This window comes from Camponotus vicinus, unplaced genomic scaffold, assembly GCF_025532165.1.
Source record: "Camponotus vicinus isolate PSW18456_S1 unplaced genomic scaffold, iyCamVici1.0 SCAF_10, whole genome shotgun sequence".
In the NCBI taxonomy this organism is placed as follows: domain Eukaryota; kingdom Metazoa; phylum Arthropoda; class Insecta; order Hymenoptera; family Formicidae; genus Camponotus; species Camponotus vicinus.
The window spans coordinates 18,139,620-18,356,707 of record NW_028141946.1 but is presented as its reverse complement, the minus strand read 5'-3'; the positions used below and the strand labels follow the sequence as shown (position 1 = coordinate 18,356,707).

At 38.5% G+C, this 217,088-nt stretch overlaps 2 protein-coding genes and 1 long non-coding RNA gene across 4 annotated transcripts; all 3 read left to right on the top strand.

Moving 5' to 3' along the window:
* The first annotated feature begins 4,162 nt into the window (after positions 1–4,162).
* LOC145960491 (proto-oncogene tyrosine-protein kinase ROS-like) lies at positions 4,163–11,129 on the top strand. 2 transcript variants are annotated; one of them, XM_083079998.1, is made up of 9 exons: positions 4,163–4,331; positions 4,889–4,982; positions 5,123–5,449; positions 5,635–5,943; positions 6,159–7,597; positions 8,823–8,927; positions 9,109–9,326; positions 9,593–10,066; positions 10,295–11,129. In XM_083079998.1, exons 1-9 carry the CDS (start codon positions 4,166–4,168, stop codon positions 10,649–10,651), a joined length of 3,489 nt encoding a protein of 1,162 aa, XP_082936124.1. In that variant the 5' UTR covers positions 4,163–4,165; the 3' UTR covers positions 10,652–11,129. The 2 variants fall into 2 exon arrangements, with proteins under 2 accessions (XP_082936124.1, XP_082936125.1); XM_083079999.1 differs by lacking the exons at positions 4,163–4,331; positions 4,889–4,982 and having other exon boundaries at positions 5,267–5,397.
* Positions 11,130–13,046: 1,917 nt separating this feature from the next.
* LOC145960321 (uncharacterized) lies at positions 13,047–127,728 on the top strand. Its single transcript, XR_014435324.1, has 3 exons — positions 13,047–13,322; positions 13,717–13,777; positions 127,263–127,728. It is a non-coding gene; the product is annotated as an uncharacterized LOC145960321 (long non-coding RNA).
* Positions 127,729–138,473: 10,745 nt separating this feature from the next.
* Positions 138,474–176,247, top strand: Cph (BCL11 transcription factor chronophage). The gene is made up of 3 exons (XM_083079696.1): positions 138,474–139,728; positions 159,654–160,103; positions 170,651–176,247. Exons 1-3 carry the CDS (start codon positions 139,692–139,694, stop codon positions 172,825–172,827), a joined length of 2,664 nt encoding a protein of 887 aa, XP_082935822.1. The 5' UTR covers positions 138,474–139,691; the 3' UTR covers positions 172,828–176,247.
* The last annotated feature ends 40,841 nt before the right edge of the window (positions 176,248–217,088 follow it).

Sequence of the window (217,088 nt, the reverse complement as noted above, 5' to 3'; positions counted from 1 at the left end):
TTATTTTCAATTATATTTCACGTAATTAAAGTATTTATCACATTTTTTTGGAAATAGAGTAATTGATTTATAGCGGGAGAAAGAGGGAATTTGATTGAATGCACTAATGCACACTGGTGCATAATGAAGACTGTCGTATATAAAATTACAATAGTAGAATTAAAATAATAAAGTAATTTATTATATTATATTATATTATATTATATTATATTATATTATATATATTAAGTATATTATACTAAGTTAATATTAACTAAAGTTATATTATATAAGTTATTATATTATAAGGTTATTCAATGCAAATAATGATAATAATAACTCGTACAAATAATTATATTATTTATTTTAGTTATGTACATATGTGCTACTGTAAACTTGTATTTATTTATACTAGTGCAAAAACGGCGTTACATATCGTTTGATTCAAACTGCATTGTGAATGTACAGAAAACGCATAAACTACTTTTTTTAAATCCATTCTTACTTTTCTTATAATCAGAATACCTTTTATATAGTAAAGGTGCCCCTAGGCCAAAGAGAAGATTCTCAGAAATAAATTAATATAAAAAGTTTAATACAAAATTCAAATTAAACAATTATATATGCATATAATTATTTTTATTTATAGAACTATTTTTATTTTATACATTTATAACCTTTTTGTCAAACAATTTTTAAAGATCTTAATTCTTTTTGGAATAACACCAAGTATTTCCGTAGAGAAAAATAAATTACAACGGAATGCAGCTAATAAAATGTCATGGCCAGAGTCCGGATCTTGGTGTCGTTTTCCCCACTCCAAGTGCATGCTAGCGGCCGAACGCCGTGAAAAGCAGTACCGTCTATGCTGGTCTAGTGATGGTAGCAAAGAGGGCACTGTCGCATAGAAAAAGAAAATATAATTTATTATAATATTTTATATTTTATATAATATATATATATATACATATATATATATTTTTTTTTCTTACGCGACGGTGCCTTCTTTGCTACCATCACTAGACCGGCATAGTCGGTACTGTTTTTCGCGGCGTTCGGCCGCTAGCATGCACTTGGAGTGGGGAAAACAACATCAAGATCCAGACTCTGGCCATGACATTTTATTAGCTGCATTCCGTTGTAATTTATTTTTCTCTACGGAAATACTTGGTGTTATTCCAAAAAGAATTAAGATCTTTAAAAATTGTTTGACAAAAAGGTTATATATGTATAAAACAAAAATAGTTCTATAAATAAAAATAATTATATGCATATATAATTGTTTAATTTGAATTTTGTATTAAACTTTTTATATTAATTTATTTCTGAGTATCTTCTCTTTGGCCTAGGGGCACCTTTACTATATAAAAAGATATTCTGATTATAAGAAAAATAAAAATGGATTTAAAAAAGTGGTTTATGCATTTTCTGTACATTCACAATGCAGTTTGAATCAAACGATATGTAACGCCGTTTTTGCACTAGTATAAATAAGTACAAATTTACAGTATGTTTATTTAATATTATACATAATATATAAAATAACATAAAATAATATATATATATATATATATATATATATATATATATATATATATATATAATATAAAATATAAAATATAATAAATTATTATATTTTCTTTTTCTACGCGACGGTGCCCTCTTTCCTACCATCACTAGACTGGCATAGACGGTACTACTTTTCGCGACGCTCGGCCGCTAGCACGCACTTGGAGTAAGGAAAATGGCACCAAGATCCGGTCTCTAAGTCATGGCAACACATGATCAGATTGATCATTCGAAGTCAGTTACTATTGTGATCGCTAGCCAAAACACGCTACCGCGTTACGTATCGTTTGATTCAAACTGCATTATATGAATATCACAAAAAATTATGTACAAAGAGTGGATTTATATACCAATTTTTACTTACCAATAATGGATTTTGAAAAGCATACGTAGTAATACAATTGTATATAGTAACACAATCGTACAAACGAATTGTCATAATTACATATTTAATAAAACATATAGCAAATATTGAAGTGAATTCGATTACACGCTGCGTATGCTTGAATATGGCTGAAAATGTTACAAGATCTATAATTCTATAACTTCTTTGATCGTTTGTAATTTGATTGTGATTATCTCTTTATCGACTGCTTTTCTATTATAATATTAATGAAAAAGGAAAGCTAATAATAATTATATTCCTGTATTCGCGATACAATCCAATGAATATGTACAATTTTGCATTGTCATTTGTTCTCCTAAAAAAAGAAATAGAAATTATTTACTTATTAAGAATTCTCTAATTTAATCTTAAGATATATACTGTGATCGTGACCATAAAGAGAAATCTAAAAACATAATATTAGAAGATAATAACTTGTGATTCGTTAAGATTGAGTTTTAAGGAATTTAACGAAAATATATGTATATATGTGAATTAATATCAATTCGATTAACACATCAGAATTAGTAGAGTGAGAAAAACAATTAATTGAGGATTCAACGGAAACCGATTGAGTGCAAACATTTACGAAAAATGCAAATTATGTTTGGAACAATTTTATGTGTATTATTGAAAGATTTAGTACTGACAAAGGCAACTATCACGTTTATGCCGACAGATTATACTACTTCAAATAGCCTTCAGAAAAAAAGTGTTTCCATGTATCCGAATTTAAATATCACGCAGGTAAGAGATATTTTTCGCTTGATTAAGAAAGAATTGAATGTTATTGCAGTTAGTAGTGTAACTAAAAGTGAATGATAATAAATTATATATTCTATCTATATAATAAGATAAGATAAAATAAAACAATTCAATATAAAAAAAAGTATGTACGATGTTGTAAAAAAAAGATGGATAAAATTTCGAAATTTTGTTTACAAAAATGGATGTTATATAATATATTAAATTTAATTAAAACGGTATTTTAAAATTTGACTGTATTATTTTCTCTCTCTCTCTCTTTATATATATATATATATATATATATATATATATATATATAATTATTATTTCTAAAAATAACAATTTTTAAAATTAATGTAGTTGTCTGTCTACTATCTGCTACATTAATATATACATACGATGATACTAGATTTTGATGTTATTTTTCTTCAATTTTTAAAATTTCTTTATCTTTCTAGATATTTATGATATTTATAATATATATTGATATATAGTAAGGTTTATACTAATGTAGATTTTATTTTAAGAAATTAATTTAGAAAGTTAGCATCACTTCTTTTGTGTTAAGGGTAATTATATAACGGAACAGAGCTACTAAATATGGAGATTGAAAATCTGTCTAATAAAAAAATCATTCATCAAACATTCTTCAAATTGTATCTATTAACGTTAATATTTCGGTCGATAATACATTCAATAACAATCGCTAGAATTTATATTAATTTTCATTGTACATATATTCATTTATATACAATTATATGCACATATTCTTATCGAGGCATTATCGGTTTATACTATTGGTTTATACTATCATTTCCAGGATTTGTTTCTGTTAAAAATATAACGACATTCGAGAAAAAACTTGACAAGGTTATAAATAAAAGAATTTATATAATTCTATGACTAATATTCTATGACTAATATTCTATGACTAATTATATAATTCTATGACTAATATTTAATAACTCTGTAAAGAAATAATATTTTTAACGTTTTTATTCTTGAAGTACAAACATTAATAAAACTTTAATAATATCGGCACATTTTTGAAAAGAAATTTAAGTTACGGTAAAAGTGGACAAGAATTAACTAACCTATCATGAGAAAGAATCAAATCGTTAGACAAAATTGTTTTAATAATTGCAAGGAGCTACACTTTCGCTTGTACTACTTGCTAAAAGCTGTTATGAATCCTCATTGACTCTTGTTAACTTATTGATTGATTTTCTTTTTGATATGAGTTTGATATACAAAATGTCTTTAAAAAAAATTAATAAGAAATAGATTTTACGTTATGAATAAAACTACAACGCATTTAATATATGTATATCATTTAGGAATGGTATATAACCGGTATTATTAAGAAAACAAAAAACGAATGGCAATTTTTCATTTAATTTTATAATTTATATAATTTATCATTAAAAGCACCAAAAACAACCGCTTCAATGATATTCACTTAATTCTTTTCATATGTTATATTTTATGAAGGATATTTCAATGTCCGAGAAAAGTGATCATCATATACTAAATTTCAAACACCCTGCCCGGACATCTGCCCGGAGTCATTCTGATAGTATGACTGTGAAAAATAAGCGAGAAGTCGATGAAGTTACACTTGCAAATATTTCTATCATCCCAGAATCTATCGGTAAGTTGCAAAAAAAATGCATAAAACATTAATAACAAAATCTATGACGAAAAAGTGTAAATATAATTTAAATTCAAGAGAGAGAGTGGCAATCAAATTTAAAAGTATCTTCCAGTAGTGAGAAGAATATAAATTCTATTCCATCCAATAAAGAAATAGAAAAGCATAATATAAACATAATATTGTACATAAAAATTGTCATGATTTAAGGTAAAGTCAATTTTATTAATTTGCTACTTTGTTTTAAAGCAATAGCAAATATTATACTTCTGATTTCTTAAGCTAAGAATTTATCGAAAAATACTTGTCATCTTATTAAAAGTTATTTATTCGTCTTTGCCATGGATTAACGATTACTTTTCTAAATCTTAAATGACGCAAAAAATTCTTATATTATTTTTTCAAAGGTCAATACTGTGCTAATTTCCATATTTTGTAGTTTACATTTATTTTTTCACTTTCCTTTATTTTCACATTAAATTGTTCTTTCTGATTTACTGAGATAATCCACTTAATCTTATATATTATGTTAATATGTACGATCTTAAAATCTCTAGAAAGCAGTTTGAACAAGCCAACATCTCTCAGAGCATTTGTACAATTCGACAGTCAATTCACAGAAAAAGTAAACGACATTTTTGTGACATTGAGGTAAAGAATCTAAATTCTCAGTTTGTATTCTTTCATTTTTGTCTCTTTTTTCTTAAATTCAACGACATAAATATATCAAAATGTTAATTCTGTTATAATTTTACTAAATATGAAAAGACTGAAATGTTATTCTTTTATAGATGGAACCAACCTAACTTTACCGATGAAATAATACAAGGGTATACAGTGCAATGTTTTTTCATCGAGGACTTAAAAGAGATTCAAATCTGCGACGATAAAAATATCACAACTACAAAATTGGAGCACACGGTGCACAATCTAACATTTAACACGACATATTATTTTCGAGTACGTGCGCATACTAAAATTGTTGCTGGTCCTTACACGGATTTAATCAATGTGTCGACTACACATGAAAATTCAATACCTAAATTATTACTCACAACGAGTCTAGGTATGCAAATATTGGACGTGGATTTAAACATTACTAATTTTGTAATGTCAGAGTACGTATAATGATAAAAAAAATAGTTATAATTATCATAAATTATTTTTAACACTAACTATAAAGTTAAAGTTATTATTATTATGCACAAGTTTATTATTATCAACATTATAGCAGTAATAACTATAAAATTAGAAATCTCAACTATAATTTTTTTATAATTAAAGTTGACTCCTTTTTTTTCAGATTAGATGTACTAGATGTCGTTTATTCGATACAAGAACATAGAATTTATTGGAGTGCCGGAAGAGACCTAATGACACTAAAGATTAATGAAAATAATATCACAAAAATAGCTACATTTGATAATGATCTACATGATCTCTGCATTGACTGGGTAGCAAGAAATCTATATTGGACCTATTCTGAGTCAGGCTACTATTACATTGTAAAGTTCTACTTAACAATGTGGGAAAATGGCATAATTAAATTTGATAAGATTTTGAAAGCAATAATTGCTGAACATTTAAATGTACACGTATCACCGTCTATGGGGTACGTTTACTACCGTTTACTTGAAAAAATAATTTTCCATTAAAGATTTAAGCAAATTTTTCTAATAATTTTACGAGGTTTTACAATTAAGATCATAAATAAAAAAAAATAATGTTATTATATAAGTATAAGAATTTCGAATTTTCATTACATACAAGTTTCTGTTTTTGTTAAAATAATGTTTTATAAGATTAAAATAATTATATATTTTTTAGAATTTTATATCATACAGTTATCATATCATACAATTGGAAGAATGAATTTAAATATGATATGATGCAATATGATCTCGATGGAAAAAACAAGCAAATTGATCAGATAAATTCATCCTTTTGCCTACTTCGTTATATACCTCCTTTTCGTGATATGAGAATTGATAACATGAATAATGAGGAGCCGTTAATTTACTGGTTCAGTCCGCATTATATAATTGTGACAGACATTAACGTTTCTATGTGCAAAATGATTTTCCACACCAAAAACATAGATAATACTATCCAATCTATGACGATTGATAAAACAAACATTTACATTTTACAAATTGATAGATTGTTTTACTATAATGTCTACATTTTGAAAAAATACGCAAGTCTCAAGAGCGTAAATACAGACGAATATGTTGAAAAGATATTAATAAACTCAGATAAAAATAAGTTTTATAATATTTACGCTTTTGATAAATATTTACAACCATATCCTCCAATGAGATGTCTGACACCTGACAAAAAAGTTTATAATTTTGAGAATGTGAATGCAACGGCAAACAGCATCATTGTAAATCTTCCGGAGCCGGTTGTAAAGAGTGGATGCAAAAAATATAATTTACCAACTACTATATATACAATCTCCGTAAGCTGTTTAGATAACAATTTCAACAAGTCTGAGAAAATCAATGTGCAGACGTACGAGCGATATTACGAATTTCAGAATTTAACACCATTTACAGAGTACAAGTTGAAGTTTACTTTAAGAAATTTTTACTTTGATCAATTATCAATAAATCCATTCGTTTCGAATGTGATACCAATAAAAACTAATTCGGGCAAGCTGAATGCACCAGAAAACATAAGTGTTCTAGCTTTGACGCCTACTATAGCAGTAGTTTATTGGATGCCACCCAAGAAAGTGAACTGCGTGGCCGTGACCTACGAAGTGCATTGGAAGTCAGTTACATTAGTGAACGGCACGCAACAAAAGAGCAAACAATTTATCAATGTGCCGAAACGTGTTGCAGACGGCAGATTTTTCACAAAGATTAACTTGTCGCTACCAGTACAAGATTATTTGATATACGTGCGTGTGTATCCAATTAATTTCAGCGATTTCTACAACGAGAGTTTGAGCAAGATCGTTCACATATACTCAGAACCAAACAATATTACTTTGAGCAGAGTCGACATAAATAGCATGGACATTTCATGGATCTCAAACATTAATCTGACAATCTTTTCTACACTAGAGTACAAAGATATTGCAACAGAGGAGTGGCAAATAACGAATTACATTAAAATGAATTATAACAAAGAAATAATATACCATATCGGAAATTTACAATCGGGAACTTCATACAAGTTTCGCTTGATATTGCGATATTTCGAATATGAGGAAAATTATACATGGCCGGCTGATGAAAGATTTATTTTTTCAACACTTGGTAAGCAAACGAAGATACCCATACAATAAGGTTGCAGATATATTGAAGAATAATTTAATTGAAACTGTAATATTGCCAATCGATTGCGAAATTCTGCTGAGTCATTATTATAAGATTATGATGAAGTTCAGATGTCCGCTTTTTGCAATAAAATATTGTAGCAATATTACAGTGTAATATGTTGGAAAGAATGCAATGTTATTGCAACCATTTAATAATATTACGTATAAAATATTTTTGCTTTTGATGGATGAATATCTTGGAAACATTTAATTAAATTAAAAAGCTTGATGAAATAGAAGTTTCCAATATCTAAGATAATCATATCTAATATAATACATTGCAAAATTATATTTAAACATAATCATATAACAAAATATTATATTTTTATACAAAAATTACTTTAAACTCTTACTTACAAATCACTTTTTTTATTTTAAATGTTCTATATACTCTTATAATGGATACTTTGTACACATATAAATATTAGTTATAGAATTAATTAAACATCACTAATTATATTTTTATTTAAAAATTTTAAAAATCCGTTATAATTATATATATTTGCATGCAAAAAATACATAAAAATGCATAGAAAAATATAATAATAGATATAATAGTATCTATTCTTAATATAATAAAAAGATATATTATCTTTGAAGATTAATATGGTATTCGTACATGAAGTGAAAATATATCATAAAATATATTGTAACAATGATATAAAATGTTATCTATATTTTAATAAAAAGATAGCAATGCTTATCTTTAGCTTAGAATTATATTTACTCGACTGATATTATTTCTGTGTCATTAATTCGTTTGAATTCTGCAAAAAAGTAAAATTCATCGTATATATACAAATATAAAAAAATATATTATTACATTATTTTTATGGATAAATTAAAGAGTGTTATAGTTTTCCAATGTTTTCAAAATATAAATGTCATATTGCTAATATCTAATTCATACTTTGTTAATTTATATTTCTACAATGTTTGCGTAATGTTGCATTGCAATTTGTAATATTGCAATATTGTTGCAAAGTAGTTGTAACATTTTGTGCTGCATAGATAGTTTATAATATTATGTACTAATATTTTTAGATATGAATAGGCCTAAAATTTAAAAAAATTAAATTTTTGTAATAAAGTTACAAGTAAAAATAAATTTGTAAAAACATACACACACGAAGATATTAAAATTATATTTTTGCTTAATATAGATATTTCGGATACTCCTGTAATAACAGAGGCAAAATATCATCTACCATTTATATTAAGTTTTATCGTTATAGTTATTATAATCTGCCTCTGCTACTTTTATTGTTGTAAGTATATTTGATGTAGGTATCAACTTGAATTGTAGATTATACATATATCTGATATAATATCTAAAAATTTACTGAAAATAGTAATTTACTTATATAAAACTAAACGAATAAATTTACTAAAAAACGAAAAATTTTATAATACATATTATTACATAATTAAGTCGAAATTTTATAACAGTGTATCATCAACGCGGAAGTAATAATGAACAATTTTTGTCTTCAACAATGGCCGATATAGAATTGGAGATTTTACATGAAGTATCTTACCGAAACACTGAATTCAATATGATTTACAATTCTATGTCACATTATAATCCGGAGGAATGTGCGATAACTAAAATCGCACGTAAACAAATTACATTTACAAAACTTCTTGGTAGCGGCGCATTCGGAATGGTAAAAATTAATTTTTTCAAGCAATGTTTCAAATTAATTTCTGGATCAACAAAACAGATATGTATTTTCTAATAAAGATATAAATTACATGAATTTTTATAATAGATTATAAGTAATATAAAATTTAGATGAGACAACTAACATGCAGTTTGTTATATATTTTTCGTTGAATTATTTAATATAAAGTAAAATATAATATTACTTGACATTACTCTATACATTTTCTAATAAAGTACGCATGTAAATTTGTGTGAAATATTTCGCAGGTGTTTCAAGGAAAGGTGAAGAACTTAGAAAAATCGGGCACAGAGATATCCATTGCAATAAAAACGCTTCGGAAAGATGCTTCTTCCCATGAGAAAAAGAAATTGTTAGAGGAAGCCAAGCTTATGAATCATTTTCGACACAAACATATATTAAGATTGTTGGCCGTTTGTTTAGATGGGGATTCTCCGTTACTAGTGTTGGAATTGATGGAAACTGGTGATCTGTTAAAATATTTGAGAGATTGTCGAAATTTGGAAGCGTCAGATTCGCATGCTCTGCGTTTGCAGGATTTGCTCGCCATGTGCGAAGATGTTGCGCGAGGTTGTTGCTACTTGGAAGAGTTGCGTTTCGTACATAGAGATCTAGCGTGTCGCAATTGTTTAGTATCTTCGAGAAATCGCGAGAATCGTGTCATCAAAATTGGAGATTTTGGACTAGCTAGAGATATTTACAAGGATGATTATTATCGCGTGGTAAATACAATTATTAAAAAAAGTTAATGATTAAGAAGTGAATTCTTTTTAAAATACTATTTTTTTATCATAATAGTATCGTGCATTGTTTCTTCAAATAATATAGAATATAAATAGTATTTATTTATATCTAGCAAGAGATAAATGAACATTTTTCATTTTGCACATATTCTAAAAAATGAACAACTTGAACCAGAAAATTAAATTTTTGTTAAAATCATGTTTTAGAAAGAAGAAGGTTTCCTTCCTATTCGTTGGATGGCACCCGAATCTTTGATGATCAGAATATTTACTTCTCAAAGCGATGTTTGGTCATTTGGAGTTTTAATGTGGGAAATTACATCGTTGGGTGAGCAACCTTATGTTGCCAAGGCTAATGAAGAAGTGATAAATTATGTACGTTCTGGAGGCAGGTTGCCGATGACTCTTAACTGTCCGTCAGCATTGTACCAGTTGATGCTACGTTGCTGGAGTGCAGCGGATGCTAGACCAAATTTCAAATTTTGTCTGAAAAATATTATAGCATTAAGAACGAACATGGAAGATGCTTTACTGAGTCCAGTCAATATTATTAAAAAGATATAATTAAATTAATGTTTATCTTCTTTTCCGAACGATTCGATAAATCTTAATTATTAAACTTAATTATTAAACTTTTGATATAAGCGACATAAAACTATATTATGTATTTGATAAGTCTTTATCAAAATGCGATCAGTATTATAAGTAAAGATTAAGACAACAGGGATAGAGAGAGAGAGAGAGAAATTATAAATTCCATTAAAATCCTTCGATTATCGATTTTTATAGAAAATATACTTTATTCGGTGTTTTAAAATTTTTGCGTGAATTAATTATTAATTAAATAATTGTTATATTATAACGTTACTTTCTCTTCTTTCGATCTTACGATTCATGTTATTGTACATGTATGTATCATACATATATTTACAATAAAAATGTTATTACAGTAGCGAGGATAATTTTGGTTTCGTGTATATGTCAAATGAACTATATTATTTGTACTTCTTTTATGATGTAATAAAATATGTATTTGATACAATTATTTCGCGATTGGGAGTGCCGTGCAAAAGTTTCTCGTGAATATTGCGTTATATGATTAATCATAATTAATCATGTTTTTGTAAGTGCCACAAAGCAATGTAATTTATACATTATTATTTATATTACTTTTAAGATAGATATTATTCATTCATTTTCATTTTCTCGATAGGGAATAATTTATTCTAAATTATCGTATAATAAACAACGCACATATATAAATATTCTGGGTTTTCTTTTAAAATATTTAAAATATCTATAATAAAATATTTTTATATTAATTAATATTTTTATGTATGTATCTTAATATTTTACAAAATGTTTCACAATAATATAATTATTTAGATAATTTATTGATTTTCGAACGTTTTGTATATTCTATTACAGTTTTTGTACATTGTTAATTAATTTTTTCATGATTTAATAATCACTTGGTTGAAAATAGGTTGAAGGCATCGTCACATTTTTAACGCATCTTTTCGAAACGTTGCGCGATTTTCGAAACCGAGATCTATTATATTACAGTTTTCCTATTAATTAACATTGCTAATAATTAAAACTTTATTAATGATTGAAATTTATAAAATGAAGAATGCGGCTCGAACTGTATGAAAATTGTAATAGGTATATTAATCGTTTAATAAATAATTTATCTGTGTGTAATTTTAAAAATATACTTGTATACAAATTTAATTCTCATATATATACGTCATAGTACGCGTAAAATATTTCGGCAGCGAATTATCAATAACACGACGTTCGGCCTTGATGACGTATGCGCGCTATGTTTATATGGACGACGACCTTTGTATCATTCGCGCGGCGACATTCCAACGGTAAAGTAGTGATACGGAACGCGCTTCGTATTATTGAATCAAATTCTTTTCTTAAATGCGATTGCGATTATTAATATATTGAAATATAATTCGCTACGACTATTACAATTAACAATTAATTAACAATTAATAAATGACATGAAACTGTATGACGACGATAAATTCATCGACACGCGATCCTTCATTATTGCAAATAAAAATTGAAACAAAAGGGGCAAAAATTACAAATTTTGTTACAATATTCTCCGATTATCGAACTTTACGGATAATAATTATTTTTCTAACATTGCGTAGAATCAAATTCGATTTCGCCCAATGTTTTAAACTTTTCTAAATTGCAAGCATATATATTACATTAATTAAACCATTGCTGCTGTATCATTACTTTACATTAGTTTAATATTTCAATTTAATGATTCGCGTTATTGTGCATATATTATATATATAATAAAATACGTATCTCGTATGATTATTTTGCGATCGGGAGTTCCGTGCAAAGTGTCTCGCAATCGTTTCTATTATATATGACTAAATACAATTAATTGCTTGTTCGCGAGTGAATATGAGTGCTATGAGGAAACAGCAAAGGATGAAGAAGAAAGGAGGACATCTGGAAAAGTATCGGACAGTCAGAGAGCAGTGAGAGAGCCTGAGCAGCCAGAGAGATATGCGGTGAGTAATTTTTAAAAATTATTTATTATTTATATATATTATTTTCAAAATAGATACAATGCTTATTATTTTTTCATTTTCTCGATAGTATATGTAATTTGATTAAAAATACGGTTTTTACATGAATTTTTAATTACATATTTTGTTATGCTACAAATAAAAAAATCATGCGCGCGCGACGTGATTCTAACAATTTACCGACATGCACAAAATGATGACTTTACCGGCAGTCGAAAAGTATCTTGACTACGTAATTCTGGCGTTTAATGCGAATGCAGATGGCGATACTAAACAGCAAAAAAGATTGCCGCATTGTGTGAAACGCGACGCGCGAAATATTGCATTTCGTATATCGTTCTTTGCGAAAAAAATATGTGAAAGTGTGTGTGTGTGTGTGTGTTGTACACGTATTCGCGATTAACAGTTCGGTGTTGATGAATGCTAATCAACGCAAGTATAATTTGTCGTGCATTGGATATCTCTTCAAACTCTGATATACATCGTTTTCGAATCGCCCTGATCGTACGTTCCGATAATACAGTGATCCAAAAAAAATCGTTGAATATATTTCGTACAATTAAAATCGTGCACAGTATCGAGTGACTTTTATTTATTTGAAGCGCGATTTATTTTTTGTGTGGACATTTATCGGAAGGAATGCACGTGCTTCTCCGAATTGAGATGAGGTAAGATTGCAAAATATCGAAGCTTTATGCAATGTGTGTAACCTAAATCTGTTAACGTACAAGTATTAGAATAACAGTATAAAAGATAAAGATTTTGAGATCGTACAAGTTCGTATGATATATATATATATATATATTAATATCAATCTCACCTAATAAGATACATGACTTAACTATAAATGAGCAATGTGCAATGATAGAATATATAAGATTGTCTAACATAAATAATTTTAAAATAAATAGTTATCTTTTAACAATATTTTGTTATAATATCTCATAAAATCGTTAATTATGATAATATTATGTTCACAGTTCTTTATCAATATTATTTAAAGATTTATTTCGATTTTAATATAAAAATTAAATATCATTGTTTTACTAAAATTCTATCTAGTTTTGGCAAGCATCAATAGATGGATCTCTGCAACGAATTAATATAGAAATTATGGAAACACGTAAGTATTAATATATCGGATGGTTGTCATATGACGCGAGATGGCTATGAATGAGGCAACATACGTGATGCTATTAAACACAGGGAGAGACTAAATTTAGCGCAACAAACATCGAGAGAGGAAATACTCGAAAATTTAGTCATGCGATTCGACTCTCATTCTTGCATGTAGAATTTATTTGCGTCTGATATCTGTCTCAAAATACGTATGCCAACATAACGCGATGTCATTACGCATCCGATCAATATGTCTATTATCGTTATACTTTAATATTATTATTATTGCTTGATTTTATGTTGTATCTGCGAATAATGATTATTTCCTTTAGTCTAGCTGAAAATGAAAATAATGGAAATTTATTTTGTTATATTTCATGAATCTTTCATTTAGAAGATACTTCAAATAATAATACAAGAAATTTACTATCTATTTGTTTCTTAAATTTGATATAGAAATAATGTTTTAGAAAAATATTACACATATTACAGTTTTTATTATTGTATTACATCATTAAATCAGAATCTTTTTTAATTTATTTATTTATTCATATGTATATAATAAATTATAATTATAATAGATATAATAAAACATTATTGTATATATAAATTTATTTATTATACATAAAATCAAGTTTTAATATACATAAATTTACTTATCACACATAGGACAAATTAAATTTTTAATATAATAATTAATTTGTCATATTGTGACTTTTTTTTAATTGTCGTAATCATTCTATTATAATCATCTTAATGTTATTCAATTTGAATATACTGGGAAGACATTTCAGGAAAAGCTTGCTTTCATGAGAAATTTTATTAAATTTCTGTAATTTAGATCTATTAATCGATTTGCTTGCTAGCTAAATGAGTGATCAGATAAGATTGATTTTTTTATTCAACCAGCAGTTCTTTCAAGCGTTAATTCACTATATTAGGTTTAATCAAATTGTGTATTAGTGATCAGCTTTATACGTTTTTACATTTGTTTTCACTTTTATATATTTTTTTCTTTTTTTTCTTTTTATATTGCTTATCATTCTTCGTATTTTTTTTTGTTTTTGTGTTATTGCTGTTGTCCAAAAATTTTCTCAATATTTTATAATATAAATATATAATAATGTTAAATACGAGAGAGACAGAATTTCTCTCTTTCGGCTTTAATTACAGAAATTTTTTAAATGAAAATAAATCTGAATTCTACCTAATAACAGACATAAAAGTGCAAGCATGAAATTTTGTTCTATCGAAAATCCTTGCGACGCAAACACATAGTTTTCACGCGTACGTGTATATAAGTACATAGAGCCACTGGCAAAACGGTGTCGAAATATTTTTCAGGCATCCTGCGGTGCACGCTTATCTTGCCGCGAGATAACACCCCCGATATCGAAAATGCGAGCCGTTCGATCGACCGTGTCGTATCGAAAGCCCACTGAGCATCTCCTGAACGGAACCCCACCCGGTATACTACATGTCCCTATGTGCCCATGTATTGGCCGTATATATTCGCGTATGTACCCGCGAAGTCTGCGGTCCTATACACACATACGAACTCGTACGTATACGCAAACAAACGCGCGCACATGTACATGTGTATGTACGCGTATCGGCATATAAGTGCGCTCGCATCGGGCACACATAAGGGTTGATAGTGCTCGAGCGAACGAGTCACCCTTACGTGCAGGGCGTGGTCAGGGTCCACCAATCAGAGGACGGGGAGAGAATCTCACCGAAAGGCCAAATCGAACGAAGTAAAAATTTCAGCGGTCGCGTCAAACGCCGACGCTAAAGAGGATGAGCGCGGTTGATCCGGGCTTACATTTTCCTTACTCACCCCCGTAGCGACCCGCCACTGCACTCGAGAATCTTCCGTTTCCTTGCGAACGATACTCCACATGTGATTTCAATTTTATTCATCTACTTACCTCATTATTCATAATTTCCTCCTTTCTCTGATTTTTTTCGTAAATTTGATTCACGCGAGTCTTATTTGCAAAATTGATCAGCTCATGGTGAAGTCCATCTATCTTATCAAAATTTTTTTACAATACGAAAATATTGCAGATAACTTTACAAGATATTTTTTTATTATTATTTTAATAGCTATCTAGTTACATTCACATATAAGTTTAGAAAAAATGATACATATTAATTAATTTAATGGAGGAATATAAAATAATACACATATATTTTGTTTCAAATTTTTTTCATGTTTCTTAAAAAATTGTAATATACATTTATAATTCCATTATTTATTTAGTTTATTATTTATTAAATTTATTATACTTTTATTTATAATTATATCACATGTACAGTAACAATAAAGAGCAACTATATATTCAAAAGCACATTTTCATGTATTATATGTTAATTGAGGTAACTTAATTTCGCATAATTTTGGATTCACATGAAATCAGATTAATCAGGGGCAAATAGATTCGCGAAAATGTGTTGTGGAAACTAAATTCTCTCTGCACACAGATTCTTCCACGCGCTTCTTACCGAAATTTCGATTCGCACAGTGAAATTATCGGGGGTGTTGTGGTAGGAGGTTGAAGAGGGATACATGAGGAGGGGGAGGGATGTTGGAAGAGAAGACGGAGTGGTAGAGTCTGCGTTTAATAGCCGTAGTGTTACCTCTCGGAGGCTCCTCGCCATTAAGAATCCCGCAAGACCGTCGTGAGTGAAGGGGGGAAGGGGTCCTCCCCCCATTTCTTGGCCACCCTCACTCCCTCGGGCTTTTCCGGGACATATTACATCGCGCCCCGGTAATGCGGATACGATACGCGGCTATACATGCCCGCCTATGACTATACATTTGCCGGAGAGGGTATACCACGGGGTACACACTAAAATCATTAGAAGCACGTGCGCCTCGCAGCGCGCAGAATCCCGATCCCTTGCCATTAGAATGCTTAGATGACGCTGTCCTATCCTGGAGATCAATATCAAAACAACGTCGTGACCGCCCACAATCGTAAGACGATGCAAACCCCGAGGCTTTGTCGATATCTCGCAAACAAATTCTGTACCAGTTCGATTTTTTCTCTTCACATAGGGTGGCTTGGATGACGGGAGGTTGAATGAAATTGTTAGATGCCAAGCATGAAAATCCGCATAGTACTAAAGTACACAGAAAGTACAGGAAATATAAAGATGATAAAATTTTTCGATTCAGCTTCATACGAGATAATAGGGGATGGTATGATTCGTTAAAATCAAGTTTACAGTGATATATATTGAAATTTGTATAGTCCCGAAAAATTTCTCTAATTAGTCAGAATCTAGTCAGATTTTTCAAAATCATGGATTTCATTTGGGAAATCTATAAAGATTTAAATCAGAAACATAATGTTTTAGAAATGCAATTCTAATTATAAACTCAAGCAAATTTGTTTCTTTTAATGTTCTTTTTTCAAAATTCTTTTTCGGCTTTTATTCAATATTTACACTTAGGTAGAATGTGCAAAATAATTTACTCAAATAGAAATTTATTTATAACATTATATTGCTCGGTATTAAATTTTTCTTGAAAATCTAGTTTCATCAAACAGAAAGTTTGAGAAAGAATCAGATTTTAAAGTGATAAGGACAGATATTAACATTTTTATTTTTCTATTAACAGTTGCGCTTTGCAGATATTATAATAATGCAGATATTAAATCCACGCAAAAATTTAAATGCAAAAAAATATGTTACGTTTAATTTTTATTCCATTGATAAAATTTAATAGCTGATGTATAAAAATGAGATTTCTTAAAAGTATATCGAAATTTTATTTAATCTCATCTTCCTAAAAAAATGCTAAATTTTCGTTATTGTTTCGCGCGATTTTAGATCAAAAATATATCGTACTTAGAATAAAAATAGGATTAAAATAGGATTAATTTAAGCATTCTATATTATCGAATATAATATTAAAAATTTTTTTATTTTGATACATTTCGCAAGGAAATATTTCATAATTTTTTGCTTCCGACATTGACAATTTAATATGATGCCAATAAAGAACCAGACGTCTAAACTGTTGAAAGCAAAATTAATTAACGCAATCGCTAATAGTAATATTCTATTTTGTTACATTTTGTTTACATTTATTAATATAAAGATTCTTCTTTATATATATAAAACATGCCTAGAGATATAAATTGAAAAGAAATAAAATGTTTTTTTTTTATTGTAGTTGCATGTTGCAGATTGCATACTTTTTGTTAAAGAAACTGTGCGGTTTTTTTATATCAATTTATTTGTCTATTCTGTGCATAAAAAAGTATAATAAGATTACCGGCAACTATTTTACATTAGAGAGTTCTGATCATATTTTACCACATATTTTACATATCAAAATATGATCAGAACTCTCTAATGTAAAATATAAGATATCTCCAACCATACATTAACGTACCATACATTACGTAAATCACACATTTTTTGGCTATTTTAATCTTATAACTTATTATGTAGAATGTTACAAGGAATCTATTTACATAGGACAATTAGAAGGTAGTATTATTTTAGAAAACTATTCCAAATCTATAAAATTATATAAATATAGTAGAAAAATTTTTTATTTAATCCATTTTATGTCTCTCTTAAAACAATTTTTATTTAAAACACTTTTTATCTAAAATCAAAAAATAAAAATTTTAGGAGTGATCGATTAAAATGAGAGAGAGATACCTTATATAATTATACAATTACTAATTCTAATTAAGTAAATTTTCTAGAAGCAAATAAAAATTGAACTTGAATGAATTATCTTTATTATAGATATGAAAACACAGTTTGTGATTTTTTAAAATATACTTCATTCACAATTTTAATAATAAAAAAAGAAAATAAGGCTCTTATATTTTTAATGGATATTTTTAATAAGATTTGTGTGATTAGAATGATACCAAAAATAACATTCAGATTTTCAATTAGATGCATAATAAAAATTTTTATTATCTGAATCATATCGTATTTGATGTAATTTATTGCAAAAATCTCATGAATTAATTAAAATTGCTTTCGAAAACAGATAAATTAAAAATATAAGAACTTTAGAGAGTTCTTTTATTATATTAACAAAAAAATATATGAAAAAAAAGAATGTTATATTAAAAAAGATAATGAAAGAAATCAAATTCGTTTTTTTTCAACATTTATTTTCTATTAGAAAAAAGAAACGGCCTTTTTCACATTTCTAAACACGCGATATATCGTTTTTGTCGGGTAACGACCCCGTTACGTTGCCTGTGTCATCTTCGTGTTTTGACCGCGAAGCCGAAGGAAAAGAACGTCGCTTACACAATCTTGGCGCATCTACTTTTCTAAATTATGTTGCCCTTCTTCACCATCTCGTGCATATAAGAGGTCGCCTCAAAGGAGAAAGAGCGAGTGAAAACGAGGGACCAAGGGTGCTAGGAGATGCGGAGAATGTCGCGAAAGAGAGAAAGAGAAAGTGTGTGTGTAAATGTGTGTGAATCTGTATCTGGATGAGTGTATATGTGTGTAGAGGGGAGGGGAGGGGGTGTATGCGCGCGCGTGGGAGAGAGAGAAGGAGAGACGATGAAAATAAGCGGGCTACAGAGAGAAGGAGAAAGAGAGAAAGAGAGAGAGAGAGAGAGAAAGCTGGTATTCGCGCTGCTTAAAATTCATAAGACGCTCTGTTTACTTACTAAAGATACGCGGCTTGCCTCCGTCGCGCCCCAATCCCGTGCCCCTCAACATCACTGTTCGCACCGACCCCCCCCTCGTCGGCGACGCCGTGCTTTATCGCGGAAAAATAAAATTATTGGTTGCACTTTTCTCCACGCGAGAATGAGACTAGAGAATCGCGCGCCGTTCCTTTCTGTCATCACCCACGCCTGAGACGCCAAAAAGAAAACTTCGAATAATACCGGGGAAATATATATTTACCAAGCTAAAATGGGTATCTCACATGCTTGGACGTTCGACGTGGGCTACCGAAAATAATGTATAAACGATACTCTTTTTCTGCCTCGAAATTTATACTTTAAATTATTGCCCAGAATTTTTTTAACCCCCATGTCTTAACACAATCATATATTGTTTTTTAATCTGTTAATGTTTTCATAAAATTTCAAAATTAATAATTTCCAACAAATAATTTTTATTTCAATATGAAATGTTTTTAAAAAATAATAATACGTTTGAATAACTTAATAAACAATAGATGCTAGGAAATGATAGTTAAAATAAAAATTATGGGATATACAGTTGTAGGATATTTGGATCAACTCTCGTGAGGGGCTAGAGTGTAGTAAATTGAATCGAAAAGTCCTTTACCACTTTGAAATTTTTGCAATAATTATTGAAATATTAATTAAAAAAAAAAAATTGGCGAATGAGTCCGCGTCTTGCACATCTAGATTTGGGATATGTGCTCTAGATACGACAACGGCAACGAAAAGTTTGCATATTCTCTTGTCTTTTAGTCTAAACGCACATAATCTAGCTGTGCAAAACGCGCGCTCATTCGTCAATTCTTTTTAATTAATATTTTAATAATTATTGCGAAAATTGCAAAATAGTGAACAACTTTTCGATTCAATTTAATGCGCTTTACCTACTCATTGCTCCAATCTTTATTAAATATTCAGTGTAGAAGGAAAGCTAGGTATGATGTCTCATCACTACTTCACCACTTCATATTTCGATTATTACATTTATTCGACTGAATTTTTTAAAACTACCTTAATTCTTTTATATAAATCGACTCCTCTAAATATTCAGTGTAAAATGTTGTAGAGGATAAAGTAATCAAAAATTGAAGTTTATAAAATATTTTATATATACTTTAATTATATATAAATTATAATTTATATATACTTTAATTTGACATAATTTTATATGAAAACTATTGTAAGTATTTTGTAAAATATTCATTTTTCAATTATCTTATCTCAATTCTTTTATGCACAAAATAATGAGAAGAATCATATTTTTTTTAAACAACATTTTTAAAATAATTATGTTTTTTTATATCAACTGATTTCTCTTATTATTTTGTGTATAAAAGTATTAAAGTTAGATAATTTAAAAATCAGTACATTATGGATATTTCATAGTTTATGTAAAATTATGAAATATTTCGTAAAATATTCATATTTTTAAATTATCTTATATACTTCAATACTTTTATATATATATATATATATATATATATATATATATATATATATATATAATATTTCATAACTATATATATAATATTTCAAACTTTTTGGCCATCCTTATAATTTCTTACATTCTATCTTTCCTCCAAATAATGAGGAATCAATTTATATAAAATAATTAAGAGGGTCCTATTTAAAAAAAAAAAAATAAATCAGATGGACTAAAATATGGTGACGACATCATGCCCAATTTGTCTTCTTTATATCGTACAACTTTTATCTAAACAATTATTTCCTAACACTTTCTGTTCATGAGATTCAGATGTATTATTTTATTTCGAATACTCTCTCTCTCTCTTTTTTATATATATATTTGCGCATCTATTGTATCGATATCTTTTCGCACACAAGTAAATGAGGAAAAATGATAAAAATGTCAACTCCTTTCATCTTTCATTAGCTGGAATTACTCGTTTATTACCTTCTACCCTCTTGCCGACCACATTCCGATAGATCCGAAGGCCTGTTAATTAGCACGGGAGGGCGATTACGCTACATTAACGTTGCTTCGATCGGCGTCATACCGGCGGTAAATCAGCTGCCGCCGCGGGCGACCTTGCGCGGAAAGAAAAGGAAAAGTCGTTCAAGGCTGAAGGGAGAGGTCGAGGCACGAAACGCGCGAGAGCGCGACTCGAACGTCTTGGAAGCGTAGGCGGCGGAAACGAGATAGTCGCCTGATTATCTCGGACGAGTTTTCTCAACGGCTTTGCTCGCCGTCGACAGCGTCGTTACGCATATACTTCTTCCGGATATGCGCGAACGGGCGGTTGTACGAGGGTGTATGAGTTAGGGAGGGTGTGTGTGTGTCTGCTTCACAGCCACACTCACTTCACCGCGTTATAATCTCGTTGCTCCCGGCGACGTCGAATAAAGTACTTCCCAGTACTGCCGGTAACGCGAGGCACCAACTATTAACTCATTAGTCGAAGTTCTTCGTATTATCGCATTCTCTTTGAGAGATCGCGTTGGTGTTCCCGTACTTACGGTACCGTACCCGCCGGGCGGATTGGATCGGGCATTTGAGGAAGACGGAAGTGGAAACAGAAGGAGAAAGAGACGCTCGCTCGAAGGACGAGAGTAGGACGGCGTGCGTGAAAGGAGATGAACGGTAGTGGTGTGCGTTGCGGATGGTAGAAGCGACGATGCCACGGGGGTGAGATGGAGAGCTACGGGTGACGGCGAAGGTGAGACGGGCGATGTGGGTGGTCGGCGGATAGAATACGTATAGGTAGCGGTAAGGGTTGGCATGGCACGGTAAGGATGGAAGGAAGAGCACGAGGCGGGCAGCGACGGGGCGGGGGTGGTTGGCCGGAGAAAGGGGTGGGCGAGGGTGGTTGCACGCCCGGCATTGTTTCGAACAGGCGTGTACACGTACATACATCTATTTGGCACATAGGTAAAGCATCTTAGACCGCGTAGAAGGGAACTACGGCAACGGAGCGTAGAGCTAGAGGAAGAGTTGTGGCAGGCGAGAAGAGGAGGGTCGGGAATAGAGGACGGTGGTTGCGAGGGCTAGAAAGGGAGACGACACGAGTACAGAGAAGCAGAAGCAGTAGCAGCGGCGGTGGCAACAGCCAGCCAGCCAGCCAGCCATCTTGCCACAAACTTGACTCGACCAATCAGCGTCGAGGCTGTGGTCACCGTTGTACCTTCGGTCCTTTCCCCTCCCACATCTCGCTACTTCCCTCCGTTGCTCGCAGATTCCCTCCGTTCCTCTCGCGGGCTCTTCCTCGCCGCTACTCGCTCCTCAGGGTTCTCTTCTTCCTCGGTGGGTCTGCAGGCAGCACCTGCCAACCAACCCTTTAATTCTAATCAATTTACTCTTGCGCGAGAACCCCAACCCTTCGTGCGAGCGTATCCTCGTGAGTGCGACCAAACCTCAAGACCTTACCCCCTCGAGCCCCCCCGATCGCTGCTGGTACCCTGCTACCACGCAGTCGCTACTGCCACTCGAACGACCCTACCGAGCCTGATAACGGAGCGCCGTTATTCGACCATCCGGAATTCTCTCCGTCGCGGTAACCGGCTAAATAATTAGCATGAGGAGATTAATCGCCGGGAGTTAAGTCGAGGCTGCGCATTAACGACCCTCTCGTGGCCCGCACCTGGGTACGAGCGGGACATTCTTGGAAACGAGTCCAACTTCGCCGTTGCTTTAACTTTGGACAATTAGAAAACACGGGCCGTGTACTGCAAATAAATCTAGAATTAATTCATGCCCGAATAACTTGAATAATCCCTCATAGATTGCCTTTTACGAAGAAAAAAGGAACATCATCCTCTCGTTTACATTAATCTTTATTTTCAGGACGACTTTTACGAAACATGCGAAAGGAAATTAGCAAGTGACACGCGTTATCTATTTTATTATAACATGGTATATTCGATACGTGTAGCTCTATTGAATCTTACGGGCAAAAATGACTGGGAAACTTTGTACTGGGTCGCAAAGGGTTGATGATGAACATAAGTTAGAGTAGCATATGTGGGTGGTATGAATAATTCGATCGATCCGGATCCCAACGCGATGGCTGAAGTTTACGCGTGCTACGTTTGCAGGAGTTCGGCGGTGCTTGCATAATTTAGTTAATGGCTCGTAGACTAATGGTTAAAGTCCATGTTTAAGCGTCGTACCAAGAACCCTTCTCCCTAAAAGTCCGCCTCGGGATTCCCGTTGCCTTCCCACACATATTCCAATTTACGGTTACGCTGCGTTAGATGGAATTTTCACTACTTTTCATTATAACACTGGCCAATAAAGCGCCTCCAAAACTTGACATAAATACTCTTTTTTTTTTTTAATATTCCACTGAGATTTCAATTTGTATTTTCTTCTAAAGAAAAATTACAATTTATTTAATTTTAATTTATTTTAATTTAATTTAAATTTATTTTAATTTAATTTAAATTTAATTTTAATTTTAAACTAAAAAAATCTGAAGAGAAGGAATGTGTATTAGGATAACCTAGGAGAAGGAAGAGGACAATTAGAAAAGAATATAAGCAGGGAAAAAGTCTACCAAAGGTATATACATTCGGTAATGGGTACATTATGAAAACGGCGATAAGTTTGATGTTACCCGAGAGAAAATGCAAAAATATATCTCCTTTATCGTCGCCGATATATCGGCCGTATTGTACGGTCGCGTGATAAAGCTATCTCAAATAAATCGAGAGAATGTCGGCCTGATTACACATCGTTCCCCGGGATTGGCAGAGAGTAAGCGCGGCTTAACGGATTCGATCCGATCGCGCTATCGTCCTACCCGATCACTTTCCTTTTTCCTCTCACGTACGCTGACGTACGTATTCGTGATGCCAGAGTGGCAGGGATTCCGGTCGACGGCGAAGGAATAGACGGGGAGCGCGATTTATTTATGTCGGTGATTGGGAGAACCCGAGGAACCAAGGGCTTCCTCCTTCGCATTAATACCGTAGGGTGGCTTCCGTTTCTATGATTCCGATACGACAGCCACATCGAGTCTCTCTCTCTCTCTTTCTCTCGAAATCGCTTAACATTCTATAATTGAAATGTGAGTTGGGAAATAATTATCGTTTCCATCCAAAATCTGTAAAGACTATAAATACATTACGTGGAATAATTATATATTTTTATAGATAAAATATTATATATCTAATATACAGGCTGTGTTAACGTTTAAATTCTCGCTTTGTGATCCTGTTTGGTGACCTGGCAAATGTCTTGAACAGAAGAACACGAACCTGTCGGCATTTCTCAAACTCGTTATAATGAGCGACGCGTGCACGTGAAACAAGTTTATTACCCTCTAAGAGTTTCTAAGTGTCCCGACATCCGAGGAGGGGTTGCTCTCGAGGTCTTAAGTTCTTGACACTTTAACCTGTCGAGAAAAAGTTTACCTTACCTTAATTTTCTTCCGGAATTTGTCGAAACTCAAGTTTCCCCATCTCATTTGTGCCCGATTATACATTAAGTAATTGAAAACCGATTTTTCGCGCGAGGTAAATGTCGTTTTTTCTTTTTAAATTAAAGAGACCTAATTACTCGATAATAATTTGCTGAAAATGGATGATGATGATGATGATAAAACAAAAGAAAATCCACTGATAAAGAATCATTATTTTTACCATATAATGCTCAGTTCTCAAAATTGTGGCTAACGAGAGTTGATCTATAAAATAATTGCGTCAACCGCGCGCAATTAATAATCAATGGGCGATCGATCTCGCGAACGAGAATACTTAATTGGCACACGAGATAATTATACCACAGACACTCGACAGGTAGTCTCCCTAACATTAACTATCCTCAAAATCGGTCGTCTGCCGTCAGAAATAACTCCAAGTTCAACAACGCATTTCTGTACTCGTACTTCATACTCGTGTCGCGTAATTGGTTTCATCCCTCGTCGGATAGCATCTGAAACAAAAAAAAAAGCAACGAGGGGAATGAGAGGGCGCGAGTTGATAAAGCCGTACTCTTAAAATCACGCAAAACTACTTAATAAGGCAAATGAATGCGTGGCTCTTTTGACGGGCGAATCGCGATTAATCCGCGAGCGAGGGTGGTAACGGGGTGAATGGAGAAAAGAGCGAACACACGAACGCAGAAGCGCGTGAGAGAGGTGGTCGATTTCTTTTTCTCGAGGGTAAATCTCACCCTACCACGATGACGGTGACGACGGCGACGACGACGACAGGTCGAGTGGTTTTCAAGCTAATAAAAAAATTACCCCGTCGCATGAAAAACCCGACGACGTATAAAACGTCGCTGAGAGAGAGAGCACGATTCACCCCCTCCAACGCCACCCCCGTCGCTGTTGCCGTTGCTGTTGCTCTGGTTTTCTGCGTAAAAAATAAAGGGAAGAGAAGCACAAAGTCGACATCCTTTCGGTCTGCTTTTATTTATTTAGACGATAGATTAGTTTGTTTTTTCATTTATTCAGGTTACTTATTTCACGATTTGACATTGGAATATTTTCTCAGAAAGTATAAGTAAGCAAATTGTAAATAAATTTATTTTCATTTATTAATTTGAGTTGCTCGAAAGAAGAAATTTATTGCTATATTTCAATGTCGGAATTAAATAAAATATAATGAAAATACGTATAGTTGATAAATATTTTTAATAACAATGTACGCGTAGATATACAGAACTCTTAGAAAATTATCATAAATTTCTCAAATTTTCGGCTGGAAAGTTTTATTTTCATATACGTAGTTCTGATAATAAAAATCATACAAGTTTAAAATCAATATTTATGATAAACAAAAAAAGATTAATAAGAAATTATACTGCAAGACTCTGTTTATTGCTAAATATTTTGATAATAAGAAGAACTCTGTGAATATGAAAATTGAATTTATTGATATTACTTTGTGAATATGTTCGTAATTTATTAAAACAGGAAGAAAGAGACGTGCCAAAGGTTGAATATATTCTCCGAGTATTAATCAGCGAAGTGAATTTTTCGGAGGAAATGCGAACAACTGAGATTTGTAAGTAACGGAAAGTCCATAATCAAATCTTTTTCCTCTCCATTGACTTGGACGTTATGTTGGCAATAGTGCCAAATGCAATAAGACGACTAACATTTTATACTGTATAGATAATATCGAAATCTGCGATAAAAAAAGTTATAGTATTTTCTGTAAGCCTTTCTTATTTCGATTTATATCGTGTAATTTATATAATTGCCTTGATATTAATTAAATTATTGTTAATTATTTCTTCTTCAAATTTATATATCTGATATAAGAATTTAAACACACACTAATAATTAAATTTATCAAATTATATTTGATGTATGAATTCTTTATACGTGATTTCTTGTTAGCAAATTAAGAAGGAAAAGATTAAGAAACGTTGAAACGTTGAAAAATAGAAAAAAGTTAGAAAGAAAGATGAAAAGAAACCTATTCAGGTAGACAAGTAAACTTTAAACCGAATTTTTCTTCATAAATACAACTTTTAAATATGGTTATATGGTCGCTAATTAAAAACGGTCCACATACGTGTTTACAATCAACGCTTATAAAAAATCTTTTTAATCGCTCTTGTTCTTTTTCAATCTTTTTCTTTTTTCTTAATTTTTACACACTCATTTTCTTTCCTTTTCCACCGTTCTATTCAAATATCCTGTTTTTTCTCTCTTTCTAACTGAGCACTGCAGGTTGGCTTAATTATCGTCCAAGTGTTCTTTAAAGAGCGAATTACACGCTCAATGTTTACCGCGAGCTTTTCACTTTCATCGTATCGTCGTTTTCTTTTTCCCGTTTTTCTTCGTCGCAGCTGTGCTTCTTGATGCATTTAAGGAGCGAAAAAGACAGTAAATGGAAGAAGCTGTTCACTAACGCCATTTCTTTTACACCTCGCAGAGCTTTTTTACGTTTATAATATTTTTTCATGTTCGCTTTACATAACGAATTTTTTCCTCTCTTCATTTTTACAAATTCATTTTCGTGTATTCGTGACATTGAGAAGGAAATAATTTCAGAAATATCATCGAGTTTTTTATTTCTCGTATAGAATGTTTCTTTTAACGATATAACGTTAAGTTGCTCGATTTATTTTCTCTCAAAGCATTAATAACTTTTAAATATGTTTCGACTTTTTGCAAACCAAGCTTTTGAAGTGCAAATAAAAATAATACAGTCTTATATTATTCATTTAAAATTAAATGTACGTATTTTACATTTCTGAGAAATATTGATTAAAGCAACTTATAAATCTTATAGTAATTTTATATTTCTCAGCATCTATCAAATATATATAATTTTTCTTAATATTTATATTTATTTTTATATATATAGATAAATATTCTTCGGATTTACATTTCATTTTCACTTCTCTTTTCTTCAATTTTTGCGTATTTCGCATGAGTTAAAGAGAAGGAAAAGTTGAGAGAAAAAGAAAGAGAGCTCTTTTCGAATTGCGCGTGGAAGACTGCAAGAATAGCGATTTGTATCGGAAAAAGAATTTTCCTAGTGAAACTAGAGAGTAAAAGAGAGAGTTAAGAAAGACAGTTCAGAAAGGAGATCCTTTTATTATTTTCCGTGTAATAGCTATGCCACTGAAAAAAGCAAGAGAAATTGGATAGAACTATCGTAACACACAATTCGTTATTTTTACATTGATAATTTTTTATTCTTACATTTTGCATCATTTTGTAATGATATTGTGGATCAAAAAATTTTTCATTAGCTTTTTTAATATAATAACATTACTTAATTAATTACATAACTAAAATATGAAAATAATGCTTTATTGAAATAACGAGAGAATAATTTTCTTTTTAATGATTATCAAAATCAATTAGTTACATAAAAGACAAGAGACAATATCTGAAACGTCAAATGTTCGCGCTAAAAATATTCCTATCTATAATATTCGCAATTCGACAGCTAAAACCTTATCCTCGCCAACTTCCGGCAGACATGCCTCCACTGTGCCTTGCCTCGATATCTCTCCGTCTCAAAGATAAAGCGGTTGTTGGGATCAGGCGAGCTTTCAACCTCCTTCCTCGGCAGCGACGAGTCAGCCCAGGGGTTCCTCGTGTTTTCTCTCTTCGCCCTCCCCCATTCGATTTTCCACCATTTCCCGATAGTCCGTTTCCCCCTCGTCTCGTCCATTTCCATCAGTCTCCAGTGACGTTTATACTTTCTAGAACGGACTCGGGGGGTTGTACGGGGTCGAGTTAAGGGGGTGGTCGTGATCGAGTGGGTGCCAGGGACGGGGGCGAAAAAGGATGCGAGAAGGAGAAGAAGGAGGAAGCGAAGGTGGCAAGGAGAACGGAGTAGAGGAAGGAGAACTAAAAAGGGGAGTACGAGAAAAGGGGGTGGTAACGGCCACCATCGGTCGGGGGCGAAGCAACCCTCGAGAAGGGTCTCTAATATATTGCCTCACCCGCAACCCTCACGCGCCCTAAACCATCCCTTATAGCCGCCATCTTGAAGGACTCCCCTTACCTACTCTCTTTCTCTCTCTCTCTCTCTCTCTCGCTCTCTGTTTCTTTCTCACTTTCTCCGTCGTGTCCTCAACCCCCTCAATTCCTCCCTCTCGTTCCCGGACTGCGGCCTGCATTCACCCGCCCACCTACGATCGAAAATCCCGTTAGACTTATACGGGCTTAGCCCGTCCATTTTGACGACGGGCTGTGTACCACCCTTCGCCAGTTACCCTTCGGCTCTTGGAATTCTCTCTACCGAATTCCATAGAGTCTTTTTTTCTCACTATCGTAGCACCCGCCGAATATTTCGCGGGGTTACGTGTTATATCCTGAGTGTGTAAAGTTTTTTTTCCTTCTTCGAGGATGCTACCATTCGATAGAATTGTATTTTTAAATCAGGATTAGCGATTTTCGACATCAATTTTTAATACCCATTATAAAATATATTAATTTAATATAATGTTCAATTATGGAGTCAATGCATTTATATCATGTGATATTGCGCAGATTTCAAATTTATAATTTTACTAAAAATATGTGATTTTTATAGATGTTTAAAAAAATTTATATCATTTTACTCTAGTTACTTTTAACGAAATAATAATCGCAATTAATCTAAAACGTCACGCAACTTAGCGATAATTTTTTTAATCTCATGCCAAGGAACACAAATATACCTCACAAGCAATTCTCTACGAATAGTCTCAACATGTTCCACAGTCAATGTACACGAGCTCCATTTTGATTGCGCGAAAGGGGCAAGCTCGAGTCACCCCTTCGCTCATCGCTGCCGAGGATTCATGGGCTCTCGCGCGCGCGGAATGGGTGAATGTTTCCGGTTTATTCCCGGAATTCCGTTGCAAAGGGTGGTCGCGCCGGAGGCACCCCACCAAGAATCCTCCTTATGACCACCGGGGTCCACCCGGTGTAGCGATTGCTCGAAGGGCGAATTGCATTTTTCGGAGGCCTCGCGTGTTCGCGGCGGGACTTCACCCCTCCCGGCGTTACAAGAGGGTGCACTTCGCATTCTAGTACATTGTCGTGGGATTTGATTATGTAAAACAGCGGCCTCCCCTCCTCCTCTTCTTAGCCCGTTCCCACTTTTTCTTCTGATAAGTTTTATCGCATTCTCGTCTCACACGGCCGTTTATACGAATACGCGTAATGGTTGAGGCATTAGTTTCTTTCTCTCGCCTCTTTCGACAAACTTTTATATATATTTGAAACTATAGGATATATAAATCAGAATTAATTTAAAATTATTAGAGCAAGTCAAAAAGTAAAGGGGATTTATTTTTCCAAAAAAATGACAGGCAACATTGATCTCATAATTTTAGAATTTTTTTTATATAAGAGTAGTGATTTGTTATACAGCTCTCTTTCATCGTGATATTATATTAATTTAGAATAAATGCTCCTGCATAAACAAAAAATGCGAGCATTGATTGAACTAAATCGCAGCAAGATCTACAAGTATAGATTGTTTTAAAAAGGCTCGAATTTCTGTACATTAAAAAAAGGGCTACAACAAATCATTACTCTGACTATACAAATACACTTTGAAATTATGATAAATCATAGAGATTCTCAGTAGGTCAGTGTTCTCAGCCACCTGTTAGAAGAAACAAAAAAAATCGCTCTACTTTTTGACTGATTCTAGTTGTATAAAATGATAATCTAGCTCCTTTGTCGATTTCATCGCAGCGTGATAGATAAAACTCGCCCCTTTCTCTCTTTTTGTGAATTTCATAACTCGAAATAACGACGCCGCAAACACCTGTCGTTATTATAAAACCGCGGCAGAGCACTCTATCGAGATAAGTTCTTTTCGCAATCATAAATCTTCCCGAGCTCGCGACGAGGTACTAAACAAAAAGCGTTCTTCCGACGTCATATTATTCAGGAGTAACGACCAGCTCCAAAGTACCACCGAGGAGAGATTCCATCTTTCGTCGCATTTTTTCCGATGCCTGTCCGCTCGAAAATCGCTGCGGATCGATCGAAAATGAATTTTTCCCTACGACGTTCAGTTATTATTTTCGAGAATGATGATTTTCAGATAACAACATCAGTATATCCTCGAAAATATTCGAGCTAAAATTTCTGCTGAAGCGAAGCAACTTTCATATTTAATATAAAAACAAGCTTTTGATTAAAGATGCTCTGCATTTGAATCAAATTGACGGTAAAGAAAAATCGAATTCAAAGAACCTCGGCTCTCTCAAGATTTCAGGAATTATCAAACAAAGAAACGTGCGAATACAAAATGAATCAAAGTTCGGAGTGTGAAAATTCTTGTTTTGAAAAATAGAAAATTGACGATAAAAATGTCTCTCTAAGAAAAACATATCTTTGAAAGTTAGATTTACAACGGGCAGCGGATAAATTAATTTCGTTTTCTTTTTTCCCTAGTACCGCGATCATAGCAGGCGCTATCAGAAGCTACTGTTTCGTATTCTCTCTTCCCTTTCTCATCCCGTCACAACGTAAAATCGATCGAATCCCTCGGAGGCAACCGGAGGTAAGCCTCGGGCTTAGGTACCTACGTCACTGGATTTGAATACCGTCGTTTCTCGATTGTCGCGGATAGCGTGCCATCGGAGACTGTGCGAACGAACGAAAAAAATATAAAAAAGAAAAAGATGGGCGAAGCTCAAGGGACAGAGGAGCTGGTAGAATGGCAAGCAAAATAGAATATCTATAATTGAAGACCTATCGTGAGAAAAAGGTTGCGCGCAAATAAAAAGTAGAGTTATTTTTACATCGCGAAGAAAACATTCTTGAAAATATAATTTGCAAAATAAATATAAAGAATATTGTTTTCGTACACTTCTGAAATAAACAGATGTTTTAGAAACGTGATTTACTTTGAGGGAGATTTTTATTTTTGACGTTTAAAATTATTTTTATTATGTCAAATCTTTAAATGCTTTCAAAATAATTCTATCTATTTGTTCCTTCTTTCGCTTTTATCCAAATAAAATTTTATCGTCGCTCTTATTAAAGCTCTCAAGTCATTATTATTCACATTTATATGTTACACTTATCTGTTAGGATTAATTGGAAAATCATATAAAAGTTTATAGGATTCGCTTCATTCACTGCAGCCTAGAATATTAAACTTTCGACTTTGCTTTAAAGTTTCCAGAAATAGAGACCGCAAAGCATATAATAATAGATAATGGTAGATAATTCGCAAATTCACGGATTTATTTAATTTGAGTCCTGTCGATATTATTATCGATAAATTTGAATACTACTGTCGATTGTGAATCACATGCCATGCGATGGCGAAAAATGTGCGTTCGCCAAATGAGGAAAATAAAAGGAGACAGAGAGAGAGAGAGAGAGAGAGAGAGAGAGAGAGAGAGAGAGAGAGAGAATGGAAAAGGCGAATGTATATAATTTGGGCCCCCGATGGCAGCTGCGTGGGTCCCGATATGCAAAAAAGGGGTTGCCGCACGGAATTAGAATATCCTCGCGGTCTCATTTGAATTTCAATCTCGCCGATGCGGCGCGGACACTTTTCGGCGCGGTGGCCCCCCTTCCCTCCCCCTTTCATCCCTCCCTGAAGGACCCCCGAGTTATCTGCCTACCGACCTATCTACCTACCTAGGATAGGTGTCCTCAGGTAAGAGATGGAAAGGGTTGCGGGATGACGAGAGATTTAAAAAAAAAAAAGAAAGAAAAAAGGAGAGCGCGAGTGCGTGTGTATGTGCTCCATTAAAAATCGGGTTGCGCTTACCTGACGCGTGGAAGTGCCGGGTTACAACGGGAGACGCACCTCATTAGAGCCGCGCTAAAATCCGGTGCACCAGGGGTGTTTCTTTCCCCCCTCTGTTTTACCCTTTTCACCCTTTTGGAGGATCGACCAACGGATCGCCTAATGCGCAGTAGCGTAATGTGTCCTTCTATTGCCGTCAAAATACCGTTCTTATGCCGGAGATAGTCTTTAATCACGTGTCCTTCCGCTCTTCGCGGATTTTATACTTTGAACTTACTTTTGGAGCAATCTAGTGCCACATATGATACAAGGTTCTCTTGAGAATTTTTGTTTGTTCTAAATATCCTGGAAACTCGGAAATTTTATTTTGAGAAAAATTGCAAGGATTCTTCTTTTTATTTTTCCGATCAAGATTTTTGTGCCGCAGAATCATTGCTTGTTAAGTTATACGATCCATTTGCGAGTTTACGGCTTTTCTTTACCTCTCTTTTACCGTCATCGATGACAAGTACATCGACGCGAGCGTAATTTTTGCACAAGTCTGTAAAATAGTCAGAACCCCGAGTAATGTAAAAATAAGCTCTACAGAGAGATCATTATTGAGCTTGATATGTCTAAAACAATTATTATGACTTTACGAAGGAATGCGCTCGCGAATTTTCATGTCTCCCACCGATATCTCGTCGCTATACCTTCTGCAGGATGTTCAAAGCCCCATCAGAGGAGCGTTAAAGGAACGAGGTCACGTGGGGGATCTCCGTCGTCGAGTCACATCAAAAGTTTACGGCTCTCTGTAACGGACGAGCGTACACCATCACCGGTGCATTTTGTTATCCATATCTCGTAGCATGCACGCGCAAGCAGACGGAAGGAGGGGGCGGGGGAGGAGGTGGTCGCCGGAGGGCGAAATGCGAGGGTGAAAGAGAGAGAACGGGAGCGAAGTAAGATAGGAAGCTATAGCCTCGGGCCTTTCCCTCTGTATGAAGGGAAGGCTCTACTCGTTCTTCTAAGGTGTACAGTCGGTGGTAAAGTGTATACCACTCCCGTGCAAAATCATCCCGCCCCCGTTGTTTACGTCGATACCATCGGCGTGTTCGATTGGGTCCCCGAATTCAGCAGGCGAAATAAGTCGGAGGGAGAGTGAAAAGATATAGATTAGATTGATACGATAAATTAATGACTAATGAAGAAAGAATACAATAGAACGTCTCTATTGCATCATTACTTTTACTCTTTTATCAGATCGTAAATAAATCATGTTTATAAAGTGGAAAGTAAATAAAAAAAGACTACACATTCGGATATTTAATTATTCATTTAAAAAGAATTATGCAAAATTGTGAAGAAATATTTTTTTTATTTTAATCAAAGTGTCGGATGTTAATAATAATAATAAAGATTAATAGGTGCAGAACACACAAGTGTCGATTATTAAAAATATTACCCTCATTTATACCTGGCAATATGCGGATCTCTAAAGTGCGAGGGATGATAAGTGAGAGACGTGTTTTATATTTGAAATCGTCACGTGGCATCCTTAGAGAACCAACGACTTGGATTGGTTGTGTGATGGAAACGAATTCGGGGAGTATCGATATGCGTGCATACGCATACATATCGCACGAGAGACATGTAAAAGGGAATTCAAAAGGGAAGAGAGAGAGATAGAGAGGGGGAGAAAGAGCTTTCATCGTATTTTGGTCTCGAGTTTTTCGCGCGCGTTTGAGAAATCGTCGAAATACACGAGTACGAGTGTATTTGTGTGTACGAGCTCGGCTAATTTAACGCGCAAGCTCCATCGGTAGGTATTAAACGAGATTTTGCACTTTGCGCAGACGTATTTTGTAGTGAGGATTCTGCAAGACTGATGCACCCGCAAATTTTCTAGCTCCCGTCAAAGACAACATACTAAGCGAAATTAAATGGAAGAAACGTGTAATAAGATTTTATAATAATTTCGATATTTTTATTTTCCTACAAATCAAGCGTAAAATCCTGGTTAAACATTCAATTACACATACATCGGTTTTACGTTGAAATAATTGCGAATTTTCTCAACTCTCAGTACTTTCCAGAAACTCTCAAATCCATAAAACTAACATTATATCGTGAAATGTTAATACATGATAATTATTTTCCCAACCACCGGAATTCGAGTCAAGAATGGCTATTTCCCGATCGAAGAGCAACTGTCATCTCCAGGACTCGTAACGTCTCCAATCGTCACGCCCGCCGTTGTCCCGAATTCCTCGGGGCGGGGGGAGGGGGAGATAGGGGGAGAATAGGGAGGATAAGGGGGCCAGCCAAAGGAAAGGGAGGAAAGTTTCTCTTCCTTCGCCCTCGGTCCGGATTCTTGGCGGTAGCTGTACGACGTCGGAGCGACGTCGAGTCCGTCAAGTAACTCGCTCGTGAAGCCTCCCCTCGCCCCCACCTTCGTGCCACCCTCTGCCTGCCACCCCCCCCCCCCCCACCCACCCCCTGACTCTCCCGGAGCTCTCGTGTGTGGACCGCGCGAGTTTGCCGTCAACGAACGATGGGGTGACATCGGGGGCGACGTCAGCCCGGGGAAACTTTAGTCCCCGGATGCGCATCTTCCGTCCTCCCGTCTTCGGTGGCTGCACGTCGAGCGAGCGTTCCCGTGGCTGCACGCCTGGAAAGTTTTGCCCGGTTACATCCCTGCGAACCGCCACCGCCACCCCCTTTCCTCTCTCCCCTCTTCTTTGCCTCTCGCCACGTTTCATGGAACGGAGACCGCCCTTATCCCCGGTCCCCCCGGTCCCCCCTCCCCCTCCCCTTCCCCCGTTGCCCCGGGGATTTTGGTTAGAATATTGAATCTCGCAGAGTGGAGGCGCTGTAACGAGAGCACGAACGCCACAACCCGGGCAACGTCGTCGTCGTCGTCGTACCCCGTCGTCGACCGGGGCACACCAGGCGTTGAATAAAATCACCCCCCCCCCCGCCACCGCGTCGGATGATTCTCCGCGCGGGGAGAAAAACAGCGACTTTATATTCGATCGTTTACTTTCCAGCATTTTACATATCATGGTGTGAAAAATCATGAGGGAGTCTTGAGAGCTTTCTTTCTTTCTTTCCTTGAGCAATCTAGGAATAAAATCGCACGCAAGGGTGATATAAGTAAAACGTATGCGATGGCAAAAATTTTTATCAGTAATTCAAAATATATCTACTTTATTGATCGCGTTAATTCTAATATTTCCATGGTCGTAATGTTGTAACAATCGCTCGTATGTTTACATCTTTCGACGTAGCGGTTACGAAAAGTTAATGCGCTTTCGCGTAAGTTGAAAGGAGTAGTCTGATATTCATGATACGACGAGCAACGAAAAACTTTATTACAGATGTAAGAAAACTGCTTTTTTCTAATAGAAAACGTTGACAAAAACAATTTTGATTTCCTGTCATTTTTTTTAAATATAATATTACTTCACTTCATATATTTTATTAATATAATAAAAACATTCTAAAGTTTTATATTTTTAATTTACTTTTCCTCAAAAGTAATTTTAATAAATTAATGAAACTTTGGCGCCAAATTACATTAAACATGATTCGGATAATTTTCAGTTAGATGCATAATAAGAATCTTATTATGCATCTAATTAGAAATTATTCGAATTATGTCGTGATTGATAGCATTTTAATAGCAAAAATCTCATTAATATAAATCCATTAAAACTACTTTCAAAAGAAACTAAAAAAAATATAAGAGCTTTAGCTTTTTTTTGTTATATTAAAATAGTGAATAAAATACATTTTTAAATATTACAAACCATGTTTTTGTATCTACAATAAAATTAATTCATTCCCGAGTTTTGATTTGTTTCTGAAGAAATCTAATAAGCTAATTAAAAATAATAATTATGTAACCCAATTGAAATACGATATTTAAAATACTGGTAATTAATTCAAATCTATTATCTAAGAAGTCGAAAATAATAAAAAATTAATTTGCAATAACCAAAGTATAAAGGTTTTAAAGATATTATTTAGAAAGAAACCAAATTTAATAAAAACGAGGATTATTTTTTCCACAAAAAGCCATATTTTATGAAAGAAATATTTTATCACACTTTACACGTCTTCCACAAATATAACATTTTTTAAAGATATGTAAATATTTCATATTATACGTCAGAGAAAATAAAAATCGATTATAATATCTCGAAAAAATTTGTCGCAATAATCCATACAATTCGATGCATAAAGAAGATAAAAAAAAGTATTTTATGTAACTTTTAGATGATATGAAATATAGAGCGGCAAATATATCAAAAGAATAATCGCGATAATTCTCGAGGGAACGAATTTCCTTTTAATTGATCAACGTGTCCGGCGCGGAAATAAAGTCCGCTGGCTCATGATGTACGAGGGTCAGGCCATGTTTCCGCCTGTTTTGACCACCGAAGGGGCCCGAGGCTGGGCCGCACGCCCAGGGTCAAGGGATGACCCGACGCCAGGTCGCATCCCGGTCGCGCCCCGAATTTCGCGCCCGGAAAGGGTTGTTAGCACGCGCCCGGCTTGGACGGACCCGCGGTCATAGAGAGGGCCAAATTATCGGATAGTCCGCCACCGGGCACGGAACGTCCAGGTATACGGTCGGGACAATCCAGAAGGATCCGAGGATGGTCGAGATGCGACCCGGTCTATGACACGTACTAACGTTTTCAACGATTTTGTTGGGATCAGATAGCGACGTCGAGTACGTGGACGGACGGGCACCTGCGCCATTTTTGCCGAAACTGGATCCTTTTCAAGGCGGCACGTGGGGGAACCGTTGGTCGCGGTCGGCCAAAAGATTGCCTTTTTTTAACTTGGAGAAGACGAGACCGACCTATCGTATATAATTCTATCGTATATAATTTTATCGTTTCAAAAATCAAGAGGAACTTTGTTACTCAAAGTCTTTAAAATTTATAAATTTTTATAGTCGAATATTACATGTGGCGGTTTTTAAATTTTTCGTTAATTTTAGATATATTTGTGATTTTTTATCTTAAAAATTAAAAATGTATAAAAGTTTCCCCTTCTTCGAGAGATATGCTATTCTATTCTAGCTTACAATTCCTGATTAAGTTCAAGGATACTTTTGTTTCGATAATGTTTCTGCATCCTTCATTCACAGTAGATAACAATGACACAATAAAAAGCGTACACATACGTATTTGTGTTCGCGTATAAAAATATATCGATAGCCAGCTATATCGACAAGCAAAATAAGGGATCGCCATGGGAGGGATGGTTATACGAGGGATGCCTCGCGAAGCCATAGACGTTGGGCTCCATCTATCCGCCCCCTCCCTCTCCTCGTCTTTCTGCTTTCCCTCCCCCCTCACCAGGTCGCCAGAGCCCTCGATATTAAAAATTTCAATATCCTAGCCCCAGGGGTGGAAAACACATAATGTATTCAGGTGACGTCCCGGCCATTCTATCGGCGAGAAAAACGTACAGTTTTCGAGGAATCGAACTCACCCTCCTCTTTACCTCCCTGGCTGTTCGGCTGGCTTCGGCATCCCATCGTCGTCGACCCCCCATGTCCGCTCTCGTCTCCCCTTATACGTCTACGTGATAACCCCGCGACGACGACGGCGCGGGCTTCTTTGTTTCTTTCTGCTCCCGCATGGCATGTGGAATATTTCCACTCAACCGAGGATCTCGCGCGTTTTACGGTGCGTTTCTTCGAGAGAGAGCCTGCCTGCTTTATCTAAGAAGCGACGATAGCGCGCGATTTTTATGCAACGTCTGACATTGTCAAATAATTGAACAGAAGTCTAGAAAAATATCGCGGAGTCCGAATCTCAAATTCGAAGCTCTTTTTGTCTCCACTATAAAAGTAATAAAGATACCAACATGTGAGAGTTATTATAATATTTTCCAAGTTCGATGTATTTAAGGATATAAATATGAGTGACATTTATCTTAAAGTGTGAATAGAATAATTTCAGGGAAAATTTAAAGCATTTATGCACATTTTTAAAACTATACAATATTTTTTCATTGAGTCAAAATTTATTAAAATATCAGTAAATACAGGGTTAGTTTTACTTCTGGCAAAAACGGGCTGTTGAGTCGTCAAAAATAATTCTATAAATCGAAATTATTAGATGCGAAATAAATTTTGCTCAGCTGTAACATCGAGAATTTGTACCGAACTTGAGGCTACCGTTACTTCTCTACATAAAGTGCTATTCCTTTCGAAGGGATTCGACTCCGCGAGCAAAGGAATTCGATCATCGCGACCGTCGAGGAGTTTTCTGCCGATAGAATGGCGTTTCCAGGGAAGATACGATTCCACTGTCGTTTCAATCGCGCCTCCCGTCGAGCGTACACATGGATAAAGTATCGTTGGACCCCGCGAGATTGGGAGGGAGTGGAGAAATTGGTAGAAAGTGAGTCTTCTCGAAATCAACCCCGATCGCGCAGAAGGTCGGAGACGAAGGTGCGGGGGAGGAAGGGGCAGGAGGGGGGAACCCGAAGGGGGATAACGGGAAACGGCTCGAGCAGTTTGCGGACCGTGGGGTCTAAACAACTTAACGATAAAATTTATAGTTCCGTAGCACGCCTACCCTTAGCCCTTCCCGAGGGAAGAGGAGGGTCATCGGCGAAGGACAGCCGTGAGTTGAGTGTCGGATACCAAGGGTGGAAGTAAGAGCGAGGACGAGGGGGAAGGAGGCAGGGTGGCGGAATGGGGGAGGAGGAGGAGGAGGAAAAGAGCGGAAGGGACCTCAACCGTATATAGAAGGTCTCTCGTACAGGACTTTTACCCTGCAGAGTTGCGTCGTAATTTATGGATGCCGTTCCCTTATCCGCAGGATACGAACTCCACTCTCCCCACACGTTTGCTGTCCTTCTATCGATCCTATATACCGCGACGAAACGGGTGTCCGCAAAGTGTTGCTCGCGCTCAGGCTCTTGGGGAAATTGTCCCATTTCTACGACAAGGGATTCTTTTGTTGGCTATTTATTAATCGAGATTTATCTCGATTTTAAAATATATCGATCCTTATCTGATTTTGAGACACTGATAATTTTGACAATTATACATGTATTTAGGTATGTATATATGTATATTAGGAGTGCAATCGACAGGTGTGCGCGCACGAGCAAAAATAAATATTTGCAAAATGTGCGAGGTTGATGCGCGACTTAAACGAGATTGAATGGGCGTTTCGTCGGATCAACATCAATTCAGAATACGAAGCAGAAAAGTTTGATAAAAATTTTCATCAAACAGTGCGGTGAGAATATTAACACGTTGAGTTTCTAATCCGGATATATTATAATATAATACTGATGTAATGCGATTTTGTACAAGTTGGCTTCCTTATTCGGTCCTCTTCCTCAAGATGCAAACTTTAAATTTATGTATGATTACCTTCACTCAAACTACTCGTATTATTTTCTGCGCAAAGATGGAAACTGTACCAAGTTATTTTGTCATATATGCAAGTAGGTGCAAATCTTATATCAAATATTTATTAAATATTACCCAAGATATTTTGCATTTGTATACAAGAAATTTTTTTAAAAAATCGTTTATACATCAATATTATATGTATGCTAAAAACTAGATCATAAAATGGATTAAATTTATATTATAATCATTACTTTTACAATTTTATATATTTTCAATTAAAGGTATTAAATGGTCCCGTATATTTATGATAAAAAATAATTTTATCTCATGCCGATTTTCCCATCAGCATTCGCGAGTCACCCGTTGCATAGCGAAACACACCCTGTACAGAAATGCTTGGTTTGCCGGCGCGCTGGTGCTTGCCATACACGTACAATCGTATGTTTACGCATGTGTGTGTCTGTGTCTGCGTCTATGTCTGTATCTGCGTCTGTGTGCGTGCATGTGTATATATATATATATATATATATATATATATATATGTGCGCTAGTCCACCCTCGAGGGAACACGGTGCGGTAGAGAGGATGAGGAATGTTGGGGTTGAAGAGGTAAGAGAGGGCGAAAGGAGGAGGAGGAGAGAGTAGTCGGGTGGTTAGAACGAGAGAAGATGAAGAGAGAGGGCGAGAAAGGGCAGAGAGTGCGAGAGCGAGGGCTACATGAGAGAGGGATGGAGTACGTGGAGGCCCGTCTTATATTGATTTCTGTCCACGCCACCTCCGTTGGGCTCCCCGCAACCTCCGCATGGAACCATCGTACGCTCAGGAGGTGGCAGCGTCAGATGTGGGGAGACGAGAGAGGTGGAAAGTCATAGGAGGGAATAAAAGGGCGAATGAAGAGGAATAGAGAGGAAGCGAAGGAGAGAGAGAGAGAGAGAGAGGACACGGGAGAACAAGACTGACAGGAGATACAAGTAGGAGAGGAGCGGGGGGAGGTGGAACTCGCTCGCCGCACTTTCCATGGGCGGCAGGAGAGGCCCTCGGGGGTGGCACTCTGTCACATTCATCCCCCAACCACCGTCGGCAGCCCCTCATTCAAATAACAGGGACCGTCGCTTCAGTGGGTGGCTGAAGGGAAAGAGAGTAGGTAGAAGAGTCGGGCGGATGGCAGAGCGGCGGAACGGGCGGAGGAGGACGGGGGGGAAGCGGGCCGACAGAGGGTGAGTTTCGTCCGGCCGAAGCACACCTCGATCGATTGGGCTTGTCCAAGGGTGGAAGAGGTATTCCCCTCCCTCCTCGTCCTCCCGTGGCCGTCGCCATCCTCCCCCATGGTACTCTGTTCCTTCGTCTTCCTCCCTCTCCGCCTCCCTCGGCTCGCTCTCGAAAGCGCCCAACGCGAGTGGCGCACGTATACATGTGTATGTGACTCTACGCGCGCGTATATGTGGCATGGCGAGGGGTTGCTATGGCGACCCACCCTCGGCACGGGGGTGAAACGCCATTGGCCGGCGCGGGGCCTCGACCGACCCCCATGTATGCGTGAATGCGTGCATGCGTGCGAGTGTATTTACGTGCGCGCGCGTTTACCTCCTCTCGCCACTGTCCACGTTGATTTGCCTGTGTCCCCCGCGACTGCCTTTGAGGCAACGCATTATCTTTAGTCGTCTGCGACCTTCTCGGTCTCGCATCTTTTCATGTTGATAATTAAGTCACCGATAAATGTTAAAAAGAAAATCGTGGCGAAAGGAGATTAAAACAAGAGAAAATTGTATTTTTATAATAATTTATAGTCATTTATATAAAATGGCTCTTTATTTTGTCATTAAATATCCACATAAATATACGAGAGAAAGTAGAAAGTAGTACACACACAAATAACAGTACGCGAGTAGATGAAGTAGATTATGATCAGACAAGTAATCTGGAGAAAATTGCATTTTTATAATTGTTTATAGTTATTTGGATAAAATGATGCTTTTAGCTTGCTGTTAAATATCCATGTGAAAACACGAGAAAAGAAAATAAGGAGAAAATACAAGTAACGAGTGATACAAGTAGATAAGGTAAATTATGATCAGACAGGGATATAGAGTCCGGTAGGCTCTTCCTTTCAAATGTTAAATATTAATGGTGCGTAATTAATTAACAAATGCATCAAAAAATTTTTCTATCCGCATAATAATTTTACTCATGTGTTTGGGCATCCAGAGTACCGGCGGAAAATGATCGCGTCGCTTAAACACGGAAAAGGTGTCGAAGGTCGAAGACGTTTTGAGGCATGATTCTGTTTGCCGGTGTCACTTTGTTCCTTTTTCCGCGAGTAAATGGAGAAACTTTATAAAGTTCTCAGCGGCGGCTAAGTTTCCTCTCGTCGGAAATATCAGGCTGGCTACGGCAGTGAATTTATTTAAAACGGAAGTGTGGGCGGAAGTAGCGTGCACTTGCCCGAGAAAATCTCTAAAGCATCACGATCAACTCTCGTCACCTAATTTCGCTCGTTAAGCTCGTTTAAAGTCGTGTGTTTAAAGACTCCCGTTTAAACTCTCTTAATCGATCGGGGAATTCTTTTTTTATCATTAAGGAGAGCTCACTTAAAGATGCATCTCTTTGTGATATGCAATGTTATATTAATTATATGATAAATTAAAATACTTGTCAAAAATGCCACTTATGAGAAGAATTATTATTAATTAAAGGTAAATAACAGTTTTTCTTTCATATGATCCTCGTTATTTTTAAATCTCATTGAAAATTAAATATTTTAGTAGATAAAATTTAATAAAGGAGCAAGTATAATAGAGTAGCATATAAAAATCATTTTATATAGAGGTAATACTTGCAAAATTGTCATAAATCTATTCAATAATATTATTAAAAAATTATTTTAAGGAATAATTATTATCTACTTATTGCAATCCAGAATTTTAATTTAATTTCAAGATAAAATTAGAATTAGTAGTAGATACCCAAATCAAATGGCAAAGTTTTCGCGCATTTTGCGCGCAATCGTAAGGTGCGGAAAACGACGAAAGAAGGCAGGAACGCGAATCCGCGACGAGGGAAAACTCTGAAACATGATTCCGATGAGAAAATAAGCCTCGCTAAGTGCACGTGACGCCACCACGCGCTACACCGATGAGAAAGAGTGAGAGGGGGGGAGAGGGAGAAAGAACAAGCTGCCCGTGGCGGGAAACTGGCGATGGAAGTCGTAAAATAATTTAACCCACTTTGAGAAGAAAATTAACAGAACGGCGAAAGTCTTTAAGATTCGCCGCGTCTCGGCCCACCCCCTGTCTCGCCCGCTCCCCTCACCCCGTCCCACCCCCTCGCCATAGTTTGGTCCCACTATCTTTATCCCGCGCAGGCATCCTCGCGCTCTTACTTCCTTATTCATTGAGCAACCGCCGCCACCCCCTTCCCCTCTCCACCCCTCAACCCTCGTCCTACTACGCTACTTTCTTCATTGACTCTTTCTTTCCACTACGCGGGAGAACGTGCCATGTTTCTCTCGCTCCTTTCATCTCGCTCGCCCATGTGCATTTTGTTTCTCTTCGAAAGACAGCGCTCTTGCTCACTCCACCTCTCTCTCTCTCTCTTGCTACTCTTCTGTTTTTTCTCTAATTATGAATGAAAGCATACGGGGGAGCGGTAGAAGTGTAGTAGTAGCATTACTAGTAGTAGTAGTAATAGTAATAGTAGTAGTAGTTCGTTATGCCCGCGGCATCGTATCGCAAAAAGAAAAAAGGAGAGAGAAAGAGAGAGGGAGGGAGAGAGAAAAAGAGAGAGAAAAAGAGTTCGGCGCAGTTAAGCGCCGCAAAGTGAGACTACGTAACAGCCTGCTTTGCATACGTCTCTCTCTCTTTTTTCTTTCGTACTTTCCTCGCTTTCAGGAATCTCGCCGCCGATGACGATTTAATTGCAACGCGTGTTTGGGAGAATTTATTTATTGACTTGGCATTGAATTCGATGGGACACGTCATATGAGAAATAAATATTTAAATATTTAAAAATAAATAAATATTAAAAATAAATATTTGAAAAGTCTTTAAAAGATATCGTATATAATTAATTATATCTGCATGCATTTTTTATGTTTTATTTATTACTCAAAGAATATTTTATTTAGCTTCTTTTCAATAATTCTTAATTTGAGATCATTTATTTATATCAATGTATATATTTCATTATTATTGCAATATCCTTTTGTTTGCACTTTTCCTGTAATTATGAATGGCAGACTTGTTTGTGTAAACGATTGTAAAAAAATTGCGCTAACTCTTTCTACCGTTTCGTTAGATGTAAGTAGGCTAGTAGTATCTTAACTTTCGCAACCCTGCCTAACCTACCAGCTATTCTTTGCTCCTTAAACTCTCTCTTCGCAGGGGAAACTGCATTATCATAAAGTTTCATACTACCAGACGCCGCAGAAAGCCCTAGTTTTGTTGCAGACGGATCGTTTTTATTTTCATAAGTTAAAAAAGAGTAAATAGCAGAGCTGTAAAGACCAATCTCCATTTTTATATATTATAATTATTCTATTATCAGGGTTAGGAAATAAATTTATAACGAATATATACATAAAAAATTGTTAAAAAATAAATATTCAAAAAATCTAAATGTTAACAATAAACAAAATAAGTTTCTCTTATAAATTATTAATAAAAACATAAATGATAAATGCCATACTAAAATAATCACGCAAAAAATTAATTTGTATAAAACATCAATTTTTATTCGCACCATTCTTTTTCGGGAAAATCTCTAACGCATCACGATTAACTTTCATCACCTAATTTTGCTTATTAAGAGTTTAGAGTTTATAATCGTATGCTTAAAAATTTTTCAATCTTGGTTAACCAATTGGGAAATTTTATTTAATTATTTTGCGTTAAAGAGAGCTTACTTATCATACATCTTTTGCAATGTCATATAAATTAGAGGTAAAATAAGTTACTTGTGTAAAGAATGTCACTTGTGGGGGAGAGAAATTATTATTAATATTCAAGTATATATAAATAACAGTATTCTCATAAAATTCTTATTTTTATTTTCGAATCTTATTAAAATAAGAGATTGAAAATAAAATATTTCGTTAGATAAAATTTAAATACACAAACAAGCAACACAGCAGTACATAAAAATAAATTCAAATTCAGATTACATTTATATAATTGTTATGAATCTCTATTTAATAGTATTATCGGAAAAAATATTTTAAAGAACAGAGACACTAATAAATATCGTATAATACAAAATAATTACGCAAAATATTAATATTTACTCGCAACACACACATATACCATGGGTCTTATACGTAACAATTAATTCCGGCTGTCGTCGTTCTACGTCACTCGTGCGCAAATCCTTAAGACTTACGGGAGTCGCCGGAGTGTCGTTTTCCATTATGCAGCTTAAGCCGAAGTGTACCTATGGGGGTCTGTTTCCATCTACTCCCTAACGAATCCTGGGAGCGTGCACGCAGATGGCTGTGCACCATATATGTTTGCACGAGCCGCTGCGCTACGCGCACAAATTGCCTCGTCAGTATCAGCCAGCCGCTTTCCGCTTTGATAAGACCCGCGGCCTCGTTTCGTTTGTCTTAAGCCCGCCTTGCCCGCGGCGGAAATTCAAATTACACCGTGTGCCCGCCGAAGGAGGTAAACCGTGATTTATCGCGTTTGCCATGCACTTGTTACGAAAGTCGCAAAATCTTATCCCGCGCGATCGCTATATATTTATGTATATAGAGGGTGGGGAGAAAATAATAGTCTGATATTTCGAAAATTATGGATTTTCGAGAAAAACTCAAACAAAAGTCGTACAACTTTAAATGGTCCATCGAACGATTGTATTATTTTAATTCGCGAATTATTTTTTGTGACGATCATATAAAAGTAATCTAGAATTTTTCAAATAGATATATTGCATATTCTTGATGTTGCTAATATTGAGACGTTTTTAAAATAATATGCTTAATTTTCGGTCAAATGATATTGTCGGCATTAGGATGTAAAGTGTAATTAATGAAGAAAAATAAGTATATCATTTTAAAAATGCCTTGATATCAATTATTTAAATGTAATAAAAAATAAGGATTCTTATTTAAACAATTAAAAATATTTATAAGTTTACTATCGCAAAATGATAAGATCTCAAAATAATATTCACGTTATTCGATGCGCCATTTCAAATCTTACAATGTTTATTCGAAACTATTTCTAAAATTCGGTTTTCGAAAAATAGAGCATGTCACTTTTTCTTCATACATTCTAAATATATTTAATAATATATTTAAAATCTTGACTTTTGAATATATAAATATATAAATTGTAGTATATTATAATAAATATATGTATAAATATATAAAAAAAATTTTAAAGAGCGCGTCGAATATTTATTATTTAAGGAGCATAAGTCATTACATTTAAATCATCGACTAATTAGCGACTAATTTACCAAACGATCATCAATCGCGACTATCGTCCTCAAGAACGAATGCGCAATATTAGTTATAAACCCTATTATGCAGCGAATATCGCGTGCGCGGTTGCATATTATTTACCTGATTAATCTTACGGGAGACATACGCGAGCTAATTGTCGTTTAGCGAAGAATGCATCTACGAGAAGAAGACGATGTCGACGATATTGCATTCATAATAGGGAATGCGCGGTATCTGCATTAAACCCGACTGACGATCTCGTATTCTTTGATTTGCTGCTTAAATATGGAATGCGCTCGATGCAATTAGATTTCGAATACCATCGAAAACGTGGGAGCATTGATCTTAAGCAGGTGAAGCATAAATCGCTTCGCGGATTTGTATGTCGCTTTACAATCGTTTCGTTGACATGCAAAATAATCATAAACGTAGGAAAGGAATAAATTAGGAATAAATTCACGATTTTTATTATTAATTGATATTTAAATTATATGTATGAATATAAATTAAATATAAATTATAAATATAAATATATTTATATAATATATATTTATATATTTATATAATATATATTTATATTAACAGAACATAAGATGCGCGGAATTTACATTTCCTAAGTCTCTATGAAAATAATAGACAAACGTTGAAAAATATTACTTTTTCCACATTTGTCCCATAATTTTTATTACAAGCATACAAATAAAATTTAATGATTTTTTCGGCATTTAATATTAAAAATTTAAATTTAGATTTAAGCGTAATAATAATTATGTATACATATGTGTAAAATTCATCCCTTCCCTTTCTCTGACGATGCAAAGACACGACTCTATTTTCGAAAACGAATTTTCGCACGTAATCGGATTTCGTTTTACGAGCCGAGCGCGGCTTTATTCGCTTTCGTATGTCGATGCATTAGCAAGCGGCGGCAAACGACCGCTTTGTTTTCGCTTTGCCTATCCAGCGTGCAATTTCCGGTTTCTTCCTTTCGTCCCAGTAGGCATAGACGGCGGGCAAATGAAGATTAGAGCGAGGTGACGCTCTCGTTTATCGAACGATCGTCACGAGGGTCGGATAACGTTGTTACCCGTCCTCCTCATCGCCCCACATCCGCGCTCGGATCTATATGGCTAATTAAATCCATTGCATCGCATCGCGTGTCTCTCTCTCCAACTTTCCAATAACAAGCTGGCAATTGCAGTTGCAGCGCCGACAGTATCGGCGACGAATGAAAATGCCGCTGATTAATTTCTCACTCGCGGCTGTCGAGTCGATTAAACCGAATACTTTGCTATTCAATCTTGTTTTCACGAATCCCCGCGAAACGTCACATTTACTATGACAATGTGACTTGTACGATTCCGTGTATAATCTCCATTATGATAATGTTCAACAAATTTCAACTTCTTCGATCTACTCGAAAATGTAGACAACTCTACGGTTTGCACAATAAAAGTATCGTCAATCGCTATAATTAAATTTTCGGTGACATAAATATTGAGATCAAATAAAATCTGATGTATCAATATTTTCTTAAAAATCTATCAATTTAATTTCTATCCGATGCATTCTATCGATGTGCTTGTCTTCATTGAGAGTGCAAAAAATTAAATACAGTAAGATTTTGAGGACATTAGAGTTTTATTGCGATCAGCTGATCCTTGATATGTCAAAGCAAGTGTGTTGATGTTTCTCTCCTTTTAAGTTTTCTAACTAAATCCAGTGTATACAATGATTAAATTTTTTATTTCTCTCCCTCTAATTGATTTGATTATATTTATGAAATTATTAAAGCATAAAATAAATAATAAAATATATAATATGATGATATATTTAAAATACAAATAATATAATTATAAAATACATCTTTTAAAGTAACGATTTCTATAAATGATCCTATACTTTTGATCAGTATTGTATATATAAAAAAATTGCCAAGACTTGTCCTAATGTATAATAATGCCTGAATGTGCCTGAATAAATTTCTCGCGAGCGAGATTAAAGGTCGATACATTAGAAATTTGCGAGAGGGGATTCTACTATGGTTGCTTTATTGACGGAACCACGTCAGATCGGGAGGAAGAGAGCGCGCTCCGTAAATCTCTCGCGAGATCGTTTCTGGACGATTACGCCCGGGACGTGTGTGCCGTCCGGTAAACCCGTAATGCCGCCCTTCCGGGGCGTCCGCGCCAACCTCCGGCAATTTCCTCCGCTGGCTCCGTGCCGTATTTAATCGGATTATAGGGAACGGCACGCGCGGGAGAAGGAGCGAGGCGAGTGTGGTGTAGTCTCATAACATATACACCGGCGAAACTTGGCGAGACCGACGACTAAGGCGGTTTTCAATTCTCGACGATTCCACCGAATTCGGTAACAGTGTTAGGGGATAGTAGGTAGAGTCTCTTTGCGCGACCCACACATACCCCCCCCCCCGCGCCACCCCAATCCACCCCATCCCCGCGGGCCCGCCGTCTCTCGCTCACCCAGCTTCGCCGCCGGCTGCGGTGATGCTTCGGTGGATGTACAGGGTGGTTGTGTAGCACGAGGGGGGTTTAAGACAGCGTGTGTGGGAGTGGGCGTGGCGTTAGGGTGGCCGCTGGCCAATCAGCTGCCGGGGGTTGCTGGCCACCCCCGACCCACGTGGTCCACATCCCCCAACATACATATTGATCTCGTGGTCCTCGCCGACCGTCACACCCCTCCGTACTCTATCACCGCGTTCCGTTTGTCCCCCTCCCCCTCGCGATTCACTTCTCTCACCCTCGGTCCCCTGCTTCGTCGTTCCCGTCATCCCCCTCCTCGCCTTCCATCGAAAAAGATCGAGTCTGACCAGCGGTGTAACGTCATCCCGTTTTGTGCTACTTTTTTTTTCGTCGTCCTTATGTTCGATATGGAGAGAGATAAATTATAATTTTCCTTCTCTCTCTCGTTAGAATTCGCTGTCAAAATGCCTTTTATTAAAATATTATTGCGATTTATCCAGTTTCTGTACCAATTTTCAAATACCTTTTGAATTCAGATAGAGATGAGCAAAATAGTATTTTGAATTAGAAAATAAAAATTTTTACACACACAAACTATTTTTTAATGAATGAAAAATGTGAAATAATTCGTTTGTATATTAATTAAAATTTTACTAAAATATTTAGTTCAGTATTTTACAAGTCACAGAAAAATTTCTCATTAGAGGCTTCAAATAATCAATGGAAATAGTTACTCCTCGCATTGCGATAAAATATTTGAATGCTACTTTCAGAAATGTACTCTTGTATATGTGTTGAATCATATTGGACTCTAGTTTTATTTATTAACGAGATTGAAAATTAATAGCGAGATGAAGCGAAATAGACCAATTTCTTCGTTTGCCACGTGATCTGGAGAACCTGTGTTAAATTATTAACGCAAATATTTTGGTATCCAATCGCATTAGAAAATGCAATTGTTACGAATCGGTCGTCCAATAATCATTACATTTTCCCACCGTTTACGTCATTATTATCCTACTTGTGTCTGTATTAATTAAAACGTTCGGAAATTGAATTAGACGAAACGAGAATTTTGAAGCCCGGAAATTCGATATAAATCGTGTTGCTTCGACAAGGTATAATCCAATTTACGAATCCAGTTCAATTAGAAGTATTTGCACGCGCACATACTGTCTAGCAACTATTAATATTTAACGCATCCTTTAAAGTGCATCGCCATTGTCACATTAACTTGGTGTTACAGAATTACAACGAAAATATCCAGTGGTGACAATAAATTCGGCGTATTTCTGGCAGAAACTTGTGAGGAAATAAATTAGGACAAAGAATTACTCGTTAGCTGAGTAAAACAACGTTATAAACTGTATTTTCCTCGTTTTAGGAAACATTTAAAAAAATTATTTGTATATAAAAATAATCGATATACAAGAAAAAGTCATTTTAGAATTTTTGAAAAAATTTACGAGAAAATAATTGTAAAATATATTAATAATTTTATTATATTTATAATTTTACAAATAAAATAAAATAAAATTTATACCAATAATTTTATATATAATAATTTAAAAATATAAAATTTACGAGAAAATAATTTAAAAATATAAAATGTGTAAAAATACGTAGATTGACAGAATTAAATAAAACTGTCAATTTAACGTATAATCATGTTTAAAAACAAGTGAGATGATTGCTACCATTAGGAAATTATCGTTCGATTTAATTTCAAATAATTTCAGTTGCCCCACTTTTTTTCTCATACTTTGCCGCAAAAATTAATTCTTCCCGATTTGCATCGAATTTATGGCGGTGATTTATTTAGAACTGCGACAGATTCGGTCCAGATCAACATTCTTATCTCTTCGTCGTGAGGTCTTCGTCCTCCTCTCCATTTCTAAATGGCTCTTTGGCCGTTGCTAGAATTTTATATCTAGTTTTATGTTGAGTTATTCGTTATATATCGGTCGTCCCGGCGATAACCAGCGCGAAGAGCGAAGTTCCGAGACTGCGAGCCTCGTGAATCTTTGAACGATGTCACGTTCGTTGTCAGTTTACCGCGAAGGCGCGCGTTTGCACGTTTAAATTGCAAGCTCCGTCTCCACTCGCCCTCCCTTCTGCTTGCCCTCCTCCTCTGCTTCTTCTCGCAGTTTTCGCTTTCCGAAAGTCGTTTTATCGCCGTCATTCCTGAAAGATTTATATTCTTCGAGTCGCCGGGCTGACAAATAATCCCGTTAATTAATCGGCTCGAAATAACCATTTGACCTGGTCGATCGCGATTCGTCGGTATTAAGATGAATCCGTCTGCATCCTGTGGATATTAACTTTCATCCGATATCCAGTTGCATCATTGATTCTACGAAATTTTACGACTTGCATGAATATTGCAAGAGGATAATAGAAGAACGATCTATGTCTTTGAATTGTCCAACTCGTTTAATGAACAGGATCAAAGCTTAAAGATAATTAGAGAATAATATTGAAAGAGAAGATGAATAATAGATGCTAAGTTCTAAATTTTCGCGAGTCGATAATTCAATCAATATCAATAAACATTGATTTCTAAATGTCATTAGCAGATGGTTTATATAATGTAAAATATTAATTAGAGATTATAAGATAGAAAAGAAAATAGAAAAAAAAAGAAATAAAATGTTTTCTTTCATAAAATATGATTTCTTTTTGTGAAAGAAACAAGATTTGTTGTTTTCAGATATTTAATATCTTTATATTGCAGGTCAATATTTTAATTTTCAAGATTTTGCAAGTTATTTTTGATTTTTGAAGTTATTTTTGATTTTTTAATTGATAGATTGAAATAATTATCATTATTTTATTTTCTATTAGAAAAAAAAGTTTACATCTCTAAAATTAATTAACAATTTTTTGTGTAAAAAGAGTTTAAATTTGTTATAAATTATTAATTATATTAAATTGTATTTTCCGTCAATATATTCAATTTTTCATTTCAAATAAATTTCTACAGATATAATTTATTAATTATTACTGAATAATTTTTACTGGTTTCATTATTATTTTGTGAGTGATAATATTTCTGTTTGACGAGCGCAATTTTTATAAACGGCGAGAAAAATTGATGGAGGGGGAGTAAATTGTCGGCAGATCTCTTTCGGGGCCCGATTCGGGGACCGCAATTTCTGCCAGTCGATGAGCCACGCGACTCAACGACATACGCGAATAAAAAGAAGGGAGGGAGTCAGCGGGCGAGGGAGAAAGTCGCGAATGTGAAGCCGGTAAGGTACAACACAAAGCCGCCGGAGGTCCCACAAAGCCCGGGCACCGGGCTTTATCCTGCTCGGTTCCCTCCGCCTCCCTCCCTCGCGCTGTCTAGCTCGCGAAACAATGCGGTCCGCGCAAAAACAAAGAAATAAACACCGCGAGACAAAGGCCGGCCGTTTGAATTCATAATTTGTCCCCGCGGCTCTTTGTTTTACGCTTCTTTGCCTACTGCCTCCCCCAAAGGGGCGTCCGCATCCCTTCCCGCTCGCCAGGACCCCTTAGACCCCTTCGGCGCGCACCTTTCGGAGGACACCCCGAGAATTTCCTCCCCGAGACCCCTTCGGTCCCTTTGCAATAAGGATTCTGACTCGATCACACCACGATATTCTGCAAATTATAATGCTATGAAGAAACAGTGTCTGATGAAAATATTTCCAGAGGAAGAAGGGAAGACGTCCCGTTGGAGAAACACCCTGTATAAAAAGATATATCGAAGGATACTCTCTGGAGGAATTAATCGGCTCGAGAAAGAGAAGCGAACGGCTTTATAAGATTTAATCGTAACTTGTCCCCCCCTCCCCCTGGATCGCGACTTTCAAGGGCACGATCAAAGAACGCGCGTAAAATTCTTGGCGGAAACTTCTCACGACGAACTCTTTCCTCATTTCCCGCGTAGTTGAATTATTCACAAGCTTCTTCTCGCTTTTGTTTCTGGGCCAGGGTCGCTCGCAACGATCCTCGCCGCTTTACCATCCCTTCCATTCCTTCCCTCCTCCCCCTTCTTTATCCCTCATCCTCCCTTGTCGGTCGACGAACTTTCTCTTAAGTAAGATATTTTCCTAACTACTTTGCCATGGATCTTCCTGAGAGATGATGACGAGAGACGTTATTCTAGCTCCTCGCAACGGATACCCCGTTAACTTTTGTCTTTATTCTCAATAGCTTCCGAACTTGAATGTTTAAGATAAGCTTGTTGATAGTTATTGTAAATAAAATTATGTAATTAAACGTATATAATACGCAAAGACCGCAGCAAACAACATTTTAAATCGTAATCTCGAGATGCTTCTATAATTTTGAAATTATGTCAGTTCTTACGACTAGCAATCAAGACAGATTTCACGCTTAAAATCATATTACATAATAATCTAACATAAACATATTATATTTTCTGACATAAATGATACAACTTTATAAAAATTATAAACTCGAGTACGAATTAACATGAGATTGTGTCATTTTAAGTCAACAGAGCTTTCATCAGAGCTTGTATCGTATAATCAAATTCGTGAATAGATGTAAATTATACATTTTTTCTCACGTGTCTCGACGCATTGTTACCTCAGCCTTTCGATCATGAAGAAACCAATTATTCCCTATTCAAATCGCTTCTCAACTCCCGTCACTCATTTACATGGGAATATTTTTCGATGCCTCGTAATCCTCCCGTAACCCTTTGAAGTGTGATTTATAACAGAGCGATTCTCAAGGAACCTTCGCCGGATGGTGGAGCATCACGTACGGAATTTTTGGGATCAACGAGAAAGAGAAAGAGAAAGAGAGAAAGAGACACACACATATATACTAGAATCCCAGAGGAGTTTCCACGAGCATCCTTCGCGAGAGGGTTGCGAAGCAAAGGGTTGCGTGAAAAGTCTCCGAAAGGGTGTGTCTCGAATTTCTACGGTCCCGTCATGGCATGGCATCTTTTTCACAGTTTCTTCCCGACAGAAAGAGATCACGTTCCCGTTAGACCCTTTATTAATTCCGGCGGATCGAAGAACTTTCCGCTCCCATTAGCCACGTTGGTGATCCGTCTGTCTGTTGGCGTCTCGTAGAGATGGTACGCGCGTGAATACGCAAATGTACATGCTTATGTGTGTCACGAGGGTTCTGGGACCTCGGGGTCTTTAGGCGGAAGACGGATATCAGTTATTGATGGCGCGCAGCCGTCTTTAGGTGGAGCAAGGACCGACGACATCGAGGAGACGACACGAACGGAATTATGCTTCTGATGCTCCTGATGCCTACGAGGCCAAATCAGGCTGGGTTAGGTCGGAATTATGTACGTGGTTAATTCCGAATCGCGATTTTGCGTGTCACGTGTCCTGATAACGCGCGGATCAGGGAGTAGTACTCTTCGGCTCTCTCGAGTGACGTCTGCGGCGGAAACGCGAAGGGACCAGAATGAAACGCGACGGAGGAATTGTGCGCGTCATCAACGTAATTCACGTCAACGTAATTTAGATGAAGAAACGTGCCGCGATTGCCTTATTAATAGAAAATTGTGCGTAGAGGGAGATAAAGGTGAAATAAACGTACAAAGGATCCATATAAAACGTCGATCGAGTCGCGTTTCAACTTAAAACTAACACGCATTTTGAGGAAAATCAGTTTTTATTAGATTGCACAAAATTCAATAAGGGACAATATTTGTAAATATATTGATGTCAAAAATTTTCGAAAATTTGAATCTCGTCTCGAGTGAATCTTTGTAGAAAAAATATCGTCATGTCTCGATTTTATTAACAATTTTTATCTAATAATGAACAATTGTTTAAAATAATATATATTTAACATAATCTTTATATGCAAGGTTTATACATAATTGCATAAAATTTTATATTTAATTATTTTATAATTTCTATAAATTTGTTGGTACAAATATTTTTATTTATTAACATTTTTTTAATTCCTCTGTATAATAATATAATGCGATTTTTTTATTTAATTTGCAAATGTACATATTTTAGCTTTTTTTCAAAATCAATAATCTTAATTTTAATAGTGTCTTTATAATTGATTATAAATTTTGTTTTGATTTGTCTCAAATTTCGAGATAACCCAAGACAATGTCAAGACTATTAGTATCTCATACAATCCTAGCTTCATTATAAACTATTTTTTTTTTTTGGTCAAACAGTTAGAGTCGCACTGCTCGCAGTTTCTCTAACCGCTCATCCGTCCGTCGAAATATTTATGCAGCTTCAATCGCCGGAGGATGCTTCTGTGAACAATGCCTCTAGGCGTTTCCGCGCGTCATCGAAATCGTTTTCATATTCGCCGGAGCAAAAAGGGTGACACATAAAAAGCCATCGGAACTGGGGAAAGGGACGGGATTGCGATTCGGGGGGTCCCCGAAACGCGGAGACGAGCCGCACGAGAATCTCGGGATTCCCATATGCGTGCACGCATTATACAAACGCACGCGGGATGCATGAATTTATAATTTCCACGCATCCCGCGGAACCCCTCGCCCTCTCTCTCTCGTTGCTGATTCGAGCTGTCGGTCGCGTCATATAAATCAAAATCAGATGCATTGTAAGGGGCGGCGCGCGCGCGCGCGCGGGCAAGAGGGACGAGAAAAAAAGAATGGAAGAAAGGAGGAAAAACTCGGTCAAGCTACAACAAAACCCCCCGTAGGGTTAGCCAGGTAGAAACTGCGATATGTGTGCGAGTCGCGGGGAAAGAGGAAGAGACGAAGAAGGGAGACAGAGGGAGAGGAACCAGGAAGGAACGCTTCGAGGGGTTGGAAGAGGGGGGCGAGGAAGGGAAAGAGTATCGGTCGGATATACATATGTATGTCGGCCGAGGGTACAATGTATTCAAATTGCGAGAAAAAGGGTTGTAACCTTCCGCGGGAACGTTTTATAGGTGATGGATAAAAAATGCGAGACAGGCTGGTTAACGAAGCGAGATGGTCCATTGAATGGATGCTCAATAGGATGCTGGGACGAGGCATCTCCGATCGAATATATGGCATTTCCGTACCAAGTATGCCAGCCGCATGAGCCAGCGCTAACTAGGTGGATATCAGACGCGATCGAGCCATATGCCAAGACCCTTCCGGGACAACCTGTCCCACTTTTGGCCCTCTTTATTCTCCTTCTCTCATTAAAATGTTTCTAATAGAACTGTAATAACTAGTTGGTTGCGTCCTCGATAGAAGTCTTCCGACTAGTATTTTTAATTTTCGTGAATCAAATAACAAATATAAATAAATATGGCGGAAGGGTGGAGTAAATTTTCGGCGAAAGGCGAGTTTCGCAAATGACAAATGACAACGATTTAATCGCGGTTAATCGTCGAGAATGATCAGGGTGTAACGAGGATAAAAAGCCAGAGGACACGAACATAAACTGTATCTGTTGGCATGAAGCTAGCGGAACAGACTCCCGCCAGCCACCCCGCGATCTTACTTCGCGGTGGGGATAACGGTCTTGCCTCCTTAAAGCGGAACTTTACCGGTGCTTTGGCTTTTTAAAACGAACAAAAGAACGCCGACACGTCTTAAATGAACGCGCTACTTGTTGCACGGAGGAAAGGGGTGGGTCGTGCAGACACGAGGGGGTGAGAGGCGGGGGATGGGATCGGCGAAAAGGTAGGGGGCAAAAGTTGGCCCCCTACCTTTGGCGAGAGAGAGGGGTGACTTGACGCGGGGGGAGAGGGAGAGCGAAAACTGGGTAGGCGGGGGTGTTATAGGATCTAGAAGTGAGGGGGGAAGCGATGGTAGGCGTCTGCGGCGGCGTCGTCGACGGAAAACTGTTTCCCTTTTGTTCTTATCATCCGGAGAAGCTCGCTGAGGAGAGGCAGGGTGGGAGGTGCGCGAGAAAGTCGCAATTAAAAATGTAGTTCAAGGCCGACGCCTCGAGGGGAGGTTCACCTTGGCTTCTCTTTTTCCTTCTTTTAACGCTTGCACTTCCATCCTCCTACCTCGTCTCTCTCTTCATTTTGCTCCTCTCGCTTACTCTTTACAGCAGCGTCGTCGGCACGGATTTTACACGCCTCTTTACTTCCTCATTTCCTTTTTTCGAAGAGTGATATTTTCTTTTCTTTGGGACTCGAGACCAGAAACTCGACGGTCTACGGCTGTGATGTGCGAGATTATCATAATATCTCTCGCGTTTCTTAAGCGCTGGCACGTAGCGAATTTTCGATAAGCTCAACGATCGTTTAACGCCCTTGATTGTAAAAATATTTCACAATTATTTCTCCTTCAAATATATATGATTTTTCACAAATAAATAATCATTGTAAAAAAAAAAAAACAAATAAAATCAGAAGGTATCTGAAATGATCATCGTTTGATTCTAATAAATGAAAGACTGAGGGAATCGTGATTTTTATCGCGCGTGGATTTTTTACAGATGAAATAATTATTTTTGGAGATGTATACGTTATATGTAATTTTCGCTCGTGTTTTCGTGACGAAAAAGTATGTTAATTTGCTAAGTACACGAAGGTGCATGTGTCGAATTCGTGCACATTCGCTGTCATCATTATACCCGCCCAAGTTTATTACGCCGACGTTATTATAGAACTTTCCGTGATACGCGCCGACTTGTAATTTGACGTTGAAGCCTCGATAAACGAGGTTGAAACATTCAAACGAGCGATTCAATAAACCGCATCCCTTTAAAAAGATCTCTCATCGATTTAGGCGATGTAATTTATCGTTCAGGAATCTTATATCTAATCATCATTTTTATCTATAATTAATTATGCGTTAATTTTCTCGTATTTTTTAGCTTTTTATTTTGTTTGAAATTTGCAAAGTTTTCTTTTCTTGTTCCGGTCCTCTCAATTTTAATGCAGTATTTCACGCGAAACATTAAGGTATCCGCAGATCGTGACTTACTGATTCTCTCGAGCCACCCTTTTTCAAACTTCTTCCCTCTCTCTCTCTCTTATGTGGAACTCGTCAACCCTGCTATTCGAAAATTGGGCTTCGCATATCCTACCGAACCCCTTTATACCCTGCTCTTCAGATTTCCCGATATGCGCGATAAACTGTTGCAGGTATACATCCAAGTACTTTTATCTTCCTCTCTCTTTCTCAAACACACAGACTCAACCCGTTACCTGGGTCGGGGTTTCCCCTCGCGGCGTGTTTTCCGCAGTAAGTTCCGAACCCGCTTTTTTTCCCACTGGAGGCTGCATCACCTGTGCCGTTTTCGGGATTACTTTTGTCGGTTTGTGTTGTCGGGACACCCCGTAGAGAGACGAGGACAAGACGAGCGAGACGTTGGTGAAAATCGCGAGTTGGAGCGAGATGGAGAAGCCACGATCGCTAGAGAGAAGCCGATACAATGGGGAACAGCATTATTGGCTTTTCAAAATAGTATTTACCGAAAATAACCAATCTGAAGGGATAATGGCTCAACTTGTGACACCCGTTTGTGCCGATCGACCCCCGATTTCCCTCTTGTTCCACTCCCGCGAGTCCTCGATGATAGTTTATATCTCGACCTTGGGGCTAATTATTTTCCGATTAATTGGCATCGAGACACATTGGAGTCTCAACAATCGATTATCTGCACTTGCGAATCTAGCACATTTCAACTATATTATTAATTATATTATCACTATATTATTTGCTAAGCATCGTCAGCTAATTTTAATCTATCGGTTCTAGTCGATTCTCTCATATATATTTATAAAAGATATTTGCGATAGAATATATTATATTAAATATTTTATGCCAGGTTAAGCAAGCAAAAGATTGAAATTTATAAGAAAAGGAAGAATAATAATTTCGTTTCATGAAATAATATTATTATTATTTTAAATCGCAACGTGTAGGAATAATTTTGACAAATGAGATCAATCAGCTGTTTTAAAATAAAAATGTTTTATAAAAATTTGGCATACATTTATGTGTTTTTATTTGCGAGATATATATTCACTCATTATATTATATAATTATTAATCTACACAAAATTAAAAAATTTAATACAAATTACTATTATTTAATTAATATTATTTAATTACAAATTATATATATGTATTTATTAATATTAAAATAAAGCAAAAATTAACACTGCTAAGAAGTCATTTATCTAATGACAAACTGATGACAAAAATATTTCTGTTTTCCTCCGACATATCGAGAAAGATTTTACTAGCTACAATAAAGAAATAAATCTTCCGAATGAGCCTCTCCCCTTCGCGCGACAGGCAGGGTAGTTTCTATTCTTTTCGAAAATTAGTTCTCTCGTCTAGGTTTCTACATTAAATTCGAGCGGAATTCCGGGGCCGTGGGCTCGCGCGGCTCTTGACGTCTCTCGCGGGGGAAATTGACCCCCGAAGGAAGGGAATTCGAGCGTGTCACGCGCACGCGGCGCCAAGACATCCCCCTATCCCCGACGCGTCATATTGCTTCAAGAAGAAAGAGGAATAAGAGGCCGCGCATACGAGGAGAGAGCGATGGGCTGGAAGGAATCGAAGAGCGAATTTCATCAAAGGCGGCTGCTAATACGGAAATTCTCTCCTCCCTCTCTCTCTCTCTCTTTATCTACCCCCTTTTTCCTTTGCTCCGAATTATCCCTGTTACGATTCCCGTCTGTGATTCTTTTGCGAGATACCTCGTGAATGTCGATAGAATTTCACGCGCTTACGTCACATTATAATTTCTTTACACATTCTATTTTCGTTTTGTTCCATAATTATGTGTAAATCGGGGTCATCTATCGCCGCTTAATTAGACTGATTTTATAACAATAAATTGTACAAGATTTCATTTATAGCAAAACATTTTTTTCTAATAAAATATTTCGCTTTTTAAAATTCAAGTACCTATATTTTATAAATTTTTTTCATGATAATGTCGCAAAAGTTTGCGACAAATCTCTTCCAAAAATTCGCGTTCGTCTGAGAGGAAATATCACTCGAAGCTAATGAACGCTGGTAGACTTGACGAAAGATTTGGGAATATTTTTCCGGCCTTTTACACTTCGACCTCGGCCCGAAGACTTCCGTCCCTTCGGGCACCCTTTCGAAGTTTGTTTCCTTTCTTCGCGTCCTCTCATTATGCATTCCTGCCAAAGGATGACGTCCTGGATTCGCCAAATCGCAGAAAGAGGTTGGGTAAGCGAAAGAGGAAAAAGGAAAAGACAGAGAGAATTGGAAAAATCGGTAAAGAGACTTGGTGGGAAATCGAAATCGAATTCCTCGGCGTCAAATCGAAAAGATGGCGAAGATATACTCGGGCGAAAGAGGGCAGATCACAATCAAAACACGACTAGCACGTATCTCGCACGAATACAAGCGACCTGATAGACAATACCAGATACTTGCGACTTCATATGCAAATGATATCCTCGCGATACATACCTAAAATTCAACTTTTAATCCACATTTTGCTTTTCATTCACCAGTTATTATTAAATATTTTAAAGTAATCTCTAAAAATAATGTGTAAAGATGTGTATATCGTCAACTCTTTTACATAACAACTTTTACAATGTAAAATCTCCAACAATGACTGATCATCAATCTGTAGAAAATTATTTTCTCTGCCACCTAATGTTTGTATCCCAACATTTCTCTTGGCGCCTTCTTCATCACTACCTACGTCCTACACCCTGGACCACATCTTCTCGCGGTGATCTCGGAAGGTGACACAAAAACGGAGAAAAGGGAGGAGGAAAGAGACAGAGCGAATATAGTGGCAAGAGGAGAAGAAGCAGGCAGTGGCGGCGATGGTGGCCAGGCGGCAGTGGGGTAAGGACGTGCCTTCATTTGTTTCAGCGGGCACGAGGGTGGGTGGTTACGTCACGTGTTGGTCGTCATGGTAACCTTCTGGGCTTGCCAAAGAGGGGATCCATCGTGTTGCCGGTTAAGACGGCCAGAGGCCCTGATCCCACGGGATCTCCCACGCACATGGATTCCCGGTCGCGGATAGCGGAGGAGGGGGAGCGAAGAACAGAAGGGGGATAGGATTTGTCGTTCCTCGAGCGGAAATCATTGGTTCCTCCTGGCTTTGAAGTTCGCTCGATCATCGAACGTCAGGCTGTCCGTCGAACGCGCGATGATAGGTATTTCGCGTTTCGAGACGATGGGGAGGAATTGGGGAAGATATATCACTATGGTTGGATGATCAAAAATTGCGGCATAAACGACGAGATTCATATTTTAAATCTCGTTGAAAGAATGAATATTGATGTCGGACAATCTCAATAAATATTAATTCACGATTTTTGGAAGCCTACTACGAGATTGAATTAATTCTAGTACCAGTTTGTAGATAATTAGATCTCGATGCGTGATTTAGACAAACGAGCTTCCATCGCGGGATTATTATGTAATAATCATAACACATTACAAATACCTATATCTCTGTAACGTTCTAATGAAATTCTTGCCAGAAAAGTATTTAGATAAAATTCCAGAAAGAAAGGAAGAAGAAAAGTTGTTTAAAACTTGACTCACTGAGATGTAAATACTCATGAAAAATATATTTTAGATTTTTATATCAAATTAATTAGTAGCCACACATAATTTGCCATTCAGTTAATTATTGCATCAATCATCTTTGATAGCTTCCTTGCATCAATCATGATAGTTTCTCATCGAGTATGAACTGGATACAAGACGTAAATAAAATCTTTTGCGCCACATGATCTTATTGCTGATCGAGCAGCATTAGAATTAAGGTTTTACGGTTGGTTCGTTATATTTTGCGCGTACATCCGCGTATATCGGGGAACAAGATGCGACACGATTAAGTGCGCGAGAGTGTTACGTGGAATAGAGGAAACCCCGTGCTCGACGAGACCTGGAGGCGTCTCCAGAAAGGATGTTTCGTGTCCTCGGGGCTGCGAATGCTTGCACGGGAGCCTTACCAAAGTACGAAACTGCAGCAGCCTCAGCACCGAGTCTTCACGTCGTAATTACACGAGCTCTCTCCTTCTCTTTGTACGGTGGTTTCGCATTTCCTTGTCTTTCTCCGCGCTCTAGTAGATGGAATCTCGAAACCACCTCGTCCGGGTCGAATTCCATTAACATCGCATGCTCGTATTTCGCCAAACGATACTCGTTAGGCGAAGCAATTAATATCTCGTGTTAATCCTTTTTGCGCGACGCAGAGTTCTCGTTCCACGAGAAAATTCGCCGAGAACCCTTCAGCATCGAAGATTAAAAAATAACCGCTGCTTAATTTATCCTTTGAATACAGAAGATTAAAAGACGATTGTCAATTATACTCGATGCTTTCAAGCCTCTCTCTCTCTCTCTCTTGACGTTAATGACGTAGAAATCTATTGGGTTCGCGAGACGTTTCACGTCTCTGACTGGCAACCTTTGAAATGTCGCGACATATTCGACGATGGGGAGAGTTTTCTAGGGGATGCTCGTCGAAAAATAATTATCATAGCGGAACGCGACTCGCGTCGGTATTAGGTATTGTTTCTCTCTGCGTTTGAAATTAATTTGAAGTTGCCTAAGCAACCCTCCCTCCTTCTGGCGCGCCGCAAGATGTCCCGTTCCCACTGCCTGCCAGTCAATAAGGAATACCCAACGAAGCAGTTTCGAACTTGCTTCGTCAAGGAAGTACCTAGGGAAGTACTCGAGCCGCTCGATCTCTCGGAAGTTTCTCTAATTTCCGCTCCTTATGCGGTTCCCGCGGAAAAAGACCGATGGCAACTTCTGGAGACAATCTATAGAGAACAATCGCGCGCACCTCCGATCATCGTGGAAATTTATTTGTCGCCCTGCTTAATCAATCTGCTCGTAAACTTTTTATATATTACGTACAGATAAATATTAAGATGATAAATATTACAATAATCTTTATCTCGAGCGATACAAGTCATTCGAGATATATTTGTGTACAAGATTGTTTCGATACCAATTGATGTCCTCGGCAACCTCGAGCTAGAAAAAGGTTCTTTCTCGACAGAATACACGGATTTTAGGAGCAATGTTGACGTCTTGAACCGGTGCAACGTCGGCTTGTGACCCTCGCTACTGGGCGTCAGGGGTGGTTTTCGGGGTCGAGGCGCGGGCGGGTGGGCCCTGCCAAAACCACCCTACCGTACGTCCTCGCGCGTACATGTACCGGAGGAGCAGAAGGAGCACGCTGTACGTGCAACGGTGCACGATAAAGCCCTCGTCGTCCTGGCAGGATGCAAGACGTAAGACGCCTAACGATCTCTTCCCCGTCTCTCTCTCTCTCTCCCTCTCATCCTCCTCCGCGTTTCCCCACCTCCTGTCTATTCTGTGTGTTTCACCGTAGCTGCTCCCTCCGACTCTACCTTCTGTCTATTCTACTTCTCTCCCCGTCCTCTTTCGGCCCTCACGTCTAAACTCCGAGAGCGGCTCGATGTAGCGAGACTTTGCAATTGCTTGCCGGTGGCTTAGCGTCTTATGCAGACTTGCGTGGCGCGTCCTGCGCGGAAACCGCCGCCAATTTGCGCCAATTTGTGTTTGGCATCGCTTCTTAGAAATCTCTCCGTCATTGCTCTCTCTAAACCACTCGTCTTTCAACCCCCGCGCGCGGGGGATTCGCGTCGGAGCCGTCAAATGTAGTAGTCCGTTTTCGAAGAGTTTCTTATCCCTCGCTCCACCCAGCCATCCTCCCACCCCCAACCAACCCTTTTGCTCTTTCGTAAGATTGCAGCGATGTATAGTCGATGTTTGCCACTAATTGCTCGCTTCTTGTAATCCCGCGCATCGCACGTTGGCTTAATTAGATTTCGATGATATTAATACGTAATTAATCAAGATATTTCTGGTCTTTGTAAGATTATTAAGGACAAAATTGATTAAATTTCATCATTTATGTATCCTGAATACATTCTTGTTTATCAAGCTCATTTTAAATGATTTATAATTTGACAATAGAATTTCTAAGACGCTATAATTTTATATCTCGACGATATCATTTTATATCTTAACATGTATTTTATATACGAGTATGTTGTAATTCTTTAAAATTTTGTATGACGCGTATAATTATATATATAGAGAATTCTGGCGGGAAGATTTTGTTGAAAATACAGATCATTTAAAGTGAGCAAGACGTGAAATCGTAATAATGTAACGTCTTTTAATTTTTCATGATTTCTTAGGATTTAATTTTTTTTATATTTCTTTCCTAGTATAATTCTGCTTCACTAAGAACAGAATCTTAAACGAATAGATCGATTAAATCGTTTTTTCTAATAGAAAACAAATTGAATAGTAAATTGAAAAATAAATTTGTTTTTCTTATTATTTTATTTAAATATAATATTATTTTTTTCATATTCTTTATCAATATAAAACTCTAAAGTTCTTATACTTTAATTTATTTTTTTCAAAAGTAATTTTAATTACTAATTTAACATTTTTAATTTAAATTACAATCAAATATGACATAATTTGAATAATATTCATTTAAATGTGTAACAAAAATTTTTTATTACGCATTATAATTAAAGCTTATCCAAATCAATTTTTGATATCGCAAAAATCTCATTAGTCTAGTAAAGTTACTTTTATTAAAATTATTTTGAAAAAAATAAATTAAAAATATAAGAGCTTTAAATTTAGAGTTTTTCTTTTTTATTATATTAAAATAGTGACTAAAATATATTTTTAAAAACTATAAACTCTGTATTTATGTATCTATGGACAATTCATTCAAGTTTAATTTTGATTTGCTCTTGGAGAATTTACTTAATTAAAAATAATAATTACACAATCATATAGCTAATTGAAATGCGATATATTTAAAATTATGTTGGTTAGTTTAAATTCATCATTTAAAAAATCGAAAATAACGAAAAATCCATGTGCAACCAAACTAAACATGTTAAATATCTGAAAAAAAAATTTGAAAAAGGCAGGCTTGTTAATTTTTCCACAAAAACTATATTTTATAAAAATACATTTTACTTTTTTGCCCTATATCTTTATATGCAGACATCTTTTTTCCCCGTCTATTAAGAAATATTCACAGTGCGAGGCTTGAATCGAGATTAATTGGTCACTGTCGGACTACGTCACTGTCGACCTGGTCACCTTCTGGTCACCGACTCTCGGCTGTTCGCGCAGATCGAGCATGGTAACGCGGGCCGTAAATCAGAATCGTAATGCGCGGTGGGCTGACTCTGAGGAAAGGTTGTTTGGGCTGACCCTCGACCTGGGTCAGGAGGCCCGGCTGACCCTTGCCGAGGTATCCGGAGGGACTAAAACCGGAAATTCAACCGCCAATCGGATCTCCTTTTCTCTTTCTCTCTATCTCTATCTCTCTCTTTTCTCTCTATATTTCTCTTTCTCCTCCTTCGTCTGGAAACCTGGACTCGAGCCGACGATAATGTTCGGTCACTCCTTTTCACGGCACGCGCCCGAGGCACCGTATTCTGCGAGTGATTTATCGGTGGGTCGATGTTTAATCGTTTATTAGCACCTACCGTCTCGTCTCGAGCCTGCGAAAATTAATATCCGTCCCGAGCGAGTACTCACCCGGATAGTTTTATGCGCGAGCCACGTGAAACCGTACCTGTCAAACAGCGGTTGCCGCGACGTCGGAATTTTCAATTGAGTGACAGTCTGTCGCGTAATTTGAATATTAGGTGCGTCACCATGGCTAATTCGCCGACGTTGATAATGAATAATGGAGAAGATAAGCGCGATGCGGAGAAGCGGCGACGACACGGAGTTTATGTAAGGAAAATGAATATTGCAAGAAGAATCGATGATACAAGTCACTGATACACTCGACGTATAAACATCGTTATACTTATTCTTTTTAAAATATTCTCAATCGCGTTTCATTAACATATCAATTAAAATTTTATTATTTAATTTTCAATAATTTTTTTCTAATTATTATGAAAGATATTGAATGAAAAAAAAAAACTTTGAACGCCGCGGGTGGTGAAGCTTTTATTTAATGCCCGCTCAAATTTCGTACTTGCACGATTTAATTCTAAAGGTTTCGGGCTATCGTCGAGAATCGAATTATTTCCGGTCAAGCGAGAACTGACCAGCGGTCAACTGCCTGCCAGTGGGGTGTCTGGGGAGAGCGCGTCGGTTCGAGGCAATTGGACGGAATATGAATTCGGGATGGCGCCCGCGGGGGTGCAGAGATGGCCGGCGAAGCTTGTAGAGGGGTAACTTTTACAAAATGGCTCCGTGTCATTTTCGAATCGAACTACTGAAGCTCCTCGAGCACCGAGGGTAGTTTCTTTTTTAGCAGTTGAAAGATTTTGGAAAATTAAAAATGTTAGCGATCAATTTAAATTTTTTACAATTTTATATTTATATCTGAATAAATAAATCTGAATAAAAATTTGAATAAATAATTTATATCTGAATATATAATTAATCTGAATAAATATATAATATAATTATATATGTCTACAAAAGAATTGAAGAAATCTGTAGAGTAAACCCAAGAGGAAATATTTTATTAAATATTACGTAAACTAAAAGAAGCATAAATTTGGATAGAAAGGAAAATATTCCCAAAAAATTATTATGAAACAAAGATGCATATGTTAAGCACGATGTTTAATTATATTCGCGATTAACAATTGAATATAAATTTAAGATGGCAACAATTTTATTAGCGACGTTGTAATCATTCTAATAGCAAACGAAATTTGGCAGAAAATTTCAGAATGTTTGATATCATTTTGTTTTCCATGTAATTGCGTCTTTCTTACGAAACAAATTACGAGAAATAATATTTTATTTCTATCCCCCTCGAGTCATAATAAAACGATTTATCGCAATACTGGAATTCGAGTGTTCCTTAACGACCGGAGGTTTATCACGCCATTTCGTCGATGGATATATATTTTTAATATATATTTTTATATATTTTTATGGTTCTATTATATGACACTCTCTTCGTGTATAATATTACTTTTGCATTACTTTCATATTGCAACAAGTATCATGTGTGTATTCGCATCAAAATTGCTAAAAGCTTTGCTTTTTGAAGTATCAATATATAAACATTTTCAAATATACAACAAGTCAAATTGACTTTTCTCCATGAAATATGTTTTCGTTCGATGAAAATCATTTAATGGATTATTCTATATGCAATGTCACTTATCGATAAAAGCATTATTAAAGTGTGATCATACTAAAATAAAATCGATATTGTCAACATACTTGCTGTCAGTTTTATATTTATTATAAAATATATATATACATATATATATATATATATATATATATATATATATATATTTAATTACATATATTAAATAATATATAATATTTAATTAATATGTATTTAATCATATTATAAATTTTAACCATTCTGTCATAAAAATTATTATTATATATATTTAAAATATATTTTAGATATCATTATATAAATAATATTTTTGCGTATGCAAAAATTTCTGCGCTTGCTCGTAATAAAATTTCTGCGAATATCCCGTTGTCGTGAACGATTTTGCAAGGGCGGTAACGCAAAGTATGGGACGTCGCGCGAAAAGAGCGAGAGTGCAAACTGTAATATCTCACCTGGAGGAAAGCCGCGGACAGGAATCAAGGAACGTCGTTGCTCCAACCTCGCCGAGGTGTTGCCTCCGCCACGCCAATCGAAAGACTAAGCGAAAGGGTTAACATATTCCTGAATACAAAACGCATGCATATTCCATGGGGTCCCATGTGCGTCTCCTACCCTGATACGAGCGCGCACGCACGCACGCACGCACACATTAACGCTCAGATGTGGGGCCCCCCATATATGAGAAACGAGCTACCTGAAGTTTTTTTCTCCTCGGTTCATAGAGAAACGAGGAGGAGAAGGAAGAGGAGAAGAGGCCCCGTGAAACTCCCCCCCCCCCTCTGGGGTAGTCGGTTTGACAACTATTGCTTATCGTAATGTGATTTTCATATGGATGACGATAATTAATGATTCGCCAAAAGTATCGAATCGATGCGACTCTTTATCCGCCGTAAAAAATTCAATTCGATACTGCTCTTTTGCGATTAGCAGACGACTATAATGGATCTTTGATTTTTTAACGAGATAGTTTGTGGAATGCGACAAGTGGGATGCGCAAATAATTGCAAATAATAATTATAACGTAGTAAAAAATATTAATATATGAAAATATCAAAAGAGATAAGATATAAAAAATTATTACATGTCTCAATTTCTATTCACTTAATTTTGCAATAGATTAGGTACAATAAAAGTTCTGAAAAATTCGCATTGAAATATAATTTTCTCGTAAATAAATTTATTGAAGTAATATTGTGAACATATATAAAATAAATGATAGAGAAAAATTTAAGTATCCTGAAATATCTTAAAGTATCTAAATAATATGTTATTAGAGATTTTACTAGAGAGAAATTAAATAAAAAAAACAAATTTCATTTTTCTCCAAAATTTTATTTCTTCTTTCTTCAGATATTTTATATTTTAATTCTTTTTTTTTTATGATTTTGAAATCACCACTATAAATGCAAATTCTAATTAACTATTATATAATTACTATTTTTATTTAGGTAAATTCTCCAAAAATAAATCCAAATTGAATTGGAATAAATTGTCTTTATTATAGAGAAATACAAATATCATTCATAATTTTTAAAAACGTACTTAGTCATCTTTTTAACATAATGAAAAAACTCTAACATTGTTATATTCTTAATTTATCTTTTTACAAAAGTTTTAATAGATTAATGAGACTTTTAATAGATTAATGAATCCAATTTTGTGACTCTATTAAGCAAATTTTTGCAAACGTTATGCTTGTTCGTGACGTTGAATTGTATTAAATCCGTTCACTCCGACAAGAATCTGCTCTAATTCCGTCCGTCCATCCTCGCGGCAGATGTGGGAAATCGCGATATCTGACCGACCGGTGAAGAGTATCCTTGGCCCGGACGACCCTTTTCCGCATACGTAGGACTTAGTTAAGACGTCACCGGGACCGACAATGCGGTCACCCATGCATGCACGAGCTTCGCACCTCTGTCGTTACGTATAGAATTTGATTTTTATCTTCGAGGGCACTCGATGGGCCTCGCGATTTGGAGATAGCCTGCGTCACGTCGAGGGCCCTTGACGACTCTCTCTTTCTCGCCGCTTTTAATTCCGGCCCCGACACAAATGCGCAGCCCGGCTCGTAATTTTTAATATCCCTCCGTCGAGTTGTCTGTTATTTTTGCGTAACGTATTCTCCACGCACGCTAAATGCAAAAGTTTGGCCGGTTTGATCTTCTGGTGGCTACCTAATTCAAGAATCGGTGGCAAGGTCTTTTCAGCGAAATCTTTTTACGAGAGATTTTCAATCCAAAATATACACCTATATCCCAGCATCTCGTATGCAGACGTCCCGTTTATCCTATTTACCTTACAACTGCGATCAATTTGCGCGATTCTACCTTACACGAAGGTGCAACGCGACAATATATACGAGAAAAGACTTTAAGCCCAATTTTCTGTCGTCGAAAGTTTCCAAGTCGCGAAAGTTTCTTCAGTTCCCGTCGTCAAGTTGACGTAACCTTGGGGAAACGGGTTACCTGCCGATCGGGACCCCTCTCCCGCCGATACTCTCGTATTAGTCAAAACCGAACGCCCGTCACAATGACGCTGATTACTTTAATAATGGAACAGAATGGCCTCGGGGCTGGTGGCTGGGTGTTGGGTTTTCCTCGCGGGCACAATGCCCGCTCGCGAAGTATACAAATAGAGAAAAAAGCAAGGGGGAGGTACCCCTCCCGGTAACCCCCTCCCCCTCTCTCTTGCTCCTCGCGTCCCAACGATACGCGTCCTAGTTACCCCGACGAGAATATTCAAATTGCAACCCTTTCGCAACGTGAAAGGAGACTTGTGCCGAACCCCTTCGATCGGATTCAATGGGCATCGATATTCAAATTTATTTGACGGAGGTTTCTCTTCCTTCATCCCCTCCTGCTCTTATCTTCTCTCTCTCTCTCTCTCTTCGAGTCCTCGCGACAAAAACCGTTACACGTAACCGGCGCGAATCGTCGAGGGTTGACGCGAAAGGGGTGCGCGGGAAGCGAGAAAGAATTTGCATCTCGGTCGTTATTTTTTTCTTCTTCTTCTTCTTCTTTTTCCTCGACCTTCGTCGATACTCGCGCGGATCTGGAACGGAAGCCACGTCGGCAGATGCGCGCGAGATATATAACTGCTCGTCGTCGATATTTCGGGCGGCATTTTCTTCGCCGGATAGGTCTAGATCTCTCGAGGAGAGACTGGTATCGCGTTACAAGGTCCTTCGAACAAGAGTCTTGGAGCAGGCTATACAATAGGCGTGCCGATTTTCATTGAAATGCATTATGGATACCTATGGTGACCTAATTGGTAGATTCGATATTTATCTAGAATTGTATCTGTAACGGTTATATTCTATACGTCTCAATTTGCGGTATGATATTACATTGTATTTAGTAAAAATGTTTTATTATATTTACATATGCAATTTTCTTGTGAAATGATTAAATCTGATGAGTTATAATAATTGATTATAGTTAAAATAACTGTCACATTTTTTTAGAAATTACAATATCCATTATAATTTTCTGTAAAATATGTTCCAGTGTAATGATGAATTTATTCCTATCATTATTCATTCTTTGACGTGAGTACATCATTATTCCTGATATATCCTAAAATTTCTTGAAACGCGAGTACTTCACCTAATTGGTAGATTCGATATTTGCCTAGAATCCTTGTGTAACGGTTACATTTTATACTTTTCAATTTATGGCGTGACATTATATTGCATTTATTAAAATGCTTCAATATATTTATATATAATTTTCTTTAAAATAAATGAAATGATTAAGCCTGATGCGTTATAAAAATTGCTTGTAGTATCTGTTTTAAAATAACTACCGCATTTTTTTTTTGGAAATTGTAGTATCCATCATTTTCTACAAAACATGCTATCGATGATAAATTTATTTTTATAATTATGCATTCTTTTATAAAATTACACTCGTTATTTTTGATACATCCTAGAATTTCTCGAGATGCAAGTATTTGAGTGAAGACAAGCGAATGCATCGTGAAACAAGATAAACAGCTCACAAAGTTTCGATGTATCAGATAGACTGCCATTGAAAAATATCAATTTTCAGAAAAGTCCAACGAATCCATCACGAATCGCGAAGTGAGATCGAGTCTCAATCAATCCTTTCGAGATCGAGATAGTGTTCGCAGCCACGAAATATCTCGAAACACTCAGCACGTGAATATTATCGCGTTCGTTAAGACGCTCGAGTACTCACTCAGTCGCGATGTGACTTTCTTTTAAAGCGACGACGTTCCACGAGCTATGAACAAGAGGTGCGACCTGCTAAATATTCTATGGAGCATTGTGACACCTAAGGGGGGAGGGGGGTAAGAAGTAAAGACGTGGAAAAAGAAGCTAGTGTACGGTAAAAGAAGCAAAAAGAAAGAAAAGAGGAGATTGACGACGATGAGGAAAGGTAAGATGAGGAGCACGAACAAGAAGAAGTAGAAGAAGAAGAATAAGAAGAAGAAAATAATGACTGTTACGAGTCTGCGGCGTCGGGCAAGACTGCGTCTGGGGGTCGTTAGGGGTGGTGAGCGTCGCGGAGACAAGAGGGGAGAGGATAGGGACGTCGTCGTCGTCGTTGTCGGCGTGTCTACGGCCGTGACCTGGTTTTTTCCGAAGCAACAGGTCCCTTCTAATTAAGAACACTTAAGAAAACTTCCCTCTTAAAGCTGACGCCTCTCCCTTCACTCTCTCGCGGCCGTCCTGATAACGCCGTTATATTTTAATAAACTCACCAGATTCTTCCTCTTCCGGTTTCACTTTCTCGTCGCCTCTGTCGTCTCCTCCCATCCTCTTCGATACCCAAGTACTTTGGATGAAATGTTCACCTCGAGGAATATATCCAGGGTTAAAACAAAAATTGATTCGGTTTTTTTCAATATGCATCGCCCTTTATCTTTTAAACTCTGTTTATGCTGGATATAATTATAGATTTTTCGAAATCTACAAAGAGAAAGAGAACAGTTCAGTCTTGGAGAGAGAGAGAGAGAGTTCAACATCTGAAATATAATTCTGCAATTTGCGTTTATAAAATAAATTTTGAAAAGTTCATCTTTAATAATCTCACAAAGTCATTTAGCAAGATAAAACATGAAAGCTCATTGCAACAAATATTGCATAAATTAAACATATTAAAAATATGTAAAATAAAATGATGATTCAATAGCTCTAAAATTGTACATTAACAAACAAATCATGCTATCGGGTCATTTTCAAATTTAAGATTGATCGACTGGATAAAGAATCGAAATTCGCAACCTCCAAAATTGGATTACGGCCTGGCCTCCTCCTTTGTTCTTTATCGCGATTCGCGCACGGCACTTGCGCAAAAGTCGCAACACTTCGCGCCCGACAATAAATTTTGCGAGCTTTATCTATCTGCGAGGGTGTCATTTTTGAGGGTAAGGACCGAGCCCGTCCAAGTTGGAGGCGAATAGAACAGATATCCGAGGGGAAAAAGGAAGAGGAGCACCGAGAGAAATGAAAAATGTAGACAAAAATGAGAGAAAGATAAAGGAAAGAAGGCGAGAGGCGAAAGGGGGAATAAATTCAAGAATGAGCAAGAGAGAGAGAGAGAACGAACATCCTCGCGGACGACAGGGATAGTATTGGCTGGTTGGCAGTCAGTGGCTGGGTTCCGAAGTTAAAGAGCTTCGGGGGCATACGTGAGAGGGATGTAGAGAGCTCGACGGGGGTGAGAGGCCCGTGGCTGAGAGGAAGGGTTCCGGGGCGACGGCGGGGAGGCGGGGGGAGGGGGGGTGGGTTAAAGGCGGTATACGTGGAACGGGGCAAAGGGAGACGTGGAGTGGGGTGGGTGGTGTTCTTGGCGGCCATTTTGAACGCATATATCGATTGTTTGGCGGCCGGGCTCCGCTCGGCCATTCGCAGGGGTGGCTCGTGTGTCACATAACCAACCCCCGAGATCTGCCGTTTTCACCCCTCGCCTTTCCGCCCCCTCCCGCGCGCGCGCGCGCGCGCCCGCGAAAAGAATCGTAGTTTCTATGTTTTTGTCCGCGCGAATCGTCCAGTGGATGGGACATTGGATGTAATGTCTGTCTGAAAGTGTCTCCCGGGTGGTTTGCGACGTCCGAGCGAAATGTATTTAAGGGACATATTCGCTGGATCGAGGGTGAGTGGATTCATGAGATATTAATTGTGCTGTAGTCGAAGATTGATATGTCGACTGCAGGTATAGCTGGGAGATATATGTATGAAGTTGAATCGACATATCGCGGATTAATATACATAATCCAGCGAGAAGTGGATTAATTATTTCGCATGTGTCTTCTATTTATAGTAAAGAACTTCTCTACGCAATCATGTTACATATTCATCTCTGAGTTCTAATAATAGTCTTGTGTAATATATTTCAAGCAAACCATATATTTTTTATAGTCAGATTATAGATGCTGAAAGCCTAATTAAAAGATGTGCATTTTACTGAGACACATTTATAATTTTGCGAGTATTTAAAGATTCAATAGTTTCAGAAACACAGGTATTATATTTATGGAAATTATATTAAATGATATATTTTCAAATGTGTGTAATATTAAAAGTGAAACTTGTAAAAAATAAGCACCGCTGAAGAATTATTAATTAACAGAAAATGCGGATTATTTCAAACGCTATACATCTAATCATCGACATCTCTCTTTTCCAATAGATAAATACACATCGCAAGGTCTCATCAGCTGAAATAATCCCACGTATCAGATAATGCAAGAATTTCTCTCGACCCTAATAATTATGAAGAGTGACCAGAGTATGTCTCTCCTCTGCCGTTCCCATAAATCTTGGCTGTCACCTGACAGCACGCGTGCAGCACACGTGCCGAGCGTGACGAGGGTGCTGCCTGCGTCTTGTCCAGCACGTGACCGCAGGTCGGAACCTCCGCACACCCTCCGCAGTCAGAGTGGTAAGAGAGGAAGGAGGGAGAGGGGTTGATGGTTCCACACGTAAACTGCCCCTAAACCGGCTTAGAACCCGCCCCAGCGAAATCCAACGGTCCAATCGGATCCCGGGTCTTCGCCGTATGATCTCGACACGCGAAACGCGCAGGTCCGTCACTAGACGAACTGGACATTGGGGGTGATCCACCCCGTGTGACCGCACGTGCGGAATTTGTCCGGTAATTTAGCTAGCGTTTCGAATGATTATCATCAACCGATTGTTCATGCGCCAATTTGTGATTTCGAATAGCTCGTAAAATTAATTAATTTTCTACATATAATGAAAAGATTTTATACTTAAAAAAATTATTCGAAAAATTGTTTATAATATTCATGCGAAAATTATTTTTTAAATATAAAAAAAATGCAATATCTAAAATAGGGCATTTAAAATCGATTTTAAAAAATACAGAATATTAAAAAGAGAGAACAGGTACTTTTTTGAAAAATAAATCTTTGCATAATATTTGAGATAAATTTATTACGAGGAAATTTTTGCTCGCAAAACGCTTTTATACGTGTTTCTATATAACTTTTTTTTTCGACGATTGATTCGCGTTACAAATCTTGTGGATATGCTCGGGCAAAACACGACGATTTGCTGAAAAACGGGGTCGGTGCGGGAGACGAGCGAAGTAATTGGAGGATAAGCGCGTAGTAACGTGGTAAAATGTCGCGGTTGCGTCTTAAAGGGGAAGTTTCGCACCCCTCGGAAAGTAAAGTTTCTCGGCCTGGCATTCTCCCGCCCACTCGCCTCCCCACGTAGCTTTTTTTCAACACCTCACCCCTTTGCCCCGTCGCTCTGGCGGCGCGCCAACTAGGTGAAAAGTGCGGAAAGTGAACTCGCGATTTACGACACCGTCGCCGCGAGAAGGAGAGAGCAAGGGAGAGGTTTGAATGGGCCCTCGAGAGAGAGGACGGCGGCGGCTTGAGCCAGGGGTTGGAGGGAGCGGGAGGAAAGGCATCCTCGGTCGAAAATTTATTCAAATTAAGATACGACTTTTCGCAGCAAAAATCGAAAGCGCCGTATAATTGGCGACGGTGAAAGTCAACGGCGACTTTGAAAACCAGCCCCCACACCGCTACACTATTTCATCGTCGGAGTTTCGTTCGACGCTTGAACTTTCGTTCGCGACGAAAAGTTTTCTCGCGATCGCATCGACGCGTCGAATTCAGGGTGAAAGGATCAGACCTCAAATGTAAACGATCGATTTCTCTCGTATAATAGCGTAAATAGGTTTCGATTAAATTGAAAATGGCATTTATAAATGTATCTCGAAAATGTCGATCGATATTAACTGAAATGATTGATTGGCAATTGACAGATGTAATTATAACGATTTGATATTCTAATCATGATCTTCTTTCAAGATTGCTTCAATTATTTTGAAATATAAGATTTAATCATCGATGGAAGCTATTTACTTGGTCTTAGAATAGAGAGAATGATATGAATTATTCATAATAAATATTTATTTCCAATTTAGGCTATACAACATATAGATTAAAAAGTTTCATGAGATTCTGTTTATTATAATACATAAATTAAAGATAAATTAAATTATTGAATATTGATAATAATAATATATAAATAAAAATAATAAGTAATATATAAATAAAATAATTAATAGACCAATAGACTTAATAGAATAAAATAATAATATATAAAATAATTAATAAACCTTAAATCTTCTTGCATGCTTAGCAAACTCTCATCTTTTCGACTTTAATTAAACAACTCGATTTTCCATAAATACACGCTTTTATCCTTGATTTAATTCCCGGAAGAAATTTGCATGGATCAAGGAATAGACCGATTTGAGTACAGAATCCTGTCCTTTAAATCCGCGTAATGCTCCTTGTCGAAAACATCCGTCGAGTACGCTCCAGATATTTCGCAAAACGTATCCTTTCACGTCTCACCTTTCCCGCATCCGCCCGTTTATCCACCTACGGCTCTCGCTCTTTTCTTTGATCGCGTCATCGGGAATCCGTTCCCTCGGCAAAGACTTTCGATGTACTCGCACGCTCCTGGTACACATACGGCCGCACACGCCCACGCGCACACGGATGTACGCGGTACGTGTTTGCCAGGAGGTACGTAGGCGCATATCCTGGAATACGAGGAGCTCTAATCCCCTTTTAGAGACTCGGCTCATACCACACATTGAGATATGCCTTTGACGGGCGCTCTTGCCGTGCTATTGGCTCCGGCGTAATCTCGTGTAAGTTGGGTTGCCTAGCCGCAGGAGCCGCGCGCACCTTAGGCTCCTTTCACACGCGCGCGCCTTCCTGGGCTTTCTCTCATCCGCGGTCCCCGGTCTACCGGGGGTTCTCTTATTATCCCTGTCGCACACACGATCGATACGGCAGATGCCTGACGTACAGTCGGCGCATGCCCCGCCTGGAGACCGCGTCCGGGTATCAGCGACTTCTCCATTTCCATGTCAGAGGGCACCTATCTTCGTTTTCAAGCTGTTCCAAGAGCCGTTCGGTGGGATATGCAAATCAGTTTTCAATACGCGATAGATGGGAAGTGTACTTTTGGGAAGTTTGTCACACTTGGGCCTCTGTATATATCGGTGAGAATTTAATTTAATACACTTTGTAAAGAAGCCAACGTTCAATAATGGCAGAGTAGAAGAATTATTACTGGATATTATATAATTTTAATATTTTATAATGCCACAAAATAATTAAAGGATTCAACGAATTTATAGTAATAAAAGAGGAAAATAATGTAAATATTATATAAATTTATATAAATATTATATAAACATTATATAAATATTATATAAATATATAAATATTATATAAATATTTTATAAATATTATATAAATATTATGTATAAATATTATATTGTATATATATTAATATTATATTATATCATATTAACACTATTGTATAACATAATTACTATTTTTTTATTATATTTTGACATCTAATTTACATAGTTTACATGTTTATTGTAATAGAAAATAATTTACTCTTTATTTAATTAATTATTCTAAAATGCAATATATATGAATTGAAAAAGTTGTGAAAAAGTCCGTATATAAACATTATATAACAATTTATGTAAACATAATTTTGAAATCTACAACATAATCTCTTCTGAGGAGAGAATAATAATATATCATTCGCATAAATCATAATCTTTTAATTTAGACAAAAATTTAACAAGATGGCGATAAAAATAATAAGAAAATTTATTCTTCCAACACGTAAGATGCTACGTGCATTGCTATTACAATGTTGTAAATTTCGCGATCGTTTTTTACAAAATATGTAATTTAAAAAGAGATCGAGGAAGAATCTCGCGAATTATCTCATCATATGACTCGATCAACTGCGCAACATGGACCAATGATTCACATCGCTCTCTCTCTTTCTCCTTCTCTTTCTCTTTACCTTAGTCGCGACGAGATATGATAATGATTAATCAACCTTCCGTCCAAACACAATTCCGTCGAGACGATTCCGCAGCGTGAGCAATACTAATGCAGAATCGCAGGATTGTTGCATCTACGGGAAAGCAACCTAGCACGCGTGTCCTCGAGCGGTACAACAGAAGCTCGACAAAGACGACACGTTTGTGCTACGCGCAATTTCTGTTTGTGTTGCATCCGAAACGCGGGTGAAATTTAATTAAATTTTTTGACGAATAGATCTTAATTAGCACCGGTGAAAATATAGATAATTTACTTTTAGGACGAGTTACTGAGCGAGTATAAATATATATTGCATTTTAGAATAATTAATTAAATAAAGAATAAATTGTTTTCTATCGCAATAAATTATGATAATTTATAAGACAGATAATTGTTCTTCCCCTTGTATTTAAGTATCACAATTCACCTAAATATTGCGCAATCTCTTAAAAAATATACTATTTAATTAATGAAACAAGCAATACTTCCTCGATATGATGTGAATGAATTTTTGGAAGGTTTTGGGTCGTTTTACTTTATCGGGCACCGTAGAGTCGGAGACAATCAGTTGCTACGTGAAGTCGCTCTGCTCGCGATGACCCAAAAACCACGTGTCTTCTTTGACACATCCTTCCCCTCTCCCTCTCTCCTACTTCTTGCTGTGTACACGAAAATGCGTGTGTTTTTTCTCGTCCGTCCAGTTTTATCGTAATTGCCAGCTTTACGTAAGGCTGTTTGTACATGTGTTATCATGAAATACGGCGCTATTTGTACAATTGTTTGCTCCCTCTCTCCTGTAACGTGGCGACGATACCACCTTCTACGTGACCACGGAATGAAAAATTCCGTGCCCGAGAGATTTTTCGGCCTGGAATGAATTTATTGTCGGTGTTAACTACGCGCGGACTCTATCTCGCGTATGTACGATAATAGCACTTGCCAGAGAGAACCCCCTGTTTAAGAGATAATGATGCCAAGAATAAATGAACACGTGGATTTAAAAAGAATGCACGAATCCATACGATTTTAATTTTAACAATTTTCATATTTAATTGTATAGATTTGCTTTGCTACTATTTTTTAACTTTTTATTTTATATTATTTTTTATATTATTTATATAATTTATATATTTTATATTATTTTTTATATTATTTATATAATTTATATATTTTATATTATTTTTTATATTATTTATACAATTGAGGTTAAAAAAGTGTCAGTCGAAACGTCCCACAAATAAAGAGAGAATTTTTGACAACTATCTAAATGGTTTTTCATAAAATTTAACATTCTTCTTTTTTTAGATGTATATTTTTCTACCTATTTTTAGATTCTTTATTTAAAATCTCGAATTTGTCGAATCCTTTTTCCTTCCTTTCTATTTGATGCTCGTCGTGGTTTCGGGATGTGCATACAACTTTTAAATCTCTCGATTGCTCCACCAATTTGCTCCGTTCGACGATCGCCTCTCCATTCGAGTTATTAATCGCGGCTATCGTGCTCGATCGAAACGCGAACACGTGATTATTCGTCGGATTAAGTAGCTCAGAGCGAAAGTATTTGTGTGGAGATAGCTCGAGCCAATGACGTTGCAAACGGATATTCCAATAACGATGATAGCAGCTTCCCCCCTTTCTCGAGGCCGATAAGAATCGAATTCCTACGTCATTAAGGCGTGGAAACCGAGTTTGTGATAATCGCAAATGGTGATCATCCGTTCCAATCGACGTTAAACACATGTAAAGATCAGTAATTTACAAATCAATTACAAGAGGACACTTTTTTTCACCTATACATTAACCTGACGATAATTATTTAAAGGCGACACTTTGATCCAGATTTCGCGTGTCGATCGATCTCAAGTTAAAACTTGTCGAAATTTGCCTCTACAAAGAATTCGCTTTTAGCGGCCGTTTATCCAGAAACACCTTTTCTCCTAATATGCGAGCCGAGCAAATCCATTCCGTTTCACGCGAATGTAATCCCATTCGACGTTTCTAGGAGCGGGCATTTAGCAAGGAAGATCGATCCCCCATAGAAAATTGTCCGAGCAATTTGTGATCTTTCACGATCCTCGTTGAAGCACGAAAACGAATCTCGTTTGAGGACGCCCGGCGTGCTAGACCATGTGACATAATCCTGTCGGACGCTTTCCTGGTCGCGGCCGAGGACACGAATCCCAGGGGAGGAGCCAGCGCGGCCAAGTTTCCTAATATACAAAAAAAACATGCTGTCGCATGTTACAAAGAGACCCTCCGAAAGTGACCCAGAAACCTCTGCAGGAAGGTTCCATGTCTTCGTCCCAACATTCGCGGGCTTGTTTTCCGTGTTCGATTAAAATTTCGCGGTACGCGAATTATTTTTCAAGTATTTAATTATTGACTCGAGTCGCAAAAAATTTGCTGCATCAGCGAAAAATAATGCACGAACTTAAACATGAGTTTTTTATATCATGGCTTTATGTAAAATATATCAAAGAGGGATAATTTTCTCCGAAAAAATTTTTCTCTACAATTTTCAGAGACAGATGTAATTAATAAAAATAATCTTATGAGGGATTATTAATAAAATATAATTCTCTATTATTTGTACAAGTTTTCTATTAAAATGTCAATCAGATAAGTTTGATATAAAACGCGTACATTTGCTGAAAAACAATTTATCAGATCACACGGACGGTTACATGAAAATATTACACGTGTACACTCTAAAAGTTTTGACAACCCTTTTGAAAATATCTTCTGTCACCCAGCAGGACACAGGGCGGCGACAATATGATCACGTATGAAATACATATCACACGTGAAGGTGGGTGAGACCCGGGCGAATGAAAAAAAAAAAAAGGGGGAGACGTACATAAAAGTCTCCGAGTCGAGGGGACATAATGGTAGAAGGAGCGATAAGTGAAGGGCCCCGAGACGTGAATCGAGGGCAGCGTTCGAGGATGAGACGCGCAGGTCAGACGCATCTCGCATGGACGCAGGTCCTTTGGAGCTTATTCGTCCAGGGAAGAAGAATGGACCCCCGAATCCTTTTCGTCCGTAATTCGGGACGGGGCCAGCTGCAAAAACCCCCTCGATCCTCGCTTGATCGCCGTGCGTTCTTAGCCCCGGGGAAAGGATACCGTAAGGGCGCGCGCGCGCGCGCGAGGGGGACGAATCTTTTTTTATATCTTAGATCCTGGCCGATCGTTTTTTTACGAACCCTTTTTCCCGCGCTACGCTCTCTCCCAAGGAGCCCGGGGTCGTCCCCCCCCCCTCCCCCCTTCTATTCGCGACCCATAGGGGCCCGTTCGCGCAACTGTCGTCTCTCTCTCTCCTCGTCGCGTCTCCCTCCGCCCCCTTCTCCTGGTGGCCGCGCGAAAGGATCGCCCTGGATCTCCTCCGATTGCGATCGTGAGCGCGTATAACACACGCGTTTTCCATTCACACACGGAAGAAACGGATGCATCTCCGTGAGAGAGTTCGTCCTCGTTGTCCTGCGTCCCGCGCCGAGTGTTTCTTCCAATTTCACGGGGACAAAGGATCGCGCGCGTTCGAGATGTCCTCTCCTAGTCCTTACGACTGCAGATAAACGCGACGAATGGAAGCGAAGGAACTCGACGGAAACGCATTAAGACGTTTTACAAGAGCGGGATAAGCCACGAATCTGTATTATTGTCCGGAGATTCCCCCTAATGCACTCGAAATAAAGTTTACGTCTTCTCTCGATTAATAAATAATCGCGACAATTATACGAGCGATGAGTGAAAACACCGAATGAGATATATCGATGACAATTGAGAGAAAAAATTAAGATGATAAATAATAAATATAAATATATGTACGTATATTAGATTTTTTCTTGTAATATTTATCACGTCGATATAAATCTTATAATCTTTTTACGTGAAAATAAGATATTTCTGGCTGCCCCATATAGTCGAGATATCGCATCTTGCACGACATGTTTGTGAAATCTGGGCATATAAATATCGTACGAAATTGCTCCAATAGAGCTCCAGAATCCGTTGAAACATTTAGCATGACAAGCACTTGTTAAAATTTAATCCATTGCAATTTTAAGTATAATCCACTTAAATCTCGCATTAAGCGAGCGATTTTTAAGATGATAAAACTAATCAGGTAAGGGTATCGATTTGTATTTAAATAATGTAACAACCGATAATGCACTCGAATAGAGAGAAGAATCTTTACATCTCCTGTAAAGTGGAAACTATAAATATATTTCTGATCTTGCTATAAACATCTTTTATCCACATATTATATATTATTATTTTTAAAAAATCTGATAAGCGAGTTTCGAGAAACGTAAAGGTCGAGATTTATTTTGCTGCATCATATTTATATCAAGGATAGAGAAATCCGCTTGTATCATATTATTATACTGCAGACTTATGTTCGTGCGTCATGCCTGTCAGACGATAGGTCCGGCAAGGGGTGCCGGGTAAAGTGCTTCGCGGGGGTTGGCTACGGTCGGATATCGTGACTACTGGTCAGTTTGTTCGATAGTCGGTGCCAGCCAGCACGGATGGCCATGTAGCCGGTGCGCCTTACCCGGGGGCCTTGGTACCGAGCTGTGCCAAGAGGGCCACCGGTCAATACCTTCAGACCTTCGGAACACGCTGCGGCAACAGGCCGCGAAAAATTCAACAAGCCGGCTCGATCGCGACGAGAAAGGTGTACGATGGTTGAAAATATTTTTCTCGTCGTCCACGATACCAGGCAATTGTTACAAGCTGTGACAGATTTTATTTTTGATTAAACAACGCTTTGTTTACAAATTCCTGCAAACTGGAAAGAATATGAGGGATCATTATTATTATTATTATTGAATCATAATATTAGAATTTAATGATATTATATAGAAATTAATATTTAAAATACTTAAAATAATTTATAATGAAATGTTTATGAAAAATAAATACTTATAATATTTTAGAATTTAATTAAATATACAAATAACTTTTCTCGCTTTATATTAAATAATTCGCTTGATTTATAAAATTGCAAAAGTAATATTGCTTGAAAATATTTATAAAAATAGTTTGTCGAAATTTCTGAATGGTAAAAAGTTCTCAACGTCATTATGGAATATTAGCGAGACGGATAATCGGGAACCACGTCACTCTGTGATTACATTTTTCTCCTCCTATATTTCGCGAGTTCGCGAGTACGCGAGGCCTCTCGTCATTAGACTCACGGCGACTAATTATTCTAATTACTTCCGCCCGGGCTAATTATAATTAACCGGCCGCGAAACATCAATTAGGCATCAATCAGCCTGGCCGCTCGAGTCGCAAACGGGCTATTCCCAGATTCAGCTCTTTCACAGTGAGAAAGAAAAAGTTTCGCTCTCAGGCACGCGTTCGCGGCTCCTCCGTATCTCTCTGACCGGGCTAATTATTCCCATCGGAGGATAATTAATTGCGGCCCGATAAATATCATTGCAGGCGTGTACGATGTCGATGGTGGGGTGGGAAGAGAAGGAGGTGAGGTACGAAAGACACGTAACGCTGTAGCTCTCTATCAATGGCTTGCTTATTATCGGCGGATCGGATTCGATATATCTACGTACGTGAAGATGATAACGGGGGTGTCCGACTGTAAATTCCACGAGTCGGATCGGCATCAGATAAAGAACACGTGTGTTTAATCGCGGATATTAAAAGCGAGAACGGTTGTCGCGGTTGCGATTTAAAAAAAAGAAATACAGTACTGTCATATCCGTGCTATTCGTCTCGTGGCTAAATAATTTATGCGCCTGTTGGAGCGTAAATCAGATAAATCGATCGAATCAAAGGCGATCTCTTGTGCAAATCGAGGGAAATAATTCAATACCTTCACGTCAAATTCCAATCACTTATGTATGTGGGATCTTGTTGCACGTGCTCCAATAAGGTTTTTAATTTAATATACATTTGCTTGGACGAGGAGCAGTTGAGAGAAAAAATGACAATTTATCACGTACCTCGAATATCCCCAATTTTCCCTCAGCATATTAATTTCTTTCTTTTATAAAATTCCAACACAATTATCTTGAATTCTTAATTTATAAAATTCATCGTATTTTTTTCTAAAATTCTTTAATTATTTTATAGGTAACAAATGAAGCTAGTTTGGAAATGACGACGCGAACGATCCGATGCAACGTTCTCCCCGTTGTCGTAGGGTGCGTCGGTTATTTTCGTCCTTCTTATCCGCGTTTAGATGAGTCAGAACGAATGGGCGGACTCACGTTCTCGTAGACTCGAGAGAGGACGAGGCTAGGGGTAAGTATCCGATAAGGTGGGGAGAGGGGAAGGGGACGAAGGAGACCAGGAGCCGGGTGAGGGATGTTGGGATTTTCACGCGAGACAGACATAACACACGGGGCTGCGTGCCTTGGCACAGAAATAGTCACCGGGGTAGAACTCGGTTCTAGTTCCGTGTGCGTTGCGTGTGCACGCAGTCCCTGCAACGGATGTATGCCCCGGGGCTATTTTCAAGTTCCCGTGTCTGAAGCACGGCCGACAAAATTCGGGTCTTTCGGGAGAGATACAGAGAGGATGATCCTATTGCTGCCTTGGGTGTAATTATCTCTCGAGTGTTAATCCGTGCGTGGAACTTGGTTTAAATAAAATGACAGAGTATAAGAAGATGAGCGATTTCAATCGTCTTTACGTATCTAAGAAAAAATCTTTATTTTAGAGAACTTCTATGAATCAGAGAGGGAGAGAAAAAAGGAGCAGATGTTTAAAGAAATGCGCTTAATTTACGTGACAGACATTTCGATTACTTCGAGTTGCTGAGAACAGCTAATGTCCAATGTTGAAAATATTACAGTGCACGTTGTAGAATTTTTCTAATAAAAAACTTACAAACAAGAGAGAGAGAGAGAGCTCGTGAGAAAACTTGTTCCTGCGGATAAAATATCCTCTTCGAAATTTTTCCCTAATCTTTTGATTCGAAACTTTGGTGGTGATATTCGCGCTGCTTTTTTGCATCGAGCAGCTGAAGAACTCGTGAGAAATCCACTATGATCGTCTTGCGTTCGTTTTTTTCACTTTTTAACAAAACCTCGCACATTGTTAAAAAAAAAGAAAAAAACAAAACGCCAACGAATGAGGGAAGAGCAGCACCCATAAGTGACCGGAATCGTCGCGTTTGTTTCGCATTCATGAGCGATCGAAGGTGACGAGGTATCGATCGATTCGAATCGGCTATTGTGCACCGGCTGGGGCACCCTGTCCTCCCTCCCCCCGTTGCATCTTCACCCCACGTGCACACGTCATTTGAATACACGCGCGCATTCCCTATTATGTGTAAATTGTATTATTTTTACCCCAAATACATTTCGCCCCCATGCGCCGCCCCACGGCCTCCAGGGTCAACAGGTCAAATTGCACATGTCCATCGTAAGTCACCCCCCGAGCACGGTCAGCGTACCCCTCTGCTACAGCGGCTCCCTTACCTTCCACGTGAATCTTCCCTTTTTTCCAAAAGTCACGTATATTCGCACTTGGCGTCCAGCGCCTTGTAATTCCCTACGATTTGAGAATCATGCAAAAAGTTGGAGTTGGCGATCACGATTTTGTTACGGTGCAGTTTCTTAAATAAGAAAAAAAATAGAGATGCGATGTGGGAAAGCTCTGTGTGAATTTTTCATGCAGGATGATTCGGTAAAAAGCGTCAGAAAAAAAAGAAAATCGATACGGTACCCAAACTTGACAGAACAGTTAAAATTCATTATGTCAATAATGTTGCACATGCATGTTTTAGAATTTTTAATCTTAATTTTGATAATAATTTCTACAAAATTCGAGTTTTCCTTGAGAAGATTAATTATTTACAGTTGCAAAATTAAAATATGCAAAAATGTTAAAAGATATTGTTAAAAATATGCTAATCAATAATACGAGTCTATCGAATTTGTGCTTTGTAAAAAATTATAATGAAAGAAAATATTACAATTATAACTTATATTATTAAAATTATTTTCAAGAAATACACGTGATACAATATTTATCAGCAATGAAAGCGTACAAAATGATCGACAAAAACATTTATAAAATGTAAAATTATTCGTCACAATTTCGGGGTGCAAAGAAAAAGAGGATAAGAAGTTACTCATCAAAATTTAAAAACGTTAGTGATTCGCACTTAACGCTCAGCATTCTATCGTTTTTCACAACTTGAGAATCATGCAAAAAATCGGAGTTAGCGATTTTGTTGCGGCACAATTTCTTAAGTGAGAAAAAAATAGAGATGCGATGGGAAAGTTGAATTCTTCATAAAGGATGATTTAGTAAAAAGTGTCAGAAAAAGTATCAATACGACGTTCAAACAGGGCCTTAACAGGGCGGTTAAAATTCATAATCTCCACTTGCAACTGACATGTACCAGAATCTTCGACTTCAATTTTGATAATAATTTCTATGAAATTCGATTTTTTTTTAAGAAAATTAATTATTTACAATTGCAAAATTAAAATATGCAAAAATGTTAAAAGATATTAAAAATATGTTAATAAATAATCTCTATCGAATTTGTGCTTTATAAAAAATTATAATGAAGGAATATTACACAATTAATTCATGTATAACCTTGTTAAAATTATTTTCAGTCATAAAATAACAATGTAAATCGACCCTGAAAGCATACAGGGTGGTTTACAAAAACATTTACGCCAAGCCTAGAAATAATCGATACAATTTCGCGGTGCGAAAGAAAGGAGGGCAAGGACATTCATTAAAAATTCAAAAACGTTGGCGATTAAAGCCGAGCGCAGGATGTAACAACAAGTACCGGGAGTGACAATGCAATGATGTGCGCAAAGTGCAAAAAAATCGCGCCGGAAATCTCACGCGGATTCAACCCTCCGGCGAGCATAATAATTTCTCGCGTGATTTTAAAACCGTAAATTTTTTACCTCGTAACCAACGTCGCGTCTGCTACCCTCCTGACCCTCGTCTTGCGCGAGGAGTACGGTTTTGTTTTTGCGCCAGGAAAAACAGATCGGCGTCGTGCCGTATCATCTGGTCGCGCGAAAACCAGCTTCCATCGGTTATCATTTCACACCGATTATATAAATAAAGCCGCGGGCGAGCGAGGAGAGGAGAGCGAATCCTCGAGGGGAGCGGCTGGGTCCTCGAGAGACAGATAGATAGGGAAAGGAGCGGCATCTATCATTGTCCTAGAGCAGGTCCTCCAGGAGATGAGGGGGGAGAAACGAGAATGAAGCGAAAGGGAGAAAAAAATCATGCGGGTTCTTCCGAAAAAAAGAGAGGAAAGCGAGGGACTCGAGTTCTCCGCAGCCTTCTGTATCCCCTAAATAAGTATATAATAATGCCGGCGGTGCCGTTGGCTTGTTTTCAACCCCATCCTCGTTGTCTCCCGTGTACCGGCCGCTTTTTTCCATCCCCGACGAAGAATCGCCAGCGAAAAAAGCGCGCGCGCGCTCTCCCCGGGACTAACGGATAAAATCTAAATTAACTAAATTAAGGGCCCGACCGCGCTTTCACCTCGTCTTTGCATACGATTTATACACGCGGCTTTTTGCGGCTTTGCCGTCGACGTGAAAGAAAGACGGGATAGAACGTCACACGCGTTGCTTCTTCTTTATACAGTGTTTTTTTTTTATTCATCTCTCTCTCTCTTTCTCTTTCTATTTTTTCTCTTCTTACTCGTAAGATCGTTGAAAGGTCGATTTACGGTTATAAAATTACTCATGTGAAATTCGAGGCCGGGCGCGTTTACCTCAAGGATTTATGCGCCTGTTCGGGCAGAGGGAGCGAATTTTTCAACAAAGTTTGTTGCATACTTGGACGATTTCGAATCGCAATTACTTGGACTTTTTTATGGAAAATAATAACAGCGAGAATACATCAACAAACGAATATTGAATTTATGTCACTAAAGTAAAGCAATATTATAATATAAATAAATATAACACTACCCTTAATTTTTCTATCCTTGTAAATTTTTCTATAATAATATTTCTCTAGAAAATTAATTAATTACCATTGATTTTCGTTATTATAATATATTCTCCAAAATTATTTGACCTCGGAATAATATGGGGTGAGATTACAATATTTAGCAAGATTGGAAGCCGAATATGCTTGCATTCGTCCTATTAGGGCTTAAAAAAAATTGCGTGTGGATGCAACAGGACAACTTGTACACGTCTAAATATCATTCCTCGCATGGTCGTTTCGTCGACGTACTTCCGCAGTTTGGTCATTCCTCGTTGAGCGGCCACCCTCTTTTTTGCGGCCGTTTGACCATATGTGACGGCGTTGTTGCACCAATTTCCCTCGCGCGATCGATTGATTTCGCGCAATAAAAGATGGGAAAAACCCTCATGAAAACGCGAACGACCATGAATAGCCGAGCAGCCTCCTCTCTCTTTCTCTCTCTCTTTCCCTCTTGTTTGGCTTTAGTCAAATTACGTCACCATTCGCGGCAATGACCTTCGATGGTAATGACTAATGACACGTTAAGCTTGCCCGCTGGGAGAGATCTCGATGGTACGGTAAATCTGAGTGTGGATTATTCTGACTTTCGCAGCCGGCTGTCTCTGTTTGACAATGGCAACATTTTATCTCGGGCTCCAAGAAATATTCAAATAATAACCTTAATTCCAGCTGAACCTTAATTCCAGCATTCCGATCATATTGATTATTAACACTCTTTCTAAATCTTTTTCATGTAGAAATATTTTAGAATTGTTTGTGATTTTTTAAAAACTTTTATTTCATCAAAATTCTTTACAGAAAAGAAGATAATCTTGCAAATTATTTTATTTTATTTATTATTATTTTATATATTTTATTTATTTATTTATTTAGAGAGAATTTAAGAATTATAATTTATTACTTATAAAATTAATTTTATTTATTTAATTATTAATTAAGAATAATAATTTATTACTTATAATCGTTTTCAAACTTTACTGTAAATAGATTCCAAGTAAATCATGTTTGATATATGACATTAATTAAAAATGTATGTCAATCAAACTTATTAATACTATAGAATAAACATACGCAAAGTTACAATAATTGAATCTATTTTATGTCTGTGATATGGCGAGACTTTTTGGCAAACACGTGATCAACTTTCGATCAGCGAATGGATTAGGGTGGGTTTCTCGCGCGATTCAGCAAAAAAAATACATTTGTCAGATGGCCGAGAGTCTCTATCTCAGCCGAGATTAATTACTTTGATGGTGGACAAGAATAATTAATTAACGTCGGGATAATTAAATGGCCCGTTTGTCTCTCTTTTTTTTGTTGAGCCAGCAGCGTGCACTGACTGATCAAAGGATCGACACCCAGTGACCTCTCGACAGTAGGAGTGACCACAAAGCAAAGGATTAAATCAGACGTAAATCAATATAAGAATTAAAGTACCGGGACATTCCTTGTTTTACATGATTTTTTAAATATCAATTATAGTAATTGAAGCACAACGTAAATTATTTTAAATTAAAAATATGATTATTGTGAAAAAGCCTGATTACATGAATTCCTGAATTTTAGATTTTTATTATAAACAATCTAAAATAAAAACAGTATAAAGCTAATTTAATACATCTCAATCATGAAAAAAAGACAGAAATAAATATATGTATGTATTCGAAATTGAAAAATATTCAGCTACATTAAATGATACAATTGATAATTTTTATTGCATTCATAAACCTATAATATCATCGCTTAAAATCAAATTCACGAGATCTCTCATTAAATCACCTCATTAACGATGATGTCCTCGCGCGCATGGACATCACTATAATCACAGATACTTTATTATGATTTTTTCGACGCACGTACACGCGCGATTGCACGGTGCATCGTGCTTTTTGCCGCGCTTTTTCATCACTAACGGAGTAATATAGTGGACAGGAAGAGACGCGCACCGTGGGACGCGTATTTTTTTTTTTCGCCCCGAGAGATCCCCGGCTGTGTCGGTTGGTGTAGCCTGTCTCATCTTTTTTTCTCTCAGGCTGTTTGCAAAGGGTTAGATTACGCGCGGGGTGGCGGGACGCTGGAGGAGAGGAGCCCTCTTTCGTGCCTATGCTAAATAAGGGTGGCCGGAGAAAAAAATATATTAATAGCCATCCAGCCTCCCGATTTTTTCGCGGCTCCCTCCTTCTCCCTGTTACGAGTTTTACCCCCATAAGCAGCCCTTATGCGGTAAGATATACCCATGATAGCACGCTGTCAGTTCCACTGGGGCCAACGACTTTTTCTCGCCGGTGCCTCACGTCGACTTTCAAAAAGGACAATCGTCGCGAGAGCCTGCGATCATGTTTGGCTACCTGAGCCATTGCGCAAATCGCGCAATTAGCTGTAATCCGTTGGACGATTCTCCATAATTAAATTATACGGATCGAATATCGCTGGATGTAGATCAAGCGTGATTCATGAATGAGAATTATGCTTGCATATGGAGCGATACAATTTGATGTTTCACATATCTCTCGTCAGATTACATGTTTAATGCTCGAAATAGATGCGATCGCTTCGTAGAATTATACATAATTAATTTGATATATCTATGCAATATGATATATTATCATTAATATAATAATGCAGGTTAATATTCTCAGTAGTCATAAAATTTATAATCATTAATTGCAGGTCAAAATTCTTTCCTTTCATCCCCAAAAAATTAACCAATTAATTAAAAGTAAATTAGACTATTTCTCTTTAATATATAAATACTTGCATTCATTCTTCAGATTCATTAGATGCGAATTATTTATATAAAAACATTCCGATAATTAATATATATTTTATATAAAAAATTTAATATATATTTTATATAAAAAAGATGCCAGGTATTATTATTTTAGAGCAATCTTACAACAAATCATTCAATACTTTCTGTTACACGACCATATATCTCGCGGAATACACATCGTCGAGATTAGGGTTAAAGCTCGCGCCGGAAGCGAGACGATTCACTGCAGCCGTTAATGGAGTTCCCCCCACCCTTTCCACGGGAATGATCGTTTGCCGTGAATGAGAGGAAAACACGAAGGGGCGAGATGCTGCTATGTTGGTCCTCCCGGTCATTGCGCAAGCTGCAAGATGACGCGCCTCTCCCCTGCCCCTCATCTCACCCCCTCCTCCCTCGGCGCAGGCCATATGTATTCGAGGGGGTGGACGAAGGTGATAGGTGATATAATGGAAGCAAACGGACGTGTCGGGGGCTTTCAGTTCCACATGTGTGAACTTCGCAGCACAACGGGAACCCTTTCTTCGGGGTTAGACGAACGGACGGACGGACGGATGGACGAACGGATCTGACGACGTCCGACACCCCCATGAAAATCCCCGTGCGGGTACGTTTGCGCAACAACAAAACAACAGCTGCGCCAGCGACGACGATGTCAGCGAGATCGTCAAAATAGCGCAACCCTTCGTTTGACCATCGTGTTGGTCCTTTGGGGGATTTCGAAGCCGCGGGGAGATTTGCAGGACGCGCGGATTTTTGGAAGACGATAATGGAGATTCCGGGGGAATTTCCCGAAAATTGATCCAATATCCAAGCTGGCACGATACATTTAATAATCTAGAATATCAATATTTGTGGAAAAATTTTCAGATTTTATTCCATGTTGGACAAATTTTTTCGACACTGTAACTTTAAAGATGTAAAAAAAAAAAACATTCTTTCTCTAATTGAAAAAACAAATTTTATATTTTTTTTCACTATCTTTTTAATATAATATTATTTTTCTTTATATTTTTTTATTAATATGGCAATAAAACTAAAATTCTTATATCTTTAGCTCTTTTAATGAACTAATTTGGATCATTTTCAGAGTTAATTGTATAATAAAATTTTTTATATTACGTATCTAATTGAATATTATCCGAATTATATCGTATTTAATATCATTTTAATCGGAAGAATCCCATTAATTTCATTAAAATTACCTTTGAAAAAATTAATTAGAAATATAAGCACTTTAGTTTTTTTATTATATTAAAATAGTAATTAAAGTATATTTTTTAAAATTACAAACTACATTTTTGTATCTATAATAAAGATAATTCAATTTTGATTTGTTTTTTGAGAATTTATCTAATTAAGAATAGTAATTACATAACTATATAATCAATTTGAATGCGATCTATATTTAAAATAATAGTGATTAGTTCAAATCTATTATTTAGTAAATCAAAAGTAATAAAAAATCATCTTGCAATAAATAATCAAAATATAAATATGTTAAATATCTGAAAAAACATAAAATTTTGATAAAAAAGGGAGACTTGTTTTTTTTTCAGAGGAAACCATATTTTATGGAAAAAAACATTTTCTTTTTTTCCTACTTACATCTCTAACTACTAACTGGAATATTTAAAAAAAGATTTAAAAAAAAATTATAGATGAATAACTTACAATATTGAAAATAAAATTGAATCAATAATTAATTCAAAAGAGAGAGAGGAAGAGAGAAGGAGAAATCCCTTTTCAACTTTTGTGTTTTTTCACCATGCAACAAAAACAAAAATGATGAATAACGTGATAGCCTATCTATATGCGTCGTTAATAAAATAATTCATGCCGCATCTACACGAGGACCAATTATCGCGCTAATGTTCAGATTTCTTCTCCTCCTCTCGCCGCAGCAGAGATCGAAATCGCTGCTCTACTCGCGAATATTCGCCTCAAAGGCGACCTACATGCTCCGAAAGGAGGCGCAGCCGATGCGATGGCCGCCGATAAGCCGGTCATAAATCCGTTTCGAGCACCCGGTATATCGGTCATCGGATTACCTGCAGCGCACACACGCGATATTATTATCGGGTCACTCGCTCGAATCTGCTGCCCCGTCCCTCTTTTTCCTCTTTTCCCTCGTTTCCTTCCTCCCGTCAGTCCGGCCGCGACCCCCCCTTCCTCGTTCCTCCCCCTCCCCCTCCTCCTCTCCGCGAGCGTTGTTCGCGCGAGCGCGTTAATTATGAGGGGCTTCCGGCGATCTAGATTTCATTCTTTCCTACGGCTTAGACACCGGGAAATGATAATAGGTACGTGACCCATGTGGTCAGTTCACACGAGAAATGAGACTACTTCGCGGATGGTATCCTCGAGAGGTGCACGCCGCGAGACCTGCCGAGGCGGGGGACCACGGGGGAGGATGGAATCGACGGCGAGAGGGGGGAAAACGGTGGCCAGGGGGACCCCCGCGCGTCGACTCGCGTTATACGGCAGCCACGTCGGTGTCGGCGATGTCGGCGCGCTCCGACTTGTACAATGCGCCTTGTACTCTCCCACACTCAGGGAGTCTCACGCCCTCACATCCTCCTCCGGCGCGGAGGACCCCAGAAGGAGAGAGAGAAGGAGAGAGGAGAGCGTTTCGCGAGGCGACCTCCGAGCGAGCGAGAGACGAGACTTTAGCTACAAGTTTGTTTAAGGGCCCGGTCTGCTTTAATAATGTGGAAAAATTGACAATTTTCGTGAATTTTCAAAAATTTTTATAAATTTTTTTTGAAGAATGAAAATTGATTTTTTGGTTTTAACGTTTTATTATTGATCTTTGATTTACATATGTTTTTATCGATGCTTAAACAGCACATTAGTACTTTTATTCTGTAGAATATTTTGCGGATATGGAACCTAATTGGAGAGAATTTAAAAAATTAATATTTAATATTTTTCTGATTTTCAAGAAATTAAGAAAATTCAGCAAAATCGAAATATCTAATTAAAAAAAGAACACTGTACTTTGTTATTTTTTATACACACAATGTGTGCTTTCTAAATGAAATTAGATTCAATATCTCCAAAAATATTCTATAGAATAAAATTAGACCGAGATTTTTCATTTCGAACAATTACAGAGAGGATTACACAGAATATCACACCATTTTTAAATGTTGTGCATAGAGGCTTGTACTAAAAAAAAAGAGCTAAATATCTAAGATTTAAAAATACTGACGTACTATTTAAACATCTCAACAAAAATATATGTAAAACGTTAAAAAAATCAGTTTCTAATATTCTTTAAAAGAATTCCTAAAAATTCTACACTCAGAATAGATTAGATCCTTAAAAGAAATTGGGAGAAAATTTGTTCTATAAAAGAGAGTTTTCCTCGAAATTAGAAAACACTTTTAACATTCACAAATAAGTGAGAATAATTAAAAACCAAGCATAAGTTAATTTTCTTTCTTCCAATGCGATTTATTAATTGCTAAAAGTTGTATTATTTGAACCATCATCAGTAGTTGTCAAATAATATGTTTGTTTTTTCTATTTTAAGGATATTCAATTCAGAACTATTAATTTAATTTTTATTTTAAAATTTTTCATGCGCTCGTGATTTATATAATTAATTGATGGATCGTTTCCGATATTATTTAATATATTTAATTATCATATCTAATCGCATATGTATTCGCAATTATCTATTTGGGGAAAAATGAGATTGCTCATGAAATATCCTTATTTAAGAGTTTAAGATTTAATTAAACATCTCAAGACAAACATCAATTTTTAAATTTGCTAAAATAAACTGGGTACTTAACCGCATCACGCGTGAAAGAAAGGACAGGCTAAAAAGTGACGAAAAGCGATTGAATTCACAAAACTCTTAATAATCTGAAGGCGACTTGCGATTGTTAATTAAGCCAACAGCGTGCATTTGAAAAAAAGGCACGGATCGTGTCTGTGACAGCGAATATACGTTAGTCTCTAATCTTAATGCTTGAACATTAACGTTATATGTTTCTTCAACGCGCATGAATCGCATTTGATTTACAAGATCGTGACGTAAAATTCTGTAAAGCATACTTAATACGCGAAATCTGATAACACGCGCAGGAATATATCTTTCGAATGCGTTTGGGTGAGAGCGCGAGAGATCTTTCTAGAGAAGGATCAATTTCAAGATGTTTGGTAATTGGCAGTACATGCACCATCATGGATAACATGATTATGATAAAAGGAATATAAAGTATCGAAATGTAAAATAAATATAAGCATGATTGTAATAAAAAAAATTCGAACATATAAAATTCTGTCAATTCTTTTAAATTGACAAATATGTGAGAACTTGCAACACAAGAGTGAAATATATTTAATTTTTTATTACTAATATAATTTGAGACTGACAAATGAATGAATTTTTTTATTATTTTCCATTTTATTAATTATTTTATTAATTATTATATTATATTATATTTTTTAATTATATTTAATTAATCATTAAATTTGTATTATGTATCTCTCTTTACTTTCAAATCCACCTGCTTTTGCAATTAATGCAACGGCAGAATGTAGTATGCATCTTTTCATAAATTTACAATTAAATTAATTAGCAACACAAGCGTTATCAATGGCGAAAAGATTACTATGCAACACGCTATACAAACGCCTGGGAAACTCAGTGGTTTCAAGAAGGACGCGAATGACCGGAACACGGTTCTCCGTGCTGTACAGGTAGTTACGACGTATGTATGTTGCTTTAGCACGTAACTTATCTACGATCTCCGCTCGCTCTCTTCGTCTTGAGCCACCGAGTAGGTATGCTCCGTTTCATTAATGTTAACTGTCCGCCTACGCGAGATCTCTTCCCGGTTTCTTCCTTCAACGCAACGGATTATTATCGGGATTTTCGGAGCAAAGTTCGTTTCCTTTGATGCCACAAGAAAGTGATTATTGTCGCATCTCTTTCGATTTTCTTAAATTATATACGTTTTTTTTGTTACATTTTTTGTTAATAAGATAAAAAATTAAAGTTTTTATGATTCGAATGATTCGAATAATTTTCAGTTAGATGCATAACAAATATTTTTTTGTTATGGATTTAATTGAAAATTATCCAAATTATGATGTTTGATATCACATTAATTACAAAAATCTTGCTCATCTATTAAAATTACTTTTGAAAAAAAGAAAATTAAAAATATAGGAACTTTAATTTTCTTTAAAATAGTCATATTAAAATGGTTTTCATTAAAATAGTGATTACAAAGTATATTTTTAAAAACTATAAATTGCATTTTTGCATCTATAATAAAAACAATTCATTCAGTTCAATTTTGATTTGTTTTTCGAAAATTTACTTGATTAAAAATAATAATTACATAACTAGGTAGAAAATTATTTCATTTTGCAACCAATTTTTAAAATAATGATGATTAGTTGGAATCTGGAAAATCAAAAATAATAAAAAATCAATTTGCAATAATCAAAATATGTTTTATTAAATATCTGAAAAAAAATTTTTGAATTAAACGAGGTTTGTTTTTTTCCATAAGAAAATTATAAAAAAAAAAACATTTTATTTTCAAGTTGAAAAAATTCTGTTTTCACTTCTGCGGACTCTCTCCCACTCTGAATGATTGATTTATATAACGCGACGTCTTGCGTTGACGACGTCGTTATTTTCAATATTATCTATGCAACGTAACGACCGATTGCGGAACGACGTGAAAATATCTTCTGAAACGGTGGAAAGCGGAAAAAAAATCGCGTAAATTAAACGGACTTATGTCCGAGCGTCTCGCTCCTTAGGAAAGCGGCATTATATTCCGCGCGTAACGTGCGTCTCATACTTGGCGCGCGGTTACTTTATTAAGGGCATTCCTGACCCCGTGCCGTGACCTATACGAATACGCTAGGAAAAATCCGCGACGTATATACAGAGAAAGTCCCGATGTGCCTTTCTGTGAGAAACTGGCCCTGCCTGCGCCTTTAACGTTGCCTCTCGTTACCGATGCACGCGAAAACGTTTTGCGAGCGGCACAGATGCGGCTCTCGTCGATCATATCTGACCTACCTACGCCTCGTGTGCCTGATGATGATTAAGTCTTGGATCGTGTAGATATGTGGCTGCGCGATAAGGCGAGGAAATTTACGTTTATTTAAACAAATAAAGGCAAATGTGGCTGCGCGGTTCTATGAATTAAGCGTGGGAGGAGGAGCGTCTTTTTCGAAAAATCATGCAAAATAAAATAACGATAAGATATCGCGGTGGCGATATTTATTCAGTTAGATCTCGATTAGATCGCGGTCTCTTATCAAAGATAAGAAGGCGGACAATTTCAGACAGCGAATATTTCAACGGGAATTTTTAGCCTTTGGGTCCTCCCCGTATCTTTCGTATCGACGACTGTCGCGCGTCCCAGCGCAATAAGGTATCGACAAATTGGCCAATTTCCAGAAAATTGCTTCTTCAAGAACTATCGCGAAGACTCTAACCCCTTGTTAGCATCGAGAGAATATCGCGGCGTAACCTTCTTTGTTGCACATGTGGTTCACACATTGAATTCGAGTCGAGCGAACCAGCTACTCTCAGGAGCACCGATGCTTCAGACACCTCGTCGGGCTATTAACATTATGATTACTATAGTAAGATGCTTCTCGCCAGCCTTTTTTTATCTTTGGCGTTCGCACGACCTGTTTTCAGGATATTTCAGATAATCGGCTGTGTTATTTACATTAATTTTCTTTCTGTGAACGTTTTTTTTTAATATAGCGGTCTTTCGTGACTAATGATGTAAAAGCGTTTCCTTTTTTTTTTTTTTTGATAGAGATTGAATAATTTTCACAGGCATAACAAACATTTTTATTATGCGTTTAATTAAAAATCGTTAAAATTATATTGTGTTTAATATCGTTTTAATCGCAAAAATCTCATTAATCCATTAAAAATACTTTCAAAAAAAGTAAATTAAAAATATGAGAACTTTAATTTTTTTATTATATTAAAATAATGGCTAAAATATACAGTTTTAAAAATTGTGTTTATGTATCTAATTAAAAAATAGTAATTACATAATTATATAACCAATTAGAATGCGATCTAATTTTAAAAAGTAGTGACAAAATCAATTTATCATCTAAAAATGATGCTTAAAATCTATCTAAAATATAAAAAAATAATAAAAAAATTAACTTGCAATAATCAATAATCAAAATCTAAAAATGTTAAATATCTGGAAAGAAACCAAATATTGAAAAAAGCTAGGCTTGTTGATTTTTTAAATAAAAAAACAATTTTTTCTATTAATATTTCTATCCATGACACATATTTTTCTCAATAATCAGAATAATCAGAATAATCAGAATAATAAAAAATAATATATTAAAAATAAGATGAACAAAGTAATCTCAAACTTTATAATATATAAGAATTGCATGGTATTATTCCAATAAACTCGAAACAATCTGGGGTCAAGAGAAATTTCCAAAGCGTCCGTGAAAGGAGGAGAGCCACGAAGGGGCGTAAAAAAATCCCTCTTTCAGAATAATGCTCGCAAACCGGACGACCTAGGGCCGGGCAGTTTCGTTTGAAGTTAATCGCGTCGCGACATCAGTTTCTGCAGTGGACAGCCCTCATGCGTCCTCATCTCGTATCGAAAAAGCGTTTATCTGATATCCTTTGTTTTAGAGTGGACGCATTCATTGTCCGGAGCGGCTCCAATTGTGGTGGGAGATGATGCTGACACATTTTCCGGTACCGGCGACAAATCAAAGACGTGGCTGGACTGACTAATCTACAGCCAGACTGTCCCGTTATTCGGTACCGACTGAAAAGTCGCATCTCTCATCAAGACTTTCAATAATAAGTGATGATTAGGAACTTGTTAAAATAATGTTTCAGTTTTTCCAAGAATTTTTGGGGTACCATTTACTTCCACCGTCATTTTAATTATGTCTTTGTATATAATTCTGCATTAATCGCCAAATTAAATTGTTATAATATTTAATCTAATATTTAATCAATAATGTTTAGTCTGATATTTTAATCAAACGAGTGTCGTTGATCTTTTGATTATTCCTCTAAAAGCTTTATTCTCAACATCATCAGAAAAAACATTTAAAGACGAGAACTTTCGTCGAATCTCCGACACGTATCGCGGTAGCGATGTATTTCACGATCAACCACCTGTGGATGACTATGCTAATTACTGGCGTAACGTCATAATGGGGACGTATCGCGCCGGGAGTTAACGGAGAAGGGGTATTTTTCAGCATAACGCCCCTTCGGAAAGAAGAGGAAAGACGGAGAGGGGAGAAAAAGAGAGAGAAAGCCAGAAGTGGAGAGAACGAGGGGGGGGAGAATTACTCTTCCCCAAAGAAACGGGAGATCATGGAAGAGCTCGTCTCTGGTGGCTGGATTAATTCCTCGCTCGCAGATAAAGAAGGCTTTACTCTCGCGCTTCCCTCTTGTCCCCCGCGCTTCGTCCCTCGAAGAAATCCCGGTGCTGTGTACTCCGGTGCGCGAGATAATGCACGCAAATATCGTAAAGATAAGATTCCGGGTCAGGAGTAGACCTCGAGATTCCGCTAAAGAGCGAAGGAAAGACAGGCAGAGAGAAAGAGCAGGAGGTGAGAAGGAGATGGGGTGGCAAGGGAGGAGAAAAAAAAGGAGCACCGTACAGCCTTCCCTTCTCTCCTCTCTTCGTTTAACCCCTCTCCTCTGCTTGCCTTTTTTCACCTCTTCGCCGGGGCCCTCGCTCCATCCCGGAATCCGTTAGGGCAGACAGTTTTTTTCCTTTCCCTTTTTTTCGCCCTTCTCCACCCGAAAATCTTTGTCTCGGGGATTCTCCGTCCATCTCCTTTCCTTCCTGGACCAAAATGCGCCGCGTTGTTGATTTTCAATTGAAACCAGAGATCCGTTCAAATATTAGATCCCGGTGAACAGTTAGGCGCATGGGAACTTTTGGTGAGATTCGGCTGGTTTCGACAATTTTTTTTATCCGCGTGTTCCAAGGGTGGAGTCCATAAACGGTAATTTCAAAAGCAAGGTCTTCATTTTAGGGACACCTAAACATCCGATACGTTTCACGTGAGTTTTCTATGATTTATTGCCAGATAATATTAATCGTTAAAAATAGGAAAAAAGAGTGAGATTATGGCAAAATAATTTCGCTTAAAGACATGATATTCTTGTGAAACGTTGAAGAAATAAGATCGCGTTAATCGGCAACTATAGAGGGGAGGTTTTCAACTTCGCTTCTCCTAAAGTCCTCTGTGTTGGACTTTGGAATCGACACGAGATGATCCGCGCGATTTCTCTTCTTTCTTTTTTGGGTGGTCCAAGCTGTTATAATCTTAATCCCGGGGGGCATTCTTCGAGCCACGACTGTCCCGGGGACTTGGGGTGCCCCGCTTTGTCGCCGACCCGGATAAAAATCCACCCTCGGACGCCTCTTCTTACTGTACCGCCGACGAGTTGCCCGATGTGCGAGAAGGCACGTCATAGGCGTGAAACGATCCGTAATTTGTCACGCGTGGCTACGTCCGACTGTCCACACGGACGTATAAGTAAGGCCACGACTTGTCCCTGGCAGGATGTTGTCCTAGCATCAATGACTCTTCCTTTCGTAAGGAGTCTCTCCCTTTCTTTCTCTTTCGTTAAGGGATTTCTTCTTGAATTATTTCAAAGATATTCCCGAATAAAGACACGATTTCCAAAAATGAATAATTTTTGTACAAGACGAGTATTTTTCATTTGTACAGAATTTTAACTTTTTATCGTTGAAAATTACAATAAAAAATATGTACTGCATATTCAATATTTTTAAGACATTAAATATATAAACAAAAAATAGATACATATTTATAATATAAAAGTTATGAAATTTAAAATAGAAAATTATGAAATAGAAATCTTTTTCAAAATTTATTATAACCCACAGAGTTCTAATAAAATTCTATAAAAATTCCCTAATTTTCTATTTTCCAAAAAAATCCCAGTATAAAGGAAATCCCTGAGAATTCCAAGTTTTCCATATTTAAATAGAAAGTAAACATTTTGTATATATTTATTTTCCTCTTTGATTTCCTTAAATGAATTTCCTCGTCTTTCGCGTGTTAAAACACATAACTGAAATGATAAAAAGCTGAACCGTGGCATTTATTGACATTAGCACTACAATTCGATTCGCGTGTCAAATATACGTGACAGCTTCGAGAGAAGAGCGTTTACTTGATAGAGCAATTTCTTAGGCATCACTTAAGGATCGGTCGGAAGGATTTGTACACGACGACACGACACCTCGATGCGAATGGACCACTCGAATGGGAATGTTGCATGTCATTTCCGACAGTCACGTGGCTGTGCGCGAATCGCCTTCGCGGCGTTCTCGACGTATAAGTGAGGCAAATGGAGGGTCGGAGAGCATCGTGGTCAGGGATTTTACCTGACTTTCACTTAGCACTCTCCACTAGCCGGGCCCTTGTAATTCCGAGAGGTGCGATGCGCATCTCTCGAGGTGCATACGTCGTTCTATTACGCCTATGTCTGCAAAGAGCGATCGCGTCGGAATAGAGATACATTACGTGCGCATGGGTATGCATTAAATCATATATTATTAAGCGTTTTTCGGTCCCCGAGCCATTGTTTCCGTGTCTCGAGAGCTTTCACTTCGATATCCAATCAATCTATCATAATAACGTAACATAATGAGATGCATTTGAATGGGGCTGCTATTGTAAAATTTACTTAAGAAACGATAATAGTAAAACAAAGAAAAATACTTTATATTATATTAATCAAGTGTAATAAATAAATATTTATTTAATACACTTTTAATATATATTTATTTAATAAAATTAAATTAAAAGAAAAATATAAAATATAATAAATACAAAATATGAAATATGAAATGCAATAAGTAAATATTTTATATATTTATTTAATAAAGTAAAAAATCAAAATGTAAATACAAAATATAAAAATATAATATTTAGATTTCTGCGTTATTTGCTACGACACGATACCGCGTTAATTCGATGTTGATCGTTAAAATATGCGTCACTTATCTTAATGATCGCCATAACATGTCAAGGATCGTATCTTATCTCTGCTTGTTCACTTACATGCATTATTATAGCGCCTCGAAGCTGCGAGAGTCCGGGAAAAAGGAACGGAAATATTCGTGCTCTAGACTGACCTACGTTTCTTTGTAACCGGGACGGGATACGTATATTTGCATTCAGATAAGAGTACAGGTGGGGCACAGTGGACAGTGCCAGTATTTCATCTCGGTGCCTTCGTCCGTTCGTCTGTGTCCGTTTTTTAGTTTCGGTTTATTCAACGATAAGAACGACGCGGACGCTCGCGGAAACTATAAAGACGCAACGTTGTCTACATTATATGCCGCTGTCCCGGTTACAAATATTTCTCCTATGAACACATCCGCTTTTAGCCTCTTTGACTTCAAACCTGACGAGAAACTTCGCGGAAAGTCAAGAAAATAGTCACTCAAAATTATGTCATAACGAAAAATATGCTAAAAATGAAACAATCTCTCACGAACATGTGATGAGAGATTTTAAATTTCAATTTTTTTGTCGCATTTTCCAATCTCAAGTCTTTCATTTTTTTTATAGAAAATCTACATTCTCGAAATCTGAAAGCGAATAAGAAAAAGAATTTATCTTATCTTTTTGAAAACAATTTTAATTAATATTAATAAAATTATTGTGGTTAAAAAATAAAAAATGATTCAAATAATTTTTTGTTCAATGCATAACAAAAACTTTTATTAGGCATTCAACTGAAAATTATTTGAATCGTGTTTAACGTAGCTTGCCGCAAAAATTTCGAAAAATAAAATAAATTAAATAATGTGAAAAATAAATTAAAAACAAGAAGAATTTTAATTTTCTTATTATATTAACAAAAAATGTGAGAGAAAAAATAATATTATATTTTTAAAAAAATAATGAAAAACAATCAAATTTGTTTCTTTTTCATTTCTAGTCTTTCATAAAAAATAAAAAATTTTAAGCATTTCTATTTAAAAAAAAAACATCTAATGCCATCTTTAATAATATTAATGTCGCCATAATTTTAATCATACAACGCGAATTCCTGAAATGTTTACAAAATATAAAATTGTTATTAACAGCTAATGAAAGTGTATGGCATATAGGGATTCCGCGGAGAGAAAGAGAGAGCAGAGAGAAAGAGAGAGCAAAGGACGCAGTTTCCGCGGTTTGGCCGGCTTCTCATAATATGTACTTTGACGGGAAGTCATTACTTTATTACCTTGGAGCGCGTGTGCGCCTATTCGGCTACGTGGGATTCGAGAGCCCGCGTTTGTCGGTGATACGATGTGCATTATACTGAATGCGCTGAATGTGTATCGTGCTCGCGGAAGATCGGCTTATGGCTATCGATCTCCATTACGCGAACTGATTGGCTTCGGAGTCGAGCTGCTTATTCGCCCGGCTTGCATACAGGCAATACCGGAGTCACGTACACTCGCGAGAGGATTCGCCGGATCTTACCTGGAAAGTCCCCTTGTTCTATGATAACGTATTACACCGCTACGTCGAGGCAAGAGCAAAAAAAAAAATAAAAAAGAAAAACGTCTCTCTAAGTCTCTTTTGTAGCGACGACGCCGTAAGAACTATGAGTAATACATGAGACGGGATAGTATTGAGGCTGATGGAGTCTGCATTCGATAATGCAACAGCCATTGAGTTGATATAAAATTAGGAGGCAATATTAATTTTGGCCACAATGAAAATACTCATCAATTTAAAAAATTGTTATAAAATTTTTTAAGAATTATTAAAAAATTATTATTAAAAAAAATTTATTATTGAAAAATTATTATAAAAATCATATAAAATATATCACGGATATTAAGATTAACCAAACTACACGATGACACGTACACGCAAAGCGGGGCTAAAAAAGACCTCGCGACTTCGCAATATGTATCTAACGCGAAGGGAAGACGTATCGTGCTGGGCGTTTATTTGTGCCAAAAAGAGCGATTTCCACGATCGCGGGAAAGCTGACCGTGACGTTGCCGCCACCCACATACAGCCGATAAGAAACCGATCATTTGTTACATCGTCGTCGGGACCATTGTTTCGCGTTGTCGATCGATAGCCACCTCACACCCTCGTACATTATTGTTTTCATCGACCCCCGGTGATGGAAGACAACCGCGATGTATCCCGATTGCCACGAGTACGTATGCCCACCCTTCTCTTTTTCCGACGCAACATTGTTTATTTTTGTACAGCAGCGCGATACTCGGGCGACGCTTTTTGAGATGATGCGCGATATTTTATCCGGAAGGTCTTTCGTTATCAGAGAGCTAAGTGGATAAAAAGAATGTGCCATTGTCCATATAACGTTTCATACATCTAAAATTTAATATCTATATTAAAATTTAATATTTGTGTTACATTTTAATTCATTGGCACATTAATCACATTATCGTATTAATCTCGATAAAATAATATCAGATATAAAATCATTTAGAAATATTTTTTTTATAAATTATAAATTTATAATAATTTATAAATTTGTTATAAATAAATTTCATTAACTTTGTAATTGAAAAATTATTATAAAAATATTAAAAATGTAGTCCATATCAAACAGCACATGTCGATCTTTCGAATGAATGACGTCGGATCGGCTATGCAAAACAGTGCTCGGAGCGAAAATAATTAGCGGTCGATGCGGGACCAGGTGCTTTCTAGAGTCCCGATCATTCCTCGCGTGAATCGTGCTCGCCGATTCCGCGGTCATCCGGGATCGATCTACCGGTTGCATCTCGGGTGCACTTAACCGCACGATAAATCGGCGAGGATGCGCTGCTGGGGCCAGCAGGTATAATCCCGCGAGACAATGGAATCACTTGCCGATCATCTCGGAATTCGGAAACCGGAAAGGTAAAGTGCGTCCGCGACTGATGGCGCATTTTCAACGATCGGCAACGCGAGGCTCGCGACCTGTCCTCTTCTTTCTCCTCGTCCTCCCCTCGACAAACGGCTCGATATATGTATATCTGGATCGCCAAGATCTGGCGGCGGGGGAGTTGGATCTCACGATGCTGTTAGCGCTCGTCGAGCCCGCCATCCGCGTCATGCGGAATCGGTTCAGGCTTGGTGCACGTCTTATGTGCACCGATCTGATAAGTCACGGTTAGAAACGGAGCTCGTATTCGTAAGAGTAATGGCAATTTCTAATCTGAGAGCGAGAGAGATGAAATGTATCGAGCTACAAAGAGCGACTCTCCTACGCGAGCGACTTTGTCGCTGACGTTTACGTGTAATATTCCGGATCGAAAAATGTTGCTGGGTAAATACTTTGGCGAGCATCAAGTCGACTTTCCCTTAAAAAATGTATTGAATCGGGAAATTATTATTTTTTATATAATTACAAATGAATGATCTATTAATTAAATTGTTAAAATATTTCAATTGAAATAATTTGCATTTATTATCGATATATATGTTAGATTAGGTCAGACGTAATATTAATTTTTTTCTTCATTAAATAATAAAACAGGTACGCAATTTTTTGTTTTCTAAAATTCTCTTCATATATTAATTTTCAATTCAATTTCTCGCACCTTAATTATATGAGAAGTTTATCACATTCTTATGGTCTTAAAGCGGATTAATGAGAGATTTATAAAGATATCTTGTGCGTGAGTAAAACTCATCGATATAAGCAGAATGGATGAATAGATGAATGAGTTAAATATAATAGAATGTTGCGCTGAAGTAGTATTACAGGTTCCTATATCATAAATACTAGTATTTCATTACATTGCAGACGCATTAGCTGTCAAAAGTGACAGGTTTTTCACCTTTATTATGCTTGCACCATTTTGTAAACATGCGAGCAACCGATAAAAATTAATATCATAAAATTTAACTCTATATCTCCGATAATATTAATTTCTAACGACTCTATTAGACATTGAACAATGCTCTATAAGAGATAATAAAAATTCCTAATTGCCATTTAAGTCAATTATTGCGGCTATTTTTCTGATCATGTATTTTATTGCCATTTAAATTTCGCTTTTTCATTAATAAAATAAAATAAATTTCGTATTTATTAAATAACGATACTTTTTATATTAAATAATCGATTTCATTTTAATTTTCATTTGAAGATAAAGAGAGACAAGTTTTGAAATGTAAAATAAAATTTTATTTTGAAAATAAAACTAGAAAAAGGGAAACGATGAATAAAATGACTCTCAGACGCTAAACATAAATTTAAAAAAGATAGTAAGAGATAATAAAAATTCCTAATTGCGGCTATTTTTCTAATTATGTATTTTATTGCCATTTAAATTTCGCTTTTTCATTAATAAAATAAAATAAATTTCGTATTTATTAAATATCGATGCTTTTTATATTAAATAATTATATTAAATAATGCAAATAAAAATATTTATTAAATATCGATGCTTTTTATATTAAATAATTATATTAAATAATGAAAATAAAAATATTTCATTTTAATTTTCATTTGAAGATAAAGAGATACGAGTCTTAATATATAAAATAAATATAAAATGAAATTTTATTTTGAAAATAAAATTAGAAAAAGGGAAACGATGAATAAAATGGCTCTCAGATGCTACGCGTAAATTAAAAACCTGTGCAATTTCGACGAGAAAAATTTATCGGCCGACTTCGTTCATTGATTCTACATCATTCGGAATCGATATCGCGTGCGATACAGGGAAGATACGTCGCATAGCGGATAGATGCGCGCGGAGTCAATAAGTCACGTGAGATACCAGCTGCACGCGTGATACACGTATGAATCTTGCACACATGTGTGAGGCTGGAAGACGCGCCGCTCGTGTGTGTTACACGGCTAGCGAGCGATGCAACGAGGACGGGGGCGAAAAAGGGAGAGAAATAGGGAAAGAGAGGGAGAGATGGAGAGAGAAATGCGATGGAGCGCATGCCGGCCATGTAGGCTAGGTCGGCGGCGCATACATGGGAAACTGATGCGATGCGCCTCGCCGTCCGGGAAGAGGGGAAAAAAGTCTAACGCGAGGCCGAAAAAATGAATTCGTGCGCATCCCGTGCCCACACGTCTAACTTTCACTTCGCTCGGGGATCGGGCAGCAGCCGCGGCAACAGCAGCCAGTCCGCGAGATACGTCCGAGATGAAGGAGCGAGAGAGCGTGCTCGAAATCGCGAAAGAGAGACGGAAAGGGGGAGAGAGAGAGACGGAGAGGTCTTGAACTTTTCACTCGGCGAATTGTCATCGCGTGAATCCGCGAGAGAGAAATATGGGAATCGATGTACGAGGCTCGTAAAAAAGGGAAATCCCGTATCCTATTTCGTGGAAAATATTGTACTTAATCAATAACATTTTTTTTTTTCGAACGCCTGGATATCGCGAAAGCTGGATTCGGTTCGCGAGCGCGTGGGAAAAATCGCTCGCGATCGGCTTCTCTGAAGTCTCGAGATGACATTCGACGGAGGATTCGCGTATCGAGGGGAATCCTTGAACGTGGATCGCAAATCTCGAGCGTCGGTGATATATCGCGTTTGTATCGCACGATAATGATCTTCTTTTAGTAGAGATCGAAGTGCTACCTCTCTTCAAACGGAGATAGACATCGATCTCTTGTGTACGCGATCGATCCGAGGTAACGATTCCGCGGATGCTGTCTTCGCGAGATGCTCCCATTCCAGCAAAGTCTATGTAAAAAAATTCCCTTTTCATTTTTGTGGAAAACCTATATTGCCAGAGATGTATCTTTTCTCTTGCTTCTTGCAAAATGTGCTTTTCGTCGCAAAGAAAATGTCGAGAAAACTTATTTTTATTTCAAAAAATTAGCTTTCCCTGCGAAAGATTTTTAGCAGGGATTATTTTCTTTTTCCAAGATTGGGAAATTGATTATAATATCTAACGATAGTGGCTTTTGTCGTTGAAAGATGTAATCATCCTACATATTAAACGTTTCATAAAAGGGATTTTCTGAACGGTAAAAGAAGCCAACTGACAACCTTTATAATTTTTCGGCGATATTAACTGGATAAGATGATTAATATCGCACACCCGAGGAACGAATGTCTTTATTAGATACTTGGCTTTATTAACTTGTACTTGATGGAACCGACAGGCAATCATGGAAATGCGTTTCCTTATTGTCAACAATCTACGCGTGTGATTTACTCCAATTTTTTAACATGTTACTCGTTTGATTAGATTTACCATCTGATCATGTCGATAAATGTCCATCTCCATATTTCAATTTCGACATTACATTCGCCGCTGTAAAGAAAATTGTCAACGTTTATTTCAATTTATTGATTTAAATTGATAAAAATATGTGAACCGGTTACTTTTAATTCAAATTTATTTAGAAATTCGATATTATGAAATTTTTATTCCTTGAAAGAATATTATTTTTGCAGAGAGATTTAATAAAAAATTTTGCGTTTATTTGTTATCCTAAATTTTAATAATAAACTGAGAGTAAAAAGACTTATAAAATAAATATTTAAAGATATAAGCACATAAACGTGTACATCCGACAAGCAATTATAATTATGTAAATAATAATTATGTAATAATTATATAATAATTATTAAATATAATAAATATATAATAATTATATATAATTATATAATAATAATTATATAAATCTTACTTAAAAATGGAGAGTCTTGAGCGCGATTTTTTGATTCGCTAGCGCATTTTTGGGCTCGAGCCATTCCAGAGAACTCAATTCTATTCCATTTCAGATAATAGTGTCTGCCGCAACTAAAATCTCTCTTGCGACATAGAGCCGCGGCGAAACCCGCGAAAGCCCGAGCGCGCGATATGATGTCCATCGCACGTTTTTGCCGTTTGCTCGTGATGCCGCGTCGTCGCGCGCGGCTTCTGACCAGCGGTTACACAGAGATCCTCCTTTTGTCGCGGCGGAAAAGAAAAAAAAGTCGGCGAAACCGCTAAGAGCGCAATCTGAATACCGCTTCGCGGCGTCACGATTCGGCGCGAGGCGATGTCACACGAGGCGGCGCAGCGCACATGACAGCCGCGGCGTCGGCGGGCGCCCCACGTGACCGCCGCACGTGACCGCCGCGCGTGACAGCCGCGGCCCGCCTCGTGTGCCGCGGCGCCCGCAATTTCCATTAAACATTGTGATTTCGTGTAATGTGCTTTGCCGATTTTTTCCCGACGACACCGCCGTCCTGACGTTTTCCTTCCTACTTCTATTATTCTCCCGATTAAGACGTGGACTACAGAGTGTCTCGGTAGAAACGGAACGAATAATATATCTCCGACATTTATTTGTCAATAATTTTGCGAATAAGAAATTTTTTTTAAATCAATCATTTATTAATCTTTAAATTTACACAAATTTAATTTGATATTTTTAATGTTATTGAATATACTTTCTATTTAAATTTGACGAATCAAATTTATTTAAATGTGAGAATTTTGAATAATATCAATAATGAATGATTTAATTAAACAATTGAGTTATCATTAATGAACAAATTTTTTAATTTTGTTAAAATTTCCAACTTGAATCAGATATTTGTAAAAAAATTATATTATAGGTTTCATAATATTTATATAAAAATTATATTATGGGTTCGGGACACCTTGTATATCATCGTGAGACACTATTGTGACAAAGACGATGACGACGAATTCACTACCGCAACTCTCTTCTTCGCAGGACAAAGACGATTGCGAAGACAAGAATCATCCTTTCGCAAAATCTAGCCACATTGATATTTCGCGACGGTGTCGGAGGCGATCCTTTTCGCGCGCAAACGTTGTATTCTGATTCACGTGTGTTTTTTCCGCAAACATTTCTCAGACGTGATTTATCGTCGGAAATAAATCTTAAAGAAAAGCATTCTTTTTTTAGTAACAAGTGTTTTAACAGCTATCTGCCATTTTCGCGCACCTGCTTTTTTCTCGATTATGGCATCGGCTTCCGTAACATCGTTAGCCGGTGTTGTTGGTACATCCTCTCCGATCATTCGGTCACGAGTCCGAGATATTCGCACAGCTGTTACTCTATATTGTAGAAAGTTCTGTACATGTTACATGCGCGCATATGTATCCTAAGCCGTTTCTTCAGTTAAATCAATCTTGCGATCCGCAATTATAATATTAAAGTTATATATATTTCATATTTATCTTATATTTTCATGAGTTTAGCTTGTTGCTTTGCAAGTATTTTCGTAAAATGATACGTGACAATTTTTCCTCCATTTATCACAAGCAGAATAATATCCATTTGCACGAAGAATATGTATGTCGATGACATACGAGGACCATTTAAAAAATTTAAATACTTGTCACGTAAAGATTGCTTCCCCCTGCGAGTGTCACATTGTCTCCCTCTTTTCAGCAGGCCCGCCTTTGTACATAACAAGTCTCGATAATTACCCGGCCGCCTACGCAACGAGTTTTGAAAAATCGATGGTATATAGCATCGCGAGACGACAATGATTATTCCGCGGGTTTTACCGCCAAGCACGTTAGATCTTGCGGGTTAGTCGAGGAAAACAAAGGAAATACCTTCAGTCTTCCTGAAATAAATGGCGCAGATTTATAGAATTAATATTTAAAAATAAGAATTTTTTAAGAATTAAATTAAAGAATGTATAATCTTGCAGTAAGATGATTGGAAACAAGATGGCAATGTTTTTATCTTTCATTGCGATTAATTCTAGTTGAATTTTTCCTCCTGAATTCAAATCGATGCATGATAAATCTATAAACACCGATTCAAAGGAAAATTGATGAAAGAATCTGTTTTCAAAATGAAGAGCTCTCTCGGGAGTAAAAGCATGAGCGAAATTTAATATAGGTGGAGAGACGAATTGCGCAAAATGTTAAGCGAACGTCTCGAGAATGCGTAGCCCGGGACGCGATGATAAAAATGTCCTAGCGAGACAAGTACATACATCAAGTAAAGCGATGTTACAGCGGGAAACATCGCGGGGGTCGCGACATTTGGCCAAGTCCGGTCGCGATAATGGAAACGCTTCTTGAAGAGCCGAGGCCGAGCAGGAGGAGAGCTGCAGAAGAGAGGAAAAGAGAAAGATGGAGGAGGAGAGGGAGCGAATAGGTAGGTGCCGGCGGTAGGAGTGCATGCAGATGAATAGCTCGCAGAAACCGTGAGAGTCTACGCGGTTGCCCTATATATCGGGAGCAGGAGAGCCGTCGAGAGTGGCTGCGCTCACGACGACTCTCGTGTGCGCGTGTGTGTGTCGCTCGTCTTTTAAAACTCAAACTCGGTCGGTCGGTCGGTCTGTCGGACGGACGGTCCTCGACTCGACCTCTCGCCGGTGCTGAGAGGCGAAGAACCACCGCTAGAAGTCGAAGACGAGCGGAGGAGCCAGGCGGAAGCCCGGTCGTGCTTAGGGATGCTGGAGATGCCACATCGAGATACAAAGTTGGTATCGATACTTTCGCCTCGATTTCAGGAGCGTCGATAAATCTCGTGTGCGGATCGCACTTCGCTAACGAGAGAGAATATTGATGTTGCAGAAATAGAAATCGGAAGGGACGAGTTGGAAGAATCGCGAGAAATTAAAATTGTCAACTGCAGAAAGATGATTCCCTCCGAAATGTTTAGGAACCCTGTATAATTCTAGCAATTTTCTTTCTCTATCGATGTTCTGCCTGGAAATATCTTGGATCTACCAGTTGGTAATCGCGCGATGAACCTTTGACTTCTAACGCGCCCTGGATTCTACCGGCTGGCTGGTCGGCGTCCATCGTCAATCCCGGTGTTCACCTTTGACTCGGTGACACGATCGCGGAGGAATTAAGGACAACTTCCAGGGGAGTCTGAGACTTACGCCTCTCCTGCGGAGTTGTTCTCCGTCCGCGAGGCATATTAGGTTTATGATGCGTGTTGTGTGAGAGGCAACCGGTTACCGCTTACCTATTATACTTCTCGATTTAACGTCCGTAGACAGTCGGAATTATACGTCATAATTTATGGCCCGAATAATTGCTCGCACGCGCGCTACCGAACAGTTCGCCAAGAAGAATACAGATTATTAACTACAAGAAGTCATCCCAGAGAAGACAAGGTTGTTATCTTTTAGCTTGAATTTCTATAAAAAAATTATGTATTAAAATATCAGATATAGTAAAATTTTAAATAAATTAAATAAATTATCGCAAACTTTATAAAAGTACAACAAAACTGATGAAGATGAAATTTTTTTGTTTAATCAAAAATGAATGATTCATGTTTATTAATTGCGTTTTATTTATATAATTAAATTAAATTTTCTTTTTCCATGCATATCAATTATAATTTTAAAAACAACTAAAAAAGATGCAAAATGCACGATTGGCATTAGATATTTCTCATCAATCGTGACTTCCTGTGCTACCGTGAAAACAACGATCGCCAATTTCCTTTTGCGTATTCGCGTGCATTAATTAATCGTCGCGTGTCGCAATTTCCCAGACGGTCGGAGAAACATAATCCGGATGCGATCTAAACGCGCGACAATCGCTCATGCTATTCGCGAATTGCGAAAGAGCCTCCATCGATCGGCAAAGCACACGAGGCATTCGATGTCCTTTGAAACTGGAACTCGATCGACCTATCGATTCGAACAGTAAAAGTCGAGTCGAAGAGTAAGTAAGAGTAACTAAAAGTAACAAAGAGCAGCAACCATCACTCCCGAGAGAGCTGGTGGAAGGGAAGAAGAAGGAAACGAGGCTGCGAAAAAATAGCACGCGAGAGAGGAAGACTAAAGACTAGGAGAGGAAACGGCCTAGAGTCCTAGAGTCGTGCCAACTAACCGCTGGTGAACTTTCGGCTCCCGGCGGCTCGCGATCAACAACAGTGACCATCATGTCCACCTATCACGCGCACGCGATAGATGCAACCACGACCTACGGTTATATAGGCACCAGGCACTACCACGCGCGCGAACAAACGGCCACCACCTACATGACACAGGCTAAAACCTTCACCGTAGATGCACCGCGAAGAGGTCGTGCCGAAGGTGGCCCGGCGTTGAAGATCGTGCGAATGCGGCCTAAGCGGCGGAACGATGAAAAGAGAAGGGGGGAAAGACGCGGGGGCACCTTTTATAGACGTCGTTTATAGGACTCGATACATCGGACGCGTTGCCTCTACTGGTTTTCTAGGATTGAGACCATTTTGCATATCCATGTACTTGTCTGTTGAGAGTATCACGAGAATGTCACGTGTTTAGTAAAGATTATTATATAAAAAGAATCTTGAAACTATAGGAGATAATATATTTTTGTAGAGATTGGTTCTTCGAGATCTTCTTGGAAATCTAAAAATAAAAGTAGTATCTCGAATTAAATTGAAAATTAATAAAAATCTTGCCTTTACATAACTTTAAATAAACTTACATAAGCATTTCATAAGACAGAGTATTTAATTCTGCTAATTTAATGCATGTGTACCCTATTTTGCTAGTATAATTAAGATGTTATCTTATAATAAAATTATCAACATTGACTTTTCATAATAATAAATTGATAGAGTTGTAAAGATAAATTTATAAGATAAATTCACAAGATGTTATCTTGCTATAAAATTATCAGCACACATCAATAAATAGACTTTTCATGAAAAATTTTCAAACTGTAAAACCAAATAGAAGAAGAAAAACACAATCGTCCTGCCGTTGGTGTCATTTGATCTATTAAAAGTTCCCTAATAATTTGATTATTTGATTACAAAGCCAAGACCGAGAGGGAAAGGAAGAGAAGGAGCAAAATTCGCCGCAGGTACGAGTAGTTTCATCTCGTTTGTTTGCTTTGGTCGGCGGTATTCCGGTAGCGGATCCCCCGGAAAAGGTAGCAACTAGGGCATAAAAGCCGGAACGTGAGAGAAAAAGAGGGAATCGGAAGGGGGTTGGTTAGCGTGGCCGATCGATCAGCATTGGCGGTTTTTGCGCTACCCATATGTCATAGTCGGCCTGGCCGAGAACATGCCACGGCATAGAGAGCCCAGCTTGGGGCTCTCTGTCCATTCATGATATGTGGCGGAAATTTCGGTGGGTGGCCGACCGACGCCGATGGTGCCATAATCGCGAGCATCGCGTCTTCTTTGGGAACAGGGCACTTTTGATTCCTCTTCTCTTCCCGAAACTATTATCTCAGATGTCTGCGAACGAAACCTCTGCAGGTTCTGAGAGAAACTATCGTACTCTCGGAGATAATAAAATTGATATCGATAATCGCGAATCATCGTGTCGATGAGTAAACCTCTTTACAAGACGAATAATAAGTATCCTAATGACTTAGACATCGGCATGCGCGTTTTTGCATTGCGACAGCGTCCGCATCGACTTGCACTTGCGTAACGATCGACACGCATCCTCTCCGATCTCTTTGTCGTCCCGATCTACTCGGCAATCACCGGCGACCCGCGAATCGCAGAGTTAACGTACTACGAAGGCAACCAGGTCATCGAGGCCCGGCGCGATCTCCAATTCGGCATCGGGACAATGGCTAGAGAGCGCGATATGGGGAGGAAACGATGACGACGAAGGAGGACGTCGAGATGGAAGGGGGGAGAGAGGAGGACGCGAGGTGATACGTGGGTGCAGCGGTGCTAGAAAGTGTCCCAGACCGAGAGGAGAAAAAAGAGTCCGGGTCAGTTTGAATAATTTTGACCACACCTCTCGTCAAAGCGATACACGAGCGTATGAATACATACATTTAAATGCGCCCCGCCGCCCGGGGAAGTATTGTCCGGATTTTTTAAACGGCCCCGAGGCCGGGAGATCCGCAGGCGTCGTCGTCTCGTAGCTCGCGATCCTCGGGTGACCGATATTTCTCTCTCATCGCGCGAAAAACCACCTGGCTGTCTCCCCAATTTTTTTTATTTCGCCCCTCGCGTCATCTTGTTTCCCCGGACAGCTTTACCTGTTTCGCGAAACATGCAAATTTATGCGCCGCCGGAGGAGGCAAGAGAGAGAGAGAGAAAGCTGTCTCATCGTCGAAACCGGGAAACTCGACGTCTTCGAGCGAGTTTTTCATTAAACCCGAGAAACGTCGGGTGAGAAATCGCGATATCGCACGTTGCGTCCCTCGCGTAACAGGTGCATTCTTCTTAATTGTATCTTTCCTGCGTCTTGAATCTGTAAAACGAAACGAGTGGAAGAAGAAGGAAGAAGAAGGAAGATGAAAAACGCACGCGTAGGAAGAAGTTTATAATAGCAATACGAATAAAAACGTTAACAATTGTGTATTAAATAAAGGAAATTTTCCCTTTAATTCGCAGGCAATTTACGCAACAAACAGATACGACATATAAATTATTTCAAAAAAGTTTTATTATTATAATTCTTATTAAAAGTATTTCGAATATATTTCGATATATTTAATATATTTAATATACTTTATATATATAATATCTATTAAAAGTATTTCGAATAGACAGATAAAGGTAACGAAAGCGACATTGACAAATTTTTATCCCCTCGTATGATTTTAAGGAATTACGAGGTCGTTCTTTCGTTCGTGTACCGTTAAAAACAGGCTTACGATTAGCCTTCTCCTGTAATTTGAATATAGATTCGCAGGAAGAAAGCGAGAGAATGAAAGAGAGAAAAGGAGAGAACATAGAGAGAGAAAGAGAGAGAGAGAAATCTAAAGGAGCCACGATATACGTCGTATATATAGATGGTCTATCGTGAAAGATCATGGTGTGTAGAATGGAATATCCTATCGGAGGCTGCTAATCGAGGCTTACAAGCTAATAATAATACTAATTATATTAAGCAAGACATTAGTAACTCGACAAATCCGTCGAACACTGATATTACGTTCTGTTGGAGGATTAGAGATATAAATGCCCAAAATAGATATCTTTCGTATAATGCAGTTAAATCAAAGTTGTATTTAAATATGGAAAATTGTGTAATGTCAAAAATTTAATTTTTAAAAATGCACGCTATTTATACAAATTATTCAATAATTGATTGTTTAATCTAAAAAGTCAGTTACTGTGAATTAGATAAATTTAGATTTCTTTTTCAAATTTCAATTATTAGGTAATTATTTCAATTTTTATTTTATTTGACAAATATTTATTTTATTTAGAGATTAAATTTTATTAAATTTATTTTATTAAATTTATTTAAATTTCAATCTTTAGATAATTATTTTAATTTTTATTCGATTCAGATTTGAATAATTATTGAATAATTATTGTAGGAAAGAAATTCCTTTTGCAATAGCTTAAAATATCGGAAAATTCTGATTCGCTCTTCAGAACCTGAACTGTAGCTGCGAGTCTGGCGATATATTAGCGCGATTTTCTTGTCTCGGACGGAGACGGTGCGAGCGTAGCGTTTCTGGCACCTTTTGCCTGCCTATGCATTCCGATTGTTGGGTGTGAATCGGTGGCACGTACGCTTAGCATCGCGCGATAGATCGATTCGCAATGTCCAATGGAGGAGAAACTACTGTTACATGGAAAAATACACCAATTCTCGGATAAATGTGAAGCGTGCAAAAATAAAGTGGCGATGGAGCATAATCGCTGACGTGACAATAAATACATCAGCCTGTGCTCTTAATAAATATAAAGAAAGGAATTCGGAGCATCAACGACCTTTGAGTTATTAAGGGCACCTTATTCATCGATTATTCTTCGCAGATATTTAGGATCAAAAATACACGTTCACCAGAAAATGTAATGTTTAAATTCGTAGAGCTTTTGGAGATACAAAGATAGCAAGGGCCAAACAAATTTTCTTCAAAAGGAAGATCGTCTTCTCCAGAGATATTCTGTATAATGCATCAGAGACAGTGCGATAACATCTGGCGCATACAATTATTACAGCGAATAGAAATGTCCTCCAAAAGACGAACATTTGAAGTCTCCCGATGGTGAAGATCATCTCCTCTCGTACATAAACCTAGCATATAATGTGCCGCGCGCTTGGCCGTTTCTGACGGCTCATGACCGTTCGTGCATTCCGATTGGTGGGTGTGTAAATATGTAGCTATATAGCCACTAGTGCGTTAAAGTTCGTCCATCGCATCTCGCGGTGAAACTGATGGACGATAAGAAGGAACGGGAAAATTTTTACGGCATTTTAAAAACAAATTTCACCGCGAAAGGCAATTGAATGAAATGAACGGACATGATGTGCAAGAAAATATATATATATATATATATATATATATATATATATATATATATATATATATATATATATATATAATATAAAATAGTAATAAAATAAAATAAAATAAAATAATTAAGAATAAATAAATAATAAAATAAAGTAATAAAATTAAATTTAAAGTGAAAGCGCATAAGAAATATATTAAAAAACTAAATATATAACTGTAATAATTAAATAAAAAAATTATTAAGAATATAAATAAATAATATTATAAATATATAAAATAAAAAAATTATATGCTCTTATAAAATACAGGAATGAAAAAAATATATTAAAATGAAAAATATAAATAATATAAAATAAAATAAAATTATATTAAAAATATAAATGAATATATAAATAATATAAAATAATAAAATGTACATGCTTAGTGTAGAATAAAACAAAGAGAAAGGAACGAGAGAAGGAAAGATAATTAAAGTAATGTAGTAAAATTAAATGTAAAATAAAGATGCATGTTAAAATGAAAAAATAAATCTACGAAAAATATAAAATTGCATAAAATTCCACAAAAGGCTATGCGTTACCGGAAACGAAAAGTGAGCGGTGTGCCCTTTTTCACGATGACAAAGGGATTTTCGTAACGGGCACGGCACCGCTAAGACGAATTTGTCGGACGTGTTGCGGATTGAGTGAGACGACACCAGTCCCATTTGCATATGCGCGAGATCGTTCGATTCATCGCGTCAATCGCGTCCGCGTAAAAAAAAACATTATTAGCATAAACGAACTCCTTCGCCATCATACGCGCAACATGCATCCGACACCAACTGTTTCGTAACGTCGCTTCAATTCCGCGTAATGCCTTGTGTTTTCATTCTTCGCGACGTGGCAGATGATGCTATGCGTTAAAAAAAAATGTTGAAGAAAGAAAACTATTATTAGACAAATAATAAAGATTTATATTTTTGAGACTTTTGATTATTTTTCCTTTAGAGATCTTTATTTTGGGATAAATATTATATAATGGAAATGTATAATATAAATGTACTTATTAATTATTTATTAATACTTACTATTATACTTAATTATTAAATATTTAATATCATTTTATACAACACAGAATATTGCAACAATATTATTAATATTATTGTAACATTGCCACAATATTGTTACAATGTTTTGTGCTGTATGGGATGTTATATATTAGAAAGAGAAATTTTATTCAAAAGACGAAACGATATAAAATATAAAATATCTCTGTAACTTTGTCTATTGAACTTTTCTTCCGACAGCAAAAAATCTTATTGTTCGAAACTTTTGGAGATTTCAAAGATTACCTTCATACATATATCAGATTCTATCCATGACGCAGATTGGAAATCTAATTTCTTTTCATCTGAATTCATATGAATGAAGAAGACATATATCAATCTCTTTTCTCCTTTCGAAAGGTACAAAGTAGATGGAAAAAAATTGAACTTTCGCGATTAAAATTTATTTGGAATTTAAATTTCTATAGGCGTGCCGCGAGAAACAAATGCCAAGCTTGTCGGCATCGCGCGTGCATGTCACGATATTTTCGGTACGACTGTCATATCATGACTTTATTGCTGTCAAGAAAAGAGATCGAGTCGCTCTAATGTATAAAATATCGATTGTATAAAATATGTAAATATTGCGCAATCATGAATGTACGATAAAATAACGGAAATTTTCGCGTTTAAATTTCACTCTCTTGTATTCAAAGTCGAATAGGCTAAAGAATAGCCGAGCACTCGAGCAAGATTATTATTATTATTATTATTATTTGGTTCGTCTAATATGTCGATCGAAATAATGGAATAAAATTCAATAAAAGTACACAAGAAATAAATTAAAATAAAAAATATAAATAATAAATTAAAATAAATAATATAAAATAATAAAATGAAAAAATCTACATGTTTATCATATAGAAGTGAAGAAGAGAGAGAGAGAGAGAAAGTTAAAATAATATAAAATAAAATAAAATAAAATAAAATTTAAAATAAAAATACGCAAGAAATATATTAAAATAAATTTGCGAAAAATATAAATCTACGAAATATAAAAATTAAAGAATCCATCCATCTCTCTTTTTTTTAATTGCTATTCTACGCCAAAGATGTAGGTAAAATGTGAGGAATATTTCATTTCGAGAAAATGAAAAGGAAGCGGCATCGTTTTCTCTAATTGAGTCATTCTTCGAGAGCTCCAAGTTCCGTAGACATCTAAAACTAGAGGCTAGCAACAGCGATCTCTCTCCCCCCTCTCCCCCCGATGGCTCGAGGTTTGACGACGATATTTTCGGCGCGAACTGTTATTTTGACTTTTACGGCCGCAGGCTCCGGAGGAAGAACATTATCGGTGACATTTGTCCGCGCCGGACAAAACATGCTCCGGTCCGGTAGGATGACCCTAACGCCGCGCCTTTTGTCGAGCGAAAGGCACCCAGCCGACCCCGACGTGTCTTTGTCATTATATAACGCCATTGTGGCCGCACTTGCCCGGCGTGGAAGTCGACTATGCCTTTGCATATTATTAAAATGACGATGATTGTCATTTTTGTCCCCCCCTCCTCCTCCTCGTTCCCTCGCCTTCCTCCTCGCCCACCCTGTCGGTGTGCCCGGCCGCTTATTTATACGCATACACACGTGCGCATATGTGTACGTGTTATACACGTGTGCAACCTTCTCCGTTCGTGGGCCCGTCCGTCCGTCCGTCCGTCCGTCCGTCTCTCCGTCTCTCTCCCACTCGTTCGCAGACAGACTCAGGAATTCCTCCTCGTCCCGTTCACCCTCTTCTTTCTCTCGGTCTTGCTCATCGTCGGCTTTACTCCTACGTCCCTCTCGGCGTGTCACACTCTCCCTCGATCCGCCTCTCACTCGCTCTCCGCGGCGTCTTTTCAGCGCGCGCGGAGGAAAAGCCCGCGCTTTCGTCTCTCTCTCTCTCTCTCTCTGCTCGCCGAGACGACGTCGACAATAATCGTAACTTTCGTTGGCGATGATGCACAAAACGATCGGCTGTTAGAAGCGAGCGGGATGAGGCGACACCCGCGAATCATGTTTCATTCAGTTTCTCCAAGAGCCGCGAGTTTTCTCACTCGAGTGACGTAACTACTATTTTCGACGAGCTCGAGGGAAGTAGGTGAATTTGATTAAAAGTCAAGTTCTGTTGTGAATTTAATTCAATTTTGTCATAAATGAAGTAAAAAACGAAAAGTTTAATATACGCAATTAGAAAAAGTATCACTGACAGTCATAGAGAGGTGTAAGAAAATCATTTTTCTTTTAATAGAAAACAAATTGGGGTTTTTTGATTATTTTTTAAAAATATAATATTGTATATTTTTTTATATTTTTTATTAATTGTAATAAAAAATTAAAATTCTTATATTTTTTTAATTCGAAAAATTATCTAAATTATATTGTCAATATATATATATATGATATATTTTAATCGCAAAAATCTCATTAATCCATTCCAATTATTTTCAAAGAAAAATAAATTAAAACTATAAGAATTTTAGTTTTTTGTTATATTAAAATAGCGATTATAAAATATGTTTTTAAAAATTACCATTAATGTTTTTATATCTGTAAAATAAAGAATTTATTTAAGTTCAATTTTGGAGAATTTATTTAATTAAGAGAATTAATAATAATAATATTTAAAATAGTGGTGATTCAAATCTATAATCTAAAAAATAAAAAAATCAACTTACAATCTAATAAACAAATTATAAAAATATTAAATATCTGAAAAAAAAAACAAAATTTGAAATAAATGACTTGTTTTTTTTTTTACGGAAACCCGTTTTGATAAGACACTTTGTTTTTTCCTATTTATACATCTATTTATATACAAATATGTTACTTCCAGTTAATTTCGTACAGGTGTAAAAAGTAATGAGAGGTTTACATGTACGAGGAGACAAAAATTATTTTTTGAGAACGCTCTCGAGTGGAAAAGAGACAACAGTCGCGAACGGTAATTCACCGTTGATAAAAGGAACATTCGTCGAATGCAAATACGCGTCCTTAATAGTCGTCGGTTCGATGATTCGTCGCCGGCCGACGGAAATTCATTGATAGAGCGGACCGGGACGTCGTGACGCAACTCCACGATTCTTTTCGACGTGGACGTCTCTTCCATCGGTAAATTCGATACACCTGTGTGCCAATTGTTTTGACATGTGTCCCCATTGTACAGCCTTTCCTGACGCAGACACACATTCACGCGCGAGGACCCATTCGACCTCTCCTTCTCGCGCGTCACAACTATGCGGGTCGTACAGTCCGAGATCGAAAAAAAAAGAGAAGCAACAAAAGAAAAGAAAGAAAGAGAGGCGAGGATGCGGATTTTCCCTCTCTCTCTTCATCATCGCTGAAGAAAATAAAAAAAAGAGGAGAAGAAAGAATCGGAGCAGGGGGGCAAAAATAGAGGGATCGGCGACGGATGATTCAATTTTCTGATTAGATCGTGCGTATAACGGTGTGCCGAACTTCTCGACCTTGCTCGACGATTTGCCAATGCTCTCCATGTCCCGTGGTATCGTCGATGTGCGTCATAACCGTGGTACAGGTCGCACGAGAAGGCGGTCTCGCGGCGCGAACTTTTTGGGCGCGTCTGCAACGACGTTCCGGGGACAGGATATAGGTTGTACGAGCCACGGCGGAGAAAGTTATGGCTTTTCTATTGTCTCGCGCGGGTGCTTCGACCTGGTCGATGGTCGCCGTTGAATGAAGCGACGAGGACGTGGAATGCAACGGTGTTTCTCGATGTCAAAGAAAGCTCGTTAAAAAATCCTGCGCTCAATTATATCCTCTGTTTGGCTTAGGTATTTAAATTTACGACGGAAAGATTGCAGATAATTGTATCCCGGAAAAGGCCGTTCAAACGAGAAAAATAAGGGAATTTTATTCATTTTTTCTCCTCTTCCAAAAAAATTTTAAATAGTCGAATTTTCGTCGAAAAATTATTATTATCGTTGTATAAGAATATTAAGGAATTAATCTCGAGAAATTAGTTGCTACCAGTATTTAATATTATTTGAGAATTTTAATTTCGGCAAATATAATTTTATTTAATTTTTGGAATCGTGAAAAACGATCTTTGACGATTCTTTTTATTCGTGCGTCAAAGACTTTACGAATTGTTACCTTTCGTTCAGAATGGCTACTATTACGACGCAGGTCGTTCTCCAAATCGATCTGGTGTCCTCCTTTTTTTTCTTGCTGCCACGACTGTACAGGTGGTCAGTTGCCCCGACGAGGCAACCCGCATTGTATGGGACAGGTGAGGGCCAATGAGATAAATTCGATCTGACCCTCATGACCAGAGAGTACATTAAAACGTATAATTATGCAAATCGCTGACGTGAAGGCAGGAGGAAGATTGCACAAATATGTCTTTGCGCGAAAACTCTTATCAATAAAATGCGGATAATGTTTTGTTTCTTCAAAGAAGCTTTTCCGAGAGACACACAACGCGATCTTTAAATTCTAGATATTTAAAACTATGTATCCAGTCAATAAAAAGCTCAGATATACCTTATTGAGGTAAATTGATTAATTTAATGGAAGATTTAAATTATAATGAAGATTGTGTGTTTTAAGTCAAAGAAGCTTTCCCGACACAATAATATCAATTAAATCCTAAGGATATTTAAAACTGCATCGAGATTTTATCGAGGTAAAACAATCTTTAAATTAATCGATGATTAAATAATCAATTAATTTAAGAATTTAAATTAATCAATGATTAAATAACTTGATTAATTTAATAGAATATTTAAATTCTAATGCAGATTGTGTGCGTTTTAAATCAAAGAAGCTTTTTTGACACAATAATACTTAAATTCTAGGCATTTAAAATTGCATCGAGTTAAAGAGATCTTATCCAGGTAAAATAATCTTTAAGTTAATCAATTTAATTTAATGGAATATTTAAATTAATCAATGGTTAAATTATTATTTCATTTAATGGAATATCGTGAAACAAAGTCGGGCAGCTAGAATAACATGTGCGTAAAGATGCGCGCGGGTCAGATAAAGGTGCGGATAAGGAATAGGGCCAAGACGACCGACCGGGGGTGCGGATACAATACGTCTGGTAGATGCGAACCTGATCCAGAGGAGAGGAGGGCGAAACGGGCCGGGTCGGACGATCCTAATCTCTTCTCTCCGGTTCGGGACCACGGCCGAAAATTCAATTAAACTTTTGATATACGGGCGAGGCGCGCCCGCCGCGAACGCGGCTGTGTAAACGAAAATTTCGCAAGCTTCACGTACTTTCCTTGGCCGATTCGACCGCCCGATGGGATCATCCGCAAACGCGTTGCCGGTCGACTCCTAAAACGATTAAGCCGCGGCGAGTCGTTCACCGAGGGCATCATCGTGAACCTAACGTTCGCCCCGACGCGGCTCGGTTTCCAGCTTTTCTGAATTTCCGTCCCTCGAGCGATGCACAATGTACGTTTGCTTCAAGTGTCTGCACCCAGTTCTTTCTTTTTTTAATTAATTTAATTTTTCTTACATTAACTCGATTTTTAATTTTCTACTCTTTATTTAATTATTTTTAATTGTCATATCTTTTTTTCATTTTCCTATTTTTAAAGAAATTTCCATTTCGAATCCCTCTTCTCTCCAGTTATATATTTATACATCTTGGATTTTTAGTTATTTTTTTAAACAATAGAAATGTTTCGAAAAGTTATTTTGTTTAGAAAAGTTTATATAATTTATATGTGACTTGAACAAAAATTTTTTAATTATTTGTTTTAATATTGTCCATAAAAATTTTATTTTTTAAATGGAATAAAAGATTAAAATATATAAGAAATATATAAAAAATATATTAAAAAATATATAAAATACTATAACGAAATCTTAATTTTTTTACGACCACAACCAATGTTATTGATATAATATTGTACCAACAAACAATCATTTTTGCACATTATCGAATTTGTCACGAAATCTTGCGCACGAAAAAATTAAGGTACACAATACATTCGTATAATTTTCTTGGATCTTCCATTTTCACCGCATATTTCATAATGGCTGCTTCTTCCATCATTTCCGTTATATTATTCTTCCCAGTAGGATATACATTGTGATGGGCGAGCTTCTCGGACTAAGCAGGAGCGACTGGAGGAATTAGGGAAGATTCGATGTCACCGGGAAATTTATCTCGTGCGATTTGCCGGATCTGGAATCGCTCGCAATGTTCCGAACGCCCGGGGCGCCGAGGCTCGCTTCCGCCGCGAGGATATCGCCGATTGTCTCCTCGTTCCTTTCGATTTTTTCCCTCCTCTTTTTGTCGGGGGGACGCGCGGGGAGAGCGTGATTTGTGTAGGGAGCATTTGTAGGGGGGACTTTTTTTTTGTTCACCGTCGCTCATTCGGATCCGGGATTCAATTCTAAATTGAGATCGCGTGTTTAGGCTGCGGGGGATTACGGGGAGGAAGAGGACCGAGAAAGACTCGCTAAGGATATCGTTGATGATTATTAATTCAGAATGTTGGCGCGATTCCTCCTGTCGCCGATCTATCTTTAATTATGGAGAACTGTTATTCGGTTTTATCGCCGGTTATAAGATTATGTTAATTTCGATCGACAAACATGATATCTCCACTCGGTGTTTTTTTTACTCAGTGTCAATTACGATTATAGGATAGATAGATGAGCAGCTGTCAATCACGAAGCAACAATCAATTTTAATATTCTGATTTATGCATTATATAAAAAGAGATGTCCTATATTTACCAAAAATACAATAATCCCCTTTTAGAATAATAATCGAGCTTGTTGATGACGTAAGCTTAGAATCACAACATCTTAATAATAAATAATTTAGCATTTTATTCTTCTCGAAGCCTTTCCATGAATTTACTTAGAATCATAAATTATTTTTTTGTCTAAAATTTTCTCTCTACTCGGTATCAATTACGATTAAATAAAAGAGCAGATAAACTGTCAATCACAAGTGCCAATCAATTTTAATCTTCTTCTGATTTATTGATTGTACGAAAATATATATTCTGCATTTATGAAAAATATAATAATTTTTTTTAGAATAATAATAAATCTTTAAAATGTATAAGTAAATAATTTTGCACTTTATAATTTTCGAGCTCTTTTTTAATAAATTTGTCTCTCTTTCTGTTTAAAAGTGAAAGAATATTTTCGGACTTGCATACTTTTTCCCAAAGTTTCTTCGTTTGTCGCGACGATTGCAGCTTCGGGGAAGCCGAAAGAAGCGGGCGCTAGGACAGTGGCGTCTATTTTTACTCAACCCACGACGTAACTGTCCAGCTGCGGGTCTCCTCGCGGTCCGATCGTGTTCGAGAAACGCCACGAATCCGGAGCCGACTACGCTTCGCCTTTCAGCCAAGAAAGGGGCCAGGATGTTCGCGGCGCTTCGTTCCGGGTCCTAAGGAAAAGAAGAAAAAAAAAAGAAAGAAATCGGACTGGCCGATCCGAGGAAACGGCCATAATCAGAATCGGCGAAATCGGCGCGCGTTGAATGAGAAATGCGTTCGTCATCCCTGGCCGGGGACCTCCTGTCACCTCGCGCGGAGCTCTTTCTCGGACGGAATCGTCCATCATAGGCAAATATGACAAGCCGGGTAGCCCTCCCCCCACAAAGGGGATCGGTACCGTGAAAAATCTGGCAGAACTGACGCTGCAGATTCGGACCAATCTCGCAATCGACCGGGGCCACAGGCCGGTGAGGTAACAGGCCGAAGAGAATCCGCCCGAGGGAAAGGAGCCCGAGGAGAAAGGGCCCGAAGGAGAGGGCCCTCTCTCTTTTAACGTGCGGGGGTCTCTCTGTTGGATCGCGCGATGCAACTGGACGCCTTCGAAATCGTTGCGTGCCGTTGAATCGTTTGCGATCTTTCCGCTTGAAATGAAATCTATCTATTCCCGTTAAAGCGTACAGGCAACGTGATGCAAGAGCCACACGTTGTGTGAAAGAAAATTTATGCGACGCGCAGCAATTTTCTGCGGATGATGGCCTTACGTATAATTACTTGGAATAAATTGATTATATCATAATAAAAAAAATCTTACAATATTTAAAAACAAAAGTCTTTATTGAAGATGAGATTCTCTTAAACGATCTAAAGAGAAGCGAGCTTTTTGAAATTGGGCGACGCTGCATATCTGAAATTGTCGACGAGAGAAGAGCTTTCTTGGAGGGAGGGGAGGAGGGGAAGAGAAAGAAATTATTTCTTTTTTCCGTCTTGCCGGCTATTTTTGCGCAGTCTTGCGCCCAAGGAGTTACTGACCTCTGGCCAGCGAATCGCCTATTTTTAAACGCCCGAAAAATGCATAGCCTCCCTTCCGAAAGAAGTCGAGAAAACGAAGAGAGAGAGAACTATATTTTATTATACAGTAATGAGAAAGAAAGAGAGAGGTTGTTTCGTCCGTCGTCGATATTCTTGACAATATTTATTTTGAAAAGAGAGAGAGAGAGACGATCTCGTGTCCCGGTCAAGAAAGCTTTCTGTTCTCCTCGAGTGTTTTACGAATACCGTAAAATCCCTTCTTCAAGGAGGTGTCCGATATCCATCCTAAAGATTGTGATAAAACAGGAACGAGGAAAAAATGCGAGTAACAGACGCGCGCTCGAGAATCATCATAAAGTCGTACGCTCCAAGATCTTTGAAGGTTTTTTCAAATTTTCTGATCAAATTAACACCGGCTTCTCTTTTATTACAAACGTATCCGTTTTCTTAAAATAGCATTGACGTAAGAATATCTTGCGTAGCACGAACTTTTGGATGCAAGGAGAGTATTTTTATAGACAACGAATGAAGAAGTAAATAAATAAACGATCGCTAAACGCGCGGACGAGAGCGATTTAATCGCGCGATTGCTTGGCAGAGTCAAGTCAAAAGTCGTCGGCAAGCGCTTTGAAAGGCTCTCCCGGAAACGCCCGGGCGAGACTGACCGATCTACCTGTTCGGGTGCATCCTAGGGATTCCGGTGGCTCGCCAATTTAAAAGTAATTTTCTCGAATCCTTTTTAAAAAAAAAGGAGGCCAGCCAAATCACGTCTTCCCACGGTTGGTCAGCTGGCCTGCGTCCAGAAGCGCCGAGATCTCCTCTCTATCCCTAGCCCTTCCCGCTACGTTTTCTCTCTCTCTTTTACTTTCCTCCGGTCTCTCTTTTTTATGAATTTCGATTTTTCTACCTGGGATCTATCCGAGATCCAGGATAGTGCGCGAGATCTTTTACAGTTACGCGAAAAGATTCCCGCGCGAGATACGAAAAAAAGGACTCTCTTATCGTCTTACAATTTTTTCGAAACTTATTCTCGACGCGTTACATTTATTAATTAAATTAAATATTTGATTATAAAATTTTATCTATAAAAATATATTGCTATCAAAATTCATCTTTTTCTAAAGAAAAAAAAGAACGTTTCTTATATATTTAAATTAAACGTATTTCAATTGCACACTATAAATTAACGATTGTTATAAAAATTATTATATAAAATAATTTTACTTTATTTCTGTAAAAATTACTAAAATAAATTCATATGTGTTTTCTTTAAATTTATAATTGCATTTGATACAATATAATTTGAGAAATGACTCTGCGATAGATCTTGAATCGTGGAGCTTTATAAAATCATGCAAATACAACAGAATCTTGCAGGAGCATCCGACTGAGGAAGGAGAGAAAAAAGGAGAGGCCGATCACCCACAGCTGTGCGGAGTCAATTTTTCGAAAATTGACGCGGCTCGTCACCGGAGACGCTAATGCGAGAGATCGAGAGCGATCGAGCCGCCAAGGTAACGAGAAGAATGGCTGCTCGATCGTATAATCGATCTCGATGAATGGCCGAAATTCGATCAAAGGGGGCGATCGGCCATGTTGGACGGCGAGGAAGGACAGGGTCCTCACTCGGGAAAATTTTCAAGAACACACGTGGTTTGCGTCGTCCCCGGCATCCCCCTCTCCCCTCCCCTCGCTATTCCAGCTCTTTTTTTTTCACGGATTGCTTTTTATGTACCTCCTCCCTTTTTTCAGGGCCCTAGGATTTTTTTCTTACCCCTTGGCTGGCCATCTGCCACTACGGAAGGGGCGGCCAAGATGCATAGGACCTGCGGGGAGGGGTTGAGGCTAAAGAAGACGAAGAAGGATGCGCGTACAGTGAGACGGCAGACGAGAGATGATCTATCCAACGTGAAACGGAGGATGCACCTGGGAGGGAAGAGGATGGATGGAGAACAGAGAGAAAATCGAGGGAGCCCATCATCCGGGGGTAATGGCTTAAGGCCCAGTTTAAGATCTCAGCTAGTAGCTCTATAGTTCTGAGGGACGAGATTCACATCCACGAGAATCGATTCGATGATGCTGACGCGGCCTGCGGCTAAAAAGTGGTCCAGAGAGCATGATTATCCCGAAGAAGAATGGGACGGCCAATGCGCGTAAATCGTACTCAATTAAAAAAGTGTTGATCATAACACCATTTAAATTACAAAAACTGATGTAAATAAAGGAGAATCTCTATACTTAATAGTTTTAGTCAAATTATATCCAATTCTAATTGAATAAACAACGCGCTTTTCGAAACATCGATGTAGAATACAAAGGAAAAAAAAACTTTTTTTTTCGATCGCAGCGAAATGTACGTGTTGATAAATCGTTATTTACGTCTATGATATTTGATTGCTCGACGTAATCATCGGTTCTCCTAAAACCGACGACGCCCTTGCGATATTTATATCCGATCGAAAAAAAAAAAAAAAAACTGGCAATTCATCGGCGAAGCACCTTTCTCTTACGATCCGGCGCCGTTATCCCGAAATAGAGACCTTTTTTAAGCGCCAACTGCGGTCCGTTCTCACGAACGGGAAGGCGCGACCGTGCACTTTCCCGAAATTTTTCAGCTCGCCCAGCTCGGAGACCGATATCACATCGTCGTCGTCGGCGCATGTGGACTTGGGCTAACAACCTAGCAGTATTTCAGGTTTTTTTACTCGGAGAAAATGGTTTTTTTTTTTACATCTTCCGCCGTCGAGAGGAATCTGTGCCATTCGGGGTACCGTAAGGGTCGTTCCCCCTCCCCCTCCCGCTGTTTTTCTCTCCGTCCACAAGGTGTTTCCGTTCTGATGCGGTTCCGGTGGACCCCCCTTTCCCTCTCATCGTCTTCGACGGGCCCCTAGGAGAGGCGAGAGAAAAAAGCACCCTCGGTGGCGGGCTTCTACCACCCCACGGTGCCGCATTCGCGCACATCGTGTATCGCGAAGCAGGAGAAATACGCCGCACCTAGATGCGTCGCATGTAGGTACGTTATTTTCCCTTCCCCCGCCCTTCCCAGGGGAGAGAGAAGCGCGCGGGACGTTTTTTTCCGAAGCCACCGTGCGTCGAGGCCGGGCCGTGCGAAAGTGGCACGGTGAGAATTTTTTTATGCAAAAATGGACATGGGAAAAACACGGGAGCGCCCGGATCTGAATCGGTCGGACATTGACGGAAAAGCTATCGGAAGAAACGTTTTTTTAATTAATTTTTATCGAAGACGCTTTGTTTTTCCGTTCATACCTAAAAGCAACGCAAGATGATATGATATATATTGATAATGAACGGCTATTGAAAATCTCATTTCACTGCTTAATTTGTCATAAAACCTTACAAAATCGTATTAAAATAGATATATATTACATTTAAAAAATAAAGCTCATAGACAATAGTTAGAAAAAATTATTTAAAATTTTCATTTAAATCACACATTGTATGAATCTTCATAAACAAAATAATTTTTTCATTCGAAATATTTTTTATAATTCTAATATTTAAAAAATAACTGAGTGTGTACACTTAATCTAAAAGCACTGCACATAAATTTATAAAATAGAATTTCTAATTTTTTGGAATGCTATAAATTATTATATATTATAGCGATAATCGATAATATATAAATAAATCAATCAAAATTTTATATTAAATTATTTCACGAAATTACCTTTAACCGGAAGCGATTAAAGATTTTCTCAACTAACTTTCTCTCTCTCTCTCTCTCTCTCTCTCTTTCTTTCACTTATTATATCAGGTACAGATATCGTTCCAAGTCTTTGTGTATAAATAATTGCATAAGACACGAGACGTGAAATAGAGCTTAGATTAAATAGAATTCTGTCTCGTTTTATCAGGCCACATTGATAGACAGCAATTGCATGGATCTTATTAATTCCGAAGAAACTAGACTGGGGGATCACTTCCAGAATGTAGCTTGACCCACTTTATCGTCTGTGGTGACGGAAATCAGATTACACTGCAAGTTAAATTAAAATTTTGAAATCAGCGATTTGCAGATAATTATAAATGGTCTTGCGAATGATAACAACGCGAAAATTCAACGACTGAACGCGTAATGCTAATTGAGATTGATAAATCAAAATTTACATTATCAAATCTGTATCAAAGATGAAGATGAATTTATCATCTATTTTTTAAATTAATTTTCCTTCTAAAATTTTAAGTGATTTATACATAATTTGTAAAGAAATTATGAAATTAAATTTTTTATAACTAAATAAAGTTGTATGTCTTAATTAAATAATTGATACAATTTTTATATAAATTCTTAATAATTTTATTTAACTTAATATTATTATTTTTCATATGTATTTGTTTAGCTACATCTGTCCTGACGTCTTTTGGCTCGGGATAATAAATAGGTTGTGCTCTTTTCGTGACTTTTCTTTCCTTCTCCCTCTGATTTCGTTGTTTCCCGCTGTTCTGATTTAGTGCACCGTTAAATCATCGATGGCGACCGCTACGTTCTCAGACGCGGAAAAGTGTCCCGTGAGATTTGCGGGAATGCGAAATTCTGCGCGACGTTAATCATTCGCGAAAATCGGACGGGCACCATTGATGTGCAATGCATCCAATACATATTCGATTCGAAAGCTCCTCGCCAAACGGACTCTTTGCCAGAGAAAACAAAAAACTTCGAGAAAATATTGCGCGGTTTTTCGACCCAAGAATTTGGAAATTGGTACAATATCAATTCTCCCTCATAAATGCTCCGAAATTACTTCAATTTATTATCATTAATTATTTATTAATTATTATTATTAATTAGTGCAATTCTCAATTCTTCATCTTCCAGAAAATATAATCGATTGATATTTTCGTGATTAATAAAACAAAACAAATTATGTGATAAAATGACGAATTTAATTTACGTTTTATATTTTTTTAGATATTCTGAAAAATACGATTATATAGTTTGTATTATTCGGAAAGAATACTTTTATTGCCATTCAAACAATATTATATTTATGCATTTTCAAAAATAACAACATAAAAAAATATCTCAATTATATATCAAGATTTTCAGTGGTTGGCCGGTTCGATGACCTCCGAAACTCGCGCGAGTTTCCGCTGCGCAGGGCGGCGCCGTTGACGATTGTCAAAAATTTGCTTGGCGGCTAGTCCGGGGATATCCGGTTACGAGAGGGCCCTTCCAGAAATATCTCGCGGCCACGAGAGAGAAACGATAAGGCGATGCGTGAAGACGCAGGGTGGCCGATTTCCCGTGCGTGTCGATGGATGGGACTTTCCGGGAAAAATCCGGGGCCAACCCTTGCGAAGGTCCAAAACTTCTAAACACCCTTGGCAAGGGGTCCGTCCTCCGGTTATATTTTTGGTAACTGTCTCTTCCCGAGCACGCACATGCCGCAGTGGCGTAGCCACGAATGGATGGACCGCGTGGTCATTTGCCTCTTTTCGAAGCTCTCGGTTGTCGAGAGAACAAAGAAGATGCGCTTGAATCTTGGATAGACGAATTGGAATTTGCACATCTTATTTTTTAAATTTTCGATGCCTTTGATTGCATTTCTTTTTCTACTTCAAGTATTTTTAAAAAAAATTCCAACGCCATCTTTTGACAGTGTGTCGTTTAAAATTGCACCAAAGTGAGTCATTAGAGACTCATGTATCTAAGACCTGACGATTGTGTGAAATAAATATTGTATGAATTTTATAAAAAAGTTCTGAAAAAATAGGCCTTAGATGCTTATAAATAATGTAAAAAGTGACAATTTTGTGCCGATGCAATTTCTCAAGAATTTTCAAAAATATCGATATGTGCCAGAGTGACCCCATTGACCGTCTCCGGTCACCGATAGGACCACGCGGTCGCTTTAGGGACTGTTTCGCTTTCATCTGCGGACCTCCTCGTTCCACTCTCGCGGTGGCGTCGAGGGAGATCAACGAACGGGGCGCGGGAAACGGGGAGAAGGCGATAAACTCCCACGAAGAACTGGACGTGGGCAACGAGAGCGCGGCCGAAACCATCGGACCTCCCTCTCGTCACCGTCTTGGTCGTCGTCGTCGTCGTCGTCGTCGCCGTCGCCGTCGTCGTGGTCGTCGGTGCGAGGCACATGTGCACGTCGCCGAGTCGCCAGACAGATCTTTTTTGTCCCGAAGTAAAAATAATCTTTAAAACCCCGAACAGGATGCGTTGTTAGGGCAGGGATCGCGGGCAGGGAAGCCGGGGAGGAGGGGGGAGGGGGAGGGGGATGGCGCGCGGGCATCGTCACCAAGATGGTCCACGCAGCCACGGTTTTTTCACCCTTTGGACGGCTCGTCTCCCTGTAACGGGTGTCCGAAATTAACGTCCTGCGACACGGAGGTCCCCTCTCTCTCTCTCTCTGCCAGCTCTGCTAGTTTCAAAGTACGCATTTGACCGCATCTGTCGCTGAAACGAGGCTTGGGTTGGTTGATCGTCGGGAGAGAGCTTCGAGAGCAAAGTACTCTTTCGACGAGGAAGGGAAGGAGATTGATGAAAAAATTATTAGACCCAGGAACGAGTCTTCAAGCGTGTTTGGTATCGCGGGAAATATTTATCGTGTGCGATTGAAGGCTGAAACTGGAGCGATATTTGTTGCGTGCAACACATACGCGGCAAAGAATCAGCTGAGAAGCCGGTGACATCTCGCAACTGCGACCCATTGTGCTATCGCAGATCGCCCGGTGGTCCTATCGGCGACACACTTCGCCGGGCGCGTGACGAGTACCTACATTATCGCGGCCTGTTGGTATTGTTTGACTTAACTACGAACGAACGCATCGATGTGCGGGGAACATGTATCCTCGCATAACAAACGCCGAGCCATAGTAGCTGTGGCATCAAAAAGAAAAAAAAAATGCAAAAGATTCCTGCGAAATTGACTAGAAAAGAGACGAATTAAAGGCTCAATCCACTTTAAGTATGAAAAATTGATTTTTCAGGAATTTTTTTAAAGAATATTAGAAATTGATTTTTTTAACATTTGAAGCTTTTATTAATGTTTAATAAATAATATATGTCAGTATTTTTAAAAAGAAAAAACTCGGCCTAGTTTTATATTCTGTGGAATATCTTTGAGATACCGAACCTAATTTCTCTCATTAGAAGAAAATGGAAAGATAAAGTAATATCATTTTGAAATTAGAATTTTTCAATTTTTCTGAAATTTGTTATTTCTTGAAAATTAATAAAATATTAAATATTTATTTTTAAAATTTTCTCTCTCTTTCTTTCTCTCTCTTTTAGGTTCAATATCTTAAAAATATTTTACGCATGTCACACAGTTGTTTTTGAATATGCTTTGCGCAAAGACTAGCATTAAACAAAAAAAACTAAATATTCAAAATTATAAATTGTATAAACATCATAAATACATATTTAAATGCAATAAACACAAATGTAAATGTTGAAAGATCATTCTAATACTCTTTCTAATTTCCAATATTCTTCAAAAAAATTTCTAAAAATTATACTTCTGGAATAGACTTAAAAGAATTGGAAAAAAATTTGTTCTATAAAATAGAAGTTATCTCCTTGAAATCAGAAAACACTTTTAAAATTCACAAGTAAGAGAGACGGGATAATTGAGAGCCAATCGCAAGTTGATTCTTTTTCTTTCGATGCGATTTATTAATTGCTCAAAGTCGTGTTTTTTGGACCATCATCAGCAGACGTGAAACAATACATTTTCTCTATTTATGGATCTTTAATATCAGAACCACAATTTGTTTTGAATTTTAAAATTTCTCATACTCTCAGGATTTACATAATTAATTGAAAATATTATTTAATCATCATATCTAGTAATATTATCTAGTAATATATAATTGCCTATTTGGTGAAAGATATCGCATAATATCACAAAATTTCCTCGTTTAAAACGTCTCTCGAGACAAACAGGGAGAGACTGAAAATTTCAGAACCATCATCGAGAAAATTAGGGTCTCGTACTCTGCCGGAAGTGGACCTTGCGTCAACCTCCCCTCCCCGTCACCTAGTTTCTCGCGGGTCACGAAAGGAGCGAGCTGGTGCTCCGTCCACGCGAGGAAGAGGAATCGCAGAAACACGCACGGGACACACGGAGAGCGCGGAAAAAATTCTATGAACTTGCGGTCGTCCGGAATACAGTGGGCTCCCGCGGTAATGAATGTGGGAGTTTCACACGGGTCAACGGATCGCTGCCTTTTCTAGGGATACGCGCAAGGTGCACTCGCTTGCGGTGCATTCTCTCTTTCTCTCTCTCTCCTCTCCTCTGCCAGCCGAGTCAAAGCGTGTATCCTAGCGTGTTTACCCATAATAAACCGCTTGATAACTTATGCATTCCGAGCGGACGAGATATTATCTATCTAACGCTGCCGTAAATAAGATACGCAAACTGAATGCGTATAAATTCGTCGGTCCTCTCGACGATGATGCCCGCGAGAGGAACTTTCCTCTGGATTCGTTCGTTCAACCGAGTAAATTGGCGCACATAATTATATACGTGGATTAGTCCTGGAAACACATTTAATTAATCCGAGAAAATTCTATCGAGATTGAGTTATTTTTGGAAATAATTTGAGGTACGATTGAGAATTGAAATTCATGGGTCTTATCGGAGAGACCGGTTGATTTTTACGCAAGGAAAATGAATTAACCTTCGACTGCAAAATACCACGAGTTTAAATTCGCGACGTCGCGTGCCGTGCACCCATTGCCCTTTACCCGTGAAAACATTCGCTACTTTCCGCGCCACGTACGTTCGATAATCGTGGTAATCGTATCCCGTTCCCCCGAGATTAATATCGATTAGGCGCGCAGTCGTGATGCCGCATCGGTCATGCTGTTCAACAAACGGAAAGCCGCTGAAAAATTTAGCACCGTCTTTTCGAACTCGAAAGAGTTCTCCGACCTCTCTTTCTGCGCTTAAAAATGATTGCGAAAATATCTCACCAAATTATTCGGGTAAAATTAAAGCTGAGCGAGTTACTTTTGTCTTTTGAGGTTTGAAATTATCATTGGTATTCTTATATTCGTTTGCTTTTATTAACTTTTGTATTTTATAGTCGACAGTAATTTATTTTACATTTTAGAGGTGTAAATAGAAAAAAAATAAAATGCTTTTTAAAATACGATTTGTTGTAAAAAACCAACAAGCCTCGATTTTCTCTAAAAATTTTGTGTTTTTTACAGATATTTAACATCTTTATATTTTTATTATATATTTTGAGTATTGCAAGTTGATTTTCTATTATTTTTAATTTTTTAAATGATGGATTTTTAAACTAATCATTACTATTTTAAATGTAAATCGCATTGATTATGTGATGGCATTCAATTAATTAGATATGTAATCATTATTTTTATGTCATATTTTAATTACTTTTATATTATTATTATTTATTTTAATATAATAAAAGAATGACAATTTTTATATTTTTAATTTATTTTTCTCAAAAGTAATTTTAATAGATTAATGAGATTTTTGCTATTAAAATGATACCAAACATTACATAATTCGGATAATTTTCAATTAAATGCATAATGAAATTTTTTTGTTATATACTTAACTTATCATGTTTGATGTGTGATTTTCTGCAAAAAAAAGTGTCATTAATTCATTAAAATTACTTTCAAAGAAGATAAATTAAAAATACAAGAACTTTTAGTGTTTTTAATATATTAACAAAAAGGTTTGAAGAAAATAATATTATATTAAAAAATAATGGAAAGAGAAGACCAAATGCTTTCTTCAACATCTGTTTTCTATTAGAAAAAAATTTTTTTACACCTTTAATCTTACATACATATTTATCTTTCTCTGCTCTAATATTTTACAATTGTATTTATCGACAAATTATCAAGGTTTCAGTAAATATAAAATTGACAAAGTTAATCAAAAATGAGATAGAAGCGTTCCTCGTGAAAGGCTCTCTGGAATCTTTCTCATCCAAATTCCAGATTGGCCGGTCGAGATACGCCGGACGGGATACCACGAAACACTGTCCAGGAGCCCGAAAACACTCTACGGGCCCGCGGAGGAGATAATTTTTTGGGGTTGTTAAAAGTCACTTCAGAGACGCCTCCCCGAGGAACGAGCCGAGGACAGGGCGCGTCTGGGGCCTGGGAAGCATTTTCGGCGCCCATCTCTTTCCCCTCCCTCCCTCTCACCCCCCTCGGCCCCTCGTCCTCGGTGCTCGACTCGAGGAAAGAGGCCGCCTCCGCCCGCTGGAAAATTAAAGGGCGCACCGTATCGCGCGGTCCGTCACTGCAGACCGAAGATGAGAAAGCGACGTCGTTCGTATATGTGTGTATGCACGTAATACGTAAGATATATATACGGATGCGTACGGAACGAGCAGTACCACGTTTCCTTTGAAACTTTGAACTTCCTATCGCGACCACCGCGGCTCTTTGTAGAGACGGATGAACGTCTCCCGGATCCAGGATAATACGAGTCGCGTCTCTTTCCATTCCCCCTCTCTCCCTCTCTCTTTCCCTCCCTCTTTCTATTTCTCCTCCGCTAGCCTAGTCGCAGGATCGAGATCCTCCGGCGAATAATCCCGGAACGTGGAAAGATCCGCGTCGCGGATATCGATCCCACAAGTAGAATGAGGGGTTTTAGTCGCGGAATAATTAATGTGAGAGAACAGGTACTCCTGTGTGCTCCTCCGCTTTCTCTGTGACTCGACGTGCTACGTGTTTACGGCGAGTTTCCAGCAACGATGAGCCTGCATCGCTCTACGATCAGTCCCTGAATCTGCCTGCGATCTGACTTTTATATTTAGCGTCTTTTTTTCTTTTTAATGGAGCGATCACGATGCGAGAGTCGGACTAATTTCGAGAAATTCATTAATTCGTGCCTGGCATTTAAATTTCCCACATCATCTTCAATTCAAAACTCCCTTAACGAAATGCCAAGTATAAAAAATATCTCATGATACACATTATTATGATTTGTATTTAAATTTTCTAATCGAGGAAGCTAGGAATATAAATTGTACTCAGCCTCCATCTGTCTGTTTATCTGCCCTTGACAGGTAATAGGATACAATCAGTTTAACAGTTTCCGAAAAGTACTTGGTAAAAGTAACTTGAAACAATTTGTCACGCGCGCGACGGAATTCTGCTACAGAAACTCATCGCCGCTATAACGAGTGCGGCAACGATCAGCAACGAAAACTTGGCACCACGCCAAGCAACATTAATACGTTCGGGAATTACCGCGGTAACTTAAACGCTCGGTCAGCATTAATCGCGTCGACACCACGAAGGTTGTCTGCGCTTTGTCTTGGATTTCTTACAAACTTTCTCATTCGTGAATCAGAAATTTAAAAAAAAGTTTCAAAGCGATACATGCGTGCCATGCAATTTTATAAGGATTTAAATTCCCTCAAACAAAATTTAGAAATTTATTTAAAAAGATACCGAACAACAATTGAGATTAAGGGAGTTTAAGTAGATTTTATAAGGAAACCCCCTCAAAAAAATTTAGAAATTTATTTAAAAAGAAACCGAGAATAATAATTGAATTTAAGGGAGTTTAAGTAGATTTTAAGGATTTAAACCCCCTTAAAAAAATTTAGAGATTATTTAAAAAGAAACCGAAAATAATAATTGAGTTTAAGAGAGTTCAAGTAAATTTTATAAGGATTTAAAGCCCTTAGAAAAATTTAGAGATTATTTAAAAAGAAACCGAGAATAATAATTGAGTTTAAGGGAGTTTAAGTAGATTTTAAGGATTTAAACCCCCCTAAAAAAATTTAGAGATTATTTAAAAAGAAACCGAGACTAATAATTGAGTTTAAGGGAGTTCAAGTTCATTTAAACCCCCTTAAAAAAATTTAGAGATTATTTAAAAAGGAACCGAGAATAATAATTGAGTTTAAGGGAGTTCAAGTAAATTTTATAAGGATTTAAAGCCCTTAGAAAAATTTAGAGATTATTTAAAAAGAAACCGAGAATAATAATTGAGTTTAAGGGAGTTTAAGTAGATTTTAAGGATTTAAACCCCCCTAAAAAAATTTAGAGATTATTTAAAAAGAAACCGAGACTAATAATTGAGTTTAAGGGAGTTCAAGTTCATTTAAACCCCCTTAAAAAAATTTAGAGATTATTTAAAAAGGAACCGAGAATAATAATTGAGTTTAAGGGAGTTCAAGTAAATTTTATAAGGATTTAAAGCCCTTAAAAAAATTTAGAGATTATTTAAAAAGGAACCGAGAATAATAATTGAGTTTAAGGGAGTAGATTATATCAAATATTGACCTTGTTATTGAACTCGAATTCTGAAAATGTCGGCTTAGCAATTTCTTTCCCGAGCATTTTTTTTCTCGTACCCGCGAAACGAGTTTTCGCGCGCCGGATGCGGAACCGTTGGTTCTCCGCGTGTCCGTTGAAAAATCGTATCCGCCGCGTTCGCGCCGCGACACGACGCGAGGAAAGGGTTGCGTTTTGGAAAAAAAGCGCGTCTTTCCCTCTCCACTCGCCGCGGCGGAGATAACCGCGCGAGAGAAGGCGCCGGGGGTCTCTCCCTCTTCGCGGTTATCTCCGCGCGCGAGACGAGGACGGCCGATGCCGTCTCGGCAGGAGAGGAGGTGGAAGCGAGAGGAGCGGATCCGGCAGCCAGACGGTAGACGAGAGAAGAGAAAGACGAAGGTGCGGGCGTGTTTGCGCGACTATAGCGACTGGAAGGGAGCGGGAGAGAGAGAGAAGGAACGCGGGAACGGGAGCGAGAGAGAGAGCACGAAGGCGGGAGGGGATGACGGAGAAGACGGAGGGGTACGCGAAGGGGAGGGAGGGAGCGAGAGACGGCGAGGAGAGGGAGAGAGAGGGAGAGCCTTTACCCCCACCCCGGGGGGGAGGGGGTGAAAACTACCCCGAGAGCGCGTGGGGTGTCCGGCCTCGGCGGCGAGGCGAACCGAGCGCGTCCGAAGCCGAGCGCAGTGCCCGACGCACACCAGGTCCCGCACGGCACACGACCAGAGGCGCGCACAGTCCGGCACAGTCCACTCGGCGATACGACCCATGCTGGACCGTCGTCGTCGCTCCGGTCCACGCCGGCATCAGGCATCCAGCACCCGCGCCAAGGTGCCATCACCAGGCCGCATCGACGTCAGGCATCGTCGCAGCGTCAGGCCCGAGGACGCGGTGCCGCGGTTGCAGCGCGTCCACGTCACCGCGTCAGGACCCCGATCGCGCCTAGTCCAGGAGCCGCAGGCCGGCAATTAAAAATAGCGAAAACAGGAGAGAGGGAAAGAGGAGGACGTCCAAGGATCCGAGGATATCGCCGGACGACGACCGTCTCCGACACATCTCCGGTTCATCGAACTCGTGGCAAAATACGTGCGAGCGCCTGCGGAACGCTTTCGGACTTGTTTATATTTACCTTTTTTTTCTCTTCTTTTCCTCTCCCGGTCTCGAGCTACCGTGTCGGTCAGGCTGAAACGTGACGGAGTAGTGAGCGAGCGGTTAACGAGAAACAGAGTCGAGTGAGACTGTGAACGCTGTTGATCGCGCTGGAGAGAGTGTTGTCGAGGGTCTCGTGTAACAAATTTCGACGAGGGAGAAGAAGATACTCGCTGTCGGAGGTGCCAGCCGTCGTCCACGTCGGCCGGCACCTAGTGCGGGCGCATCTCCGTCAGTCGGCACCGTCCGTCGTATGTTGTCACATGTTGGTGGACACGGTGCAGTCGCGGAGTAGCGCGACCAACGGGGAACATGAGGACCGACATTGACAGTTGACGAACAAGTGTCCAGGTGACGAGTGTGTCGGAGGAGAAGCAGGTAGAAGAAGGGCAGAGAAGCGCGCGCGCGCGCGCGGCTTGTCTCGGAGAAGGGAAGAGGACGGTGTTTCCGATATCCCCGGGGGAAAAATCGGATGGACTCGCTCGCGGCGGGCGAAAACGCGCGGCGGAGGTGAGAGGGGGGAGGACGGAAGCGTGACGACGGCCAAGATCGGGTCCTTTGTCCTGGCTGTTGCTGACACCGACGCGCGCTCGTCGCTTCCTCCTTCCTCGTCTTCCTCGTCCCCGCGGATGCGATTCGGGAAGGCACGACGACTGGCGTCAACAATAACACTCGGCGACCACCATCCCCCTTTCTCACCCCAGGACCTCTCGTTGTTCCTCGAGAAACAGTGAAACTCAACGCGACGAGAGTCGAAGATCGCAAACGCCACCATGAGGATCAAAATGCCCGCGGTCAGGATCGCGCAAGGTGAGTCACGACGGAAGAAAAAGTCGCGGGAATCGGTCGGCCCGTCGGCCGACGCGACCGCAGGTGTTTACATGTCGACGTGTGTTCACGTATGTAATTTTTCGCGCAAAAAGCGACAACACGTGATCGGGTCACCATCGGTCACTTGGCGAACGTTTACTTTGTATTTGATTAAAGTGCGTCCGTTTTTCGACCGACACGTGTAACGACCTGGGAGTCGCAATTATTAAAGGACACGATGGGTTATCCAGGTGTTTACGAGCGTCGTTTGAACGAGACGCGATGTAGGTAGAAAATTATTTCAAATCGTAAAGCTTCTCTCGCCTACTTTGGGACGTTTCTTCAGCCTTTGGGCCGGCTGTCGCGACGTTTTTTACCACCTATAATGGTGCGATTAGATTAGATTTGATAATGTATTCCTGTTACCTCCTTTCTTTCTCTCTCTTTCTCTCTCTCTCTCTCTCTTTCTCTTTCTCGGTGCGATCGCTTTCGAAGGCCAGATAATTCACTAATGTTTACGATAATTCGAGTTTAATTGTATAACCGATAAATGTCTGTAAGAAGAATGAATGGTTTATCAGCGACATTAGTTTAACTTTACTTTGCAATTGTTTGCCTCTCTCGATAATCGAAACTTGAAAGAGAGACAAGGAATCGGAAGAACCGGAGCTAATCGAGTCACCTGTAGTAATTGTAATACCTGTCGGAAAACTATGGCATCTTTGGGATAAAAACGTGGGCGAGACGAGCTTATCGTCAGGTTCTAATCGGGCGCAAATATGTAAGATATGAATATTCGTCCCATCTTGAAAATATTCATCTTCGAAAAAACTCACATATTATATATGTTTAATCTTAAATTAATATTTCCCTCCTTTTTGCAATATTTTCGTATTTACTGTCCTCGGTCAAACAATATTATATTTATTATATTGGGCAAAAAAGTAGAAGAATCTTTAGCCTGATGCTTCATGCATTTCGTGCACTGAAATTTCTAAATATTTATATTTTGCATATCAATATTATTATAAAAACAACGTTAATTAATTACTCGCGGATCCAATCGATTTATCGCCGCAGCTTGATTTCAAATTTTCCTCGGAATCAAAAGCAATCTCTCTCGCTTCCTCTCTCTCTCTTTCTTTCTCTCCCTCGCTTGTTAACCGCCGTCGACAAATCCGTGCCATTTGTAACGAGAAACTCTCATCGGCGGCCCGCAAATCCTTCCCCGGCGATCCGTGATCGGATCGTCGTAAATCGTTTTCAATCGAGTCACGCGAGTCCGGTGCGCTCCACTTTGATTCTAATCATTTTATACATCCACTCCGATTCCACTGACGTCGCGCGTCATCGGCCGAGAGGTTGGGCGAGAAAAAAAGGGGAAAAGAGTCGAGAATCAAACTTGCGATTAATCCCCCGTCGCGCTTTCCCGAAAGAAAATAATCCGATGCGGTAGTCATAATGCAAGCCCTCCGCATCGAGCCGGTATTCCGGTCACGATCCGGTAATTAACTCGGCGAACTCGCGTCTCGATGAAGAGGGCAACCTGTCGATGAGGTAAAACGCGCGGCCGCGCCTCGTGGCGCGGCGAAAAAAAAATAAAAAAAGTGAAAAGGATCGGCGGTCGCGTGGCCGACGACGGGAAGGGAAGGTAAAAAAGCTACGAAAGACGGCGAGAAAGTTGAGCGAGAGAGAAAGAAGGACGGAATGGGGTACGGGGAGAAAGAGAAAGTACGCGCGAGCGAGTGAATGAACCAGAAGGGAGAGAAAGAGAGAGAGAGAGAGAGAGAGAAGTCAAACGAGAGCGAAAGAGGGAAAAGAGGGATGGAAGGCCAACGTCTTCGGGTAACTCGTCGTCGGCTGAATTTTTAATTAGTCCGCGACAGCCCCCACCAAGCGAGGAGTGGAGGCGGCGAAGGAGAAGAGAGGGCAAGAGAGAGAAAAAGAGAGAGAGAAGGCGGAGGGAAGGAGGAGGAGGAGGAGGAGGTGGTGGGCGCGGGGTGAGGGTTAGGAAGGGCGGCATTGTCATGCGCGCGTTTTTCAGAGACTTTTCCACCCCCGCGGGAGACTGCTACCCCCCGTCGGCAACCAGCCGCCCCCGCGACGCCCCCGCGAGGCACCCCCTCGCCCCCACGAAGCGGCGGCGGCGGCGACGACGACGGCGGCGGCGGCGGCTCCGTTTTCTTAATTACAACTGCGATATTCTTTAGTTCGCGCGATGACGCCGCCGCGAAAAGATACCGGAATATTTCTCGGCCACCGATTATCCCCCTCGCGGCCCTCGATTACCTCTGTCGGTTCACTTGGCGATCTTACGATCGATCCGGCGATGTCGATCCGGCGATGTCGATCCGGCCTGCAAGAGGGGGACCGATGATAACGCGCGACCGGAATCGATCGGTCGTGATTAAGAACGGGAAGACGATAGCATCGCTGATTTGCGAGTTTGCGTATCTACCACCTTGAGGAGGCGAAATCAATGAGAGACAGTGTCAGTGTCGGGAGATGTGCGTGTGTATGTGTATATGTGTGTCCCCCTAACACACAATCATGGTCGTTTTCGATGACAGATCTCTGGAAAAAGGATCTCCGAAATCGACTTTTCTTTCCTTCTCTCTCTCTCTCTCTCTCTTTTTCTCGTAGAAGCATTTCCAAAAGACGACCTAACGAGAGAAGCTTTCCTTCCGCAGTAATTAAGAAAGTCGCCATGTATCTCTCAAGCGATTAATTGACAACTGACAACTCTGCTTTGCCGAATATCATCCTTCGTGTCAAGGTGAGTCCTTGTTAATGTCGAGCGACTCGTGATTCTTCGGAAGAGATCCGGGAAATCGAGCGAAAAAAATTTCCGAAATGTCGAAGGATTCAAATTTCGCGATCTCGAGCTTTTCAGGCTCTTTTATAAATTCGTGTTTGCAAATTCGGAATTATCGTTTACGAGTCATCTGGTCAGCCGAGAATCGCGAATGTATTTTTTCGGAGTAGACGTCGACCGTCGCGAGCCGAATGTCCTGATCCTGATTTCTCAAAGTGGAAAGAAAGCGCACAATTTGCGCGAAGCCTGATATTTATAAATAAATCATTGATATTTAATATTGTAATATTAATTTTTCCCTTGCTATGATTTAAATGTCATGGAAAGATCTTTTAATTTATTTATATCAGATTAATTGATTTCAGCTTTTAATTGTGATTTTAATCCAACGAAGGAATTTTGGCTCGTGTTTTCGCTGTCAAAAATTTTCGGCAATATTTTAATGTGTCATGTGACAGTGACATTTTTACATCATACGTTTATATTCATAATAATTTTTTAAATATCAACTATAAAAAACAATATCGACTCGACGTATTTCTGGATATAAAATTATGCATACGATCATCATACAAGAAAATTTGAAGGAGATTTGACCTTTTCTCTTTATCGCGCATCTTTCGCAAATTTTAAATGACAAAACACATGACTGCGAGGCGTCTAATGCTGTAAATCATTAGTCATTTGCGTTTTGTCTCTGTCCACGTGCGATAACCACATAATGTCCTAGTCAATGGAGTCGCCGCAGGTATTCCGCATAATCCGGATCGCAATAACGCGATAAGCCTTCAAGTGTCAACCTTTAAAGATCGAATGATTAGTTGGCTGACCGGCCCGCATAGTCACTCATCGCTGGAGGGTCCTTAAACTGACCACGTATTTTCTCCAATTATTGCATTTGCGGTTTGCTGTGAATGTCCATTATCGATAGCACGCGGTTGTTTTTTTTTTCGATATCACATGCATGGATTCCAACTGACATTTCCTTTATAAATGTCAATCGCAAATCTTGTAAAAAATTTTCTGATATTCCAAATAATTACGTTCAAAATTAGGTTACTAGAATATTTTAAAGATTTTTTGATGCAATTTTCTATAATAAATTTTGTATTGCATTTTCTAATGTTCTTTAATTATACGAATAAAACACAGAGTTTTTCAAGAGAATTGTATAAGATAAGCATTTGATAAGTATTTTGCCATTAAAAATTACAATAAAAAATATTGCATATTCAATTATTTTACCAGGAATATATAAGCATAGATATTTATACTTTTTTTAAACACACAATTCTTGGGTTACTCGACTTATACGTGTGTTTACTTGAATATAAGAAAAAATTATCAAAGAAAGAATTTCTTACAAAATTGCCCGAGTCTCGATAAAATTCCACGAGAATTCTAATTTTTCCAGATATAAAAGAAATCTCTGACAATTCTACGTCTTTTATATTTTTCCAATGAGTAAACACTGTAAAATTAAAGTCAATACATGACGTCAAGTATTCTAATATGAGTCTAAAACAAAGCAATGGGCGGTCCCTCTGTGAAACATTTAAAAAAATTCGTATAAAAAAAATCTGACACGTAGCGTACATTTTTAATCCAAGTCGGCATAAAAATCCTATTTTGTCTCAATTATAAAAATTATGAAAGTGACTCTCTCGCGCGAATAACTTTGCGCTTTCGCGTTCCGCGATGGAGAGAGATGTATCTTTGTTACGTTAATTCAAAGCAAAAGTCTTCTTCTTCTTCTCGAACGCGGAGGTTAATGAGCTCGCGATTACGCCCGCCGAGAGGGGGGGTTTCTTGCGCGCCCCACATCCAGTCCCGAGACACTCACGAGGATGTTATTTAGCAAACAGAGAGCGCTAAAGCTTTGCCCCCCGCCGGCACGTGCGCGGCATATGCGCCTTTTGCGCGTACGTGTCGGATATTGTCTTTGATGCGGCCCGTCGGAAACCCTTCTTCCTCTCTTCTTCTCCCCCCGCCCCTCTTTCGGATCTTCCGTCTCTCGCTCGCGTCTCCGGCGACTCCTCGGCTTAAAAAAAAAGAAACCGCTTTGATTTGATTTCCTAGATTAACGTTTAGGGCGCGTGGCCGAACCCTTTCCTCCTCCTCGCGATCCCTCTTTTCGTTCCCGTCCCTTTCCCTCCCCCCCTCCTCGCGTCGGAATCTCCAGCACGCGACCAGGTAAGAGAAAGGGACTCTCGATTCTTTAAAAAAAAAAATAAAGAGCTCGAGAAGACGCGCGTGTGACGTGGATGAATGTAATATTAATTGTAACAGGGGTAAAAAAAGACACAGACTTTGGATCAACGTGATTAAATGCGGTGTAATATTTATGATTTTAATATTATATATTAATCGAATTGAGATTTCCAAAATGGAAATAATATTCAATACTCTGGTGTTTTATTATACATTAAATGAACAGGTAATTAAATTGGCACACCGTAACGTGTGTGTAACTCTCTAACGAGGGGAATTTAAATAAAGATATATATATTGATTTGCCGCAGTATAACTAATGCGACAATGTTAATCAAAATTAATGTGTGCGCGATATTCTCATTAATATGCTTTAATTAATAATTTGCAATGCATATTCGAAAAATCGATCGGTTCGTGGACCAATATCAAGATGGCACCACTTGACATCACCGTCGGATGTCGCATTGATATTCGCTACTGAATGTCAACACTTGCTTTGATCAACCCTTTTCTCATTCGAAAAAGAGGCAAGATTCTCGTAAACGTAATTAAACTTTTTCCCTCGGCAATAGACTAAAGAGATGCATAGTGAATAAAAAATAAAATTTAATGATCCACCAGTTACTCATAAAAATGAAAAACTTGAGCTATTCAAATTAGGATATTCGTAAAAATATTGCACTGATGAAAATTTTCAAAAACTTAACTCTTGTCTTGATCTTGAGTGAATCTTGTCTTGATCTTATTAACAATTTTCATCTACTAAACAATTGTTTAAAATAATATTTAACATAATCTTTATAATATAATTTAAAATAATTATTATTATTTATTTATCATTCACAAATTCACTTGCCACACACGCAAAATAATATATATTGTCTTTACGAAAAAACAATTGTGGATGTTAAAATTTAGATGCGACTAACATCCACACAATCAAAGAATCCCGTACATGTGCTGCAAGCAAAGTTTTGTTAGCTTAATAATTATATAAAATTTTATATTATTTATTTTGTTTATTGTATTAATTATATTTCTAAATTTGTTAATATTGTTAAATATTTTTATATATTAAATAAAATTCCCTAAATTCCTATATAATATAATGTTTTGATGATTTTTTCTTATATAATTTATAAACATGTTTTAGGTTTTTTTTATTAAAATTAATCTTGAAACAAGAAAAAAATAATCTTGACAATCTTGGTCTTATTATCTTGATAATTAAAAAGCTTGATCTTATTTTGAATGTCGAAACAAGGCAAGACAACATCAAGACTAGTCTTGCTATCCCTGCAATCTTAATTCAAATAAAAATGATAAAAAATCAGATTAAATAGAAACAGGTAATTAATGATTAATTGTATTTGAAACTTGTTTTTTTTTCATGTCGCGAATTTAAATCTCAAATACGTCAACTTATTAGATTTATGAAAATTAACAGATTCGATGATGCAAGAAATTAATAAAACGGAAACTTGCTCGCGCTTAAACTTTCGCACAAAATTAATCATCGGATACACGCGAGAAGAAACTGACTGGGAGGTACATAAGTTTCCGATACAAAGTACCGAGGAGGTTGCAGGGGTAAACGAGACGGACCGCACACGTTAGGGACAGACATTAATTACTCATCGGACTCTCTTTCAATCCTCGCGGTGTCCTTACGAACCAGGACCAGGACAGACGACGTCGATACGGTATCTCCGAACTCGGCAACAACGGGGCTGTATATCGTCCATCCAATCTGCCGGTGGGCAATTTCGGCTGAAATACGATGTCGTCTGGTACATTCGCGAGACTCGATCGACCCGGTTTATTGGCCTCCGTGCTACACCCACCCTTAAAAAGGGGTTAAGATCGCGGAACCGCGAGCGAATAGCCGTCTCTTTCACGATGAACGCGAGATGCGGAAATTAAGAAATCCGAATTATCCCTTTCGTCGATATTGACATCCTCTGAAGTAAAAGGAGACAATTTCTATTTTTAGCAATTTAATTAGAAAATATTAACCCAAAGACGATTAAAAAATTTCTCCCAACTTTTATTTATATATTCGTTAAAAAATATAGGGAGCTATTCAAAGAGGTGCCAACATGTATAAATAGCAAATTAAGAAAAGAAGAGTAATTTGCAGTTATGTGCTGTGAATCCCCGTCCATCGACTTAACGTCGCTACAAACGAAAATATTTTGCTTCCCTTAAATAGCGATTCTATAGAGGACAGAAGAGGATTCTGAAGAGGATCGGGTCTCGCTGCGACTTTTATTCAAAATAATGGATTTACAAGCGCGCGTCCACGGTGGTCGGGCGATTTTACCAGGGGTGGGACGGTCGCCGTGGAAGAAAAGCGTCGAGTTGCACTCGTAAAAAAAAAAAAGAGAAGAAGAGGGGCACGATGGAGGTCGAGACTGTCCGAGAAGGCACTGCGACGAAAATTTATGTTGTTTGCGGTGTCGGTTTCCCGGTCCATTGTCCATTATTGTCCGAGAGGACCCTCCTCCTGAGAGGTGCGAACACACCTTTCCAAACGATAATCTGCTCTCGTATTATTACACGGCTTTGTCGGCCGCTCACTTGTCGGAAGAGAGCGGGGAGAGGAAGGGGGATCGACTCTCCGCTACCTGACCAAGGGTCACTTCTTCCACTTCGGAAGTGTAAGGTGGCCGGTCCCCTTTCCGGACGATCATCGACGACACCTCGCAGATTACCTGACAAAAGGTCACTACGCCTTGTCTCCCTACGAGAAGGAAAGCTGACCTTGCCACACAAGTCACCTGTCACTCTGAGACTAATCTAATTAGGATTATTTATCAATTATCCCTTTCATCGAGCGCGTTTGCAGAATTCTTGTTCCTGTCATCATCTTACAATTTTTCTTGCCATTTCAAAAAGCCTTGTAAATTATTGAAGATATAACTTGTGGATTTATTATTTATTATTTTTTATTATTTTATTATTTTATTATTTTATTATTTTATTATTTTATTATTTATTATTTTAATTTGATAAATAAGAGAATTAAAGTAATAAATTTTTATATAAAAAAAAGTAAGTATTAAATAGGATTCAGATACAATTGATAAAGTTTTGGGAAAAGACAAGATTAAACCCGAAAGGGTAATTTATATGACATGTCGAGGCATGTGCGCGAGTTGTCTCTGGTGCTGCTGGTCCGAGGATTTCCTTCCTCGTGGCCACCCGTTATAATCTAATCCTCGACGAGCGGCGCGCGTATGTAAACCACGTGGTGCGCGTATATACTCGCGACGGCTCGCGGCATTTCTATAAATACGACGCGTTGGAGACCAAGTTCAGGGGAATAGGGAGGAACGTGGTGCTTTTATAGATATTCCCTTGGACCCGTCGCGTCGGTTTCGAGGTTGGAGGATCTAGTTATGCGCTCTCTCGCCTTCCCGGCCCCACGGCGTGCGTTGGCCCCTGCGGAAACTTCGACCTTTTACCCGGCTTCTTAATGGGAACGAGTCGCGGTGTCGGAGTGCCGGAAGCGCGTAATTAAAAGGGAAGAAAGAGTCTCCTCTCGCTTTAATGGCGCGTCCTTGACGATTACTTTTCACGCGAGTTTGATACCTGGATGGGTTCGTTGCCTCTTCCTGGCTACGGCGAGGCCTTGAGGAAGTCGTATTTATCGAGGAAGTGGCTGGAGCAGCCGAGTTTCTCCGAAATTGTCCTCTTAATATGCTTCCGCGCTCTACAAGAGCTCCATAAAAAAAGCAACAATGCGAGGTTGCTCGGAATTCATTCCTAATCTTGCGTGCGATCTGGGCTCGTATCGATAAATATTCCTTCGTATTTTCTTAGTTTTTACTTCGCAATGCGTTGCAAATATAAATGCATTTCTCTCGCTCTTTTATCACACAAAATTAAAATTATTTATACAAATATTTAATTTATATATTTATATAAAAAATACACGTATAAATTATATACAAAATTAATATAGCATCAAAGATATCTTTTAGATTACTCTCTGCCGTTTTAATAAAATCTCTTTGGGATTGCACTTTGTATAAAATCAAGGGAATTTATTAAATATTTTTTTAACGTATCAATTATTTTCAAGTTATTTAAAATCCGCCATAACCATCGATTGCTATTAAATATTTTTCGTTAACGTTCCATGTGCAATATTTATTTACGTAAAAGTCAAGGAACTCGCAATATCTGGTCTACTTTTTTGGTCTATGGTAAAAAGAATACCGGAAGGGGAAATGACGCTGTCGAACGCAATTTTCGGGTCGGATATTTGCTTTAACGAGGCGATAATGGGCGACATAAAGGAGTCACGTAAATGGTCAAAAATACGAGGCCGAGGCGAAGCGGCGAGACAAAAGGCGACGCGAGAAATCACATCCGGCTTAAGAAGGCGGAATAAGACGTGGAAGAAAAAGCGCCAAAGCTTTGTAACGCGACGACTTTCGATTGGTCGCGAGACGCAGAATTGCACAACGGGGTTTCTCGATTTTCTCGTTCAAGCTCGATCGACACGAGAGGATTGACTGGCCGAGCAGAGCCGATTGTCGCGGAGACCGGACCAATTGCGGGACAGAATCCGCAGGGGGTATAAGGGACGTGTAGAATCGCTATTATAAAAAAAATTGGAACTTGGGGTCATAGTTTCTTATGCACTTTACGTGCGAAAATTACAATGGCCGCTTCTCAGCGAATACGCAACGAAAGATGCGAGTAATATCTGATGTCGAGCAATTATCGAGGAAATTGTGCGTTGTATAATTACCATAATTATATTTTCATGTTGTAAAAAAATTATTATTACAAGACATTATCAGAAAATAATTTTAAAAGCATAATGTCTTTTTTTTGCTTCAAATAAACAAAGCAATACAAGGTAGTCCTGACGTTTAATGGCGAGGAATTTTAAAATAGTTGGAAGATGATATATATATTTTTTAAAATATTTACATCAAATACTACTCTTCCACGTAAACGTAAATGCGCAATAGTTGCGATCCAGATAATGCGGTGCGGAAAGTTGCGAACGAAATGTTTGGCGGTCCCGGAAGTGTCGCGAATAAATTTACACTTGGCGAATCGAGGCGTTGGCGTGTGCATAAACGCTTACAACTATAAACATCTCCCCGCAACGACGACGACGACGATGCTTCGGAGGCGCACAATTCGAAAATTACCGGCGAGCTTTCGCGCGCTCGTTGAATTCTCGCCCGAGAAAACTCGCGCGATCGTTAATTATTTCGCGTGACACGCTTCGGCACTTCGCGCGTTGTCAAAAGTTCGCATTCGAATGTTTTGCGGTGGCGTAGCACCGAGAGTTTCGTCGCGGGGGTGGCGAGAGAGGGAGAGGAGCGAGGGGGATGAGGAGGGGGAGAGATCGTTTTGAATAATGTAACAACGAAGCGCCTCCCCCTCGCGTTTCCCCTTCTTTCTCCCTCTCTCTCTCATTCTCTTTGGAGCGCAGAACTTTCTAATTAATCGGCAAGAGCGAGAGAGAAGGAGAGCGACAGAGTGCGCGGGTGGGAAAGAGAGAAACGAATGCCGGACAATACAAACCCGCGGTGTGGATTTGCGTTTCTACGCGCGTTCCTCAATGGCAGTCCTCTCTCGTTGCTCTCGTCGTTTGTTTTTCCGTCATTGTCGGGAATGGTGGGCCAACAGATGGAACCGAATCAGCGATGCGTGCTTTCATCATCATTGGACGAAAAATCGACGACCCCCGCTGAATGGCCGGGGTGTCATGATAGCGCGGGCCTTTATCGGGGAATTTTAACGATATTATATTTTCCCCGTCGCTCGTAATCAATTAGAAGGAAAAAGACTGATCGGGAGAGAGAGAGAGATGTCGCGTGTTTCTCGAGAATTAATTCATTTAAAAGAGATCTTGATTTTAATAGAGTATGGTGATAATTTGATAAGTTTGAGAAATTTAAAAGAAACCGCAATTTTTCTATTTGCAATTTTAAATTATAAAAATCCTTCAAGTTTTCATTTTTCCTAATTGAAGAATATTGAAACGATCACTTTACTTTTTATTATTTGTAATTAAGAGAAATAAGGCTCTTCAGGATATTTCCAATCTATCGGCATCATTCTTGTATCCATCGGTATCGATACAATTTTTTTTTTCAATTTATTCACAAGTTTTACATGAAATTAATTTGTCTCTTAAGGGGATCCAGTACTGAACGGCGAACTCTTACACGATTACAACGCCCTCATCTAATCCTCATCCCGTATCTCTCTCTATCACGTTATTTATAAAGAAAATGCACTGCTTTTTCCACTCTATTTTACCGATATTTCAGGTAAATACGGACTGAAATTTTCGGAAGAATGCCATTTATTAATTAGGCAATTAAATTCAGTTTTTATAGTTCGACAATCTTCTATGGTGTAGTACACAATCGTGAAAACTACTGTTTTATGCATAAAAGCTATAAAACTTTTATAAGAAGCTAATATTTGTACAAGTTGACAGCTCTGACGCCATGTTGCTTTAACATGTCGATAACTAAAAATGTAATTTTATACTTATTTTCTTTCTCAATATAAAATCTCGTACTATATAGAGTTTTCACGTGTCCGTTTGCGTGTATACTTCAATTCTGGAGAAGGATTTTTAATTCTATACAAGCAATAAAAAATGGCACACTTCCGAAAATTACGGTGTTTTCGTCGATAATACAGACGACTCCAGCATCCTTTTAAATCAAATTAAATCAAGATGCTGACTCAATGATCGACAAATCAACCATGTGCCCTCATTATTTTTTCATCAATTAATCATCGCGCGTTCGACGGACGCTAAATGAAACCCCGTAACTTTGAGACCGAAGTAAACTTGTGGTTCCGTATCGCTGGTCGCCTTTTTCCCACGTCTGTCATAACGCCTACCGCGTAGTTGTGAAAACGATTGCGGCGGCGATTGGAGACGCGACGACGACGAAGACGACGGCGACGTTCCCAGGAGTCCGCGAGGATGCGAGAAACGTCGATGTCGTGTCTCACGAAAGGTGAAACGCGCTCTAAAGGCCATGCGTGTCTGAGAAAGATATATTCTTCGGGAAAACGCGACGGGGGCGCGCGCGGAGGATCCGGAATCCGCGATGTCCAGGCAGCCGCACGTCAAAGCGCAGCTGTACGGACTAGACGTCCGCGGACGTATGCGTCCGCATGATTTATTTTGATCGAGAAAAATCATGGGGAAAGGGGTTTTTCTTGAAAGGAGCGCGAATGAAAAGGTGTATGCGCGCGGAGGGAGGGCAGAGACAGGTCAACTCTCTCTCTAGGACCTGTTTTGGCCGTTCTCTCAATGGACAATGTCCTGCTGCCGAGCTCACAAAGGGCGACCCGCGCGGGTCTCGAGATCCTCCCACGATACGCATGTGGAGCGACGGAACGCGGGAGCGAACGAGACGGTGCCGAGAGAAGGAGAGAGAGAGAGAGAGAGAGAGAGAGGCGGCCTGTACCCCATTCAGAATCCGTGAGAACCAGATTTCATATTTCTCATAACCGTCTGGTCGCCAAGCGCAGTTTTCTAGCGATCTCCCCGGGGCCTTTCTGATACCCAACGTGGTCACTGATTTCACCCGTTTGTTCGGGACAGATCAAACTGATATTTTGACGATGCTCCACTTTTCGGGGCGAACGCCGTTTCTGAAAGTTCGCACGATTTATCAAACATAAAGACAGTTTCCCGCGAATGGACCGTCAAGTAATACAGCGGTTCTACATATATTATGAATCTCATTTTATATTATCTTTTGACAGGCGTTTTAGTCGTTGAATCTCATATATGTATAATCGCTCTAGATAATTCATATTCTACCTGTAAGAGACGTGAAAAGAAATCATGTGTCGATGTAATTTTGACGAATTTTCGAGAGAACAGTTGGCAGAGTGCGATTATAATAGATTTATACTCCTTTATTTTTAGAGATCGATGAGGATATACGTATATTTGGCATATATCTTAAATTAGATGCCTCCTTCAACATTCTGCAATATTCATGAAATGTAACTTATTTCGATATCATTCCGGATAATTTCCAAGAAAATTTTTTGCAATCCTTCAGAACGAGATTAATAAGAATATACCATATTAAAAATTAATCTCTCGATATTTATATAAAATGCAGTTGTAAATTGTATTTAATTATCCTGAAGATTCAAGAAAATTACTCGCATTTATCATTATTCTTAAAATCAGACAGCCACGAGTGAAACGTCAATATCTCGCTCTCGCAGGATTTAGGAGACGCAATTCGGTACCTCGAGAAAATTACCTGCGATCGTCCTGTTTAACACACCCTCGCTCTAGCGAGGTCAATGATCGGTATAAAAAAAAAATGCTCAACCTTTATTTCGTTTGAAAAGAGAAAACCCGTTAGAGGTACCGTTCGCGCGATATCGAAGATATTTGAGGGGGAGAAAGGTGGCCAAAGAAATTCGAGGAAACCTCCGAGAGGAAAAAAAATCGATCCAATTGTGAAAACGAGGTCGATGGACCTTTCCAACTTACCGTCTCGAATCTAGCTCGTTGCTCGCAAGCGGATTCGTTTTTCTGGCCGGCTCTGTTTTTTCTCTTTCTTTTTTTTCAACAGGACGCGAGATGCGCGACGGGGTAGAAAGGCCCTGCGAAGGGAGGAAAAAAACGTCGTGCGCGCCATTTTGGATCCTTTGTACGCGAGCGTAGCCTGCGTCCCGAGCAGGACGAAACGCACGGGGTTAAATTCGAAAAACTCTTTGACCCCGCGAGAAAACCCCAGCGTCGCGAAGGGTCCTCGAGGAAAGAGAGAAGGAAGGAGGAGGGCGGATAAGGGAGGAGAGAGGACGCAAAGGGATACAAAGTGGGGGATTCGTATAAAAATTGTCCCCTCCATCGGGGCACGCGTGCCGGTAGGTCCTTTCTATTCTTCTTGATATCCTGTCGGGGGGCCCTTGGCCGGCCCTATCCGTGCCCCGATGCTCCAGTCAGCATCCGAGCATGGACGAAATCAGATCTCGAGCACGGCGATGAAAATCGAGCCGCGTCCCCCCGAACATCAAACGAAGGCGTCGTTCGCGAGGGCGACGATCTCGCGTCGCGTTCGATCGGATCGATCGATCACCGGCGGCGATTGGCTTCGCTCTTGACGCGAGTGCCCGGGAATACATCCGGAAAGACGTATGATTGTTCGACGACGAACGATGGCGCACAAAGGTAATTAATAAATTATGGCGGGGAGAATTCGTCGGGGCAATCTTGCGCGTTTTTATCTCTTATCAACCACGCGATTCGCATAAGTACACAGCATAAGACGATAACGTGATAACGTGACGAAGCGAAACACGCAAGAAGTTACCTACGTGAACATGATTTTGCTACTGAAACGAGATTCGCAGGACGGTAAACGTAACTTTGGAGAGCGGCTTCTCTCCGCGTGAATGTTATCATGCGAATGTGTTCAAAGTTTCAATTTCGCCTACAGATTTGTTGTTGTGCTATTACGTGCATCGCTACAACTCGCGCTCTCGTATATATCGCGTCGACTAATCCTAAGAATTTTCAAGATTGCGCAAACGCGAGACCTGCTTCACACGATCGCGACAAAATTTCAGAGCGGAATTTTATTTATCTTTTTTCATTGCGTTGACAGAGAAAATATATATTTGAAAAAATAACACGCACGTATTCAAAGTGCAATATGCATTCAAATGTCCCCCTCCCCAGTTTCTCCCCCTCCTTCCCTACAAATTCACACACATACATACATGCACATATATACGTATGTTTAATTTAAATGTTTAATTTAAACGTATATTAATATTTTTTAAATATTTTTTGTTTAAATAATCTATATAATAATTTAAACAAAAATTTCAAATACATTTTTTTTCAAATATTATCCACAAATAATCAAGACAGACAAACTCTATTATTTAAAAAAATCAAGTATAATAATATTGTTTTAAAAAAAATTTATTTATCAAATTCTGATTATTATCATTTAAATAAATTCTATTATTTAAAAAAATAACCGAGTACACACTTAACCAACACACAGGTTATACATGTATTTGTATAAAATTATAAATAGATGTCTACCTCTAATTTTGTCGCTAATTATGGATCATCTGGCTGAAGTTCGCTCAACGAATATATTATAATCGGATATATCGCAAAATTACGTCAAGAACGGTCGCTCTCGGATCATCTCGGAAAGCGTGAGATGCCGCTCGCCGATAAATGACGCGACGACGTTCTATTATGGATAAGGATGGTATTTGCGATCGCGTCACGGATCTGTCCATCTTTGCCCGCGTCGATGCGAACGTGCGCCGAGAATCTATCCGTTTTCCCGATCGGTTTCGATAGGAAGATCGGCTGCCACACGTCCGATGCCTCCTCCGGTCGGCGAAGGAAATTGCCGCGACCCAATACTAATGGATAATGGAATTATTGGTTACGGTCGGAGCTCGCCCTGGGGATGATCGTAATTCGATTGCCCCGATGTGTCCTCTGGACGTTTTGACAGGACGGATGTCCTAACAAGGACGCCGCCTCGGGACATATCTCCGCCTGTTTCTCCGTTTCTAGACGATGTACGCTCGCGTAGGGTCACGTGAAAAAAACTGTCATAAACATATATTTATCATTTATATAGTTAACGTGATACAAAAGATACTGTCAACTAGGGTGTCTACTTAAATTTAAAAAAAATTAATCCCGTGTCTTGCAGCTATTTTTATTCAAAATTTCAGATAAAGAGAATATTTTCAAGATTTTTTGCAATTTTTATTTTTTGCAAAATAAGTTTTTTTTATTTTATGCATTTAATAATGTTTTTCATTTACACGAAGGGAAAATACAGAGCCTTTCAAGTGCTCCATTTGTAAATGTATTGAAGAAACTGAATAACACACCTTTCATAAAATAAGCATTTTTTACTTGTCTGAAATTTTCATTTTTATATCACTAAAAATTGTAATAGAGATAGTATTTTATCTTTTGAATCTATCAATAAAGCTAAATACATATTTATAATATATTTTAAACACACACATACACACATAATTCACTTGACTTGTCGATTATATACGATATGAGAATAAAATTACCAAAGAGAGTATTTTTTTTTTTAATTTCCTGAGCTTCAATAAAATTCCACGAGAGTTTTTTAATTTTTCCAGATACAAAAGAAATTTCTAAATTGCAAAAAGTAGAAATCCTATTGAATACAAATATGAAATTGGGGATAATTAATCAAGGATATAAAAGTATAATAATATAATTAATGTATAATAATTTTATCGACAAAGCTAGATTTTTCTAAGACTACGTTTAATTCGATTGATTCGAGAGCAAATAAATTTTTCTATTTGTTGACCATCTTATCCCTCTTTTCAATTTTTCTTCAATTCTCTTCTTTAATTTAAATCCAATTAAAATTTACAAGATTGAAAGTTAAATATATCATACAATTCGAATTGGATTGATTTTCAAAGATTGCCTGCTACAGGAAAATGACTGACGACGTCGTCAATCGATTCTCCGACCGTATCCGGTGTATCTTGCTACGAGAACATAAGAAAGAAAATTAATGTGGAAAAACTAATAACACTCGGAACATTTTCTGCAGAGATTCCCGCACGCGCGTCCTTCTCCCACTCATAGATGGAAATTACGAGGACGCCGGCAATAGGGGCCACCGGGCTTGGTGATCGCAACATTACGGATGTATAGGCCAATTTGTAAGCAATCCAACTTACATTCGCCGGGCAATATTATATCTTAACGTTATCTCTCTTCTCGACTATATATATGTTCGCATTCTCTCTTTTTCTCTCGCATATATGCTACGCGGTCCTTCTGCATGCAACCATTTTTATGCGAGAGGTAATTGTCGTCATCAAAATCAGAGATGTGTATCGCGTTGGAAACGTTACGCACAGTCTGGTAATTCATTTTGATAATGATAATAAGAACGAAAATCAATATCTTATTCTTGGAATAAAACGATTATTTCATCGATAAATATTTCGTATTGATTATCGTGAAATAATTTCTCAAAATATTTCTGTTGCGTTATAAATTATTTAAAACACTCTCGATATCGAGAAGCATTCTATTCCGATATTGCTTTTATATCTAAATAAAATTTCAAAAAAAATTGTGACTTTTTTGCTAAATTTTTTCATTATTTTCCATACACCGTATTTTTAATTCGCAAGAAATATTGGCAACATTCGCACAGATTCCAATAGAAACGCGATAATCGGATACATCGAGGACCGCAAAAAGCGAAGCCGGAAGATAAATAGGCGGGTGATTTATGAAGTGGCGAAGAGACACGCGTCTCCTCGGTTCTCCTCCTTCGCTCACCTTAAACCTCGACCTCGGCTGCCGAGCCTCCGGTCCTCGCGCTAGGGGTTGCGAAAGGGTCTACCGAGGCTGCCGACAGTTTTGGTCCAACATCTGCCCCCGAAAAAACAAAAGCCCATTGTCGCTAACGACCGGTCGCGCGTCTCTTGTTTCTAACCGAGCGCTTTTGAATCGTAGGCGAATAACGGATCCGAGAGTAGCTCGTCCATTCAGGCTCTCCGCTCCTTCCTTTCGCTCTCGCTCGACCTCTCCAATCGTCGTATCCAGCTCGGCCGATCTTTTTTCTCCTCGTCACAACAAGCAACAGAACGAGACGCGGTTGGCGTTTTATCATCGAGTCTTCCCGGGGTTTTTATCGCAAATTTTATCGTCCTTTTTACCGTCGTTATTTTTACCGCCATCGTTATTCCGTTCCCTCCCTTTCCTTCGCGTTCGACTGTCAGTCGAGGACAAGCGCGATTAAAATCTCGCGTTCCTGCGAAGAATGCGGGGCGCGATTGTCTCGTCCGAGAACACGAGTTCTCGACACACCGAGACTTTGCGGACTTATCTCGCTTCCTGTGCTACCGGGTCATTCTTCCGGTGAAAAACGAGAAGCTGCAGATACATAGGAGCGACGAAGAAAAGCGCTACAACTCGACCGAGCCGATTCCGAATTGTAAAGGGTCTCGAAAAAAATTGATTCTTATCGCGGACTGCTTAGATCCGTGAAAATATTTTTCAATCTGTTGAAAAGAGGTCTTGGTCCGCCCTCAACAAAGTACGTCGAAACACGATATCGACGAAATGTTGCGAAATAGTTGTATATTCAAAAGATGCTGACGAATTAAACAAGATAATTTGAAAAATATTTTAAATATATAATTCAAATATAATTGTAATCTTGAAAAATTGTACAAAATTACTAAAATTTCGCCACAATAAACCAACAGAGTTTAAACAAAAAACTTAAAGATTTTTTTAAATTATGGAATCAAAAGTCAAACGAGGAAATTGATTCCAAATTGAAGTCCAGCCCACCCCGATCGAGATGTGACGCGAATCCTAAAGGGTTGAAAGGCGCTCGAGTTTGCGCCCTGGCCAATGGTCAAGCGAGCTCCGCCCAGAAAGAATCGAACGCTGTCGAAAGCTCGAAAGGAACGAAGCAGAGACCCTGGCAGCAGCCAGGGGTAAACAAACAGGGGTTGGCGTAAAAGGCCGCAAAAAAGAAAGAAACGAAAGCGAAAGAGGAGACACGAAACAAGAAGAGAGGGAGAAGCTCGAAGGGCGAGAAAGGGGGCGAGGGGGGTGAGGACGGGAATGGAAAACGACTCCGAGACGGTGGAGGGTTTTTCTCGTTCCGTCGCGAGCCTGGCAGCCCCATTTCGGATAGATATAGATACTCGACTCGTCGAGGGAAAGATCGATGTATGAAGCTACTCTTGCCAATCTCTATGTTAATGCGCGAAACGTACGGGAGAATGGAGACGTAAGACGGTCGCGAGGAACGTTCCGCCGTAGTTTCTCCTCAAGGACACTCAAAAGTGAATTGTTACGTCTGCGGCTGACCTCGCGGGCCCTCTGCCCCTCGGACGACGGTGAATTATAACGGTTGCGTAAGGGGAAATTAGTTCTGTTTGTTACGAGGAAAGTCCGCTCGCTCGGATTAGGCGAATGCCGTCTGCGGCCGTTTATCGTCGAAAGGAAATTGCGGGGAAACTGGAGGACGAAAATGAAAAAAGGGGTCGCTTTTTAATTCAAAACTGAATTTTTATAGGATTATCGATACCTTTGTCACTTCCCTCAAACACGATACTCGTGTAAATTTCGCTCAATTTCGCTAAAATGTAAATCTCCAGGTTTGACTTCATTAATTTAATTAATCTACGATAAAAATTTTTTACGACTCTCGGCGAAACGAATCACACAGAGCCGTTTGTCCGGATGCCTCATCAACGGGATTATAGCTGCAGCTGGTTAATAGGTATCGTAAATCGTAGTGATTAATGTCCCATTGCGAATGATGCGCGAGACATGTGTCTACATTCGGTTATGCAATGATATCTATAACATAAATATCGATAGCAATAAGCTGATACCGACGTTGCTTTCACTATGATTCGCAGCCCGAGTCGGGGGGAACGAATAATTGAAAGGTTTCTTTGCGGGATAATTGCAGCGATACGTTGTTCCTTGTAACACAATGGAATACCGTACACGAGATACTACATCGAACGTAATTTATAATTGCTGAGAGGAAACTATCTCTTTCTTGAAACGCACGTACCACTTTTCCTAAAAAATTACAGAAAAAAAATATATTACAATATATTATATTCTCTCCTTGAGGAAGAAACTCCCTCACAAACATCTGAAACTTGGAATCTACCTTCGAGAATCTTTGAATTTTGGATTTCAACGAAAAACGAACGATATCGTTATCATAGAAACAATCGAATCTGAGTAAATTAGAGAAGGTGGCGAGCTTAATCGAGCCAACTTAATCAAAGTTCCGACGCATCTCCAAAGGCAACGCGCTGCTCTCTGTTTCAGCGGAAACCTCGCAAGGCACCGCGTCCCCAGACACCGTCCAATGCGGGGGCTGTAGGGCGTCCTACCCCCTCGGCGAGATCGTCCGGTTCATCGAGCACAAGGTCAACCACTGTCGCAGCACCCTTCAGGGCTGCCACAGTCCGCCGGCGACGGCCGCTCCCGAGGACTCCGATCCGGAGGACGCCCTCGCCCTGAAGACCGCCGACCCGGACTCGAAGCTGAACTCGGTGCCCAGCATCTCCGCGCCCATCAACAAGAGGAGCGGCCGGTTGGAGAGCCCGCCGACGCCCCAGGGCTCCGGACCGGATACCGGAAGCCCGATCGACCTCAAGGCGAGCGCCAGCTCGACGCCCAAGAGACGGACGGAGGCGCCGGACGACGACAAGGAGGACCTTCCGAAGAAGCAGAAGACCGAGTCCGTGGACGCCGACACGAACACAGTCAATTCCGGTAAGTTTATTTTATTTATTATCACCTCTCGCATTTTTATAGCTGGGAACAGTGACCCTTGCTTCGCACGATTTAAATGTAGAGCAGTGTCTTTAGTTTTGATCCTTTTTGAGTGATTGGAGTCATATTTGAATCTTTAAAAAAAATAGAAGAATATGAGCGCAATATTTATAAAATTAAGTGTGTATTTATTCGTTAACATTGTGTGGCAAATTTAAAAATTACAGCTTATCTTGCCACGAGAATTGAAGGAAAAAAGAAAATCCGACTCAGATACTGCGAGTTAAAATGGTTTCTATAAATAAAAACTATTCTTATATTTTAGCAAGAAACAGACAATCGTCCTTTTATTCACATAAAATGCTACTTTAATATATTCCGCTTCAATATATTTACTGTATTGCGATATATCTTTCTTCACAAGAAGAGAAATAATTCTGAAGCATAATAATATAGCATCTTCAAGAAATATATATATTTGTAGGTAAGGAAATTTGATTAATTCTTTGACTATTCAATATAACGAGCTAAAATTTTAATTTCTCGTTATTTTAATTATAAATATAAATGCATTTTATATTGGAATTAGTCGATTGGTCGAGTCTCGTAGAGTCTAATCGAGAAATAAAAATCTTTTACATTTCACGTTCACAGATCAGAAATTTGTTGCAGCGTTCTAGAGCGACGGAAAAGTATGTCAGAATTTTTTTTTCATCGCCATAAAAGTGCATGAATCGAGATATCCGTTGTGCCGATCCGAAATCACATGCTGGTTTTGGCGAATTGTCGGTTGCCCGAAGGGACGAGAGGAGGAGGGAGGGGAGAAGGGAAGAGGGTGTTTTAAAGTACAGTTATAAGGGGGTTCTGCCATGTGATGTCGAACCTGGCCGAGCGAATACGAACAATGGATCGGTGGATTCGATTTTTGAATTTAAACCACCCGCTCGGGGATTGGGGTGAACCTGCCTCCCCCTCCTTTTCCACTCTTCTCTCTATCTCTGTATCTCTTTCTCTCTCTCTCCTTTCGTGTCTTCCCTCGCATCGTTTCTCTGACCCCCTTTTGTTGGGAACTACATTGTCATACGTCGAAGGGTTTAACGCGCGCGAGCGTCCTCAATCGACGACGCGACACGTTGCCGATGTAAAAATACTACGTTATCTTCTTTATGTTCGGTTTCTTTGTGTAAGACGGGGCTCGATCATCGCGCTGATGATCGCTTTCGACTCTCTTTTTATGGTCCGCGGTTTACAAGCTCGGATTATTGCGTAATGACTACTGCTATAGAGAGGGAAAGAGAATTTTAGACTTATTAAATCAACAAGTAAAGAGATATATCGTTGATATATTAATTAATTTTGTAATAAAAATTTTTATAATTCAATTAATATTTATATATTTTTTAATATTAAATTTTATAATATTTATCTATAATATTTATTATAAAATATTTTTAATATTAAAAAATAAAAAATAATGCGTATACATGTATATTTACTATTATAATTTTAAATAACGGGACTCCATCGTGATTTCATGGTTTCTAATTTCACACCGGTGGCATTTTCGATTAATTCACTGCTTCTCCTTTGAGATTCTTATACAGTGCTTAACTGTGCAAATTGACGTAAGAACCTGCTTTGCAACGCAGAATGGATTTTATCTTCGCCCTCGATAACAGAGAGAACCACCCCTGGCTCTTCTATGTGTATTTTCCTTCGTAATTAAATTATTTTCATCGTCGTATATGTTATTTATTAAAGAGAAACCTACATTACTCGTGCGGATATACTTTCCATATTTTCAGTTTTGTACGCAAATTTCTTTTTTAGAATTATTTTCAACAAAATATTGACATGTACCTTAAGAAGAAATTTTTATTACGAATAATAATCTCTTAAACTTCCCACAGAAAATGAGAAATTGAAAAATACTGACAGATTTTTATCTTTGAAATAACAATAGTTTTATTCTCATAATAAAATTGGTAATTTGTGATTGTATAACTGATTCTATCTATAATTGTATATTTTTAATGTCAATTTAATTATGTCAAGTAATCATACATAAAACTTTTAGATACGTGCGTGAATCCACCGTCCTTTTATTTACACGAGTGAAAAATATCACAGATCTTTTTCTAATTCCGGAAATTCCAAACTTGTCTAGATAATCTGAATTTATTCTAAAAATAGTACACCAAAACATGGATGTAGTTAAATTTCCGTCATCTCGGGAAACGAGGGCGGCCATCGCGAACAAACATAATCGTGTCTCTCGAGGTAGGGTTACACGAGACACCAAGATTAGTCTTGATATTGTCTTGTCTCGAATTGCGAGACAAGATCAAGATGAGATTTTTAATTAATTGTCAAGACAATAGGAAGACTAAGATTGTTAAGATTATTGGTCTTGTCAAGATTATTGATATTTAAAACGAGCTAAAATATGTATATTTGTAAACTAGAGAGATGAGAAAGAGAAATCACACTATATTAAATACAAACTTGTATACAAATTTACAAAAAATTTTATTTAATAAAGAATATTTATATTAATAAATTTAGAACAATTAATTATATTAAAATAAAATATATGTATGTAGTATTTTGAGAAGTAAACAAATGACATAACAATAATAATTATCTTATAATATATTGTATTATAAAGATTATGTTAAATATTATTTTAAACCGTTTATTATTAGATAAAGTTGTTAATAAAATTGAGACAATGCACACAAGATGAGATTTTTGTTACAAAAATTCACTCACGAGACACGACCAAGACAAGATTTAGTTTTCGAAAATTTTCAATACCAATACAATATTTTTCCGAATATTGCCTCGTCTTGGATCTTGTGCAACCCCATTTCGAGGAGCAACGCATCGTTCGTACACCGGTGTCTCTTTAAAGTTTCATCACGCTCCGCGGCGTTCGCCCCAAACCCTCTTTCGCCAGCATGTTCTAGCGACGAGATAAAAAAAGAAAGAGAAAGAGAGAGAGTTAACCCTTTCCGAACTGGTCCACGATCGCTATAAGAATACACTCGCTCGTGCTCATCCCGCCGGGGATATTCCCCGGTTAAGCCCCTTTTGTCGCCTTTTTTGTCGGATTTTTTGCTACCGGACAACCACGTCGAAAGGCCCAATTAGAATCGTCCTATTGTTCGGCCACGTGGTCCGCACGAGCCGTCCACACGAGAGCGTGTCCATGCGATGCGTGCGTGTTGCACGGGCATCGCATGAGGACAGGTAAAGCGACGCGTATCAGAAACGCGCACGTGGGGTGGCATCGACAGGATGTGCTGGAACCCTCGTTGCTCGGGCCAGAAGCGAGTCCCTCTTCCGTGTGATGTACCTTTCTACTTTTGGCTACACGCGATGGATTAACGCGAGAGATGGGTGAATTCCGGGTCCTCGAAAATCGGTAGAGCAAGATTCAGAAGAAAAACGCGCGATATATTTTTCATTTCTGTCTCCAAATGGAATCCACGTCGGATGCGAGTTTAGAAAAATCCGTGACGCGAGGGACATTCAGTTATCTACGGGAAAAGTAGAGAGGGCGCGAGAGCACCGCGTGCGAGAGAATGGCGTTGGAGAACCGAGGGACGATATACGTTTCCGAGGAGAAGGCTGAAGGGCGAGGGAAGGCGCGCGGACAGGGGCGGAGAAGGGCGACGAGAGGAGAGCGATAATCCGTCGAAATTGACACCGAGCAGCGCTTCCCGGTGAGATGCAGATTTGATCTATCTGTCACGTTTGTCTCTCCGGGAATATTAATTCTCGTCCGCGGGTGGAGGTTTTTTCCCCGGGCAGCTTTATGGCTCCTTTCCGATTCGCCTCCCCCGCCCCCGGCCCCTTCTCTCTTCCTCTCCACCAGCAAAGTCGACGACTTCCCGGACCGCCCGAGGTGAACGGAGAATTGCTTGCGAATTGGCTGTCGCTCGGGGTTTCGGGGTCCTGCAGCTTTTTCGTTCCTCTTCCTTCCGTTCCGTTCCTCTCTCGCGGAAGGAAGCCGACAAGAACGGAACGCGCGAGCGAAAAGTGACGTCGAGGAAACTTTTTCGGCCATATATTTTGCATATCACCGGAACCAGAGAGCCCGCTTGCGCTCTATCTCGTATCTTGGTACGAGTTCTTTGGCTTATTTTCGATAATTTAAATGTCTAATGTGAATAACGCGAAATCCGATCGTTTACTCGCGCAAACATCGCGAATCTCTTATTGTCGATAGAAAGGCAGAATGCGAGAAGAATGGCACACGCTATTATAAAAATCAACGGTGGAAACCTTCGGGATGGCGGATCCTCCTCCGAGGAGTTTGCTTCCGTTTCGACTGCTCCGGTTCATATTTTACCTTCTTTCTTCCTCGACAATGACAAGGTAGCTGCGTTCTCCGCTTCCTTTGCACTTACTTCGCGTGCTTCGCATAAAGGGAACCCCCGCGAGAAAGGGAGAGGGAAAAAGGAACGTCATCAAAGCTTACAAAGCAGAAGTTCAATATACGCGACGCTACGACGCGTTTAAATTACCAGGTCGAGTGGCTTTTTGATTAATTTTTTCCCTTACGTCCTCTCCTTTCCTCAGTTGTGTAACACTAGAGAAAGGAAAATCGAAGTAGCTGTAAAGGCAAATCTCTCACGTGGAAAGTCTTCTCGCAGGAAAAATGTCGCGCTTTCGCGTCTCGTTTCCCTCGCTTATCAAACTCTCGCGACTCTCAGTCTCGGCGAATTATTTCGCGAAATGTCGCTGACTTGAAATTATGAAATCAGCGCGAAAATTTCACCTCAGATGCGCACTCGCCGACTATTGTCCTTGTGCCAACTCTCATGAGAAACTCGGATAATAAACTCTTTTAATAAATTGAGACTCTCGGGGCCCTCGAAAGGGTTAATGGCCCACTGGTGGTGCATTCGCGAGATTTGCGGTTTCGACGGACAAACTGAGTAACGGAGGACATAAAGGCTCCGTGAAGCGCAGTCTGACCAATCTTTTCGCGGAACTATAGTGACCACAAGGAGTATGTTACGCGACCATTCCAATATTCGTTTCGAGGGAATGAAATCGCGCCGGTCGCTATATTCGCTCGATTTTAACGGCTTCGGCTCTTTGCCGTCCGACCCACCGCGACATTCTGCGGTGGGTTGAGCGAGTCGTAAATAAAAATTTACTGGAAAAGATTTGCTAGCTACGCTCACAGACGCGATATAGACCAGATATTAATAGCATATGTGTCATACATGTATATAAAATTAATTATATTATTATTTATATATATTTTTCATAATGTAATTCGATTATAACATCATATAATATAATAATTACATTGTATTTGTGCAAAGAATATATTGATCAAAGTTTTTAATTATTTTATTTTATTTTAATTATTTTATTAATATATTATATTTTATGAAATAATTATTACAAAGATAATTAATTTAAAAGATTAATTTTAATTTTTCTTACTCTATGAAATTGTTTGCCTCCAGAATTATATAATATATTTTCGTTACTTTTTACATTACTTTCGATAAATTTCCTTGCATTTATTTATTAATTTGTTTGAACGAGCGCCGAATATTTCTCGTTACTGCGCGAAATTGATCAGTTGGTTATTTAATTAATGGGTCCAGTAAAATGATTAAAATCACCCGCAAACTACCCACCTGGACATGATCCGCTACACGTTTGTCCCTTTTAAGTGCAGCCCTTGTATCGACGACAAAGTGCATACGTCGCATACGTCGGCTAATCGATATTTTAATATTGTCACACGCCATTCTGGATTAAAGGCCTTTGTGTGTGTTTGTATGTATGTGTGTATCGTGACGTCACCGGGCGGCAGATGTGTCCCGTCCAAAAAGATTTTCGAGCGCGCGTTACGTCGCTTACACGATTAAAATTTGTTCATGAAACCACGTATAATGTTCTTGCGATTATGTGCGATTATAAATAATTTTAAGTTATTTCTTTCATCCTTTAAAATATTTTTCGAGCATTAATATCGCAAAAATTTTTATTCCTGCCAATTATTATATTAATACATGTTTGTTTCAGACTCGTTTACGATTTATGACAGTTGTTTCATCAATTTAAGCTTTATTAAGTTTTAAATTTCAAACAAGCATATAAATAATATCCTGTAAATTTATGCAATATTTAATTATAATTAATTAATTATTGTTATAACAATTCTTTTTTATTTTATGAAAAACTATTTATTTATATCATAACAAATTTTATAAAAAATCTATTTACTTATCGATTATCTCTCGATGTCTCGACAGAAAGACATACTTGGACAACCAACAGTATTTTCAAAAAAAGAAGTGCATCAAAGGGGAGTAGATTCTTGTTAAATCTTCCGTAAAAGGGTTGAAAGGAAGTATTCGTAGGATGACCAGGGCTCGAATCGTTGTTAAACAATGGCGTTCCAAACGATTTGCCCGTAAACGTTACGCAGGCCAATTTGTCGGGTAATTTCTGAAGAAAATCGTTCGGTCACTATCGTGGGGCTGAATTTCATGCGCAGATATACCGTTCATTTGATTCCGTTGTCCTTTCCAACCACGAATCCTGTTGCCATCTTTCAAACGTTCTCCATTGTTGGATATTGCGACAAAATTTTGCAGTATGTGGATTTATATATTTATTCACTCGTTGATCAGTTTCATCGTTTATTTTCATGTAATGTAATTTTAGAAGCAATCAATCTTATTGAAAATCCATAATATTTAATTTAAAAGAAATCGAGATTGTCTTTGTCTTAATTTCTTTCCAACATTAGCGATGCTAGTTTATAAATGAAGATCCTTTGAGGAGAGCTCGTAACAAAGCAAGTGTGCTGCAATTTATTGCAATTGTGTATATTGAACTTTCCATTTATTCGATAAAAGAATCGTCGTAAACGATGGCGCGCGTTTTCTCAGCCAGCCTGCCATTTCTCGCGGACACACACAGCCCGGGGAAATCTGAAGAAATAATCCAAACGGATGGCCACCCGCGAGGTTTGCATATGAAAAGCTCCCGGCCGTGAATCGATACACCTTTATTATGCCCGAGCACTTGCTTATCTCCCGCTTCTCTCCCCCTGTCTCTCTCGCATCTTCCCTCCCCGGGGAAGTCGGCAATATTTTCGACTTCCGAGGAAAGAAAAGAAGAGCCGATCGGTCGGGGAAAGGTCGAGGGAAAGGAGCGCGGCGAATGCCCGAAGCGTGAAACAATAATTGCCGAATTTTCGCGTTTCACCACTCGACGTCAATTTTCAAGATGACTCGACCCTCACTTTCTTGCTTTCTCTCTCTCTTTCATACAATTCTATTTCTCACTTTTTAATTTCTAAAACTCGAACAAATTTCTATCTCATCCTCGTCCCATCAAGATCAGGCTGGAGATGACTCGAAAAAAATATCCAAGTTTCGAAACTTTTGCCTGATTCGAACTGTCAATCTTTCCTTCAATTTTTATAAAAATTTCGCTATTTTTTAAATTTTTTCTCAAAATTATTTTTAATTAAATTATCAAGATATTTATTGCCTAGAAAAAATAAGAAAGACAAATGCGATTTGAAATTTCAGTGAAGAAGAAGCATTATGGACTCTTTGAAAAAAAAATGTGATTTAACTGAATAATTTTTTAAAAGTAAAGCTAAAGTAGAATTAGAAAAATGAGATAATTAAATACATTTCATGCATTATATTCTTTTTTTCGAACGAGAGAACTTGTCACTTCAGGAAATCATCGAAGATTTCTCGCGTATTCCTTCGCGATCTTTGCTCCCTGTTCGTCTGCGACTTTCTCCTCGCTCTTCTCGACGACTGAAAAATCGCGTGCGTCAATGAAATTGCGACGATCGTCTCTCATTTCACGCTCGCTGCGACGCTGCCAGCGTAATCGTGGTGAAAGGTCAGCAAGACGATAAAGAAAAGTCCCTCGCCCACTATCGGGCTCGTTATTCTACTTAGCACCTTGTTACACACGACGAAATGTGTTCTATTGTGTATTGTCACGAGATAAACTATCATTCACCGGTGTCGAGTTGTTCCTAATTTTATTTCAGATTCATTGTCTTCACATCCTGCTCGCGCTGTCATCGGACGATCTCTCAAAGAGCTGCCCTGAGTTATTTCACGTCAACATTGCAATGTAAAGTTACGATTGTATTTGGAGGAGACAAGGAATTGGCTGTGGAATCGCGGAAAATATTTATGACGTTCATGCAAATTCATATATAATTCATAAAATCATATTTTAATATGACGAATAAACTCAGCTCCTTTCACCTCACCTAAAAAAAATAACTTTCCAAGTGTAGTACGAGAAACACGCTTCGATCCGACAATTGTTCGGCTTTAAGATCCCGAAGCTTCATTTAAACAAAGATCGCTCCCTATCCGGAATGGCCATTTAATTAGGACCACTTTATTTTGCTGCAGCCTTTTGTCCGACTTGTCGTCGTCCAAGACCATCGCGAGACAGTAAAGTATAATGGGGAGGAAATGGCGAGTCCTGAACTTTTTAATCTCTTACAAGAGCAAGTACTACCTCTCTGCTCGTTACAACGCGCATGTATTTATCTCGTCTAAGAAGTTTCTTCCCGAACAATGTGCGTGCGTATTTATTCGGCCGACTCTGCGGGATTGCTCGCGTTCGCAAATTCGTCGAGTCCGATCTTGGACAAATTGAAAGAGAAAGAAATCCCTTCGAAATGAAAAGAGAAAAGTTTTGTTTTGGCTAAAATGTGTCTTTCATTCAGAAAAATGCTTTGCCGATGGACAGGTGGATATCTAATCTCGACAATCATTTTTTTGCCGATGTAGGCAGTTTCTATTATTATATATTTCAATAAAAATTTATCGCTAGCTAAATTTTTTTTTTCTAATAAATTTAAGTCTTATTTTAATTAGTGTATTAGATAAATAATAGTTTCAATGTTACAGCTAGAATAATTTTTGTAAGAAATGATTCTTTTGTGTACCACTGTTAAACTTTATAGCAAGTATCATTTTAATATGGATGAGCGCCATAGAAAAACTTTCTTTCTAAATTTCACCAGCAGTTGAGATATAAATTCCATCTCTTCCATTTAAATTGATTAAATGGAAAATATACGCGATATCACAATATTTGCTAATTATTTATTTACCTCAATTAATTCTTCGTACTCAGAAAATTACAATATTGAATAGAATACATCTTATTTAGATATAAAACTTTTAATAAAAAAATTGATATTTATGATGAATAAAATATATTTTATATAAGATATAATAATATTAGAAAATTATATTTAAATTTTTGCCTCATATTAATGTCGATTAAATTCAAAAGTACGCGTCGTAAAAAAAACATTTCCACAGGAATGATTAATCGTAATCTTAGGCAATCCCGTAGTGTTTCTCAAGACGTGAATTTAAGTTTTTTCCTTCCTCGGGGGAGGACCCCAACGTCCGGCGTTACGATCCAAGAGAATATGCTTGCCGGGTAATGTTTCGCGGTGCTTTTACTCGCAAGACGAGGGTCGTTCTTAAGCACGTGGCGCCTGCATCCTCGGTCTGTCGCTTCTTCTCCTCCCGACCGTCTCAGCTCATCCTCGTCGCGTTGGGGCGACGTCGAATTAATAGAATCCCACGGATTCGCCCCAAACCCGCGTCGCGGCGGATGTCTATGGCCGCGCTGGCGTGAAAAATGGGCCGAAAATCTGATATTCCGGATTAAAAACATTGAAATTCAAAACCCGTCCCTCTCGTCATAAGCTCTTTCGCGCGCGCCATAAGGGGAAGGAGGGTCGAGAAGTCGTTAAGGGTCAGTTTCAGCCGCATGCCGTGGTAACCGACCCCCGTCGACCCTTCCTCCTCCACCGCGCCCTCCTCCCCGACCTCGTCGTTCGAGGATATTATTTTTAAGCCCCCCCGCAACTCGTCGGACCGAACCGCAATTTGACACAGACGCGCCGTTTGAATTCCGAATTCAATCGGCCGGGACCGATCTCCGTCGTCTCGATTCCGCGAAATTAAGGGTGGTTCGAAAATTGATAGCGGGGCTCGGGGGGGACGCACACACGTTTGGTACAATGTGCGTGTGCGAGCTGTTTTACGAGAGCTGCCGTCACATGTTCGTGAAATCACCGTGAAGCCTCGAATCCTCCATCGTTGGATTATTACGATATGGGTCTTATAATCATCTTATATTCGCGAATCTAATCCATCGAATTATATCCTGATTTTATCGGCGTAATTTCCCTCTCCCACTTGCTTTTTTTAAAATAAACTTCAATTTTCCAAATAGCTGATAAAACTTTGATGTTTCATGACATCTTTTAAATCTCTTTTCAAAATTAAAAAATATCAAATAAAATAATTACTAAAAACACATATAATTAATTAATATTGAAAAATATGAAATATTTAAATATACAATGTGACAACTTGTAAACTCACTAAAGCGATCTATATTTAAATCCTGAACAATGTTAAAATAAAATTCTCCGAGTTCTATGATGACAACAATGACTGTTAACCACCGCAACGTTCATATATCTGTTTCAGAGCCAAGATGGCTGCAGTGCTCGCAATGTTCCCGGCGACTATGCTCGGCATGGGAGCTTCTTCAGCACGTACAGAGCATGCACGGCGCTCGTCTCTACTGCTCCTCCTCCTCGTCGACGAACTCGTCGTCCAACACTCCGGCGCCGAGTCCACCGACGCCTACGCCGACGCACGCGCATCACCTTAGCCCGCCAAATCACCTGAACCTGAGCGGCAAGTCCACCGGAAGCTCGGCGGCGAACTCATCGGGTGGCACGAACACGAGTGGTAGTAGCGGTAGCCGGCAGCAGCTTCAAACCTCGGCGTCCCTGGTGGGCGACCCTCTGCACAGCTTCTTGAGGCTACCCCAACACTTGGAGCGAAGTTTCCCGCCCATGTTCAGGCCCGACTTCCTCACGTTGAATCCTCTGGCAGGTTACAGAGGTCTCCAGGAGCTGCAGACGGCCACGAGAAATCTGCAGAACCTGGGCGACCCGCTTCGCGGTATGGATGGTTTGAATCTGGGTGATCCGCTGGTCCGCAGTTCGTTGGACTCGCTCAACAACGCCCGGAATCTCGCCAATTTGGCCGAATTGTCGCACGGCCGAGGCCTCGCCGGCCAAGCACACCCACCACCACTCGAAGCGAACCTGGATTTTTACTCAGCGCGCCTAAGGAGCCTCGCTAATCCGTCCTTAGGCGCGGCTCCACCAACCCCTAGCGGAAATCCCACGACGAATCCCCCTCCTCCACCGGTACCGCCGGTACCATCGGTTCCCATTGCCAGTAATGTTCAACAGCAGCAGCAACAGCAGCAGCAACAACAATCGCAACAGCAACAGTCGCAGTCTCACTCGCAAGCTCACTCGGTGGAACCACCTAGTCCGGCCTCGGCCAATCCTACGAATCTAAGCCACAGCAATCACCAGAAGGAAAACTCACCACCCTGTTATAGTCAAAGTCCGGTGGGTCATCACAACAACAACAATTCGACCGACAGCGAGAAGACAAGTCCACCTGTGGCCTCGACGCCAATAATTACCGACTCTTCGTCGGAAACGGTGTATACGTGCGAGGTCTGCGACAAGAAGTTTCGCTTTCAATCCAATCTGATCGTCCATCGTCGCAGTCATCGAGACAAGGAGAGGCAGTATCAGCAGCAAGACACTACGCAAGACAGTCAGAGCACATCGACAAGATGCGACGTGTGCGAACTTGAGTTGGCAAGCTTCACCGAACTGAGGAAGCACATGAGGAAAGAGCATCAGGAGCAGCTAAACTCGGCTGCCAGTCCACAGGGCAGTGTTGAAACGGTGCCGGATGACGGATCCAGCTGTGACGAGAACATGGATCTGGATGAGATGGAGGAGAACGAGCAAAAGACCGAGCGCGAAGATACGGAAGAGAACACACCAGAGGATCTGAGCACCAATCAAGGACAAAGTGGCGAGGAGAGCGGAGGTCGAGTGGAGAAACCAGCCAGTCTGGTGGGCGATCTCATGGAGAAGTTTGGGCTGAGCAACATTGCCCAATATTCGGAGGCCTATCGACAGGCCCTACAAGAGAATCATCGTAGCGGTTTCCTCAAAACCGACTCCCCTTGCAATCTCGCCAATTCTTTGAATAATAACAAAGAGAAGGAGAGCGCGCTCTCGCCAAATTTCAACTCGTCGACAACGCCCAACATTTTTTCCGGCCAGGGGTTTCCGAGATCCTCGGGGCCGGACTTTGGCGGTCTCTGGCTACCCAGTCCGCACTATTTGGAGAATAACGAATTCCGTAAAGCGTCCAAGGCAACGACGTCCAGCTTGGCGCTTCAGGGACTACCGAGCCCGTTGCTGAAGAAGGAACGGAGCGGCCGAAACGACACTTGCGAGTATTGCGGCAAGGTCTTCAAGAACTGCTCCAACTTGACGGTTCACAGGCGGTCGCACACGGGCGAGAAACCGTACAAATGTGAGCTTTGCTCGTACGCGTGCGCCCAGAGCTCAAAGTTGACCAGGCACATGAAGACCCACGGCCGACATGGCAAGGACACGTACAAGTGTCGCTTCTGCGAGATGCCGTTCTCGGTGCCAAGCACACTCGAGAAACACATGAGAAAGTGTGTGGTGGTGGTTCAGCAGGGTCCCAAGCTGGACATACCGTACCCGGTGATCAAGGACGAGGATTCCTCACTCAGTAGCAAGGATACTTGATCCTGGAACGGAAGCCTACCGCCAATCCCACCGTTGTGGCCGCACAGGCCGCCTTATCCGGTGTACTGAAGATCCCGGAAGGGATCTTTCTCTTTAGCGACCTCGAGATAGGAAGAGACACATCTGATGATCCGAGTCACACAAGATCTCGATACGGTGCGACTTCAGAAGGATTTCTCGCCACGAAATATCCGAGGTCACCTCTCGGGATTAGGAGAGGTGGTAGGTCGACGCGTGATCTCAAGAATCTCTCGACCAAACGGCCTGGAAACGGCTCGAAATGATAAAAACAACGAGAGATGTAGCGAAGCTAGAGGAGTTTCGACTGATTCGAAGAAGGGAGGATCCTCGCTCTCGAAGAAGCGCGAGGACGACGCTCGCATGATGCGAAACCCAGGAGGCAGCGTAAAGAGGAAAGGTGCTCGATGAGAAGGAACCTGCTCCGCGTTTAACTCACTCTAAGAAAACGAACGAATGGTTACCAGTTTGCGAGTCTCAGCACAGCTATTTAAATTATATATCGCTATAGAGGTAGTTATAAATAACGCGGAAAAAGACACTATATAAATTAAACCAGCATATATATATATATATATATAAATATATATATATATATATATATGTATATGTATTACACATACACACATACACACACAGATATAAAACTATAAATATATATATATATATATATAAAAGGCAGATATAAATATACAAAATATAAATATTATAAATAAGATAACGAACGTACAAGTTCGTGACTTTATTATCGCATTTGAAGATTATTTATTTAATAATAGATATATATATATATACATATTGTATAACGTAATATATATGTATAAATATATGATGAAAACTTGCAACTCGCCGTGTATGTAAGTATACTAGAGACACAAATCGGAGTCAAGTTCTTTTTGTACATTATACACAATGTCGCTTCGTAAGAACGTGTCAATTGGACCGACGCGTCGTTTTATTTCGAATGCATCGATTTCCTTAGCTCGTAAGAAAAAAATGGCGACTTTGATGATCCTCTGTGTATATAATATACATATATATATATATATTTAAAAACACATCGATATTTGAGAAAAAACACCCTGTTATATATATATATCAATACTTATAGAATATTGAGAAAAAAATATCTGATTAAGATAATTTATGAGAAGCTAGTATCTCTAAACTCTAGCTCGATCCTATGTACAATGTATTATATCTATTATCGGCGATTCTATTATCTTTATTAATATTATTATTATATTGTCTTTATTATTAATATTATTATTATTGTTTTCCAACATGATTATTGTAATTATTACTATTATTATTATTATCATTATTATTATTATTATTAGTATTCTATTATTACGTTTGTCACTATTATGATTACGGTTGCACAGTGAGTTCAAAAGCGCCGCTTTCATTATTTTATTCCGATATTAAATTATTGTCTCAGATGTTTTTAAAGATTAAGAAAATGCCAAAGTTGTTTAGGTTTATGGCCGTTGATTTTGCGTCGCGCGCGACGCGTTTGTCGAGGCGAAGGAGTCGTTTTTAATTAATCGAGAAAGCCCGGGGGAAGAGAAAAATATTCCAATTGCGAAAAAAAATTGCCCTCCTTCGACCCGGCCACTTTACACGTCGGGATCTGTCATCAGCGCGCTTTGTTCGTTGATTATATTTATTGTCGCGTCACGGCCGATCGGATCGCGACCCGATTTTCGCAGGATCGATCTTCCCGCGTCGTTGATCCCGCGAAGATCGTTCCCGCGATTCAAATCCGAGGCGCAATCAGAATCGAATTCCCGTTTTCTCTCGTCCTCGTCTTAAGACTGAAGCTTTCGCGGGCGACGTGACGATCCTTCTTCAAGTTTTTGCGTTCCACTTTAAATAGCGAAATAGTTTTTTCTTTTATTTTTTCCTTTTGTTTTCCTCAACGAGAGACGCCTCGTCGACGTAAACGTTTTCGAAGGGAACTGTTCCTAAAGAGAGAGATATATATATATAAATATATATATAACGTAGACAGAGTAAGGTTAAAGAAATAACTTTATGCGTGAGAGATGAATGCGAATATCGATTGCGTGTCTCCTTGTGATTTTATTGTGCGTGTTATCCTTCTCGTTCCGGGGATGAGTGTGTGCGTGAGAACCAGAAAGCATAAAGGCGATTTAAAAAAAAAAAAACTCATATCAGATAGTTCTCTCGATGTTAGACGTGTACGGCCCTAGATAAAAAAAATCTCTCGTTATCTAGTTAAAAGTTTGTTAGATCGATTCCTGAAATACGTACATGCCAGGCTCCGCGCGTTTATACGACATACTGTAAATAATGGCACTGCCCGTAGCGATGAGATCCGAGAGCAGAAAGGGAGAGCCGCGTCGTCGAAAATTTGTTTAACGATTATAATCACGGGAAGAGAGAGAGAGAGAAAAAGAATAAGTCGAACAATGATTTCTTCTTTTTCTCGCGCGCGTTCATTCGCGACGAAGAATAATTAGGAGGAGCAACCCTTTTCTTTCCGAAATTTTGCGGATACGAAGAGAGAGAGAGAAAGGTTTTTGAGCGCCGTGTATATAATCGACGAAATAAAAAAAATCCTGCGGCACCGTCATCAATATTTTGATTTCGAAAAGTTCTCCCTCCTTCTCTTCTTGCCCATCTTGTTCGAATTCATCCCACATAGGACCAAGTTCCCTGCCACACCGAAACAAAGGAGAGTGACACATGCAAATCTCGCGGCGGGCGATCGGGCCGGCGGGACACGACGAGGACGAGAGCGAATTTTTATGCGAGGAATATCCTTCGCATTTTGGGGACACGCAAGACGCTGTAGCCGCGATGAATGGCGATGCGAATCCAGCATGGAAATTGCCACACACGGCGACTCTTCCAGCTCGATTCGCGAACGTTAGCGTTTGAAGAGAGAAAAAAATTCGAGAAATATATATGATATTGCAGAAATTTTCCTCAGTATCTCGATTAATTGGCACAATATCGATCCCGTCGTGTCTCCCCCCGATTGATTTCTAATGTTTCTACAGGGTAAATCACGTAAAATGCTAAAAGATAATCCCAGAACGAACGTCAAGAGTATAGTCGAGCGAAGTATCTAGGCAGTCTATATAATTTAAAACTACGAAATATTTCCTATAATTATGATAAGAGACACACACACACACACACACATATACAAGAAGGAGATCCACACACAGAGTCGATTATCGGGTGAGAAAAAAAAATGAGCGATAATATCGTAGCAGGGAAATTGGATTTTTAGGAAATCTTCTGATCCAGGGTAAAATATAATCCGAAGCTCGGTTTCTAGGGACAGTACATGACCGGGTTAAACCTGGCATTGAAACACTTTTAACCGAGGATCGACATTAAGGCAATACAAAAAAAAAGAATAAGAAATCCAGGCGTCTCCGAGTAAATTCCGGCCAAGACCTGCGACAAACATTGGCCGAGCTTTCCTCGCAGGGGTCCCTAATTGTAAACATAGCAGATACGGTGTATGTCTTGTGCGATTCAAATAAACGACATTGTTTTTAAATAATCTACATGAGTTTTGTTCAAGTTTTCTTGCACCTTCCTTTCCCCCATCAATTATTTAATGAATATAAAATATAAAATATTCGTTTATATCCTCTTTTTTCAATGAGTTTCTCCTTTAAGTAAGCTATATCCACAAACAGGGTTTCTCGTAAGCAAAAGTGTGCTTTAGATTTTTGAAAAATGGCATTTTTAAAGACGAGTCTTTATCATTCGTTGCAATTTTTTAATTTTCAACATTATAATATTTTAGAAATAATAATAGGAATATTTATAGATATAATGCTCTTTCAACAATTTAAAAGTTATCAATTAATAATTTAAAAAAAAACCGGAATTTTCTGATAACATTTTGCAAGCTTTTTCATTCATATTCGTGAAATTGTAATTGACTGTATACGATAATCACGACTGATGGATTATTCGGGAAACGAAAGAATTTCCCAGCCATCTGTCTGCGCTGTTCGTTTCCGATACGCCTCTGTCAGGCGTAGAAAGCTCGTTACATAAATTGTTTAACTCGTCGTCGAGTCACTATCATTCGTCGCTTATTGCATTGCATAACGGGTTTTGCAATGGTTTAAAATTCGATTAAAATCGATTCGTCTCGCGTTGAATTTTATTTAGAAATAAAAGAAGAATATTCACATTCGATTTTTCATTCATCAAAAAATATAACATAAATATCGGATTCAATAAATTTCTTTACAGCTTCTATTTTTTAATTTGTTCACCATGTCATATAATTAATAAACAAAACGAGCGGTAATGTATATGAATATCTTCTGTATTCATTAATTTTTTTATTTGTATAGTTGCAGTTGAAAATTGTACTAGTTTAAGAATCATTTGTGCCATCTAGCGTGAAGGTGTAACGATACAAACGAAAACTCAGGTGAGAATAATCATATTGAACCAAAAGTGAGATGAATATGCTGCGTTGCATGTTGGGTTGCCCTTCTAAAGGGTGTCCTGTTAATTCATATCCTGTTTCGTTTGTCGTTAGAAAAAGTAAACAAGTTCAAAGATACTTTTCCTTTCTTCTTTTTCTGTATTTTTTAATAACTTTTACACAATAAATAAGCATAAATCGTTTACGTATCAAATATATCTTTAATGCATTTATGTAAAACGAACTATGCATAATATCAAGTAGAAAATAATAAGTGTCGTGACGGAAAATGATTTAATTTTATCAAGACAAATATATTTAATTAAAAACATTAATATGTGTGTTCAATTATCGCGTCTATAAATTTATATAAATATTTAAAATCCTTGTGTATCTCTGAAAAAATGTTAATTTTCCATATCAAATAATTTTCTAAATCTATTATTTATTATTTTTATGCAAAAGGATGAGATAAATTATCAATAAGATTATTACATGTCAAATTTTAATAAATTAATTATGCAATTAATTAATTGGACCTAAATCCAATTCAAGAATTTAACGTAATAAAAGAAAAAGTTGTAATTTCAATTGCTATTAGAATTAATATTTAAATGTATTAAAGCAATAATTATTAAAAATTATTACTTTTCCTTATTAATTTGTTTTCTATTTTTGGATTAAAAATTGTTATGCAAAAATGAAATTAAAAAGTCGCTTTTCCTATCCACTTCACAGACGTAAACTACGAAATATGCACATCGAGACTCAATATTATCGCTATTTCCACCCTATTTTCGTTTGCTCCGCTTTCGCATTGAGATCATTCCGCAGATTCCTCGAAAACCTCAAGCGAAATATAGATCACGAAGTCCGGGATCCACCGTCAACATCAGATTAATCCGCCGCTCGGTAATCGAGAGAATGAGGGAGGGAGGGAGAGAGAAAGATAGAGAGAGAGAGAGGGATGAAACAGCTTTCAGAGCTTTCTCGGTACACGTCTGCCGGTCTCAGTCCTTGTTTCGCGGCAATCGACTCGGCGGGAGCAAACAGCCGCATCAGAATGCAAAGTTAGGACAATGCCGTTAATTTTTGGTCGGCCCCCATTGTTCCCTGGGCATATTCATCTGTCAACTGGCGAACCGACTTCTGACACATTCTGCAGTCGACGCGTTCGCGCGATCGAGTCGAAAGGACGTCCCGCTCTAAACCGCTTTCTAATTCCTCCCTCTGCGACATATGCCCCGTATTTCGCGTGTTACTTCCATCGTGAAAATTCCGTCTCGAGCGAGCTTCCGGGGAAACGAAAGGAAGAAAAGATCACGCTGATCCCGAGAGCAACTTGCACGGATTTCCACGAGCGATCGCGGTCAATAGTTTCGCCGGTCTCTTCGGACTGTTCTGAATGCGTGTTAACTATGATGACGTCACTACAATGGCGAACACTAATCTGCACGTCAGAAACAGAGGTGCCCCTGCATTCACTCCCTCCGCCAACCCTTTCCGCGGCGCCGCTTTCGTCCCTGATCTGTCGGTTTCCCGGACAAAATATGTCAAACACTTGCACCTCCCTCGAATTCCCTCACGGCCATTGCCGCCTCGTAAATAGCAGAGATTTATTCCTATTGCAATTTGTAATCGCATTCTGCCTCAATAATAAATGGCAAACTGCAAAATCGCGACAACAAAATCAATGAGAAAGGTTTGTAAAATTATTCTTGTGAAATTATTCGAATCAAATATGTAGAAATTTACTAAATGACATGGCGTGTTATTAACTTCTTTATTGTGGCAGTTTATTCATCAAAGTACAAGGTAAAAAAGTAAACTGTTTCACAAATTTGAAAAATATTATAATTTTCGGGGATACTAATAAAAATTTGTTATCAAATTTCCAAAATTTGAAATGGTATATCCAATATAGAGGATAAAAAGATGAAAATACATAAAAAAATTATTGTATATTCTATAATTTGCAAGGATGCTAAATTAGTTATCAAATTGTCAAAATTAAAAATGGATTGAATATGGCGAACAGAAAGATAAAAACATGTGAAAAAATGTGTGAAATTTTAATTAATCTTATACGAGAATAAGAATTTTTCATGTTATCGAATTCTTCAAATTTAAAATAGTGAATAAGTAAAAAACAGCATTGATAGTATTATTGGCTCCACAGTTAGCTGATAAAATAATTTTATAAAATATTTTATAATCCCAAAATCCGCCACGAGAAGGATGTGATAGGTACTTTGCATATTTTTTTTATTCTTTTTTTGCTTTTAAATTTATTTTAATTTTAAAATCTTTTTTTATAATTATATAATTTATTAGAATTTACACACATATATTTCTCTTTCATGATAATCTCTAAAATACTAGGAACCTTTCTCATTGTCAGTATTAACTTTTTCAATGCAAATGACACATATGTGTATCATTCATTGTGAATGAATTAATATCGAATTGTAAAATAATAATCTTCGAGATGTCTAATATGAAAAATTTAAATATAAATTATAATACACTTGAAAAAGAGACTGTGCATGACATCTCACTTGCTTCTTCTATTTCCATAATATAACATTTCTTAGTCTAACTCTTATATCTCACAATACAGAAGAAAATATTATTCGATGAATTAACTACATTAATTAAATACTATGACAATAAATTTATCTGTCGAGAGCCTCGTTGGATGTAAATATGTTTACGTTCGTAAAATAGTTTCGTCGAGGCGAACAATTTCTGATTCGTTTGCGCCAATATGCTATTGGTCGTGGTACCTTGCCATTCCCGTTTCTCGCACCCGGAGCACCCAAACTCGAGAAGCACCGATGCAATACACGGTTGCCTGCTAATAGGAGATACAGTCCGGTATAAAACTACCAGCTGCAGAGCGAGTTTCCGGGGGTTGCTATACACCCTGCAGCGGAAGAGACTCTTACGTGTCAGCGTCGAGGATTGACCACGCCATTGCAGGCTGATGAATTGCTTGCATACATTACTCGTGATTATATTTGCGACAATATCGATTTAGAACAATAGGTTTATACGCTTCTAATTTTATAATAAAAAATAAAATTAATAAAATATTTAAAATAAATCCAAGAATAAAATGTACAGTGAATAAAAGTGAAAGAAAATTGTATCATGACAAATTGCATTGTCCAAAAATCTATTTATAACAATTTAATTGTAGAGACCTCTCCAAAAATATATATGCGTTATAAATATGAATTTAATAATTATTTCTCTAAAAATTACACAAACAATTTGTGTAAAATGTAACAATTTAAATAATGTAAATACGTCAATAAAATCATTGCAATTTAAAAAAAAAGAGATAAAATTTATAAACTTATAATTTCATTTTTAGTAAAATTTTTCTTGTCGCAAAATTTAATTAGTAGACATTTTTTCATTATTAAAATTTTATTAATGATAAATAATTGTATTTGTAATTTTTAATTGCAATGCTCGTAGAAAAAATTCACGCAGGAAGATATATTCAACAAACAAATGAATAATTAACCAGTTATAGAAAGCACTAGGACAATTTCATTAAACATAATGGCTCTTTATCGCGCGTTACCGCGGTACGTTGTTGCCTCGGTGTCTCGATGTTGTTATCTCGCGAAATTTACAATTTTAATTTAGCGAGTCGCTCGTAACCCGAGACGAAAAACTCGCGGGTAACGCGGGGGTTAAATGTCTAAGGGAGACCATGAAGCTCGAAGTTTGTTAGATCGCGGAATTAGTCGGCTGTTAAGCCAGATAAGCAGTCAACATGGACGAAAACAATTGCGCCGGATTAGCCGGGATACTCCGACGACGACGGCGCCTCGTCCTCGGTCAAAAGATTAAGTAATGATCATTCGTCTTCCGGTTAAAGCGGCTTCGTGTATATCGCCTTCCGTCCGAGGAAAGAGAAAAAAAACGCGCGCGCGCGCGAAAGAGAGAGAGAGGGGAAGAAAGAAGGCGTTTTATCTCGCGATATCTCACTTGGCGAGATCTCGCGGAGTTACTCTCGAGCAAATTTGTCGAATTATCTTATCGTTGAACATCTCGTCGTAGAGGGAGGGTGGGAGGGGGAGAGAGAAAGAGCCCGGCACCGCGCGATGTCGAATTAATTTCAATCTCATTACTGCCGATACTCCATTCGCAAGCGTCCCTCTCGGTTTCCCGATAAAGAACCGGCGGGGAAATATTGTCGATCTCGCGGCTCCTCTCCTGAATTGAACGAATTAAATTCCTAGATCAATTACACGCTCGAATATTCCAGTACGCGCGTGTCGTTCCAAGAATAAACATTGAAAAATATTTATCATTATATATTCTTTCCTCCTAAATAATTGTTTAAAATTTTATATTACTTATTTTGTTTATTATATTAATTATTTCTAAATCTGCTAAATGTGTCTTTAATTAAATAAATTTTTTTATTCGCGTATAATATATGATTTTTTTCGCATCTAATTTACAAATATATATATTTTAGTTTTTTTTTTTAAATCGACAAGCTTGATGATCTCAGTCTTGACAATTAATTAAAAATCTTGATCTCATGTCAAATTTCGAAACAAGACTACAACACACCTGTACACATTCCACTGTTGTCAATGATCAATTTTACACACGATGCGATATTAAAGACAGTCCGTATTTCTGGTAAGGGGCAAAAAAATTGCTCACTTATATAGCTCTTCTCGCGACGCGCTATTTGCGTAGTTTACGAACATCGTGTGCAGTTTGCAGCCACTCGAGTAAGTATTCTCAAACGACGCGGCACAGCGTGTTTTCCTCGACGTGTTTTGTTCCCCCCCCGCTTCACCGCGCGACCCAGCAATCCAATTTTCGCGAGCGTGTATCGCGTTAAGACGCGGATCGGCGATATTGCCCAACGACCGGAATCCACCCCCGAAGGGTCAGCATTCGTCTGAGAGAAGGGTGGATTTTGACCAATCGGACGCGTGGGCAGGCCACCCCTCGACACTGACCAATCGAGATTCTCTACGACACGGTCCATTCGCACGTACTCGTACGAAGAGACGTGCTCTAATAAGTCGATGCATAATTTTAAATCTGAATCTTTTTAGAACGAATGATTGAAAGAAGATTTCATTGGAGGAAGAAAGAGAAGAAATTTACGAAAGATTTAATTAAAACATAAATTTAACCAAATATAAATTTAATATCCAATATTTGATAACTATTTTGAGATCATGAGAACAATTATTATGGATTTAAATAAGAGCCTGTTAAAAATGACCGCTTCAATTGTGATAAAAATATATACATGTCCTCAGTTATACATAATTGTATCCAATATATGTTCGCTCTCGGATAATATCTCGATATTGTACAGTAGTTAAGTCTCATTATATTATACTGATTGACGGCAATTTTAAATTAATCTTGTTTTAATAATTAAATTTGGGTAACGCAATTGCTGCGGTGAAAATCGATGCGATTGCAATAAGAAAAAAATGCATTAAATTAAATCTTTAATTCTTTTTACTTGAATTATAAGACGCTGAAAGAGTAGCAAGTTAAAAGTTTTATAAAGTATCTAACGCTCAAATCTGACACTATTATAACCAGTTAAATAAAGCGAGTATCTCACGCGTCATTAAAGATTCTTTCGCAAGGTGCATACAAAATTACGCGATAGACCAGCTCATTTGGAATTTAACGTTATCTCCCGCGACAAAGGCGGAATTAATTTCCATCTCGACTCGAAAAAAAAAACTCGCGTACCCAGCCAACCTCAACACACACGCGATTAATCCAAATCCTCTCAAATTTCCGCCTCCAATATTATCATTAGAGGCGCGAGTGCCGTGCGGCTTTTGCAAAATTCAAACTCGCCGGTAGGTAGGAAGGTAGATACACCAGGCCGGCGAGATAATAATGATGAAGTTCGGTGTCCGTGTAGCCGAGTGGCTGGCGAGACCGGGGAGGGTTGAAGCCGGGGCGGAAGGAGAAAGGCAACTCCGTCCGGAGGAGGAGGGGGTTATACATTTGAGTACATAAATGTATGTAACTCGGAGTTTGTGTTGGGGTGGGCGTCGGCCATCTTGTCCGGTGGGTATTGACCGAGGCGACCGCCAGGCGAGAGAGACATGCCATGGCGGGCACAAGCCACCCTTCCCCGTACCTACTACCTCCGGGCATTAATTGCTCTTATTAGTTAAATCCGCGCCACGTCGTCGACGCGTTGTCGTTGCCGGCCCGAAAAAAAAATATCGCTCCCGCCAGGATTCTCGCCTGTTTACTCGCGCGCGTTAATATCGGCACGCGCGCGCGCGCGCGCCCTCAAAGGGTGGTCGGGGGTGGAAATATATACACGTTATTTACGTTATGGAAAATTCATACGAGCGAGATGAAAGACTTCGTTTTCGTATAAACCGGATAGAGGGCTTATTATTACTCATTATTAAAGGATCAGAAGCTATTAAACTGTACAATTGTGCGTCTTGGTTCAAGTGCCGTTGTGAGATTATTAAAGCGGAATATATTGGAAACTTTATTGCTGCTGCTCTATCCCTGAATATTTAATTTGAATCACTCTATAATTTACCGATATTGAATTTTCAATAACCAGTTTATTGTCCGATCGCGACTTGAAAGTAAAGGTATTAGATTTATTATTAATTAATTAATTGTGCTACTCGTCCCAATCAATTAATTCGTTGCACCTGCGTTTAAATTTAGACTTCTCACTGCGATACCAAAAGTGGAGTTGTCCATCTTCCGCGAAGCGACGATAAATACGAGATGAACGCCGAGGATATTAGATTCAAGATCCTCCTTTATAAGGTGCAATTATTATACGAAATTAGCCGCGGTTAAGCTCGACGGTAACGAAACGCCTGACAAGCCTCCGCAGCCGCGTCCTTAAATAAAAGTTTCACCCGTCGGAACTTCACCGATATAACGCTCAATGTAATTTATCCCGCTGCCGCGATGTACTTATTACGATGTTGAATGAGTTTCGAAATTATCTCGTCCGGACTCTCAACTATTACTATAATAGAATACAATTGAATGGGATTTCTAATATATTAATGTTTCATTAAATTCGACATCCTCGAATTTAATAAAATTGAATAAGATTTGTAATATATTAATACTTGATTATTTCAACGAGATCGATATTGTATCAATCAACCGCGCATTATTCTAATTCTGACTAAAGATTATTTTATTTTTGTAATAAAGATGTTTAATAATCGTGCTTAATCACTCAGGAACTCTAATCTAGCCTCACTATTTTTATTGATAATTTAATCTTTCGATAATTATCGATTTAACATTTATTCTGGCAAAATTTTGATGCCTCTATCAGTCTTGTATTTTGATAGAGAATGTATTAAAAGCAACCAGATGCCTGCGTTTTGTCTTAAGAAAAATGTTCACAACACGAATAAAACAAAGTGAAACCCAATGTACCGAGCAAGGCGTTTAGTAAAGATTCGCGAGAGATATTTTGCCTTCTGCTTAAATTTGAATTTAAGTTCTATTTGCGTCCACGCTATTCGCGGTATCCTGATTGTATCTCTACTTGCGAGTCCTTTCCTTCGGGTAAAAGATCTGAACATCTCGTGAAACTTCTCACGTCCAACTGACTTACATCTTTTTGAATGTCCTTCTCCTCCCTCCGTCTCTCTCGGTTTATTTTCGAGAGCATGATTCCAGATGAAGATTTATTTACGACGGGCAATGAAAATCGAAATCGCAAAGTTTCGCGATCAATTATTACCAATTCCACGTGATACATTCTTGAACTATCAAAGTGATTTTACGAAAAACAATTTTATACATTTATTAAAGATTATATCACAAGTGAGATTTTTTTTATCATTTGATACGTCGCTTTTTTAATTTGAAAAATTTCTGGTCGCGTAAAGTCGGGGGATAACTGTACGTACAATTTTTGCATGGAACGAGAAGACTGGATCCTTTATCGGAGGTCGAGAGTTTCATTTGACCCTCGGTAATGAACGTCGCGACGCTTGTCGAAATTCAGCCCGTTTCGAAGAAACGCGAAGAGACACAACGGACGCCTCTCTTTCCCTCCGTGTGGCTTGCGAAAATTCCGAAGGTACATGTAATACATACCGTCCGTTCGTTCGTTCGTTCGTTCGCGTCGCTTCGCCGACGAAGGAGAGACGCGGGAGTTCTAATTCACGCCCGGCATTTCGCGCGGCGTGTATTTTAAGGCTGGTCCCGGCTCTAAAATTCCACCCTTGCCCGAACACTCCGACCTTCTCTCTCTCTCTTTCCCTTTTGCCCCCTTTTGACCTCCGTTTCTCCCTCTCTCTCCCTTTCTCTCTCTGTTCTCGTCACCATTGCGAGATGTTCGTTTTCCCTCAAACACTCGCTCTTCTTTGTCTCGCTCTCGCTTACTCGCGGCATCACGTTCGTCCCTCTCCGTCTATCCCGCTTGTTCATCCCCGTGTGTCTCTCCTTCTCTCTCGCTCGTCCCTCCTTCTTCCTCCCTCGCACGCGGGAATAACGCGAGCTAGGTAGTTCGTACGTACGTACTCGGTACTCGGTGGTGGTAGGTATAGCGACTGTGGATATAAAGGTTGTTGAGCGCCGAGGCAGGACGGGCGACCCAGGGGAGAGGTGAGGTGCGAGGGATGGAGGAGCGAGACAAATCGAGAGTCAGAGCGAGCGTGGAAGGCGCGACGGAGAGACAGCGTGTGGCGGCGAATGCGAACGGAAGGAGAGAGAACAACAAGGAGAGCAAGAGAGAGAGAGAGAGAGAAGAGAGAGAGAGAGAGAGAGCCGAGGTTCTTGGACTCTGTGTAGTGGTGCAAGGGTTCGTTCGACCCTTAAGGGGTTGTGGCTAGCATCGGTCCCCGCTGCCCCGGCCCTCAGCCACCACCGCGTCCCCTTTACCTACCGCTACCTCCTCCTTCCACGTCTCTCCTGTACCACCAGTATCCTCTGCCCCTTCCCACCTCGCCTCGCCTGCCGTTGCTCGTCGACCACCCAGTTAGCCACCCTCGTAGCCACCCTACGGCGAGCAAAACTACCCTACCGCCGGCGGCCATTTTACTCTCCCCTTGCCCTGGACTCGCCAAATTGTAATCCGAGTCCCTGGAATTCCGGGCAGAGCAGCCAGTGGTCCGGCCTCAAAGGAGGCTTCCTTCGCCCTCTCGACATACCCCAGGATAATGATTAACGGAGTACTCCTCTTTCTCGCCCACGCGACTCCGTTTCTACACTTTGGAGTAGAACAAACAGAGACGTAGCCAAATAATGGCAGCGAGCCGCGTGAAAATCCCTCGTTTAACTACGACGCCGAGGCGTACGTCGGGACGGGAGTTTGCGCGGGCAATGTTTTTGTAGACACGTCAAAGGTCTTCTCTCTTTGATACGGGAGAATTATGCGGCGCGAATTGTTATGTAAATTCGAAACTCGCGTCTTTCGTGTGAATATCAGCAGAAAGTTGCGTCAATGGAATGAAAATCTCTTCGAGTTGCAATCATTATCGCGACCATTATTGCCTTGAAATTCGAATCATTCTGTCCTACGATAAATTATTCCTTCATTTCTCCTTTTTATTCTTACCTGGAAGAGATACGTTTCGATCGAAATGTTCATCTTTCAAGACTCAGGATTATTTTTCCTCGTTAAAATCCAATACTACAGTGAATCTACGTGTCTGGCCAGATCGCGATCTGCCCTTAATTAACACTTATACCGCAGCATCCCGACTCGAACGAGCCGAGAAATGCGCGAGGACAATAATTTCGTATCTCCACGTCCCGTCTTATCTGATTGGGCGAACGGTATCGGCGGGAAATTCACGATTATCTGTTTATGGGACGGTTAATGGGAGATCGTGCTTCGCGTCTGCTCGACGTCGGCCAATAATATCGCATATAGATTTACCTGTGACCCGGCGCACCTGCAGCTCGCTGCACGAAATTAATGTCCGAGGAAGCAGAAGGTAGGACGGAACAACACGGAAGCGAAGGAAGGGTCCGGAACGATTCCTGGGTGTGAGGCGTTCTCTCTCGCTCGTTTATTTATCTCGTAATTCTCCAGAGTCTGAGATTCGCGCGTTCAAAGTTTACATCGTCGTCCATGATTCATCGTTATTACAATCGTATAAAAAATTAATCAATCAGCTCAATAGATCGATCGATTAAATCTAATCTACGTCGACTTAATTAATTAATTAATTAATTATTTGCTTCGAGGGCGACTCTGGATATCTCGAGCGACCAAGACCTCTTGACGGATGATCCAGATATTCAGCGGTTGAATCTGTAACACAGGAAAGCAGAGGAAAACATGAGAAACTGCAGCAGTCTAGAATTTGCTTATTTATGGATCTAGCGAGGGGAAAGATTTTGAGCGCGAGACGATCCCCCAAGTCGCAGACCAGACTTATAAACGACGTGTCGCCGTTCGAGCACTATTTATCTAAGTCCGGGGATAGATTTTATCGCTCTGGATATAATTTGTTGTGCAGCAACATTAGCGGTCGGCGCAACATTTGTCATTCCGTGCGCGCGCCTCTGTGTTGACAGCGTTCGCCTCGTTCCCGGGGTTGAAGTTCACCGAAGAAACCGGAATGAAAACTGGATCAGCCGGTAGGACGGAACACCCTGTGCCAAAGTGACCACAATCGCCCGTGTAGACAAATTCGTGGCAGCGGTGGTCAACTCTGGACTCTTCAATATTATTCATCGCACTCGATGTGATGTAATAATTATTACATTTTTTTTATAAATGTTGCAACAAAAATATATTATAATAATTATTCTCCTCGTGTTGGAATAGCTTTGTTCTGTCTGAATTATTAGATATATTAATTCCATTCGAAGCGAGAAAAGCGTAAAACAAATTATTGTCAAGACATCGTGACACTTGACAAATTTTGCAAATAAAATTAATCTTGTTAATTGTCAACTTGTAAGATCCTGTGCGATTCAATTTATATTTTGAAAATAAAATAAATGTTACATATCTTTAGATAATACAATTTTTTTATTTTCATACAACCCCAAAATATTGCTACAATATTGCTGGATATATATTCTTCTATAAGTCATGCTCGTGAAACGATTATTAATTGGATGAATGTTGGAAAATCTGTACAAGAAAGGAACATATTATTATGTTTCTCAATCACTTTAACAAGAAGACCGAGGGATGTTTCTCCGATAAAAAGTATCGCGCGCCACTCGAAATGTTTTACATCGTTCCAACTATCGACCCCGTCGACTTATGGGATTCCAGCTGATCGTTCATTTGAAGAACGCTCGTCGGCAACGGTAGACGCGATCGCTCCGTCCAATTTTCCGGATTTCTCGTGCACGAACTTCCGCTCTGGAAACGAATGCGAGGGAAGAGGCGACGCGAGGAAGCGGAGGAACATGCTCTCTCACAAAGGGAGGAAGGGACGCTTCTCCGTCGACGGCTTGCTCTCGAATACACACGTGCACATATCAATATCGGCCATGCATGACAAGACGCCTGGCTGGACACGCGACGATAAAAACGAAGAGGAACTTCTCTGGCATTCCAACCGCGCCATTTTCGGATCGAGTCTTCGACAATGTCGCGCGATATTGATTACGTTTTGTAAATATAAATAAAAAGAGACGTAACGTGTATTCAAAGAAAATATGAATTAATAAATTTTACATTTAAATTGTGATAAAAATTAATCATTTCTACGCTAAAAAATTATTTAAATATAATAATCTATATCGTTACTTTTATATTAATGTTCGCGTTTAATTTAATTGCATTTCCAACGCTATAAAAGCAGCGATATAATTCTGAAAACTCGGATATAAGTGAATCGCCGATATGTATATACATATATGCCGATTTTTCCAGCGTATCGATACAAGGAGGGAGAAATGCCGGGGTTGCGATTTTCATCTCTCACGCTCGCGCGACACATCGGTAAGAAGGAAAAACGAGCTACCTCTCTGGATACTGTTCCTCGTAAAGGAGGGTAGTAATCGAAGCGCAGAAAGATGCAGACTCGTATGTGTTACGAGGACTCGTGCGCGTTTCTTTCTCCAAAGAGTCGGGATCGATGCGTCGGCGCGACTGCTTGATAAAAAATCCTTTTATCAGTAATGATGTAGAAAGATCTAACTATCTTTCTCCCCTCTTTTTCTAATATATCACCTAGTGACAAATTTTCTACGTCACAATGATGCCATGTTAATATTGTCAATATTAATAAATCGTTGAACAGTGATCAGAATATAAAGAAAGTTTTATGTAAATGGAAATGTAAAGATTACATTTTTTTTCATATTACAAGGATTTTTTGTGAAAAATTCTTTTTCCAACATTTTATTCTTTTTAGATATTTATATGTTTATTATTATTTTTAATTAAGTAAATTTTCAAAAACTAATCAAAATTAAACTTGAATGGATTGTTTTTGTTATAGATACAAAAATAAAATTTTTGTAATTTTTAAAAATGTATCAGTCACTATTTTAATATAATAAGAAATACTAAAATTCTTATATTCTTAGTTTTTTTAAAGTAAAGTGATTTTAATAAATTAATGAGATTCTACGATTGAAATGATGTCAAAAACATGATATAATTTGGATAATTTTCAATTAGATGCATAATAAAAATTCTTATTGCATAAAAATTTTAATTATAATATAATAACTTATGATAGAGAGGAGAACTTTAATTCTCTTTTTATTATATTAATAAAAAAATATAACAAAATAATATTATATTAAATAAAATAATGAAAACAATTAGATTTGTGAAAAAAATATGTTTCTTTTTTCGCACAATATTTACTTTCCATTAGAAAAAGAAACAGCTTTTTCACGTCTCTAGATTTTTAATAATAATCTGATTACACTAATTAAGCGTGTAATAAAGCACGCTGCGATTTTTATCTGCTTCCCACCGATGCTATGGATGTGTATCTTGGTCTTTTGATTTTTTATAAATTAACCTCGATCCGAAACTATCGATTCGCATATTGAATGTCGGCGCGAGCAATCCTCGAGCGCGAAAATTCGCCCGGCGCGTCGCGACGCCGCTGACCTTACTCGGCCGCGCAATTTCGGGGGCAAAGGCACTCACGTTGCGAAATTCGAAAACGTGCGCGAAAATCCGGCGAATTTCCAGAACAGTGCGTCGTATCGATTCGAGTTTCCGTGGGCGTTGCTATGAGATGGACCCTTGTACAGCTCCGAAAGCAAGGGAAAGAGAGAGAGAAAGAGACAGGGAGAGAGAGAGAGAGGGAGGGAGAGAGGAAAGGGAAGACTTGAGTGTCGCCAAGCTATCCTCCACCTCTTCACCTTCGCGACGACCCACCACCACCCCTCGGGACCACTCTCGGTATCCCTCCGCGGAGAGGCCATCTCGTCCTCTACGCCCGTTATTACTTCTACAAATGTACAAGGTATCGCATTTCGTGATCGAACTCTCGAGGCCGAAGAGAACGCAAATTCGATGGAATCGCCCGGCTAATACCCGTCTCAAAGAAGCAGCGCCTTTGAGACCCGCGAGGATCAGGGCTCCCCCTTGGTCCTTGCTTCCTCGGACCCCTCCTTCCTCCTAAATTCCGGATCCGTCCGCTTTGTTCCCCTCTCTCCCTCTCATGTCGCGTAAGGAAAGAAATAATGCGAAAAATCGCGGAGATTCATGCGAGGATCGCGTGGAAACGACGACATTTCCGTCGTCCTCGCAAGCATCCGACTCTTGAAGAAGGAGTCTCGAGTGTAAGCGCCAGATTTGGAGACGATCCAGGAAAATAATGATCCGCGACTGTTGCGAGACTGAGAGCCCTATCGATCTCGGCCGGCGACCGCGATCGAAACACCGGCGTACGCGGAAAACGCGGAACTTTGTTAACGCGGATCCTTGTATCGGAAGCGTCTTTATTAATGATCACCTGGGGCATCAAGCGTTATTCGTAAGATTAACGACGCGAGTTCTCCGGGCACGTCGTTGTAAAGTGCATAACTTAATTAATGATGAAATTAAAATTCGCTTCAGCTAGATGAAGTAATATTCGTCGAGGAAATTTCTGTCGATTTATTATGTTTTCATACGCGTGCGACGAATTATATCCGTGCTTGAGAGTTTAAGCTTATCATAAAAAACCGGGATATGTTTTTCACAATCTTCAAAGATGCAGATAAATAATAGAATCCCATCTATTTTTAATCTGATTTCATGTAAATTCTTACTTTGACGAAATTTAAAAAAACTAAAATATTAAGTTATATATATCACGAGAAAATTTAAATTAATTCAAACTTTTATTGACAAAAAGTTTATATTAAAATTTGGAGAAGAATCTTGCATTTAATAGCAATATAATTATATTTAAAAGCAATGTATGCTATAAAAAAATTTATATTGAAACATGTAATTTAATAACCATGAAAATACATCTTTGTAATAAGACATAAATAAAACACCTGCTCGGGAGATAAAATGAGATGAGGTCCAGCATCCGGTCAGGTGAGATCAGAGATCATGGGTTAATCTACGAACATCTCGTCTATCCAGTTCTGGACCAGACTGGTCTTTCATTCAGAGAAATGGCCGTGACCCTGTAGCAGCCCTCATCGCGGAGCTATCAAGTTGACTATCTAATTTAATTCATATGAGATTTACTGCACATGATAATATTTATAATTATTTATCTAAATTATATTAGAATATAAATTATATTAAAATACAAAATACAAATTAGATTTATTTAAAATACAAAATATAAGCTAGGATACAAACGAACCTTGGGCAGATTTTTCAATTTTTTCAACAAATGTTTATCCGGAAAAGCATAAAATAATTTTATACATTGCATAACTTGCAATCATCAACACATATTATTATTATAATTAGACAAAACAAACATGTTAAATTATACCAAATTTTTTCCTACAGATTCAATTTTCTGCTAAATACGAAATATTCGTCCGCAGATAATTAATTACTTTTCTCTCACTGAAACAGTCCGCTAATTCCGTCTTGGAGCAGGACGAAAAAGATTAACGAGACGTGAACACGACCGGGGTCTCTGTCTCTGGGAGAAAAAAGGGTGCGTGGTATATGCGTGGGCTCTTACATGCATCTCTTTGAAAGGATTCTGGCGCGGTCCTTCGTCTCCTCCTTTCCGCCTCTTACGGTTTCCATGACGCGCGTACATCATGCTAGCCCAGACTCACTTAATTGGGTCCGCCATTTTCGGTGGCTCGACCCTTCGAAAAGCCTCGCCGCTACTTCCCTCCAACCACCCCCTCTCCCCCCCTTCGCTCCTTGGCCTTCCCTAGGTAAGGGAGAGTTCACAGAAGGGTTGCCCACCTACCCCCGACCCTACGAGACCTTCGAACACGAGCCGAGTGGCTTTTGTTTTCGCCCCCAGAGGAGCCGCCATTTTGAATTTATGATACCGAGAGAGAGTCTACGGTGCTCGGACACCGAAAAACTTTGGTCGTTAGTGAAAGTTAAGGGCGGCCCTTGCCCGTCGCTGGCGGAGCATGCGGAGTCATTTTCCCTAATAAGCGATAGATACGCTGTTCACGGACGGTCGCTTGATGAATGGTCGTTTGATAGGATACACGTATGTATATTTATTGTTTTTACACTATAAAAATGTTTGGTAGTTGCATAAATAAAGATGTAATTTATAAAGGATGAATAAATAAGTAAAATAAATTATTTATAAAAATCAATACAAAAGAAAAAAATAAAAAATATATATAATAGATGCAAGATATGTGTGTGTGATATAAAAAAATCGATCAATCCTACAAAAAAAGATTAAAAAAAATACATTAAAAAAAAATAAAATATATTAAAATAAATTATATTAAATATAAAATATATTAAAATATTTTAAAATAAAATATATTAAAACATGATTGTATCTCTAAAATTTGTAAAATTTACATCTGCAAAATATAAATTAAATTATTAATATAAAATTCAATTGATAAATATATATTTATTTATTAAATAATTAATGAATGTCATTTTTTCTTTCTCGCATAAGAATCTTGATTCTTTAAATGTATAATGGAATTCTAAATATACATTTGCGAAAAATCACGTACACATGTGCGCAGCCGTAAATGTCATGAAATATTCGTTTACGATCAATCTGATTTTCCGCCGAAGATCGAGAGGAGGAGCTAACGTTTCCGCGTAGCAGGGAGCTTTTTCGACAGGCCGATAATCCGATATTCCGGTCGGCAGATAGTTTAGTTCAAATTCAATGTCCGGAGGAGAAAGAGAGATAGAGAGAGAGAGAGAGACAAAGTGAGCAAGACGAAGAACGGTACACGGAAACAGTTCGGCGGAGATGTCGACTTAAAACAATTGAGGGTGCCGTAGCGGCACGCAATATCCTGACTCCTCTAATTCGATTAGGGAACTAGCTATGCAGCCTAGGAACCTGGAATTCCCTTTAACCAACCCGGAGACTTCCTAGGTACAGATCCAGCCGACTGACTCGCGAGGGACGCGGACGAATTGCAAGGTGGATACAAACCTTACGGATACGACGCCATGGGTGGAGGCAGTCGCCGAATTATCGGACTCGATGGAAGAACCGGCTCAATTTGCCAAATTAATCCGGCGTGCCTCCGGCAACCAAAGCCGCGATATTAAACTCTTCGACGTTCACCAAGTTCGCCAAGTTTCGTAAACATAATTCTAACGCAGTACGAGAGACCCTTGTAATAGTCAAAAGACAATCTAGACACACTTTCTCCGATCTCTCGGAACATAATTCCCTTCCTTTAAATATAAATCAACAATCTAAGGAATATATGTCAATAAAAAATACAATTAATAAATATTCGAAATATATGAATTAATGAATTTGTTAATTAATATCGAAAAGTTTTATTTTTTATTGAAATAGAAATAAAAATGAGGATGTGTTCAATAATATATGAAAAATAGATGGCATATTTTAAAGTCAAATATTTTTTTAATTAGACATTTTTTAGCCAATAGTCGATTTTTTCTTTGTAAAAAAGATCATCTTTTATTTACTCATACCATGTGTCTTTGTAAAGTCTCAAAGTTCTATTAAACTTTATCTAAAATTAATTAAAAAATGTAATTTTCTGATGTATTTCTCAAAAATTAACAAAAAGCTCATTTTTTGCTAAGGGTAAATTGATTCTGTATTGGTTGGTCAAAGAATCTTTCATAAAGGAAATTTGATGATTTTGAAATATTCTATATAATTTGAAAAATTTAAATCAAAAATATAACTATGTATTGTTTAAAAAAGTAATATACAACATAATTTTATTTATTTTAAAAAATAATTTTTTTTCTATCTAAACAAAAATTAAATAGAAAAAAAAGCATTAATATTCTCTGAAAGAAAAATCAATATTTTTGATTGAATCACATTAAATTAAGTAATAAAACAATTTCTTTTGATTTAGATTTTACAAATCCAAATATTATTAACGCAATTTAATATTTAATATTTCTAAAGATTTTAAATTATTGCGATTTATTATTAATGTTATTTATTCTAAAAGAAATATATATAAATAAAAATGTAAAATAGCAATGTCTGTGTTTTTGATAGAAAGATATTTAAAGTTTGATTTTGAAAGAATCTATCAATAAATTCATGTTATTATTATACTCTTTTATACTCTTTCCCTCGCAATTCCAAATTGCTCCCTTAGCACCCCTGAATCACACGTCCCTTTTCGAGGAGAGCGGGAACCCAAAGTTTGGACAACCCTAAGAGAATCTCCCCTCAAATAGAAACTAGATTTAGGGACTAGATCGGTCTATGTTACCGACTACCCTCGACAAGGTCCTCGGATATGTCTAGCTTGACCAAAAACCATCGGCAGATGTCGGTACTGCCATTTTACCAACTCATGTAACATATCATCCCTCTCGTTACAAGGCCGTTACACTTGATAAAAATTGAGAAATTCCATCAAAAAAAAACTATACATGTATAAATACACAGTCAAGTCTAAAAAAAAATTGTCCAACGTTATTGAAACGAATGGCGCGAGTACAACAGCTGATTTCCATCGTGTACCTGGCTAATTACCCATCGTCTGATCTAATTACTGATCCGTATAAGATAATTCAGGAACACGGACTAATGACCCGATTATAAATCCTCGATGTGCTTTTAGCACGTCGCCATCGATCGACTCGCGCCCGATGTAAAGCATGTGCGCGCCCGAATTCGTTTGCTCGACAGGGTGGATTGGGAGGAGAGGGGGCGCGAGGTTGGTTGGTTACTTTAAGGGGTCGATTTAATTCTTTCACGCCGTTCCATCACAGCGGGGATTTGCGCGAACTCGGGCATGCGGCCCGACGTTCTTCGTACAATGCGCGGAATATTTCGGCTCGGCTTGCCCCGAGGAAGCTCTCGATGGATCCCTCAGAACTTGAGCGCTAGAACGCGACATGCGTGGCATACGCGCGATTGTTCGCCGGTAGACGAATGTTACTTCCGGCGTATATCTCTCACGCCCGGCCTGGCTGGCTCTCTCCTCCTCGCGCGAAAAGGAGAACGCGAAAGGCTGAGAGCCGTGAATGGCCTGACGTATCGCCGGCGCGTCTGTGTCTGACACCTCGGATTTTTCCATTAAATTTTCCCGACGCGGGAATCTATCACCGGTTACACCTCCCGGAAAGATTCGCTCCTCGCACAGCCCGCCAAGCGATTCCCATTACGATCGTCCCGAGATTCCGTGAGGCGCACGCGTATCGAGCCGCACACGTACGATGACAATCAGCTGATATCTTTCTGAGCCAATAAATGGGGAAGAAGAGCGCGAAATTATTATAGAGGTCTTGCAGAATAAAGATCAAGATAAATATTTTGAAGAGAAGAGTAACATTGGAAAGAATTAGGCTACGAAATATTTTAACAAATTTATACTTTATAATTTATTATTATGACGTTCCATAAATGAAGAATGTTAATCTATGCATGACAATATATAATAAATATATAAATAATTTGCAACATTTTACAAACTTGAAAGGTATCATTTGTTTAAAAGTTGAAACGAGGGGAAGATTGGGGTAAGAATAGGCAGTGTTGTTATCCTCGGAATAATATGTATTCTAGCTGTTACGATTCATATCGATTTGTTTTACCATGATCAGATCAGCAGCGAATAACAAGCAACAAACAAGCGTAATGGATCGACTTCGTATTTCTTCGTGTATCTAAGTTCTTAGTCCTTCGTACTGCGAGTCGCGTATAAGTCTTGGACCAATAGAGTGGCGTCGGCTTTGCGTAAATACGGATTTCGCACGTCTCGTTCAAACAACGGACCGCTCAAATACAGATGGAGACCCGGCCAGTGTATTTGTCTTGGTAACAAGATTGATTAACTTATCGAGAAAAGAGATATCTGGCACGTCATCCCGAAAGTGTATATGCTCTGGTTCCTTTATTCCAAATATATTCCTAAAAGTTAATTAAATCAAACTAGTCGAGCGAGGAGAAGATTTAATTAGATCTTGGTGAATTTTAATTTTAATGACATGTGTTTTTTTTTTTAAATAAACTTAGATTTAAATTCTTCTCGAGAAAATAGATTTTATTATTTCTGGCCCTAACGTGTCGTGCGCGATACTCTTTCTATTTAAACAGGAAATAGAAATTGCAAACTTGGCACAGATAATTTCTCCACACTTTTTCTCGGAAAATGGAACGAGATGCGAAAGAGATCTTTCACGAAATGCGCGAGGAGGAGGAGAAAGCGATGGAAAAAAGTTCGGGAGCTTGTCCTAATACCGTAGGGTATCTCACCGAAAGGGACGCTCCACAAGACGGGGCAGCTTCATTTTTCACGGAATCTGCGGGAAAATGCAAATGCGCGGGGCATCTGGCAACAATGGTCGCGGTCTGCGGCCCCTATTTTAAGGGTTGGTTTTTCGGTCGAGGGAGAGAGCGAGAGAGAGAGAGAGAGACGGCGACTCGGCGAGGGTCGCGGCCAGGGAAGGTGGGAGGAGGCAGGGGGAGATGGCGAGCTTTGCCGGCCATGCAAAGCAGCCAGAAGTACAGCGGGTAGCAAGCAACCCCCCACGACCGACCTCGGCTATATACCGGCTTTGCCAACCCCCTGATAAGGGTGGACAGCCACGATCGATTAGAGGGCTACCCACCCACCGACCCACCTCTGCTCATCCGTCCCCCTCTCTCCCCTTCGCCTCCCCTCACCGAGAACTCTCTCTCGAGCGGTGTCCTCGACGAGCGGAGCTCCTGGCCCGCACTCTGATTCGCAACACGCCTGACTAACGATCCCCGGCTTAAAAATGACGGTTTTTCCGTGTGCCTTTCTTGCCCCCGATTCGCCCCGTTGTGCTCTTATTCGCGCTTAATTATAATCTCGGCGCAACGATCTACTTTCGCTCATTAGCTTTTCCTCCACGGTCGGACGAGCGCCAGAGGATCTTCGAATCTTCCGACGATGGGGCCGAGGTCGCCCGCTTTTACTCCGTTTTCCTCGCTTTTTGTCCACGTCCGCGGTGCCTCGAGAGAGATACACCGCGGCTCGCGACTCGACTGATTAACGATCCGTCGCTCTTGTGGAAAAAAAAACCTCCAGGTTTTTGCGGCGATCTTTCCCCTCGTCCCGCCAATTTCCAATTTCGATCTCTCGTCGCCGTAATTTTTCTTTGCACTCGCGCTTCAGTCTCGTCTTTTATTCCTGAGCTGATATCAATTTGTTATATTTAGAAACGTAAATAGAAGAAAGATAACGTTTTTTTTTTCATAAAATACAGTTTTTTTGTGAAAAGAGCAATTGGCCTCGTTTTTTATATAAATTTTGCTCCTTTAAATATTTAACATCTTTATATTTTGATCATTGCAAATTGATTTTCATTTTTTTATTTTTTATAGATTATAGACTTGAACTAAACATTACTATTTCAAATGTAGATTGCATTTTAATTGACTATATAGTTGCGTAATTATTATTTTTAGTAGGTAAATTCTCTAAAAACAAATTAAAGTTCCACTTGAATAAATTGTCTTTATTATAGACACAAAAACACAGTTTTTAAAAATGTACTTTAATCATTATTTTAATATAATAAAAAAACTAAGGTTCTTACATTTTTAATTTATATTTTCCGAAAGTAATTTTAACGAATTAATGAGATTTTTATGATTAAAGTCATACCAAACACGATATAATTCGGATAATTTTCAATGAAATATATAATAAATATTTTTGTTATGCATCTAACTGAAAATTATCCGAAACATGCTTTGTTTGATGTAATTTGCCGCAAAAGTCGCATTAATTAATTAAAATTACTTTCGAAAGAAAATAAATTAAAAGCATAAGAACTTTAGAGTTATTTTTTTATTATATTATTAAAAAAATATAAAGAATAATATATATTAAAAAAGTAATGAAAGAATCAAATTTATTTTTTTTTTCAATGAAGAGAAACATGTGTCTTTTTAATATTTGTTTTCTACCAAAAAAAAAACCAGTATTTTTATTTTTACATATCTAGTTATCTATTTAATGTACATATTAAGATTCCATGATAATTAATTAAAATACTTTTTATACATTTCAAATATTGTAAATTTGATATAGAGGAAAATATAAAACAATGAGATATAATTTATTATCTTTTTTTTTTTTAATTTGGAGATGCGTATGCAATTTAATGGGTCCCCTAACAGTGTCTCGAGAGGGACACAATTTCAGCACAAATCTTGGATTTATTCCGCGACGTTGTGTATCGCGAAGTTAACACGTTTACCGTCCCGCAGTTGCCGTTGTCCAACGAAAGGCTAACAATAAGGAACGATCTTCAACTAGTTAGGTTAAGTTCCAGCTCGCTCGTTCTGCCGAAACTTCCTCAGCTAGTCGCCGTACTTCCGTAGGTAAGTAGCACTCGCGCATATCGCACCGCCGAGTTCTAAAGTGCCTAAACTGCTAATACCCTGCTTCCCGGTAAGTAGCACGCAAGACGCTATTTTTCGCGCACCACTTCTGAACGCGTATTTCCAAGACGTTTCAACGAGATTTTCTCGTGGGCGAGAAAAGAAAGCCCTTGATCACGAGGCCCCGCATTACAATATCATCAATGAACATCCACGAGAGAAAATGTATCAATTATTTATCAATTTTGTAAACTTTACTTAAGGACTCGAGCTTCTTTAGAGGGTCAAAAAATTGACTTTTTTATTTTACATTTTCCGAAAATGTGTGATATCTAAAGAATATGTCTTTCAAATTTTATTGAAAAATTAAAAAAACTGACAAAGTTATAAGACTTTAAATAGGGTAGCTTGTCTTTAAATGGGCCTGCAAAAACTTTAAACGCGTTTTTCTCAAAACACTGTTTTCAAAGTTGATGTGACGCATCTTGAAAATTAATGAATCGAATAACTTTAATTATTTTTCAGTAAAAGAGAACATTTTTGGGGGGATACTGAACCTAATTAAAATTTAAAAAATTAATATTCAATTTTTTTACCTTCAAGAAATAAAAAAGTTCTAGCATCTGATTTAAAAATGACACTACTTTGTTATATTTCTATTTTTTTAAATAGAAATTAAATTTAGTATCCCAAAATATTCTAAAGAATATAAAACTAGACCGTTTTTTTTTATTTTAGACAATTATACCAAAAACAGCATGTCACATTGTCAAATCATACATTTTTTAACACGCTGCGCGTACTGAACAAAAGAAGCTAAATATCCAAGATTTAAAAATACTGACATATTATTAATATCGATAAAAGTATATATAAAATCTCAAAATATTAATTTCTATTTTTAAAAATTTTCTAAAAATCATCAATATCGCTAGAGTAAATTGGACTCTCAATACAATTAAATTAATTATTTCTTATAATTTTATGTTTTCATAAAATCATAAAAAATGATTCATATTTTGATGTTTTCAAATTGCGTATCGTGACAAATTATATTCGAATTTATTCCTTATTTGCTTAAAAAAAATGAAGGGAACATGTATATTTTTCACATTAATGCTAATTTTCTTCTCAAAGTACAAGACCGAAAATCGAAGGAATAATGTCAAAGTTCGCATTCGATTAAAGGCCTGCGATTCCTATTAACCGACTTTCGGTTATAACTCGGTTTAAAATACGCCAAGGTCAATGGTGTCGAAAGTTATTACTTTCTTCATGGAACCGGCCTGACTTTGGAACTTTCCGAAACTTCTCCGCCGTTCTGTATCCAATTATCCAGCCAGCGTGCGAAATGTTTGCGCACTCTCTCTTTCTGCGCGCCCCGAGCCGTCAAACACTGAGCGTTCCGCCGAATTGGAAATAAATCTAAAGCCTTTTTAAAGAAATTGCCAATAAATCCTCGCGTTAGTTTGGTTCGATAGGCGCATTTCGCGAGCACCCCTCAATTTTAAAATTTCCTAATTCCCAACAAAAAGGGGTGATACTCGGAGCACGTTCCCTACGGCGTGTCACAAGTTTCCTGGCAGGGTCGTACGCGCGTTAGAATCGATATCCCGAGCGAATGATATCATCGCTTAGACATCCGCACATTTTTGACAATTCTCTTCGTAATGTGACAGTCACAAAACAGTTAAATTATTAGATAAGGTATTTCCTGCGACATGAAATTTTTCTCCCTCAAAAATGATAGTTTTATCACGTATCAATAAAAAAAATATTGTAGAGATAAATTTCTCAAACTGATATTCAATAAAAATAAAATTAACATTAATTCACAGAAAATCTCTTAAAATATTTCTTTAAATTTTTTGAATATTTTTTAGCGGCAATGTATATTTATAGCAATTGATTTGTGCCTGCAATGTATCTTTTTAATTATTGCTCGATTCAAGATGCGAAACAATAAATATCAAAGGCGAACAAACATGTTTCGAGCTCTTGTCGCGAGATCAATATTCTTTAACCTTATTTGTCTGTTGGCGGTGCGTCTTGCCAAACAATAAGATCACCCGGTAGAGAGTCTGCCATCGTAAAGATGAGGACGCGAAGGTGGAAGAGGCGAGGCGAGGCGAACCGCGATATACAGAGGAAGGAGCGAGGAAAACAGACATCGGGGAAAGGAAGCTGATATCCTTGGAATTTTCATATCGACACAGAATGACAGTTTTTTAATATTAAATTCTTTCCGACCTTTTGACTTCTCCTTTTTTGCCCGCCGCGACGACAACGACGCTCTCGACGAGCGAGCGAAAGGGAAAAGCGAGTAAACGCTAATTTCCATTTCTTATTCATGGGATTCTGCGAATTTCCGGTCACCTCTATCGCCGCTACTACACCGGCCATTAGCCAAATTTGCGGAGTCGCTTTAGGTGTATAAACTGCCCTTTTTAACCACGTCGTTAATTCAATTGAAATGTTTTGTCTCCTTTTTACAATCAAAATCAGAGAAGGAATTAAATTACTTTAGATCAAAGTTAATCAATTTCTCTCTCCTCGATCTCCATCTCGTATATATTTCTATCATTTTCTTGAGTTTCGCACCGCGAAATGTTGCATTCTGAGATTAAAAGCCCGATCAATTTACCGGTACAGTAATAGGCAAGAGAGAGATGTGAGATGGAGCAAACATCGTGCGGGATGTAACGGGACGAAATAATCCTCCCTTTCGATTCTGCGAAATTGAGAGAGAAAGAGAGAGAAGCGCAGTAAATATCTAATAAATTTCTAGCCGGGTGGTCGCTCAAGTCACGTTTTCCCCTGGTCGAGCCCGGAAGAAGAAACGAGAACGCACGAGTGAAAAGAAAAAAAAAACAGCCGGAATAAAAGGATGGTCGCGCTACAAAACCCAAAACAGTTTTCGGGACGATTGTCATTTATTTCGTTATTTATTTCTGCGAGAGGAGACGAATACACACAGAGAGAAGGGAGGGATAGGGAGGAAGAGAGCGAGACAGACATATCGTGTTATTGGGAATACAAGTCGTCCCTCTCGCTCGCTCATATTCTTCTCTTTTTTTTTTTGCTTTTTGTAACGTATATTGTCGAGTCGAGTGCAATTTTTTAACCCTTAAAATTTGGGATTGGGGGACGCGTCGACCTTTCGGAGACAGACGGGGCGCAGAAGTCGACGCAGAATGCGCTGGGGGTTGGATGATGCGAAATAGAATGAAAGAGAGCAAGAATGAGGAAGAAAGAGAAAGACAGAAAGTGCGCATACGTAGGGCGAGCGAACGAGAGCGACAAAAAAAAATCGCGGTCTGAAAGGAAGGATTACATCGGGGATTTTGGTTTTCGCGTTTCATCTGGACGAAAAGCCGATTTCCCGATTTTCCGTCTTTCCCGCGACGAGAACCGGCACTCGAATTAGATGTCCATTGTACGAGAAGAACGAGAGCAGGAGAAGGATCGGGCCTATCCCTTCTCTCTCTCTCTCCACTTCCCTTCTTCGACTTCGTGACATCGCATATTAAGTCGCATTCGATCCTTTAATGGAGTCTACATCCCCGAGAAAGAGAATATGTTCCCGATAATATTCTTCCGCATAACATCTTGCGATTTGCTTGAACTTGAAACTCGAATAAAGTGCATTTTGGTCAGCCTCCTGAGTAAAATATCACGTTATAGGATATCCCGGAATATCATAGAGACGTAATTAGAAATAAAATCGAGAGTCCTGAGACATAATGGACGACTCTATCAAAAAGAGAAGCTTAAAATAACATGTCAGACATTGCGACGCTACTTAATTTAAATGTGGCACTTTGGTACCTTATTTTGACGCATTGCCAAGTTGATAAAATGAGCTTCAGCTCGATTGCCCATGTCCTTGTTTAATTATATTATCCCTTCACGTCTACGCCAATGCACTATTTACCTACATGACGATACTGCGAGTCACGAAGGATCATTCTCGCAGTCCTCTGTCAGCCCGTTGCACAACCCATTTTCACCATGAGTGCGCGAAAGTGTCGCGCGATTTTTAAGTCACGCGCGACAGGATGTACCCGGGGTGTGTTTGTTTGGACAACGACTTTTTTCGTGTCACCCGTTCGTTTCGTGGGAAAGCCGGGTCCCACGATTTTCTCTCTCTCTTCTCGGGCACGGTAGGTATCGATCAAAAATATATTAGTCCCCGATATGACAGTGCGGAGTGTTTTTTTTGGCGGGGGGAGGGTCGAGCGACATAACGGGGTAGAGAGTCCTCTTTTTTTTTCCTCGCGCGACCCCGAGAGGGTGCGCAAACGTGGTGGTATACCTGCTCGGGGGAAAGGGGTTTCGTCTACCTGCGGAAAAAAAGCCGGCCGGCCAAATTAATGATTTAGTGTCAGTTCCGATATATTCGGGGCGACGGTTCTCCTCCCTTTCTTTTTTTTACCGTCATCTCGATCGACCCCCTTTCCTTCGGTGCCTCTCGCAAACGGGGATCGCATAGCCGCGTTTCTTTTTTTTTTCCTTTTTTTGCAACGGTTTTTTTTCTCCCTAGGCGAGGGAAGACGTTCTGTGAGAAAGGAAGAGCGATCTCTTCCTCGAGGAAACCCTTGCGCCAGGCATCGGGATTTACGAGACTTGGATACTGTTGGAAGATGAAGAGACACGAGACTTAAATTGAATGGAGAACGCCATTTTCGATAATTTGCTGATCGAGAGCAACGACGAAGGCGATTGGATGATTGGGATGCTTAGAGAAGCCGCGCAAAGTATCTTTCTGTTGTACCTGGATTGCAAAATTTCCGATTCCTCAAAAGTATTATCTCAACAGAATTTTGACTGTATGCATTACTTGTTAAATCCAAGAAAAAATAAAACAAGTCATTATATAATATATTTGACTAAAAAAAAATTCACCAAATTATTCTCTTTATCCTATAAGGATTTTTATAAAGACGCGAGGTAGCGAAATAAATTTTAGAAATAAATTTGAAGAAATAAATTTCATCTCTCGCGTCCCTTAAGTATCGTATTTTCTGTTTCGTGCAACATTATGAAGGATTATCCGTCTTAAAGATATTCTCTGGCAACGATTCGGCGACAGCGTGACAGTAATGCAAATAGATCTCGTTTCGAATCGAGATGTAATAATTTTTCTCGAAACACATCTGCATATCGAACTACATCGCTTTAACTCGGGAGATGCCCGACTTAACTCCATCATGATTATTTCACACCGATCGTCGTCGATAGAGATGGAATGTACGCGCGCCTCTCCTGTAAATAACTCGAAAATGGCGACCTGGCGATGTACCTTTACGGGGGGTTATTCGGAGTTTACAGTTCGGGAATGGAGTCGCCGTTACCCCGAATACATATTACATGTATATATTATATATATACATATATATATATGCCACGGGGAAAGTCTCCTCGTCGACGTCCCGCGGGAAACGTCTCCGGCCGATCCTGTTCAAAAATTGAAGAACGCCGAGACCGAAAACTGCATCCGACGGCTGACCAGGGCCATCCCCCCGAGGGTTCCCCAGAAACGTCACGTCGGAATTTAAATTCGAATCCACTCGCGACGTCCTCTTTTCCTTTTTGTCTCATCTCTCGCGTCCCCCTCCGCCTCCCCCTCTGGTGAAATTGGTACATCGTTTTGATCTACGGCGAGGTTCGCGAGCGGACAAACACACCGACACGTATCTAACGACACACGTGTGCGCGCGTATGTAGATAACCATGGGAAGAGGATAGTTATGTATCCCCCACCGCGTTTCTGCTATCTTGGCATGATATGAAATTCCCGCACTATTCCATCAAGCGCAGAGAGGGAGAGAGAGCAAATACACAATTCAGGTATCTCTTAGATAATTGTGTATACCTCTGTTTTATGTGTAACTAGATGCTAAGCTCGTTATTTTTGCTCATCTTTTATTCATTTTTTAATTTCAGACTAAGAATCGAGTGCTTTAAACATAAAATTTCACACCTATTATGTTATCCGATGCAATTAGACTCTAGATAAACGCTATCGATTTAGATATACATGCTAATATTAATTAAAAGTGACGCTTTAAAATTATTTCAAGTGACGATATCATATTTTCTAAATTTACAACTTGCGTCGACCTACTTTATCCCTTCTTCTTAAAGTTTATATGCGCACTATATTTTTTCTCTCACCGAATTTTTTTTACCTAACCGAGATTTCATCGGGCTCTGCGAACGTTTGACAGCAATGAAATTCAATGTGTCAATCTCGTCTCGCTTGGGGCGCGAAATGAGTTTATACGGTCATTTTCGCCGATCGTGTTTAGCAATCTGTGTTTGCTTCTCATTTTTTCTTCTTTCAATTTTTTTTTACAATCGATAACAAGACTGCCGTTCACGTTATAAGAGTATAAGTAAATGTCATGTATTCCGTTAAGTGTTTTTACTAAATTTTCTAATATCTAATTTCAAATATAATTAATACAACTGATAATTACAAATACGAATGTCGATAATGCTATCCTCTATTATTAGGATGAATATTTTCGTCCTTTTGAATACTTTTAATATAACGCGAGATGCCAGGAAAAAATATTTTTCTCTTTTAATCTTCTATACATGTAAAATACATCTGCATTTTCAGACTTCCTCGGAAATATCGTACGTGTATCGCCCATTAAATTTATAGCCATCAACAAAAATGTCGATTTTTCAGATGTAACGAGCTCTTTGCGCAATCATTTCTAAATATTATCTTTTACATCGGAAAAAATTGTAAAAATCTACAAGTAATTGTTTATAATTTATTTTTTATACAAGTAAAATTATTTACAATTTATTTAAATTATATAAATAATGTCATTTATCAAATAAAACTTTAAGTTTACAAATAAAATTATTTATAATTTGTTTTCCAGAAAAAATTTACAATTTATTTTACATTTACAGGGCTGTTTACGTTTTTGAAAATTAAGAAAACAAATAAATGACGAGGCGATAAATTTAAAATTTTCCGAGATCGATATTATTATCTTGGGGAAGAGGGAGGGAAAGTGTCCCTTCCAGAGAACGTGCGCGTGTGTGACAAGATGTGGACCAAATATACATTTTCAAAGGAGCTCCTATGCGGTTACCCGCAGCGGGGTAAAAGATGGATAAGAAGGAGGAGGAGACGCCCGCTCGTATCGATGTATCTGCGAACCCTGATGTAGGTGCGAAAAGAAGGTCGTATGTATACGTGTAAACGCGGTGCCACGCGTCAGTGGAAGAAGCTCCATTAGCGTGTTTGCGCTACGGGAGACGGGCTCCTCTAAGTGATGTTTTGTGCCGCACTATTTGAATCGTCCTTTATACCGAGACCGTTCCTCGGACGGCCGGAGTGCGGGGACAAAAGGAAGAGGGAGAGAGAGAGGTAGATAAAGGGAGAAAAAAAATCGAGAGGAGATTCACGAAGGTACTCCTATAACGACTATTCCTTTGCGTTTTCCGCCGGATACCCTCTCGTTATTTCTTCAGCAAGAAACTGTGTTATTCTTATTGGAGCTCACGCGGTTCTCTATTTAACGCTTCCGTGTCAAAATATTAAGACGTCGGAACATGTGAAAAAAAAAACAAATTTTGAGCCAAGAGCTCTTTTAGTCGTTTCTCTGGTCTCGTAAATTTTATCAATTACTTGGAATTTTCTGTAAAATGTATAAAATAATAGGAGCGAGAGTACCGAGTCTCTTTCCTAGCTGCACGTTAGATTTCCGATGCTCAAAGCAGGATAAGTCGGCACATCGAAAGGCGTTGGCACGTGGTCAAGAAACGTCAAAACTTGTTTCTCTGCCGCTTTGAAGGCACGTCTAAGGGGCTCTTAGGGGTCTAGCGGAGGTCAGTGTTGCCTTCACGCTTCGCTTCCGGGTCAAAAACCGGATGGCACACGCCATTGCTGCGGAGGAAACACGCGTGACTCAAGGCACGTGTTACGACATAAATGTTATGCAATTCCTTTCTAATCGTAAGAATCAAGTCGTGAAAATTTATCGAGTAAACATGTCATAAAAACACATCAACATCTCATAAAAATATTGCAAATATTATAAATTCTTATAATATAATAAAATAAATAATAAAATAAAATAATAAAATAAAAATAATAAAATAAAATAATAAAATAAAAATAATGAAATAAAATAATAAAATAAAAATAATAAAATAAAATAATAAAATAAAGATATATTTATAAAATTCTATGCAAAGCGTTTATTTCTCTCGGGCAATTTCTATTTTTGACATAGAGCTTCTCATACAATAAATCGTCGAATGACGGCAGACTAGAATACCTTTGAGACCGACTCGCTTGAATCTCTCTCTTGAAATCCGTCGTTACATCGCTAACGAACGAATTTTCTTGGAACGGTTATCCACGCTTAAGGACGATTCGATTCTTTTTTTAGAACAAAGTTCCATTCGAATGCCAACCACGAGGAGAAGCGATAATCCGCGCGCGATTTTCAGAGGTTACTTTCGTTATTGGACTCTCATTTTACGAGAGGGTCGGTCGATCCACGCGTTCTCAAGCGTAAATCGAAGACTCCGACCGGAAATAACGATGGCTGATAATGCGGAGTGTCCCGCTATCTGCGGAATCAAATCACCTTAAGGTTACCTCAACACCGGAACCTCTTAGCCTATAACAATTTCTGTCTTTATCTATCTCTTGGAGAATACCCTCGCCAGCCGATCGCGCGGATAGGTCGATCGAGGAATCTCGCCATCTCATCGTCCTGAGGATGGATTTTTGCCGCTTTATTTTTGCGCTATCCTCTCCCTCCCTCCCCCTCGACCACCCCTCCTGTCCCGAGGTTGACGGATAGTCACGTGAAATTTACTTGAGCTGGGAAAAATTCCGATCCGCGACACGTTTTGTCATTTTACGATGCCGATGTCGTTATTTAGAAATTTTATGGAACCCTTTTATGCATCTTTCAACGCCGATCGGACGACTTTATAAAAAAAAAAAAATCACGGACAAAATATGTAACGTCAACGTAGCTAGTTTATAAACATGGAATTTCTATTCCGATCTTATATATTTTATAAAGACAAAACGGCAGAAGGAAAAGAGAAGGAGAGAAATAAAAAGATATTTCGTGAAATACGGCATCTTGGAAGGAAGCTTGGGCTTATTGTTGCACGATTCAATTTTATCATCATTGCGTCGAAATAGCGCTTTTTGAGCTTTGTCCACCATTTTATTTCATCCCCCTTTAGCCCGATCTCCCCCAACTACATCGTCGTATCGATGAAAAAAGACTCAGCCTCGCCATTGGCCCACTGGACCAAAGGGTGACCTCACCCCTTGAATGCTGACCAAGCACGGGCACCCACTAGAATCGCCCTCTGCGTGTGTGCGAACGAATGTGTGGAATTGCACGCACGTATCTAGACCCGGCGTCCCTAAACGAGCACACCCTCGATACTTTTTCTCTCTTTCTCTCTCCCTCCATCCGTCTCTCTCTTTCTCTCTCGCTCGGTCTCTCTCACTACCGCTTACTCGGCGCTCGCTGAATATTGATCAGCGTGGACGACATGTCGCAATGGAAGCAAACGGTCAATTAGTCGAACCGAGAGCTACGCCGGGAAGAGGTGGTCGTTAATTAGACTCCCGTCAACCATCGATATGTTTGATCACGTGTTCGCGCGGGTCACGAGGCTGTGTTGATTTCCGTTCCATCAAACGGTGTCCCGCCGCAATTTCATTTCCGGCGAACGAATTAAACTCGCAGCAACCGGAAAATGTACCCTCTCCATTATTTCGTCATTTTACTATTTATTCAAATAGCCTACATATGAGGTAATTATATTAAAGGCGCATTACTGGAGGAAAGATAATTATAATGGCTGAGAGAGAGAGAGAGATCAGAGATTATGTGTCTATAATAATGTAAATAATATAATTGCTTTCCTAACCAGCTTGAATAATTTTCTCAGCTGCACAGTTGGCTGTCATTAATTTCTATACCACTTTGCCGCACAAGTCTCCATCGCGCGACCCTGTTACGAGGATTATAAGAGACGATAATATAATCGTTGTCGCGTTATCGCACTTACGTTGAAGTTACGCTTCGGAAACCGCCGCGAAATAACTATTGATGCTGTAGCACTTACCGCGTTCTCTCGACTGAAGTATTAGACGATGACCTCGCTACGAACGCTGCTTACGTTTAAGAGAGAATAGATGATGGGTATCTAAAGAGATACACTATGAATGATTCAAATTGCAGGTCGCACCGTAAAATATATCGCCGTGTGATCCGAAGAATCGATGAAGATTTAAAGCTAGGAGCTTTGAGAGCATCATCGCGAACAGATTATTATGAAATTTACACAACGATAGTTACCTCTGTACAATTTCGTTCATTTTTAAAATAATATACGCACAGGAAATGAAATTATTACGAGATTAATTAACGTAATTCTTAGCAAAGAGAGAGACAATCGATAAAATCAAGTAAACTTTAACGAAAACAATTCCGTTCATTGATTTTAGGTCGCAATTTTCAAGAAACTACTCAAAACTCCAAGAAAATCGGCAAAGCCTTATCGATGCAGATTTTCGATCGAAGAAGTTTCCCACGGATCACACGCGATCTCCTCGTACGTGAGCTCGGAACGTGACTGGGCCCGTCGAGGAGACCCGCGTGTCTCGCAAGAGGTGTGATAGGGCCCGAAAAATCTTACCTGAGGCAAGAGAGCCTCCGCGCTCGAGGAGGAGGGGATCGGGATCACGTAAAAGGGTTTCGTGCGGTAGGACGCCCTATTATGCAACAGCATTCTTTTTTTTTTACCTCCTTTTCCCTCACGCACGGATTCATTCACGAATCTTGGATGTGTGCGTGACTACCTGGGATGCAAATGTCAGCGAGACTTGGCGCACGTGGCTTGAGATTATTATAGCGCGTATGCGCGACTACCTGGAAATGCAAATAATGTCGGAGGCCTACCTGAATCTGAGAATTGTGTGCTTCCGTTTTACGAGGAGCGACATTGTCCTTTTTTGCAACACGTTGCAGTTGATCGCGCGCACAACATATATTACTTTATTAAAGTATGGAGTGTATTAAAGCGTGGAAAACATTTTTTACGCCTTCTTGTGTTCTATATATTTATTACTAATATAAGCCATGCATAAATTATACAAATAAAGAGAAGCATTAGAAATTATTAATAACGTTAATTAATAAAGTTTAATGTAAGAGTGAGCAGCGCGATCGATTCTCTGTGCTTTAAAAAAAGTAATTTAATTTATTTTCACCACCCCCGCTGCGTGAGGGTTTACGGACGCGCCGTTGACGCTATTTTCTCAAACGAGCTGAGTAAAGGGTTGCGAGCGGCTCTCTAAGGGCGCCAGATGACGCTTTTTCCAATTTCCTGAATGAAAAGCGAAATTGAGCCACGTCGTTTCGTCACCTGGTATCTTTTTTCTTCTTTTTTTTTTATGGACAATCTGCAGCGTTAAATGATCAGGACAAAATTTGAGAAAAAGTATTTACGTTCAGATCATCCTCAATCCTTTGAGCAGGCTTATTAGTTTTCGTTATTACGCGATTTTATGGGGAATAATAGATAAGCAGATGATGAGTGCACTCGATTTTCAAAAGCCGGTATTAAAGGAGATTTATCCTTTATTTGTGGAATCGCTCATGTACCTGCAGTAACCAACCTGCCCTACAACAACAACGCTAAAGTCGAAGTGCCCGCGTCCCCTCGTGCCGGATTACGCGCTTTTGAAAAAAAAAAAGAAAAAAGGAAAGCGAGAGAGTGTCGGTTGTACAATGGCTCAAGGGTGGTTTTGGGCGAAAAAACGTGAAAACCGACACCCAAAACAGGGCGGGGAGCGAGAAAAATTGGCGACAAAGAGCGCAAATAATACCGCTAAAGTAGAGATATCTGATTCGAGATCCACCCCGGATACTTTAATTTTTTCTTTCCGACACATCAGGTTCGATCCGATTTTAATCGAGCGATCCTTCAAACGCATTTGGATACAGGTTGTGCATTTGTCAAGTGCTAATCTAGCGTGTAAAATGAAATAGCTTCTTTAAGTATTAATATAATAAGTAGAATTTAAATACTTTGAAGCAGTTGAGTTTAAATACTTTGATTAAAGAATGATTGATCGTTTTTGTTTTAAAATATTGTGACAGCTTTTTTTTGAAGAATATTAATGAAATTTTAAAATATGGCGACAATTATCACCTCGAAAAATTTCTTACAACGCTTGTAATAAACCTCTGCGTGAGATTTCACGCTTCGTACATTCGCACATGTACGCGGTGAAGGATAACACGCACCCTTAAATGCTTGAAACGCTTTGAATATCTTATCTCGGGCATCTGTAGAACCCTCGAGTCCGCCTGGACGCGTTCAGGAATTATCCAAAATCTTCGACGCGAGGCGCAAGTAAGTATCCACCAAGAGGTATCCTTGTAACCGATCGCAATCTTCATTGCAAGCGAAAAATCCATGGGTTTCTTTCGGGTTAACACGTTTCAAGAGGGCCAACGAAATTGTCTCGAGTACAGTGTCATGTGGCATTTTGTGGATACATCAGGGGGACCCTCAATTACATTCGAGTATTTAATAAACATGACCATTTCAGTTATTTCCTCCTCTTTTCCCGACTTTTGTAACAATAATTCATCATTTTCAACTAATAATTGCAACAAAAAAGCTTGTTATTTCACCTGTTGTAAATTTTTTCTATCGCGAAAAATTATTACATGCAACAAAAAATGTTTAATATTTTTTTATCTCTTAACACGCAGCTAAAAAAATCAAAAGACTCGAAAATTATAAACATTGTTAATTTTTCGTAATGTTGCATCAAAGAAAAAAACTCGCTGATCGATTCTAATCCACAGAAGAGAAACATGAACAGAAGGGTTTGGATTAAAATGGCTTCCAGTGATTTTTGTCGAAAATCTTGGATTTATATCGATCCGACTGCGGTCTTTCTCACGTGAATGCAAGAAGAGAAGAGCTTAGGAGGAGGAAGGGTGAGCTGCGAGGTCGTCGACTTTAACCGAAATGAAAATGTAGAACCTATCGGCGCTCTCTCGCTCGCTCGCGTGTTCGACGCAAAATCGATAATGTAGTTCGGCGCATCCCTAATCCTCTTCACCGATTTTTTAACCCCATCTGTCGTTCTTTCGCCGGGCGCATCCCTACGGAGAGCGTTGCGTGCGAACCGTTCGCGGCAATTCGACCTACTTCCGCGAAGGCAAAGGATTGACAAGCTGCAGAGAGAAAGAGAGAAAGAGAAAAAGGAAGAGGAGAAAAAAAAGGATCCTGGCATAGGGTGTCCCTCTGGCGCGCAATCTACCTGGAAAACCGTGCCACCCCTTAAGGATAATCCATTAACATAATTTTACATGGAGTGTGCGATAGAACGAGAAGGAGGGAGAAGGAGAAAGAGACGAATGGAGAGAGAGAACAATATAGCGCGGATAGCTTTATACCTTGGGCGCGAGGGAAACATTATATCGACGGATATGTATGCCAGATGCAAAGGAGGACGACCGAATAAAATAATGGCGACCCCGAGGCCCAGGTATACGGTCTCGGTTAGACCTCGAGCCCCCGAAAGGGGTTAATTCAAATATTTAAAATTTCTCTCCCACTGATTTTTCGCGTATAACGGCTCCCGTCCCCCCTTCACCCCTTTTTCTCTCCCCGTCAGCCATCCCATTACAATCTCTCCCGGCCGTCCCGTATACCTGCGACCTGGTAACTCTAGCGGATGTCGATGAAATAGTAGCGCGACCCCCGACGACCCCTGAAGATTCGCTCGCGCTGGCAACACTCGACGACGACGTGGTCTCAAAGGGTTGGCATTATCGTTACGGTACCAGAGGTACTCGTCGGTTCCGCGAGCGAGAACAACGACAGCGGCTAACGAGCGGTTCTTTCTCTCTCTCTCCCTCTCGCTCTCTTGTGGACGAGCTACCCGCGGGACTCGGGCTCCTGGTCCATCATGGTGGTGAGCACATACGAGCGCAGCGTGAAAGGCCAGACGAGTTAGCGAGAGCTAAAAGCGGGGCTCTCTGAAAGAGCGACCTCGCACTTGTAATCCCGCTTCGCAAAACGATAATTGGCGCAGTTAGACCTGGAGTAAAGAAATCTGGTCGCTAAGTTTGACAGCTTTGATGTCACGTTCGATGCGCATAAGTGGATGGATTTGTTCTATGATAAAATACTGATAAAAGTATTGCATCAGATATAATATTACGTCAAATTATATTTTATTTTATGCTTCAATAATTTTATAAATATAAACAGCCAGGGGGAAAAATAGGAAACTTAATTATTTACTTGCGTCTTCTATATTTTCTGAGATGCAATATTTTTAACTGCTACTGTATATTGAGCCTAGAATAAATCTGCTTAAAATAATCAGAGATATCTAATGTTACATATAATATTATATTGTATTGGAAAATACGAGTATATTTTTTATTCTAGAAAGAATAATAATATCCAAGCTTGATCGAATTTAATATAAAAAATGTTATTAAAATACACAATATATTATATAAATTAGATGAAAAATAATTATATAATGGTAATGTAGCATGAGATGATTTTCTGTATGCTCGACAAGACGTCATGCAATGTTACATGCTAGCGATATTCGTCACCAGAATATTACAATTTTCGCTGCTGTGCACAACTGCGATTCAGTGGGTTGCAGCAGCCACATTTTCAATTGTACTGACACGTTTTCTGAATTCTTGGCGCAATATCTAGATTTTTCTGATACGTTCTACTGACTTCGAAAGTCCTCTGACGTTCAATCTTATGTAATCATTGCAAATGGAACGATAATTGATTGATATTAAATGAAGAATTTTATTTTCTTAATAACGTATTAATATCTTCCCTCTTTAAATAACCAATCATTTATAAAAAATACGAAAAGAACAATAGTTGCAAATTGATCCAGAAATTTATAGATGAAAGAAAACGTGAGAAAAATATTTCAATTATTAATCTGTTAATTATTAATCTTGGATCGTTTTTAACGCAATTGGTTCTTTCTTATTTTCGGTTAAAAAAAAAAATCGAAAGGCACGCCGACTTAACCGTTCGATCGTTTCGAGAAATGCGGGGCGGTTAAGCGGATTATTCGTTTCGCGGCGAAACGAGGAGTCAAAAGCGTGGCGCGGGCGCCCTTCTTGGTCCTTTCTTGGTCCTGAGCCTTGATTTACGAGAATCGTGACGGGCCATTTGTCGAGGAGCCCCTCGGACAACGCGCGGTGCGTCCTCCTTATCAGCTCGCGGCAGCGGCCATTTTCAAAAGCGGTTGGCTCTTTCCCACCCCCTCCCCCTCTTTTCGCTCGTGCGAGATGTGGAGTCGCACAATCGACCGACCTAATACGAAACGAGGGGATCACGAGTCGAGGAAATGGAAAAAGCTACAGTCTTTATAGATCCCACGCGCCTCCCCGACTCTCGACCGCTCCTAGGAGCTTGTTTTGCGCGCACAATTTTTATTTCCTCTTCCCAATGTTCAAATTTCCGTCGCTCGGAATTTTACGCGTTAAGCAATCGCATCAGGGAGAGAAGAATTAAAAACGTGTTCCTGGAATTCTTATTTACGGTGCAAACTTAAAATTGATTAATCGAACGACACAATGACCCTTTATACACTAATACAAAAGTAGTGATAATCAGAAAATTATTAAACAATTTGTCGAACATTAATCAACAGCATAAAAATAATAAAAATAAAATAGAAACAATGAATTTAATAAATAAATTTATATAAAATTTATTTAATATATAAAATATTTATAAAATATTTATTTTATATATAAAATTTATTTAAAAAATAAATTTATATTTGCATGTTGATTTTAAAATCAATCTAGGAATCTTTCGACTTTTTAATATAAAAATTACGCAATAAAATCAAATAAAGCTTCAACATCGCTTGAAACAATTTTTCAACAAACGAACCCAATGTATGTCAGCAACCAAACTCTCCTCTCTTTCTACACCTGTTTTCGACCGGCTGAAAAATTCAAGATCGCCCTTTGACGTGCCACGTCCTCGGGTGGATGCCAAGAACGGAGCGCCGAAAAGAAGGAACTCCAAAGTCAAAGGTCGCCGAGTTATTTTCTCTCCTTCTCTGGAACTGAATTCGGGGTGAAATTAAGCCAACCCGAGCGACCAACTTCCTTTCGTCCGCGAGGGAGAACGGAAAAAAGGGCGAGCGAGGAGAAAAGGAGGCGGAAGGTGGCGGGGGAGGAGGGCGAGACGAAGGGATCGATATCGGCAACGGCGGCGGCTACATTTTTCAGAACATTGGGTACCTTCGTGGTAAGCCGGTCGTATGTATTCTTACGGACCGCCCTGTTTATGGCGCGCAATTTATTTTGAAATCGAAGGTAATGGCCGCCGGTTTACGCCCGATGGTGTTTCCTTCACCCTCCTGGTCCTCGACCACCCTCGGCCGCGCCGTCAAGTCCCGGCCGCGACCACATTAAAATTTCAAACAAATACAAAAATGGCCGAGTCCGACCCGGACATGTATTGTCCCATTTCCCGAGGTAACAAGAGAAACGGAAAACGCGCAACACGCGCGTTTTACGCGTCATTCGCGTGCATTTCGATCAGTAACGGTCACCCATTGCAATCTTTGAGAATTTCCTGTTAACAATCTCAACAAATACAATAAGAAGAATCGAGCGTGCCTTCGTCTTTCGTTTTGCAAATCAAGATTTTTCGCGATTTTATCACAATTAATGGATAGAAATTAGACCTTTTAAATGGTACAATTATTAATAACAAATATTTATGTGTTAGCGAGGCATTTAAATTATCGCATCACGAATTGTATTGTTCGATCGCGCGAGTAGAAACCGAGACGGGCGACAAAACTTTTGCCGCTCGCGATGATATCATACACGGCGTGGATTTGGAGAGGCTTTGCGGGTCTTTGGAAAATATTTCCCGTACGTTGCAAAAGGAAATTTCCGCGTCCAGGTAAGTTCCCGCACCGCCGGCGTCATAGTTGTTAGGATAAGAGAACCCAGGAGAAAGGGAGGATGCCGCGAATTTTTTTTTTCCCTTCTTTTTTCTCCTCCTCCTCTCGCGTCGCGAAAGCGCGCGCCTCGTAGAATAGAACGCACGGACATATTCGTTCGCGATGAATCATAATACCGGGCGACATCGCTCTGAAAATGGATTCCTCCGATATTAAATTCCCTTCGCAATAGATATTCACCGGTACTCACCCCCTCCCTTCTCCCCCTCCCTCGCCCCGCGAATCATAACGCCGTCGTATGGTAATTATCTCGCGAAGTCGCGCGCCACGGAATAGTTTTATCGGTAAAATATAGAATTGTGCGAGGCACTTGTGCACTACATCTCGCATTTCAAGTCCCGGAGATGCAACATCCTTCACAGCGACGACTATTGAAAATGAAAGAAAGCTTGAGCGTCAGCCAATATTATTAGAGAAAAAAAATACGGTAAAATTATATTAATAATATTATAAATAATGTAAATAATATTATAAATAATATTACAAATTATAAATAATATTTAATAATAATTAATTATAAATAGTATTAGAAATTAATAATATTATAAAGACTCTTAATTTCTCTCTCCTTCGCTCTCTCATTAAAATGTTGTAAAAAATCTAATTTGCTAGAATCTATCTCAGCACAAACATTCGTTCTGACGAAAACAACAGACGCCATGAACTGGAGAATATTGAGGAAACGATCATTATAGTCCTAGGTGACTCATTCAGAAAAAAAAAAAGGTTGAAGCTCGATCCGCGAGATGATCGGACCGACCCTATCTCGCGCTTTTTAGCCGCCGGATCATTTCTTGATCGGTCGCCGATGACTTGCCAGCTCACC

What these genes read in the sequence shown, in the direction of transcription:
- Cph (XM_083079696.1), top strand. Translation starts at nt 139,692, where the DNA reads ATGAGGATCAAAATGCCCGCGGTCAGGATCGCGCAAG. An exon ending in CGCGGTCAGGATCGCGCAAG is followed by an intron (nt 139,729 to 159,653) that starts GTGAGTCACGAC and finishes TCTCTGTTTCAG; the next exon opens with CGGAAACCTCGCAAGGCACC. An exon ending in CACGAACACAGTCAATTCCG is followed by an intron (nt 160,104 to 170,650) that starts GTAAGTTTATTT and finishes TATCTGTTTCAG; the next exon opens with AGCCAAGATGGCTGCAGTGC.
- LOC145960491 (XM_083079998.1), top strand. Translation starts at nt 4,166, where the DNA reads ATGAAGGATATTTCAATGTCCGAGAAAAGTGATCATCATATACTAAAT. An exon ending in CCTCTGCTACTTTTATTGTT is followed by an intron (nt 8,928 to 9,108) that starts GTAAGTATATTT and finishes ATTTTATAACAG; the next exon opens with TGTATCATCAACGCGGAAGT. An exon ending in GTAGCGGCGCATTCGGAATG is followed by an intron (nt 9,327 to 9,592) that starts GTAAAAATTAAT and finishes AATATTTCGCAG; the next exon opens with GTGTTTCAAGGAAAGGTGAA.